The 288,358-nt window shown below is 37.2% G+C and overlaps 8 protein-coding genes and 1 non-coding gene across 17 annotated transcripts in view; 7 read left to right on the top strand and 2 right to left on the bottom strand.

The window, feature by feature from the left end:
- The window catches only part of gmds (GDP-mannose 4,6-dehydratase), an 80,192-nt gene extending 43,628 nt beyond the window's left edge, over window positions 1-36,564 (bottom strand). The window contains exons 1-7 of one of the 3 annotated variants that reach the window (XM_026944678.3): window positions 36,331-36,564; window positions 24,970-25,014; window positions 24,556-24,643; window positions 22,990-23,013; window positions 21,832-21,941; window positions 4,956-5,148; window positions 4,202-4,306 (exon numbers count right to left, since the gene is read on the bottom strand). In XM_026944678.3, coding sequence (XP_026800479.1) covers window positions 4,202-4,306; window positions 4,956-5,148; window positions 21,832-21,941; window positions 22,990-23,013; window positions 24,556-24,643; window positions 24,970-25,014; window positions 36,331-36,426 — 661 coding nt within the window. In that variant the 5' untranslated portion in view covers window positions 36,427-36,564. The remainder of the gene's footprint in view (window positions 1-4,201; window positions 4,307-4,955; window positions 5,149-21,831; window positions 21,942-22,989; window positions 23,014-24,555; window positions 24,644-24,969; window positions 25,015-36,330) is intronic. The other 2 variants (XM_026944679.3, XM_026944680.3) reach the window with 2 other exon arrangements.
- Window positions 36,565-36,748: 184 nt separating this feature from the next.
- mylk4b (myosin light chain kinase family, member 4b) lies at window positions 36,749-65,064 on the bottom strand. Of its 3 annotated transcripts, none has more exons than XM_026944628.3 (15): window positions 64,864-65,064; window positions 61,045-61,270; window positions 49,703-49,787; window positions 49,133-49,493; window positions 48,779-48,996; window positions 48,595-48,700; window positions 46,424-46,517; window positions 46,132-46,241; window positions 45,870-46,011; window positions 45,717-45,787; window positions 45,485-45,613; window positions 44,108-44,260; window positions 43,931-44,009; window positions 42,759-42,808; window positions 36,749-42,434 (listed from the first exon to the last, which is right to left on the bottom strand). In XM_026944628.3, the coding sequence occupies exons 1-14, from the start codon at window positions 65,043-65,045 to the stop codon at window positions 42,764-42,766; spliced, it is 2,001 nt and encodes a 666-aa protein (XP_026800429.2). In that variant the 5' UTR covers window positions 65,046-65,064; the 3' UTR covers window positions 36,749-42,434; window positions 42,759-42,763. The 3 variants fall into 3 exon arrangements, with proteins under 3 accessions (XP_026800429.2, XP_053097994.1, XP_026800428.2); XM_053242019.1 differs by lacking the exons at window positions 61,045-61,270; window positions 64,864-65,064 and adding exons at window positions 50,353-51,063; window positions 57,328-57,451; XM_026944627.3 differs by lacking the exons at window positions 61,045-61,270; window positions 64,864-65,064 and adding an exon at window positions 57,328-58,740.
- A 7,232-nt stretch (window positions 65,065-72,296) lies between these two features.
- On the top strand, window positions 72,297-78,716 carry serpinb1 (serpin peptidase inhibitor, clade B (ovalbumin), member 1). Of its 2 annotated transcripts, none has more exons than XM_026944645.3 (7): window positions 72,297-72,449; window positions 73,216-73,402; window positions 74,099-74,236; window positions 77,208-77,325; window positions 77,449-77,591; window positions 77,699-77,866; window positions 78,229-78,716. In XM_026944645.3, exons 2-7 carry the CDS (start codon window positions 73,235-73,237, stop codon window positions 78,634-78,636), a joined length of 1,143 nt encoding a protein of 380 aa, XP_026800446.1. In that variant the 5' UTR covers window positions 72,297-72,449; window positions 73,216-73,234; the 3' UTR covers window positions 78,637-78,716. The 2 variants fall into 2 exon arrangements, with proteins under 2 accessions (XP_026800446.1, XP_026800447.2); XM_026944646.3 differs by having other exon boundaries at window positions 72,338-72,445.
- A 34,670-nt stretch (window positions 78,717-113,386) lies between these two features.
- lrfn2b (leucine rich repeat and fibronectin type III domain containing 2b) lies at window positions 113,387-233,553 on the top strand. 2 transcript variants are annotated; one of them, XM_026944517.3, is made up of 6 exons: window positions 113,387-113,899; window positions 123,352-123,408; window positions 185,467-185,564; window positions 195,994-196,095; window positions 219,360-220,756; window positions 225,851-233,553. In XM_026944517.3, the coding sequence occupies exons 5-6, from the start codon at window positions 219,381-219,383 to the stop codon at window positions 226,776-226,778; spliced, it is 2,304 nt and encodes a 767-aa protein (XP_026800318.1). In that variant the 5' UTR covers window positions 113,387-113,899; window positions 123,352-123,408; window positions 185,467-185,564; window positions 195,994-196,095; window positions 219,360-219,380; the 3' UTR covers window positions 226,779-233,553. The 2 variants fall into 2 exon arrangements, with proteins under 2 accessions (XP_026800318.1, XP_026800319.1); XM_026944518.3 differs by lacking the exon at window positions 185,467-185,564.
- LOC113545371 (U6 spliceosomal RNA) lies at window positions 138,544-138,647 on the top strand. The gene has a single exon (XR_003404605.1). It is a non-coding gene; the product is annotated as a U6 spliceosomal RNA (small nuclear RNA).
- Window positions 233,554-240,572: 7,019 nt separating the features above from the next.
- Window positions 240,573-242,570, top strand: zgc:112001 (uncharacterized protein LOC550384 homolog). 2 transcript variants are annotated; one of them, XM_026944541.3, is made up of 2 exons: window positions 240,573-240,691; window positions 240,791-242,570. In XM_026944541.3, the coding sequence occupies exon 2, from the start codon at window positions 240,840-240,842 to the stop codon at window positions 241,674-241,676; it is 837 nt and encodes a 278-aa protein (XP_026800342.1). In that variant the 5' UTR covers window positions 240,573-240,691; window positions 240,791-240,839; the 3' UTR covers window positions 241,677-242,570. The 2 variants fall into 2 exon arrangements, with proteins under 2 accessions (XP_026800342.1, XP_026800343.1); XM_026944542.3 differs by having other exon boundaries at window positions 240,581-240,691; window positions 240,892-242,570.
- Window positions 242,571-249,298: 6,728 nt separating this feature from the next.
- Window positions 249,299-266,065, top strand: LOC113545260 (G-protein coupled receptor family C group 6 member A). Of its 2 annotated transcripts, XR_008305285.1 has the most exons (7): window positions 249,299-249,585; window positions 249,708-249,999; window positions 251,767-252,540; window positions 252,821-253,027; window positions 253,170-253,287; window positions 254,342-257,359; window positions 261,322-266,059. XR_008305285.1 is itself a non-coding variant. In XM_026944514.3 (6 exons), exons 1-6 carry the CDS (start codon window positions 249,383-249,385, stop codon window positions 255,253-255,255), a joined length of 2,508 nt encoding a protein of 835 aa, XP_026800315.3. In that variant the 5' UTR covers window positions 249,299-249,382; the 3' UTR covers window positions 255,256-266,065. The 2 variants fall into 2 exon arrangements, 1 of the variants encoding a protein (XP_026800315.3); XM_026944514.3 differs by having other exon boundaries at window positions 254,342-266,065.
- A 3,594-nt stretch (window positions 266,066-269,659) lies between these two features.
- LOC117599776 (G-protein coupled receptor family C group 6 member A-like) lies at window positions 269,660-276,381 on the top strand. Its single transcript, XM_053242273.1, has 6 exons — window positions 269,660-270,092; window positions 270,213-270,504; window positions 272,263-273,039; window positions 273,320-273,526; window positions 273,669-273,786; window positions 274,841-276,381. Exons 1-6 carry the CDS (start codon window positions 269,890-269,892, stop codon window positions 275,752-275,754), a joined length of 2,511 nt encoding a protein of 836 aa, XP_053098248.1. The 5' UTR covers window positions 269,660-269,889; the 3' UTR covers window positions 275,755-276,381.
- Window positions 276,382-281,874: 5,493 nt separating this feature from the next.
- The window catches only part of LOC113545266 (G-protein coupled receptor family C group 6 member A-like), an 8,794-nt gene continuing 2,310 nt past the window's right edge, over window positions 281,875-288,358 (top strand). The window contains exons 1-6 of the mRNA XM_034313835.2: window positions 281,875-282,137; window positions 282,257-282,548; window positions 284,872-285,645; window positions 285,926-286,132; window positions 286,275-286,392; window positions 287,497-288,358. The exon at window positions 287,497-288,358 is cut by the window's right edge and continues 2,310 nt beyond it. Of these exons, the coding sequence (XP_034169726.2) occupies window positions 281,935-282,137; window positions 282,257-282,548; window positions 284,872-285,645; window positions 285,926-286,132; window positions 286,275-286,392; window positions 287,497-288,358 (2,456 nt within the window). The 5' untranslated portion in view covers window positions 281,875-281,934. The remainder of the gene's footprint in view (window positions 282,138-282,256; window positions 282,549-284,871; window positions 285,646-285,925; window positions 286,133-286,274; window positions 286,393-287,496) is intronic.

Raw genomic sequence — 288,358 nt, 5'->3', positions numbered from 1 at the left:
AAAAACAATATTATATATGTATGTGTGTGTGTGTGTGTGTGTGTGTGTGTGTGTGTGTATATCAAAATAAAAAAAGAAATAAAAAAGAAATCAAAAACCAGTATAAACCTCTATCCAGTGAACTAGGGTAATAATCTTATACTTTATGTAATAATCACCACAATCATCTGAGAACTTTCATAAACATAATCATTCTCTGTTTCTATCCTGGAAAGTGCAAAGATGTGCTACATGGAATAAAAAACACTAATAATCGGTAACAAATCAACATCACTTTTCCAGAACAGTTAAGAATGATTATTTTTTTAATTGTTTTTGCTCCTAATAAAAATCTGTTCCTTTATATTTTTTGTCCACGTTCCTCGGTGTCATTCTGGCATGTTGTTCATTCATATAGTGCGGCTGATTCAGAGTTATCAGGTATTTTATTTGATCACATTTTTCATGATCTCCAGTCATTTTCAAAGCTTTAGAGCAATAATTGCAGTATGTTTCATTACAGTGATTTATCACAAATGATTTGTTTAATCTTTTAATCACTGAAAAAGCAATAAGTTTAGATTATAAAGAGATTTGATTATAATAATACTATTTGCACACAAGTACCGACACTGACCCACACACAGTTACAGAAACACACGATTGTCTGACTTCTTAATAAACACAGTTTGGCAGCTTAGAACACTATCATTCTTGCTAACAAACCCAGGAACAGCTCAAAAAGCACAACACACACTCACACGCACGCAGAACGCATACACTAAGAAAAACTGAACTAGCCATCTCTGACACTATATTTACGCTAGTATATGCAATAAGTCACTCATGTCACTTGTAGGTTGTATCCTGTGGGCATACAGCAAGTAAACTAATCTAAGCTAGCTAAGCAAGCTAACTACACACTTTTGCTAGAGGCACAAATGATTTTATTTGTAATGTCTATACACATTTAATAAGAGGTCATACATGACAGGATAAGATGAACCCAGTGTTACAAGTTTTTCTTCTATTTTTTGCACATCAAGTAGTAAATAGAAACTAATTTCACATAGCAACTAAAGTTATAAGTGAGGAATTGAAGAAATGTCAGACCACATACACCACAGGAGTCGAATCATTCGAGCCAGTAGTTTGGATTTATGTTACTGCGTCACACCTAATTTGCATAGAATTAAAAAAAATCTCAATTCAGATGTCGCTTGTCGTTTTGCCACATGAATCACAGTATGTTAAAGTAACTTAGAGTGTGTTAAAGCATGTGTGTACACACATACACAGGAATACATTGAGGGAAGTTTAACAGTGTCTCCCCAGAGGCACTGTGCTCCATCACAAAGGGTTCCTTCACCACGCGCCGCTCACGGCCAGGTGTTGGAGCTTGGCAGGAACGGGACGGGCGGCTCAAAGCTCAGCACTCTAAACACCACAGCGACTGCGAGGGCTGCGGCGAGCAGCGGGAGATCCGATTTCATCTCCCATGTTTGGCGATCGACGAGAGCGTGGCTATAACGGATTTGCTGTGTGTGTGTTAGCATGTGTTTGAAAGGCTACGACGGGCCGTCTCCACGCGCCGGCTCGTGTTTCCAGCTGGAGTGTAATTATGTGTGTGAGGGGAGTCGTGAAGAGGAGCAGAGACGCAGAGATCTGACCGCAGCCCGGGATCGGCCTGGCTAAAGCCTGCCTGCTCACTGGCAAAAAAAAAAAAAAAAAAAAAAAAAAAATGTGCACAGTTTCAAAAACAGGCCGTCTGCAGGTGTGTGCATGCGAGAGAGCAGAAAAAAACACAACCCGTAGAAACGGAAAGCTGTTTCGAAATCTTTGTGTCTCTCTCTGTCTGAACACAGAGTCTTATTATACTCTTTTCAGCTGCTATTAAAGTCCTGTCACACAAATATGGAGGGTGCTAACTAGCAACATTCGGTCTACTTTTCCAGCCAGAGGCTGTGTGTGTGCATGCGCGTGTGCGTGTGCGCGTGCGTGTAAGAATGTGACGAGTGACACTTCATTTTGAACACTAAAGCAGCATCTCTGTCATTCGCCTCCTTGGTTACTGTGCCAACAAGGTTAACACAAACACAGGTGTGTGAGACAGAGTGTAGAAAAACGTGTTTGGCTTTGCGCATGCTGGACAGCTGAGAACTTGAACGTATTCATACAGCTGCTGGTCCCTCAGCTGAAGAGCTCCTGCTCTTTAAAGTGTTCCTCTTTCATCAAAAGCAAGTTTTCACGAGAAAACAAAGCTGCAGTGACAATAGTTACCAGCACGATGCGTGTACGCGCACACACACACACACACAGTATCCAACTGCTCTCACTGCAAAACTGAAACAGAGAAAAACTTTGACAGCAGCTTTTACCCTTGATATAACTTTGAGCAATTCAGCTGCATAATACTGAAAATATGACTAAATGATGTGACTATACAGTTCTGAGTGTAACTCATGCATCAGTACTTCAGCACTCGCTAACTTTAGTTTTAGCTACAGTGCAGTGAGGAACCCCTTTCAGAAAACCAGCCCACTGAGCCCAATTTATAAAATATACAATATTTGATAAATACAACTAAAATATCAAACGAAATTTGAACATCATATATATATATATGATATATATATATATATATACATATATATATATATATATATATATATATATATGTATATTTATAATATACATACACGCACGCTTATGTGTGTATGTTTTATATATATATATATATATATATATATATATATATATATATATATATATATATATATATATATATATATATAAAAAACATACACACATAAGCGTGCGTGTATGTATATTATAAATAATATATATATATATATATATATATGGACAATATTTATAATATTTTTGTTAGGCTTATAATTTTAAACTGCTGTTTTTTGTTCTTATATTATGTTATTTTTGCACTGTATTTTTACATTTTATGTTTTATATCACTTGGTTTATTGCTTCATTTAAATCTATCATGCTTTCTTTTCATTTGGAAGCGTTCCAGCTGCCTGATGTATTGACTGATTTAATGCTTCTTTTATTCCTTTAGTCTTTTAGTCTTAGCAAGTTGTTTTCTATTTCTTATTTCAGTATCTTCATATTCTGTGATTTTTGTAACTATGAGGTTTACTATGTTTACTTTAAGTTTATGCGGTTTATTTAAACACACACACACACACACACACACACACACACACACAGGCTAAAACTGCATGACAGGTAGCTGATTAGATGATAATATTTTATATATTTTATGACATTTGCACACTTAGTGTGTAACATTGAATTTGTTAGTAAGAACACTGCTCTCGTGTTATATCATTACCTGTTTTTTTCCTAGTGTATACTTTGTAAATGTAAAATAAACAAGAGCATAACCTTTTTTTTTTTTTTTGTAAAAATAAGTGGTTTTACTGTCGATACTGTGCTGTGTTGTTTCTAATTCTCACCCTAGTAATACTGTCATATATATATCATTAAATATATTAAAATATCTGTCTTTGAATATCACTTTTTCATGTCGGCTTATTAAGCCACATGTGTGTACACACACACACACACACAGAAGCTGAGGTTTTTGTTCTTTTTCTCTTCACTACACTTCATGGTGGATTTGTGTGTGTTGTTCTTGGTAAATGCCACCTCGAGCCTGGTCCAGAGGGGATGAGTGTTTTCATTACTGGCAGCAGAAGTGTGTTTAACATGAAGGGGTTAAAATACAGAACAGAGATTCAAACAGACTTAACTCTCTGATCTGCTGCTGGAATGAATGTCTGCCTCGTGGTGGACAGGAAATTAACCCAGATCCGTCCCCTCCCTCCGGCCTACTCATACACTTTCCTTCCCTCTCTCTCTCTCTCTGTATTTATGTACATATCTGCCCCTTCTCTCTCTCTCTCTCTCTGCCTGTCTTTCTATCCATCTCTCTGGGCTTTTGTCCACTGCTTGCATCTTTAAAATTCAGGGAAACAACCCTAGAATATATTTGTCATCTAAAATGCTAAAATTAGAGCATAACATCACAGTCCTTCCAGCACCCCACCTTTTTTCAGTTTTTGTGAAAGTGTGTGTAAGTGTGTGTGAGTTTGTGTGCGTGTGGTGGGAGGTGCTGCTCTTCACAGCAAACTGTACATCGCCATTCATCACACACCCTCTTAGAGCAATTACACTGCCCGTGTGTGTCTTGTGATCTCACCTCTTCTAGGGCTCTCATGATTGAAGAGAATTCCATTCACAGCAAACAGATTATACGCCTCCCTGAAGTTCACTACTATCCAGTACGCATACAGCTTAGCAGCACCTGAGACACACACACACACACACACACACACACACACACACACACACACACACACACACACACACACACACACACACACACACACACACACACAGAGATAAAGTTAATTAGAAAGTACGGACAGTCAAATCTGTGTAAAACTAGCACCTATAAATTTCCTTTAATTATTAGCAAAGTAGCTTCATAGCAAACTTCAGAAACCAGACATGACTGGCTGTCTGACTAGCTGCGCAAAATTAATTTTTGCTTCACATTGGCTTAAAAATGCTATTTATATAAAACAAAAAGATTAATTTAAGACTTGTGTAGAGGCAGACGTTTTAAAGGTGCAGTCTATAAAGTGTTTCCTGTAATAATCATACAATTTCAAAGACAAAAACTGTGAGCTGCAACAAGGCATGCAATGCATCTGGCTAGTTTCTCCAGTTTGCTGTTTATATTTTTCTGACCCAGAAATGATCTCCTTCCTCAGGCGAATCACATCAGCCTAGCTCGGTCTCTTTTTTTACTTTAAAAGGCAAGTTATGAGGGTGCATTTTCAACTAAAGGGGTCGATTTGGAGGAAGGAGGAAGCTTGTCAATCATTGCAATTGTGATTTCTCCTGAAGATGGCAGAAGACAGTAAGAATGAGCGTGTGTGTGTGTGTACCATAAGGTGAGCGAGGGTAGAACGGCGTGGTCTCTGTCTGTGGGATCTCCTGCACTTTGCCGTACAGCTCGCTGGTGGAGGCCTGATAGAAACGCACTTTATCCGTCAAACCGCACGTCTTTATCGCGTCCAACAAACGCAACGTCCCCACGCCGTCGACGTCTGCAGTGTACTCTGCCAGGTCAAAGGAAATCTGACAAAAACACACACAACAATCTCATTAATTACAAAGGAATACTCCTGATCTTTACCTGTAATGTATGTGTGATTATCACAGCCACGATTCCCTGAGAAAAAAGCTGAAAACCTGGTTGCTCCAAACTCACTTATAATGGAAATCTAAGAGTAGTTAAAATTCAAAAACACACCTTTTACACTCGTTTTAGGATGAGACAGACATACAGTGTACCAAAGCTGCTCTTATATACCATAGTTATTAGCCTTGTTTCCTGAGTAGACAGGAAGCCCAAGAGGCTCTTATGGAATAAAAGCAGTCCAGGAGGAAAAATTATCCAGGGTGGGAGTCCAGTTCAATAACCTGTCAAGAGACCAAAATTTCCTACTGGTGCCCCTGACCAATTATACCTCTGTCTGAAGAACTTATAAACCTGCTTTTTTTCTTTTTTCTTTTTTTTTTTAATAAAGAGTATGGGAATAGGTGTGCTGTTATTGAAAAATGATCCACAACAGTGTGGTGTTGTGAAGTGGATGTAAAATTTTTAGATTATTTTCTAATAACAGCACCACACGAAGTGTTTTATTCTTCTAATACCACATTGACTTGCCAGTAAATACAATTTTTTTTTAATTAATGAACAACACATCATACTTTTTATCCATTTATAGTTATGTCCACAAGACGAGTTAGTTCCTGTTATCACTTACATTATAGAAGCTATAAACAATTGTCTCCTCACCAGCTTCATTTTTTTTTAATAAGACAAAAGTTAATAAGAATGCAGCTTTTCATATTAATGAGAAAGAGGAAAGTTGCCAAGTCCACTGTCCTGAAGACTGTTACAATGTGCTAAAGCTGGAGACTCCTTCCATAAATGTTAGATGTTAACATTCCATAGATGTTAAATAAACATCTCCTTACACAAAGCTTCTCCATATCAACAATTATATGGTTTTCTTTGTTTGTTTCTTTGTTAAATAATAACGAATTTTAAAAAAAAAAATATGTTTATTATTAGGCTTTGATGATGTGGAGTGGCGGATTTATGACTTCAAGAGTGTTTTGGTTTAAAAACATTTCTGACTGACCAGCAACTGAATTGAGATTCAATATGTTTTTTCAGGGAAACAGGTTGAAATTCTTGTCTGTGGTAACTGCACGTACTCTGTAGGTTTAAAAATGCTGGCTTATTCCTTGAAGGCACATCTCAGTGTTAATGTTTCTGTCCATTGAAGTAACCGTTGTGACGCAGAAGTTTGTAACACTGTGTATGTGGTGGGAAAGGAGCTGTTATTGCAAACTCTACACTCCCATAGCCAGCTCACAGAGACTCGTCCCCACACGTGATGGGGAACCCAAAATCCGCTGCCAGTGATGACTAGAATGATGACTAAGTGAGAGAAAACTGACATGAGCTAATACCGGCTAAAAATGGCTCGTCTTCTCAACATCAACACACTCCTTTCATACACACGCCTCCACTTGGCGTTCCATCGAGACAAAAAAACGCGGCTGTAGTGGGAGGATGATCAGAATCGGAGCACAAGAGCGTGCATCTACCAAAGCACCAAGAGAAAGCCGCAACCCTGACAGCTGATTAGTGCAAGATGGAAACTACAGGCAAATATTTTGGTGTGTTTGTAGAAGACTGATGGCCTTTTTTGAGACGTGTGTGGGCGAGTGTCAGAGCTGAAATGCCGAGACGATCGAAAACAGAGAACGAACCAGAAAAAGAAAAAGGGCGAGTATGAAGAAACGGGGCAGCCACAGAAAGCTGACATCATCTCGCTGTCTCTGGTTCGACTTGTTTACAGACTCGCTCAGCTGTGTTGCCTGGCGATCAGTAGCCTGAGTGGTCATCGCAGCTATGAGCTGTGGTGACTGTGGGAAAATTAGGACGAGACGGTCTGGAGAACCGGCGCTGAATTCTGTACTGAACAATGTTGACATTAGCATTGACATTAGCTGCGCTCATGCATAGACAGCTACCATTAATATCAGTTAGACTGATGGAGCAGAAACAAGTTATTGGAAAAATAGAGAAGATATATACTGCTTCAGAGTCTGACTTTTTATTTTATTTTATTTTTTTTACTCAGAGGATTCATTTCTACCAAAAATCCAGATATCAGCAAGAAAATCTGACCTGTGTTTCACAACACCCCAGAGAGTGTGAGGCAATCGGAGCAAAGCTTGGTTTCTTGTTAGATGCAAATTATATTCTCCGAGTGAGGCAGAGCAAACGAAGTGCATTATTCAAATTTGATGACTCAAACACCAGATACGGTTGCATGGTAAAAAGCTTTTAAAAATCCACAGCTTTTACTCCCAATGTGCTACATATTCATTCGAACAGAGATTTAATATTAAATCGCATCAAAGGCTAAGGTGTACATAATTTCTCCACTTTCCTCAAAGACAAAAAGACGTTCTACTGTCCAAAGTGTAGTGTAAATCCTCACACACAGACTTGGTTATGTCATTTCTGACACATTGTTCTCTATTAAGCTAAACCTAAGGATGCCACAGAGCTGAAAACATCAGGAGTGGTCATGTTAAAGCAGAGTCCGTTTCGTCCTCAGCATATGTGTTGGGGTCACTGCAGCCGAGCTTCAGGCTCCGGTAGGAGGCGCAGCCCAAAATTTGGAGGTGGGAATGACAAAAAGTTACAATAAGAATTTTTAAATGGACTAATTTGGCTAATGTTGAACCTGTTTGTGAGTAAAGTATGTTACTATTAAAGCGATTAGACGAAGGTGAGTGTGGGATTTAAGCAGGAGTAAACTGAAGGCTATAGGATTTCTCTAAGCACTAGCTACGTCAGCTTTGTACCTCTAATTAAAAACTAAAATGGCGTATCTTCCACAAATTGGAAATTTTTCCAAACTTTTGCTAAGCTGTTACTCGTCTCACACTGTTGTGTATTGTACTTTATGTTGTTTTGCGTACTGTTCTGTGTTCCTGGAGAAACGACATTTCGTTCCAATGTATACAAGCTAAATAAAGAATGACAATAAAAACCCACTTGACTTGACTTATTCTTGTGCATTGCCTTCACCTGCTCCCTGGCTTCAATATTCAACCACAACGAGCCAAGACTGTTGCAGGGGTTCACAGGACTGTGTTTGTTGTTGGAAATGATTAGGGGCTTATTAGGAAAGTAGACAAATATACAGCAAAACCACTTGCTGAGTATGCAAATATTCAATTAGAGCTGTCAGAGTTGAGGGAAAGGACTTGCGCCCCATGGCTCTCTCTCTCTCTGTCTCTCTCTCTCTCACTCACACACACACACACACACACACACACACACACACACACACACACACACACACACACACACACACTTTACTCCCTCTTCTTCATCTGCTTCACTCTATCAATACTCCTCCTCCACTCTTCAAGCCTTCCACATGTCAGCACGGAAATTCATCAGCCAATTAAATTCATGCTTCATTTGATACTAACGTCTCTTTTTTCTTTTTTTTACTCGCTATTCCTTTCCCTCTGACTGGCCAGACACCTCACCTCATCATTCACTGCCTCTCTCCAGTATAAACATACAAACGCGGCAACAAGCCCAATCATTATGGGCTGCAGTAAGAGCCTGACGCTGCTCTGAGCTGTACTCATCACGCTAGTTCAAGTGTGTTTATGCGTAAAGTCAGATTAGCCTAAAAATAAACCATTAGACCAGGATTTTTTTTTATGACTCATACTTAATGGGAACTGGTTAAAGGAGTAGTCCACCATTTTCCAACCTTCTCTACCGCATCTGTAGTGCGTGTGCAATTTCCACAGACAGTAATTTGTACACATTTCCCTAAACTGAGAAAAGAATAAAAATGTGTTAAATTTAACTGAGAGTGGAAGTTAAGACACTTAAAGAAAAGAAAAAAAAAAAAAAAAAAAAAAGGCATGTACGTCAAAGTTCCTCTGCCAAATCTAAATAAAAGTTGCCCTTTTTGGGTTGGGATAACTTTTTCAGAGGGAAGAGTGTATGATTATAAATAGAGAAGGCACCAGTCTGATACCCAGATTGGACACCTGATCATGGAACAAATGACAAAGTTTGGAATTGGATTTAGAAATGAAATATATTTTTGGAGCTGAAAATGTTTACATATAACAAACCTTGACTTGGGTCTTTTTTTTTTTTTTTGGTTTGATTTTATTATATTTACAATATAAGAGGACTCTTTTTGTGCAGAAGAGTTTAACTGTGAAGTGCTACAAAACATTTTAAAGCTTAGTAGTTTTTAAAGAAAACAATATCAGATGGGTATTGATAGCTGATATTCAAGCTTTCAGTATTGGGATATAAAAAAATTGGTATCTTTCCATCTCTAGTTATACTTTATCCACTTATTCAACAGAAGTCAAAGTGAACATAAAAAAGTGCCTCAAAATGTGGGATAAAATCAATGGGAATCTTCTACATAAAAACTACACAAGGACAATCTAAAATAAGAACTTTATTGCTAATGTGCTACAGTTTTGTAGTTTTGAACTTGAGTTATACAACATGTTAATGTTTCCTGACAGAATTCAACAGCTGCCCCTTGACTCCCATTATAAGTGAGTAAACAAGTGTTCATTCTTTTTTTTTTCAGTACAGAGAAATGTGTCAGATTTTGTGTATAATTTTCATACACACTACAGCTGCTGTAGCTAGAGAGTATGTTGAGCAATTCTGGAGTATCTCTTTAAAGAATTTGTGCACACTCCAATTCTCTCAATATTGATCACTGTGTGAGATGTATAGGTCCTCCCGCTCTTTGTCTCTGTCTCACACACACACACATGTGCGTGCGTGCGTGCGTGCGTGCGTGTGTGTGTGTGTGTGTATGTGCACTCTTGCTGCAGGTTAACTTAGTGCTGACAGCAGTTAACAGCTTCCACATGTGAGCAAACCCCCCCCCCCCCTTTAACCAGCTTACCTCTCACTCTGACATATACACACACAGGGCATGTTGTGTCATCTCAGTTGACAGGTGCTGTCAGTTAGAAGTTTGAAAGAATGAGAGGAGCTATTGTGTGGTTAACTGTGTGTCAGAGCAGTTATGTGCACACCAAACAGCGATAGCACACTGACAGGCTAAGCGGCGTTCGTGCTGAAATCCCCCACAGCATCACGGCGCAGGAATTCGACTATGCCGCCGTTGCTGTGCCCCAAATACAACTATCTATTATGCGGAGAGGTACACACACTCCTGTGCAATCCGGTGGGTCCAGTCCATTTTCCAGTGTGACAACTTAATAATAGAGCTCAGATGAGAACAAATCTTATATATAGCTTTGCTATTTATATAGCTGGATTGTGGAAGTGTTTGCAATTTATTCATGTAATACGATTAAGAGGATTCTGTTTCAAACCTTGATCTCTTTATCTCGACTTCTATGACATTCAGCACCTCACTTCTATGCCTAAAATCCTTATTCATACACACAAAGTATGAACAAAAAGTACTAATAGGGATGTACAGTTCCTCTAAAAAGTACAAATTTTCATTCATTCAAATGTATTCAATTATTAATAATAAAATTTACACTGCCACAGACAAAGACCGTCCAACAAAAGTGAAAAGGCTGAATCCCAAATGCTCACAATTTATATGCTCACTACATAGAGTATAACATAATGGTAGTGGAATGTATGTAGTGCACTACTTAAAAAACACAATGCTCTTTGACTCAGCCACAAAAAAAGCAGGACTCTATTAAGAGCTTAATGGAAATTTACACATCTGTTTCTTTTCTTATCATTATTATTATCATTATTATTATTATTGTTGTTTTTAATATTGTGAAATATTGTTTGTAATATTGAGACTTACATTACATGACATAACCCAGAAAATGTGATAACAAATATAAAAATTTTGATTTTGCTTTCATATAAGTAATTATTGTTGATATTAGTGAGTAAGTTATCTACTACTGCAGAGCCAGAGAGACCTGAAAGACCTGAAAGAAAAGAAAATTACAAATCGTGAACTTTGAAAACTGCAAATGTTACAAAGAAAGCAAAATCCTGAATGAAACCTTCTCGAAGGGTAATGCCGAAACAGTTCACATGCATTATTCAGGGGCTATTTGAGGGCTAAGAGACCGGCTGAACACGAGACTGTTTCTGCACAGCTGCACTTTTAGCTAATAGAGTTCAGGTGCGATAAACTTTCCTCTTTTTTTTTTTTTTTTTGTGGGGACGCAGTGAACCAAGACAAAAAAATATTTTAGAGCAGTTTGCAGCTACGTAGTTTCATGGCTCAATGACCAAAAGCAAATAAAGTTTTTTTTTTTTAATGCTACAATTTAAAGGACTGCGCAATATAGTGTATATATTAATAGATAAGACTGCCATTACAGAGGAGTTATTTATTGAGAGTTATTTATTACATGAGACTTGGAGTAGAAAGAAAGGGAAAAAAAAACCCTGCCATGTCACTCAGAGTACAAGCAAAATAAACATGTTCTCCCAGCAGTGTGGTCAAAGATGAAAAGGATTCTCATGATAATGATAATAAAGTGAAAATATGTTGAATATAGGTGAATTTAATATATTTCTTGTTATGAAATAATACAACTTCAAAACATTATTAAAAATGTCTAGGCTTAATAATCTTATTTTTTATTTTTATTATAATCTCATACTATATAAAATCAACTAAATTCAAGATATTTTCACTTGCTAAGATTTTTTTATGCAGTGTTCAAAATCGCAAAAAATATGAGAAGTTATGATCTTTAAATATGCAACCAAAATTAACCAGTTTATTTATTAGTTTAGAACTGTAGTGAGGACTGTTACTCTGAATAATGTTGCACTTTCAACTTTTCCCTCATAATATAGGTTTTGAGTCAATAGCAAATTAAGAGTAGATGGATGTTATTTATGCACATTAATAATTTTCTGTAAAATTAACAGCTTTAAGACATAAAAGCACATCTTATCTTTCATCTTTATGCTAGTGTGAGTGGAGTGTAATAATAAGAAAACAAAAGTATATATTAAAGTTAAATAGTCAGTTAATTAGGTCATGATATCTAATAAACCAGCAACTCAGTGTAAGGATATAAAAAATTTTTAAATTGTTGCATATTATTGTAATGTAAATCATCTTTTCTCAGACACAGTCTTTGTGTGTATTATGTATGTATTATTCACGCTAAGAGCTATTATAGAAATAACCTCAGGATTTTTCTCCAAAAAGCGTGAGCTGCTTGAGGCGATGGATTCGTGACAGGAATGTGTCAGTTTACTCCCAGATATACCCCCACTACAGAATAACTTTTCAGACATACTCAATCAAAACTGCTTGTGTGTGTGTGTGTGTGTGTGTGTGTGTGTGTGTAAGCGAGAGAATGTGTGCACACATTTCTGTAAAGAACGTGGCAGTCCCAAAAGTCTGTGTGCTGTAAATCAAATCCTCTGCGTAGTTTCCCAAAAGCTTGACACTGATGGACTATTAGACATATTTAGTCATCATGACACATGGTGCAGCGCGCGAAGAACACGATCGACGCTTGCACATAAATCTGTCATGAGCGATAAAATCTTAAAGGTGTGCGCTTGTCATTAGAGAACACCTATCCTCCATTTCGGTGCATTCCTTCACCACCACCGTTGGCGGAACCTCATCCCACTACTAAAGCTGAAATGCTCTCGACTCACTGCGCTTACCAAGACGTGACATTTTTACAGCATAAAGTGGCATATTACATTTCAAAAAATATACAACTGAAGTAATGTAAAACCAGCAGAACTGTCGGGATCGTGCAGAACATATGGAGCGATTGCATTATTTGCAGCTGGAGGAGGCATTCCTAGGCCAGGGGGTGCATGCAGGAACAAGCTGGAGTGAAAAAGTCCCAGCAACGTACGTGGATGTCAGGCTGATGGCACATTTAACGTGAATTTAGTGTGATAAAAGAGGGAGCACACTGACTGGGAATAAATCACAGAAAGTCTGTCAGGCCCCCATGGAACATGAACTGGCCTATGTGATTCATGTCTTTCACAACGAAATAAATCAGCATGTGTGGGTTTTTGCAGTGCCACAATAAATCGTGTTTTTAATCTGGTTGTGGTGATGTGATGTCATTCTTCTGAATAAGGCCTCATTTGTTAGTAATGACATCAGCCAAGGTAAGACTGATTTACACACACGCAAGTTAATGCAGTAAGAGTGTGTGTGTGTGTGTGTGTGTGTGTGTGTGTGTGTGTGTGTTTCACTCTTTAATTATAAAATGAATCACTCCTAATAACGTGGTGTAGTTGTACAGGTTGGCCATGACTGCCATATTATAAATACTTTAACTAATTTAGGAATACATTTCTAAATGAGCTGTGCAGCACGGTGAGATCATTCATCACCTCATGACATATGACATTTTCACAAAATGCATCATAATATTCATGAACTCTGGTTTCAAATCTATTTATATTTAACAGCTACAAAAATTAAATAGGAGCATGAAGAAAAATGTACAAGTTGGAACAAAAAATATTTTTTAACCTCCAACCAGCTACATGTTCCTGTCCTGAGAAATAATAAAGTTGATTCCTGTTACAAAACTACCTGTTATTCCTCACAACACCTGAGTGTTATAGAAAGTTTATATAAATAAGGCATACTGGGACATTATTTATAGAAATATCAATGTCATATGATAATGACTCGTTTGAAGTATGAAGTATTTCACTTCACTATAAACTACACAAACCACCGGAGCTGTTCTTCAATCTCCTAGCCTTCACACTTCTAATCCCGATGCAAACAGACCCTGAAATGCTGTTAGGAAAAAAAAATATCCATCTGAGCCAAACAAACAGCCGCCACTCAGCGCAACGTGGGATTTGTGCACACACACTGTTGAGTCTATGCCCACCACCAAGATACACCACAGTACACTTTATCCTGGGATTTAGCACAGCCAGCGGCCTCTTTGTACACATCGTCTGTACACTCTAACCACACTAAGTTTTTAAAAAAAAAAAAAAAAAAAAAAAAAAAAACACACAACATGGAGGAAAAAAGCATATACAGTAAATGTAGTGGAAAAAAAGGTTTACGTTTGTAATAGGGAAAAATAATCCTATTTGCTATTATCTTTCTTCCTCTACAGAGAAGTACTTGCTGGGCGCACACACGCGCAGACACACACACACACAAACACACACACACAAGAGCAACACTCTGCTGGCCCCTATGGGTCAGACCAGGAAATGTGTGTTCAAAGCCCTAGTCACTCCTGCAGTCAGGATACACACTATAATCAAGTGATAAAAGATTACAGCACAGATGATTTTATAAGTAGGGATGCATTGATACCGAAACCGGAATCAGCTTGATGCCATGCTCACTTACACACTCATGTACCTGTAAAAATTGCACTGATACCTACATCCGAAACCACGTCACACTATGTGCTGCAAGCCTTGTGCAGTTTGCTGCGCTACAATGACAGCAATCTGGACTTTTTTCATGATTAATGATGGCAATCAAAACCAAGCAGACTGCAAACTGCACTCTGTGAATATACCAAGAGGAGGAACTACAGCATCTCCTTATGATAAAAGTAACCTGATAAAAACATCTTAATACGTAACATAAAACTCAGCACAAGAAGTAAGTGCTAGTGGCGCACAACAGCAAAGAAAGATGGAGGCTAGGAGAGAATAAAAATCTCTCTAGACAATGCTGGGTGAGTGAAAATAAAAGCTCTTATCCAGTATGCTGTTCTGGATGATCGGCGCTACCGGTCATTGATAACAAGCAATTCTGACACAGTGAACACAAAAGAAAATGTAGTGTATGTGCATGCGTACTTATGTGGGCTTTTCATGACCCCTTTTTAAACCAGGAAAACAAACAGATCTAAATAAAATCTTCTCCGACATCCCTGATTGATTATATTAAAGGCTAGTTCACAATTCGGACATGTCATGTAAAGACATCATTCAATTCCGTTTTAAAAAGCATTTCAAGCCACGCTGGATGAAGCGCTGCCCTTGTTTTATGATTCGTGTCTATTTTTTTCCCCCACTCGTGCGTTTGAGTGAAGCGGAAGCTCCATAGAAATCCACTGAAATCATAAAACCACACATTCCATACAGTGTGCACTTGAAAAGCATATTATACAGCGGTGATATTTACACCAGCATGGGAAATGAAATAAACACAAGTATACAGGTTATTCACTGTCCCATGTCAGGGTTATACATGAAAGGTTTTGTAATTAGAGTTTGCAAACCAGGCTTAGTAATGAAGGCTCGAGACCAGACAAGCTCTTCTTTATGGTTTTTTTTTTTTTTTTTATAAATACATCCGGTCTGTTGTATCAGCACCCTCTTCATGACAGTTTGGCAAAATGTTTCAGTAATTACTGAAGTGAGAATTTGCTCAGTGGGCACGGCTGTTGCCAGGGGATTCTGGTAACTCTTAAAATTCTAAGTAAGTTACTCATTTGTATATCAGTGAGCAGCCAAAATCACTCATACTCAGTGGTATCACTGCATTCCTATTAAAAAGTACATCAATTCCCTGTGCAGCCACAGTATTTATCATTTACTGATAAAGTTTCTGGTGTAGCACATCATGTTCTGACCCTGACAAAACATCACCAAGTCGCTGCTGAACACTGAGGCTATGAGATGTGGTTGTATTTGGGTATTTGGGTTGTATGTGGTTGAAAGTGATGAATTGTGCAGCTTTTATTGTGCATTTTGCTTAGTTTCTTCACTGTTTCCATATACCTGCATGTTCCTCAGTCTGGAAAGATCATTTTCTCCTGTACACACTAATTAATCCAATAAGTAACAACATTTGCACAGCAGCCAGGTGTCACCTCGGCCGTTTCATGTAGTGTAGCAGGCGGTGAGATTTGGAAACACACACTATACTGTAGCTACGACACTGAGGTAAGTCACTGCGAAGTGCGTTACGTTTATATTCTTTCTCTGGTAGTTAAACCTACTCATCTGCTAAGGAATTACGAATTAAAAACTAATAGTATGGACTCAAAATCTGTTGGTTCCAGGCACCCAGGCTGGTGATTTGTCCATCCCTGATTAGTGTTAGAACTGATTCTCCACTGAAAACTCTTTTTAAATAAAGGCTAGGCTTGACCTGCGAGTTTATTCTAAACTGTCTACCGAACAACATCTCTAAAGGGACAGAGCAACGTGCTGAGAAACATGCTGAGAACAGAACTCTCGCTTCCATCACCACCATCGCACAACAGGTTGCACACAAGGTAGGATATTAAAAGCACTTATTCGTCCACAACATAAATTATCATCATTATTTCATCACACCTCACTACAAAGCAGTTCCACCTCGCCTGAATTATTCACGTCACTTCTCTTTTACCCCATTCAGTTACTCTGGACTGTGACGGCTTTCCAGTGAGTTCATGCTTTAGATACTGTACAGCTGCTGTCTCGCACTGCTCACCTCATTCACATACAGATGTTACAGGCACCGAGAGATTAATTATTCATCTTTTAACACAACTCAGCTGTTGAGCCGTTAAGCCGTTACTAGCAGTTGTCATGCTGTCACACCACAATAAAACAAAAGTGAACAACACCGTAGTAAAAGTAGTTTAAGTATTTGCAGCTGCATTTATACAAGTCTTACATAAAAGTAGTTATAATTCCACTATTGATACATGACTACATAGAATATACACTTACGAAAATTCTACATGTGCAAGATTTTGCGATTTCAACTGATAGGGCTTGAAAATTGTGTGCATGAGGCAAAAAGCTGGGAGAAAACATTGACTAAATAAAGTACAGACTGACACCACACACGCCATTTTTATTACTATTATTTAGAAACATAATTAAATGAATCACCTTCAGCACTGTACAGCTCTCTCTCTCTCTCTCTCTCTCCCCCCATCACAACAGACAATTGTGTCCTATTGCACAGAATCATGTGGCAGCTTTAAATGTATTTTCATACTATGGATTTTAAGGACATATGAATTTTATCTTAGAAGCACCTCCATAGAAGACTCTTTTTCTAGACTTTTCCCCGCTGTTACTGACGGTCATGCTGATCCTAGCTGCACTACACTTAAGCCTAATTATACAACAGTTAGTTCATGTGTGTATCACTCCACTCATCTGTAATCACCCCATAAAATTCCCCTTCCTAGTTCCAAACTGTTACTACAGTAGTGTTAGAGACATCATTAGTGCACAAGGCAAATGATACTTTTCAGGAATATAACTTTTGACCTAAAATATGAAAGCTCGTCAGATGAAGATGAAAAGGAAGAAGGGATGCCAAATTTCACAAATCAATGCGAGCTAGCTTGCCGGCTATCCGACGTGTTATAAAGACAGTGTGGCTTCGTTAGGATTTATTTCCACTAGCGGGGGGCAAAAATAAACAGAACATTTGGTCATATTGTGTCTGAAATGTCACTTACTCGATATTAATTTCTAGAACTTTTTTATAAAACCAATATTTATATATACTGAATATTCACTATAACTGCACTATTGCTTGTGTGATATTGCTTAAATATAACCAGACTAAACAGGTTCAGCAGCCCACAAGGCAAACAAACATTACACTTAATCCCGAATTTCTCCTGAAGTCTGTATTTGAATTTCTCCTGAAGTCATTAAAAGGCACTCTGGGTATGCCCACCAGTGGATCCACTTATCCACAATCATATCATGCCATATTTTTCTTACTAACCCAGTCCAGAGCTTTCCATATCTTGCTTGAATACCTGTGTGTGCTTCTCAACATACTTCCTGTGAAAATTTAGGGACTTTTCTGGAGGTGGTATGGTGGTGATGTCATTTCCTAAGCCACTCCAGTGTTAACATTAAACAGTAACAACAGTAGCAACTGAACTTTCATACAAATCTGATTTAGCTTTTACTCTGTATTTAGTTTTACATGAAGCACAGAGAGAGGGTGCTACACTGCAGATATAAAACAGGTATTTTAGATTTTAAAATGTATTTGTCCTCCTGTGGTGGCTGTTCTGGCGTGGGTTAATAATGTGAGGTACCATATGACCATGATTCTCAATCTGTTTTCTTTGAGGATGGCTGTGAATCGTCATTGGTCGGCATGTATTTAATTAGAAAAATATTTAAAACGGTCTACTGTTTATAAACACATACCACTTTTATATTTTGGCAAAAGAAAATGTAATTAGTTGATGCATAAAACAGATGTAATAAACTGACAAAGTTAATCATTACCAAGTAGCAGTACATCTTCTGAGATGTAATGCAGCCCACATTCCACCACATCCTCCAGTCTGAGAACCACTGCCATAGAGTAATCATTTCTGTTAAATGCAGAATGCAGTACTAGGAACTCCAGGACATAGTTTATTGTATGTAGTGTATAACACATATGTAGTGGTTTGTGAAGACTATTCAGATCTCACCGCCGCTGAATTCTTGCAAACAGCCAAAAATGGGTTTTGCTTCCTATAACATACACTATATGGCCAAAAGTTTGTGTATACCTGACCATGACACCCATATGTGCTTTCATCGTACATACACCGATCAGCTATAACATTAAAACCACTGACAGGTGAAGTGAATAATTACAATGGCACCTGCCAAGGGGTGGGATACATTAGGAGGCGAGTGAACAGTCAGTTCTTGAAGGTGATATGTTGGAAGCAGAAAAAAATGGGCAAGTGTAAGGATCTGAGCGACTTTCCAAAGGGCCAAATTGTGATGGCTAGATGACTGGGTCAGAGATTCTCCAAAACGGCAGGGCTTGTGGGGTGTTCCAGGTATGCAGTGATTAGTACCTACCAAAAGTGGTCCAAGAAAGAACAACCAGTGAACCGGCGACAGCCCAAGGCTCAGTGATGCGTGTGGGGCCGAAGGTTAGCCTGTCTGGTCCGATCCTACAGAAGAGCTACTGTAGCACAAACTGCTGAAAAAGTTAATGCTAGCTATGATAGAAAGGTATCAGAACGCACAGTGCATTGCAGCTTGCTGTGTATGGGGCTGTATAGCTGCAGACCAGTCAGAGTGCCCATGCTGACCCCTGTCCACCGCTGAAAGCACCTACAATGGGCACGTGAGAATCAGAACTGGACCATGGAGCAATGGAAGAAGGTGGCCTGGTCTGATGAATCACGTTTTCTTTTACATCATGTGGAGGGCCAGGTGCGCATGCTTCTCTTACCTGGGGAAGAGATGGCACCAGGAGGCACTATGGGAAGAAGGCAAGCCGGTGTAGGCAGCATGATGCTTTTGCTTTATGCAATGTTCTGCTGGGAAACCTTGGGTCTTGGCATTCATGTGGATGTTACTTTGACACATACGACCTACCTAAACACTGTTACAGATCATGTACACTCCTTCATGGCAACAGTATACTCTAATGGCAGTAGCCTCTTTCAGCAGGATAATGTGCCCTGCCACACTGCAAAAATTGTTCAGGAATGGTTTGAGGAACATGACAATGACTTCAAGGTGTTGACTTGGCCTCCAAACTCCCCAGGTCTCGAGCATCTGTGGGATGTCAAGCATCTGTGGGATGGGCTGGACAAACAAGCCCGATCCATGGAAGCTCCATCTCGCATCTTACAGGACTTGAAGGATGTGCTGCCGACGTCTTGATGCCAGATACCACAGCACACCTTCAGAGGTCTTGTGGAGTCCATGCCTCAACGGGTCAGAGCTGTTTTGGCAGCACAAGGGGGACTTATACAATATTAGGCAGGTGGTTTTAATGTTATGGCTGATCGGTGTAAATATTTCACCACAGGAGTGTAAAAATGTTTTTATTTAAACTTTCTAAACTTGCGCAGGCTTTCTGCAAGGATCGTTAGGTAGCTAAAGAGGCAGTTTAACAAACACAATAATAAAAAAAACAGATGTAGGCTAAGAATAAAGGCAGGTGTAACGACACTATCATTTATTAATTGCATATTAAATTCAAATTAAATCAATAAATAGTGTTTGCTTTTAGACATCCAGTGTGTTGGTGTCTTTCAGTGGAACTGGAATGGAAAGTTTAAATGCAAATTTCTCCTTCATCACGTTTTGGAATAACTAGACATTAAAATGCTGTACACTAAGGGAATAATATTTCTGTTCAGGAAAACCAGTAGTATATGTTGTAGAAAATTTCACCATGTGAAGGGTTTATCCCGTAGGCCATCCCACAAGTAATGATTAAAAGCGAGAAAAGAATGATAATAAGGCATTCTTAGTATAATAGTGGGAATAGAAGGGTTGTTAATTAGCCCACTTTCATTTTTTATTATACCACAGCTCTATTGAATTCTCAAATCTGATTGGTCAGAACATGTTGATTAATTTTCTTTTACAGTAGAGCTCTGACAGTAATGCCATTTGTGAGGCAAATCACAAGTTATATTAATGCACTCATTCTAATAAGTTATAATGTCTTTGGTATCAACTTACACAGAGACTTGCTTGGGGAACCCTCCACAAAAACAGATTACAAAAACAGTGCAATTGTTGATGATGAAGTTTTCTGTGAGGAGATGTTTATTTAGTGGTTTTTTTTTTCCTTTAAGTTGTCAGACAGGAAAATCTCCAGGACAGAAGACTTCGCGCTTTTGCGGGTTTCTTAGTAACATGACAAGCTGCATTTTTTGTCTCGTTAACTTCAAGAAATTTTAAAAAAAAAAAAAAAAAAAAGAGGCTAGTGACGGAATGAGTATTTATTGCTTGTTAAGTGATAACAAGAACTAACTTGTTGTATGGAGGTTCCACAACATTTAAATGTAACTACAAATAGATAAAATGTACAACTTAGCAAAATGCTGTGGTTTAAAAGAAATAAAACTCTTCACCACATGCTGTTATTGGAAAATAACCAACTCTGCTTCATGTCAGTGTACATAACATCACCCAGTCGTTTATTGTTTCCTGTAACAGCGCACCTCACGTTTTATTCCATACTTACATGTTGAGATTAATGCTCTATGAGCTTAGTATCACTATTATGTTCTTCATTTGAACTTCATTTAAATTTACACGTTATTCTAATCTTTGTCGTAATTCTAAAACCTGTTGTTCAGTTTCCTGCTGAGATATAATTAGGCCATGTGTTTTGAACAGAGAGAGCCCACCAAGAAAGAATTCATCTAAGGTCACTGATCAATAAAGGGCTTACTGGGAAATATCAGTGCTTCAGTCATAACTCACCACATCCTGTCAGTCCTTTTTCCCCTTAAAAGCCCATCCTTCTCTAGGACACTCAATAGACTTTGTTCCTGTTGCTCACTGCCTAAGAAAGCACCCACACAGGTTCTCTGTCTTGCTCACACACACACACACACACACACACACACACACACACACACACACACACACACACACACACACACAGAAGCATTCATCTCTTGACCAACCCACTGACTAACAGCCTCCTGACTACCTTCCAAAATTCTGGACATGAGGAGCAAACATGGGAAAAGAGTGAAGAAAAAACTTATGTACATACTCGCCCACTCTTCATAACTATTACCGGACTGGGTCACTGGTTCACTTCACACACCCAGCAGTCATTAAAAAGTTACTTGTGTGAGAGTGTGTGTGTCATAGCTGATGTTGGTGTATAACAGTCAATAGACAAAGAGAATCTGTATATCACTTTGAAATACACACTCAATAAATTAAGATTAAAATGGAAGATTGCTAGGATGTGATTGTACCTTAACATGACTCTGTGCTCCCAGGTTGTAGATTTCTGTGGGTTTGACTTCATTGATAATTTTCACCAGGCAAGTGCTGTCAGTTAGGTCCCCATAGTGCAACTTCATGTCTACAACACACACACACACACACACACACACACACACACACACACACACACACACACAATATACAAGTCTAATTAATCATGAAGGACAATGTTTTCTATTAGAATTAATATCTTAGTGGCATGATGAATTTTGACAAGATGGGAAAACAGGTATTCACCACGAAAACAGCAAAGAATAAATTACAGACAAATGAAATAGAAAAAAGCTTGAAAGAGTTGGAGAGTTAATTATTAAATCTGATTCTATTCATAGAAGAAACATAAAGTTGGCCAAGTTGACAGCTTCATATACAGTTGAACAATTATCATTTGTTATACTGTAATTGAGATCGAAAATTTTTAAGTAAACAATCAACTGTGATACCGGTGATCTTTGCTAATTGACCACCTCTCAGCTCCAGGGTCTGGAGGATCTCCAGGGTCATGTTCTCCCATGTCTGTAAAGGTTTCCTGCAGGTTCTCCGGGTTTCCTCCCACTGTCCAAAAGCATGACTGTAGCCAAACTGGCTAGGCTAAATTGCCCCTAGGTGTGAATAAGAGTGTAATGTGTGTGTGTGTGTGTGTGTGTGTGTGTGTGTGTGTGTGTGTGTGTGTGTGTGTGCGCGCGCATGGAGCCCTGCGATGGACACTCCTCACACCCAATGGTATCGGTACTTTTAGTACTGCTTGAATAAAACATAGATTTGCAGCCTTAATGCATATACATACATCCACTCCCAGCACAGTCTCATTCACTATCAAGGAAAAAGGACAGAAGTCATGTCAATCCTATATACAACAACACAAAGATCCTCTCCATTTGTTCGACAGTGAAAGCTATTTCGCTGATTGGCAGGAAAAAAAAAAATCCCAGCTACCCATCTGCAAAGTGGAACAGCACAAAGTCTGGTTTTCATGACGTACTTCAATTTCAGTCGGTTACTAAGCCATATCTTTAAACAGTGAGTTTGTTCCATAATATTAAAGTCATGAAAACCAGACATACAAGATTTTATGCAATCAAGAAAGAGATCCGCTGAAGAGTATATTAATTAAACAAATAACTTACACCCTGCTGAATCGGCAGAACCTGCTGATATGTGGTATAGTTAGTGCCTATTAAACATTTCACATATTATCCAACAGTAAAGTTACATTACAGAGGAATTGCACCTTACTGTACACTTCTGGGTTTTTAAAAACACAAAGCTGGCTTGCAATCACATCACATAAATTTTAAATTCAGTGTTTAAACAAGAGCTGCTTTTATACTTGGACAACCTTATACCATTTGAGTTTGATGTAATCAATAACAATAACATTAATAAAATAATAACAACAACAACAACTACAACTACTACTATTGCTACTCTTACTATTATTATAGATTTGAGTAATATCCCCAATTACTTCATAAATAAATGTTCTGAAACTTTGATAACTATAAAATGTCAAAATGTTCACCGTTCTTCACAGTAAAAGACCAGGGGTCGCATTTATCAAAGCATGCGTAAAACCAATACTAAATTTGTGCCTGTTGGTATTTATCACACGTGCGTACACACAGCTGTACAATGGCGATGGCCAGTGAAAAATCCCACACATGCTAAGGTGATGTGCTTGTGTATGGCCACACTCATTTACATAAAGAAATGCCCTCAAATCACCATATATGGTAAACAACTTCCTGTTAAAAACACAGTCGCTTGCTCATGGTACTGCTAGTTTCAGACAACAAGGAGTGTGTCTAAAGATGATGGCTTATATGACCGATATATGTACACATACATACACACACAACTGTATATATTATTAGTATATGTGTGCATTCTATTTCCCACAATTTGAAATTGTTTGAAATTGTGAAAAATGCACGGTTCTTGCATTCGAATTGTCAGGAGCGTGAGGGAATATTCGCACATCCTCATGCATAAGCAAAACTTGATAAATCCCATTCAATGCATAGCAAGGTGTATACACAGTTAACGCACAAAACTATGCACAGTTGATAAATGAGGTTGAAACGCATGGCTGATAAATGAGGCCCTGGTTTTAAACACATAAAAGGTGCATTTCAAGTAGAGCTGCACAATATTGAAGAAAAACACGATATGCAATAACTTGTTAAATAATGCGATGTGCGGGACGATAATGCTACAAGTGCGTAAAATCAATTTCAATTTTGCAAAAAGCGTGTAAAATCAGTTTTTAAATTTTTTATATATACATATATTTTAAAAACTGAAAATGACAAAACTAACATACATGATTCCTGTACTTTTAAGGAAAAGAAATAATTCTCTGCTATATGTGTCACCCTAAAACTCTGGCTTATCATAACTTTTTGAAGTATTAAAACCACTCAGTTATGACAAGCCCTTGTGATATGCATAGCACGATATTAACATTTGCAATATTTCGATAATTTTGTTATATTGTGCAGCCCTAATTTCAAAAATATAGAAATTTCTAAATTAGAAAATTAGCTTTCACTGTAAAAGCACATACCACTAATCTATAAATGTCTGAGGCGCTGAGTAATGCCAAGCGCAGTGTTGTTAAAAACCCAGAAGTAAATTAAATTAAAATTAAGTGTAATGTCATTGAAAAGTTTGCATATACGTGTATCACTCACTTCCTTCCGTGTGTGTCTGAGGGTTATGGTAAAGGTGCTCAATTCGGCCAGTGTTAAAGGAGCTGGACCTGCGCAGGATCCCGTGAACCTGCACACAAAACACACACACACACACACACACACACACTTGTCTTACTAGGACCTTCTACTGACATAATTATTAATGAATTAATTATTAATGACGCTAGTTACTACACTTAAATCTGACCATAACCCTAACCTCAGTAACCTAAAGGAAACTTTCTGGCGAATTAGTGTGACCTTTTTGTCCACTGTAACTATCCAAAGTTTGTTTGATGTAAATATTCCAAGAAACTGCAATGACCAAAGACAGCCGAATGAGGGTGTGTGTGAGTAAGTGTGTAAGCACAGAGGTGCTTTAATGCACGGTGCAATAGATGTTGTCATGTTCACCTCATATCCTTTCTTCAGGAGAAACTCTGCCAAGTATGATCCATCCTGAAACACACACACACACACACACACAGACAAACACAGAGTATGAGACAGATTCATCAGAACTCACAGAGAAAAATGGTCTCTTTCTGACACAAATGATGAGTATAAGCAGAACAATGGCTGTTTCTTACTGAATTAGAAATAGAAATCCTACAGCACAGAACCCAAACGTCTGGAGCAATACACTTACGATCACACACAGGTTGTTTTTTGGGAATCTAGCCTCTTTGAGGTCATCCTAAGGCCAAGCATGTTGGGTCAGCTCTCACTTATACTGAGCAGTAATCACTAGGGCTCGATGATATCTAGAGCTGTCACAAATACTCGATTATAATTGACTACATGATTATAAAGAATCATCGATCAAAGTTTCACAGAATGAAATATTCGGCAAATGACACCAGCCTGAGAAACTAACAGAGTGAATATGTTCAAACTGAGGTTTTTACAGAGCGTTTTTAATCTGTTCCTGTCGCCCGCTGTTTTTAAGGTTTTTAATGGACTACACTTTCAGAAAGCAGTTTCGCTTCATGAGCTCATCTATAGAAGACTGAAAGATCTGGATGTGATGAGGGAAAATTTTACTGTTTACACTTCAGCTGTATTTTGAACAGCATTACTTTGATTTAAAAAAAAATTAAGCTGAATTTGATTAAACCCAGAAAAAAAATGTCACACATTTGATGTCTTTTTTTTTTTCTTTCTAATCCCACTTTTACTGGAGTAACATTTTTTGATACTCTAACCACCTCTGACAATAACAACTATAAGGTGTTATTATAAGAATGCAAAAATTTTTATAACAATGCAACATTAAAGCCTACATCTTAATGGATGATTTTAATTTAGCTATAACAACTCAAAGAAATTATTTAATAAAGTTTTAATAAAGTTATTTTAAACTAAGATTAACAATTTTTTTTATTTCTCCCTTGTCTCTCTTACAGCAAGAAACACTAATGCTACAGATATGGAAGTATTTTTGTTCAGAAAAGCCATGCATTATTAAAAAAAATGCTGTACATACTTTATAAAAATACATTTATAGCACTTATGTAGAAAAAAAACAAATGTTAACAGTTCTCTGTACAAGTAGGTTTTAAGACGCCATATGATATCCACTACTCACTTATTAATCATAGGAAATGGTCAACTAATCAATTATCAAAATATTTGATAATGACAATCCTAATGATACCATAACACTTTACACTATACACACATATTATACACTAAGTTTGTGCAGTATAACCATAAATACTGTCTCCACACAATATTACATTGCTACGATATCCAATGACGTTATCACTGATTATATTACCAGAGCTGCCATCTATTAAGCATCTTGTGTAGGAGCTTCGCAAAAACATGGGAGCATGGTCGCACAAGTTATTACTCAAAAATATATTTAAAAAAAGCCGTATTTTTTTCTCCCGAATAAAATGGGAGATAAGCCAGTTGACATAATCTGGAATGATTTGATAAAATCTCAGCGAATGTACATTCGTATATATTTAACATCATTTTGCTATATTTATTAGGAAGCCCCAAAACAATTTCACAAAAAATGTCAAAAACGGCTCTTCCAAAGCTGAAGATTTTGTCCCCAAAGGATTAAACAGACCTACAAGATAGTGTCTAATCTAACACGTTACCATATTGATATTATATTGTTACATGATTTATCATATCATAGAACACCATCACAAATCATATTAAATGGTGCTTATAAATAGAAAGTGATTTTTTACCGGCTCTTTCCTGCTCAACACTGTGAGCAGCATCAACAGTGAAGATGTCAGCCCCATGAACACATTAGTCAATCTATTTGTAAAATGATTATATCCATCACTTGAAAATCCACCATCCAGCTTTTGCGACTGCCGCAGTTCCCGACTGCACAGCTAATAATTATGCCTCCCTTACTCTCCTTAAACCAGAAATAGTGGAAATGCCTGTTATCTTGTATTGTTAAAGCTTTATCACAATATTTAAAAATAAAAAATGGCAAGCAGAGGGGGAAAAAAAAAAAGAAAAAAAAAACACAATCCTATTATACACCATATTTGAGTTTGTTGGTGTATTTAAGTGCCTGTAGTACAGTAGGGATTTTTTTAAAGACATTCCTGCTGCAGAACCAAAAGTCCAAGAGCCAAACCTCAACCCCTAATTCACACAACACTGTACAACACTGTACAACGCACTCCTTTAGCTTGAAACACACTGAGTTGTCTCCACACCCCTGTACTTTTGGCTCGACTTTGCCCATGTTAGGGGTGCCGGATCAGGTCTGACTCCACCTCATGGACTTTTGTGTTTTGTTCTGCAGCAAGAGGTACTTTGAAAAAAAGGGTGAAAAAACTGTGGTTTTACCAGTCTCTTTATTTAAAGTGTAAAAAAAAAAAAAAACTAATTATGTCCGATCAAGGATGTATTCATGCCTTATGCCCAATGCTCCTGGGACAAGCTCGGAATCCACAGGAACACTGACCAGGATGAAACAGTTACTGTAAAGGAATGAATGAATGAAAGAAAGAAAGAAAGTAGAAAGAAAAGTGTCTTAAAGAAGAATAGGAGTACAAATATAATCTAGATTTTAACATCCAATCTGTGAAAATGACGGCCAACTGCAGTCTCTCTCGATTAGAAACAGACTGATGACAACCCTGGTTGCATTTGGAATGTGTGAGAGGAAACACTCTCCTCTCTTTCTCTTGCCCTCCCCTAATCCATTTCTCACTCTTTCTCTCTCGTTCCTTTGTTTCTCCTTCTTAGACTTCCAACTGCACTTTCTGGAGCTCTGGAACATTCCGCTCTGGCCGTGGCATTCCACCCCTGCTTCCTGCTGGGGTGATACAGACACAGCCCCAATGGCCTCTGGGAAAAATGAGAGTGATTTGGCATTTCAAAGTGTGCAAGAGGGTGTGTATATATACTGTGTATATGTGTGTGTGCGTGTGTGTGTGTGTGTGTGTGTGTGTGTGTGGTGTTGTGGAAATCGCCCTTCAATTGAGTCTCCCTCAAATAGACTTTACAAAGAATCCAGTTGCTCAAGCGAGATATTTTTTATTAAGCTTAATACCACGTGCTTGGGAGACCACCTTGAGTTAGAACATATTCCCCCAGAGTGCAGCTCATCATGGCTCAGGTTACAAGAGCTTTTTATAGCATCAGATTTACACATTCATTTGCAAAGAGAACAACGAACTCAGCTTCTCGTCGGTAATAAAAAAAAAAAAAAAAAAAAAAAAAAAACAGCCACATATGACAGGGAAAGCTACTGCTAGAGCAAGGAGTTCTGCTTCAAAGACAAAAACAAGACATGGTGAGCATGGATGGCCTTGGATGCAACTCATAACTCATAAGGCACCTGCAATGTCTCTGAGAAGCTCTTGCTCTTACTGCCTAATGGTCACGTACACTCTCAATCTCAAGTCACACAAAGAAAAACAAGTTAAACACAAATCATCAAAATGCATTTATAACTCATATATTTAAGTAACTGTTCATTAAATGTGTACACGCATAAAAGCAAGATTAATATTTAAATCACCACAGTGTGTGTGCGTTTGTGTGTGTAATTTATAATTGCACTATTCAGTGTCACCCAGATGCAGTCTGGTTCCTCTCAAGGTTTCTTCCTCATGTCATCTCAGGGAGTTTTTCTTCGCCACTGTTGCCTCTGTCTTGTTCATTAAGCGTAAATTTATAAGTTTAAAATTAATATCTTGAATTTATATATTTCTGTAAAGCTGCTTTGTGACAATGGTCATTGTTAAAAGTGCTATACAAATAAAATTGAATTGAAGTGTGTGTGTGTGTGTGTGTGTGTGTGTGTGTGTGTGTGAGTGATTGTGCATACGTGCGTGCGTGCGTGCGTGAGTGCATGTACGCATGCATTTGCTTCCTACTTGGGCAGCTTTGTACGAAAAAGGCAAATGAGTATTAAAACACAAATCTCACATGCGTCAGTCCCAGGGCTATGCTATGCAATATCAGTGCAGCCTTGTTCCACATTTGTGAGTGTGTGACCGTTACTAGCAAACTACCCACCTATGCGAGTGTGTGACCGTTACTAGCGTGGACCCATGATCCTCTATGATAAATGGAGTTTATCAGCACGCTGGGACTTTTGGGAAATGTGGTCTGTTTCCCGCCGATTAGAGACTCAGACAGGAAACCAATACAGTCACAACATTCCAATCACAGTACACACGTCTCTCTCTGATACTGTTTCTCATCCAGTCCACAGTTAAATCTCTCTCTCTGTGAAACCATGTGGTTAAGAAGAAGTGCAATTGTGTGTCAGTGTGGGTTTCTTCACCCCACATGGCTTTTAAAAAAAAAAATAAAATGGAAAAAAAAAAATAAAATAAAATCAGAGCCAACATACTTGAAACACAATCAACACCACCTCAGTCCTTTTAATCATGTTCGTGACTTTTGGAAATTACCATAAAATCCGTGTAAGAGTGTATTAATTCGTCACATAGACACGTACAAGCTTACACACAAACAAGTAACATCAGCGTTATCTATAAAACTATCTATAAAACTTACTAAACAAGTCTGCTCAAAATAACCTTCCGGAAATCTACCATGAGTATTTGCCTTCACGAGAAAGTGTAAAGTGACAGCAATTATCCACATACAAATATGCCATATAAGACAGGTAACACATTAAGTGGGGGAAAAAAAGAAAAAAAGTGTATAAGGTGTTTGGCCACCACAAGCTTCCAGTACAGCTTTAATGCATGATTCTGCACGTCTCTGGAACTGTACTGCAGGGACAGACTACCATTCCACCCAAAGATATTTCCTCAGTTGGAGTTTTGATGATGGTAATGGAGAGCACTGTCTAAAAGTCTCTCATAGCTATTTATTTGGGTTGAGATCTGGTGACTGATTTTGGCATATGATTTTCTTCATTTTCACACCCATCGGATCACTCAGTGAGCCCTCGTGCCATGTGGATGGGGCGGAGTCATTCTGATCAACCTTGTTCAGTCAGAATAAGTTCATATTGATTTGCAGTGACTCTTTCCTCTATAGTAGGGGTCATCACTTGGAAGACCACGGTTCAGATGTGGACCCAGAAAAGTATTTCAGCAGACAGAAGTGGGGACTGGCAAAGCTGATAAACATCTGATTAAAAAAAAAATGGCTATATTTCAGTGACTCAACACATTCACCAGCATAGCAGATCTTCTGTTGTGGTTTTCCAATCACATGCATTAAAAAAAAACTGTATACACAACAAAGCAGAGCACTGGAAGTTCAGTCAGAAAGGGCTTCTTTTAATTTCATTTACCCTTTCTGGTCTGATTAGGGAACTGATGAAAGAATGTTTTTTTAAAAAAAAAAAAAAAAAAAAAAAAAAAAAAAAAAAAAAAGGTTGACGATGAAAACAGAATGTTTAATGAAAAATGGACAGAGAAATGTGTGTTTATTCTCCTCACTTCAAGGTCAAAACCGATGCGTCTTATCTGTTCAGAGACTGTGGCTCTAGTCAAAAGTGCTAATGTGAAGAGTCACTATGAAACAAAACAACTTTAAAAGCAGAACAGAGTGGTCATGCTGATGGGTTCACGGATTATCATGCAGGCTAATGGTGCCCTCTGCTGTTTGAAAGAGAAAACTGAACATTAATAAAACACACATCACCTGATACCATTAAACCCTTAAGCCATTGCACTGGGGTGCCAATAATTTTCTTCTTCAACACCAAATGGAGTTACAACGTGAGTTACAACGTGGACTAGCTTCTCATGTTAGTTTATATTAGCTCATTAGGATAATGAGTGTATAATAACTAAATCACAATAGGCTATAAGTAACAATTACTTTAATTATATTCTAACATCAACTTTTAATTTGCGATTTCATGCCAACTATAATTATGGGACCTACCCGCTAATTTGCGTTGAAACTCGTATTTACTGCTGCATGCTTGAACAATGCGGTATAAACAAAGATTTAATTTTTTTTCATTACAGCTGATTCTTTGCAAAATAGACACACACCCCTCTTAAGTCATTACTTTCAAGCCTGCATGGCCTTACCTTGAAGCCTTTTAGCAGCGTCATTAGCATTGTGAAGTGAGGAAAGAGGAGAAGGGTAAGAGCAGATCCGTTTTCACACTTGGTTTACTTAACAGCAACACACAGTCTTAAAAGCAAAACTTTCTTTATCAGGAGCCAACTATAATTTTACTTCTAATACAGCTTGCAGGCTGGAGTTTGGAAAAAGCAACATTAACTGATCATTAGGCATTTTCTGTGTTTCTGTTGGTACTAAAGAGAAAGACAATATAGAGAAAATATTAGGCTATTTTATGATAATATTACATATATGTAGGAGGCACACAAGCTTGAGAACAATAGGCATTTGACATCACTAGACATCAAGACATAACTGATATTAATCAGTAATTTATATTAATTTAATTTAGATAAAGTCAGGGGATGGCATAATGCTGCCAAATAGTTCTGTATAACTGCTTTGTCATACAAATATCAGTCATTTGTTTGTAACCCAAAAAAAAAAAACAAAAAAAAAAAAACCAGACACTGCATCAGAAGGTTGTGTGATTTATTGTAGCGCTTGTACTATATTGCAAATAAAGTGCTAATAACAAACATATAACATATTACAGGAAAATCATCTGACACCCTGGAGGTTTGTGGTTCTTAATCCCGGTGCAGGAGAACTTCTGCCATGCTAGAGTGCTAGTTCAGTACCACATAAAAAGGGAAATGAGATCATATCTGGTGGGTAAAATTGTGTGCTCATTGGGTGTGTGCTCTAAATCAAACTCCACATAGGCAGTAACCTGAGATCAGGATCGAACCAGGGACCTGGAGCTGTGAGGCGGCAACGTACCCGCTGCACCACCATGCTGCCCGACTGTGTTCATGCACAAAGGAAAAAAATAATAATCACATCCTGGAAATTAGTAGCACCCCCTACCCGCTGAGGTGTTTTCTTTCCTTTTCTTTTCTTTTTTTTTTTAATGGCATTTTGGCAGACACCCTTATCCAGAATGACTTACATTTATCTCATCTACACAACTGAGCAGTTGAGGGTTAAGGGCCTTGCTCAAAGGTCCAGCAGGGGCAGCTTGGCAGTGCTGGGATTTGAACTCATGACCTACCGATCAGTAGTCCAACATCCTGTCAGAATTTTAACATCAGCCAATTTGACAAAACAGACATGTCTGTTTTCGTTGTCTTTTTTTTCAAATATCTTTTCTATTTTATGTTAGCAGAATTTTTTTCTCTTTAAAATGTGTAGTGATGAGAAAATGAAGGTCTGACTCCAACATATGGAAGATCTAGAAGCACTTTCTGCTCCATTTTCCTGTAATGAGTTCATTTTATTTGTTGTTCCTCGCTACATTGAGTTATTTATGTCAGTATTATGAGATACGTGTTGCTTTCATGAGCTCATGGCATGACTGGGCTTCGGACCATAAATGAGATAAATAAAGAGAACTGCAGGTCTTTGGTGTTCTCACAAAGCATGGTGTAAAAATTCTCCCATAATGGATTCATTTTAACACCTGGAAATATTACCAACCTCACTACAAGGTCACGTTTACATTTACCTACATTTACATTTTTCACTGGCACACAAACACAGTGTGGTCTCTACACACGGCACATACAGATATTTTCCACTGTTTAAGCTGTCCTTAAGGGTGAGGTCCTTCTGGCCCCGTTGGCATGTGACGTAACAGCCAGTCGAGCAGGTATACTGGCATGAAGCAAAGCCAAGACTGTTCCACCCTACAGACGTGAGTCAATACTCAGCCACAATGTGGTGTAACCTATAGCTCAACAACCCACCATATACAAAGAAGGGGAGGCAAAAAGTCTAGCATACTGTAAGACTGTTAACTGAATTTCAGTATAAAGACAAGACAGAACAAGCTTAGAACTGGTTAAACATCACGTCTTAGCTCGACAGGACACATGACTACTCAAGCACAGAGATGAAACAGCATCCTTTAAAGCAGCCAGCATAAGAATACAGATTACTCCAACATAAAATACACCATACCAGCTTGAGTACTGAGCCAAAGGTGCGAGGACTATCAAAGTGCAAGGGCGGACAAATCAGTAGCCCGGGTGCCAGGACAAGCAGATTTCATGTCTGGACGAAGTCGGTTCAACAACCAGAGAAAGAAAATAAACCCAACATCCTATTGATGTTTGTAAAACAATTTTTTTTAACTTAATGCACTTCACAGTGGTGTGACATACCTCAATGCCATAACTATAACACATGCATCCAAATCCCATCACCTGCCACACTACACACAAAGGTCTTTACAAAACAGATTCATTATCGAATACAGATTACAGACAATTTTACTACACGTGGTCACCTCGTATAACGTATCTTTTACACGTAATGAGCGGAGACGCCTCACAGCTCATAGCTGAAACATTCCTCAACAACTTGATTACTTTTTCCTGAAGGTCACAAAAAATCTTTACCAGGAGAGGATAAGGACGATGGCTACACAGTTGTCCCCTCTCACACACTTGCTCCGTTCTGGTAATCTGTATTAATGCACTTAACCAGCTAAATAGCTCCCATTACATTATTACATTAATTACACTTTTAGCCTAGTCAGGTTTCAGCGCAACTAATTCATGGGACTGGGCAACACACAGGAGCTTCTGCTCGTCTGAGGGTGCTAGCTAATAAATGTATCCACCCCTGAAAAATCACAAAACAGATTAAAAGTCACAATTTAGTACAAACATTCAAATAACAGCCCAGTGTGTTCAGACACCCAGCTATCTGCTTTGGCCTGTAAAGGGTATTATGTTAAACTGATATCTTATTAATCAAGTCCGGGAGTACATCCTGTGTAAAAAGCAAATGATTTACAAGATCAAAGTCTTCACACAAGCTGAGAGGTGAGCTGAGTCAACATTACACATTTATACTCCTTTGTCTCAGCGGTTCATACTATAGTTTATTCTCCACATATGCTCCCTACGTCAGTGGAGAATAAACTGTACACTGCATACGAAGAGGACTAAGATGTAAAACCTACAAAAGTGGAAAATGCAGAAATCATTTGAGGCTGTATGACATTTCAATACCCTTTCTGATCTTTTTTTATCAGCATACACATGATGAAGCCTTTGCATTGTCTGAAAGCTAGCCATTATTGTGACACTACAAAAAAACAATATACAAGTGAAAATATCTTGAGTATAGTCCAATTGATCTATAGCTGACTATACAGTTCTCATGAGATTAGTTTCTCATTTTTCTCATTTCAAGTTTGAAACTGATTTATTCTATTGGCAGATGATTTTGCTTCTAGAAATAATAAATGCTTACAGTTAGCAAAATTATCTGCCAGTAGAACACGACTATTTCAAGCCTGAAATCAGTAGAAATGTCTAGAAATTGGCTTCTAAATAACAATACTAATAATAATAATAATAATATTTTTTCTTAATTTCAGTAAGTATTAGATCAATTCTATTTAACAAAATTTCACTTGCTAAGATATTGTGTTTGCAGTGAACGGAGACTATAGACAGTAAACTCTGAATTGAATCAAGCTCTGCATCTTGTGACCTTAAACTCTTCCTGAACGTGCGGTTAGACTGACAATGAAAGTGGATGAACAGGCTGTAGGACATTAAAAGGAATAAAAAAAAATGTATGTGTGCATGAGTGTGTATTCCCTGCTCATTAGGACTTGATGGATATATACACTGAAAAAGAGAGGAAGGTGAAGCAAATATGGACAAATACGCTGCTCAGGCTTCAAGGCTGCTTTCCCTAAAGAGCACAGCCAATAGTAAAGGATTTATTAGATATTCATGGAATATGTACAGAAGGCACAACAACGTCACTCAAACCTTACTGTTGTGTGCATTGCTGTAAATAAAGTAAACACATTTTCATGGGCACGGCTTGTAGCACACCGTGTTGCAGAGTGGCCACTCTACCACTGATTCTTGTTATTTTATCAAGTCCCTATAAATCGTATGTGGCTTTTTTTATATATAAAGTTGTCATTTCTGCATTCAAGAAGTTGACAATCATTTAAGTAAAGCTCTGTTTTAGTCATTACTGTATCACAGTCTGCTTTAATGTTTGTTCTTACATCATCCTACATTACCAGTTATCTGAATTTTTAGGCCCATAAAACAGGATTGTGACGAAATTTCATACCCAACAGGTGTTTATATGCAGAAGCACTGAAAGACCTTGGATTTAGATATTGAATTCACTCTTTTGTCCTTTGATATGTTTTTTTTTTAACTTGCTTTATCTGTCCCATAATGATCCTGAGTTATATCATGATAACAAATGTTATTTTCCAAAGACCAAAAAATACAAAAAGCACAGGACATCCCAACCCCACAATAATCCACCCCCCCCCCCCCCCCCCCCCCATACCACCATCACCATCACCTTGCCCCACGTCTTAAAAAAGAGAACATTGTTCCATACTGAACAATTATCGACAATTATCAATCTCAAATCTTCCTTTTATATTTAAGGTCACTGAAAAAAGTCATTTTTATCAGTGCAGTAGGAATAAAGAACCAATGAGTCAACAGGCAAATATAAAGGATGTTCCTTTAGATGGAAGGTACACTTTCGGGCCTTTATCTCGAAGGCTGTGATTGGACAGTGATTGCATTTCAGTGTGACACGTGTACAACACAGTGACGAAACTGAACGCAGTGATGATTTGAAATGTGTGGCAACTGAGAATTACATTCAATTCTGACACAAATTCATTTAACGCTTTAAAAAAGTGCAATCTCCTATCACAGAGCAATGATTGTGATTGTGTTTTTCATTAAATAGATCATGCTGCTTTTCAGTGTGGTATGTTTACTACATGATACTAATGAAGAGCATTACTTGTGTATTGTAGTTTATTTGTTTGTTTGTTTTTCCACAGGTATGACTGCATTTCATTCAATTCACACAATTCTACTTCACCTAGATATAAATCTATCAGGGCTTCTGTATTAATAAGTGAGCTATAAAAGGATACAGCACTTTATACAGCCAGGATGATTCAAGACAGGTGACTTCTTCCTGGTTTGCTCTCTAACACTCCTCACACACCTCTCTGACACTAACTCTGTGAAAACTCCCCGTCTAACATGACTTCTGAGGCCATTTATTATCAGCTCTTACAGATTAAAAACCAGACGAACCGAACAGAACCAGTCTTCACCACTTCCGTGTGCTAAAACAGTGTAAAATGGCTAACAGCTCGCGCAGGTGTCGCCCTGTCTGCTGTGGTGAGGTAGCTCTTACCTGCCCGGTGATGCCGGTGATGATGGCGACTTTCCTCGACTTGCCACCGCAGCCGTTAGCAGCAGAACCGGAAGTCGTCCCCGCGCACTGAGCCATCGTCTACCGGTCCGGGTTGGGAGTAAAGTGTTGAGCTCCTGTCTTCCTGTCGAGCTGAGCTTTCTCTCTCTCTCTGTTCCGGAGACTTTTCTGCTTCACGGAGCGGCACTTTCAGACTAAACACACCGCGAGAAGCCAATCACAGAGCACGCCGGCGATGACGCACTGCGATGACGTAGTAGAGGAAATACAGAGGAAGATGAAGAAACAGGGCTTGCTTTAAGTTTAGCTGAATTGCACATCGCCCTCTATAGAGTGTCGCAGGGATGACGTATTGTTGTAGGCCAACCCGGAAGTTAGCATCACCCTGGTTCCATCAACAAAAAGCCAACAGGATTTTTCCATTGGCTTTTGGATGATTGCAGAAAATAAGCTCTGTGACCAACAAAAGTTTATGATTCTTACACGTTTTGTTCACCAAGATAATGACATGATCATGCAATTACAGGCAATTCAATTCAGTTTTATTTGTATAGCAAATATTGACACAGAACCGCTTTACAGAAATCCAGATGTACACGGTGTCTTAAAAGTCAGGAACCACTGAGAGTACCAAGAAGTACCAAGGAGCACCATCTCTACCCTTTCCTTCAATGTTAATGCCATTGTTAGGAACACCTGTACACCTGCACATTCATGCAGTTATCCAATCAGTCAATCATGTGGCAGCAGTGCAATACATAAAATCATGCAGATACAGGCCAAGAGCTTCAGTTAATGTTCACATCACACATCAGAGTGAAGAAAAAGTGTGATCTCTGTGACTTTAGAGTCTTTAGAGTTTACATAGAATAGGACAAAAAACAAAAATATCCAGTGAGTGACAGTTCTAGTGAGTAGAAATGCCTTGTTGATAAGAGAGGTCAGAGGAAAATGGCCAGATAGGTTTGAACTGCCAGGAAGAAAAATCACCTGGTGTCCTTAATAAAGTGGACAGTGTGTGTGTGTGTGTGTGTGTATTTTTGCTGTTGACTGTTTGTATCGCACAGTGAAATGAAGCTGATTGTTTTTCATTAAATAGATCATGCTGTTTTTCAGTGTGCTACGTTTACTGCATGATACTAGTGAAGAGCATTACCGTTGTGTATTGTATTTTAGGTTTTTTTTCCCACTAGTATGACTGCATTTCACTCAATTCACACAATTCAACTTCACGAGAACTGAGAACTTTAACTGGTTATAAACAGGAAAACGGAGTAAATCTATAAATGTGAATCCTTTGCATCCAGCCAGGATGATTCAGGCTGGTGACTTCCTCCTGGCTTCTATTCTTGCCAACACTCCTTATTCACACCTCTCTGACAGCAACTCTGTGAATACACCCGGTCTAACATGACTTCTGAGGCCATTTATTATTGGCCCTTACAGACAATTACTTGAGATTATAAACCAGATGAACCAGACCGAACCAATCTTCACCACTTCTGTGAGCTAATACAGTCTAAAATGGCTAACAGATCATGCAGGCGTGTGTGTGGAAAAGTGCAAATAAATAAGTAAATAAATAAGTAAATAAACAATAAACACAAAACCGTGCACATGCAGTTTAACTACCATTAGTTCCTGACTTCCCTAATGAGTAAACCAGAGGTGACAGTGGTAAAGAAGAACTTTCTGAGACGACATGAGGAATAATCGTTAAGAAGAACCAGACTTAAAAGGCAAATTAATGGGTTAAGTATATGTAAATGTCTGAGGATTAAGTAATGATAACAACAGTCAAGTATGTGCTAGCAAACTGGGACAGGTTTAACAAGTTTAGCTGGATTTAAAAACACAGATGAGCTGGTGTTCCTAAAGTACTCTGGTAATTGATTACAGAGTTTAGAGGTAGTGTCAGATAAACATCTTCAACTGGCTGAGCTACAAGTGTTTCTCTGGATTAACAGGTCTGTATCTGATGAGTGAAGTGTGCGTGATGGCCTATACTGTTACTGGAGCTGTCCAAGCTAAGTGTACTTCAAGGGCATCCAACCAACAGCATATTTCTATACGCTAAATTATACAAACTTAAACCTGGGTCACATCTCCGAGTACAGCATTTGGTAGATTATGGTAAAATCCAGTGGTGAGGCTTCCTGGTGAGAAACAGCAAAGGCTATTTCTTGATTGCTGTGAATTGTGCTTCACCCAGCAGTGGCTTGTGACCATAGATTTTGGTGATGATGTTAATAACGACATTGCCTCAAACAAATTTATGTCAAGAGGTTTTCACTTTTGACTTATGCTATAAGCTACTATATAGCGAATTTTTAGAGTGACTCTATAACAGACAATTAAGTCAAGAACATAGACTCATACAACACACAGTCTTGCAGCTTGTTTTGTGTGGTTTTAAACATATGTTTGTTCAACTGTGTTTGTTACAGCAGGTGTGTTTCCCATTTGTATGACGAACACAGTAAAGCTTATCATTAACCAGGGTTGTCAGGTTTCAGCCACATTTCCAGTCCAACTACATCTCAAAATCCACACAAAAGAGTTGAAACTAGCTCAAAAAATTCAGCGTTGGAAAAGAGAGACCAAAGATCACCATGGTGCACATCCATCTCTGACATATGGATGTTATCCACTCCATAATAATCCCCCTTTCCCTCTCCCAATCTTTGCAATATATCTTACAGTAGAAATGGTTCTGTTAATCATAGACACACTGTCTATGCACTTTATTAGATTTTTTTTTTGTAGATTCAGATTAATGGCTATAAAACAGGATCTTGATGGCCGCAGAGTATTTTTAAACTAGTCCAGTCTGTCAACCCTGTCGTTAACTGTCGTGTCTGTACCTGGGGCATGGCGCAGTGTAATTCCTTCCCCAATGGGCTTGTTGGAGTTTCCATTTTTGACCACTAGGCACATTAATTACTCTTTGGAAGCTAAATGGGGCAGTGAGCAGGCTGCCCCACAATTGCACAACATCTAGAAAAATTAGCAAATATATCACCTTATACCAGTCAAATAACAACATTTTTTTAAATCGTTGGTCACTCAAATGAAGCAATAAGTATTTCAATGGAATTAACATGTATGGAGTCATGTATGAGGACTTTATGAAAGATTAATATTTGTTGAACGGCTGATATATGGCCCCTGTCCCTATCGACAATGTGCCACAGGCTTTATCAGTTGTCTGTAATACTGGACTATCAAGCACAATATGAAAGAGAACATAATACAACCATGTGTCTGTTTGCTTGAAATAATCAGAGAAATACAGAACAATGGTCTATACAAGAGTAATGTGATTTGTTTAACCTATAACATAAGACTCGTACTTGTACATAAGAACATTAACCTGTAGCATTAATATTAGCCTTGGAAACACAACACAACAAACTCTGTAATTATATAGAACTGTAACTATTGCATTATTTAGTTTATTTTTTCATTTAATATAGTGACATAAACAAAAACAGTTCAAACATAGGACAAACCGGGCAGAAAAAGACTTTGACTATGACAATGCAGGCAAAGGAATCAGTAGCATGAAACATTTCATCAACATATCTACAAAAAATATCTAATAATTTTAAACACACTCAGCATGCGTCTTAACAATTCTGTTCCATAATATTCATCCAAGAGAAATATGTGCATTAGTTTTGAGCACTGCCATATTCCCACCTGATTAGGATTCATAACTAATATTATTAATACACAATAATGTTAAAATGTTGAACTTCAAGTAAGTTTAGGATACAAAGCAGAAATAACTGAAAAAAAGATTCCACTAAATATAAAACAAAAGGTAGTTTACTGTTGGGTTTGCCTTCATGGAAGGTGAGTTAAATACCCAGCAGAGAGGGAGGAGGAAAATGTGCAGCAGCATCCTAATCTCAGATAGTTATAAAAAACTCTTACACAATTTACACTTTACACAATTTCTAATGAAAGTACAGTTGGGGTCATAAGTTTACATATGCCTTATAGAATCTGCAAAATGTTAATAATTTAAATAAGAGGGATCATAAAAATTGCGTTTTGTTTTTTATTTAGTACTGCCCTGAATAAGCTATTTCACATAACAGATGTATACATGTAGTCCACGAGACAAAATAATAACTGAATTTACACAAAGGAACCAGTTCAAAAGTTTACATATGTTTGATTCTTAATACTGTGTGTTGTTATCTGATGATCAATGACTTTTTTTATGTTTTGTGATAGTCTTGAGTCCCTTGTTTGTCCTAAGCAGTTAAACTGCCCACTGTTCTTCAGAAAATGTACTAATGTGGAGTATCATGTAGTTCTGTGCTGTTTTATGTAACGTCATGGTCCTGGAAGAAGGTTGTTTCATTTCACTGTGTATTGTACTAGCTGTACATGGTTGAAATGACAATAAAGCCACTTGACCTGATATTTGACCCCTTTCTAACAGTGGCTATATGATGTTGAGATCTATCTTTTCACACTGAGGACAACTGAGGGACTCTTACAAAATTACACTATTACAAAAGGTGCAAACATTCACTGATGCTTGAGAAGGCAAAACGATACATTAAGAGCCGGGGGGTGTAAACTTTTGAACAGGATGATTGGTGTAAATTGTTTTTATTTTGTTTAAAGATCTTTTTTTTTTTTTTTCATTAGTACTGCCCTTCAGAAGCTACCTAAGATATTTACATGTTTCCCAGAAGATAAAATAATAACAATTTTATCATCATCATATTCAAAACTTTACACCCCCTCGGCTCTTAATGTATCGTGTTGCCTTCTTGAGAGTCAGTTCCACCTTTTGTAATAGTTGTGTGTGAAATAGCTTATTCAGGGCAGCACTAAATAAAAAACAAACTGCAATGTGTATGATCCCTCTTATTTTGTTAAAAAAAATTAACATTTTACAGATTCTGCAAGGCATATGTAAACTTGTGACCCCAACTGTATGTGGTTGTTCAGCCAAGTCATGTGCTTGTTTAGTTTTGTACTGGAGCTACAAGTCTAAATTAGCTGGCAAGTAATCTCTAACCCATCCTTCTTGTACACCTCTGCCTTAAACTGCTTCTAGTTATTCAGTAATGTCACATGGACTTCTCAATGTGGTTGAGAAAACAGTATGACAGTATAGTTCTAATCTATAAACATTTTTGGGTGTAAAGTTACCTTTCTTTTATTTTACACTGGAGGCAATTGTAGCTAACAAATAATGGCATTCAAAAGCAAATGTTTCTGTTATATAGCAGAAGTAGTCTGTCAGTGCAAATTTAACTGTGTCATCTTGAACTGTACATAACAATAGCCACCAACTTTCCACTTTAATTCAATATTTGTATTATTACAGCATGTAGCTACTTTAATCTTCAGTGTAATGTTATGTACCTTATGTGAACAGTGTACATGCTTTGTAAGAAAGCATTGCACAATAAAAAAAAAGTAAGTTGAAAAAAAAAAAATCTTCAGTGTAAAATGAAAGAAGCTAATTTTACACCCCAAACATATCTTGGCCTATCAGCTACTTTCGGGTACATACAAGTGGAGAACTGTGTAACTGGTTGTTCTTGTTGATGAAATACCTCTAAATTTCTAAATTAAGTGTTTTATATTACATACATTTTGTAACTGCTAACAATATTATCCAAAAGCCATGTTTTTCCCATATAGAAACAAGAAACTTGAGGTGGTTGCTGGATTTGTGCCATGGAGTGAAAGTAATCATGTATATCATGTATTCAAGCATATCAAGTCTACAGTACATTGTTATATAATGATATATTTAAAAACAAAAATTAATCATTTTTATGTCAGTATAAATATCAAACAACAAAAACAGTGACAGAAATAAGACTTGATTAGTAAAAGATGAATTATGTATAACAGTAGAGTTGTGCATTGCAAGTGGAGGACTGTAAAGCTACCTCCTGTTGTTCAGGTATTGTTACAAAGAAGAATTAGTATTGTGTTGTAGCCTACTTTTACTGGTTATGAAATGGATATTCATTGTTGTATAGCAGCTGGTGGCCATTCAGGTGCAGTTTTGTTGGTCCAGTTCTTCACATGGGTGAAGAAGATTTCTATAGAAAAAAAAAAGTAACTTAATACCAAATACCTAGGCAAGACAATAACAAGAGAATAAGCTCTCGTGTGTGTCACACACACTGAGTGCATACAGTCTTCATTTAGGAAGAAAGAATTCACTGGAATGAATGAACCTACTGTATATATGAACTCAAAGACACATCTTTCAAACATTTTTGAGTAGGCATAACTGAAATATTATAATAATTGCAGATAGTTGTTCGCATTACCACCTATCTGTTTATTCCATTCAAAGACTTCAGTCTGTGGTCTGCAGAATGACCCTCATGTGTTTGGGTGTCTGAAGAGCAGTGAGTTACCTGTTTTAGCTCTCTGGTGGAGGAGCGTTTGTGGAGTGGCACTTGTTCCTCTGCAGCAAAAACACATTTGTCAGTATTAACACACACACATGCTATAAAGCACAAGGAATTGCTTTAAGACTACATAGCAAGCCCAGCCTCCACTAATATTTTGTTAAAATGCAGCCTTGAAATGTTTCTGTATTCAGTGTTGACATCTATCTACATTACTCATCAATGTTGGTGACATTCAATATTTTAGCTAATCAGACGATCAAATATCTCACTGCACTACTGCACTGTTTGTTCATTTAACACAAACTGTTTTGAAGTAGACACATTGCTGATAGGAATTCAGAAGCATGGTTTCTATAGGCATCTATGGCAGATTCAGTTACACTGTGTTTTAATGGGAGATTAATGGGAAGATTAACACTCATTGGACAGCAAATTTTAATGTCATTTGGGTCCTGCCCTGGACACACTGGTGGTAAATGTAAGTGTGGCTTTTTACATTCAGTGGAATTAAACGGAAGTGTGGCTTTTGCACAGAAAAAAAAAATCTCAGTGTTTATTGGACCATGTGCTCTGCACTTGTCCTGCTTCTCCATGTGATGATTGGGAGATCTCTCAAAGGGGGTGGAACCTTGTAACCAACTGCCAATCATCGAAATTGAAATGAAAATGATCTCAAACTTAAACGTATCAGTGCCAGTCAGACTGACGGCGCTGCAGTAGTCAGTCAGTAGGCTAATCCATAACAGTTCTACACAACTTGTACAGCTTGTCGTTTTATCTTTGTAATCGCTAAATATTGTAGATAAAGTAAATATAAAGTTATGTTTGACTGTTTTGTGAATTTTTTTGTTTGTTTATTTTAAGGTCTAGCTAGCTACCTGTCACTATTTTCTTCAGTGAAATTTAGCTAGCTAGTTAGCAGCTTGGCAAACACTACAAATTTTGTCAACCTGATTTTGAGGTTTGAGGAGAGACTGAGAATTAAACAGGAGACCAGACCAACAGATTAAACAGATAAAACAGAACACACACAGATATATAGATATATACTTCTATAACAGACACCTGGGCTTCCCCTATTTTAAAAACCAGCAGCCACCACTGCTGCAAAGTAATCCAGGGAGAGAAAGTGAGGAACAGGATGAGACAGAGTGAGATGAGGTCTAGGTGCTTACTTTCTGATGCAGACGATAGTGAAGTGTTTGATCAGACAGCCAGGGATGTTTCAGTGACTGAGATGCACTCATTCGCCAACTATATTGAACACAAGCATTAATCTGCAATGAACCCTAACACTTAAAATGAACAATAACATACACACACACACACACACACGCACACACACACTTTACCTCTTGCTCTTAATGAGCAGACGTGTTATGAAGTCTTTGGCTTCATCAGAGATATCGGCAAACTCTGCCTCTTCAAAGTTCCACTTACATTCTAGGATGTTATTCAGTGTCTCATTGTCATCATCACCCAGGAAAGGAGAGAGACCGCTTAGCCTATAAGAAGAAGGAGAAGAAAAAGAAGATGAAGATGACAGTTTGCTTCTAAAATAAAAGTTTAAAAAAAACAGCAGAATGTAGACTTGAAATTTTTTTTTAGAAAAACAGACTTGAGAAAAATATTCAATGTAACCTACTTAAGCATATCCTCAATCTTTTGACTTATCTCAAACCTTAAATAAAGTACTCCCAGTTTTAGATACCTACACAACAGCATGTCATTGGTGACTTGTGGGCTCTTGCAAAGCTGTCATATGCTTAATAGCAGATATGCAAAGCTCTTATAAACCTTAGAAAGAGTACAGAAGAATTACTGTATTTTGAAGGTCCCAGAGAACACAAAATGGCATCCTTCATTCTGAAATAAAAGATTGAAACCACTGAAACACTTTTTAGAGCTGGCCACATAGTCAATCTTCCTACAGGGGACAAGGGCTTTAGTCATGAGGTTTCCCAAAGTCTAGAATGACTTGTGTCTACACTTCATGACAGGACACTACACAGTTGGACGCAGCTGGTTTTAACCTATGTCAGGTGGTTACAGCTCAGGGGAGTTTAGTAGGCGAGTAACAACGAGATTACCACCTTGGGAAACACTCTCACGTGAATGCCAGCTCCTCACTGCAGATCTCTTATAGTTCAACCTGATAAATACAGTGTCCAGATTTTCTGTTACAATGCTCACTATGTGCATCTCAAGACCTTAAAACCTAAAGGTCTCTGGGACATGCTAGGTAAATTCAGCTAGGAAAATAGCCTATATAACAGCTACAGGATATATATAACAGGATAACTATACAAATTCCACAGCAAGAATAAATCAGACAACTATCATCCAAAAGCTTTATGCCTGAATACATTTTCCTCTTATTTCATTCCTGTCTCTGGCTCTTTTTCTCCCCTGATTCGCTGTGGTAACTGTGTATTCAAGCTTTTTTCCAGTCTGAAGTTCAGGCGTGATGACATTTTATGTTTTTGAGCTGGTGGAAGATATATATATATATATATACAGTTTTGTGCCAATTCCAGCCTGATACCCCTGTCACAGCGCTTACTGTGGAATTATCACTATAGGATTGTCAGTGCTATTGTCACTCAAGGATAATATATTATGGAGTATTTTTTATTACCAAACTCAATAATCTTTTCCTGTTCAAAAAAAAAAACTATGCACTGTAGAAATAATTCAAGAAGATCAAAATGTTGAGAGCTGGGACTCACAGCATGTATGTAATGACTCCTAAGCTCCACATATCTGTTGGGAAGGAGACAAACTCATAGTTGATCACCTCAGGTGCAAGGAACTCAGGTGTGCCAAAATTCACTCTGAGCTTCTCCCTTGGTTTATATCTGATGATGGAAAAGAATTAGAGCATAAAAGAGGAAAGAGAGAGAGACAGATAGAGATGACACAGCTGGAATATTGGGCAATAATTCCAGTCAGTGTACTAACCTTCTGGCCAGACCAAAGTCAATGATCTTGATTTTATTTGTTTCTCGACTCACACACAGTATATTTTCTGGCTGGAAAAAAAACAACAAAGATTCATTTGAATCTGCTTATTAATAACTCACATATGAAAGTTGGCTGGAAAGCATGTGCTACCTTCAGGTCGAGGTGCAGTATGTACATCTTGTGCATGTATTGTAGCCCTTCTGTTATCTGTCTGATTAACAGCACTGTGTCCAATTCAGTCAAATTGTAATTCTCATCGATGATGCGATCAAATAATTCTCCTCCCTCGACACTGAGATTACACACACACACACACACGCACACACACGTGTATATGAATGCACATCTTCATGTAAGCGTAGAAAAATAGACATATCCTGTTATGTAGATGTATGTGTCTTTATGTACTTACTACTCCATGACGAGAGTGATATCATTGCGAGACTCATAAGCAGCATAAAGCTGGATGAGGCTAGCATGGTTCAGCTGGTTCATAACCTCAATCTCACTTTTTACCACTTCCTGATAAAGCAAGATAAATAAATATACCATAGTAAGTTCATCAATCAGAATATAAGAGAAAATTGTATTAAGGGCTCTCATTACTTTTCAGGTTTAATTATTTTAATGATTTTGCCTTGTGTTCAATATAGTACACAGTGCCATATATCCAGCAATGACATGCAAGCATGTAAGTGATTTACCTTCTCCTTCTGATTCCTGGTTTTGATGATCTTAGCTGCCAGTGTGAGACCAGAAGAATTCTCCACACACTTATGGACAATTCCAAAGCGCCCACTACCAAACCAAACACATTTTTACACCAAGATAAGTCAAGGATTTACCAAAAAGCTTGCACTATTTAAAGCTACCATTTCTATATTTCAATTATTCAATTATATTCAACAATATTTTAGGTAAAGGCTTTTAGGCTTACCAGGTACCATGACACTCTAGAATAACGCAGTGTGGGAAGTTAATGCTAGATGTGAAAGATTAGGTTCTAAAGTTCTACCTAGCCTCTTGGTTTTTGCTTTCATCACAGTAAAAAGAAAAAGACATTGCCTGATACAAGAGACCCATGAGTTTGTAATACAGCTCTCTCTCTCTCTCTCTCTCTCTCTCTCTCTGTCACATACACCTGTCTCCTGCTTTCACTTGCACCTGAGCTTTGTATGATATGGGTACTATACAGGGCCAGCCAGTATAAAATCTTGTGAATTTATCTTAGACAGCAAGACCATGTTATACTAAGGCCAGCAATGTACACGCACCAAATTGTGAACAAAAGGACACCACGAAAGATGCTTTTACCAGTAGCTTAAAGACATTATTAATAAAATTCCATGTGAAGTGTCTGGAGCAAAGAGAACTTGAAAGTGTGCAGGGTAGCTGATGACAAGGAATTGGGTGAAAACCAGATTATGAAGTTCTGTGCTATGAACAACATGGAAACATGGGACATCTTTGCAAGAATATTCATAAAACTTGGCCTTTGTTTTAAGTAAAACAGGGAGTCTTACAAGCAAGTCACAGAATAGGTTCTGTGCTTTCTTCCAAAGTCAACACAAAATGGTGGGAAAGCTAACAGAAGCAAAGTTAGGAAATCCTTGGCTACAGAAAAGCATCACAGAATCCTGGATCAGCAAATATACTTTGGGGACAGAATTATAACTATAACTACAACTGTGGTGCAATTTCATTAGTATCCAAGTGTGTTTTCTGATCCAGGATTCTCTAAATGCTCTTTTGTAGCCAAGGATTTCCTGACATTGTCTGAAATAGACAACACTGCCATTGTCTGAAATAGACAACACTGCCATCTATCCAGAACTATATTAAGAATGGTATTGAAGTAAAAAGAATAAACACAAACAGGCAGGGGAAACAGAGGAAGAAACAGCTTGCAATCACATATTCTCAGTACCGGTTCAAAGAGGAGATCAATGCCGACTCAAAGGCAAATTCAGGCCTAAGCAAAGGAAAACTTGGCACCCTGATATCCAAGAGAGAAAACAAGCTCAGGATAGCATATCATAGAAATCAGTCTGAGCTTTCCTTGCCAATAATTTTGGAGAAATACCTGAGTTCCTACCAACTGACAAAAAATCCCCCACAGAACCAAACATGCAAAATATTAACATTTTGAAGATAATGTAACGTTTAAATGTACAAACCCTGCCACCAAGTCTGGAGTTCCTGAGCTCTGAAAGAGCAGGGAAAGTATTCCATCCCAAGAAATGTAATTTCACCACAGTTAACATCTGGACAGGAGTTACACTTCAAGTAACCCTCAACACATATAAGAAGAAACAGACAATATGTCAAGAATAGCAAACTGCATTCTGACCAAGCCAAACCGTTTGCAGCCAATTGCTCTGTTCAGATCATTTTCCACCCTCCGGTATGGCTTTGAAACCTGGCACCTGAAAACCATGCCAAAAAGTTGAAATAATTTCAAACAAGGTTTTCAGAAGCAGAGTCAGAAAGACAACTAGTTATAAGAGCTGCCTCTGCTTTCTAGACCCTGTGGTAGGACTCCACCCAACCTGACCTACAAGTCAAGTCCCAAAGTTGTAGCCTCAGGGACAGAGGCAGATTAGATCCACAAAGATTTGCAACAAATAACTCAAAAGACTTCAACTCTTCAGGCTATATAACTATATATTTAGAGTTGCTGTAAACAAACCCACTGGGCCACTTTGACTGTCTCATATGTCAAACAATGCAGGAGTAACAAAAAGTCTAAGTCAGGTTATTTTAATGTAACCTTTTTGTTTCTTCAAAGATTCCTTGTGCATTTTTTGTTAGGGTTTTCAATATATTATTGCATCCATTTTATACTGTATGGTCTTTCTGCTATTCTGTTGCTCACCCTCCAAGCACTTCCTCTCTGTTGATGGTATAATAGGTAGCTATATGTTGGGTTTTGGTTGTCACCACACGGTGCTCAAAGGGTGCTGGAGGAGGAGGTGAGCAATCTGGAGGACAGAGCAAAAAAGGAGAAATAAGGGAACTGTCCAAATAACAGTCCTAGGTCATTGTAGCACATCTTATACCTATGATGTATTCTTCAGGCACTGAATCTACTTCTTTCCTCTCCTCCTCAGGTTTCTTTGGTTCCACCTCTGATGCTCCCACTCCAGGCTTCTTTTCTTCCTCACTTTTTTCCACCTCTTCTGACCTTTCCTCCACTCTGCTTTTTTTGAGATCATCTTTCTCCAGATTCTCGACTCGTCTCTTAGTACTGGCAATCAACTCTATGTGTTCATTATCGCTACAAAAACACACAGCACACATTCATCAAGAAAAAAAAAATACATATTAATGGATTAGATTTTTCCAGATTTCAGTGAAAATAGTACTTTTTCCAAATAGTGTCATCAGTTGGCTTAAAGACACTGTTTCAGTACCTTTCCTGGGGGACTTCCTGGTCTTGACTAAACTCACAGCTAGACAGGATTAAAGACGGCACCTCAGGGACACTCAAGCCATCTTCTTTTTCTATTCTCTGATTCTCTTCCTCGTTGTTTGTCTCTACTTTCTCATTCAACCTGGATTGTATGAGAATATCTTTATCTTCCGTACTGTCCTCTTTTTTCTCCCCTGTTTGCAGTTCTTCTTTATCTTTTTTCTCAGTTTGTGCTTCTTTCTCATCTTGGATAAAGTCCAGAAGTCCTGTTGTGCTAGCATCGGTTTCAGCATTGCCATGGAAAAGGCTTGTGTTCTGTTGATTGAGCATTTGTACCTTTTCCAAGTCATCCTTGGCTGCACCTTAAAAGAAATATAAACACAAAGTTATATACTGTTTTTGTCATGGATGATACTTTTGTGCCATATTATGTTAATGACTTAATGGACCAGTTCTGTATCTTCAGATTTTTGTAACATTTCAAATCCACATCAAAATCTTCCATTTGCAAACAACATTAACCTCCCTAGAGATGTACCAGCTAAAATATTGCAGTTGGATTTGCAAATACCTGTTGCATCTGGAGGTTTCTTCTTCTGGGATTTCGACACCTTTAAGCACACATTTGGCTTCTCCTTACATTCCTTCTCTTTCAGCTGCATAGGGGCAAAGAAAAGAGGGAACAGCCAACAAACCTTTTTAACATGCAAACATGAAAAAGCAATTGCAAGGCAAACTCACCCTAAGAAATAGAAAAATAGGTGACAGACAGATATAAACAGATGCCAAAGCTACACTGGAAAGGTTCAAAGTCAAGAATCTGAATGTGTTACAATGGCAGATATCAATCCCATTGAGAATCTGTAGCAAGACTTGAAAATGTCTCCATGTAATGACAGCTGCTTGAGCAATGTTGCCTGCTATTTTGCTTGATTAACCTACTATATAAAAAATATATTTTCTACCTTGAATGCTTGATGCAAGGCACTGTACACACAAATGCATGGTGTCTCGTGAGACAGTTAATCTGCTCGGCTGTCTCTCTAGATATTGCAGAGATTATAGTCACTACGAACATAAATGCCACATCCGTAGTTAAACGTGCAACTAGCTTACAAAAAAGTATAACCTTCCATCCGTCCATTTGTCAGTCCATCTATTTACAATGTCAGTTACCCTCTCACTTGTAGGTATGTATGTATTTTTAAATTGTTTGAGCACCTCAGGGAGGAAGCTGACAGCTTGGTGAACTCCGGTCAGCAGTTGCTCCAAGTCTCTGAGCATTCTGATTGGCCTGTTTATTCATTGTCTCCATGGCAACACCCAGGTTACTTAACATCTGCTCTATGTTCTTCCCACAGGTATGCTCACAACTGATCACGTCCTGATGGCTAATGGCCGACTTCTGTAGCGTGACAAGCGTGTCACTCTGGCCACTAAGTGCATCGATCTGTCTCTCATTCAGTGCAAAAAAGATTAATGGAAGAGGAGAAGCTTAGGAAGATTTATCTTCTGCAGTCAGCAAGGATTTTTCAGTTTCTCCTCTGCCACCATTGCTCCTGTTGCTGCAGTGTTTTTGAGTTTGTAAGGGATTTTGGGTCAAACATCTTGGCTAGAGATGTCATAAGACTGGAGCTGATCTTTAGTGGTTTAGCTGAAAGCTCCAGAATCAAACACACTTACAGAAGAATTTGCAAAAGCAAGAAAAACCCGTCCTGAGGAAACCTGTTACTTGTAGGACTGATACTCGCCTGTCCTGAACTAGAGAGTGCTTATTACTTCCCAGTTCCTTTTCTTTTCTGTCTACTCTCGAGCCCACATTTATATAGTGGTCTTTTGGCTGCTGCTGATTGGTCTGTATTGAAGCGGACTGTGTGAGACTCCGATCTGCTGTGAAGCCAGGAGTCAGGTGTGAGGATATTGAAACCAGTGCTGGTCAGGACAAAAAAAATAGTGATACAGAAGAAAGTGGATCTTACATTAGAAACATCTTCACCAATTTATAAATATACATTGAGCTAAAGTGTTGTAGCTGATGGTACCAGCAAGCAGTCTGCAATAATTCCTTAAATCGTTGGTTTGTTCGTATGTGCGTACTTGTGTGTTGTTTTATGGGTGTAGATGTACACGTTGGAATGTGATACACATGGATGTCTTTCTCATTCAGGACAAGACCCAAGTCCTGCTGCTAAACACACAGACGGGTGTGTGAATGTCAGAGAACTGGAGTAGGTGTGTGACAAAGCCAAGCAAACAAAGAGTTGACGTGGACAACTTGGATGAAATTCAATGAGGATGTTTACCTACATTAATCAAGTGAACCGTCACATCCTTCTGGAATAAACGACCTAATCGTTTACTGAATCAAGAAAAAAGGCCTCATAACCCATTGTAACATAAGGTCACATGCTTGTACCAATTTACATGGCTCAATTAAAAAAAAAAAAAAAAAACCTTAGATTTGGGGAGAGGTTAGTACTGGTACCTTTTCTGCTAACCACATTGCCCTTGTTCATTCATATCATAACTCATATGGCTTTTTTATGAGATCAGGTGTACATGGGATTATTATATTCATGCTGTGAATGTATAGCATACTGTGAAGGTGCAGAGGCTGTTTGACTCTCATTTACCACAGTTGTACAGGGGCTTTACTTTGATCTGCCCAGATTTAGACACAGCCCAGACAATAAACACCCCTCATGCTAGAATGAATTAGCCTGAATTGGCAAAGTACCAAAAAGACCACACAACGATCTTATAATACACTATGATCTTATAATAGCCTGGACATCATGTACCAGTTTGTGCCTGTGCTCTGAGTGTGATGGTCTCTGAATGAGAAAGTGGATTATTTTCCTACAACAACATGACCTGACCTGTTTTATTCCTTACATACCATTCATAATGAAAAGGAAGTGTCTGATTGTTGTTGTTTTTTTTTTGTGATCAGTGTTTTGCTCCAGTAGCCCAACCTAAATTCTACCTTTCTTAGCTCCAGTCCTGCAAGTTTCATACTTGTGCACGTAGCAAATATGAAGTATGAACATATGAAAAATAAAAACCTCCCACTTATGTGACTTTATTGTCATGTTCAGTGACTTTCCAGTCCCTTCTGAAAGACACGTCATTATGAAAAGGAAGCGTCTGATTGTTTTTTCTATTGTCAGTGTTTTGCTCCAGTAGCCCAACCTAAATTCTACCTTTCTAAGCTTCAAAATAAAACTGTTATAAAAAATAAATAAATAACACTGTTATGCCACAGTTTTGTACCAACTGGACCAAAATTCACATTTTTGTCAAAAAAGGCTTTAAAAAGGCTAGAAAGAAAATCATTTATGACAAAGGAATTAAAAAATCAATTCATAAAAAATATTCAAGCAAATATTTCATTTATGCATTTATAAAATCATTAGAAATGAATTCTTGTTTTAACTGTCCTTGGTAAAACCTGACCATGTACTGATTCACCAATGGAGGGCAGCAGATATGCACAGCAACTAGACACAAACACACACACACACACACACACACACACCACACACACGATTCCATGACACCCTATAAACGGTGTGGTACTGAATAGCTTTTTAACTACTTGTAATGACTCAGTGTCACTCAGGCACTCATTCACTGATCTACATTCAGGTTAGGAATGTTGGCATTCGTGTGTAAATGTGTGTAACAGAAGAAGAAAGGGGGTATATCTGAAGTAATGGAAGATGTGTATGTGTGTTTATGTGAGTGCATGTATGTATTCAGCATCTATAAAACAGTTATGGGTTCAGTGGTAACCAAAGACCTGAGCATGAATGACGTGACATTATCATATGTCACTATAGTTATGTTTAATTCAACCAGTTTAAAGTCTTGCTGACTTTACAAGGTCTGTAAACTGCATAGAGTTTATGGATAGAAGTGTGTGTGTGTGTGTGTGTGTGTGCGAAGGTGGCATGTTTAGAGAATGCGATTGTTTGTATAAGGTGGGTTAAGGTCCAAGCAAGTGACAGAGAGGGCAAGTGCTATTTTAGTATATGAAAGGGTAGAAGAAGGTAACTAAATCTCTTTCCAACCCCAACCCTCCTTTCTTTTCTCTCAACACATCTCGCTGGTCTCAATTTATTTTATGTAATTGATATGTGCACTGACAGACGCCACCTCCTCTGTGCAAAACACACAGTGGGCATGTGTGGGGCTGCAGAGTAGAAACGTATGAGCTGACGTGGGGGAGTCCCAGGGAAACTCTGGCAAACACTTGTCTAGTGATGAAAGCAGGCGCCTGGCACACTGGTGGTAAACACATCACCACTGGCTATATTACAGCCACTGCTGCTAATATTTCTCCCAAATATGACATTGTGAATGTGATTTTTTTGGATTGTACATTGTTAATAGTCTATAAGGGCTTAACAGTTAGTTGTAATTTAATCACAAATTTTAACCTGCTCAGTTAAACATATATAATTGACTATGATATTGGTGCTGTAACTGTTAGTTTCAGTTGATGTCGGGTGGCGTGTTCCCTCTATATGTCAAAATTGTAAGGCAAAGGAGGATGTAAGTGCAGATAATTTATTAAGTAAAGTGCAAACAACCCAAAAATGTGAAAACAAGAACCATAAACATGAACTGTGAATACGAGGCAAAGAACAGAGACTAGAAGCAATACTGTGGCACACACAACAACAAACAACAATTACAACAGAAACAACAGAAGCTTGACCGTGAGGCACTGAAAAACTAGAACTTAAATAGTGGTACTAATCAAGGTGACACAGGAAACAGGTGAGCGATGTGAGACAAGTGACATGCAGGGGCTGATGGGTAGTGTAGTTCTGCGCCTCTTTGGTGCTACCATGACAACCACCCCTTAACGCGTGGCTCCCGAAGCACGAAACACAGTCAAGAGGGGGTCATGGACAGTCATGAGAGATGTCTCTTAGCTGATAAAGGCCATTAGGCCAACAAGGTTCTTTGGGACCGATACCCTTAGTGTAGCCGGCAGACGATGTGACATCCTCCACAAGGCATTGAGGTAAAGTGATCTCTTCCTCATAGCTAAGAAGTGGCGTGACATCCAAGGCAGAGCATGAGAGTGGAGCAATGGCCACTGCGAAGCGAAGTCCAAGGCGGAGCCAGAGGGGGGAGTGAATTCCAAGGCGGAGTCGGGGGGTTGGGTTGAGAGGGTGGGGGAACCACGAAGCAGGGGGAGGAGCGACATCCTCAGCAGAGCAGGGAGACGGAGTGACACCCATGGCGTGGCTGTGAGCCATAGTGTTGTCCTCTACGGAGCAGAAGTGTAGCGGGACGTCCTCAGCCGAGCAAGGAGGTGGCATGACATCCTCAGAGGAGCAAGGAGGCAGAGCGATGTCCTGAATGGAGCAAGGACATCCTCAGTGGGGCAAGGAGGGTGGGAGATGGTTATAACTAGGGGGGGAACGCTATCCTCAAAAAATTTCCTGAGGGGGTGTATGTTGAGCCATTCCTGTGTGGCCCTGACCCAATCTCCCCTCCCCTGGTGCTCCCACATCAGGTGGTTCTTCTTCAAGATTGCCTCTTGGACTTCTCTTTTTCTCACGATTGGGAGGCAAAGGCAGATGAAAGTGCAGGCAATTTATTAAGTAAAGTGCGAACAAACAACCAAAAAATGTGAAAACAAAAACCATAAAAATGAACTGTGGATAAGAGGCAAAGAACATACAGACTAGAAGTGATACTGTGGCGCACACGCCAACAAACAACAACTACAATAGAAACAACAGAAGCTTGACCAAGATGCACTGAAAAACTAGAATTTAAATAGTGGTGCTAATCAAGGTGAAACAGGAAACAGGTGTGGGTGATTTGTGAGACAAGTGATATGCAGGGGCTGATGGGTAGTGTAGTTCTGTGCCTCTTTGGCCACGACACTATAAAGCAACACAGAATGACGCTATATCAATTAATTATTAAATCTATTATTATTTTATTTATTTTTATTAGGGGGCCAAGCACAAAAGGTGAGTAAACACCCTATTGGAACTGTATGTTTTCTTCTTCACTTCACTTCTCTTCTCTTCTTCTTTTTCTTCTTGATTTATTTATTTACCTATCAATCAGCTTCTACATATATGTATAGCATGCTGTATGAAACATTCATCCAGTTAGTGTGACTAGAGTGCAGTCTTCTTTTAATTCAAAGAGTTATATATTTGAAGAACTACATTCATAAATGTGAAAAGCTCTTCTGCTGATTTAAAATGATAAAACAATTAAGTGCAATTAAGCAATCTAAATAATTGTGATGATCATTTAATTATTATGATTATAATAAATGATTACTTATTGTCTTTATTTTGCAGCGCCATCCTGTAGATCTGATTCTGCCTAGTAATAAGAATATATAGACCAACCATGCTGTTTTAACGCAAATATATTTTTATAAAACTAAGTTATGTTTTCAATATCTTACACATATGTGCACTGAAATTAGTAGCAAAACATCTGCTTTTTGGTGGATTCAGCAAACAGAATTCGACTACGTTCAAATGACTGAAAGGTATAACACAGGGCCACCTGCTTCTGACAGTCAGCAGTAAGAGACCTGTGCTCAGCATTGCTGATGATCCTATTCCACCTGAACATGACGTTCTCCACATACTCATAAATTACAGTACATAATAGACTCTGAACCAACCATGCCTTCATTCACCTAAGATCACTTTTTAAACTATTCTATGCTATGAATTTACAATCTAATCTCTAATTTCTCATTATAAATTCCAGGAATTATGTATATGCAAATGCCTCTGAAGGGCTAATGAAGACCTAATCACAAGGCTGGACTGGGACAAAAATTCTGGCCTGAAGTATCACACTCACCCACGCCACCCCATACACCCACAACAAATCTTAAGACCACTGATCACCTACCGTAATGTACAGTCTCTGACGAATCGAACTTTACTTTATAGGAACTACTATTCTATACCTTTAAATTAATCTCAGCTCCCCTCTCCTATGTAACATATAACATGAGTAGGTCTGTCACAAGACAAAGCTAGCTAATTGCTAACTTGCTAACAAGTCACTGACTATGAATTTTCATCAAAATTATAATTTTTATACTGATTTTCAGAACAAATTGCTACAAAAATATGTTCAGTTGTATATCCTAATAAGGTCAATTATGCACCTAGTTGTGGTTTTACTTGCTAGATAGTGATATTGCAGTTAATCCAGCCTGATTAAATAATGTTAGTTATATGCTTGCAGATCAAACTGAACTGCAGTTGAAGTTACTTTCTGTTATGTTACAGCATCCCCTTTTCCTTGCCACTCCACCTGGCCGCTTCTGTCTTTGCTTTCTGTTTCGTGTTGCTTTTATTTACAGAAGCAAGATGGAAATAAGGCCAACAATGACCAATTGCAAGACTAGCAGGTTCATACAGTATCATACAGTATTGTACTTTTTATTATGCAATTTTATACAATTGTATAATATAGCAATTGTATAATATAGCAACTGTATTATACAGTATGAATATATATATATATATATATATGTGTGTGTATGTGTGTATGTGTGTGTATATATATATATATATATATATATATATATATATATATATATATACACACACACACTTTTGGGGAACAAGGCTCTGCACTGCACCTCTGCTTGTGGTGAACTTTCTTATTCAAGTTCAAATTGTCAAGAAGAAAGTTTCCCAAAGAATGTTAGAGATTAACAGGTTTTATCACACAAGGCTAATCTACAGAGAGCACCTTTCGCTAATATAAGAGAGAAATTAAATGAAACACATGACACCGTAGACTGGAGCACATTCCGAACTATGTTATTTGATTGCTTAACTTGGGAAAAGTAGCATAATCTGCTGACCCATATCACATGATGAATGTGCATATGAATGTCTGAATCACTTGACTCATATCACTGAGTAACCAAAGCAGGCAAGGAGGGTTCCACAGCTGACAGCTCGAATGCTATGTGCTGTCAGACAATCAAACATACATAATGTATCTGTACTTTTGTAAAATAACGTTATAGGTTGTACTTGTATTACGTGGTTTTCATATAAATTCAACACTAGTATTTAAACTCTCTACACTCTCATTCATTACACACTTTGCCATATGTAAGTGGTATAAAAACACTCAGCAAAGCGTGGGGTTAAATGAGGGCATGTGTGTTACCTGTGAGTAAAGTGATGTGCTTCCTGCTGATTTATCTTGTTTCCTCTTGTGGGTGAATAAACTCCAAAACTTCCTCCATAAAATGGATACAACTAAGCACACACTACCCACAATCCAAACGTCCTTATCACGCAAGAAGTTCTCCATGGTAACCAAAGTCACAAACATGGGGCCCAAGTCCGAGCCTCCGTCTGTGCACAAACTCCACTTTAATGACACTTTTAATCCCCTATGTGTCCCTATCTCCCACTTTTTCAGCTCTACGTTAACAGTAGTCTGGTTGTTGACATCAACGGTGCAGCCAAGCCACAGATTCTGAAAGGGAGACAGAAGTGAACCCACCCTCATGCCTCCTCTCTATAAGGAGCAGAGAATGTGTCAGTCACAGAGACAAGTGTCAGACAGGTGGAACTCTGGCTCTGAGGAAACGCAAGGTGGTGAAGAGGACCCAGTGTATCCTTTAACATTAGACGCAGCACTTAATGTGCTCAGTCATTCCTCTCACTTGCACATTTGCACTTAAATTCACACATCCAAATGCAAACACACACACACGCACACACACACACACACACACACACACACAAATCTGTACAAACTGATATATTGTAAATTTCTACATTCTTGACCCGGATTAAACACTGCCAGTCAGGACCCTAGTTGAATTATGTATCTATAAATGCCAAGGATTATAGGTTACAACACTCAAACTAAAGGCCAAAGTGAAAATCTAATTCACAAATACTGATGGCACACACTCAGAGAACATTCATCATCATGGAGCAGCCAAAATCCAAAGCAAACATTTGGGTTCTTTTTTCTATTACTTAATTATATAGGATATCTTGAGTACCAAGTGCAGGTATCATATGGTATCAGGAGAGACCTGCTAATACAACCAAGATCTTTCACACTCTTACTTCAGCAGTTTCAAAACTAAACACACACACACACACACACACTCGCACACTGCTGGGTATGCATGGCACTTCATCTATTTGAGTGACGCCTGGCCAGAGCGTCTAGAGCTGGTATTCTACTAATCACTCATGTCAAGAGAGCTGCATGTATGTGTACTAATTAGAACACCAACATGGGCACAGACTGCAAATACACCCACCATCATTTAAAACTCATCACCAAATAGTCTGATTACCAAGTAAAATACAAATGTAATATAGGATCCTCTTAAATGTATTGTGTTAAATCTATCTATCTATCTATCTATCTATCTATCTATCTGTCTGTCTGTCTGTCTACCATACACAAAGATTCTAGAGAAATTCTCTCTACTACTACTACTACTAATAATAATAATAATAATTGGATATATTATGGATCTAGACTGTACATCTCATACATTTGATGATAGTAAAGAGCCACACATTGCTGAAGAACCAACTGATCCAGATATGCAGGATAGGAATTGCATGGCATTTTTCCCTGTGCTGAGAATATAACATTATTATATATAACATATAAAGTATAATAGTAGTCTAAGGGCAGTTGTTGGAGCATTCAATAACTGGTTGTAATTGTAATGTGTAAATTGTATCTGGTTGTAACACTAAGTAAACTAAGATCAAAATAAAGTGTGAATAATGAAAAAAAAAAAAATTGGCTTTTACTATATAAATGGGAACAGCTTTGATAAGAAATTCTCCCATATATGTTTAATCTCATGACCTTCATTGTTAGTGGAGCTACTGTAATTTTGAATTTTTTTTACTATAGAGTTTAATATTTATTGTGTTATTTATTTATAAATATTTATTTAATATTTATTGTGTTATTCACCTTCTGCTTTAAGGTGATATGATAATTATTATTATATTACAGTAATAATTGAGTTTTGAGACTAACAGGTTTATAATGCTTTTCTCAGTACAAAGAAATATTATTATATAGTACCGTGCAAAAGTCTTAGGCACCCTTATATTTTTATTACCATAACACCAATTTTGTCTTAGATGTTTTATGACTTCTGCATTATTGAGTCAGTAAAAAAAAATCCAAACAGTATTTCAGTAAATAAAGTAACACACTATGTAATAGACCAGACAGCAGTTTCAAATGCTGTTATAACGCTGTTTTATATAATTATAAAACTGCACAAATTGTACCTTGAGGCTACCGATGTTCTTTTAAAAAGCAAAGGGTTGTCATGCCAAATATTGGCTATATTTTATTACTCCTTACTGCTCCTTATAGTAGTTTTTAAGAAAACATTTAATTCCATTATTTTTGAAGGCGTGATTTCTATTGTAGCATTACTTTACATGTGCCTAAGTACTATGCAGATGCAGTAGATAATGTTAAATAATGCTGGGTTATTTATTTAATATTTTTGTTTAAACAAGATATTAATAATAACCAATAGCTAAAACACCCAGCTTTACAGAGCTTCAAACATCAGAGTGGATCATAATGCGACAGGGGTTGCGTATTCATAAACACAAAGTGATACTTGATGTCTGCATGATCATGTGCCAAGTGCATGGAATTCTTTCTTTTTTGCCATTCTATAACTTTATTTTCTCAAAATTCATGTCAATATTTGCATTTCTCCTGAAAGGATTGGATAAGCATTGTATAAGATTGTATAAGCTAGGGTGGAGTTAAAAGTCATTTGGTGCCCTAGAGTGCTTTTTAAGACAAAAGTTTATATCCAAGCATACTGTGTGCTAGATAAGATAAGATTATTTTTATTGCCATTGCACAGGCAACAAAACGTCCAAGAGCTTGTATAGTCTGATTTGGAAGATGCTTTATCTAAGTAATGAAAATCCACACCTAAATACTGTTATCAGGATAACCTAAAACGTGTTTCTTAAAAAGTGTTGGGAGGTTTGTATGAATTTATGAGCCTTCTGCAGTACCACTGACACATATCATCAAATGTAGGCCCTACTGAATGACTACTTTACAAGGTTGTGATTATCTTGAAGGTCCATCATGCCATAATACACTGTATTCTGATACTTCATACCAAAAAGGCCTAAGAACTGAACTGAGAACCATAACAGCATGACAACTCCCTCTAGTGGTGTATTTTAATAATGTTCAGTTAAAAAAAAATAATAATAATAAATAAATAAATAAATAAATAAAACATAATCACAACCTACAATACACCATTTGTGATTTCTCTGGCTCTGGAACGCTAATGCTCAACCCTTATTTAGTTATTCATATTAAAGTGTAGTATTCAGTAACTCTTATGGTGTAAGTACAGTCAAACTATTGTATTGTATTGTACAGACATCATTGAAATGGGCAAAAGGTTGATTATATTCATTCATTCATTCATTCACTTCATCTTCAGTAGTCATTACTGATATATTCATATACTTATCCTCAGTAATCGCTTTATTCTGGTCAGGGTCATGAGGAATCTGGAACATATCTCGGGAATACTAAACATAAGATAGAAAGATACCTTGGATGGGATGAGACGTCCACTGCAGTGCATTACACTTACACAGTCACACTCACATTTAGAGTAGCTGATAAACCCAAATGGACACAGTGAACGCGTGAAAAACTCGGCACAGAGGAGTAATATAATAGAAAAAGTTATAGACTGTATTTGTGGGGTGTTAGGACCAACTGACAGATCTTAATCCAATATGTAATGCAATACTATAATAATATTGGGGATGGTTAGGCCATAGGTGTAGTTGTAAATGTCTGACTATTCATCTGTGAGAGGAATACCTGCCCCAGACCCCCCGGCTGCACATGTTTGAGCTCCCAGTAGCAGCGTAGAGTCTCCACCCTTTCCAGGTGTCGGAAGAAATCCATGCGACCAATGGCTGACCTCTCACCTTCCCCATCCACAGGGACATGGCTGCTCAGATATGCAGGATGTGGCAGAGGTGAGCTCACTGCATCAGAGAGACCACATTTGCTGTGCTTGCTTTCTGTAGCAGACATGTCCAAGCTGCAGGAAAAGAAGGAAAGAGATTTTGATGATGCTGCTGCCGATGATACTACTACTACTACTATGACAACAACTAACATCATTTATTATTTATTATTTATTATTTAATTTGTTTATTTAATTTATTTATTTTAAATGATTTTTATAATTCATTTTGTATAGTACCCCACGTATAAAAGAGTGGATGGTTAAAACAATGTATTTATGGTAAGGCACATTATTCAATCATTAATGAATTATAAATAGATGTGATGCGATTCCAGAGTGATATAGGAAAAACAACTTCCACCAGCTGAGCTGTGACCTTCAGGAATAAAAGTAGGTTTGCTTCAGCTGAACAAAGTATTCCGGATGGACTATAATGCTTCATGAGATCATTTAAATATGGCCTGATAGGCATTAATCATGGGAACAGTACTTGAGAGATATTGACCTCTGGTGTTGGAAAGGGATGAGAGACTCTCAGAAACACTTTACTTCTGTTAACCACCAGACATTTTTTTCAGAAGTGATTTAAAAGTGAGGCATATTACAGTCTTCTTGGCATCTTGGCATTGGCAGTATGGCAAGCATCCACAGTTTTCAACAATTCAGTCACACAATAACAACTAGCACAGTCAACCCGTGCTGTCCTTAACGTGCAATGCCTGTGCTGAGAGAACAGCAGCAAGCACAGGAGAAAACACAGTAACTGGTAGAGAGAAAGGAATGGACTTAAGACACTGGGCAAGGCTTGGCAAAGGAGATCTGGATCAGTACTGGATCAAGCTGGATGGTCTTAGTCACCTCACAGACACACACATCATCGAGAACAGGGTAGGCATTCAGGGTAAGTGTAAGAAATCAGTGATAAACCATTGCCACGTAAGGAGTATAGACTAGGAGGAGATGGAATAGCATCCTCCAGGACATCAGGTCATCTTTAGCACACTGATAGATCAGAAGTTAGAGCAAACTTGGAGACCAATGAGCCAGCTGAACAAAGAAACCAGAAGCATTGGAGGAGCCAAGACTGCTTACCAACAATCTCACTTACATAAATATGTCATAATGATATGTACTATAGATAAAATTCACATTTAAAATGAATGAATATAAAACAGATCATGAGTTGAAGCGTGAGTGTGGTGTTTCTAACCATAGAGTAAGTATATTGTAAAGATAGCAGTATAGCATTCCAGGCTATGTGTCAAAATGTCCTCTTTTACATCACATTCCCAAGGCGCCACCTCAGTAAAGGTCACACAGCCCCAGTTAATTGGGCATAAATGAGGTGTCAAATGGGCCATGATACTGCACATACAATGTCACATTCCACTATAATGCAAGTAACACAATGTTCAACCTTCAAGTATGGACTAGTCTCATCGCACTGGGAGGCTTCCCCAGCAAAGTAGTTAATGAATGATGTTCTATTTTCAACCCATATAATCCTGAATCAGCTCTGGCGCCTGAGCTTAAGCGAGATCCACAGCAATGACAAAGATGTTAAGTGGTACTGTTCCATTCCCTAAGCAGTTGTTACTAAAAGTCAAGATAGATATGCTGACATGTGGTATTTTGGTGCTACCTGGCTGTTAAAAAGAAATTCTCAAAAGATAATTGTTAATTTGTTAAAAACAATAATTATTTAAATTAATGTAATTCATAATCACTGTAATATTGCATAAAAATGAAAAATAATGTTATGATCATGTAAAATACTAAGTCATTTTTTAAAAGAATGTGGATCTTAGTTATTTATGTGCTTCGCTGTCAGTTATTTTCTTGCACTTATTGTAATATAACCTCCTGAAAGTGTGTTGGTCAAGCCATGGGACTGAGTGCTATGTTAATATCTGCCATTTGATTTTCTTTGATGCAGTATTCAAAGGCTTTGGATTACTCTTACCCCTGTGATCAAAGATACACTGTCTGTCTGTCAACACACTCTCTATTTTATAACATCAAAAACTGGTGAGGTGCTGGTTCTGTCTCTCGCTCTCTCTCTCTCTCTCACTCTCTCGCTCTCTCTCTCTCCCTCTCTCTCTCTCCCCATGCATTTGTATATATGTGCATAAGCTACTAGCACCAAAAATAATTTTGTGCAGTGCTTATACAGATGCCTAGGTTCATATTTGTGTCATGAAGTTAAGTTCAAATACAGTCACAAACTGCAAAAAGCAAAAAAGCAAAAATCCATTGCAAAAAGATTCCAGAAAAACTGTCATTTTTAATCGACACTATTTCAGTCCTATTTATATAATTGCTTCCAAGTATAAAAAGTGTGTACCAGTATTAAAGATATGTATAATTGACGTTACTACAACTACAACATTATACAGTACACTTTTAGAAATCAACACTCCAGCCAGCATTAAACACTGATTTAACTATTCATTTTCAGCATCAGTTAATGAAATCTATATCAGCCAAAGATTAAATGTCAAGATTCAGCCCAGTCAATAGTGTGAGTAACATAATAAGTTTTTGCTCGGATGTTAATTTGGATAAGAAAATGTTATCATAACTTATACTAAATAATTAAAAATGATATAAAATGCCTTAGCACATAGTTAGCAGTGAAAATGAATTTGTTTCATATTGAACACAGTAGGATAAGTATGCAGTCAACATTCAGAAAATTAGAGCACCATTTCCTCTACATTAATTTTGATTGACAATTTATACTTGGCAGCATATGGGTGGGTAAAGTTTTGTGCCGTGGAGACATGACTAACTACTTCAAAGCATGTGCTCTATCTATAGCTCGGGGGCTCCCAGACATAAACCAAGCAGAATCCCACCAGGTGCGTTCTACCAAAATAACAGTCATAAAAAATATATACATCACAGAAAATATAAAAAGGTATTAGCTACTAAATATTGAACCATTTTAAAAACACAAAATGTGAATACATATTACTGTTAACTATTTTTTATGTTTAAACCAGATTATACTGAATATGAAATTATGATTTGGTTAGTTTTGTACATTAATTTTTTTCCAACAATTCACTCCCTTGTTTCAGTTCAATACCTAATGATCAGTTGAATCAGGTGTGAGAAAACACAACAGCTGCTTGTGCCCTCTAAATAGGTCGGCAGTGTTTTAGGCGACAAAAAAGAGTTCATTTTTCAGGAGTAATTCATCAAATGCACAAAGTGACATTCAGAAAGAAGAAAAGAGTGTGAGAGAAGGAGAGAGAATGTCTTGAACGTCAAATCCTGTTGTTCTCTTCCTTCATTATCATCACTCCCACAGCTGCTGAATGCAAATGCCAAAGTGTAAAATTACAGGGACCCACTTTTCCCCTTGGATGAATACACACGGTACATGAACACACATGCTCACACTTATGCAAACAGGAAGCTAGTAACATCTAAACACATGTGAAACATTTATTCACAAGAAAAGGTTAAGCTAGAGGTTAATGTGAGTGTTGTTTTTGTAATATATACTGCTCAGCTGTTATCTCAGGTTTAATTAGGGCAAGACTCTGCAATATGCCCTGATGAAGCAAAATTTAATCTCAGAAACCCAATAGCATCAAGGGCTTCCACAAAACTGAGTATAAAGCCTGACTCATCACACTCACTCAGTTTTTACTTACGCTTGATATTTAGCAATGTTTAAAATCTTCTTCTCTTTTCCTCCCATCTCCTTCAACACCTTTTTCATTTGGATTCCACCTTTTTTTCCCTTCCCTGTTCTTCTCTCAGCAGTGGATGCTAAGTCAAAGTGTGTGTTGTTCTCAGTCTGAACAGTCTCAGAGGTGAGTATTAGAGTGACCATACACTCAATAAGACAAGGCTGAATTAGTTGCATGTTGGGGTGAGGGAGGTGGGCAGGAGGGAGGAGTGTAACTTGTTATTGTCGGGCATTTGGAACCCTTAGCACCATGTGTTCTGGTGTGTGTGTGTGTGTGTGTGTGTGTGCGTGCATGTAACAAAGACAGCAAGCTGACAGTACATTCTTAGAAAAAGGAAACTTTAAAACGGTTTTAAAGGTTCTGTTTAGGACAGTGTGTTCCCAATGAGAAAATGATCCAAGTAGAACCGTTCACATAGCCAACAACCATTAATTATCCAAGGTGACCTTAAGAAATCCTTTTTTTTTCTAAATGGGCACAACACTTTAACCTTAAAACTAAAAGAACATTTTATTTTAGCCAAGCTGGTTGTCTCTCATAAACTACTTCAGCATCTTATCTTTTTCTATTAGTCCATCTGCTTTTCTCTGTAACAGGCTTTTGGACCAAATCCCACACTTTTTTTTATGTGTGAGTTTTTATATGTTTTTATGTTTTGGAAATGCCAAAGGCATGAATTTTAATGAAATGTAATACAGACAGAGTATTTAGGTATAGTAAAAAGCACAAACAAATAATGACAGACCAGTACTGACAAAAGCAACACAAATACTTTATATAATTAAAATAATATCCAAGTAGCTCTGAAGTATAAATAAACTTCTATGCATTGAATGCTGCTAAAACGAATCAAGTAAATCCTGTAAGGAAAAAAAACAGCTGGTCTTGTGCTTCTACCTATAAGCACTGCCACCGTATTTGAATTTATACATAATTAAAAAAAAAAAAAAGTATATTCTGGAACATTCTCTTTCCCCTTTTGCACTAATGCACCCATTCAAAGTAGATAAACACATGCAAACATATGAAAATCACATGAAATTGGTTGCTTGCCAGCAAATGGACACAGATCCAGGAGATGGCATGCAGTGTGTGAGGTGCTGAAACAGTAAAACCCTGCTGAGATGATGAATTTATTTTGGGCCTAATCTGACTTCTAAATGGTGCTGTCTGTGTGTAATACAAGCATGTGTCTTTAGTCATGTCTCTATGGCTCTCTTTTCTTTGGTGTTCTTATTTAAAGAGCTGTCTGGCTGCTTTGTAAATTTCCTCTGATTTTCTATGCTTATGGGAGCAATTTATCTTTGCTGCTTATGTACTTTTGTTTTATCGCTTGTGCCATCTCTATAAACTCTAAGTTTGTTCATTAGGGTTAGACTGTAATTGTTAACTCTTAATATGTGTTTTACAAAACATTTCAGGCAATCATTCACATCTAAGTACAAGAACAAAAAATGTTCTTTTCACACAGACCTTTTGGTGTAGCTTAATTCACATTACACAACAGCAAACACTAACAAGTGTCCATTAGTCACTACTAGGATTCTGATTATAGATGGGTCCTAAAGTAAGGAATAAAACACGACAGGGCATGCAGGAATATAATTCTACTCTCACCACAACAATTTGCCAAAGCCAACATTTTAAAATGTTCTAATGAAGAACAACGCATCATAATATATGTCAATTAATAGTTACATTTAATATCAGCGAAACAGCTTCCTGTTATGACTTATGCTATAAAAGCTATAAAACAGTAGTTCCCTCACCAGATCATTAGTTATGTACATTTCTTACTGTGTGTAGATTAGAATGAATCAGAATATCTTCTAAAATTAAAAGCAGCCTTGAGCATGCCAGTTGCCCCCTTTCTTGTTTACTGTGACATTAAAAACATTATGAAACACACAAGAAAATAAAGGTATAACAGTTTCATAAGTGAATAAATGTGTTTTATTATATTGATCAGGCTCTGACCTCAGTAACACTGCACTCAGTAGCTACTTGTGAATGCACATGTACACACATCTAACAAAAGGTTGAAATGAAATTGAAGCCACGGCATATATACAATCCATTAAGGAATAATTCTTGTGTGTGTGTGTGTGTGTGTGTGATGTGCCTGTCTTGCAGCGATTTATTTAAAACATTTCATGCAACTGCATGAATAAAAGATCTTTGCTTAATTTTTCATTAAATACTTTGCAACCTCTAGACCTTATTTTATTTCATATACACGCGACATGATACAGATCCACGTGACAGAGGATAAAGCAACATCATTCAAAACCAGAGAAACCATCGGAAAAAAAAGCACAGCTCTGAACTGCCTTTCAATGAGATGAAAGTATATTAAGTATATAAAGTTATAGATAATATAATAATAATCTACACAGACATGGAAATCATTGTAATAGGTCCATTTATGCATACTGTATAGTCAAACCTGTATGTGAGAACAAATTGTGTTAATATAGTAACTTATTCTCGATCTGCCATACCATATCATGCAGGATGTTGTTTAGACAACACTTGTCATTCTATTACTATGTTACTGTTATGGTAGGGATACATTGTTTAAAAGATATGTTTATTAAACTATAATTTTGATAGCATTATAACAAACGAATTTATCACCCTCCATTAGTCAGTCAGTTCAACTGCAATGCATTTATTTAGAATTAAAATTGCTTGGATTGTAAATTTGTAACAAACACTGTTTGCAATAATCACACCCTCAGCACAGATACAGCAGTCTGACAGTGGTACTGTGCCTGTAAAGTCACTTTATAAGAGCTTGAAAACGTGGTGCCACTGAACGGAATCTGAAGTTGCTTAAACGGTTAATTACGTGTTTATTAAGTCAACTCTCTTCTGTTATATGAACCTCTGGTACACTCATTCAAAGCATGTCCCTTTCCAGCATGGCACTCTAATTAGGGGTTTGTCTGAGTGGGTGCCAACAGCTTTGGCCTCGATTTCTGAATGTCCCTGATGTCTTATGTACATGACTTTTCTGCACATGCACAGCTATTCTTCAGGTTAACAGCTGTGAGAACTGCAATTTCAAAACAGAAGCTTGAGAGCTCGAGTCTTCCAGGTCAGCTTTTCAAGAAACAGTGGACTGTATTAAAGAAAATGTCCATCCTAAAACAATAACTATATTTATATTGAACTTTCTGATGCTTAGTTATTCTGGTGCTAATTTGCTAGTTTGTGCTGTATTTTTATTTTTATTTGTTATATCACAGCGAGCCATGAACTCCATTTCCCAGCAGACACCACAGCCTACAAACATGGCCACTTCGGACTACACTCCCCAGACCACACACACGCTCCCTCGCTCACAGTCACCCAACTTCTGATTGAGTTGTCATGTCTGCACTCAAACGCACACACTCACACAGGACTCTTTAAAAGAGACTCTCTTTCCCAAACACATTGCAAAGTATTCGCTCAGTTTTGTCCTTGTACACCAGACAATACCAAGCTGTTATTTTGTATTTGATTCTCTGGTTTTGACATATTCTTTTTACTGTTGTTTTCCTTTGCCCTGCCTAGTTTTGTCTGTTTGCTGATCGCCTGACCCTTGAATGTTTTTGACCTTGAACCTGCATATCATTTTGTATTTGGTTGACTGTTTCTCATTAAAGCTGCTTTACCTGCAACTGCATCCGTCTTCGCCTCCATTATATGACACTATTGTTATTCCTGTGAGCAGTTAGAGGTTGTCTGCCATGCTATTGTCACAGCAGAGCATTGCTAGTGTAGTTATAATGGCGTTTACTAGGATAATTACTTTCAATAATCTCAAACATAAGGAATAACACTCAGGTTTCTCTGTAGCTCCTAAAAACAAGATTGTATGCTTTTCAAGAATGTTCATTGTCCTATTAATGAGAAATCCAATGTTGAATAGTGGAGACAGCAAGCACTGGACTCAGAATATGAGATAGAGTATATAGATATGAATTCACGCTCGCAGCACTATCAGTGTACACTCAAACAACATTGTGTGTAATGTAGTAAACTGTTAGACAGTGAAAGAAGTTTAAACCAAGCCAATACAGAATATAATCATAAAATAATTTTTTTGAGCAACTGATGATACAGTACATATTGATTATAAATGCTTTTATGCACATTGTTCAGAGTGGATTTTTCCTTTAACTAGCCCATCCTCTCAAATCATGGATGTGCTAGGGCTGAACAAATTCTATTGTGTATTGTTTGCATGATTTCATTATAAAAACAGTGGTTGCAAATCTGATAAGAAATTAGTTAATGTAAACATTAATTCAGAATCCTTTTTCAGCAAATCAATATAAAAGCAAAGACATATACGTCAGTTATATGCATCACATTCACCATGAATGTCAGTTTTTGTATCATTTTGTAAAACTCACCAGGGCATAAGCAAACTAAGCAGCTTCTTAGAGCCCCATCGAGAGCTGGGAAACAAATAAGCTAAAAATAATAGTATGAGAACACACATAATGTTCCTTGGTTTTATGGGTTTAGCAGATAACATTAATGAAAAAAAATGAGCATTTAAATGTTTAGCTAATATTTTACTGTTTGTATAACAAGTGATTGATACAAATAAGCAGAAATCATTATCACTAATCAGCTAATTACATATATAAGTCATCTAATTTCTAATGTGGTTTGATCTGTACATGTTTTGCTCATAAATCATGTCAGTACTGTACACGGTGAGGTAATATTTGTTGCTGCGCTGAAGAATCTGTTATTACATTTAAAATGCTTGTGTTTCCATCAAAACTGATTAAAACCTTGCTCACCAAGTTCATCCTTATGCTGTAATGCTTCTGGTGAACTTTGCTCACAAAGAGGGTTAAGGTATTCCCATACAGATTAAATCAGGACTGATGGCTTTACACCTCTTTCAACAATTTGTCAACTAAACAATGTAACAAAAATAGTTGATCATGAATCATTGATTTTATGTGATCAGGCTGCAAGAGGTGAATGAACATTTTAACATTCGATTTTGCTTTCAAAGCGTCCCTGCTTGTGACTCAACTATGAATCATTCATTTATCTCCAGTAACAACTTTATCCAGGTCAGGGCCGCGGTGGATCTGGAGCCTATTCTGGGAACGCTGGGCACGACGGAGGAATGTACTCTGAATGGGATTCCAGTTCATCACAGGCCTCTCAACACTGAATCAACATGCCTAAATAAATAAGCATTCATTCAATGTCATTTTGCTATATTGAGTCATTGTTCCATGAAGTGTGTGCAGGTAAGTAAGAAAAACGTCAATCCGGTTATGCAGGTCTACTAATCACTGTTGATGAAGTCTGAACAGAGAGTTGTAGTGAGTAGGCATTGACCAACCCTATCTGCTTAAACTGTTAATGCTGACATTTCTTAATTTGTTTACGTGGGAATTGATTCTTACACAAACATATTGACATAAAATAGTTCCTTTAACCAGCATTTGTAATATTTTAAGGAAAATTTTAAGCAACTCACCCACTACATGTGTTGCTCTGGAAATAATAAAAACACAAGTCAAGACAAGGGCAAAATTGCAACAGAGTACAATGCATAATCTTAAGCAACGCAGGTCATCAGTCACACTGGCAGAAAAAGAGAACACACCCAGATAGATACACACACAAGTAGAGTCCAATGGGTGTTTCTTTAGTGAAACAGAGATCTCTTACAGAAGCTTTTTAGATAGAAAGCACTATCCAGATACACAGTGATAAGATAAGAAACAGTGGTCAATGAATAGCAGAATATCACTTGAAGTGTCTGATCAATAGGCAAAGAATTTCAAATATTTGTTATCACCACTTTAGTCTACTCTTTTTCTGTACACGATATTACTTTTAATAGTATGAGTGCTGGTTTATTGTTGGTTTTTATACCTGAAGAAAAAGAAACTATGTAGTTTCAACCATCCCTAACAATAACCAAACCCATAAGGTACACATGAGCCAGGCAACACCTGCTCTTCTGCATTTCTTCTTCTTTATATAATACTTTATATGTCTCTAAAGAAATATTTCACTAGCTGTATTTACATATAAAGATTTTCACCAATCTGAATGAATTCATTCTGACTGCAGAATCCAAACGAACAGATTATATACAGCGTATCCTAAACTGGACACTCTGTAGACAATCTTCATTTATACAAGTAATCTGAGGCAAAGTTATGCTCCTGCACAGAGTGATGTTTCAGTGGCACAGTGGCTAGCATTCAAGCTTCACAGCTCCAGGGTCCCGGGTTCAATCCTGAGCTTGAGTTTCAGTCTATGTAGAGTTTCTGTGCATGTTAGGTGGTGTATTGGCTAAAATAAATTGCCTCTAGGGGTTTGTGTGTGTCTGTGTGTGTGTATGGTGACCTGTGATAGGCTGGTGTCCCATCCAAGGTGTGTTCCAGCCTGGCATAGGTTCATGAGATAGGCTTTAGATCCACTGCAACCCTAACCAGGCTATGTGGAAAGTGAGTGGCCTCAATCAATTCACTCTATACTCAATTATATTGAAAAGGGTTACCGGTTAAAGGATAATTTTCTCTTACTATTGAGGTATCAGTTGGATTATTAACAGATTATTAGGCTGCATGTAAATGTCACCACAGTTGTAACAGATTATTTTTTAAATTTGAAAAAGAAAATGCCAATCACGCAGCAGCAGCAGCAGCAGCACAATGCATAAAATCAGATTCAGATCAAGAGCTTCATTTAATTTTCACATCAAAAATCAGAATGAAGAAAATATGTCATCTCAGTGACTATCACCATGGTATGGTTGTTTTTGCCAGACAGACAGGTTCGGTATTTCAAAAACTGCTGATCTCCAGGGATCACAACAGTCTCTTGATTTTACAGAGAATGGTGCAAAAAAAAAAAAAGTGAGCCACAGTTCTTCAAGCGGTAATGCTTTGCTGATGACACAGGGTCGAGGATAATAGCCAGACTGGGTCCAGCTGATAGGAAGGATACTGTTATTCAAATAACCACTCTTTACAACCGTGGTGAGCAGAAAAGCAAAACACATTGAACCTTAGGGCGAATGGGACACAAAAGCTGAAGATGCCATCTTCTTCTACTCTTTTCAGCCAAGAGTGGGAGAAAGGTATAGTGGGAACAGGTTCACCCAAACTGGGCATCTGAAGATTTAAACAAAATAAATAAATAAAAGAAATAAATAAATAATTATATTTTTAAAAAATTGTAAATAATTTTATTTCTCTGTTACATGTTTAAATTTGGTAATAACCTATTGTGCAAGCTAATAATAAAAAGCCATACATTTTCCTATTAATGTTTTTCTTTGGATGAGTAAACATACAGAAACATAGTGCACTTTAGCAGTTCATTTTCTTCTTTACTGAATTTCCCCGCCACTGGTGCTCCTCCCTCAGGAAGTCATGTGGAGCCTCCTCTGTCTGGCTTACCTAACCCTACTCATGGGCGTTTACCACACTGCTTTAAAACACTGCTTTAAAACAGCCTTGCCACTGCTGCATTCTCACTCTTCTCCCAGAGCTTCCATACTGTATGTGAGTATTACACAATCCACATCTCCTGAGATTTCTAGGTTACACTGAATTAGTGCAGAGCTGACATTTCTAGGAGTTGCACTGCTCTGTGACAAGATTTGTAGCTGTAATGTCTATTATTCCTTTCACTTCCGCGTTCACCTTACAGAAGCAAAGACTGAGTGTATGCTGTAGGCTTAATAGGCGGAAAGTGTTTTGTAAACTGTAACCTGCCTGTTGTTTTTGTTCCTGTAAGCGCGAGACAGGAATGCTGCCATACGTTAGGATTAAGCTGAATAAAAGAAGTGAAAGCATTGCAGCGGGATACACAGCTCTGACATCCGTTTTCGCAAAAATCTTTTTTCTTTTTTCCTTTTTTTAACATGTTTATTCAGTATCAGTATGCTTAATGTACAGTGCACTTTTCTGATTGAGATAAAAACAGTCATTTTACAGAGGATCCTCAGAACATGGGTTCTGTTACATGGGTTATGCTTCAAATGAGCTTTCCTGTCCTCTTTAAAGAGACAGATCTCCTCACAAAGTTTAATTTCTCACCAAATTAAATTATGTCACAAAACTGTTCAGTGACTCTGATTCAATAATAATAATAATAGTAATAATAATAATAATAATAACAACAACAGTAATAATAATAATAATAATAATAATAGTAGTAGTAGTAAAATCTTTTTTCTTAAATTAAGTTTTGTGATTTTAAACCAACATATAGATGGACTTTGTGCCACATCGCACAGTTCACATAACTCTATGTGTTTTGAATTAGATTCATCAATACATCAAAGATGGAGAGTTTGAGCCGTGCGAACAGTGCCTTCGCCCTAGACCTGTATCGGGCCATAACTGCTGATAGCCCTGGTGGAAACCTGTTCTTTTCCCCGCTGAGCATCAGCGCTGCACTCAGTATGGTCTACTTAGGAGCCCGAGGAACTACTGCTGAGGAAATGGCTAAGGTATGAGAGTTTATCTTAAACACATACACAAAACCAGGGCTGGAATGTGTGCACAAAATGTCAAAATCGTGACTATACTGCTACATAATGTGATTTTGAAATGCCTTGTGATAAATAAGTCACAATGGTGAACCTTTTATGTGATGATAAAAGATTGTTATTCTTGCTCAAATCACAAAATGATGTTTGTTTGTTGGATCATGTGAATGGTGTGATTTTTCAAACACCCATTAAAATGCCCATCCAGTGTATCTGAGATCGGCCAGTATAATAAAGTGTACACAAGCTCTCTGGGATATCACAGTTACTATGCTCAGTATTGTGATAACGGTTGATGAATTATATAATAGACAGCCATAAAACTGTGCAAACCCATATACATAAAGTTTATAGCCTGACAATGAACTTTAGACTCCTGGATTGTCATATCCAGGGTGTTTCACAGTGAGAGTAATTAGACCACACCTGTTCAGACACTCAGTGCACCATGTCATGCTACTCAAACTGTGTCTTTCATTTAGTACTACTTTTTCTTGAGGGATGTTAAACATTTCGAATATAATATTTAAGCACCTTATCATAGCATTGTAATTTCTGCACCTTTTTTTTTATTAATGGCTGATGTGTATTTAAAGAGTATGAAGAAATTGTGACACATAGCGGAACTATGGTTTATGGTTCTGTTGTTTATTGCAGGTTTTGTCCCTCAGTTCGATCCCTGATGTTCACACCCATTTCAGGACCCTCAACTCTGCAATTAACAGCCCAAAAGCCTCCTACATCCTCCGACTGGCCAACAGGCTTTATGGAGAGAAGACTTTCAATTTCCTATCTGTAAGACTTCCAAAATTGTTCCTTAATTTTGGTTTTGTTTTGTTTTGTTTTGTTACAAAAATCTGATTAGGATCTTTGATCTGTCAGTAAAGGACAAATTAGGTCGTAGAGGTTCATGACTGTAACACCAATTCTTATCATACTGTGAGGTGACAAAAAATATGCAATGCTACATTGTTCAGCAACCCAAAATGGTTTCCACTATCTCTATTTAGGTAATCTTCCAAGCCAGATTTCTAGCTCCCATTAGAGAGTCTGATAGGTATTATTTTCACTTTACCTAGCCAGAAAACACCTAGTGCCATTTGACTGACGTTGCAAGCAGCTATCCACATTGCAAGTTTGTGAAAATACAATATGTGTATCTTCTTCTTATCCGCTAGTGCATGTAGATATAATTCCTAGAAGGTCAAGCATGTAAACTTATTCGCACTAAATCACCAATGAGTCACACATGCGTTTGTGCTGAGTAGGTTGGTCATACTTTTGGTTTGTACAGCCCTATCAGCGACAGTGGTTTCAGAAAAACAGACCCTTTTTCAGTTTTAGTTTTTTTTACAATTTTATTTTTGATTTAAAAGAAGGAAAAGAAACACAAATTGCATTTAAAATTTTTATCTGTGAATTTTTGATTTTTGAAAAAAAGAAAAATGGCTCATTTTTTGTTTCTCCTGCTAGCTCAGAGTGGGCACTGTTGCCATGCTAACATAACGGAGTCTGCCGCACCAATACTGTCAGCCCTCTCAGAGCTGGAGCATGTGTTTACCTCCGTCCACTCTTCCCCAGCTAAAACATTGGTGTACTGACTCAGAAATCACTCGCTCGTCACCCTTGGCTTGTGTACCTCTAGCTAATGATTACATTCAGCTAGAACCACCATCCACTTATACTCATGCAGTCAGTGCCCAAATCTCCTGGACCCTGAGGACGGCCATCAGCTATGTTCCATCTTCCTCAGTGTCAACCTAAGTAGGCTGCTAACCACAAACGTTCATGCCTGGTGTTGGCTGACATGCAAAACAAAACCAGAGTAACTATAGATGGCTTGACATCAAACATAGCTCGGGTAAAATCACTCATTTTAGGGTTGAAGCCATGTAGTGTGGTTTATCCCTTTCAGAAGGGCCCTCCTGACAGCTTAAGGTCCAGCCCCCTGTCTTGGTGCTCAACTGAGAAGCACAAGGACATTATGTCTGTAGCCGCATCCTGAAGACACTTTCATGAACAGCTATGTGGCAGGTTTCAGTGGCCATCAGCTTCACATGAGCCTATGTGGTTGAAGCCTAGGCTAATAGGCTGGGCACCGAAAAGATCAGCCTGAGGTTGCTGAGTGCAGACATTCTAAAGCCTTGCTGATGAAAGCTTATGATGCATCTGACATGCACAGATAATTCTTTGGCTAGCATTAGTGAATCAGTCCCTCCACAATGTAGTTGAATGAAGCTTTCACTTCTGAAAGCTGGGAACATAACCAGGGAGTTGGGAAAGCTCTCTGACAGTCTGGTTTATGCATGGTATAAAGTGTAGCTGGTACAATCCATACTTCCAGAGGCATGTAAACAAATATATGAAGTCTGCCTTGTGTGCCTGGGCCACTCTTTGGGCCTGTGGGCAAAGAAACCCTAGAGAGGAGAATTCAGGCTTTGGAATTCCAGAGTCAATAGAATAAAATAGACTAGCCACATGGCACCAATGGGTTACCGAGGCCCAAATCAATGTTCCAACATCCTCTGAAAGTCCACAAGTCTTGTCAGAGCCATAAGGATAGGGAATCACACAATACCCTAACCAATACCAGAGCTAGGGTACCAGGGTCTCTCTGGTCTACCTCGTAGATCAGGCCCTAAGTGGCAACCCCCAACCCCCATCTTGAAAGTATTTCACAGTGCCCGGTAAAGGGCAGGGGCTGCCAGAAGGATGCCTTACAGCTGAAAAAAAAAAAACTGCCCATTGAGCAGCAACTAGATCAGTGGATCCTCATGATCATGTTGCAGGGATGCAAACTTCAGTTCTGCCATTGACCTCAACCTTCTTGGGGCTCAAAGCCTCACCAGTTTGAGACCCCAAAAAGTTGCCACTCTGACCCAAGCTCATTCTCTCTTGGACAGAGGCATGATCCAAAACATTGACCTCACCATTCAGAACAAAGGGTTCTACTCAATGCATTTTCTTGTTCAGAAAAAGGACAACAGTTTCTGTCTTATTCTACATCTGGGAGGAATTAATTGGTTCATGAATGTCACAGCCCCACCCTCCACCCCTTCTGTTATTACCCTGTTAGAATTGAGGGTGGCCCAGTGGATCCTCAGGTTGTTTTTACTGGTTCTGATCCTGGAGTCACATCCTGATCTGTTCAAACACCAGAGCAACTTACCTACTAGATCAGCACAATGGGGCAGTGGAGGCTCTACAGAAGCAATGCCTATGCCCAGGAGACTGGTGAAAAATTTCAGCCAGGTGGGCCTCTTTGCTGATGCCAAGTAGATTCATTGCTTTCTGCCTAGCAGAGCCTTAAGAGAAAAGATGCACTATCTCACGACAGCCTATTGTATGTGTTTTCAACTCCCTTGCTGATTCTGCCCATGTTACACAGAATTCTGTGTTTCAATTTCTGAGCTCTGCTTTTGGGGCCATGAGTAGTTGCACCCCCCGGCCCTGTGGAATCCCTGTGGGATTTGCCCCTGGACCAGTGGACAACTGAATGACTGTGTCACAGGACTCCAGGAGATGAGTGATAGATCCCATAGTATGGAGGCCTTGTTCACTCTCATACCCAAAGTGCTGGCCTTCTTGCAGAGGCTACTGAATAGTGGCCGATCCCCATCTACTTCTGCAGATTATACAAGGTCAACATCTAAACTAAAATGCATTTTTGTATAATAATATCCAGAGAAAATCTGAAAAGGGAGAGATTTTACTCAGGTGTGCAGGGGAAATGTGTGTCCTGAGTGTGTTGTGCCTTTTGTTGCAGGAATATGTGGACTCCACTCAGAAGCTGTATCAAGCTGACATGCAGGCAGTAGACTTCATTGGATCAGCAGAAGAGTCACGGAAGCTCATCAACCACTGGGTGGAAGAGAAGACTGAGAGTAAGAACCAAATCCGTTCAGACACATAAATATTCTCAAAATCTACAACAAAAACACATAATACAACAGCTGTGCTTAAGACCATGTTCAGGTCTTAAATGTTGTCATTGATTTTGGTTTTAGATAAAATCAAAGATGTTCTGCAGCCAGGGATGGTCACAGCAATGACCCGACTTGCCTTGGTGAATGCTATTTATTTCAAGGGAAAATGGAAGCATGTGTTTGATACTGAAAACACTAAAGAGATGCCCTTTAAGATAAATCAGGTGGAAGTAACACAATACACATTCACATTATAGTACTTCAGTCTTCATAATACAGGTTCTCTGTATAGTATATGTATTGCTCATTACTGTTTGTGTATGTTTATTAGAATGAGACAAAACCAGTGCAGATGATGCACCAGACAAAGAAATTCCTCTTCAACTACATTGATGAGTACAGGCTGCAGGTGCTGGATTTACCATATGTAGAGGAGGAACTCAGCATGGTGGTGCTTTTGCCTCAGGAGTCTGAGGATGGCTCAGACCCCCTTCAGAAGGTCAGCACAAAATTCCACAAGACTTTGTCTTTTTTCATTCTAAATTATAATGATCTCCAGATAAACAAAATCTGTTTATAAAAGGCCACTGTACATCTACTAGAAATTCAAACTGCCTATTAGCATGCACGATCCCTTAAACACTCACTGGATCGTATGCTGGCTGCTGCCAGTCAGGAAGCCAGCTATCTGCTAATTGCTGTCTGACCTGCTCAAGCATTTTGGTATTCCATTTTATGACTTATCTGTACTTTCAAACTAGCTCTTTTGTCTGATTTTTAGGACAGCAAATTAATCTTATACCAAAATTATACCACCATAGTCTCACCAGCACCTGACAGTGTGTGTTTGTTTCTTAACAGCTGGAGAGTGAACTAACGGTGGACAAACTGCTTGAGTGGACAAATCAAGAGAAGATGGACAGGTGGACTGATATCGTTGTCCATCTTCCAAAATTCAAGCTGGAAGAGCAGTACTCTTTGAAGGATATACTGAATAAGATGGGCATGAGCTCTTTGTTCCAGCCCAGTGCTGCAGATCTGACAGGCATGAGCAGTGAAGGAGGCCTTTTTGTGTCATCGGTGGCCCACAAAGCTTTTGTGGAGGTTAATGAGGAAGGCACAGAGGCAGCAGCAGCCACGGTTGTAATGGTTGCATTATGCATGGCACGAGAGGAGCACTTCATGGCAGACCACCCCTTCCTATTCTTCATCAGACACAACCCCACGAAAAGCATCCTATTCTTCGGGAGGTTCAGAGGTCCGCAGTAGAGATATGTTGTACAATACCATGAAAAATAATGCTTGTTTGAAAGTGTTTATCAATAAAAATTGATGATATGCACAAAAAATGTGTTAAGTGTGCTTTAACATTCAGAGAGGTTGCTCTGGATAATGTGCATTGCCTTTATATAGTGACTATATTCACTCATTACAAAAACAGAAGAACACAGAAGAAACAGAATAACAATTTATAGTGTCCAAACGTTTACATCCCCTTGCTCTTAATATAGTGTGTTGCCTTCTTGAGCATCAGTGAATGGTTGCACCTTTTGTAATTGTAAAAAGTGAATGGTTGCACCTGTTGTCCTCAGTGTGAAAAGATGGATTTATAGCCAGTGTTTCAAAGGGGTCAAATATGCAGAAGATGCTGGAAGAGCAAAGAATGTGCAGGATCTGGAGGATTTTTCTGAAGAACAGTGGGCAGGACAAAGAAGGGGCTCATGCACAACTATCACAAAACATAAAAACAGTCATTGATCATCCAGGTAACAACACAGTATTAAGAATCAAGCGTATATAAACTTTTGAACTGGTTCATTTGTGTAAATTCAATTATTACTGTGTCTTGTGGACTATATATAAACATCTGTTATGTGAAGTAGTTTATTCAGGGCAGTACTAAATAAAAAACAAAATGCAATTTTTTATGATCCCTCTTATTTCTTTAATTATTAACATTTTGCAGATTCTGTAAGGCATATGTAAACTTATGACCCCAAATATAGATGCAGAATACTGACACATCATGTCATGCTGTGCTAATGTATTGTGATCAGTCATTCTGCACTAATTTTACACTAAGCCACTTGCTGGTGTTTCTTATCCAAACTGCTGATTCAGAATTTTTCTACTAATACAGTGCTGATTTATAGTATTCCTGTGCTGGTTTTATGTAGTGCTGTTACTCGAACTGAGCTGACTGATAGTGCTGTTCATACTATGCAGTTGCAGTGTTATTTCTATTAAGCTGATTCAGTGTTTTTCCTCATACTGTGTGGATTTGTAGAGTTACTTATGCTGTGTGTACTACATAGGGCTGTAGGCTTCGAGTCCAGTCCTGGACTTGAGTCTGGTCATGTGACCAGAGTTTTTCTGTATTGACATGGACTTGTCTTTGACTTATTGGCATTTGTACTTGGGCTTGTCTAATGGATAATGGGATGTCATTTTCATGTTGTGCTCTGGTGCTTTTTGTCAGTTGACTCATTATTTCCGTGAAAAGCTATGGTAAGAGGTGCTTTGTTGATAGGCTACTAAAATGTCCCTGTGAATGTGGCCTGCTATGCTTCGGAGTTCCACATACTATGTTAATTCATAATGTTGTTACTCATACTGTGTTTTGCAGGCCATTTTACCCATACTATGGCCTTGCCCAGGGTATATCTTATTTCTTTTTTTTTGGCTGTAGTATGGATTGTTTTAGGATACAAGCCTTACAACAGATGTAATCTTAATGTTCTCCACAAGGGTGCGACACAACCCTTGCCAAGTCTCGTCTCTACAGCACTGAACTGGTTCTTGGCCAGCCAGCATCATGTAATGGTGTACTATACACTTGACAGCTCAGACCATGTCAAAACAACGAAACACATCTCTGTGTCTGAAATGTACCTGAACATCAGAAGCACATGTCAGTGGATGTGTGAAGAACTAAAAAATTCATTATAGGCACAGGTGCATGTCCTATGAGTGGCCTGGGCTCAACACCTAGTTTGAGAACTGGGCTTTATCTTATTGTATCTGAAAATAGCTCTTCCTGAAGATAGTAGTCAAGAAATAAACCTAGAAATAAACCCTATGTGGCTCCTGCAAAGTAGAGACTTAAGTAAAGACTACTTATTATACATTAACTTTCGTGCATGTGCCAAATTCTTGTCAGCAGATTTGTTAGTGAAAGATGGCTATACAGAGAATGAGCACAATTCTTTCTAAATTACTGTACTCAATAATGTGATTCCTGTGCTAAATATTTATAGAGGGTATAACTATACTATTTATTAGCTAAGTACAGCTTACACATAATTCCTGGTTTGGTTTGATCTAGCTGATCTAGCTGCTAAACAGTGTATATATATATAAAACAGAAAAATTCATATTATGCACATCATTTCTTTGTTTTTTACATACTTAATTAAATTTTCATTTTTTAAGATATTTTCTAAGCAAAAACCAACAGCCAAATTTGGATTTATGACTTAAGTAGAGGTATTAAGAATTAAAATTAAGAATAATCCATGTTAGCATTGCTTTTGTATTAGTGAAATGTGGATATTAATTGTGTTCATATCAAATGAAAAAAATGCTACATGTCTATGATAGATGCATGGGGACTGGTTTTCACCTAGTGTCAATGCAAGTTTTCTGAAATTGAAGCTCCACAAATGTCATGAGGCTGTGCATAACTGCCATAGAGCTCAAAGCTCCAATTAGGTTTTTTTCCCACAATTAGTGTGTGGTAATGAAATGATATATTTAGACTCATCTCACTGATCTCTAATGAGATCCAGAGCCTATACCAGGAACACGAGGCAGATATGAAAAATGCACTTTAAGGTCACAACTTCACAGCTTTCATACTGCTTTTATCTCTTCTAGGCATCAAATTCTCATTGCATACATATGGTGCATGTATCATATTAAATCACACATAATCCAAAAATGACCACCAAACAGATAGCTTATACAGTGGTATGAGTAGCAGGAAGGAGTCGGGGTGGGAATGGGGGGTGGGGGATGAGGGTGATAACATTGCTTGACTGATCTGCATAATGTGTCTCAGTACTTGGGAGCCATGGCACATCGTCTGCACCTATACCTTTGGAGGGATGTATTATAAGTTTTAGCAAGACAGATGTTATTTACGTGAATTTCTACAAAGCAATTCCTTTCCATTTTTAACTAAAAATATTTTGGGATGTAATGACTCTTTAAGCCAAAATTTGTATAAACTGGCATCTCCAGAAATGTTAGAGATCACATCTGGCTCTGTGAGACAGATATAGCAATTTTATAGCAGTACGGGGCCCACCTAGCAGCTGGCTTAGACCTTGTGCGGACAAGGGGAATCCGACTGTTTATATAGCGATTTTATTGTGATACTAATTTCCAGTCTCTGAATTGAAAACTGAATTGATGCTCTTGCCATCCTTCTCAATCACTGGTCCATGGACATGCTGTGAATTTGAAACAAAATATAAAGCAACACAATTTTTAAGTAATGTGAAGTTACTTTTTTGTTCTTTTTCTAGAGATTTTTCTGTGAATACATTCAGATCAAGCAAATGTTATTTGTATATCCACTTTCAACCATATACATTGTCACAAAGCAGCTTTACAGAAGCTTTCCATCCAGATTTAGACCTAGACCTAATAAGCAAGCCAGAGGCGACAGTGGCAAAGAAAACCTCTATGAGTAGAGTTGAGGAAGAAACCTGGAGAGGATTTAAAAGGGAACCCATCCTCTTCTGGGTGACACCAGATAGTGGGATTATAAATCATTACAGTATGCACTTATATACAGAAAAGGCAAACAGTATTAAATGTGTTGAAAGCATATGGAATATTCTGTGTGATCATTTTGTTAATCCTTAGGTGGTGCATGTATCTGGGGTATCCATATGTGTAATGTAATGGAGGCGAAGACAGATGCAAGTGCAGATTAAAGTTTAATAAAAATGAACAAACAATCAAAATGTAGTACACTAGACACAAAAACAAGAACTGTGAACTCGAGGCATAAATACAAGGACTAAGGAACATAAACAAAAGACAACAACATAAGACAAAAGCAAGACAAATGTGAAGTGCAAGACCTGACTTACATACTAGTGCTCATTAACAAAAATGTGATACATGTGCAGGCGGTCATGTGACATGCTCCAGTGTGGTGCAGTGGCTGATGGGAAATGTAGTCAGACGCCGAAGATGGTGTAACCATGACAATATGAGATTATCCACAGCAGCAGGAGGTGAGTCATAAGTGCAGAAAGCTTATGGCAGAGAGAGCTTGTTAGGTGTGATAGGAACATACAAGGGTTTAAATATGGGTTACTTTTTTTTCACAGATCAGCGGGTCATTAAAAGCTAATGTGTAAAGCCATATCATACTGTGTTAGAGTATTTTCATATATATTCCCTGGTTAAACCCTGGGTTTATACAACCTGTAGTCTCTTTATTATATTTGATATTTTAATTAAGGTTCACTGAGAATGAGTAATCAGAAACTTTCTAAACACAACTGAAGTAAATGGAATATGAAGCTTATCTAAAATACACCTTGTAACTGACCACACAACACAATGTGACTTACTTTTAGCAAAAATGTCTAGGTCAGTAAGACTTTGAATTTCCAATGTATGTTTTTAGCCCATATCAAATTCCCTCATTTTAATACTGTTTCCTACATGTTATTTCCTCCCATGAGGAATGTAATGATAAGTACTTATGCTGAGAGAGCATAAGGATGAGTGGATTAGTTACATTACACATGGATCACAGCAAAACACAAGCTGTCGCATTATGATGCTTGATAAAGTCATGTTAACTGTAGTAAAATTAGTAAAGTGTAGTAAAATCGTAGCAATAGGTCAAGCTGTGCTAGTTTCATATCAGCTCTTTTGGACATATTATTTTCAATTACTGCACAGATGATATAAGCTGATGCACTGAACCCATATTTAATCCGAATACTGTACCTGAATAATTGCGGTGGAAGATTTCGCCTGATCTTCGTTATCTGACATTAATGCCCATGTTAAAACCTCAGCTTGCTGGGTTGAGAGGATGAAGCAGATCTACTCTGTCTCTTTTAAGGACTTGTCTAAGCTGGTGAGTTTGACTTATTATAAGTCAAAGTGCGTGAGCCATTCTTTATATTCCTCCCCTCAGGCTGGTCTTAGCATTTAAGCCATTCTTAATGTCTGCCCCTTTCTGAATGTTCAATAACCACTTTTGTGTACAGAAGAAATCTGATCTAGTGCCTTTTTGCCATCAGCTTGGAAGTGCTCACAGTATCTTCACATGCAAAGCTCCTCCAGGATTGGCTATCAGGCCTTGTGTCAGTGGCAAAGTGCCAAGCAAAGCCCAGCCACCTACACACTGCCTGGTTTTATGCGTTTATCCGTACTTGATTTCACACAATTGCCATAGAAATGGCAAGCACTTTGAAATGGATCTACACTTGCCCTTACTTATCTTAGCTTAGGCCCTTTCTTCTAAATGTGTGTGTGTTGTTCTGAACTGAGATGTATATGCAATCCATTTGTCAAAAAAAAAAAAAAAAGAGTTTTACCTTAAAAGTGGTTTAATGGATTAACCATGGCATGACCTCATAGACATTCTAAACAATGTTTCTCTGAATACTGATTTGGGCAAATAAAAGTGGTAGTAATATCAGTGGTGCTGGTGGACAGCATCAGACACCATAAAGCTGATGTCTGTTGAATTATTTCTTTCGCCATTACAGAGCAAGTTCCTGGCCAGCACAAACAGTTTGGTTCCACCTCTAAAATGCCACCTGGAATCAATAGTCAGTGATGGCAGGGGCATGGGTTATTGTTACTGTTCATGATCAGTATTAAAATAAGGCGTAGTTTTTTTTTTAAGTAGTCTTTAAAGTTAGTAACTCTAATTTAAAAAAAAAACTAACGAGAAAACTACTGTTTAATTGGGCTAAACAAAATTTTGCTTCATTGCCAATGCTAAATTAAAATAAATATGTGAAATCAATAAAACAATATACATCATAATAAATAATAAATTCCTGCTATGTTCATGCAGATGACAACCAGATATCCTTAGCCATATTAAAGCAGCTACAGCCCCATTGACTGTTGGTATCAGTGCAATAAAGAAGTTTGTAAATCACTGGACAAGGATGAAAAATATATTCCTACATGTTGATCACAAAGAACAGATTAGGGGCCCTAGAGTAGATGAGGGTCATTCCAACCTTTGCCAGTAGTCTGAGGGTGTGGCCTCGTCTGCCTAAATGTAATGAGTGGCAGAAGGCCCTCCTGTAGTCACTGGAAGATGGACATGTTCTGTGATTGGATAAAGCCACAGAGCTAATTAATTACTGATGAATTAACCCAGCTCATAAAAAAATATTTATTTATCTCATTTAAATTAAAAGACTATAATAATAATGTGATGTCTTTATGGCTATCTCTAGTGATAGCGCTAATAGTTTAAATGACAAATTAGTAACAGATGGCATTGCTGCATGCACCATTTTGAGTGTGCAGTTTTGAGGTTCTCCTGTTAACAACCTCAGTACAAGGTAAAATAACTTTCAAAAAACAAAAGTCTAATGGGTTCTTTACTTTGTTCCTTTCAGGACACCCCTTAAACCATACAACAGAAAGTTTGTATTAAAAAAAAACTTCCAAGTCGACTGTTAAACTTGTGAAGTTATCTTTTCTTTTCTAAGAGTATATTATTCCATTATATTTTGTCTTGAATGCCAAAAAAAAGGAATGCCAAAGGTGTATTTTTCTATCATATCAATTTTCTGCTCACATCAGGAGAGCAGTTTATTAGCTGTAGACCTATTTTCTTGTGCAGGGAACAAGAACAGATATTTTAATATTTTTGTGTTACCGTTCACCCTGACATCATGGCATAAATACAGATACAGGACATTTAGAACAAAAATGACCCCGATACAGGTTATTACACAAGTTAGAGACCCTTCACTTTTCAGTGCTTAATTTCCTGTTCATGCCTTTGCTGTTGTTTTCATCGGGCACCACAGTGCTTTGTTTTGATTCTATTTGAAAAAGCTTCAAAAAATTTGCTATCAGCAAGTGCCGCATCAAAATTCATTAAAATAGCTTTTGCTAAAAAAAAAAAAAAAAAAAAAAGCAAAAAAAGAACGAAAAAAACCTATTGGATAAGTGTGAGGCAGTTTCAGAATGGTAACTGGGAGAGACAGAAGAATTCCCAGTGAGCTGGTCATGTTTCAGGCTGATTATATATGTATGAAAGTGGCTTGCCAAGGCTAGCCCTCACTGTCTCCTACATATAAATAAAAAGGACGCAACCACAAACTATAAACATTACAAAATGTCTGTATCTGTAGTCATTCAGGTGGGTAAATCAGCAGCCCCTTGCCATGTTGTACAACCCAGGTTTAGCTTGGAATTGGAAATAGTCACCTGAGACCCTTATCATGAAAAGAATTTTCAAATCATAATAATTTAACTTTTAATAAAAGGTCCTGGCTGCCATCAGTCAGTATCCTCCCACCACCACATCACGTCCACAACCTGCCATTGCACTGCAGTCATAACTGACAAATCGATGTCTGAAAACCATAAAATGATGACTAAACAGCAAAAGAGCACCTTTTAAGCATGGTTTGTGCTTACACTTCCCATAATACAGCTCTGTCAAGTGCATCTGCTATGACAGGTACAGGCAGCTCTTACTTCTTTTATATAATGGCATTAATTTGTCCAAACTGAATAGCTAATCTTAATCGTCTTAATTAACAAATTTGTCTTGCTTTCATTAATATGAAACTACGAATTTCACAGACTTTTCATTGGTTTATTCAATGCTAAACGTGTGCCCTTAAGCTCCCGCAACATGTTTGCTACATTAGCTTTATCTACAGTGTAAAACTAAAGAAGCCAACCTTGTCCATCAACTATGTCTCAGCTGATCAATTACACTTGGGGTATGGGGGACATGGTATATAGTTAGTTTTTGGCTGAGCTATTGCTGTAAAAATGAGGTCATTAAATCTACTTCTTCAGTAGTTCCTTCTTCTGGAAAGTGGTAGGCATGAAAAAATATCTTGTTTTTCATCTTGAAGAAGTATGTCATGTGTGTCATCAAACACAAGGGATCAGACACAATCATTGATGTAAAAAAGAGAGCAATACACTAATACTGATGATGATACTAATACAGAAGGAAACTGTGTTTGGGAGAGCCATCAATTACGGTTTATGTAGTATTCACGTAACATTAATATTTAATGTAGGGCATCTGAGAGTTAATGCTGACAGGCGTGGCTGTGGGTAATGTGGTAATAAAACTGCTAAGTGAAATGTATTATAAATCAAAGTCAGAATAAACAGGAATTCAGATAGGTTCCTTAGATTAATTAAGGAACCTTAAAAAAATTATTTAATAATTATTAATAATAAAATTTTATTTTTAATAAAAATTCCTCTTATTAATTATTATTATGAATTATTTGCCCTGTCGTTTCTTTCCTTTATTCTGTCAGAATAGGAATTAATTAAAATAGTCCAATTATTAAAATAGTCCAATATTATTGACACCTAAAATAATATTTTAAAAGAAATGCAAAAATAGTCATCTTTTATCATTGTCCTCAGTCCCCAGAAACTCCATTGCTGCCTTTGACCAACACTATCACTGACTTTGATCAAACATGAAGTTGCATAAAATAAAATCCCTTTTTCATCTATTCCTGAAAACTGCATTCCTGTAAACTGCAGCATAATTCATCTGTTCAGCCATAGACTTTCATGTACTTCAGCCTTAGTATTTTCAAATATCTAGAAACAATCCACACTGAAAAAAATATTGAAGTGAGATTTTCTCCAGAAAAGCATGGTGACAATTTCTACACATAAAGTCTTGGTAAATTTAACAAAGCGTATTTTAAGTAAGGTGTACACAGCATCAAAGATAATTTGCATAAAATGTAAGTAAATTTAATTGGTTTCTTTTTAAGTTACTAAATTTGAGTTAAATTGCACAATTAAACAAATAAATAAAATTTTTGTTTGTTTAAGAAAATTTTGCTAATCTACTTCATGCAAGAGTGCTCAAATGAGCTACATAAATCTTAACACTGTAAAAGTTACGCACCACCTAAAAGTAATCTTCCACACATTAATAATGACATGAATTATGTTTTATAAATAGTGTTAATTGTCTGCAATTGCTGCAGTTGCCATGAGAACCTTCGTACTCAGGACTCTATCAGTGGACAGTGGATAGATTTTAACCAACCGGACTTCTTGCAAAAACTGTGATGGATTTACTGGTTGCACAATTGCACTATTTGTCCATATAGTACACAATAATAGAGGGGATTTATTTATAATCGCACTATCCGTTGTCACCCAGATGAGGACAGGTTCCCTTTTGAGCCTGGTTCCTCTCAAGGTTTCTTCCTCATATTGTCTCAGGGAGTTTTTCCTTGCCACCGTCGCCTCTGTCTTGCTCATTAGGGATAAATTCACATATTTACAATATATTTTTTGTGAATCCATTTATTTCTGTAAAGCTGCTTTGTGACAATGTCCATTGTTAAAAGCGCTATACAAATAAAATTGAACTGAATTAATTATCAAATTCAGAATAATTAATAAATAGCTGAATAACTAATATCTGATAATGTATTAATGTCAGTAGTGGAAGCTGTACAAAACACACTGGTGTAAGTAAAACTACTGTTACAGTAGTAATAATTCACCTGAGTAAAAGCAAAAGTAGTGATTAACAAAATGATTCAAGTAAGAGTAAATAAATCGTCAGAATAAACTACTTGGGGAATTACATTATAAGTTACGTTTTACATTTATACAGTTGACACAACTAATCCTAAAAATGTTCCGTATCTTAGGAATGCATTTTTGAACAATTATGTTAACTAACAAAGTGAGTTATTCTGAAGTGAACACCTCCTCGATTATCAACAGTATGGAAAAAAAAGGTAACGTTAGCTGGCTAGCTAACTTAGCCAAATGGTTTCAGTAACTTGATAGGTTCACTAGCTAGCTCTAATTCATATTAACATGTTTCTAGCTACATAGTTAGCTATCTTGCAAAGAGGCTTTGCACATACTTTCTTTTAATTAACTTATAGTATATAACTTATAATATTGCATTAGTTAAATGGAATATTACTTTTTACTCTATAACAGTGATCAAAAATATATGTACTGAAGTTGAATATGAAGTTGTACACAATATGTGTTTTGCTAGTCAGACAAGGACACATGCACTTTTCCAGATTACAAGTGAAACAGTATCACAAGGTAACTCTGTAAAGTGTCATACACATTTTTACAGTCCTGAGTTTCTGCAACATCGTGAGGATTAAATCTTTTTAACAAATTAACAAAAAAGAAAGAAAACTAAACATCTAATAATAACAGTTTAAAGATTACTTGTCTCCTAACCTGACATTTAATATCGAGACGTCTTAGAACTACTCATAACCCTGTCTCGATCCACTGCAAGTGTGTCATCTACTGACATTTTCCTGGCAATCAGGAAAAGTCAATCATCAAGCCTCTCAGAGTAGGAAATCAGTCACAATTGCTTAAAAAGACTGAAGCAATTTTGGTTATCAAGGTCTCTAATAGATAAGAGTGCTCAAAACTCGGCAAAAATGTAGGCAAGGTGTGTCCTATTAAGTTAACATAACAGGTTGTGATGTTATTTGAACAGAAATGGCATACTTTTTGTTACAGACATTGGGCCTCAGTTATGAAGCTGGATGTGAACCGATTTATTTGTAAAACATTAGCACGAGCGTTTACACAAAAAAATTTTGATATTCATGCAGATCCCATATATTCAAAAAAATGTTCGTATCCTACTCTCGCTCCTGTGTGTAAATTTATGCATAAGAAAACTAACTAATGTAAACCTCAACATGATCAACTTTTTTTTCATTGTGACCTACGGCAGAACAAAGCAAAAGGCTTGGCCAATAGAATTCATCAAGCTAAACTGAGCTTCACAACTAACCTGACATGGAACAAGTTTGTCCATAAGCATACGTTGTCATAGTAACTCAGCGGGGCTTACATGGTTAGCTTCGATCGTAGAACAGGAATTGATGGAAATTAGCTGGGCTTGTTGGAATAAGCCTGGCTTATTGAGTTAGCTTGCTTCATGAAATGTTTTATGCTTGTTGCTGAGAATTTATTCACAACTGTTTAATCAATATTTTTATAGATCTACAATTCAAATTTCAGTAGTGTAATGAAGTGGTTCTTAATAATCAAATGGATTTCCAAAAGTGGGTTTTTTTCTATTTCAGTTTTTAGCTACTGGAAACTACTAGGTTTATTCAATTGACAAAAAGATCAGTCAGATTTAAAGCTGGATCTGTCCTGAAAAAAACAAAACAAAACAAATATATATATACATATATGTACACCATGGATTTGACAAAAAGATCAGTCAGATTTAAAGCTGGATCTGTCCTGAAAAAAAAATATATATATGTACACCATGGATTTGGGGTAAACTGTCCTAGCAAAATCTTGTCAAATTAACTTAGTCTTAGCACTTAGCAGAGTTAATGCCATCAATCTTCACAAGGAACCCAGGATCACGAGACAGAAAACAGCCCCAAAGCATCAATAACCCAAAGCCACCACTACAATATTTTACATTGACCATGGTTGCTTTCCTCTGCACTTTGCTTTTGCTTGCAGTAAAAAAGATCATGAGTTTTTGAGTTCTTATAATGTATAAAAACGTACATTTCTTGCTTTAGTAAACATTTTTGTCGTCAGTTTTTTAAACTCTCTAGGGTTAGGGTTTACTGCTTTCCCCCACTAAAAACACACAGTAATGGACTAATCTTGGAGTCTTGTTTGAGAAATATAGGTTGATAATATTTGTTTTTCATATTAGATGAAATGAAACTATTTTACTAGATGAACAGCAAACATGAATAATATTTTCATATAAAACTATATAATAATATATAGTCTTCATAATAATATTTTCATTATTGGCATCTTGTATGTTTAAAACCTTTGTAGTGTACAGATGGAATAGGAATAGGCTTATGAGTTATGAGTCATGAATGTGGAGCTCTCAGAGCAATTTATCTCTATGCTCTGCAACTCTAGGATTTATTTGTATTCCTGCTTTAGGGGTCTGAAGTTACAGATATTCAGCCTGAATCTGACAGGAGCTGAAATTAATGGTCAACTGGAGACGGTTTTCATTTTTATCAGCTAAGTTTAGCTCATTTTGTTTGAGCAGCAGGAAGAATGTCAAGACAAATGTAGTCTACAATGCCCATAAACAAGCAAAGTGTTACAAATGCTAAACTGTTAGCCTAACACTATGGCTTTAAGAAAATCTGTTAATATAGCTCCACTTCAACTCTATTAACCATGACATTAATGATTACTAGCAATTGTTAGCCATCATTATTCAACATGGAGTTCACATTCTCAAAACTCATGGAGTTCACGTTCTCAAAACACATCTCTCTGCTCAAGCACACGGGTTGGCACAACAGTTCATTAAATATCTAAAATGCATTATAACTACCAAAACAACTCCAAACATTTCACAAAATAATTTGAAATATCTCATTGTTACAGATAAAAGCTTGTTTACCCAGTCTGCTTCAATACACCTTTTTGCTTTCTTGTCCTTTCATGCTCTGTACTGAGAAAATGGTTTCTTTGCACACATGATGCATGTCTAGTAGTCTTCGGCTGCTTAGTGAACGAGTTATTATCCATGAAGGACATCTGATCATGTGAACTATATGATTATGAACATTCCACCTCATCTATAAGTCTAAGGAACAGTAAATAAGTGGCAAGACAAAGTCGTTTGTAATGTGACTGCATGGAGACCTTGTTGTTCTATGTAAATGTCTGCCACCATATAAAGACAGATGACAAAGGATAAGCATATATTTAGGTGGTTGGTCACCACAAGCAACCAGAAAGGCTTCTATACACCTTATATAGACTCCACAAGTCTCTGGAAGTGTACTGGAGGGATGAACACCATCCTTTCTAAATATATTTCTAAATATATGGTGGTGGAGAATGCTGTCCCAAATCTCCCATGGGTTTTGCAATCTGGTGACTGTGAAAGTCATAGTATCATTATATGAGTTGCATTCATTCCATACTCATCAAGCCATTGTGCTACAGTGACTCCTTGTGCCCTGCACACTGGGGCGTGGTCATTCTGGACGAGACCACTCCCATCAGTGTAGAAATATAGTATGAGGCAGAGAAATAAAGGGGGTCAATCAGAATAACTTTGTATTGATTTGCAGTGACTCTTTTAAACATTTCCAAATCAATAGGCAAAAGTAAAGGTTCAAACACAGGAAAACTAGTTAATGTAGAGAGAGTAAGGCAAAAAGTCAAGGACAGGAACATTGATCCAGGTAAATGGTACTGAAATGAATGGCTAGGTAATGTACAATGTAACACTGGAAAGATTTTGTGAGGAGGCAGTGCTTGTGAAATAGTATATATACACTGAGTCTAATGAATGAGATGAGATGGAGGGAGTGGAGGTTTGCATTGCATGCAGTGTGCACATACTGTTAAACACTATTATAGGGTTACAGTGTTTTGCATGTTTTAATAGCTATCTCTGTTCAGAACACTGATATTTTATCAGGCCCCTTGAAGATTAGGTCACATGTAAATTAGATAATTAATTTGTGATGGCAATAAAAAAAAGAAAATAGTGTCACAAGCATAATGAGTCACGACACAGTTAATTATATACCTGAATTAAACTCAAAAAATAAACAGTTTTGCTATTTAAGCTGACTAATTTAAGTCAAGGTTGCAATGCTTGTCTGTGAGTTTTCCTCACCAATATGATCAAATTTCACTCTTTGAACTTGTCTTTTCCACAAATTGAGGGCATGAACTCTTCACTTGCACTTTGTCTTCTTTATCCTTGCGCCTGCCTCAGGAGCCACTGTGCGTGTCTCACCCATCTGAGTCAAAATTGCATGCATACTGTGATTTGCTTATACCCAAAATACAACTTCAGGTTAGTTTTGGCCTCTTTAATTACAGCATTGAATGTATTGACTGTTATAGAATCTTTTCAGCATATTCAATATTACATATTGAACCAGTATAGAACTTGTAACCTTGTGCAACTCTAGAAGGGAGACATGACACAACAATGAGAATCATTAATGTCTGGACAATTTTAAACATTAAGTTACCTGATCCTACAAAGGACTTTGAATGGTCTCACAAATCTAGGGCATAATATTTGTCAGGGCAAACAAAGCCAAAAATCTGTCTAGTTGATAATGGACAGTGATGACTTTTCCTCTCTGCAGACTTTTTGCAATGCAGCTACTGGCTCCTATTAATCCGTTGTAATCCCCATCACAGTTCATGCACTAGATGTCAGGCCCATTGGGGAGGGATCAGTCATACAGCTTCCACATGCCACAAACTAAATAATCCAAGAGTAGTTTGAGAATACAGAAGACATTTTCTGGTGCTCATAACTTAAAAAGACTTGCTTACTCATGTCTCAATCCATCCCATGTTTGTCTGCCTGTGTAAGTCCTCTGAAAGTCCTGAATTACTCTATGAGACACCAATTCCCCAATGTTATTCAGACCTTGGCTAAGTTTTCAGTGTGTAGAGAATTGTGCCAGTGTTTTACTGAATGGCATAACACCACTGTGCAAAAGCATATATTTTTGCTCTTATAAGGAGTTGAAGGCAATGGATGAATACATCCAAGAGGCACTCCAACAAAGATTCCTTTGACTATGCACCTCTCCTGCACATGCTGGCTTTTTTGTAAAGAAGAAACAGGGAAGTCTTCACCCTTGCTTTAACACTGCATTTTTCGGCACTAGCAGGCACTATGAATACTTGGTGATGTCTTATGGCCTGGTCAAAGCCCCCTCTGTTTTTCAGACATTTGTCAGTAATGTTGTTAGCATTGTGGTGAGCAAGCAGATAATTGTGTACCTTGATGACATCCTGATACATTCTGCTACCCTGCTTGACAGCGCATGTTTATAAGTAGGGGTGTAACACATGCCACAATCTGTATCTGCATCGATATCTGTTAAGTGCTCCAAATATCCACATCTGTATCTTTATTTGTATTTAAATCTGAAGTGGGTGTGAATTAAACTGGAAAGTGTTTTTATTTGTTTGTGTAATGCAAACCCTGCCACTAAATGAATGAACATGATATTTGTTTGTCCTCACATCTGACTCCTGGTTCATATCAGCATGAAAGTTAAAAACTTCCCAATCACATGACTTTTTTTATTGCATCACACAAAATCCCAGTTCCAATGCACACCTCTAGTCTCAAAGGTTTGCCTTGCAAACCTTCCTGGCCATTTTTAAAATAAATAAATAAATAAATAACTGACCTGTTCATTCTGAATAGTCTATTTGTAACTACTTGAATTTCATCCTGAGAAGTGCCTCTTTCACCAACAGCCACCTTATTACCGCCAAACAACATTTCCTTCCTAGAATATGTGATCAGTGTTATGGGGATACAGATGGAAGATAAGAAGGTGGTGGCAATAGTTGAGTGCACAGAACTTCAAAGGATTTCTGAGTTTTGCTCATTTCTATCATTGATTCATTAGAAATATCATCACAGTAGGAAGGCTTCTTTTTTCTAGAACTGATGAGAATGACCCCACTGAAAGAGACTCTCATACCATCCTGCCAAAGTCCTGCATTGTAGCTCCCAACCTTTGGGAGTTTGATGAGGAGATCAGGGTGGATGAGAATGCAACAATAAGTCATAATAAATACATGATTAATTTGCCAACTAGGAGGTGTCCCTAGGTCAGCATCAGTGGATGTCACCTCTAGCCTTCAGCCTTTACAGTTCTTCAGCTCCACCTATCTACACAATATATTAGATTTATCAACCTTAAATAAGCTAGCCAGCTACATAAACATAAAATTAAAATCAGCCAGTAAACAAGTTAGGCTAGCTAATGTTAACATAACCTCTTCAACAGTAGTTTTTATCTGATGTTATCTGGTAGCAAACCAGGTAGTCTAACCAATACCAGGAGAAGAGTGGCCTCCTACATTTTCCAAAATTTCATTAATGAAAGTGCACCAACTACCATTATGACACAGGGCTACATCAGGTTCAATGTGTAATAACACAAAGGGATGTAACCAAATATGAATACATTATTCAGATTGAGGAGATTGAAGAGATGTGTTCTAAACAGATTAAAGTACAGATATGAATAGGAGTTTACTCTTGCAGGGACGAGCGAGTTTTCAGATTCAAAGCTCAGATAAAGGCCACATTCACTTCACTTTACATTCATTAATGTGAATGAATGGCAGTCCTTAATAACTACCTGGACTGGTGTTTAAATTAGGCTACTAATTTGCTTATATTTTGGGAAATAAAACCGACTAAATTTGTTACAATATATCATGGGCAGATACAATCACTATAATATAACCCCACAAGCTGATTAAATACAGCCCCGCATACGTCTCTCGGGCGAGGTAGAGGAACTGTCAGAGCCAGAATTCTCACACCAGGCTGACCATGTGTTTTCCAGTGTTTCTAGGAGCATTGTGGTAGGGTTCATATTTAATTTAAAAAAATAATCTTTTTTTTTTATTTAATAACCTTCTGGCTTAAATCTGGCTTAAATTATATGAATAATTAAAGCACTAAACAGAGGCAGATACAGACACAACTAGTGGTATTGTGTTACACCCCAGTGCCACATAAATAAGAAAAAATGTATATCATGGTTATATATTTTTTTCTTACTTTAGGTTTTCTTACTTACTTTAGGTTGCCTAACCTCCTTTGCTTACTGTAATACTTTAATTTCCCCACAATTAATAAATCTTATCATAAAGAACATATCATTCTTATTTAGATAGAATATGTCATTGAGTCTCCTGGTTTCTCTCCATTCATCATTGAAATGTAATGAACAAATCACAAGTAGGATCTCTCTGATACTCGTGATTGCCAGTACCCACCTGACCAGTACCCAAGTTCACTAAAAATATATTTAACATGAATATAGCTATTATAATGTGTAAATAAATCCAGTGTTCAGGTTTGCTAGTAAGCCTACTAACAATGGGGGAAGATATAGTGATGATGTCATATAATAAAAATGGCAAAACTTCTTATGGGATCCATAAAAATGATGACATGTTAATCACATTAAAATCATTCAAGTGTATCAGTTCACACATTTTAATTTTTGCTAGTGCAAACCATAACTGGTTATTATATTGCCAATTGCCAATATAGTCTAATTTAAAGGGGCAACTTATTCAGTACAAATGCAGCTTATGAGGACGTCTGCGTTCTTTGTAGAACACGTCCGTTATTATATAGGGCAACAATGTGAGAGACAGTCTAATTTGCAATGCTTACTTTTAGCACTGGTTGTCTTTTCACACAATGCTTTATTAATAGAGACGAGTGTAAAATGAGTCAGCAGTTCCTAGGCAGCTTTGCACAGCATGAGATTAAGATTAAGTGTAGTCAATAAACTTTATTGTCAGTAAGCAGTGCAGAATGTAATTGAATAATAAAATGCCACAGTGACTTAAATGCAACAAAAAAATAAAAATAATTATTATTATACAATTCAAGACTTTCTATAGCACCATTTTAGTAACAGTATTTCCCTGCTGTGGACACTGGATAATTAGGCTTTTGTTCAGCATATTATTCTCTGAGATATTTTGACACTCTCACTGGGAACCAAGAAAACACACCCTCACAAATTTGTGCTTAACTCGCAGATTTTACTCAAATGACACACTGCTTATGGCTCAGTAAATTTGAGGTCAGTAATAATAATAATAATAATAATAATAATAATAATAATAATTCACATTGAGAGTTAAGCTCTCTACTCTCTTTAATATGGGGAGACAGCCCAAGAACAAGAGCCAAATACAATTTTATGAAGGTTTGCTACTTCTTACATTTCAATCAACATTTTGCTATCTGAAGTGTAGTTCACTGAGTTCATGAGTAATCCTTAACGAGGTGGCCAGTTCTGTTAAAAACATGAAACTCTATTATAAGTCATGCACAGCATCTATTCAGTATAAAATGGAAGTTTGCATCATTTACAGTACTACATTTTTTCTATTGTTGCAAAGACAAAGCAGGCATAAGAATAAAGATAAAAGATTATACCCTTCAGTATTGCTTGTGAACCGCTTATTCAAATGTACAGTATACAAATGACATACAAAAGAAAAGAAGGGAATGGAATGGCCTTTGGCCCCCGCAACTTCAGATATTTGCAAAGAATTGTGGGAGATGCGTGGGATTGAGTCATCCACAGCTTGTGCACAAGCGAAGTCCATTGAAAAAAGGGAAAAAATGTGAATGGCACATCAGTGTGTCACCTATATTCAAAGCTCAAGTGAAAATGAGGACATGGAAAATCTGCCCAGATAAATCAGCGAAGAAATGGTTAGTAAACTCAGACAACCCAGATCCAGTTGTCCCAGTCATTATCAGAACAGAGGCTGAAGAGAAATTGAAGAATTGTGTTGTGAAACATAGCTTTGTGTTCACACTATCAAGCAACAAGTCTCTATTATTGCTCCAGGTTGGTTTCTTGCAGGCGTGTAGTGACTATTACCTTGAACACTCATAGGCGTGCAGTGTTGAGCTGTATTTAGTTTCTGATAAGAATTGTTAGTTCCCAAATTCTAGATGGGCTACTGTATAATTTTAATGCTGTATAATCATAAACAGCCCCAACCCATCCTCCATATTTCCAGTTCCAGTAAAATAATCCAAAATGTGTAGAAAATGGTGAAGGTTATACTTTCCAATATTAAGATATATTTGAAATGTATTGATGCATATAAGAAATGCTTAAGCTGAAGTGTGTGTGTGTGTGTGTGCATGTGCAGGTAAATCATTTGAATAGGACTACAGAATAAGAAACATATTCATACTAAATAAAAATGCTATCATTAACTATTAGACTGTCAAAGATGCAGACTTTCAGATAAACAGTGAGTAGCGAGAAGGAAGAATTAATGTTGCAAAGCGGAGAGACAGCTCTATCAGCACTTTTTGTTTTAAATTACCATCTCACTCCAAAGTGTGGTATAAAACATATCAAGCAGTATGGCTTCATAAATTAAGTCTAGTTGTAAATGTAGATTTAACAGGAATAACATTCAATCTTCAGCCATTCTTGAGTAAATATGTACAGGCAGAATTGTATACCTGTTTTTTCCACATTACATTCTGCTCTGTTTTTCCACCACATTTTTTGTTCTGTGGCTGAATATGAAGTGACATGCACTAAATGTAGTGCACTAGGTATTGTGTTCAAAGCAATTATGTTATACACTAGGTAGAACAGATAAACAAAGGTCTAAAAAATCTATCATGTAAAGTAATAATCTTCCACTGAATATTTGTGCTAAATTAATTTTGTAGGCGTGTAATATTGACTCATCTACCTTGTTATGGCTAGAGGCTACAGCACATTTTTTCATCCTGTGGTGGGTAAAAGTAAACATACTGCTACTGTAGTAATAATTCACTTGAGTAAAAGTAAAAGTAATGTCCAAGAAAATTCCTCAAGTAAGAGTAAACAAGTTGTCAGTTGGTACAAGTATTCTGAAACTTAATACATTTTTAAACAATAACGTTAAATAATCAGGAGAGGTATGCTGAAGTAACCGTCAACTCAATGATCCACTTTATATAAATTGAGGTAACGTTAGCTGGCTAGCTAATTTAGCCAAATGCTGTTGGGGTTTCAGTAGCTTGCTAGGTTCATTAGTATCTAGGTATCTAGCAAAGATGTTTTATATAAATATATATTTCATATCCCTTACAAAAGAGAAGTATACACATGCATTTTATATTCATTTTATTAAGTAAACTTAAGTAAAGTTTAAGTATATTTTCCAAGTGTACATTACATAGTAGGTCTACTAATATCAATGTACTAGTAGTATACTTGTAAGTGTAATATTTAAATAATAAATTGGGAGTAAATTGGCCCAACATATATATATATTGGGCCAATTTACTCCCAATTTATTTATGTATACTAGTTGTGTACTCAAAGTTTACTACTGTTACACTTGAAGTACAATTAAAAGTATATTTTTATAAACTTATGTATATATATATATATATATATATATATATATATATATATATATATATATATATATATATATATATATATATATGTAAGTTTATAAAAATATACTTTTAATTGTACTTCAAGTGTAACAGTAGTAAACTTTGAGTACACAACTAGTTTACATCTAAGTTTTTCTTTTGTATTGGAAATATACTGTGAACTATACTAAGTGAACTCAGTATACTGTTAGTTCATTAGTTATATACTTCTAGCCCACTGTTTTAGTTTATAAAAGTACACTTTGAAGTCTACTCCCAGTAAACTATGTAAAAAGTTTAATAGTTTTTATACTGCAAGTATTCTTGTAACTTTTCTTTAAGTGAACTTCACATCATACTTATAGTTTACTATTTATATATTATTTTTGCACTTTAAGTATACTTCCTATTTATGTATTAATTTTTATACTTGAAATATTGAAGTTAACTCCAATGTACACTACCAGTGGACTACACATATCAAAATTCACATATGATTAAGAACTGTTTTCTTTATACATCCAAATTTTGAAATAAATATTGTTTTGGGTGCCAAAACAACAACATAATGAAACATATTAGAACTTATGTCATGCAAGAGCCTCCCTGAAATCAGTCCTTAACTGCCCACAAACAGCTTTCTGCCCTGTTAAATGCCCATCCTGAGGCAGCGGAACCACAAATCCAACCAAAAAATGTTCAACTAAATGGAAACAAAAATATCCTTTTCGTATGTTCTTCTTTGCAGTGGCTTGCTTGGCATAGCTTTCATTGTTGCATTTTGCAGATGCGTCTCACATCTTGCATGCTGATGTCAGGGAACTTTGACAGAGCATGGCCTGTGAGTTAAAACACACACAAACAACACAAAACATTACTTTAATGTTTTTTTTTCCTTCCGTCACCCCAAATTCACCATCCAGTATTAACACAATAAAACAGTCAAAGCAGCATGTAGGGACGTGCAATTCAACTTGAGCCTGATTGAACACTAATGCAAACAGTGAATTTGTTATATTTACCAAGAGACAGCTGAAAACGTCCTTTAAATGTCTACCTTCATATAGATTAGGATTAGTTTTTGGGGTATCATCAAAGGGGCCTTGGTTCTTTTGTTTGAAGCATTGTGAGATTTTTTATTTTTCATTTTGCCACATTCACAAATCTGAATTGATGATCCCAGATTAGACTTTTAGAGATTAGAGGCTTTTCACAATATGTTTGGAATGTTCCATTTTCGTTCCATGTTGGAGGTAATTTAACTGAATCACTGTCACCTCCAACATGGAACATCATTATGTAAAAAAATGTAAATGAGTAATGTGTAGGAATTTATTTTAGACTTTATTTTAGATTTCCCATTAATTAAACACACTCACCAAGTATAGCATCAGTTTTTGTGTATTCAAGCTGTGGATTTGATTGCACGTCTTTGTGTGCCACTGATTGTCTCCCCATCAGATTTGAACGAGACAGTGTTTCCCTGCCATAGACAAGCACAGCAAGGTCCCTGATGTAGACTGATGGATACACACCAAAATAATGATAAAATAATGATACACGTTCCCCAGGAAATCTACCTATTCATCAGCTGTGCAGTATGCATATAATAACTAAGTTATTATCTCTCAACCAGACAGGAAATCTGGGAGGCATTCCAACATTTCCCAAAGAAACAATTAATGAGGGTGCAAAATGTTACTGTGTCATGCAAGAGACAGCCAGGCCACACTGCTCTGTAGTGTCTCCATCCACATTAACTGTTTCATTGGGAAATGTGGGAATGCCTCCCAGATTTCCTGTTTGGTCAGGCAATATGCATAATAACCAGTTAACATGCACATTCAGCACTTAAATTTGTAAATATTCAAATAATTTACCTCTAAAGAGGCTTGCTTTGCCATCAGCTCCTTCTTCAGGCTTTCAGTCATTTGGTTTGCTGCCTCTTTTGGGGTGCAGGTTGTCTTTTTGCTCTTTTGCTGTCAAAATGACAATTTAAAGTTTTTCACTAGCAGGGATGTGTAATAACATTGATTCTAATAAATATTTAGTAGTTATTAGAATCAACTTTACTACAGATACTTCTGACCTATCTCCATAGTTTACTAAAATAATTGAAAATCAAGATTTAAAATTTGACAATTGTGCAATCTGGGGACTTGAACAATTATTTTATTTATTTAACTCCCCACTGCTACCTGAATATTTAGTGTATCTTCCTATTCATCAGGCTCACAGAGACTCAGCAAAAGGCCATTACATAACATTTGGCCATATTTATGGCACTTATAATGAGACAAAGATATTGTACAATGACCAATGCAGGATTTACAAAAACAATAAGAAACATTTTTAACTGAAAATCATCATCAATAATCATGATTACAATATTAAACAAAATATTTGAGATTAGTATTTCAGTCAAAAAAATACAGCCTAGAGATGTACCTAAGTAAAGATTCTTGGGCCGAAACAGAAAATGAAAATATGGAAACACATGCCAAGTAATCAACTGGGAAACGTCCATGCCAGCATGCTGATTGTGTTGTGTTTTCAAGTGATAGAGTGAAACTGGCAACTTTGATTCTTGTCATATGAGGCTTCATTTTATGTGTATCGTAATGTGAAGTGACTACAAACACCACAATAGCTATATGATTAAAATGTCTCTGTGTGTCTCTCTTTCTTTAAATGCAGAGAAGCCAAGAAGATGGCAGGTTAAATGCAAATAATGCAGCCCCCTGGTATGTTGGCAATTAGATAGGAGGTTGATTTGTGACTTGTAAAAATAAAACCTCAATAGGAATCATTTGTTCCTATTGGTGTTTGGCATACATTACTGCAGAATAAGATCAAGACTAGAAGCATCTTGTTGTCAGAACTGGCTCTTAAAAAATTTGTCACTGAATTTCAAAGATTGCACGGGAAAGACTACTTTCAACAAGTGTGAAACACTGGGGGCCATTATGGGCTACTTCAACCTTTGCATTTGAATCCAATATTGGCACTCCTTTGAGGTTTTTTTTTTTTTTTATGGAACACAATTCCCTTCACAAATAGCTAGAAAATTTCTATTGTGGAGGGAATTGCCAGAAAATGCCAAACATTCTATCACAAGAGCAAAGATCCAGTCATTTGTTGAAGAACTTTATTTTAATAAGCTAAAAATAGAAAAATGTGAAGTATTAAATGAAATTGTCAAAGGTTTTGGGCATTCCTAATTGCAAGAAAATATCACAACTTCATAGAGGCTTGCCATTGCCAAGTTATGTGAAAATCTAAGTAACTGCTTCAGGTCTTACAGGTGTGCACATCAAAGCCCTGCATATTGTGCATGTACCAAACATTGCTGTGTTTTAGTTGAGGTAATTGCTAAATTTAGCAGGCCTTTATGTAAAGATTCACAAATAAATGTATAGAGTGCTTTCATACATGAGGTTAGGAAGACTGGAATCATCAGTGCCATCTGGCCTGATATGATAAAAATGAACTGTGTTGTTCGTGAAACAGTCGATAATTTGTACATTACACCTTTGTCAAATCCATATGAAGAGCAGTCATGAGTCATATCACAAGTCCAGTGTTGCAGCCAATGATTTATGTATTACATAAAGAAACTTGCTCCTTTTGCTCTTTGACTTCATGGTTTGTGATTTAAAATTATATATTCTGGTAATGGCTTATAATAGAAGCCAGTATGAATCAAGTCTGTTACAATGCTCTCACACCTTGGCAGAATTGCCAGTAAACTCAGCCAAATGTTTATCTGTTTCTTTGTGGGTTAATTACACTGTGTACAAAAAAGATCAGGTTCAGTTTCAGCCATGTACTATTTACTCTAAGCTATTCCACCCCAAAGCTGACTTGTTACTATAAACGTGAATATGTAAGTTTATAAGATAGTATGTAAAATATATGCTGGATACTACCTCAAAGAAGCCAATATGTGTGAAAAAAAAAAGTATTTAGGAGCCTACTCTATCAAAATAGTAAACACAACTACAAGCCAGGTATGCTTAGAATACTTAATTATACTTTTCTTAACTTTATCTTGATCAAAAGATTAAGTACAAGTATAGTCCAAAAAAATACTTAGACATTTCTGTATACTTCTCAGCATAAGCCAAGTATACTTAAGTATAATTTTGTTAAGTATATCTCTGATAAGTACATAAAAAGTAGACTGAAAGTATACTCTCTTATTTTTAGTTTAAAAGATGTATACTAATAGCACACTTGAATAGACATCTTTTTTGTAATGGATATAACATGATGGGTTTATATTAATGCACTCATTTTAACATATTGTCACTCAATTACATGGATTTGGAATCTAAGATTAATCATAAACACAGCCAATCAATTTTACTGTACCAAGACAGCTAAAAGAACCTTTTCTGCTCCGTGTCTTTTGAATTAAAATCTTGGGCTATGGTCTGTTTTCTTGTTTAATTTTCAGCCTCTCTTCATAATGATATTTTGATATGAGCATCAAAAGACTTTTCTAAAATCAGGTCAACATTAGCAGTGTCTGCCATTTCATGCCAAAAGAAGGAAGTGACAGCTAGCTAGACTTATAAACAACAAATTTTAACAAAACAAAAAACTTTATACTTACAGTTTTTAACACATAAATGAACTATATCTACAGCAGCCTCCGAGCTATTCTGACTGCTGCTGTTAAGATGTCAGTCACGTTCATTCCTGATTTACTGATTGGCAGCTGGTAACAAGGTTCCAGCCCTTTGAGAAGTCTACTGATCACCATAAAGAGAAGCCATGCATCCAGCAGGACAAGCAAAGAACACACTGTTCAATGAACATTGAGATTTTTTTTCTGTGCAAAACGCACCCACCCACACTCCATTCACTCCGAGTGAAGCTGTGCATCTTGGAGAGAATCAAAATGAAGCATTAAAAGCCTGATGTCCAGTGAGCATTAATCCTTCATCCCATTAAAACAGCAAGTACATGAACACCTAACAGACACAAAGGCTACATTCACACAGCGGACAAAAGTGGCCCAAATCTGATATTTTTCTTCAAACGTGACACAGATTTGTTACTTGCGTGGCTGTGTAAACAGCAAAAAAACATATTAAATCTGACATTTTCCATTCCAATTTGTGCCACTTTTATATGTGGTACTGAAACCTGATATGTATGCAATATGTGGCAATGCAACCTCTGATCAGGCAGATCGGAATTCATGTGACTTTTATGTCAATCCAACTTAATAATTTTGTCATAATTTCACACTATCGAGCATCATGTCTTCAGACTATTATCAGATATAGGCCATTTTGAAAACATAATGTGAACAGCCTAACAAAAAAAATCGGATTTGGTCAGGAAATTGGATTGTAGATATTTCTTCAGGTTGGATTTTTTCACTCACATAATTTGTAGATTTGTGTCGTGAACAATTTTTGTGGCTCATTTTGTGGTACTTATCCTTCAGTTTCAAGCAAAGGATGATCATGGAAGGCATTTCTTTAGACATTTCTTTAGACTCACTTCCAATAGTAAAACACACTGTTTGCTTGGTGCAAAGTTTGATATGGTTCTGCTGTAAACCTTGCCATGTTCTCTAAACAGTAACAGTATGATAAGATGAGATCATATAATGAGAATTAATTTATCTTATGATTAAGATGGGGACCACGTATGTTGTGTGGGAAATCTGGTTCTTATTGGATCTTATTGGAATTCTTTTGGTGTTTCCAAGTTTACAAAAGATGATACTAATGTATGAGGCCAAGTATAAAATTGCCCTTGAGATATCAGGGCATTAAAAAAAAAATCTTGATCTACCCAATTAGCTACTTAATTTAAATAATATAGACATCATAAGCTCAGCCATCCAAAACTCATCGTAAGGCCTTCTGGGAAGGTTTCCTGCACACCCACATGGTATTAAAACTAATGAGCCACAACTCTCGCCCAACACCAACACAAGTTTACAGAAACTCATGAAAAAGAGGTAGGAAATAGTTTAAAGTCTCATTATCTGGGAGAAACAGTTTCAGGAAACCAAACTGGCACTGATGTGGCATGCCTTCTTTTGTGAGAGATTGATTTAATATATTTTATCTTAGTTCCTGTTGTCTTGCTCACTCTTGTTATGGTCGGTCATATCTTAGCCTTTACTTGGTGTGTTTCTAGAACCGGATGTCTGATCACAAACAACTTTTCACACACTCACTTTATATGCCCTGCATAGGCCACAAATACTTTGCCAAGTCTTGCTCCAGCACTTGTTTCTGAGCCTTTTTTTTTTTTTTTTTTTTTTTTGCATTCCTGCATGTCTGTTTTTTTTTTTTTTTTTTTTTTTATTAGGTTACATTCTTTGATCGTCTAGTCCATGCATATTACACAACCCTGACCCTTTTGAATGTTCTGTAGTTTATGAGTATTGCCTAGGCCGGCTGTCTTGTTTGCTATGGATATGTGTTAATAAACGGATACCTGTTAATAAATTTTCCTTGCACTTACATCCCTTCTGTCTGTGAGCTATGAATAAATACTCCAGTATTAGTTGAATATTTAAGTATATACCAGTATATCTCAGTGTCCTAACCTTGCAAAGTTGCAGTAACTGATTGCATAGATGAAGACTGATCATGTGAAGTTATTTCTCATTAATAAATTCAGCTTCTTCTCCCCAGGCTGCCCTGATGGCAACGTTTAATGATGTTTGCAGTTTATTGCAGCAATCCCTCTAGGACACTCCAATGAAAAACAATGCCTTGTCACTGAATATCTGAGCATATGTTGTCAATTATTGTTCACCATTGTTTTAATCTGCTACATCATTGATTATCTACATATGCAAGCAGAAAGAAAGTCATTTAGCATTTGCTTCAAGGAAAGCTAGATAAATAAGGCACATAGGAGAATAGCTAAGCATTTTAACAGGAAAATGCCATGAGCTGGTGTTAATGGCACATTTGTAGCAGAGATTCATTGTGAAAAATAATACATCCAGCCTGCAAAAAAAAAATTGGATGTCTTAGTAAGTGAAGATATCTTGAATAAAAGTCTAATACAGTATTTCTCATTATGAGATTATTATGTAACACATACATGAGATTATTATATAATACATATAAACACATTAAATCCTTTTGTGACATATTTACTGATTTCATGTTTAAAATTGTCTTATTCAACTGGCAGATATTTATGCTTCTTTCTAGAAATAAATGCAAATAAGCAAAATTATCTGTTATCTAATTAACAGAACAAGAATTATCAGAATTATTTTCATGGAACATTTGAAGCTTGAAATGAATAAAACTATCTTGAAATAAGCTTAATAATTTCATATCTATGTTATATATTACTTGCTTCAATACCATTTTTTGCAGTGTGCAGTCCCACTTCAGTTTCAATTTTGAAACAACTTTCCTGAGGCTCCCATTTAAAGAGTAATAATTGGGGCTAGCCTGTCCATTAGGCCATACTGGCCCTAGGGCCCTAGAGATTGAAACAAATGCTGAACAACATCAGCATAAAGCTTACATTTCAGCAATATTGGTCTGCAGCATTCCAGTTGTTATCACTGCATCATTTGGTTCTTCACTTTAGAGGACTGTGGACTGATATTTGGATTGGCATTGAGCAGCAAGTTTGAGAGTTGAACTTCAGTATACCAGAGTCAAAGAACATTACTCAAACAAAGAGGAAAAATGAAACAAAGAAGAAGAAAAAACAAAAAAAGTTTTCCTGGAGTGATGGGGTGCTGATGTCTCAGGGTGCCCTAAAGTCTGTGCTGCCTTCTGGCTCTCCAATTCTTGTTGAACAGTTATAACTAGAGCTAGCCAAGCCCCAAGTTTGAATGATGGTTGTATAAAATCAATCAATTTTTGTTTGTCCATTGAGCTGTATGTGTGCTCCTGATGTGATACTGGTTCAGAATCCAGATACACTTCTCCTGCTGTGGTTCTTTCTACTTCCTAGTGCTTCTTCATCTTGGATATTTTCTGTTGCAGTGAATAATCTCACCTTGTTATGCCATATCATCCTTATCAATATTTCAAATCCACACATATTTGAGATGTGCACGCCACATTGCTGTGAATGAAACAGGAGTTCTTCATATAAAAAAGCAAAACTAGGATCAGGAAGTGCACTGCTTCAGGTCAAGTAGAACTCAGGGGTAATGAATTTGATTGACAGTTTCCAATTCAATAACAGTTTAAAAATTTCCCAGCTGACTATAAACCATTTCAAATCAAATGCTATAGTTAGGAACCTGTCCTATATAAGTAACATCCCTAAAATGACACATTATTACTTGAGATATATACACAAAAGACACACCTGCATGGCCCTAACTCTAAACACTCTGAAAAATGATGTCTTGGCAAGTGAAAATATTTCGAATCTAATTAACTATATCTAGTGTTCTATATTATATTTTTTAATATATTTTTTATTGTTAATTCAAGCATGAAATAGTCTTGTTATGTTGGCAAGGGTTTTTTTTTCTAATTTTAAGCATTTATTTCTAGAAAGTAGCAAATTTATTTGCCAATCGAATAAAAACATTTAAAGCTTGAAATGAGTATATCATCTAAAACAGAATGATCTTATCTTTGATTTATAATAATCTCATAATTCTCATAAATTAGAACATTTGACCAAATTCAAGATATTTTCACTTGTTGATATTTTTGCAGTGTATGATGCTGGGAAAATAGTACATACATATTATACTCAAGGTAAGAGGTAAAGCTGAAAATCACACACACACACACACACACACACTCTCTCTCTCTCTCTCTCTTTCTCTCTAACAGAATGTTTAGACTACAGCTGTCTGTAGCTGACACACTGTGATGATTAATGATTAATTGTTACTAACTAAGGCCCAGAGGGCTCCATCACAAAAGGCATCTGCCATTTACACACACACACACACACACACACAAACTACAAGGAAAACTGAGGATCACACTTAATTGGTAGCAACAACAGAATAGTCTTTTTGAAAGATACTGATGTCCTTTGCTCTTTTTGAAGATGATGATAATTCTCATCAGTGATCTTTCCCTCAGTCACATGGATCTCTGACTGTTTCTTCTTGCCCACTTATCTATAAAAAAGAATGCAGCACCAGTATCATTTTAGATCAGAGAGAAATAAATGACCTCTGCAGGTCAGACTCTGATAGTTGTGTTACTAATACTTCTGGTTGGCGTGGTGGTGCAGCGAGTAACAGTGTCACCTCACAGCGCCAGGGTGCAGAGTTGTGCATGTGGGTTTTGCATGTGGGTTTCCTCAGAGTTCTCCAGTTTCCTCCCACATCCCAAGGACATACAGATCAGTAGATTGCATGCACTGAATTGCTCCTGGTGAGAAGAAGTGTGAAAATGTGTACATGCATTGTGCCTTGGCATCCCATCCAAGGTGAGTTCTCCTGCCTTGTGCACAGTGTTGCCATGGTTGGTTGCAGTAAGTTCCACTAAAACCGTGACTAGTGTTGTAGATGAGTCTTGTTTTTTTAAACACTGAAAGGTTCGAGAATTAGCAGAGTGGCTGCACTATGACTGAGAAAGATAAATCTTGATCTACATCTAGTACTATTAGACACATCGAAAAACCAAGACTATGATTTCTGACCATTTTTTGACAATGTTTATATGGTAAAATCTCACAACATTATAAATGGAAAAATACAGCAATGTCTGTGGTGATTATCTTTCTCCGGTAGGACACCGTTCCCAAGTGATCCCATATTGCATCATGTCTCCAGCAAGCTACAGCCTGTGCCCCTCTGGTTGAGACTAGGACACTGTTTGTGGCATTTGAGGTCAGCCATAGTCTAATAACACTTCTTAAAAGTTTGTAGTTCCAGCAAACCCAAGGATACTATTGGTGCAACTAGCATCAACAATCCCAGTATCCTGAACAGCGGCCTGTACAGTTTAGTGGATCTATCTGGATCTGACTTGCAAGCATAATAATTTCTGCTACACTTTGGTGTGAAAGGAAGGCTAGCATTCTCAAGCATTCTAGCATTCTCACTGAGCTAGGCCTGTTGAGTTTTGGGGAACTTTTTCCTGAGTTTACTTTGAGACCAAGTACTGCCATGTCTGCAAAGAGGGTGTCCATATCTCAAATGCCCTGCTTATTGATGAGGGCACAGGTAATGAAAGTGATTTTTGGGCATTCTGTGCTGCTTTTGTGCGGTTTTAATGGGTATATATTTGCCTCTGCTCACCTTGGTATGAACAGCGACTGTGATTATTGGATTAACTTAAATAAACAGACTTTGCACTTGAATCTGTCTCTGAGGATGAAGGAGATAGAGGCTGAATGTGTCTCTATTGATTTTTCTGCTGGACTTCCTGGGTGATTACTCTTTTGTGTCTGTTTGCCTTTTCTCTCGATCTTTCTCAGTTCTATCGTTCTCAGTCTCTCTCTCTCTCTCTCTCTCTCTCTCTCTCTCTCAGTAATTACCAGCTCACAGGTGTTTTGTTAACATCGCACCTAGTGATTTGATCCATGAGGGAGATAAAGAGTAGAAAATTTCTGCACTGGTGCTAATCATGGTTCTTCCTTCCTAGCAGCTGCTGACTGGACCAAAGTCTGTATCAGTACTGAATAGATTAAATGATAAAATGAAACTGATTAAAAGAGTTTATCCAGAAATGAAATGGACACAGTGTGTATGTGATGCTTTTCCCATTTTTCTTTAGTAAATCAGGTATCCAGATTGGTAAATGTTATATTGGTGATTTAGTTGTTTGGATTGATATTCTAAGCTGAGGTTTTGGCACAGCTTAAGCATATGAATGTCCGGTATGAACTGTCCCAATCAAGCCATTCAAGTCCATGTTTCCCCCCACTTTATGGCATTCTGTATTCTTCATAGCAGTATTTTTGACCTTAATGGATTGGCAGCCAGCAGTTAACCATGTGTAGGAGTTGTCATGGGTGATGCTCTTTAAACATCAGGATAATGTGACCTTCACAGTGAATTTGCCATTTAGCAAGATGCCAAGCTCCCCATTAGCATCCATTACAGCTCTGATATGGATTATCTAGATTTCTGCATCCGTACAATCTGCTATGCATGCTACCACATCTGTAACGAAACAAGGGCTGATAAATGGTTTAGTAGTCTGATGAAGACAGTTTCGAAATTGCTCCTTTCTATATTACCTTGTGTGTAAATAATAAATGAAACCATTATGGGTCATCATTTTGCCCTGAGCACATTTATTAAACTCTTTCTTCCCATGACGCACACAAAATATTGTAGATCACTACATTTATTTGATTATTTAAATAAACATGTAAAATATTTTGTTAATACATTATTATGCTTTTATTATGTAAATACAATAGAATACAATAATAAAAGAAGGTCTAATAAAGTTTACATATTGCGTATCGCACAGCTCCAGTGTGATATTAATACTTGTGTATTTCAGTTCTTTTGAACCACCCACTTAAGTGAATTTTGATGCATTTAGACTCATCTGACATTATTTTCAGAGCACTGTAATGCAAATAATGTCATTGTAGATATTATTTTTATGATAAGTAGTACTCTCTATTTTCTTATTTTTTTTTCAATTGTTTTGAGCTCGAATTTAGAATTCTGTTTTATTCGTTTTTATTTAGATTTCTAGATTTTATTTCCCATTTTAGAGACTGATTGAAAGTTGAAGTGAAATTATTTTCATGGAATACTTGAATACACACTGCACATATGATATGAACACTGCACATTTTAATGGTTTTGGGCAACGAGCTCTTATAGGTGTGATGTTCAGCTGCCCACATACTTTTTTTTTATTGTGTATTAGTGACATGCGCATGGATAATGACATGACACTCATGCTTTTTTGTGATGTAAAAACATGAATTGAATTCTGATCTGACAATTTCCATTAGAGCTGTACAGTTACATATTGTGTGTATATTCAGTGTAGAAGCACATATGACAGCAGCTCAGATGTTATGCGAAAATGTCACATTTTTGCATTTATACAGTTCTGTAAAATTCATGTTACATTACTCACCATCATTGAGAATTAACAGTAATCTTATAAATTAAGAGGAATACACACATTTACACACACACACACACATACGTAGATTTATATTAAGTGTATTATAACCTACATAAAGGTAGTCCACAGAGCTACACCATCACCTGAAGTATTGCACCACCAACATCTTTGTTTTTATTTTACTGTATTATGTTTTTTAACTTGTCCCTCCTACCAACACCAATAGCTCTTAGGTTACAAAGAACATATATCTAATTTAAGATTATCTAATATATACTAATTTATACTGTCCTGATGAATAAAAGCAGTGAAAAACTGAAATTGCAGCACAGTGAACTAGAGTTAAGGAACCCTGGAAACTGCATTAGCCTTAGCTCTGAGAAATCCCCCCAGTGCAGGGAATATATGGAAAACCAAAGGCCCCAAAATGTAAACTCTAGTTATTACCATTATCAAGATGGTATGGCTAGCCAAACAGGTCTGTGCTGAAATATTACTTGCTGATTTCAGAACCCACCAAGTTACACAATCAGTATAGCAGGGGTGTCCAGTCTTATCCAGAAAGAGCCAGTGTGGGTGCTGGTTTTCATTCTAACCAAGCAGAAGTCACACCTGATCGTCTATTGAAAGCCAAGCTTAATTAACCAGGTGGAATCAGGTGTGGCTCGTGCTTGATTGGAATGAAAACCTGCACCCACACCGGCCCTTCGCCGATAAAATTAGTCACCCCCATGTTATAGCATCTATAACCTCTACTGATAGCTATAGGGATGTAAAGTTAGCATTTTAACCAAAGTGTTCAGAAGGAAAAGCTTTATGATTTTAATAAAAGTATGATAATAATAATAATAATAATAATAATACACTGAAAAAAGCTCATTGAATTTACTTAATTCAATTGCATACTTCGGTTCCACATGATTGTATTGAATTACATTAACCCAGTTTGTTGTCATACATCCAGCATGATTTGATTGTGTATTTTCAGAGCCCTGACTAAAATCAAACTCCACACTCTCACCTGAGCTGAGAATTTGAACCCCGGTTGCAGGTTTTCTGTAACAGCAACATTAGCACTGCACTATTCTAATGTACATTTTTTAGTTATGTTAATTTGATAGTATAGTTATAGAGAGGCCATGAAAAAAGAAAACACGCCCTTCTTCAATTCTCTGTTTTTATTTATCAGGGTCTAAATAACAATTGTGTGGTCCTAACCAACTTCTACAAACAAACAGATAACCTCAGATGACAGCAAAAACAAAACAGATTTCAATATGCAGTCTTTCTTTTTTTTTTTTTTTTCAAAAATTATTCAGAAACCATCAGTGCCAACATCCTCACAGGATTTCTTAATGTTAATTGGTTTACATTAATACTACTTGAATTGATCATACTCACTCTACATAATTCAATCTAGTAATTAGAAACTTGTTTAAATCAAGTTTAGTATAGGAATCGAAATCAAATTTTGATGAGAAACTTAATATTTTTTTCTAAACTATGCGTAATATGTTCTCTTAAATCTGACCGACCACATATTCCATTTTTTTTCAGTGTAATAATAATAATAACGCTGTTGTTATTATTTTGGCTGCTGCTGTTAGGGGTTGCCACAGCGGATCATTGGTCTGCATATTTGTTTTGGCAGAGCTTTTACACCGGATACCCTTCCTGACACAACCCTCCCATTTTATCCGGGCTTGGGACCGGCACTAAGAGTACACTCCCAGCGGCTGGGTTGGTTCCCGGCCCGGGACGGTGGTGAGAGCACAGGATCCTTAGCCGCTAGACCACCAGGGACCCAGTGTAGTAGTATTAATAATAATAATACTAATTTATTATTATTATTAGTAGTAGTAGTAGTAGTAGTAGTAGTATTACTAGTAGTAGTGGCAGCAGTAGTAGTGGTAGTAGTAATGGTAGTAATAGTAGTAGTGGTAGTAGTAATGGTAGTAATAGTAGTGATAGTAGTAATGGTAGTAATAGTAGTGGTAGTGGTAGTAGTAGTAATAGTAGTAGTAGTGGCAGCAGTAATAGTGGTAGTAGTAGTAGTAGTAGTAGTGGTAATAGTGGTAGTAGTAGTAGTAGTAGTAGTAGTAGTGGTAATAGTGGTGGTAGTGGTAGTGGTAGCGGTAGTAGTAGTAGTGGTAGTAGTAGTAATAGTAGTGGTAATAGTAGTAGTAGTAGTAGTGGTAATAGTGGTAGTAGTAGTAGTAGTAGTAGTAGTAGTGGTAATAGTGGTGGTAGTGGTAGTGGTAGCGGTAGTAGTAGTAGTGGTAGTAGTAGTAATAGTAGTGGTAATAGTAGTAGTAATAGTAGTGGTAATAGTGGTAGTAGTAGTAGTAATAGTAGTAGTGATAGTAGTAGTGGTAATAGTAGTAGTAATAGTAGTAGTAATAGTGGTAATAGTAGTAGTAATAGTAGTAGTGGTAGTAGTAGTAGTAGTAGTAGTAGTAGTAGTAGTGGTAGTAGTAGTAGTTTAGTAGTAGTAGTGGTAGTAGTGGTAGTAGTAGTAGTGGTAGTGGTAGTAGTAGTAGTAGTAGTGGTAGTAGTAGTGGTAGTAGTAGTAGTTTAGTAGTAGTAGTGGTAGTAGTGGTAGTAGTAGTAGTAGTAGTGGTAGTAGTAGTAGTGGTAGTGGTAGTAGTAGTAGTAGTAGTGGTAGTAGTAGTAGTAGTAGTTTAGTAGTAGTAGTAGTAGTAGTGGTAGTAGTAGTAGTTTAGTAGTAGTAGTAGTAGTAGTTCGCAGGTTTCAGGCGCGTTTGACTCTGATGGCTTTCCACACGGATCCGCGCACTCTGCTGTCTCTCCAGTACGAGTAATAATCCGATTTACTTTTGTTTCCAGATATCACAGGCTACGTCCATTTTCCCTTTACCAAGAACCAGAAACTGCGTTTGCTGCACTTATATTTTGTATTTCTTTTTAAACGGTTGTGACTAGTTTTTTGTTTGTGTGTGTATTTTTTTAGAATCAGTTCCAGTATGCGTCCAGGAACTGCTGATGAAGGAGCAGTGTGCAGCTCCACCGGCATCCTTCAAGTGTAACGCCAAAAAATTCCACTCGCTTCTTATTCAAGTGCTCGATGTGAGAATATCTGGGTTTGTCACAGAGGAAGCGAGGAGTCCAGCACTGAGAGACACGGATCCGCTTTCCTCTCTGTCTCTCTCTCTCTCTCTCAGCCATTTTCTTCATGGATTGAATTGTGCGACTGGGAATAGACATGGAATAACATGCCGATGTTTATGTTTGTCGGAGGTGTTAAAGAATTGCACTGGAGCACACCGGATCATCATGGCTCTGGGGGCAAATCAGAGGTAGGCTCATCTGGGTTGTTTCTATGTGGTGAATGGGCGACGGTCATGATTTCTGGCCAGATCCTGGGGAGAAAAATACAACAGCACAACACAACACAACTGGAACTTTTCACCTGCAAAATATGGACAGTTTACTGTCAGTGCCATTACCATGATCTGCTCTTTTAGTCTGTGCACTAACTTCCTTCACAGCTGAGATTTCACTAATACTGCAGAATGCTTGTAGCCTTCCACTCATTATATCATGCAGAAATATTAAATCTGATTACTGCATGTGCCCACATAGTTTGGTGCTATTATACCACCTGCTTTCTGACACTTCATGTATCCCTCTAGAGCTGATCTAACACCCTGAACTGCTTTCATTGCATATCTCAGTCAGATATGATATATTTCCTCTGTGCACTAAATCTGGGTTATGACAATGTTGTGTAGGTGGGAAGTGTGTATCAGTCCCACTTGTATCTTCATACACGTTATTCAGGCGCAGACACACCATCCAGCCCAGAAAATTCTGGGTCAGATATGGCCGTGTGGCACTGGTGTATTGTGGACCGAGAGTGACCTGACTGTGAACAGCTCCATTCGAAGGTTGGGTCAGCGAGTTTCAAGTCAGAAGACTTTTAATACACAATACATCATGAAACAATATTTGAGCCAGAATCGTCAGCTGTCTGCGCTGGATGGTGTATTGTGCACCAAAAGTGACTGTTAACAGTGCCTTTTGAAGGTGGGGTCAGCTATATTTAAATCACAACACTTTTGGCAAAATTCTGGATACATTTCAGCAGCTTCAATAAAATATCTCATCAAGCTCTCTCTGTGGTCTCTGTGGTGCCCCAGGCTCTGTAAACAGTAGAAAAAATAAATGCGAACCGCCAACATCCAACCAACCAAGTGGGACAAGGAGGCATCTGCATTTGCCTGCCAATCATACTTCCTGTTAGTTCAGAAAGCACTTCGGGTGTTCTAGCTTAATCAGTGCATGTAAGTGACTTGGCAAGGAACACTGAAGGGAGGAGGTGTATTATTTCAATTTTTGATTTTCAAACAGCTAGTTTTATCTAACTTCTGGCAAAATCACTTATTGTACCTTTAAGCACTTATTGTACCTTATTGTACCTTTTTTTTTTTTTTTTTGACAAAAAAAAAAAAAAAAAAAAAAACACACTGCAAGCCAATGCAGGAGATGCAGCTAGTTTGGTAGTTCTTCTTCCATGTTTCGGGACGACCTTTATTTAGCATTAATGTAATTTAATGCATTTAACCTTTCATTTAGACGTTTAATAAATAAAATTTTACTGGCAGTGCCAACTGTTTGTGCTACCCAGAGGAAGTAATGTTACATTACTGACTTGCCTTGTGAATAAACTTGTCTGTGTGGTAGCTCTGCTTCAGCTTTAAGAAACCCATCGTGTTCTTTCACAGATGACTAATCAAGGCTGTTTAATAGCAGTGCCTAGTTGTACGTTTAGTAAAACATAGCTTGCAAATAGCAGTTCTGCTGCCGTTTATCACAAAACGTATTCATGCACCATAGATTTTATTGTCTATGCCTACACCATCACAGGCATAGCCTTTCTGTCTGCTGATTATTGTCTGTTGGATACTGTTGCCTTTTTGGGCTATACCAATTATCGGCTGATGTGTCAGTGCATCTCTACATTGAAGGTTATCACATCATTTGAAATGTGGCCCAAACACAATAATTCATATGCAATGCTTGTGCAGCATTTCAGGTAATCTCTTTTTTTTTGGTGTTCTAGCAGCCAGATTCACATGTGTTCATCACTGTTATTCCACAGCAGTAAGTGGGGCAGATGAAAGTGGTAAGCACTGGGATGTCACTCTTTTGCTGTCTGGGATAACTGCTCGCCTGCTTTAGGAAATCCAGCTTAAAGGTCGAGCTTTGGCCATATGGCACCCTCTACACGGTTTATCTTAACACAAGCACCTTAATGGTACGCAACAGGAACAAACACATGCAAAGAATGATCTATGAAAAACCTAGACTTGAGACTGGGTATATTTATCTAAAGCTAAGCTAGACTAACAATAAAACATTTACAGTTAAAGTTCTGTGCTAATCACTGGAACATTGTAAGAAATCTCACAACTGCCAGGGAGCCACTGCTGGGTGCTTGTGCCCTTAGGACTCTCTACTCAACTTAGCTTGCCTCACTTTTGATAAAAAAGGCAATGAATAGTAATAATAATAATGCCGTTTAAACTGCTCTCACTACCCAGTAATAAACAAATATATACCAGAGCAATAGTAATTTGAAACGACGCTGCATAGTGGTCCCTATGTAAATACCACTTAATTTAGTTCTCTTAGCAAAATTCCAGCTATTCAAAGTAGACAGATGCTTTTCAACAGAATTTCCACACCACAGTAAAGCAGTCTTTTTCAAAATCTTTGTTGCTTCAGGAAGACTTGTATAAGCACAAGAAGCAAAGAAAACACTAAAGCAAAGCTGCATACTGTACAGCTTACGTTCATTAAATTTTAACTTTTAAATACTTAGTAGTTGTATATATCATTATACTATAGTATATGCCTACATGGCACTAAACCATAATTGTATGTTTATTTTTTAATAATAAATATATTTAAATAGAGGTGTTATGTGCATCCAGAATTTACTAAGAGTAAATTAGCTAAACTGCATTAACATACTTAATTGGGAAACAAGGCGAGTAAATGCAGGTAGTTTGCGATTAAACTGAGAGCAAATGTATCAGCACAACATGTTTAGCAACTGCCAGTGCTGCATATGAAGACTGGAGCAGAATTGTCGGATGAGAGTGTAATAGTGTAATCGGTGTAATCAGTGTGATTGGAGCCTCAACAATGCTGTTAAAGGAACAATGTGCTAATCTATTCCTGTTTAACAAGTGTCTGATTAATTAGTTTATATGGTTAATTAGATGTGTTAGGAACACTAAATTCACTTGTCGATGCAGTGTTTGGTATTTGTTGGGGCAAATACTCTGTTTATTGTATTTTGTATTATTGTTTGGTGGTTTAGATTATGTTTTTGTGAAACAGAGGTTCATGTGACCAGAGAGTGACTGTTTGGTTCTTGAGCCTGTAACTACTCAACTCTGTGCCTAGAGTGTGTTATTCCACTAACACAGTAATTTGCCAATGATTGTAGTGTTTAATTTATGAATGAACGATACATCACACATTTTACCGGTTTATAGTTAAGAGTTAATGTTCAGAATATCCACGAGACAAGTTAGTTCCTGTTATCACTTACATTATAACTTAGATTAGGTGGAGCGTCCACCATACTATAGAAACAACCATGTATTAGAACAAGCACAATAATGAACCTATTTTTCATGTTACAGCCAGAACTACAGTCTGAGCCTTGCTGCTATTAAAAACAAAAATAATGCACACTTTCTGACAAATCAGAATTGAGAATTCAGCCACCTTGTGGTATAAATATAGATGCAAAGACAAATAGGACATCAAATAAAATTAAATACAAAGTCACATCACCTCTACTAACATATTAAAGTGCCCTTGTCAACAATGCTGTTCATAATAAATCGATACTGTGCGTAATTGAGGATCTGGAACTGTGTTGACGATGGTGGTGCAGAGCACAGTTTAACACACCAGTCTCCCATAGGTACTCAGTTGGGTTTAGATCTGGTGACTGGAAAGGTCTTAGAATGTGATTTATCATTTTCAGACTCATCAAAACTCTGCGTGAGCCTTGGTGCCATGTGGATTGGGGCACTGTCATCCTGGAAGAGAGCGTTCCCATCAGGGTAGAAATGTTTCATCCCAGGATAAAGGTGATCCATCAGAGTAACTTTGTATTGATTTGCACTGACCCTTTCCACTCAACCATGCCAGCAAAATGATTGCAAGAGACACCTTTTTTTCATTTACTTCGTCAGCCATCTGTATATTGTGATACATCAAAATGGCTGATACGATATGGATGTATTTCTCAGGGATGCATGATTTACCCTTTTGTATATGAAGGGGTTCAGTGCTCAGTGTTCAGTTTTAACAGGAATAAGTCAAGGTCACAGGACTTGTGTTGTAGAGTTCCACAGGGTTAACAGACCCCCCAAAGACAAAGTGTGACTGAAAGAATTAAGGTCAATAAAAATGCTTTATGACACAAATGTAACTATAACTGGTGGAGATATGAGGTTTCTGGTATGGATTGATTTCTATTGGTTTTACTCCAGAGGGACTTTAGCCATGTAATACTTTAATCAATATTATCGCTGCTCAATTTAGTGTCTTTTAAGATCAGGCTTGCTTAATTAATTACATAACATAAACAATATTGGTTTAACTGATAGTGCCGAGCTCAGTTAGAGTTAGCTATTTGTGTTTATCAGTGCATTATGTCACGAACTCCCCATTCGTTTGATTGACCACAAACACCATGCTTCACAAGTTCCTCATGAGTGTGTTCTTATTTGCTTTCTGGCAGGCTGTGTGATAACTTAGCCATGTGATATGTTATCCACACTGAGACAATAAAATGTCTTCAGTCAGAAAGAATTCTATCAGATTTTTATATCGTCAACTTGTCAGATGCTCATCTTTATGGGGTGAATAGGAAATTGTCCTTGGACTTTCTCTCAGAGACAGATGAATCTCTTGCAGTGCTAATTCTAACAGTGACTGGACATCAGGATCAGCATATAGCATATACTGTACTGTATGCTGCATAGAGTTTGCATATAGCAGATGAACAGTAAGTTATTTATGTCTGTACACAGAAGTTTGTCAGCATTATGGAGGTAACATCAAGTGGACAAGGTGTTTACACATTTTTCAACAAATAGTATGAATTTTAAAGACCTTTGCCGAAAATATTCAGAGTTAACTCAAAGACAATGGGCAAAAATGATTGTATAAAAGTACATTCAATGATCCAAACTTTCCAATCAAATAATTGAAGAAACTACTTCACTTGAGAACTTTTTAAACAGAATTTTCTCTTGTATATGGCAAATATTATGATATCACTCTTATGTAATATTTAACCATGAAACAAATGATCACACTTATAAAAGTTTCTATGTTTTAAATTGCTCTTAGTTTCAGTAGGAACCCTGTTGTTGCCTTTGACTGTATGTGATTACTGTTGATATAAAATATGAGATGGGAAATAGCTTGGTCATCCATCACGATGAGGAAAATTCAACAGATTTCAGCACAAAAATGACAGATGTTTGTTGACCTGCACAGGTGAGGCAATGGATTAAAAATGTGGTGAAATACATGCATTATTAAGCACAACAAGGACTAAAGCAAAGAAAGAAATTTAGAAAGAAAGAAAATATTGGGTCTTGAACAGTGTTTTCTATTGGACCCTATTGAAATTCTATGGTCTGATTTGAAGAGGGCCTTCCTAAAAATATAAATGAGCCAAAAAAAAATTTATATATGGAGGAGTCTCATACATCCTTCTAGAAGTGTCTCCAACCTTGTCAGACATCATGGGAAAAGGCTAAGTGTCATTATTCTCAAGTATCATTATTTACATGTGCTATCTATTTTTTTTTTTTAATTTGTGCTCATTTTAATGAGGGGTGCCAATAATTCTGTAGTTGACTGCAAGTGGCAAAAAATGGTATTTTTTTCCTGTGTTCCAAAATTTCTATTTTTCCATTCTAAGTTTGAGAGGTGCTTGGAATTACTCAGAACCATTCTAGCTAGTATATCACCTTTCGCTGTAGGAAGGCACTTATTATTTTTTAATTGACAGTGCGTTGCCTTTGTAATACCGATAGCTCTGAAGCCTAAAATATTCAGACGAGTTATAACAATCCACACCTTTTGCTTATTGTTTTTGATAGCATTCTGACAAATCTAAATACATCTGTTGGTGACATTGGTATTGTAAAGAAAAAAAAACTATAATCACAATATATGCACCCCTAGACTGAAGACTTTTTAAAAAGTCATAAAAATTGCTTTTATTGTATTGTTCTTTGTGTAAATGGATGCTGATTTTCTTGACTTAGCCAAAGTCTGGACAAGTATTCAGGTTTCTAAATACTGCTAGTATAATAATATCAGCCTTGCTAGACCTGTTGGCTATAAATTATGCCTCATATGTCACTCATCTCTTGTCCCATAAGCCCTACTATGCTCACTGAGTGCTTTCTGACAGTCAGTGGACTTCTTGCTTCTCCTGACGTCTGGTTTCTGTTTATGTCTCTCATCTTTCTTTACCCCATCCACGCTTCAGGCTATTGGCCCAAAGGCTTTTGATATGACCACTGGGACATGATGAAGGTCAGGGTTTTATTACACTGAATTCCCAGGCCATATGTCAAGCTCTGTTCTCTGGTTGTGCTAGAAATCATTCTATGCAGGCAAATAGAATCACCACCTCAAATCTTGTCATGTTTAATGCTGTTTGCATAATTAAACACAATTCACTCTCAATACTTTTATCTCCCTGTGCATTTAATTGTTTCAATTTATCAGCATATTAGCAAAGAGGCCAGCTTTTTCAACTACCGAGGTATCCACAGGAGGCGGGTATCCTCCTCAGCAATAGAGTAAACAAACACCAGCAAAATAATTCATTTTATTAATGCATATAAGAGAGAAAAATGGATAAAACTGAAGGGATGTGGGAGTGCTAAATGAATATTTAATTTATCAGGGAAGCTTGGGCCACCCTAATGAATTGTAGTAGGCTTTAGTAAGGAGGTGTTGAAGAAACAGTTCTAAGCCTATTTACACTTTCAGGCCCAGATTAACAAAAGTTTGTGTGTGTAAAAAACGTGCGAGCTTGAAAACACCCAGAAAGCTGATTCAGTAATAGGGTCTACAGAGGATTGTCTCTTTCACATGACCAAAATAGCAAGTGTGGTTTGTTTTGTGTGTTTGCCTTAATCAGTATGCACTTTGGGGAATTTCTAGGTAAAGATGTGACATACGGGGCAATACAAATAGATCAATTTAAGCATGAAAGTCACTTCTCGAAAAGCGATTGTGTGCACAAATGAATATCATTGCAGGGCATGCATTAAATTTTGCATAAGCCTGTTTTACCATTGTTTTATTAAAGTTCACCAATTATGTCATAATTTAGACATAATTAGACCTAATTAATAATAAGCTGCTTTTATATTGGACATTTATAATTGGGGAAACCAATTACAATTCCTGATTCATCTATTTGTTGTCATCGTCAACACCCAGATGCAGTTAAACAGTTTATCTGCTAGAGGTCTTTTCTTGGTATTGTTTGGCACCATTTCAACATACACATGCAGGCTAGCGTTTTGCAGCACACTGAAAAAATGTCTGTCAGTGGAATAGAAAGTGCACAGTATTCCAGGAGAAATGGACAACTGTATGTTTGTCCTGGGAAATAAAGCAGAAACTCATTTGCTTAATTTGGTCCCAGCAAGTGGCTGTGCTTGAAGCATGTAATATTAGAAGGCACTCTGAAATCAATTATGGTAAAAAAAAAAAAAAGAAAAAAAAAAAAGAAGAAGAAGCATGACCGGTATACTGGGCAGTTACGGAGAGAACACTTAGAGTTGCTCTTAAAAAGCAAGTCTGTTTTCAGTAATAGTTATGAGATAAATGATGCTGCTGTGAAGGGAAACAAATATGAACAAGAGGTTATAGCAATTTATTTGCATTGTGTTTACTGGTATAAAGTTACAGTACTACAAAATATGAATACACTGCATTGTCTGTTGTAGTTATATAAATAGGTTATTGAAACTAAAATGATTAAACCTTACGAAGTAAATAAAGCAAATATTATTAGTGACAAGTTATTGGATGTATTCATGGGGCCCCTTTGTTGTGAAATTTTAACCTATGTGACCTCCAACCCCAAATGAATTTGCAACCGCTACTTTAACACAGTTGACAACACCCTGGTGTGTAATTGAGCTGATGAGCTGAATCAGATGTGTTAGAGCAGGAAACACACAATAGTGTGCAGAGCCAAGGAAATAAACAGCCACTTACAGCTCTAAAAGAATGTTTCAGGACAAGGGTGTCCAAATTTATCCATTTATCTAACGTGGCTGCAGGTTTTTTATTCTAGTCAAGTAGAAGCCACAGTACAGCTCATCAGCTTTTTGAAGGCTGAGACTAATTGATTAAATATGTTCAGTCAGGTTCTGCACCCACATCAGCTCTCTGCTAATGAGACTGGACAGCTTTGTTTTAGGCTATCCACTGTTTACTGAACCATTTGTATTCACACCATTTATTCCTTAAAAACAAACCATACTCTTAAAATACTGTTGTGATTTAGTAGTAATTAGGGATGAACAATTTTTTTTTTTTTGTTTAGTTGTCAGTTGCACAGTTGTCACGTTACAGTTACAAATTCGAATGTACAGTATCTCTTTGCAGCAGTCATGTTTTTACACACTTACATTCTACATTTACAAATTACTGGTTACTCTGCCAAAGCACATGATCATAACTTTAGGGTCTTTATAAAGACTGGAAGTTTTCCCATGTGATATGGCTATAAATATGTTTTACGTAGAAGCCTGGAGTTTTTAGCTCCTTAAATTTGGTATCTGTATCAGTGACAGACTTTTGTATCAGTTGGCTCAGTTTTTAAGCAGATTTCCCAACGATAAACACAAGGCTATTAATTAACAGTAGTAAATAAGATACTGATTAGCTACTTATGAAAAACACAGCAGAAGAAAGCAACCCGCTCACTATTGACTAGGTGGTGAAAACAATTTGTGTAACTTATTTTATTTTTATAATATTTTATAACATTTTAAATTATATTTATATTATTATTCTCAGATGATACCCAAAGACTAGGTTTTCATGAAAAGAATCTACACTGGCTTCAGTTCGTTTTTTAAATTTTTTTTTTTCACAATTTTTTTGTATTATAGATTTAATTTAAAATGGATTAAATTCACTTTTTGGCCATCAATCAACACACAACAATCCATACTGACAAAGCAAAAACACGTTTTAAATTTTTTTGCAAACTTATGAAAAATCAACACTGAAATCTCTCATTTAGATGCATGTTCAGACCCTTGGCTAAAGCCAGCTTTAAGCTGTACGATTTCCGTCCCGGTTTTGCTGTCGCAGACACAATGGCACATCGTAAAGGATAATCTTTAGGTGGGAGTTGAGATCAGTGGTCTTAGGATACATAATGTGACATGCTCACCAGCAGCCACGCCACCGCCCGTCTCTAGAACTTGACTGGAGTCTACTTGTGGCAAATTCAGTTGATTGGACATGATTTAGAAAGGCACACATTTGTGGGTCTCACAATTCACAGTGCATTTCAGACTGAAAACTAAGCCATGAGGTCCAAAGAGCTCTCTGCAGAATCGTGCAAATATATAGTAATTTTTTTTCCTCTGGCTGTTATCGCATTTCCTGTTAAGCTGCTTATTACTAAAGCCACCATATTTCACTCTGTCCTCTCTTTTAGGGTAAGGTTGCCTTGGAACAAAAAATGAGCTATAGGATAACGAGCTCTAGAATTCAGGTAAGTGGATTCGATTTTTATTTCATTTTCATGTCATTTTGCTTTGTGTTTTGATCTGTGCTGAATTAAATGCATACCAATTGTGCTTGAACAGGCGGTAAGGTGATTTAGGCAGGACATTAACTATTAATAATAGTTAACTAGAAGGTATAGGGTAACTAATTCATGGAATTATAATTTAAGGACCATCACTTTACCCATGAAACTCATTTAAATAGTTTGTACCTTTGCATATCTTTCTAGAAGGATGACATTGCTTTCTGTTGTGAAGTTTTCGGTGTTTGTGTCTTGCATGAACAACCATTTTTATTTGGCGTTGTTGTATTGCATGATAAAGAAGCCATGTGGACCAGATCTGCTTTGAAAAAGAGAGTACAGAACTTGAGGAGAAATCCTGACCAAATGAATGAACACATTAAAATATGGCTTATTAAATAAAATAAATGCATAGTAAATAATTGAAATAAACAACACAGTAAGTAATTACTGAATATTCCATTAACAAACTGCCTAATAACTCACTCAAGTCAGTTACACAGATTAATTAGATTTTCCCTAATAAATGTCTCAGCCAATGTGTGTAAACATATTCTTCATCTATATTTATATATAGATGAATAATTGAACCTAGCTTATAATTTTAATTACACTTATATTACAGATTACACATATTTTTATGTATCCCTTCAAAAATCATGACTCAGAAGAAACTTATTTTGAAATTTTTGCAGCACCATGTCAACATATTTGTATCATTTGTAAGTGTCTGCTTTTATCTGGAGGGAAAGTTTCAACATGCTAAACTATGGCTTTAGCTTTAAGCTTGCTTGTAAAACTGCATATATGTGTGCAAAAATGTAAGAAAGTCCATGTGATTGCAGATTGACATAAACTCCCCCTGCTGTTACACTAGCAAGCAACAAAATGACAGATGACAGTAGCAAACTAAATCTATATATTCTCAATTATATGGTAATTATTTGTGATGCGGTGCAAAAATATATCAAACATGTGAATATATTTTTTAATTCCTCTGACTAACAACATGAAATGTGGCATCCAACAACGTCTAATGTCCAACGTCTAGTTTTTGCTTTCCCAATTTTTTTGTTTCTTACTGCTATAAGAAACAAAAAAATTGGGAAAGCAAATTTTTGGGAAAGCAAAAGTCAGTTTAGGAGATGCTGTTCTTGCTAAATAAAAGCAGTCTTAAGCTGACATAATAACCTTTTCCCTCATAAACGTACTGCTTTCTAATTTTAAAGCAAATGTACACATATTGTGCACATAATTGGATAGACAATATTTTGTAATAATATTGTAGACAATATTTTGTAATATTTTGTAACAATTGTAACTATTTGCTAAAAGATTCTGTTTAAACCCACAGAATTAGTATATTAACCCATTTTTGCCCAGAAACTACAATAAAGAAATTAGCCAGTGAATTTTCTATGTCTGAGGAAAACAGATTAGATTTGGTGCTAGGCAATTCTTTATTATATTTCTTCAGTATTTAGTCCAAAAGGGGTTACGTCTTTGTAAAGTAGAGTTGTAAAATCCAGAAACATGATAAAAAAAGTACAATAAGGAAACTGCTTTCACATGAACACTGCAATAAAATATCAGTCACACACAGATAAAGTCTGATACATACTACAGTAATGTACTGGTAAATGATAGACATACAGTATACAAACTTTTGGGAAGAAACTATTCACTTAACTTCTAGAATTTTTTTTCCCACAAAATTCAAGGCTTTGATTAATAAGTGTGAAACATGACAGCTGCAAGAATGCATAAATCCATAAAATACATGAAAGACTAAATAACATACAATAAGAAAAACTGACACTTGTTGTGTTTTTAGACTTGAAGTCTAAGAGCAGCTGCAGAAGGGACTTCAGTATGGATGTACAACATTGGGTTAAAACACTTTCTAAAGAAAAGCTAAATGATGATATTTAGAAATTGTCTACTAATACTATATGGCAAAAAGTATGTGGACACCCGACCATCACACCCAAATGTGTTTTTTCCCCAATCTGTTGCCACAAAGTTGGAAGCAGACAATTGTATAGAATGTCTTTGTATGCTGGAGCTTACCAGTTTCCCTTCACTGTAATTAACCCAAAACTGTTTTAGCATGACAATGCCTCTATGCCCAAAGCGAGGTCCATGAAGACATGGTTTGCCAAGTTTGGAGTGGAAGAACATGAGTTCCTGGCCTCAACCCCACTGAATACCTTTGGGATGAATTGGAACGTTGACTGCACCCCAGGCCTTCTTGCCCAGCAGCAGTGCCCAAACTTAATAATGCTCTTGTGGCTGAATGAGCAAATCTCCACGGCCATACTCCAAATCTAGTGGAAAGCCTTCCCAGACGATTGGAGGTTATCATAACAGCAAACAAGGACTAAATCTGGAATTCAAAACGCACATATGAGTGTTATAGTCAGGTGTCCACAAACTTTTGGCCACATGGTTTATTTCTTATCAGAACCCCAAAAATCTGAACATACAGACAAGCAACAAAACATCAGCAAAATCCTGCCTTGTAATGTGAATGCAGGTGAGAGAGTGAGAAGATGGATGAAGTGTGAAAGAGAGAGAACAGGGGTTCAGCGAAAAAAAATTGAGGGTGTGAAAGAGTTATTTCAAGTTTCCTAAGATTCTCATTAGCGGGTCTGGTGTAGAGGCTGTGTATTAGTTGATGTCAGCATGCCACAAATGACCCATGCCATGCCAATTACAAATTCTTGGCTCACTCCATTTGCTCACTTCATCACTCTTTGCCTCTTTGAGATCTGAACCGAGAGTTTTGCATCTTGTCTGCTCCAAATAGTTCAGTACTTAGCTATGTTGTATCCAGTTGTCCCAGGCAGTGTCTTTTCATAAAAAATACAACTGTAACATTTATATTAAAATCCCTAATTTATGTTTTCTCATCTCAGTGATCAGTATTGGTAAGAATGTAAATAAAACACTAAGGGAATTGGACAGTTTTAAAGCTTCTCAAATGAATCACCATCATTAAAAAGCAGCAGTATCTTTACAGCAGGGCTTTCATCATTAAACATTTAATTACATAATGGGGCAGAATCCATAAAAATGAATATATCATAAATATGACCAAATCATCAGCATAGATCATCCATTTGTATGCAAATGGACACAAACAGTGTGTTAAAACTGAAGGATTAAAAAGTGCTGTATCATTTCTCATACTATGATGGTTTTATGTTGAGATGAATTTTAAGCCTAGAGAACAGCAGTCGTATATATTATTTGTAAATTATGAAAAAGTGGGAGGATTGCATGGGATTCCAGTTTTGAAAAGGAATCACAGTACCAAATTAGAGAAAATATTATGATGCTACATGTTTTCAGTACTGGTACTAAGGATAGTTGCTATACTTTCTGTACACCTATGGAGCATGTTGTTGCTCCATAGTTTGGACGTTATTGCAGGGGACTTCACTCTTATACACAAAGGGCTGGTGTGGTTGCAGGTGTTAATTCCAATCGAGCAGGAGCCACGCCAGATTCCACTTGTTTAATCAGTTCGTCTTGGTTTCCAATCAGCTATCAGGTGTACTTCCTGTTTGGCTGGAATGAAAGCCTGCAGCCACACTGGCTCTTTGCAGATAAGCTTGCATAATCAACCACATTAAAGGGCTCCTATCATGGAAACCCAAATTTTCTGAAGTAAAAAAGCTTAATATAATTTGTATAAAGCACTCACTTCCCTTTCTGTAAGGTCAGTTTATGGAAACTAAGCCGTAACAGCTCATTTTGGATTTCATTTTTCTTTGATATCACAGGAACAAACATGTTTAAAATATGCCTGCCCACATTACCTCAGGTAAGCCCTAATCAGCAACTTTACAGCAGGTTAGCCCCACCCAGTCACTGTATGGCAGGTTAGCCCCGCCCAGTCACTTTACAGGAGGTTAGCCCCGCCCAGTCACTTTATAGCAGGTTAGCCCCGCCCAGTCACTTTATAGCAGGTTAGCCCCACCCAGTCACTGTATGGCAGGTTAGCCCCACCCAGTCACTGTATGGCAGGTTAGCCCCACCCAGTCACTGTATGGCAGGTTAGCCCCACCCAATCACTTTATGGCAGGTTAGCCCCGCCCAGTCACTTTACAGGAGGACAGCCCCACCTATTCACTTTATAGCAGGTTAGCCCTGCTCAGTTATATTAAAATGAAAGATGTCACAGCCAGCACAAATTCAAAAGGAGTGGTCGAAGTGTTTTTAATTTTATTTATTTATTTATTTATTTATTTATTTATTTATTTATTTATTTATTTATTTGCAACATCCCTGTGCATAATATACTAGGCATTATATGGGGCAGGCTATATCAAAACTTTACCTTTGAAGGACAGGGTCACTGAATATAAGGCAGTTTTATGTAATAAAATATAATAACATATACACCATTCTCAATATGCTATTGCTAGCTAGCTTTCACCTCACTAATCTGTTTGGAAATTCTGTAGCTAGTCATTATGTTAATAACAATACAATTAACATTCGTCCATGTTTAAATCATTTTAACAGCTGTTAACAGTCAGATGCCATTATTTATCTTAGAGTCTCCTAAACAGTTGTGCAGGTGTTAGGAGTGGGGCATGGTGCACCTCTTTTCACTTGTGAAACAATCCAGTCAGAACAGAGGCCATTTAAATATAGCAGTCTTAAAGAAACAGTAAAAAAAAAAAAAAAAACAGCCTGCGGGATGAAGGCAGGTTGGAAAAATCCAAAACTGAATTGTTTTTTGTGCAGAAAACCACACACGAAAAAAAAAAAAAAAAAAAAAACAGTGTATGATATGGTACCTTACAGACAGCACCAGTGTGGTGAGAGAAGTTCTCCAGCATTAGATTAGCCAGATGCTTTTATCAAAATGGTAAGGGAATGTTGTCATCCTACTCTTACAAAAGTGAGCTTTAATGGCAATGAGTTCACTGATATAATCCAGTTGCTCTGCCATTACATTTCAAGGACACACTGATATTTAGTGTTGCAGGAGTTGTGCCAAGTGTCACTAAAACCAGGCAAGTGTGGCAGTTTTATTGGTGTTTGAGTATATTAAAAATAGTACATAGCAACAACAGCCAACAACCGTCAAAGAAATGAAAATCTTATTGCTGTCAGTATATTAGGCTCCAACCAAGAAACAAACACAGCCTACACTGACTGCAAAATCAAATATTTTTCTTATTTTGGACTAGTGTTCCATTCACTAATAATGTAAAATGGTTACAAAGTTATGATATGATGACATATACAGTGTGATGTCTATAGTATTCCATACTTGCAAATTATATAACTATATTTAGACTTAGCATGTTTCCCATAGATTTGAAATATACTTGGCTGGTGGTTGGGGGACCAGAGGATGGAGACTGGGGGAGTGAAAGAGTATGCTTTATAAACATTATATATAACTCTCACTCTTTATAACTCACCTGTCTGACTATTGGTGCTGACAATACTACTTACAAATATTTAATTTCATCTTTATTTACATTGCTCACTTTAATTTAAAATTAATATTTGCTTTATACTTATTGGTAGCATAGTGGCTTTCGATGGTGGTGTTTCAGCTTCATTAAGTATAAATTCATTAAACATACAGTGTTCCATGCACTACCTGGGCATATGACTGATCCACATTGCTTCAAAGATTTGTCTCAAATAAATAAGAATTTCCTCAGATTGTATTTAGTCTAGCGGACTCATCTAGCAGATTGACTGTAGGGGTGGTCATGGTCAACTTTTCCTAGATGTTTTCATCTCCTGATGAAGAGAAGAGTGAGCTGTGCGTGAGCCTCTTTTTACTAATCGTTCTAGCACAGATCAGTTATAAACTGCCTGACACATTATCACTGTCACCACATTATCACTGGCAACAAGAATGTGAATTATGTTTATCCATTTTAAAACGTGCTGCATGGCTACGTTAAAGTTGAATTGGTTGAATGGAGAGCAGGATATATTACATGCTCAATAAATGCAGACTAGCAAGCTAAAATACCTATTTCGTTCAGTAGATACATCCATGTTAATGTATTTTAAGTAACTGTGTTCCAGTTGTCTTCTTTGTTGGTCATGTGCTACAGCCTCAATGTGCACAGAATATGACTGAGTGGAGCTGCACAACAGATGTACACAAGCAAACTGCTAATGCAGCACAGTTTATCCTAATCCTTTTTAGTATTGCATGTTATTAGCTACCAATAAATCTCACTGGGTAATTAATGTCCAAGCCTCAACAGGGAAGAACCTGTACCAACTCTCTCCCACGACCTGGAGCTGTGCTCACCACCAAATTGGAAACATGGCACATTGGATTTTTTCTGATTGAATGAATAAATATGTGATATTTTTTGATAGGACAGAATATACTTGGGTGGTCATCAGTATAGCTGGGCTCCCCAACCAATTATCACCAATATGATATAGACTTCTCATTTTTAATAGAATAAAAACATCAAAATCTGAATCTGTTCATGTTCTGAATTTCCATATAAGCCATTTCATTGCTTAATATGCGTTATTATATGACTGTGCATTTTTATGAATACACTGCTTACATTGATTCCATTCAATTTGTTGTTATTATATAATCTGTTATGCATTTCCCCTTAGTAGGTTCACTGCTAATATTACTGTACTTAACATGGCATCAGTATTGAGGTATAAATTTAGGTGTTGTGATGGCAACATAAAAATAAAAGATATTTCATGTTTACTGCTTAAGTGCTCGAGAGAAAAGACCATGTTAGTGAGATGTTTATCTTGTGTGTTGTGAAATTCATCAAGAATCATTTGCAACTTTGTTTGTGGTCCTCAGCCTCCTGTTGCCTTCACTGGTCAGCACTTTTTACTGATTTAAGTGGAATCTCTCACACAGGGCTTATAGAGAGTTTCATTTTGCTGATATTCAAGCTGATGTATAAACACTTGAATCTGCTCTCCTTATGTGCTCTCCTTCCAAAGACAACCTGATCCACTCCACTGATAACCGTTCTAATAAAACCAGCGCTTAACTGGAGGGCTCCAGTAACAAGGCACTATTTAATCTATTATTCATCATCTCTAATAAAAAGTGCACCAGCCATTCACACACTGATGGTGTGATTTTAACACACACTCACTGTGTTATTGTTTATTCCAAACAATCTGTGACCATTCCTATTTAACACACTTTGTTTTTTTCCCCACACTACAAGTTCACAAGCAGAAAAGCTTTTTCTGGAATATATTTCAATATGGAATTTCTGATGTTTTTTTTTATTTGTGGTGTTTTCATTAAGGCTCATAAAGAAAATTATTGAATAAAATGTGTCTTAACTAGAGGGCTTCAATCACCAGACGCTGTTTAATCAATTATTCATCACTGCAGGTGCGGAGAGGCTGTGTTTAGTCACACGGTTAGCAAATTGGACGTTTCATTAGATTGGGTAGTGCAGAGCTTGGATTTCATCTTATGTGAATCAGTTTGATTTGGTTTCCCAGATGGAATGGGGCAAATTAGTTCATCAACCAAGACACATCTGTTTCTTTAGGTTTGCTTTGGAGCTACAAGGCTAATGAAAGTCCTCTGATCCAAATTAATTTCCATAAATTCATTGATCTATATCAAATTCATTTCCATGTTGCTTCAAACTCCATCCAGTTGTTCAGTGATGTCACACACTTGCTGATGTGGTTTAGGATAGTGTAGTATCAGTATCAGGCCAAGTTTTATTGGGTAGTTTGAGTGATTTATTGATCCAAAATAACACTAGTTAGTTCCAACACACATCCATATGACCTGAAGTACATTACAACTGTGAAGTTAAATGTACTGCGTTAAAGCAACCGACCATTTTCTGTCCGTCTTATCACATATTGGAGTCTGATTTCCTTGGAACAACTGCTTATGTAAACTTAGTTTAGACTGATTCATTCAGAATATTTAAATGTAATAATATATGATATTAATAATATTCTGAATGAATCAGTACAGTATATCAAGATATGAGGATTTGGTTGATATAGATTGTTATTTATTAAAAAAACACCATATTAATACTGAGTAGGATCCTCCTTTGCTTTTAAAGCCATAGATATAAATCCCTAGATGCTGTATTCGGTATTGATCGCTGTTTACGAGACACATCATTGGCTGGGCGAGATCTGCCATAAATGGGGCGATGCTGAAAAAACAAAGGGCTCTACCCTGTCAAGTGATAGTTAGAGGTCTTTCCAAAAGGAATTTCTGTGTGAAGATGGTGAGCACGTAATATACAGGCCATAATGTGATACCTGGAAAGACACTACAACACATATTACCCCTGGTACCTCTGAAAAAAAGCTACCAAACTGCATCACTTTTTTTTTTTTTTTTTTTAATGATGAGAGCGGATTCTCTTCTATAATTTAATAGCCATCCCTGGATAAAGCTACTCAAATCTAAATTAATTACTACCTGATACAGTACGACTTATTTTTGGAACAACACAATAAAAGTTCTTGATAATCTAAGTCTTATACTTCTAATAAAAACTTTGTGTCAAAGTGCATGATGTCAACAACTTTTTTTTTTTTTTTCACTGTTCAACCATCCAGTTTCGGTGGGGCTGTTGTAGTCCATATAGTCCAGCTTCTGCTGTTGTAGTCCATGTAGTCCAGCTTCTGCTGTTGTAATCCATGTAGTCCAGCTTCTGCTGTTGTAGTCCATATGTCTCAAGGTTTGATGTGCTGTGTTTCCGGAGATGCTTTTCTACTCATCACAGTGAATATCCCAGGAAACCAGCAGTTTCTGAAATAGTCAAACTAACCTGCATCCATGCCATGGTCAAAGTCACTGAGATCACATTTTTCCCCATTCTGATGTGAACATTAACTGAAGCTCTTGACATGCATGATTCTATGCATTGCGCTACTGCGTAGTGACAGGGCGTGATGGTGGAAGAGCTAAAATCTTATATATATATATATGTATATATATATATGTATATATATATATATATATATATATATATATATATATACGCACATAGAAATCTACAGTGAAACTATTAAGGTTATGGTTATGGTTCCGTCATATGTCCTTTTGTGTAATTTGTATTATCATTGAACAATGTATGCTCAGTGTATGTACTTATATTTTCTTAGCCCTGCTAGCCCAGTGCATGAAGGTGGTGTAGTCAGTTAGACAAAATGTGACATATCTGATTTTGAATCACATTACACTAAAATATATTGCAAAATTAATCAGGTCTACATATAGTGCAGAAAGTCAGATATTGTTGGTGGCACGGCATATTTTCTTGATTTCAACACACCCATATCCAAATAAAATCATCACAGTTAATTATCAAGTTCTTCATGAGCCAAAGCAGCTGTGTTAATACAGGCATAAAAGGGAAAAAATGAGGAACGCTGGTTTTAAACCATTGTGTGTCAAGTGGGATTGAGAAGTACTCATCGAATAGGCCTATATTTAAAATGTCATTCAGATGAGTTCATCCTTCACAGATCACGGCAGATTCGTCATTTTGTTTCCGTTAGCAACGTGAATGAAGTGTAATTTTCCTTTAGAGATTTGCTACCAGATTGGTGCTGTCTTTGAGGATAACAGACTTCAGCTGAGTTTACGCTTACTGGAAATGTCATGACACACCAGAAAAAAAAAAATGCTGGCAAGCACCCGCTGTTTTCTCAACATATTTTCCACCTGTCTGGATATTTTTGTGTTTCTGTTCCCCACTGTTTCTCACGCTCTCATGCGTTTCCAAACAGTACAAACATTAACAATAGTGCTACATGGAAGAAAGAGGCAGTATCATCATCAGTTTTGTTACATTTTCTTGTATCATATTGGTTTTTATTTATGTAAAAACAGGAACGTTTTCATTTTCTTTTTTTTTTAGCAAAATCTCATGCTACTAATTACTAAAAATTAAATCTTAAACTTATGATCCACATGCGAATCTGTAGCATTGTGGATTAAACTTAACAAATGAGCAGAACAAAACTCAACAAAAAATTTTAATTTCATATGGTAAAAAAATATATATATATATATAAAATGGCTGCCTTGTTTTACTTCAGGCCTATAAATTTGGTGATTTACAGGCAGCTTTGATTGCAAGCTAGAAAAATGTCCACCCAGGGCACTGTTCAAAACAAGAAGATGCTGGAAACTGGACACAAGGTTTTAATAATAAAAGTAATATTAACACATAAACCTAGAATACTAAGAAAATATGCAAGGTAACATGAGACAGGCGATAAGCACGAAACGTAAGAAAAGCAACACACAATGACCAAGAACATAACCCAGAAATATACACACAGCGTAATTAACTAATAACTAGGCATGGATAATAGACTGAACTAACAGGGAGGAGAACAATGTACTTACAAAGGAGGAGAAAACAAACCCACAATAACAAAATCATGTGATGAACTGATAACAAATGACGTAAGCCGCACTCACACTGGGAACTGCAAGTCTCACTAGGCAGTGTGCTATATTGACACTCTGTTTAGCATGTGGCCATAGAAAGACACAAACACACCTGCTGCATCAGCAGTTCTATCTGAAAATCTGTTTTTATCTTCTGTGTATCTACATTATATCTCTTACATATCAAACGAGTGTTAAACTCGAGCCTGTCGTTAGTACACCGATGACAAAACAACCTAATATTTTTGGCTATTAGCTGTGTTCTCTCAACTCTGCTAGCATTACACGTATGCTTTAGTGTGATAAATGACGTTATTTGAGTTTTGCTAACATTTTTTGACTTCTGATGATGTGTTTAAATTTGAGGTTATGGTGTGGTGACAGCTTCATATTACACTATTGTATTTTCCTCAGTTCTGCCAGTGTTTCAATGATACTGAAATGTTCACCTGTCATCTGTCTATCCTTACAGACTGTAATTTCTTACTGCAGTGTTGCTGTAACCTGTTGAACTAAAGTTTCTGCCCACACTGCCACTGCAATCAGTCTCAAAATTATAAATGATTTCTGGAAGAATTTTAGAACTTTGGACTTTTGCTGTAAAATAGAATTAAGGAAGCTGCCAGATAGAAAGGGGAAAAAAAACAAACAAACATGAATTATTGTGCTGTCATGAAGGATTATTGCTTGTGTACTTGTCTAATCAGGTTTCTGATCATGCTTTTTATTTTTTCATCTTTAAATTGAATTGTTCATCCTGAAATGAGGATGATAAAGCCTAAGAAAAAAGGAAAGAGCTTTGAAGTGGAGTAGATAACACAGAGGGAATTAACCTACATACCAGCTTTCACATCTTAAAATAATGCTTCTGCTATTCATAGCATGAGCACTGCTCTTGTCCAGTCAGCTGCTTTAAATAACAGAAGCAGGGCTGAGTGTGCAGTAAGCGACCAAAGGATCCATAAATAGGCTTTGCACAGGCACAGTTTGTTAACTCTTTTTTTAAAAAAAAAAAGAAAAAAAAGAATTATATGTAGTGTAGTTTAAATGTCTAATCCACTAGAGCCAGGGGTTAAGTTGAGGGGTGCAGAGGAGCTATCAGTTGATGGAAATGTAAATCATAGCATAATAATAATGATAATAATAATAATAATAATAATAATAATAATGTAGGACAGTTTGACATGGCTTTATAAAGAAATTTTAAAAAATTGTAAAACATTTTTTTTCTTTCAAGGCAGTTGTCAACTGCTATGTATAAACATTTCATCATTTAAAAAAATATTTGTATTATGGTTTTATTATATAAGGCTTTACTGTATCATAAAACGAATCAAAAGTTAAACTGACAAGCAAGCAAAACTAAAAATTTAATATAAAATCATATATTGAATACATTGCTCTCAGACTGTTGGCACCCATGGAAGAAGCAGGGCTTCAACTCCTAAATCCTAATTTAACCTCTGAATAGAGCTATTTTTATTTAATCAGTTATCACTAATTCAGTGATATTTCTCCAACAAGACTCCATTATTCTTTACTAATAAAAATCCATACAGCGTATTGTGTGAAATCAGAGGAGGCAGTAGTATAGAGGAGGCTGGTCTGTTAACTGGGTCAGTATCATGTGTTAGTCAGAAAAAGATGTGTCAGTGTCAGTAGTGACATGAAAAATACTTAATTATTAGGGATTTTTGGTTCTGTTTGCACCAATTCCATTTTCTTGCTCTTTTCAAAAAAGCAATTTGTGAAATTACAATGCTTTTTTGGTAATTCAGATAAGTTTTATTTGTATTGCACTTTTAACAGTAGACATTAACGCAGCTTTACAGAAATCTGGATGTAGATTTAGATCCCTAATGAGCAAGCCAGAGATGACAAGATATCAAGTAAAAACTCAACAAGAGGAAGAAACCTTGAGAGTAACCAGATTCAAAAGGGAACCCATCCTCTTCTCTGTGACACCACATAGTAACAACAGATTATAAATCATTACATGTCTACAACAGTGTAATATGAATTTAAACACTACTGATTGTGTTGAAAAGATATGCAGTATGAGCATTATAGTCTTTAAGAATACAGCAGCAGTTCAAGTCTATGTATACACAAGTCTCCAGTATCCAGGTGAGATTATGTTCTGAAGAAAGTGTAAGACTTGAGCATAAACTTTTTTTTATGCTGTCTTTTGTGACCACCCACAGCAGCAGAAAGTGAGTTGTAGCTTTGAAGTCTACAGTGATGTGTACTCGAGCCTTCATCTAACACTTCACTCGAGCTGAAAAAAAGTCATGCTGCTCTTAAGATGATGACAGAGATTTAACCAAGAGGAGATTGAGACGAGAGGGTAGAGTACTGGAATGCAAGAGTGCTGGAATACACATACTCATAAACTGTGTTTACACAGTGCACCTTGTGCTGAGATGCAATTTGTACCGCCAGAGCTTTTAAATAGGGGCTTTAATAAACATGCACGTGAAAATCCAGCACTTTTACCAGTTCATGTTTTTTGCAGTTTGAAGATACATCAAATAAATTAAGACACAGTGAAATACAAATTAAAACGCTACAATGAAATAAAATACAAGCAGAGATAAAACACAAAGATAGAAATAAGAACCATTCTTAACAGAGCCAGTATAAATAACAGCAAATTAATCACATGGATCCCATAAATGTATGGTTTGAAAAATCTTAACATTACCTGAAATGTAGTTGATGGCTCCACTTTAGACTTAAATATGTCTTTACATGTGGAATATCCTTGCTATTTTACAAAATTGTATATTTGAAAATGGGATTAAGAAGGTAATTGATGAAAATTGTATTAAAATTTGTATTAAAAGCTGTAGATACTGTGTACAAATTACATTTTTTGGCTAAATTGTTTTTTTAACTACATTTCTGCAATACTGCAGATTAAATGAGAATGTACCAACTTCTGCAGTAGCAGAATGAGCAATGCTGTGCGTGCTGATGTCGTTTTGACAATTTTGTTCTCATTAAAGCCTTACCCAATTAATTTGATGTTCAAAGAATGCTGACAAGCACCGTGTGAGACTGATGAAGAGGTGAAAGTATGCACAAGTCTACTGTAAACATCTGCTAGGAGAATAATAATGAGAAGAAGAAAATTACTTTATTGCCAATGTGTCACATTAAAACAATAATTCACCATAATGTTACTGTTTGTGCTGCAACATTAATAACTGCACACTTGGAACTGGTATCAAATATTAATGATGACCGAAGCAACACTTAAAGCAATTATTTTGTGTTAGCAGTGCATGCTGGGAAAAACAGCCACTGTGTGCCATGCTTCTCCATTTGTGCCATGAGAGCCAAAAATAGTAACGCAGCCCGATGCATTAAATATGTGGCCTAAATAAAATACACACATACATGCATACGAATACACACACCTTCTTTCTGCTTACTGGGAGATGTGCTCAACACAATTACCTTTACATAGCCTTATTTATTTAGAAAATATGAGATCTTATCTATTGCATCTGTAACCAGAAAGTATAAAACTCGTATGCAGTCTAATATGTAAATCGCCTTTCACCGCCTTTTCATCTACAACTTTTTGCGCTCATACTTTGCTGGGACGGAGAAGCTTCTGCCAAACTGTCATTAAAACACATATGCGATCAGAGAGACTACACACTTATGACTTTGATATGAAAATGTGTGCTAGTGTGTGCTCTCTGCGGTCTGAGCATGCCAGCAGAATCAGCTTTGGCAAGAACAGCAAACGAGGCATCTGGTATGAAAATCAGTTGAAATCAGAAGTGGAAGCTGATTCGTAAGTGTTTGTCAGATGGAAGAGTGGCTGCTTTTATTCACTTGGCAGACACTTTTATTCAAAGTGACTTATAAGAGAGAGAGAATCAAATCCATGCATGAAGCCAAATATTTGCTCATGGACACAGCAAAGTCTTAGCGGCACTGCTAGGATTTGAGTTCGAAACCTTACACTAACTTGAACAGAATCTCAAACACTAAGCTAATGACTGAAAATTTATGCACAAAATACAAGTATGCATATACACTTCAGGTCCGGAAGTCAATTAACTGGTCAATTAACCTGGTCAATTAACTTCTTGTCAGTCAATTGTCCAAATACCTTTGAGCCCCTGAAAATGGAGGTACTTTGCTTAAAATGGCTGTAATTCCTAAATGGTAAATGCCATATTTTTGTGGAGCCTCTTAAAATAAAGCTGAACATCTACACTTCACTCACATCTTGATTGTTTTATTTCAAATCCATTGTGGTGGTGTATAAAGACAAAATCACAAAAACTCTGTCATTGTCCGAATACTTCCGGACCTGACTGTATTTTCACCCTAAATGCAGATGTCTGGATGACTGGATCAGGTTCTCCTCAACAATTTGCTTGTAAAGGCAACAAACTTTCCAGTTCCTCCTGCTGAAAAGCAACCCTAGAGCATGATGCTACCACCACCATGCTTGATCACAGCAATGGTATTACCTGGGTGGTAAGCTGTATTTGGTTTGTTTCAAACATTATGCTTTAGCATTAGACCAAATGGCTCGGCTTTCGTCTAATCAAACCCCAAAATCTTTTTACAAAAGGTCTCAGATTTTCTAACAAGGCCTTTCTTAGAAGTGGATTCCTTTTGGTCACTCTCCCACAGAGGCTACGGCAGCACATATACTAAAATTGGAACGATACAGCGAAGTTTAGCGTGGCCCCTGCACAAGGATTACACGCAAAATCGTGAAGAGCTATTGATGTTGTTGATGTCTGCACAGGTTCTCCTATTGCGGCACAGTGGTACCTCAGTGGTTAAGACTTTGGACTTCTGTTCAGGATGTCATAAGTTTTAATCCCAGTAACGCTAATCTGCCTCTATAGGCCCCTTGAGCAAGGTCCTTAACCCTTGACTGCTTGGTTGTACAAATGAGAGTTGCCCTGCATAAGGGGGGTCTGCCAAATGTCATAAATTTATATGTAAATTTCGCCCAGGTAGCTCTGTAACCCCTTCAGTGTTGTAGTTGGACAATTCTTGCCTTCTTGCCCAAGTACTCAGTTTGGCCTGATCTTGCTAGTATCTGGGTCATGCCATACTTTTCTGCTTTGTTATAGTGGATTTCACAGTACTCCTAAGAGGGTTCAGAGCTTTGCCGATGTTTTAAAAACCTTCTCCATCTTTTTTCGTCCTGTTACCTCCCAAAATCAGTGATATTTATTGTGCAAGCATACAATTAGACATAAGCGGATTTAAAATTAACACAGGTGTACCCTGTTTAACATATTTGTAAGCCTTCCGAAATTAAATCCTAGTCCGAATTTAGAGTACTAAAAGAAAAAAGGCAGGGGGTGAATACTTATTAATTATACAGTTTTTTAATCCAATTCTAACATACTTAAATGTGATATTGCAATACCGCAAAAAGAAATAATCATTGAGGTGAACACTTTCTGGAAGCATTGTAAATGTAGTGAGATGTGTACCATTCAGTGGAACCCATAAATAATAGTGAAATTACTGAAGAAACATCTAAAACATTAAAACATGATCCATTCATCCAAGCCTTCTGCTCAGTCGTAGTCAACTGTGAGATAATTTGATGGCCACTTCTACAATTGTCTTTTACTTGTTTTTGGTTATCTGTGGAAAGCATAGTTTTTGCAGCACTTCTATCACTGGTAGCTCCTCAAACAGCTAGACCATCAGATAATACCTAAGGAGTTTTTGGCCAGAGGCAGAACTGAACAACCAGCTGCTATAAAAGGCTTTGCAGATTCAGAAGACGGCCTACACCTGTGTTCACGGTAGCAAGCCAAGTGACCAACCATTTCTTGTGCTAGTTCTTGACACTGAGCCAAAATTTTGATGAAAACAATAATGAAATTTGAAGAATTTATCAGCTTCCTGCAAATTACCACTGACATGATAAGGCAATCAACAGAACAATTCTAGAGTCCCTAGAGTGCAGGTTGTCCCCCATATAATTTCTTACTATCTCTAGATCATCTCGTCATGGATGGATTGCCTAATCCCAGATTCAATGGTATCCCCACTGGATTTTACCCCCAGTGAGTGGACAGGTTGTCTAGCCTGTCTCTCAAGACAATGTGCAGTAGTATTTGTTTAATAATTAATCACCCAGTGGTGCATTGGATAGGTTCTCGCCAACTGTAATGTACACCTGCAGTATAATTCACAGACCCATTTCATATTGGGTCTGCCATTTTAATCACTATTTATATACATCCACAAGTAAACACTGCACTGCTATATGCGAACTGAGTATATAAATTATTTCCTCACTTCAGAATTCTTATCCTAACTCTGCACCATCTGTTAAGCAAAGATGATCTTGGGGGGATTTTAACCTGGCCAATATTTCTATTGGGCTGCCAAACTACATCCTGTGAGAGTGGCTACTATTCTTGACCCATGCTGTACTTCAAATCTGTCGGTTTACCATACTTTAAAGAGAGCTCTGCTGTGGTACTCTAATCGCCTCAACATACCAACAGACACCTCAACTTAACCTGCAGTCAAAAATGGTTATTGTCTACAGTTTGTGAAGAGTTTATTTGACTCTTTCATAGTTCAGTAACAATAAGTTCTCTTTGCAAATAAATATTCTGCATATATCGTTGGTGACAAGGATCTATATAAAACTACTAATTATGGCTCGTATCCAAATATAGAATTCAATTGGAAAAGAATGTTGCTATTGCATAGTCAGCAGAAAATAACAAAATGATAAAAAGACAGGTCATCCTCACTTACAGACGCAGGGGCCATATACACAATGAATCTTATCTTATGATTAAAAATTCTCCTAAGAGGCACTAAAGTTTCATAACTAAGAGATGTTCCTTAAAACCTATTTGCAAAACTGCTGAAAGGAATTTTTTTACTAAGGAATTCCTAATAGACAAACGAATGCTGATTGGCTGCTATGGTAGCAGTCTGCGCAGTAACCTCAAAAAAATACTGATACAGTATGTCATTTTTTTAAAATGTTGTTTATTTCATACATAAAAAGAATAATCTAAATTTCATGTCTTTAATTAAAGTTGCCTTTAATTAAAGTATTGATTTTTTATTTTTTTTACATTTCTTTCATAGCAGATTACATTGTGGTATATCCATGACTTTGTAGTTAGTAGACATTTAAAAGAAAACAAATCTGTATGTCAGCCTTTTGATTTTTGTTTCAGTGTAGTATGAAATCACTTTTTCCCATTTTATATGAATTGTTTTGTTGTAATATGACCTTGCACATATCAAACACATGACGTTTGATTGTGCTGTTAATCACCGGCAGCAGCTGTTCAGTCATGTTTGTGATTCTGCCTTTTATGTGATTTAAGAGTTCTCTGGACTACCCGTTTGTTTTCACAGGTTTAGAAGCTTTGTTTTTTTATTTACTGGTTTATTTTTCCCCTAAATCAGCTACACTTAGCCTTAAGATTCTTTGTGAATATTGCCCCTGATATGCAGTACAGAATGATGCACCACTTTGCTACCCTTGACCCTGACCTGCTAATCTTGCCTCCACCATTCTTCATGTCAGAAGCAGAGGTGAGAACTGCTTTTGACGAGTTAAGTAAAGGAAAGGTAGTTGGTCCTGATCACCTCTCTCCTTCTACACTTTAGCACAGTGCTGATGTTCTGGCATCTGTCTTCACTGAAATCTTTAAAGACGAGCAGCTAAATAGTTTTGTGATAAATACTACTGAACAAATTTTGCAGTATAGTTTTGGACTTATACAGTTTTATATTCTGTACATATAACGGTTTACATTTTCCAGGCAGTCGTAGTGCTGTGTTCAGTTTGAGTAGGCGTGGATTTGTGTGCACTGTACAGACATGGTCACAAAAGTGTAAATTTTGGTAAATTTCCTGCAATATTTTTAAACCTGACACAAAGCCAGTTATGTGGTCAAATTCAATGAAAAAACATCATTAGATAATACTGAGAAAAACGTCATCACTCCGGGTTCAAATCGCTAAAAGCGTCAGGTCTCAATGACTTCAGACCCATTGCCCTCACATCAATTGTCATGAAAAACATTTGAGAACCTTTTCTTCCTGGCTATAATTATGCACATCATATGCTTACTGAGCAAACAGATCTGCTGAAGATACAGTCAGTCAATCATACAATCAAACAGCTTGACACAAGCTGTTTTTCAGACTCTAAGGTGAATGTGGCACTGGGTTACTGAATATTGGACTTGCTAAGTAAGAGCTGTCAAGCTAAAAAAAAAAAAAAACATGCTCTCAGTTCTTGTCACTCAGTACTGGAAGTCCTCGGGGTTGTGTTTTAACCCAGCTTCTTTGCTTTATATGTTTTCTGTTCACTAACAGACTACCTGCTCAAAACAACTCCAAGTTTTTTCACATATGCTGAAGACACCATAATTATTTGACTCATTCTGATGTGTGCGTCTCTCTGATTCTTCATCTTGGAGGCATCTGCATGTTCAATGTTGACAGAGATGGGAGAAAAAATAGGAAATATGCCAAAGAAATATATAATAATAAGCACTCTGCGTGTTCAGAAGAAAGACAAAGTGTGTATGGCACCTTGGAACATGTACGAGTGCCCTTATAATGCTTTATGTAACCAGATATAAAACGTCGTATAAAAATGACCACAGCTGGACTTACAGAGAGAAGATTATGGCTCCTGTCTCAGACGCAGAGCTCAGACACATTCCATCCGGCGCCATCCGTATTGTGTTGTGTGATGTGATGGTGTGATTTCACTGATGCTTTTGAGAATTGAGACTCTTGTTTCCTATACACCGTAATAAAATCTTATATATAAATATATATATATATATATATATATATATATATAATATATATATATATATATATATATATATATATATAAATAACACCACATCTTTTTCTATCGATTTCTATTTCAAAATCTGTTATAATTTCATGTCTTGTAGCATGTGCCCAGCTTTAAAGAGTTGAAAAGTGTTTAATGTTACCCCTTTTGGAAATATGAAGCTGTAGCAGCCACTTGGGTTGCACGGATATCATACCAGGAATTTATGATATCATTCACACCCCCTATTTATAAATGACTATTTTGATTCCCCTGCCCAAGTGCTGATGGAGTTCGCTGTTCATTACTAAGTCAGATCACGGCTTATTAGTTGATAGGGAAGGCTGGCAAGCCGATGCCAAACCTCTACACCCTCATGAGCCTTGAGAAAACAGCAGCTGAGTACTCGCAGTCGTGTTAGTGAGTACAGGGCGATGAAATATTTATAAGATCTATTGGCTTCGGAATTAAAGCCAGCTTCCAAGAATTTAATCTGCAGTTCACAAAAATGCCAAGGCTACCGGTAGCGACCAGGGAATACAAATCACTTCCGCCTCTCTGAAAAATAACCAGGATTTTCAACGCCTCATGCTTCATGCCATGCTATTTAGGTTGTGCTTAATATTGATATTAACTTATGGCTCTCTTTCCTTTAAAAGTACTGCGTAGTAGAAAATAAAATTGATACGAAGTTGTTCAGTGGTGCAAGTGTAAAATCAATAATTATAATGGATGATGTGACATTTTATTTTGCAAAATATACTACTCTATGGTGGGTTTCTAGAATTAGTTTAATTCTTAGACTAAATAACAATGTCAGTGAGGACAGCCAGCAATTTTCCCAAAGTTTTCCAAAACACAATTACAAAAACACTTCTTGGTGTGTTCTTATTGACTGAAAGCTGTTGGGAAAATTATGTATAACACAGGGGAGTGCTGTAACTGAGTCAGTATCAGGTGTTAGTCATTGGGATCATTTCAGTGTAGCAGAATTTCTGAATCCATTCCAATTTTTGTATTATAGGTATTAACTTACCTCAGCACATCATGCTGCACAATGATAATCGTTATTATCTTCACTCAGTAATGAAATGATGCATATTTATTTAACTTACTCTACTTAACTATAGTAGCATATAAATCAACCTTATATTTCTGTACAATGCTCTATCCCTGCCAGAACATGTTTTTTTAGTTCTGTGGGCGGATTGTGGCCCTCTTGTAGACGTGAAGCTTAAGGCTATTGAGACTCAAAGCTCCGTTATGGAATAAACTTTGAGGAATGAGTCAAACATGGTGTGACATTTGCGCTTATTCATTTGGCAGACACTTCAATCCAAAGTGACTTACAGGGGAGGCAAAATCCAATCTAAGCACTTGCAAGTGCAGCAGTGGCTCTTTGACAGTCCTGGGGTTTAAGATCGTAACCATCAGCAGCCGGTTGCACCTGCAGAACGTTGGAGCGTAAAGTTGAAAGTAGTTAGTGTAAAGCTTGCAATCTGTACAATTTTCTTTGCACCAGACCCCTACAATGCATCGTAAGAAGTAGTTCATAAAGTGATTGTAGATTAAAACGTAGGATCATTTCTGTCATCATTTTATTTATATGAAATATATTTCTTTATAAATACAGCTTCTTTATAATACATAAAATTAATTCAATCTGATTTCAATTACATCTGACCTGTTTGAGTTGCACTATGAATAAAACTCTAGCTATAGGTATAGTTCACACAACGATTTGCAGATGAGGATGGAAAGAATGGCCTGGCCTAAAACAGCTTTTTTTTTTTTTAAATAAAAAAATGTATCACATTTCCATAGCTGTCTTTATTTGTAGCAACCTCAAACAAAAGCACCTCAAACTCGGCTTCACTGAAATTATATTTTCACCACTTCTCTTCACTTCTTTCCTCTGGCAGCATCCTTTTATTGGCTCAATATTGCAATATTGCAAAGCTTGCATAAATTAGGGTGTGCTTCATATAAATTATATGTATATTATGGTAAATTAGGGCCTTCCATATGCATATGAAATGTAAATAAGGGGATAATGGGTGGGAACTGAAGCTGGATCATTAACTGTGCTTGTTTCTTCCAAACGTTGATGAATAAAGGCCAGTGTGATCTATGACATTTTGTGCTAGCTGAGGAAAGAGCACACTATGCTGGCTGATATAAATGTAATCATTTTGTAGTTAACCTTATGATCCCTCCTGTTAATATGTGTCATTACTGTGTATTTCTGCAAGGTGACCAGGTCCAGTGACGATGGACAACAAATGAAAAACCACAAGCTTGAGGAAATCATTATCCTCTTTACAAAATAAAAAGAAAACAAAAATGCATTTATAGTTGGCTCAAATGCTGGTTTTACTCTGCATGTGGTAAGCTTGCACTTTTAACAGAATTGAATAGTTTTGCTATGGCAGAAGATGCAACTATTACAGGATAGGTAGACGTTTTAAGTTATAACATGAGGCTACATTTAAAGTAGCACTTTACATAGAAACTAGGTGATGATAGAGCTTGACTCTATCCTAACCACTTGGACTCTAACCACTGAGACTCTTTGAATCTTAACCACTGAGTTTTAACCGTAGAGCTTATCATCATGCCCTCCCTGGCCTGAAATACACATTGTGCGTCATTTTCTCCTAGTTTTACATTTTATTAAAGAAATATCAGCTGTTTTTCATAAACATCATAACATCGTTCTTAAGATATTGCTTTTTACCTCCTAAGGCTATCACCAAACAGAAAGCTAATACAATAGATGTGGTTTATTAAAAAAATATTAAAGTAGTGTCTTTAAGTGTGATAGATGGGTTTGACACTCAAATGTTTCTGAGTACACATCCAATCCTCAAATGTAGAATTATGATTGCAAGATAAAGTTTTCTCAGATATCCTGTCAGGTTAGTTTTTGTTATACAGATAGCTAGAATAAACAGTAAACATTACGAATATTCATTAATACAACTTTAAATCATCTCAGAAATCCTTTATTATCTCATTGTTGGCTTTTTCTTCTTGTATTGTAAAGCTGCAAAGGCAACGCACACACCACACACATTTTGTCTGATGTCTGCTGCCAGTAGCTGCAATGCATTATGGGCCTCGAAAGACTCATAGGAGAGAAACGAATCTCTCTAATTATTGTGTGATTGTGTGGAAACCCAACTGATCTCTCCAGCTCTCCAGTGACCTCCTCCACATGACCCCTCGCTCATCTGGAAGCACGTCAACCAGATTCCCTTCAGACTCTTGGCCATGAAAACACACACACACATACACACAGCAGAAATGATAGTCCGCACTTTCACTGTAGATCTGTGAGTTTGGGACATGGAATGTGGTGAATAAGAGGAAGAGTATAGCGTGATGTGGATAGTGATGGTGAAGATTTGATAATGGGGATAGAAATACATTTTTGGAATAATCAATAGCAAACTACTATGTATCACTCTTTCCATGGCAGCATTAAACCGCCATAATACTGACTAAATAGTACATCAGACTTGTAATGGTACTATTTTCAGCAACGTATGTGGTTCAGGATGTAGCCACAAGGAGTGGCCATTAATCATGGTAACTGGAAAGACTTGCTAGTTGTGGCTATGCTTAGCTAGCGAGCTAACATTGCTGGCTAATTATGCTATAGGATATTCAGGTACAGTAATTCAGGTACAGTATACTGGGACATAGCAGGATTTATTTTCTGGCCTGATGAGTCAAAGTCGAAACTTTGCATTAAATGTTATTTTTATGAACGTAACTTAGGCCTACTACTGAGATAGAGAGATTTTTTACTTTGTGTAGTGTGTTCATATAATTTTAGAGGTTGACGGTGTTTCTTATTTTTAAAGTCTCATGTTATACTGCTACTCCAGGAAATAAATTATAAAATGTTACTTACCCTTTAGTGATGTTTTTCTGTGATTTTCACTTAATCTGTTCAAATTTAATCAAATTACCAAACATGTCATTAAAAATGGGTTTCAGTCAGATTTGAAAAAGGCTATGCTTCTTTAGAATGATATAAATGGTAAATAGTCAATACTTTCAGGAGATCAGTAAGGTACCACGTGATGGTATTTTTATATTTTCACCCTAACATTTTGACATATTTAGTATATTAGTATATAACTTGTGCTCATAACTGTGTGTGATTGGCTGGTGCTCTTTTGATGGCGCTGTAGTTTTAGATGTAAGTAAGTAGAAATGGTAAATAAATATTTTGGGTTGCACAAGGTTAAGATCATAAATGGCAGCAGGGCACATTGAGCTCTCATTCAGCCTCTGTATTTAATCAGCTTAAGTTCAGACCCATGCTTAAAGCTCCATTTCTGAATCAGGAATGGTTTGGTCTTATGAAATGTGATTATCCAGCATTAGATCACAGTTCTTTATTGACCCTCCTTGAGTTTACTGGACATGGTAGCATTGATTAGTCTCAACATTACAGGAACTGCTTTCCATCTGAAGTAGGGCCATCACACAATTTCATACTTTTGTTTATTCATGACTCAATATGATATATAATGTAGAGGCTTATAACAAATACATGGTAGTACATTGTGATTAAGTGTTGTGTAAACAGTAAAATATACAGGAATGAGTGGTCATGTCTCCCTCGCAGGGACTGGTAGGCATATAGGCCTTCACCTCCTTCACTGAGATCTATAGGCACATGGGCCGTAGTTCTTTTACTAGTCCTGGCAGAAAGAGTAGCTATGCTTCCGTCAGCTTTATGTGCATAGCTTTATGTCATGTGATTCGATTAAAATTAAAAAGTATTTGTTGCTGGTTCATTTCCATCGAATTGGTTTTTGCAAAAACTGCTTTATGTAAAAATGGAAATATGTCCTACAGTAAAATGTATCAATTTTGCGTTATCAAGAATTTTCATGAAGACTTTCATGTACATTGAAAATTGCACACTGTGTTGCTGTGCAAGTTACCATAAGAAACTGTCCTTAATGTGCTGTAATCCCATCTAATAATATACCTCAAGTTATTCTCTGTAATTGAATTCTGAAAGGTTCTCGACTCTCCACAGTCCAGCTGTGCCACTCTGCTGGTTAGTCATAGAAGAGGCGTATAATGAGGAGAGTTTACTATTTTGTCCCATCAAAAACTTTTCCATTATACATTTACAAAAATGCACACTGACAAATGACCTGTCTATATTTCTAAAATATTACTGGTAATTGCTGATTCCGTGGCCTGCATTCTTGAACACTTTAAAGCAAAAAAACCCCTTGAATGTGTTGTGTTCATTAATGTTAACTGCATCATTCCAGTGTATACTTTTTTTCTCCTTTTTCTCACTGTGTCAGCCCTGTGTTTGATCTGAGCTGTAAGAAACTCAGAGCACACACACATACACAGTGCAAAATTTGTACATGTCCAATCAAGCCTGGCAGTAAGGGTCAAACTACAACTGCCCATGAAGGGCACATAACACTGAAAGTTTCTCAACTTTCAATAAGTGCTATATTTCATCATAGTCAAGATAAGAAAGCAACAGAAGGCAAAAAGAAAAGGATCGTTGAATATAATCAGTGGCAAGGGTTTATCTTAAAGTAGGTGTGGAAGTAGACAATGTAATCAGTAGAGTTAATAAATTAAACTGAATCAAAAATCTTCTTTGTCATTTTTACTTAAAGGTTTTTCTTTAAAGGTATAGTGGGTAGGATTTTTTGTTGTTAAAATGAAAAAAAAAAAAAAACAATTTTTGAGTTGGTGCAGAAAAAGTACTCTATAATATGATGTTCCTGAGCCGTCAGTTCCTGAGCCGTCAGAGCTGTCAGTGCTGCGTCAGTGGTCTCGAGTCAGAAACAAAAAATTGCTACGCAAACATCATACACCAACTCAGATACGTGAAAACTCCACAATTTTAGATATGAAAGAATCAGAAAACTCATGACAGACTATCTAGCCAGTAACCAATCAGTACAGAGAGAGAATAGGCATTTATTTGTTCTCTATTTTGGTTGGAAGCTAGTAAATGACTGATGATAGTTAGCTGGTTTATCCTCATTGTGGAATTTTTACTGTTACCCAGTTAGGTTTTTGAACCAGAGAGCACATAGTAACTAATGGGAGGAGTTGGCGTATTTTTGTATTTCAAACTCAGTTATATCTGGTAAAAGTGAGTGATTCCAGACCGCTGCTTGGCTGATCTGGTGTGGGTTTTACCTAGCATGCTAACACTATCTGGTTCATGCCATACTTTTTTGACAAGCTAAAGATCCAACTACACAGACAACACAGATGAGGTTAAACAAAAAGGACCAAGAACGAGACTGGAACTCTACCTGAAAGCTGTATTATATCTTGTAAAATTGTGAATCATTCAGAATTTAAACTTTCTCACTTTGATCACCTTGCCTATTACCAATATATCAGGAATACCAATTTTCTAAATTTTCTAAACTAAACAGATTTTCTTTGAAAAATCAACACTTGTGGTTAACTGTGGAACAGGACAGATGAAGACACTTGACACATCGCACTGGAATGTTGCATTTTTAAAGCCATGGATTTTTAATGATGCCATTGATGATTTCTTCTCTTGTCAGTGTGTGTCTTTGTGTGTGTGTGTGTGTGTGTGTGTGTGTGTGTCATTGTTCATTTGAAACTTCTTGGACACAGCCAGGAGCTCAGTTCTATAAGATGACATGATTGTCCAAATTCTTTTGCTCAGCATGTATATTATTTTTAATAGAGACATTATCTTTAATCGTTAAACAATCAATTCAGAAAATTATGCTTTATAAAAGCGAGATGTAACAGTAACTGTGTATTATATTCTAAAATACCAAAAACTATAGGATATAAAAGATGGAGATGAACTGTGGCATATTTTCATTAATTAAAACTTCACTTCAAAATAAAAATACACACATCAAAATGCATTAAACGTTTCAACGTGTCCGAGTGTCCGTGTGTCCGTGTCCATGTTGAATTGATTTTATTTATGGTCATCTACCCAGTGATGACCTATCAGTGCAGAGTATAAGTAATCTTACATTATGTATGATCTTTAAATCAAGTGCCCCGTATTTCATATGTTTGGCTGGTTTGCTTGATACTCTTGAGCCTTGCTTATATAGTTGTTTGAGTTTTTGTTGTTGTTGTTGTTTTTACAAGATTTAAAAACAGTGAAATAATAGTGCAATACAGTTCTTTTGTTCATTAATTTTTATGCAAAGAAACTAATGCATAAAGAATTGATTTAAAAATAATTATGAATCCAATGTCAAGTAAAATAATCATGAGTATCATTTCAGATATCCTGTAGGCCTAAATTATATAAATAATTATAGTTTACCATCCAGACTGTATTCTTATTCCCGAGCTCTATCTCCCAGGTGCCTTTTATAGAGAAATTGCCTTCAAATAACCCATTACTGTTATTCTGAGTCGCGCTGCAGACTGCAGCTGCTTTCCCTTCAGCAAACAATTGCCATGTTTTATCATGTAGGAAAGAACCGTTTCAGTCCATTGTCACGAGGAAGATAAACATGACTTTGGTTTCTGTCTATGGATTTAATACCAATTTTAATTTTGAGCTTAAGCTGAACCAGAAATAAACAAAAAAGATATAATTATTATTAATGACGTTGTAAAAATTGAGGTGTACATAAAGAGAAGGTGTGAAAAAGAAGGATGGAGTGTTTGGAATAAATAAGGACAAGCAACTGTATTTTTCAGCACCTTGACTGTAAAATCCTATGGTTAATAAATAGTAGGCATCATAGGCAATAGGCAATGATGGCAATTCTTAGTCTGCTTTAACCTGCAGTATAGTGGTGTAGTAGTCTGGCATTCTCTCAAACACTGTCATACACAGCCAAGAGTGAATGTTTACAATAACTGAGAGTTTAATCATGGCTGATAAATGCTCAGCTTGCTAACATTGCTTGTTAAATTAAAGATACCACAGATGGTGAACTATTTTGACACAGCCTACTGTTTAGTACAGTAGTAGGTGGTTTGAGATGCAGCCCATGACTGTGTGTGTATGTGTGAGTGTCTGAGGTGTAAAAGTTGAGGTGTGAGATAAACAGTGTTTGCAACAAAGATCCTCCAGTCTGTCCATGGCTACATCAAAAATTTCAAACTACTGTAGTAAATAGTATGTCAAATGTATAGAGTTTTGCTAATGGTGTATGATTTGTGACACAGCCCATCAATATACAATATGTGTGTAAAAGTATGAACTAAAAAAATGAGACTATAGGTCTGGATAAAATGTGTATGGAATAAATGATGATGTGAGTTTGTAGAGGAAAGGTGATGGGCTTTGCAGGATGAGCTGGTATACCAGCTCTCCGTATCGTACTATATATCCCATAGTCTGCTCAGACATTTTATGTGTCTTCCATTGGCTTCAGTGTTTAGTGTCAGATAAAATTGTTCTTAATGTTAATTGCTCAAATAAAATCTGCTGTAGGGAATCAGTTCATGTTTTGAGGGTATTCTGTGGCGTTTGACTCAGAATGCCTCAAAATGCTGAGCTGAAAAATGTACAAACAACATTTATAAAGCTGTTCTCTACATTTGATTTGTTTGTGCTCTTCGGTTGGAAATCAGTCAGGCTGTAGATTACGAGTGGGCGATATGAAAATACATGACGATACTTGAAGAGTATAGGTTTGCTAATGAACTGCCAGCAAAACAGTAGTGTTGCATAAAAAAAAAACATGATAAATTTCATGATACTTTTATTTAATTTATATAAAAAAAACTGTATGCAATACTGAAAAGGACAATAACTTAAAAAAAGATATTAATTTACAGTTTTAAGTTCAATAGAAAATGTTTACATCAAATCAGCTGCTTCCAATCAGAGTTTTTGTTTTAAAAATAAAGGTAATACCAGAATAGCAAAATACAAAAAAATCATGTATTTAAATCAACTTCAGTTGACTAAAGTGCTGTACAAAGTGCTATATATATACAAATATTTCCCACCAGTTACTTCTCTCTACTGCTTTAGATAATAACGTGCAGACATATAAATATACACAAATCATACCGACATGTACTGTGACCTAATTTATCACAATATATATCACAATATCAATAATATATATAGTTATTTTTCCAGCCCTATCATACAGTACATAGATACCCATTTGAACACTTAGAAGCAGTCAAAAGGATATTTGGCTCTCTGTGAAACATGTAATTGTAGGCTTGCAGCTATTAGATGACACCACCATGTTCACATAAAACATCAGAAAATGTGAACTCAGTGAGAAAATATGATCTCAGTGACTTTGACCATATGAGGGTTGTTGGTGCCAGACAGGTTGGTTTGAGTATTTCATAAATTGCTGATCTCCTGGTATTATGTAGCGTATACACACAATGTAATCTTGTATCTGACATTTGATGTGAACATTAACTGAAACTCTTGACCTATATCCGCATGATTTTATACATTGTGATACTGCCACATGATTGGCTGATTGGATTATTACATGAATGAGCAAGTGTACAAGGAGACGTTATTACTAAAATGCCCCATGAGTGGATATATATAATTTTTCTCACATGAATGAAGGGTGCCAAAATTTTTTAATTAACTGTACCCAGCAATCCAAACAGAAACACTGTGTGTGTGCCATAATGCAGTTTTTTGGTTTACATGTAATTGGAGTCTGGATGTGTAAGGATGTTAAGACCTCCCCCTGTTTTCAGGAACAGTTTGTTCCACTTTGAAACAGACAGACTCCTTGACTCCTCTCTCGAACTGTTTATCTTCTCTGTCCAGTATATGGACATTATCACTGACTGTGTCACTATGAAAGTGAAGGTGTTTCTTGGGTCATTTGAAACCAGTGGGTGTTTGATCAAAACTGTAGATTTTATAGCACTCATGCTGTCTCTCAAACAGCAAACATGACGGGATAGAGACAGAAATTCAGCAGGGTAGGGGAAGAGTACAGCCTGTTCTCATCATCATCCCTTCCATATACTCGTACAGCGAGTCCCCAGGATGGTGCAGTACATAATACACCATGGAGCTCCATATACAGCTACAGATACAGTAAAAACAAAGTAAATGAATAAAGGGAATAAGAAAACCAAGAAGAAATACCACAGGAATTTGAGAATGCCAATTTGACAGACACAGACACAGACCCTACCTTGTCACTAGTGCACATCAAATCTAATGAATGAATAGGAAATGTAACATTCAGGTTACATAAATATAACATAAAAAGCTGCAATATGTTGCTTTATGGAAGATATGGTTTTGCTGCACTATGCCAGCTGTCAGAGAGACAGATACAGTAAGGTCAAGTTCACCATTGCTCTGTCTGTACCAACTGGTCCGATGACAAGAGGTTATACTGAGTGCAGTACAAAGCATTTTGGTGTGAAGTATACAGGCTGAGAGATTCAATGTTAGATGTTGATTCCTCTCAGACAGTTGGAAAATGCCTTTACCAAAGGGTGAATTGTAGCAATCAACTACAACTGTGAGGGTGCAGTAGTCAGATAACATCCTGGCTTTTAAACATCCTGCTTCAAAACAACACTAGAAAAAGATTCAGCATCTAACACCTCCATAGCAACACAGTGTGAACCAACTGGGACAAGGCCCACAGTAGACTGGGGAAGTGTGGCAGCAGTGATTCTCCAGCAATAACTTCCATACCAAAAAGGAAGCTGAAGTCAGAAAGGCATAACAATAACTAGCTATTACATATTCTTTGTTTGAAATAAACCATGGTGCATTTAACCCCTATGCTGAGGTTCCTTGGGACAGGTCTGAACACAGCAATCATACTCAAGCATGGATCCAAACCATAATGCAGTTCAATTGCAGTGAGAACACAATTTAATCCTGAATTTACCCAACTGTAGGGAGTAAATCAAACCTGCTATGTATTTATTTTATTATTTATTAAGTTTTTAAAACTCACATATCCCTGTTTTGGACATCCATCCACACTAAAACTCAATTTTCAAGCATCAGTATGGATGGTGGATACAAGAAATATTTAAAATCATAAATGTTTATCGTCCTGTAATAGGCATAAACTTCCTGTATGCTCAGTATAGAGGTTTTCCTATTGCTGTCAACATGCATTAAAAAAGGCCAAAGTTATAAATGGCTTTTTTTCTGAAGGTATCCATATTAATGTAGATATAACTTCACTTGTTACTACGTGTAAAATTTAGCAGATGTATAAAAGAGATTGCATATGGCCAGTTAAGGATCCTGTTCAAGGATCTGATAGTGGCACTGTGGCATCCCTGGGATTTGAGTTTGTAACCTTCCAGTCACCAGCACAGAACCTTGACCACTGACCCACCACATATTTCCATAAAGAGAGTAGGGGAGGACATACTATTATGAGCTGTGCGTATGTTGCATATTTTGACAAATGTGCAACATTTTTGCTTACACATCCTTAACATGGTCATTTTGAGAATTCAAATTCTTACAAGACAAAGGGAAAATGCATGTTTGAAATTGATTAACTCACTTTGCTGCTGGCTAAATAGCAAGCAAACAGAAAAACGCAAACCTGTTTCTCACTTATATCTATTCTCTGGCAGCACATGGCCTTGCCTAACCGGCACAGTTTTCATCAAAAACGGCAGTTACTGTTCTTAATGGAGGGGGGGTCGGGCTGTTTTTTACAGCACATGTGGTTGCCAGCTTTTAGTGCGAAGGAGTGTGTAATGTATGATGAAAGCCTAAGGGGATCGGAGACGCTGCACCTTACGATGGAAAGCCAGTTTGGTAGAGGAAAAAAACACACACGGATAGAATATAGGCATCAATAATCTTCTCCTCTGGACATAGAAGACAAAGAAATGAATGTTAGACAAAGACAGACAGACTGTAACCTCCCTTACATTAATTGAAGTGTATGTGTGTGTGTGTGTGTGAGTGTATTTGTGTGCGTTTCTGGGATTTAACCTGTACTTAACCTACGTGCAGTACTTAACCTACTTAGTTGCAGCATTCATACACTACCAGGTAAATCTTTACGCAAGGTCCTAACATTATTATTATTTTATTGTTAGCTAGCTATGTTAACCAGCTTGCTTTTCACTAAAAAGATAACTGTGTTTGTAAGTGGAATGAAGATGTGATGAAGTAATGAATGAGATGCTGATGATGTAGCTCACAAGAATATTGAATCATTTAGGATGATGCAATTCCTAGAACATTATAGGTGACACATAATTTACCACTATACTTAATATACCATTATTATAGTAGGTGACATTAATTTACCATTTATGGAAGGAGTCTCCAGTGTCAGTGCTTAAAGCTGTGCCTTTAGGTTTTCCACCACAGGAAACTGTTCAGTATAGAGGACTTTGTGGTTTGCAATTTCTCAGAAACATGACAAGCTGCCTTGTTTGTCTATCCTTCAAGAGAGAGAGAAAAATGAGGCTGGTAAGGGATCGACTGTTACTATCTGCTTTTAATAAGTGATGATTCAACGTGTCATTTGCTAATTATTAAAAAATATGTAAACGGTAGCATATAACAGGAATAAAATAATTCTGGACATGCTGTTATAGAAAATAATAAAGGGGCTGCATCACACCACCACATAGATGAGAAGTTTAAAATGCTGATGGTTAAAATTATGCCCTCTGAGAACAATTACTGGTAAACACAAAGTAATTTAAAAAATAGCATAATAATAACATAAAATGAGATAATCATTGTAATATGAAAGTTTAATATTGGCCTGTGCCTACCCATATAACAGGAAGATTATGGTGTGAGCTGGTCAGTAATGGGCATTGAATGAGGTGTTGTGCTTTAGGATAATCTCTTGCTTCTCTAATTACAGTGTAAGTTTATTGCTCTGATGTTAAGTACCTTTAAAGATCTGTGTGTCTGCAGTGTACGTACAGATTACAGGTCAAATGTTTGCAATACCAAGATAAAATGACAATCACAATAATTTTTCCCCAGTATTGAAATAATTATTTTTTAATCACAATTTTATCATCTAGTTTTGGCAAAATATAGGCTATTTATTCTACTTTATCATTTTAACTCTGTAGATAACAGTCTTGTTAGAATAATTGTCCAGAACCAATAGGAAAATGAGCATTTCCATAATTTTCCGGTTTAAAGAGAGTAGGGGAGGACATAATATTATGAGCTGTGCAGTCAGGAACTGCTTGCTGGCAGTGGCAAATGCAAATACTGTGTTTAGGTGATTCTTCAGTAATGTGCAGTAAACAGTTTAAAAGAACAGTGCATTTTGATATAATCCTTTTACAAAATGATTGTCTAACGTCCACATGGCCGACATTTTCACTGTTCTGTTGCTGCTCGAAGTATTTGAATGCATCTGTAGTGAGAGTAAAAAAAATACATATATACAAGAATTTTCATTCTCATATAGCTAAACAAATGCTTTAGATCACTTGTGTGTGTGTGTGTGTGTCTTAGGTTATATGCAAATATTTGAAATTAGCCCATTTTAGAAGAATATATTGCAATATAAATAATGCATTTGTTTATGACTGTAAGTATATTGCCTTGCATTTTACATATATTGGCATATATTTTAAGAAAATCTATTCAAAATCATAACCAAACACATTATTTGTATTGCAGTATATTCTTAAATATCAATTGTTTCAAATATTTGAATATATTCTAAAATTAGATTTGAGACATATAACAATTTTCTTTAGAACTGTTCTAACATGGCATGTTTTCGGGTGTTATAACTGCCTCTGCTCTGAAAGGTCTCAGACCAATTTACTGTCAGTGCAATTTGCATTTGATGGCAAGCCATCCGCATCAGGTCTAATTTCACCAGGTTCTCTGAGAAAAGTACGTCAAATTTTTACTTTGCTGATGGACCTAAGGCTGTGTAAATTGGGACAGTTGCTCATCATCTCTGTTTCGCCTTTCCAGTGTGGTACGTGAGGGGTCAGAAAATCTTCAGCTCACTCCCAGCCTTTTACTAAATAATGGTGTGGACCTTGGAGGGAGCTTTGTTCAGTGCTTGCTTTCCATATTACCATTTCACTGAGGTATTTTTTCCCCATGTCCAGTTCACACTTCTGACCTGAGTGTAATGGAGCTTCTGTCTAGACTGTCAGCATGAATAAATGTGCATTAGTGCAGGGATTAATATTCAATATCTCTGCATTTATCATTTCAAAGGAGTGTCAGATAAGAAGAGTAATGAGTTTAATAGAGGCCATGTTCAAAGTGGAAGAGGGACCAAATGCACACTTGTTGGTTATTGTACATTATTACTGAGAAAAACACAGAGACAGAGAAATAGCTTGTACATGTACAATTTGATGTGCATTATGGAACACATAACACACAACATGGCCAAATTGTATGTTACATGTATTATACAGTGTTTACTACAGATTGAACATCTACTCTCTCTCTCTCTCTCTCACACACACACACACACGCACATACACATATACTCAGTCATGTTAATTATTGTTAATTATTGACACAATGTTTCCAGCTTGTTATCTATGTCCACGAACAGCACGCAACTTTGCACAGGATTCTCTGAGTGATTTCTTGGCTGTCAGAGGTAATGGGCACTTTTCATTGCACTCTCTCTGAAAAAGGGCACGAGATGGAGACTCTCTGATGTGAAATGAGATATGACACAGAAAGCCAGAAATGTCAGTGCAGATGCAGTATATGTCAGTTTACGTGTAGAACTGTGAGGATACCTCTGACAAAAACCCATCCACTGAAGACAGGTCGGACATAAATTTATGTCCCAAAGGATGACTATACTTACACCTCAGAAAAAAAAATGAGAAAAACAAGTTCATTTTGAGCCTTTCAGCCTGTTTTCATCAATAAATTTTAGCCCCAAGAAATGCATATCACGGTAATGTCCTGTTGATTTTAGTTTTCAAAATAATTAGTTTAATGCAGAATGTAGGAGATGTATCACTTGTAATCATAAGTGAGGGCTTTTAATCACTGAATAACAGTTCTACTTCCTTATGTTCAGGACTGCAACAATGGTTACCTTCAGAACTGTGCTTGATTCATTGCCTATAAAAGTAGCCTATAAAACACACTCGTCCTCTTTCCAATTTTTGTTTTGTCAAGTGGATGTTAAGTATAGTGCTCTATTCCTTTGTTTCTTGCTAATTTTGTTATTGTTAAATCTGCACCATCAGAGGGTTCATTGACACAAGTGGCCGGTAATGCTAGTGTTTGACTTATTATTATTATTATTACTCACAGAATGGTTGACTATGTGCTTAGAACAAACACGTGGCCTTTTTGTTTGTCAGAGTGTATCAGTGTGTATGAATTTATGAATATTCATAAATTGTTTATCCATTCATATACTGAATTGTGGGATTTCAGGGCAGGATGGTGAGCTGTTTGTTCTGCCAGCCATCAATGCAAATAGACAATGATGCTCAAATTGTTTAACGATTGGTTGTGACCATAGACCTGACAAATGCATTTCCACATTCTAATTATTGTAGAATACAGGCACTTTCAGGACTGACATACCCTTTGCTTCGTGTTAGCAGTGGCACACAGTGTGTTCACAAAGTGTATGCAAATCAGAGTAGAGCCCCTGCAGTGCCAGGATCTGTGCATACTGCCTTATCAGAGCGTTGGGCTGCTGTGAGGACAACAGCAGGTGATGAGCCAGACAAAGCTCCTGATCTCAGATGTGGAAGCACTAGGACTAAAAGTCAGTCATGAAGAGAGTCACTTGACTCCTATGCAGACTTTCCAGTATAATGAGGCCCAACAGACAAAGTAGAGACAAATGCTTTAGGCCAGGGTGTGTTGGTGCGTGACTGGCCAAATCTACAGCAGTAAGCTTTTGCAATACTACACTGCAGTGTGTCCTACAGACTATGCAACTGGTGTATTAATACCACCACTCTGGCCAAACAGGCCATGGTTCTGTCTGTTGGTATGCTATCAGACTGGATTTTGGCATGTTCACAAGTAAACACTTATATGATACAAAATTTCTCACTATGGTGTGAAACACTGGATATGAAGCCCTGTGCACTGTGAATGATGAATGATGGTGAATCAGATGGTGAATGCAGAGTCAGATATAAACATGTCTTTCTGGGTCTGCCCAAAAAATGTATATGGCAGCATTGGGAACTGGTTGACGGTTTGCCACTGGGAGCACATTAACAGGTAAAAACTTCACAAATGGCGAGGAAGTTCTCTCAACACAGAAGATCTCATCTCGGTGCTGAGCAATTTATGCAAGGAAACAGTATCACCGCCTTAATCTATTCTTATCCTCAATGGAAAAGAAGAAGAAGGACATTCTTAGTTGCTTACGAACGTGCAGGCTGTCCATCAAACAAAGGGAATATAGTAATAAAGAGTAAGTAATAATAAATGGAAGTAACCTCTTCATGTCATAACTAGCTGAGGAGCTGGACATCACTCTAACCCACCTTACTTCCCTTACTTGTATACCGTACATTTTTTCCACACACCCTATGCAATATCAGTTTTCTTTTTCTTAGTTGCATCTGTGAATTCAGCCCTGATAGTTAGCTATAAGCTATACAATAAGTGTAGAGACGAAGGGTATAGACAGCCAGACAGCACAGTCAGTATCAAACTCTCTCATTTCGGTTATATGATCCAACTGTCTGAAAGCTCACTCTCCTGCCCAGAAAGGCTTTTTTATTCCGTTTGGAAGGGCACATAAACCAGGCTCAATAATGATTAAGAGTCTTAATATTGGTAAAGAGCTCTGGGCCAACAGTGTGGCACTCATTTGAACTTATTACCTTTTAGTTCTTAACACAGCTCTCACTGCCCCTCCTCACTTTAACACTTCCTAAGCGAGAAAACAACTTGCGACACCCTGACCAGCCTTTCTGTATTTTCAGATGAAGTCTGAGTCAGAATCCCAAAGTCCTCAAAATCCTCTAAAGAACTGAAATAGCCAATAAAGTTTGGAATACTTCTGTCGTCCTCAAAAATCTGACATGTTTCAGAAGTGAGGGAGTTCAGAGATGTGGGATGGATGAGTAATGGAATTAAAAACATGAGGGTTTCGGTTTAAAAATTAGTCCAGCGGCTTTAGCTGGACCTGACTTCTTTAGAGTGTCACGATCTGAGAGGGGATTGGGGTCACACCCAAACAAATACTTTTTCACTTTTTCAAGCACTTTTTTCATTAATGCCTCCAGTGTGACTCATTCTGGCTATGAGAGAGTAGAGTTTGGCTGACACACATATACATGTGCAGATTTTTGAAGTTTACACTGAGTATCAGCATCAGGCACCTATTGGCCTAAAATTGTGGTCATTACCATTACAGCTTGAAGCTGCCTACATCGAATATAGTGGAGTTTTAAATAGACACATATTTGACATCTGAGGCAAGACAATGTAGCTACAATTATATACAGAATCAAATTAGCTTGCTATGTAGTTAGTAATAAAGTGCCATCTGTTGTCGTCTACAGAGTGAGGACTTGGAGCAATAAACCTCTCAATTCAATTCAAACTTATATGTAATATTTTGAAATCGCAGGGGCCTATGTTCTGTGATGACTCTTTTTATGTTAAAAATGCAGTACAAAATACACAGTACAAAGTCTGAATAATTGGTGACCTTCCAATTTATACATACACTATGAAAGGATTCCTTCCCTTTTCTTCTTTACTATTGCAATGACGCACAAGACTATGCTTTACACAAACATAAAGGAAAAGTAATTACTGTAATTGGCATGTGATGTTCAGTGACATCCAAGATTTATTTTGTAATGAAATTCTGCATTGACTTTTTATTATCAGCTTGTTTAATTGCTATTTTCACTTTGGTCGATGTTGTCCTATGTTACCCAAACTGCTTTTTGACTACTTGCTGATAGTGTCAGTGGTGTAGTGAGGATTTTGATAGTGGGATTTAGCTTTTGCTTCATTTCTACCTAAAAAGATCAATGCAGCAGTGCTTTAGTCCTTTAGTCCATCCAACTCTCTCACCTCCTTATCTGTACACTCTGCTCAAACAGATTAGGTGCCAAATCTTCAACTTTCATGCTATTACCACTGTCAACACCATTGTGGTGTCATCTGACCATTATACCTTAGAGATTGTTAGAGATTGCTGAAAGTCTTTCTACTATGAAAAGCCTCTCTAACTGTGCTAGCAACCCCCCTCCCCCCAGTGATGTCTGGATCATCATGGATGGCAGCTCCTCATCTGAAACTTAATCCCAGCAAAACTGAACTGCTTTTCATCCCAGGTGATTCATCCCCATGTCAGCATCTTGTGATCTCCCAGGACAACTCTCGGATCTCACCTTCGGTCACTGCACACAACCTTGGGGTAACCATGGATAATCAGCTGTCCTTTTCCTCTCACCTTGCTAATCTGACATGCTCATGCCGATTTCTCCTTTACAAGATCAGAAGGATTTGTCCATTTCTATCCAATATAGACCACTCAGGTACTTGTTCAGTCCCTTATCATTTCGAGACTGGACTACTGCAGCTCGCCCCTGGCAGGTCTGCCTCTGGACGGAAGTCGATTTCTGCAGTCGATTTCAACCTTCCAAAGTTCTCCCACATCACCCCATTGCTTCGCTCCCTCCACTGGCTTCCTGTAGCAGCCCGGATCAGTTTTAAAACACTGATGCTTGCCTACAAAGCCAAAAAACGGACCATCACCCACTTACCTCAAAGCCCTTATCACACTCCGCACTGCACCACGCTCCCTCCAATCCTGTCGCACTGCTCGACAAGTCCTGCCATCTCTCAGGGTACAAGGAAGACCTGCATCAACACTCGTCTCTGTTCTGGCACCTAGGTGGTGGAATGAACTTCCCCTAGCTGTCCAAACAGCTGAGTCACTGGCTGTCTTCAAATGACGATTAAAGACCTAACTCTTCATGAAATACTTAAATTAGCACTTTATTTACAGAAAAAGTGTTTTTTTTGTGTGCTTTTCTTACTATATTACTTCTCAAACAGAGGCTTTTAGACTAACAGTATTCTTTGTCTGTGACCTAGTCGGTGACCTAGTGAAAAAGTATCAGGATATAACTATTGATAGATACTTCAGAGCACTTCTGTAAGTCGTTCTGGATAAGGGCATCTGCCAAATGCCGTAAATGTCAGATCAGCAGACAAGTGCTCACGGGAATAATGCAAATACCACAGCAACCAGCAAATTAGCACCATCACAAAGCACATAAAAATATTTTAATGTAAACATATTTAATGTGTTTCGAGGTGGAGATTTCCTTTGAACAGAACAGTAAAATGGATATGGGGTTATTATAAAACATTTAGCTAGTAACAGGTACAAAGTAGAAAGCAAGGACAAAGTAGAAATAAGGAAATTAATTTTTTATCCATAGAGGAAACAACAGAAAAGGTCTCTTGTGGCCTAGACTAAAAACATCAGCAGCATGCTCTATGGTTCTTTCTACAACCAGCGTGTGTCTTTGTCTTTGCTGCCTGTCATCCACTTGATGGTTGTGATTGACAGCTGACAGAGTTCTGTTGAAGATATTTTAAATGATCGGTTACCTATTGCATATTTAATCCTTACAACCCATACAATGCCAATTTGCTTGTTCTTAGTTGTACCTCTGATTCAGTAGTTAACCCAGAGGTTTTGTTTTGTTTTGTTTTTTTTTTGCTCAAGGGCTTTTCTACGATACTTTACTCGTACTGTAATACATTAATTTACACATCAACAGATGTTTCTCCTAAAATTCCTTCGAAGAAATAAAATGAGATGAACGAGATTTTTCAAGAATCAAAGCGTTGTCATCATCAGGATTTGAACACACAACCTACTGATCAGGTTTGGTTAGCCTGCTATTAAAAAAGTAAGCTAGCATAACAAAATAGGGCTGTCATTGGCTTATGCTAGCTAAGAATATAAGATATTTAATATATCTCTCTAGATAACGCTACACCAAGGAGGTGTTATTGGGGTTGCTAAAAAACTAGCTTGCTTGCTAGTTAGCCGGTAACACTGCATAAAATAATTTTTAAAAACATACTCATATGCTTCATCAAGATTAGGGTTATGTGTACAAAGGACTTTGGGGAAGGTATTATGCACTGGGCTAATATGGAGCCAAATTTACTAGCAAGCTAACATTAGATAAACTGTTGTGGAGATATGATCAAGTTTGCGATTGACTGATCAAATTTAACTTGTTGACCCTGTCTCTTGCAAAATCAGGACATGAATGTGGAACAATGTGAGGACTGAACAGTCTTCATGAGCCTTAAAGGCAGGTGAATGTGGGGCAGTATAGAGAGGCAAGTTGGTGGGTCCTTTCCCACTCACGTACACACACACTCAGGCATCAAAGGCATCACCACGGGCACTCACTCTCACACACACACACACACACACACACACACTCCTCTCCTGATGTCTGCTACTCAGGTCATCATACAGCAATGCAGCCTTTAATAATGCAGCAGACCATATATTTATGATACATTTTTCTGTGTGTAGGAGGCCATAATAGACCCTCAGTGTAGCTACATACTAAGTGTTAACGTATCAATTAATAACATGTAAACAAGTTATTCCTCATTGGCCATGATTCAGTGTGTGAAGGCAGAGTTAGCAGCACAGACACACCAACTACAACAATTCATATTCATTAGTACACTCCCTCTCCTACAGTTCCTCTCTCTATCTCTCTATCTTGTAATGCCTCTATCCCCACACTTCTTCCTTCTCTCACACGCACCAGAATTCTTGTCTTTCCCACACATCCTCTTTGTCCTACGCTTCCTCCCTCTACCACATTTCCCCACTCCTTCTCATCCTCTTTCCCACTCTCTGAACCTTCCCGCTCATTCTCTCCCTTCTTCTTGCTTCCTTTCAATGGGTAACTTACTTTTCCGCTTTCTATAGACTTAGCCCCCCAGAGCTCCAGACAAATTAAGGGGACCTGAGACAAACCCCCATGGTGTAGTGTGATTTTCTGATGCTCTGATATTTTCAATCATGTAGTGTGAGCACCTCTATGACAAGTAGCAAGAAAATCTATGATCGACAGCCAATCAGAGTCCCACTATTGTCAGCAAAATGATATTGCTTCAATAAGAAATAATGTGGCATGCCATGCCCAAATGGTTGTTAGGAACAGCAAAAATAAAAACAAACACAACATGACTCCTGGTGACACACAGCATAAAAATAGCTATGCTTCTTCACACTATATTTCCAGTTCTTTTTGCAGACGAGATCCTCACTGCCCACATCTCCCCAACCAGTCTCTTATTTCTCTAGAAAATTGTGCCAAAACAACCACCACAGCCTCTTACTCTCCATTGTGACAGAGTCACCTGATAGACAGCTCTCATGTTCATTTTCGAGAGAAAGCAGGATTTGGGGATCAGGCACACTTTGATCTCTCCAGGTGAAAGATCATGCAGTGTGTGAGCCTTGTCTGCTAATGCTTGTATAGTGTGCATACTGCTACATTCATAAAGACAGATCGGAAGTAATTAAAGCTATGTAATGTATGTGAGTGGTATGTCGATTCTGAGATTTTGGCAGTCACGTAGTGTTCACTAGGCTTAACACACTAGGTTATGTGAAGTAAAGAATTTCACTGCAGTGTACTCAGTACAGTATCTCACTGCTCTTTTACAAAATCCACCCAGAACTTCTCTTCCATGTATTCTTTTCTATCCTTTTCACCTACCATTTCTTTTCAGCTCTTTTTTTTCTCTCTGTCCTTTTCGGTTTCATTTGTATCGCACTTTACAATAGATATGGTCACAGAACAGCTGTACAGAAATCCAGATGTACATTTAGATTCCTAATGAGAAAACCAGAGGTGACAGTGGCAAAGAAAAACTCTGTGAGACAACACAAAGAAACTTTAAGAGTAATCAGACTTAAATGGGAATCCTCTTCTGGCTGACACCAGGGAGTGGAATTATAAACAATTACTATATTCAGTTGTAAAAGAGGACAGACAAACAGTACTAAGTATGTTGAAAGGACGGTTCAGTATGATGATATTGTGACTAAGATTCCTGGGATGAGTGCAGCACAGTCTTTATCATTACAGCAGCATGCAGGATCTGTCATCCTGTTGCTTGCCACTTTTCCTCTCTCTACCTCATTTTTATATGTGGAGGCATTATGTTTTTGGGTTGTCCGTCCGTCCATCTGTCCATCCATATGTTTGTCTGATTATAGTTAATGCTATATCTCAACAATGAGTGGTTAAATGTTTGCAGAATGTATGTGGAATTTATCATAGATTTTAGAATTGATTCAAACAGGGTCAAGGTCACAGCAAGGTCAAATGTCTGCATTAGTTTTTCTTCAATAGCTTTCCTCCCATTTGAAGAATATTTTAAGGGTATTTCTGGCATACAAGAGTAGACTTGACTTCCCTGTTGACACCGTTGGCGTCAAGTTCTACTTGTTTTTTCCATTTCATCATACCCTTCTCTGTCTCTCTCCATCTTTGCTTTCCATAATTTAACCTCTTTCTCTGTCTCCCTCTTCCTGACTGTCATACCCTCTTTCTCTCCTTCTCTCTCTCGTACTCTTTCCAGTCTCTTTTAATCACCATCCTGTATTTCCATCTCTCTCTTTCTCTCTCTCTCTCTCTCTCTCTCTATCTCTCTCTCTCTCTCTCTCTCTCTCTCAGACACACACATACACTCGCTCCTCTCTTCTCCCTCCAGCTTGCACACATTTTGCTTGCAATGACATCACACCACTGTAATGGAGTTTTAAAGCAGTGTGTGAGACGTGTGAGTAAGCTCGCCTCATTTCACACCCGTGAGCCAAACTGAGACATTCTAGCCGATCTGCTTGGTTAAGACAAATCTTTCATGCCCTAATTTTATCAAGCAGCAATGCAAAATACCTGCCTCCTCCAGCAGCCGTATTTTTGTGCGGGGCCATCAAGGCGCAACATTATGGCATACTGAAATCTGCTGCCTGGTGTTTGATTATTCATATGTATTATTTAGGAAAGAAAATAGTTGAGGTTAGTTTAGTCAGCATGTTTTTGGGTGGTTGGAGGAAACCCACACAAAGACAGAAACTTTGCAAAGATAGTAACCAAAGCTCCGTATCAAACTGGGGCTCCTTGGCCTGTGAGGCAGCACTGCTACCCACTGTGCCACCTTGATCTTTTTCCAAATCACAATAATAGATAAACACATTCTGTCTGAACTGATGTCTAAACAGTTGTACTTGTCAATATTGAATACAAAAAGACCCTTCCATAGCGACATGCAAACCTGCTTTTTTTTTTTTTTTTTTTTTTTTAATCTAAGGCTAAGAAGAGGCAGACTTAGGATTATTTCATGAGCCTATAAATCACAGAAGTGCCCTATGCTCAATATGTGTATAATTGGGGTAAAGTATATTAAATATCAATCTTATTCAAATACTGTAGAGGAGAGTGTGATCTATAGCGTGTTCAAGTTCAAGTTTAATATGTTTATATACAGTGTGTGCTTGTGACAGAACATTGATATTCATAATATACAAAGTGCTGCAAATATGTTATCTGTAAATGTTTTTTTTTCTATGAAACTGGGTTGGATAATACATCAGGCATTTGGCACCGTCCTGCTGCACTGTATTCAAGTAGACAGGACTGGTGGGATCAGGTGTAACAGGACACATTATCTGCAAAGAACTTTGTCAGTAATGCGACATATTGTGAATATCAGCTGGGGAAATAGGATGGCAGACCTGCACTATAATATTAACAACACTGTTGGCTGCAATCCAGTGAAGGGATTCTATATCTAAGAAATGTTGGCAAAAAAAGAAGAAAACAGCTAAATGTTAACTCAGTCATGTCTTTCTTTAATATGACAATTCTCATAATTGCTTCTGTCATGACAGTGATATTAAGGTCATTGTGAGCCAAGAGGATTGAGGGCAAATAAAAGGGATCATTTAAAAAAATAAATAAATAAAAGGCCTGGTGTATCTAAATAAGAAACAGGGAATGTTAGGTGCGTCCCTCTGCTTCTGGGGAACTAGCGAGCATGGGAGTGGCGTTTTTAGGTTTTAGTGTCATATGTGAGATTGCAAATTTGATTGCTGACATATAACATTATCATAACATTCTACTTAACACTGGCTAGATTAAGAGTGAACCTGGTTTTTGTTTTTATTTACTCAATAATATAGTTAACTAATACTAACAAACTTGGGTAGCTTTATAACAAACATTGATTTTGATGTCAGAGAACTAGTGCAATAGACATCTTTTAGAAATAGAATTTTTTTTTTTGCTATGTCAAGCAGAAGAAATGAAAACCTAGCTTCAAAATCTTCAAAATTAGATTTAATTTTGTTAAATCAGGGACAGCTGTCAATCTTCAAGATCAGGACATACTGATTGTCCTGCAATCTGGGTGGGAAGAATGACTTTTTCTCTCTTTGTGGATCAGAATGACATCCGCCAATCACAGGCGTTTGTTAGCAAGTGTATACAGCATATGGCAGACAGTGGTCTCCAGCAGTAGTCTTCAGCAAAAAGTGTCATCCCTGTCATACTACGCTGTAGCTAGATTATGAAACAACTGGGAAGATTATCGCAGCAGCAAATATTGCTAACATTAGCAAATGTTAGTTAGATAGATGATATCGTCTTACCCTGATATCATATTACCCTACCTGTAATTACAAAAAGTTTTTTCCTTCTCTTCACAAAACACTATGGGATCCTTTACCCACTCAGACTTGAAGAGCCAGTGAGATTCTGTGCTCTTAAATGCTTCACGGCTCTCACCAGAGTAGGGAGAGGGGTTGCGGACACCTGACTATCATACCCATATGTGCTTTTTGAGCACGCCATTTCAGGTTTAGGTCCCCTTTGCTGTTATAATAACCTCCACTCTTCTGGTAAGGCTTTCTACTAGATTTTGGAGCATGGCTGTAGGGAATTGTGCTCATTCAGCCACAAGAGCATTAGTGAGGTCAGGCCCTGGTGTTGGGTGAGAAGGCCTGATATGTAGTCGGCTTCCAATTCATCCCAAAGGCGTTCAGTGGGATTGAGGTCAGGGCTTTGTGCAGGACACTCAAGTTCTTCCACATCAACCTGGGCAAACCATGGACCTTGCTTTGTGCACTGGGGCATTGTCATGTCATGTCCCTTCAGTAAAGGGAAATTGTAATGGTACAGCATACAAAGACATCATATACAATTGTGTGTTTCCAACTTTGTGGCAACAGTTTGGGGAAGAACCACATATGGGTATAAAACTTTTAACCATATAGTGTATTTTATGTAGATTCACAACTTTTTCTATGACTTTGCAACTGGAATGACCCAGCCTTATGGTTTTGAAACTGGTATGGTTTAGAATTAGGCATACATTATTTCCAAAAACAGGGCTTGTGCATTAGGCCACCTGAAGAGGAGAGTAACTCTGAATATGTACAACGGCAAAACTGAGTACCACTGATCTGTATCCTCAAGCTTACCTAACACCAAGTATACCTAATCCAGATCATCAGCTCATTATTATTAAGCTACCTCTCTCTGTCTCTCACACACACACACATAAACACACACACACTGTTGGTAATAGTGCACTCAGATTAATTTCTATATGAAATATAGTTTATATATGTTTATACAGAAAAAGAAAGTACACCCTCTTTCAAGTCTATGTTTTTATTTATCAGGGGCTAAATAACAATTGTGTGGTCCTCACCAACTTCTAAAAACGAACAAATAACCTTAAGTGAAAACAAAAAAACACAACAGATTTCAATGTGTAGTAATTTTTTCCCCAAAAGTAAACCAACATTCAGAAACCAGGTGGGAAAAAATAAGTGCAAAAATAAGTGATTTTCAAAAATCTACATGTGATATGAACTGAATTTTTAGAAATATTAATGCAATTATTTCATTGATAGAAATAGGTATATTGATATATCTTTGATACCATGCACACGCACTGGGGCAGTTTAGAGTAGCCAGTCCACCTATATACTGGCATGGTTTTGGGAGGAGGGAGGAACCCGGAGAACCCAAGTGGTCACAAGGAGAACATCTGAAACTCCCTACTCCACTGTGTTACCCCCTCTGACCAATAACTTTTCATTACACTAGTTAAACATGAAATAATATGACAATAATAATAAATATAATATAATACAAAAATATCGAATTCCTACAAGGGGTTAAACTTGCCTTATACTGAATCAGTTTGGAGCTTAGCAGCAAATGTTTCTTCTCTTGATATCGACCTTGTTAAAGCAGGAATCCATTAGCAGGGCTGGAAGCTGCAGGGGTTGATCAAAGCCACGGCCTCATCTTTGTTTTTAATCAGCAGACTCACATCCTGCCTGAGATCAATTGCCTTTTCTGGCTAGGCAAAATAAAGCTGAGAGGATTGTATTTTGTTGTCAGTGTGGCAGTCCCCTCAGGCTTTGTCATACTCAGCTGATCCTTATTATGGGAGAATGCTTTATTTAAAACTGAGACAGATTCTTTGTTTATTTGAGAAATATTCACAATAAACTCAAATCTCTCTTAAGTCTCCTGTTCACACAGCATTTGCTTCTTTTTTCTTCAAATTGTCAAAATGTGATGCTCTATATTTTATTTAAATAATAAGACAGCGTGCATCTATTTCACAATGGTAATTGTTATCATCTCTTAATGACGAACACCTCGTACTGACTCCATTAGTACACATTTTTCGGTGTTAGGCATTATTATAGCTGCACAGTGTATTGTTCTGGTGCTTTGCCCATCTTTGACTAATCCCTCACTCCAATTAACATTAGTTAGTTAGACATTGGTTCACTACCAATTAGTTGAGTACCTTTTTTCATTTTCAGCATGACGCTGATATCATAGTGTTTCTGTGGCAGATTCATGTTGTTTTATACAGATCCAGCATTTCAGGCCAGTTTCAGTAATAATACAGATACTGAGTATCAGATCAGTAAATTGTATTTAGAGCTCTTTTTATTTTATTCATTTACAAACAGCTTATGCAGCATTTTCCTCAGTTGATCTTTATTAATCACCATCTTTTGTATACTACTATTTAACAGAGACAGATCCATTGATTTGCTGTATGAGAAATCCTTGAATGAAAATGCAATCTTTTGAATTCATTTTTTAAGGCCATATATTGTATTTGATTCATGTAGTAATGTACAATGTATGCTCCTAACACTTATTTGAGAATGTAGCTAAAATGGTGTAGTCGCGGGTGGCAGTGAAAAACAGCAGCTATTATAAGCTGTGTCATGTACTTAAAATGTCATGTTAGGTAAAAGTCATGTTTAGTATTGTTCTACTTTCAGTGACAGGGTCAATTTGACCTGAACAGAACAGAAAAAAGTGACACATTTGTGGCAGAATAATAAAGTACTTCTCTTGCAAAGAACTGAAGTTGATAGGGTGAAAAAGAAAGATTAATGTTATTAAAAAGATACATATTAAAGTTGTTTTCATTCATTGATTAATTTCCAGTAACCACTTTATCCTCGTCAGGGTTGGACTGGTTCTGGAGCCTATCCTGGGAACACTGGGCATGTTGTGGGAATGTAAAATTGTCATCCGCCAGCCATTGCTGCCGCAAGTATAATCCCCATTGGCTGTCTTTATGTCCCACTCTGCAGTGGTGCATGTTGTCAGGTTGCACTGACCTGCAGTTTTAACCCTCCTGGTGAATTTTCTGTCCATGCTGATAGAGCTTTAAAAAGGAAAAATGAGGAAAATATCAGCCGTGAGACACAGCTTTTGTGTTGCATTATTAATGTTCTCTGCCAGCAGCTGAACCCTGAGCAATCTGCTTGTGCTAACGATCAACCTTCTCCATGAATGAATCTCTTTTTCCCTTCCCACTTTTCCTCAATCAATTCAAATTCATTGTGCTTTAGTGCTTTGGGCTTTTCACCAGGAGAATTTGGCTCTGATTATTAGAAAGAGAGATTGAGTAGTGCTCCTTCATCGCTGCTGTTCTTAGCTGAGAGACAGCATGTGAGAGGCAGGTAGATAAATTTGGCATATGGATAAAGAGAAGTTGTGATCAAGGAAAACAAATTTTTGGAATAAATAATGATATAGCAAGAGTGTGTTCCAGTTTAATCCATGCTTACTTGCCAAACCACATACTACCTTTGCACAGCAAATAGTGCACTCTTCTAGAATTTACAAATTACAAAGTCAAAATTTTCCTCATAGTTCTTTTTTTAGTTCACAATGATTTGTATGCTAATTTTAGCTGTACAAATCATCTCTTAGGGTGACATGGTGTATGGCTTTCCTCTTGGTTCACCAGTTTCCTCTCACTTCCCAAAAACATGCAATTTCCTCTAGTTATGTGAATGTGTTAGAGTATTGTAATGAATAAATGAATCATGTCTTCGTAGTAAATCACCTATACAACTGACACAAAGCATTGGGCCTTTGTATTTATCAGTCACCTACCAACAGAATTTTCTCTCCTTCAACCACTTGAAAACTGCTTAGATTGTGTGTTTGACTTCACTTTATGTTGAAAGCACAAATTCTTTAGTTTTATTTAGAGTACAGCAATGCTGTTATTATTGGTAGTGTGTAGTGTGTAGAATGATTGGTCCGTTGTCGTACAGTTAGCAGGCAGTATTTGCTAAATACCATACTAACAATGGGCCTCATTTATCAAGCTTTTATTAAAGTTGTGTGTAAATGTTTGCATAAGCTAAACCGAACTAAAAATTTCTGCAGGATTTACAAAAGTTTCAGAACTGCTGATGACCAAAAGTATGTGGACACCTTGAGGTTGAAACTGTTGCTACAGAGTTGGAAGCACACAGTTGTAAAGGATGTCTTTGTATGCTAATGCTAAAACAGTTTCCCTACCCACACCGATCATATTATTTTATGTACAAGAATATACAGAATTAATTCTTCATTATCTTGGATAAGGAAAAAAAAGTTTAACAGACAATATATTCAAAACAACTGAACAAGAATAAGGAATACCAAACCATGTACATTATATAAATAAATAAATACATAAATAAATAAACAAATAAATAAAATAGAAAATGAAATCAATTAGTTATTAGAAATGAAAGATAATTTTTTATTAGTAGTGATGTGAATATCTGTTTTAAAAATAGTGGGCCCTAAGCTACTGCTTATACCGCATACAGCAAGAAATGGTTCAGCTTTTAGTACGGTAGCATTTAGTTTGGAACATAGCCACTGACTGTGTGTTTAAAAAGCGCTCTTTTCATGACATTTTGTTGCTGCTCTTCATAGCTGATTGCAGTAAACACGCTGTTTGGGCTGTGATGTTTATTAGACAGCTAATGGAAGACAGAGGAAGGGGAGAGAGATGGTGAAGCAGTGAGTGGGGAAAGAGGGATGGAGGGTGTGTGTTTGCTCAAATGTGAGGTGGCGTTAATGAAACCAGTTGAGATATCATTTTACATGTACACGTATCTCCAGATGTGAGGAATGATTAAAGAATCACATCAAGGCCAGAGTGTTGCCTGTAAATTGAAAAATTATTTAATATAAAGGATTATCTTAGCTAATGATGGAGTGGATGTTTCAAGGCTAATTCTTCACTTGAGGGTTTATTCATCAGTTCATCCACTGTCATATATTCAGTAATATAATGCATAACATACCTTTTCTTACAACTTAGCAAAGGTTTGAGTGGACCACAACAACTTATTATCCTGGCAGTAGTTTTGTGTTTCTGCTACTGCTTCTGTGTTGATTTGGATGTGCAGTCAGGTCCATTGGACCACATACTGAGAGTTCCCATGAACAGCTACCAAATACAAATTCAACACTTGGACTCAACTCCTGACCTTTTATCTCCTTAATTTGTCATGAAATAACAAGGAAACAGGCCACACCTGGCCATGAACCTACTTATCAGTCAATTGACCAATTACTTTTGAGCCTGTGAAAAATGGAAGAAAAAAAAAACTAATTCCTAAACGGTTAATGCAATATTGTTGTTAAACACCTTGAATTAAAGCTGAAGGTCTACACTTCAATCACATCTTGACTGATTCATTTCAAATCCATTGTGGTGCTGTACAGAGGCAAAATTACGAAAATTGTGTCAATGTCCAAATACTTATTGACCCGACTGTATGTTTGGGGTCGCTGAAGTCCTGGCAAAGGCATCCCAGTTTGGGATTAGCAGAAATGACAATGCCGCTAAATTCCCACATGAGAGTATTCACTATATATTTAGTTATGCTGTGCTGTTAGTTTTTCTATGGGAAGCATTTGGCATTGGTTTGGGTCTACTTGTCCCTTCAGAGAGAAGGATCACTGCAAATTAGTGCAAAGTTATTCTACAAAGTGAAGAAGTAGGAAGAACCACAGCACACAGGGCTTGTGGGTCAGTATCATACACCATGGTAATGTCAGACAGTAAATGATAAATTGTTAGGTATGCTGGTGTACACTGTCAAAACTCAGGCTGTACGTAATCATAATGCAAGCAGAGAATCCATCAGATCTAGCTATTACAGCTCAACTGTTCAACAACTCAACGAATGAGAGCCAGAACAGGCTTTAGGGCATCTTGAGCTATCAGCAGCGCTCCACCCCACAACAAAGCTGAGCAATCACCTGACATAGGTGAGATAGATGGCCTGCCAGAAGGGATCCAGTTTGAACAAGCTGTGCTTCGGATAGCGAGCATTTTTGATGATCCACCACACCTGGAGAGAGGAAATTATGCCTTTGGTGAAAATATCACAACGGATAGATCCAAAGGATTAATGCAATGTGTTTCCACAGATGTCAAGCTTAATCATGAGCACTACTATTGTTTATCTTCACAACCTGTGTGATGAAATTCTGTAATCATCCTTTGCTGATGCAGGTTACACATCTAGATGTATTGAATCCATTCTACTTATTTATAATGGTTTGTGTGAATGTCATGCCACTTGCTGCTTAGCAGTAAAAGCAGTTTTCAGTGCATCACAGTATAACATTTAAACCTATTTTTATATGAGGACTTTATGCTTTATAAAATGTAACACTCCAGAGCAGTGCAAGGGTTAAGTTATTCAGTAAGGGAAATGTGCTAGAATATTTATTAAGGAGACTGGCTAAGAGGATGACTCTAAGTATTCATTATCTTATCACAACAGTGTGAAAGCACCATTTTATACTATTTACACCTGTACAAACCGCTTAATTTGGGGTCACCTGTATGTGGTTTGTCATTTGTGGTTATAGACTACCATGGGCTGTAGGCATGAAAGAAAATGCCTCTGTGTTGTTGCATTGAATGTGTTCAGTTCATTCTCATTGGCTAGTCACATGTCTTGCAGGTATTCGAATCATTCTGAGCGCTAGCGTTTAAATATGTGGCCAGAGGAGGATGAAGTCAAGTGAGTAATGACAACTCCAAAACCAACAAAAACTAACAAGAACCTTAAACTCAACACAGTAGCTTTATAAATGTTAGGAATCTCACCAGTCATTGATTGATTGGTGCACTCTGTGTGCGTGTTTTTGTGTGTTTTGTATGAGAGAGAGAGAGAGAGAGATAGAGAGTGAGTGAGTGAACCTAATGAACTTCATGTTTTATGGATCAAAGACACATTGAGGCGTCTGATTCTGCATGTGTATATGTGTATGCATTTGTGTTTGAGTGTTTGCCCAATTAGATCTTGTATTTGACAGGACCATTTTCTCCTTCAAATACAACATCACAAACACCCAGAGCAGTTTCTCACAGGCAACATACACTCATGGGATTGCCGCTAATCTGATATTAATCCAAGACTCCATGCTGCTTCTATTAAAAGAAACTCCATTTGTTTATATTTAGCCTTTTGAGTACTTCTTCCACTCTCGTTTTCTTTACTCATAACCTGCAATAAAATAGTAAAGATATATCATTTTACTTGTTTGCTTCCAGCGTAGCACAAAAATGCCACACCACACCATTTTCTTCTTGGCAACACGAACTGATCTGGTCTGCCACATTAATCACAATTCAGCATTCATGAAGTTGTATATAAGGCATGGTATGCAGCAGAACTTACATTTGGACCACTTTCAGCCCACATTTGAACTCCCATGCAAATATTAGGTATGGTTGGTTGAGTTCAGGACATTTTTGGCTCAGATTCTGAATGCTGTGAAATGTCCACCATCATTGTTTTGGTCCACTATCAACTCATCAACCTAATGATATATTGTCTCTTCAAAATAGTCATTTTCACAGGGAACAGCCAATGGACACTTTGCATTATTTTTTATGCTGAATGAAAAAAATGGCTACATTTGTTTACCTACAGTATGAATGTAGGTCAAGTTCAAGTATTTAGTAATAGTAAACTGTAACTAAAAAGATAAAGCAGCTGAAAGTAATGTTGTAGCAAATGATCTCTGTGCTGTAGGTTTTGGGGTTTTACTGCTATTTCATGAAACAGCCCATACTTTGTGAATTTGTAATTGTTTTCTTCTGTAATTTAGTAAATCAAGCTAAGTAATCAGCACCTTGGTTACCACTGCTTAGCCCATTTGTTATTTATTAAATTTGATGTTTGTTGTTAGTTACATTAGTGTCATTTACTGCGCGACAATAACTGGCATCAGCCTTAAAAAATAATGTTCAAGCACATTCCAATTGTCAAAAACTTTCAGCCGCTCTTCTTGTAAATAAATCCTTATGCACTGTCCTCTACCCAAGTCTTGCATACTGATTTGGAAGCTTTTTAACAAAGTTATGCATATGCTTCATATCTCCTTGGTAGTGATATTGCAGACCCAGATCCAGTATTGAAAAGGCAAGTATGGACTCACAGCTTAATAGGACTGCAATGCATTCACCACTGACCCTTATATGTATCACCAAAACCATATTTGAAGATAAAACATAAAGACTGTATTGTGCATTTTTGTATTTTTGCTTAGCAGTGCGATAGCGAAGTGTAAATATTGGCTGAGCCTAAAGCATCATTTTAAATCTGTCATAACATTCCAAGTTGGCTACACAGTATGAAGATATAGAACTGTGTTTAACTTTTTTCATTCTGAGATATATATATATATATATATATATATATATATATATATATATATATATATATATTCATACATACACATATATATATATATATATATATATATATATATATATATATATATATATATGTATATGGCAGGGTTATTTTTTTCCTTTTCATTCTCTTCTGCTTTCTCCAGCCATAGTAAATCCCTGCCTCGTCTCAGGCTCTTAAGACTTATCTATATTCAGGACACGGCCCAGTCACACAAAGAGTTCACCAAACACTTTTACATGCTAAATATTTATTTTCTCCTATTATATCTCTCTCTGTTCTTCTTACACACACATGGAGAAGGACGGAGATTTTGCTGAGCAGGTGCATTTGCATCCACAGGCCATTTATTTTCATTTGTTCAGATGGGAATTGTGAGTAAATTGATGGATCCATTCGACGGATGGATTCCAGGCACCAGTGAGGCTACTGTGTGTGTGTGTGTTTGTGAACTGAAATGCACTGCCGGCTTTCTTTCCCATTAGGAACGGTCTTTTTAGGGAGAGCTGAGTCACGCATTTAGTGTCTCACTCCCTGAAAGTGACTCGGGTCAGGCTTCATGCTAAATAAGTTCTCGGGCACAATGTACACAATGCTGTCCTTACCTAAAATGTACAAATGTTTCCTTTACATTAATTGTAGCCACTTAGCCAAAATTGGCTTGGTGTCTGAAATTTTCTTCTTTGCTTTTGCACTGGAGCTGCAAGGCTGATATAGCTAACAGTTAAAGGAAGCCTCCAGTTTAGCACTGTGCATAGACTTGGCTCAGGTTGTTGAGTTGTTCTATAATCTCAAAGTCTGTGTAGTTTCTGACACTGTACTGACACACTGTTATCAGTAAAAATGGACAAAGGATGTTACAGAACTAAAACCTTGAAATCAAATCTTCAAAACCTTGAAATCAAAACTTTGGTCCATTTGAAGTTCCAAAAAGGTTTGTATATTTCATTTTTAAAACAAACCTATTCTGCTATTTTATGGGGAAAATGGTATTACCAAGCTACATGATGTCTACATTTAAGTTAAGGGGGCATTTTTTTATGTTTCATTTTTGGTTGAACTGTTGCTTTTTAGAGATAACTGTAATAGCTACAGTTACGCTTCAGGTGTGTGAATGATGTGCTTTTCTATGGGTCAGGTTACACAGTGTGTAATTGATGCATGCTTTGGTCCTCTAACAAGATTTTCCACTGTGCTGCAGTGTCATTTTGAATCTCTGTATGATCGCTCATGGTCTTTCCAAAGTAGCAAGTTACAGTTATGGCACTTACTGTTTTGTTAAGATAAGAGGAGTAGACCTTGAAGAAGGGGCCACCGCGATCAAATCAATAATGCCAGTATCGCCCACACACATACACACGTATACACACACATACATACACACACACACACACACACACACACACACACACACAATGACAACCTCACTGTCTACAAATCTCTGTTCACCTGTAGCAAAGAGGAAACATCCATTACATCCAACATACACAAACAGGCTATAAATATATTTATATTTAAATGCATTCAGTCAATGTGTGTTTTTTACAAAACTTTTGTATTGTGAATGTGTTTAATTAAGCAATATGGCACTCGCAAGGAGAGTACCATCGCTAATCACAGCCATTCCGATATTCGGTACAACCGCATGATTGCGAGTGCTATATTGCTTTTTTACAACAGTTCTATAAACAAGAAATTAATATAGTGTAACTGACATTTCAGACACAATATTGCCAAATGTTCTTTTATTTTTGCTCCGCTAGTCGGAAATAAGATCCTGAAGAAGCCACACTCACTTTATAACATGTCAGATAGATAGCTACAGTTGAGGTCAAACGTTTAATAACTATCAGTAAACAAAAAAACAGCTGTGGATCATTCAGATAACAACACAGTATTAAGAATCAAGGGGATGTAAACCTTTGAACGGGGTCATTTTTATAAATTCAACTATTATTTTCTCTTATGGACTATATGTAAACATCTTTTATGTGAAATATCTTATTCAGGTCAGCACTAAATAAACAATAACATGCATTTTGTATGATCCCTCTTATTTTGGTAAAATAATTAACATTTTGCAGATTCTGAAAGGGGGATGTAAACTTTTGACCTCAACTGTAGCTGTTAAAGGTGCTTCCAGTGAAATTGGCATCCCTTCTTCCTTTTCATCTTCATGTGACGAGCTTTCATATTTTAAATCAGAAGTTATATTTCTGAAAATTGCCATGTCTGCTGATGATGTCGCTAACAACCATTTCGAACTAGAAAAGTGGAATTTTATGTAGCGAACACAGACAAGTGGAGTGGTACAAACAGTGAAACATCTCAGTGCAGTTATACTAAATATAACCACTCTTGGAACACCACTCAACCAATCAAATTAGTGGAACAGAACTAACTGTTGTATAAAGCAATTTATTCACCATAAACTCCCACCAGCAAAAGTAAGTCCCTGCACCTCACTTTGAGAGCCACTGGTGCCGTGTCAGGGCATCATGTAAAAGTTTCAGATTCAAAATAAGAAACAGTATTGTACATCACAAAATAGAATTAAGAAATTGTGTTTGACATGAGATGATGTACATACTGGATATGCTTATTTTAAAGCAGAATTTACAAGAACAGTACAAATAGAAAAAGGTTATATTTTTCATATAGGAATGAAAGTCTTTTAATTGTTGTTGGTGTTGTTGTTGTTTTACTGTGGTGTGTAAATCTGGATCTGTTGACAGGCTTTGGAAGTTTTAGGGTTTAAAATGCTGTCCTGAGGAGAGAAGCTGAAGGTAGAGGTGTAGTGAATAAGAAAGGGCTGAAAATGTACTGTAAAGAGTTGTATTTGTCACATTTAGGTTTTATCAGCTGTCTTGTAAAGTCATCAGGATTCAAGTTTACTATCTTGAACCTTGGACATCTGGGAACTTATGATATGTTGTGATATTGTTATGTGAACACCTAAGTGAAAAAAATCACTTATTCGGCAACATTGATACAAGATTGACTAGTTCAGTTTAGAACAAACTAGAAATAATTAAAATTACTAATAAATAAATAATAAATTACTTCAATTATTTTTGCTTAATTAAAACCAACAAGCAAGAAAGCATCACTCAGAAATAGCTTTCAAGCTGTCTAGATCAAGTGTCTGTTACATTTGCACAACAAATACAATCAGCAGGAATAACAAAGGAAAAACACTGAGGAGTAACATGATTTCATATGCAGTCAAAAACTGATGGAGTGGGTTGTGTTAGTGTACTGTGTGTGGGAGGTAATCAGTCTGGGACTTGGGAGAGTTCATTACATTAGGATGATTTATAACTGCAGAATGAACTTATTACATTCCGTGCACTTTATTGTTCAGGACAGATGAGAATAAAGCACTACTAATTCATCACTAAATATATTGGTTAATATGCTGAGGTGGAAAATACTTGAGTAATTGTACTTGGTTTCTATACTTAAGTATTATTTTGTGTATTTATACTTACCTTGAATGTTACTGAAATTGAACTTAAGTACTTTTACTTAATTTCAATTACAAGAAAAAAGAACTTGCATTTCACTTTTTACATGTTTATTTAAATCTTCAAAGTACTTGTTACAAATCTTAAAGGACTCTTCTCTCAGTCAGCTAATGACTGTATGTTATATATCAATTGAAAGGGCTCAGTTTACTGTCAGTTTAAAATCTAATCAAATTCTTCAATGTAGAAAAACTATCAAGAATCATCAGTCAATTCATCATCTGCAGTGACCTCATGCTACAATATAGTTAATGCTATAGCTATCTATGTGCAGTTGGATGGATAAACATGAGGTGTCTCCTTTGTGTATCTATGATGCTGAGTATGGTGGTATTACCTTGTGAATTTTGGAAGTCTGTGATAAAAATCCAGGGTGATGTGTTACCAGTAGTGGTTCAGGGAGCCCCATGGGTAGCTGGAAGCATATGAGCGCGCACAGACTGAACAGGTTCTGACATACTGCTCAACATCATGTCTTAAGGTTTGTCACCAGAATTTGTTTTCCACCAACCTCTGTGTTCTTGAGATGCCAGGGTGACCCAAGCTGAGGGGGCGGTGTGTCCATTGCAACACCCAGTCTCACATGGATTGAGGCACTCTAAGACAATCTGGTGGTGCAGGGTCATCTTGTTAAGTTTGAAGGATGTCATCAAGAATTTCCCTGCATACTGGGGCTGGAATACATGACTGAGAAATGATTGTCCAAGGGTAATGTTTAGAAGGGGAATTTTCATATACTTGTGACAAGGCATCAGCTTTTCCATTGTTAGAACCAGGCCTATATGTTAAGGTGAAGTTAAATCTTGTGAAAAAGAGAGCTCATCTGGGCTGATGAGGTTTCAGTTGTTTTGCAGCTTTGACATATTCAGAGTTCCTATAGTCTATGAGGATCAGAAACAGGAACTAGAACTCGCTCTAACCATTGATTCCCAGTTCCCCATGTCATAGTTTACATGGGTATATCTTGGTTGGGACCTTGGGTTCCCATGGTGCTGGAACAATACAGCGCCTATTCCACTTTCAGAGGCATCTACTTCTACAATGAGTTGGAGGTTGTGAAGCATTTCAAGGTTTTAAATGCTACATCTGCCTCCTGAGTCCAGTGGAGTGGATGTTTTCCCTTGAGGAGGAAAGTTAAGGGGCTGCCACTTTACTAAACCCTCTGATGGAACTTCAGTAAAAGTTTGCAAATACGAGAAAGGATTGCAAGTCTTTATTAGTTGTTTGGGGTCAGGAATTAACTGCTTCAACTTTGCTTTGACCCCTTTCCATGCCACTCATATTTAGGATGAGGAAACTCACACCTTTTGTGAAACTCACACTTCTCCAGTTTTACATACAAGTTATTTTCAAGAAGTTTATAGAGAACAGCTCATGTTTGATGTGTTCAGCTTCAGTCTTTCAATAGATTAGGATGTCATTAATGTAGATGATAACACAGTGATTCAGGAACTCTCAGAGAATTTCATTCATGAAGGCCTGGAAAACTGAAGGAGCATTTACGAGCTCATATGGCATTACTAAATATTCATAGTGACCGACGTTAGTAATGAAGGCGGTTTTCTGTTCATCAGTCTCTCTGATGCATATGAGGTTATAAGCACCTCGCAAGTCTATGGTCAGAGGAACCCGTGGAAGAGGGTAGTGGTACTTGACTGCATTCAAACCTTAATAGTGTATGCAGGGCCAAAGTCTTCCATCTTTTTTCCCACAAAGAAGAAGCTAGCTGCAGTTGGTGAGGTTGAGGGAAAATGTAGGTCTGTGTTAGTGCCTCACAGACGTACTCTTTCATAGCTTTGGTTTCTGGAAGTGAAAATGGATAAGCATGCCCCCTAGAGGACATAGTACCTGCCAGGAGGTCTGTGGTGCAATCCCAAGAGCAATGTGCTGGCAGCTGAGCAGCTTTGGTTTCACTGAAGACTTTGGCAAGGTCTGAGTAGGGTTCGGATAACCCCACTCCACTCTGGGTTTCAATATGGATGGAGAGAGATGACACAGAAGGGCAGTTATTATAACATGATTTACCCCCAAGTGATTAGCTCACCTTTTTTTCCAGGATATCTGTGGATCATGAGTAGATAACTTTGGTGAACATAAAACAATGGGGCTGCTTGGAGATTTTTTTATCATAAATGAGAGCATTTCAACATGTGATATGCCTGTGTGCATTTCAAGGGGCATGGTGCATTTAAAAAAATTTTCACCTCCTGAAGGGGTGCCATCAAGGAGCCTGTGAGAGGGACAAGAGGGATATTAAGTAATTGAGCCACAGTTTCATCCATGAAATTACCAGCTGCCCTTGAGTCAACTAGTGCAGGTAAACACATGGGACTCAGAACACCATGAAAGCTTTATGTGCAGAGTAATATGTTTATTTTCGATTATAGGGTGGCACACCTGGCTACATCTATTGTTGTAAGGCCTCAGAGTGCAAGTTGCCCGAGGATGCCAGTTATTCCCGCAATACAAAGATCAAATCTCTTATGACGCTCCTTTCCTAAGTGGAAAGTGTTACGTGCGTGACTCCCATGGGTTCTGTGTCTACCATGACGGTTGGGGTTCTGAGACTGGAGCTGGAATTTTGACAAGGTTTATGGGCCCTGAGAAGACTGGAAGAGAGGGAGTCATCTCTGCATGCTAACTCTTTGCATGCTAACTGATTGTAGTGCGTTGTTGAGACCTTGTCTGAAAAAGGTTGTTAATCTGCTTTCTGCAGCCAGAATACAAAAGGTTAGTGCAGTACCAATTTTAAGTTTCAAGTGGAGTTTATTGTCATTTCAACCATATACGAGTACATAGTGAAACGAAACAACGTTTCTCCAGGACCAAGGTGCTACATAAGACAAACACAGAACAACACAGAACTACAAGGGACTACATAAATTATACATAAATTGCACAAGTGCAAACATGTGCAGACAGCACAAGACAGTACAATGACTACTGGGACAGACAATGGGCATAGTAAGTCCCAGTGCAGCGCCGACCAGTACACAGTTCTGTTTAAAAGTGAACCTAGTGACAATAGTGTAAAGAGTACAAGAGTACAGTACAAGTAGCTGAAATAGTGTAAACATAAGTGTAAACATAAGAGTAGCCGCCTATGTACAGTATAATAAGTATTGTAGCAGCATAAACATGTGCAAAAACTTGCAAAAAAATTGCAGAGAGGATGGAGGATGCTCAGTTGTGTGTGTATATATCTATGTGTGTGTGTGTGTTCCTTCAGTCCAGTATTGAGGAGTCTGATGGCATGGGGGAAGAAACTATTGCACCAATGCTTTGGTACCATTTACCAAACGGCAGGAGGGTAAAGAGTGTGTGAGAGGGGTGTGTGGGGTCATCCACAATGCTGGTGGCTTTGCAGATGTAGCGTGAGGTGTAAATGTCCGTGATGGAGGGAAGAGAGACCCAGCTGTCCTCACTATCCGCTGAAGGGTTTTGCGGTCCGAGACGGTGCAATTCCCAAACCAGGCAGTGATGCAGCTGCTCAGGATGCTCTCGATAGTCCCTCTGTAGAACATGGTGAGGATGGAGGGTGGGAGATGTGCTTTTCTGAGTCTTCTCAGAAAGTACAGGTGCTGCTGGGCTTTCTTAGTTATAGAACTGGTGTTGAGCGACCAGGTGAGGTTCTCTGCCAGGTGTACACCAAGAAACATGGTGCTCTTGACGATCTCCACAGAGGAGCCGCCGATGTTCAGCGGAGAGTGGTCGTTCTGTGCTCTTCCGAAGTCAACAACCATCTCTTTCGTTTTGTCCACTTTCAGAGACAGGTTGTTGGCTCTGCACCAGTCCGTTAGCCATTGTAACCTCCTCTCTGTATGCTGACTCGTCGTTCTTGCTGATGAGACCCACCATGGTCGTGTCATCGGCGAACTTGATGATGTGATTCGAGCTGTGCATTGCTACACAGTCGTGAGTCAGCAGAGTGAACAGCAATGGACTGAGCACACAGCCCTGCGGTGGATTGTTTATCTTGATTTAGCAAAAGCAGTCTCTCGAGCATCTTTCCCAGATTCTGGGTGGACAAAGACTTCTTCTTCTCAAAGTTGGCGAATGTTTGACTGAGTGTTAGTATGTCAAAAGATAGCAATCACCAAGACCGCAGACCCAGATGATTACTTCCCTGGCTGAGGAAATTTGCTGGAGCTGCTGGGCATGAATTCCAAGCAGTTGGCCTTGAGAGGTGACAGCTGAGCAAAGGTTGCACACCTCAACTGTATCCACAATGATAGGTAAAGCCTTTTATAACAAAGGGTTTTATAGTGACCTGACAGGAAATGAGTATGACAACAGAATACATGTTTAAGATTCGGGGGAGGGCACCCTCTGGCGGCTTGGTAGAGATGTGTCTGGGCTGGACGTTACATTACGTAGTGTATGTTGTATGTATTCCTGCATATAACCAGCAAGCTTACAGAGATAATGACAGATTTAGTTAAGTACTAAAAATGACTTTTTACATGAAAATATGAGATTATCAGTTAAAAACTTTTAAGTTTTAATACATGGGTACAACTTTTTTTTTTTACTTTTACTTGGGTACATTTTTGGTTGCATACTTACACTTTTAATTTTCACTTAAGTTTAATTTTTCAGTCCTTTTTTCACCCCTGCCAATATGAAGTTATATGTATCTAAATACATTTAGTTGTGACTGGGTACATGCGGGTCCCTGGACGACTAGTGGTTAGGCCTCGGCGCTCTCAGAGCCGTTGTTCGGGTTCGAATTGGGGAGGGTTGCGTCAGGAAGGGCATCCAGTGTAAAAAAAAGTGCCAAATCAAAATATAAGGACCAGTGATCTGCTATGCCAACCCCTAATGGGAGCAACCAAAAGAACAGCAGCAACAGGTTTGGCTTTGTATGTTAATCATGTTAATTTACTATTGATGTGTCTTTCCTACAGAAAATAAAAATCCAAACTCTCACACTAGCTTAACACTTTGGGAATGTTAATTTTCATGACTGTTCAAACAAATGTTCAAAAGAAAGAAAGAGAGACAGGCAGGCAGAGAGACAGACAGACAGACAGGCAGGCAGACAGACAGACCCAAGTATTTAAGAAATATGTTGTAGTCAGGTGAGTAAAATAATGGCTTTGACTTCATGTGCATACCTCACTCATACTGTACACTTTCACCTGAATAAAGGCTAATTACAATACTGTATAATGTCACTTTTCACTTTCAGCTTGTCATACACTTATTCCTCATTCTGATGGTTGCGAGGCTGAAGGGGGAAATGAGTCAGGTGTGAGATTAGGGCTACAGTTAATAAGTGCTGTTAAAACGTTCTAGTTTAAGTCATTTGTCTGAAGTTCTGAAGAGAATAGTATTAGTAGCTGCTGTTTGTAAATGGGAAGGAAAAAATGATGATGCTGGCATCTCATTCCCTCTTGTGCATGGGAAAGGATTATTTATATAAAAACTCAAGTGGTTGTTGATGGTACTGATGGGATGTGATTTTAGACAGAATGTTGTAAATTAGTGAACAGCTAACTAAGTTCACTAGTTTGGTTATTTTTTGCAAGTTTGCACAACATGCAGCATTAAGAAACATAGCCAAAGTCCATTGTGAGCACTACCTAGTAATTACCAGGTCCTCCATTTTTCTTCTCCAGAAAATACAAACCACAGCCTACCTGCTTTTTTTTAATTTAATCAGGCTTCTAATGTTTGCAAATAAAGTTCACCCATATGATTATATGAAGCAAAATTTAATATCACTTTATCTGTTTCTGTATCCCTTTCCATTTAACTTAATATTTGTGTGAGAAAAAAAAATCATTCACATTCAGTCTGGAGTTCACCTTATTTTGAGTGTAGTGTCATTTGACAATATCTCTGTGCCTGTTCTCATTTTTTGCAAGTCAACCATCCAACAGATTTTTTTCCCTTTGCATCATCTCCTCTTTTTCTTAACATTATTTTCTTTCACCTTGTGAAGTGACCTTGACTGTGACAATGGCGCTAAAATAAAAAATAACATTTATTCCATGACTAACAACTTTTGCTGTCACAGGAGCACAACTGCTGTCCTGTTTTTGGAATGAACATGGTGTTGCATGTAGATATCAACGGAGTGCCTAAAGCTGAAAAAGCAACAGGACCTGGCTAATTGTAAATCTATAATATTGACTGTGTTTTATGTTTGTGTAGGAGGAGTGTGTTTTGTGCAGCATGAATCCAGCAGCAAAGTCTCAGAAACACAGCAGACTGATCCAAAGGGATGCCTAATTATTACCATCTATTTCCCAGTGAGTGACATGCCTGATTCTCTGCAGTATTACACACACTCCATCTAATCAGCACACACACCGATAGTGCTTTCCCACTGACACGGTGCTGGAGCAGGTGTCTAATCTTGACCCGTTCCATGCTTTTTCACTGGTTCTCAGCCGGCAAATTCAGTTTTGAAACCTGTTGGACTGGAACCAAAGAAGTAGTGACGTCAGGAGCTGGGATGGGGAGAAGGTTATTTCATTGCCATGACAACAACTCAAGTTGTCTACATGACAGCAAAATAGAGATGAGGACATGAGAAGGGTTATAAACATCATATGTGAGAAGATGTGCTAAATTACCATTACAACCATGAATCAATGGACCAAGAAAAAAGTAATATTTAATAGGAACTCTAAAAAAAAATCTTTGAGCAGATACGTTTTCAAATTAAATACCTAAAACATTCTATGTCTGTTGTTTTTCGCTTATCTGTTAGACATGCATAGACAGTAGTTACAATGCTGACACAACAGGGATCTGTAGATCTATATGCAGAAGGTTTATTAATAGGAGAGATGAGCATTACAGTGAGGCAAGCAAAATCCAAATCAGCAAAATGCAAAAGCCAAACTCTGAAATCAGTTGCACCTAAAACAGCACTGACCAACAGAACCACAAGGTGTAATTACCAAATGACCAATGTGAAATCCCAAGAGTTCAAAGTGAAATATAACAAAATCCAAAAGCAATGACATGACTCAGAGCTTGATAAGTTAATGACAAGACTGTTGAAAGGTGGAGGGGATATAAACAATGGCACCGGGTACTTCCCAATACTCTGGTTAAGGACTCGTTGTCCTTATCAGCCTTGATCCTTCAGCCTGTGACCCGGAAATCTATTGAAGCTTGCCATCTTTAAGGATGTATTCATTCTTTAAATTCATTATTCGAGGAATCAAGGAACGAAGAGAGAGAAAGTTTTCAAAGATACATATTCTATACAGAAGTAATTTTATTGTTGAGTGTGACAGAAGCCTACAGCTTAAATAAAAGTCCAATTAATGATGCAGTAATAAGGACTACAAGTACAAAATTAATAACATTAATTAAGAAACAATAAATACAAATAAAAGCCATGGCAAAATTTTAAATGTGTCTGAAAAAAAATGCCTATTTTAGAAGTCAGTACAGTCTTGTATAGGAAAAATTATCATTTAGCTATATGCGATTAACAAGCTGTAATGTTTTAATTGATATTGGTTCTGTTTGCACTTAAACCGTGATGCTTAGCGATTTGCAGATCCGTTGTGGCCAGTGACAGGATAATGGATTGTCTAACAGTTCATTGAAAACTGATATCACTTAAAAGTCTGCCTCAGAGAGAAAGAATGTCTCATTCAGTAATATATATTTCACCTTGATTATTGCATCTTATCCTTCTATCCTTTCCTCATGTCCTCAGAAGGAGCAATTAAATGAATAGAAAGCACTCAGGGATAGGAGAGAGGTGTGTTTTGGTGATAGCAATAGAGGTTTTGCCTTTGAATGCTAAAATAAATAACCATAATGCCAGGAACACCTGTAAGTTATATAAATATGCTGTAGAAATTGTCTGGGTAATGTAAGCCGGGTATTAAAAAAAAAAGGTTAAATGGCTCTCCAGCCCCACTACTTGCCTCATGTCTGGAAACAGGGTAATAAAGGGCTGAAATTGTTCTGCATTTAACAGTCCAAAATCAATAGTAGGAAGTTGAAGGCAACAGAAAACCCATCAGGCAATTCTCTGGTATATTGGTCTACCAAAAGATGTTAACAGCTCTGAGACATTAAAGCCCTTTGTATTTGAAACAGAAAATTTGAGATTGTAAGAGGTAAGTGTCTTGATCCTGGGTACTGAAACAGTGTTTTAGGGAGCAGTGTGTTCAAATTATTGTTATGGACAGCGCAGCAGAGACCGCTGACATGCACGCAGTCCATTTCAGCCACAGTCCAAATCAAGCTCTTCTGTCTGCTTCCTCAGTTGCAAAATGGTGATTAGACACTAGGACTGTGATTTCTCATGTGTTTGTGCCTCAGAACTGCAGCTCACTGTGTCTCCCTTCACAGTGCCGAAGCTTATGTTATGTCCCTACAGAGTGATACTGAGTTGTATACAACTATGTCTCTGTCCATGGAGCTGATCCATTTACAAATATCCCTGACTCCATGGTGCTTATCCGTATTCAAATATATGTCTTTCAGAGGTTGGCCTTGCTTTGAATCTGTTCATGTGTGAAAGCTGGTTTTGAATCTGAGTGTAGTCCAGGAAACCAGTTTTTTGGTACATGTAAGAACAGAGCTCTGGCATTCACTTCAAGTAAATTTCAGCGTGACCATGCAGGATCCACTCCCATCCATTTTCTGTACGGCTTATCCTACACAAGGTTGCAGGGGGCCTGGAGCCTATCTCAGGGCACAATCGTGCATACACACTACAGAAAATTTAGAAATGCTGATCACCCTACAATGCATGTTGGACTGAGGGAGGAAACCAGAGTACCCAGAGGAAGCCCCCAAGGCACAGGGAGAGCATGCAGGCCCCACACACACACACACACACACACACACACACACACACACACACACACACACACACACGAATCAAACCCCCAACCCTGGTTGTGCGAGGTGAATGTGCTAACCACTAAGCCACTTGTCACTTGTTAGCTAAACATGTGTTTCACAAGGTCAGGAATGTTGTGGTCTGTGGAGATGAGGGATGGAGTTAATTTGATGTCTGAAGCAATCATACACAGTTGCAATACAGAAATCAGAATTTTATGACTTGCAAATATATAGTTAACTTTGTAAGTCTGTAAACTGATATGTAGCACCTTTAAAATGTGCTTCTCGGGTAACATTTTGGAATCATTTATTATTTTGTACTTTCCTTATAACATTATAGGTTTATATATTCAGAGTTTTGGTAGGGTTTGACCCTGCCCCAAACTCTGAACAAAAGTCTAAACAAACCTCAAAACAAACAAACGCCAAAAAAAGTTACCATTTAAAACACTCAGGTTTTAGTCATTTTCTTTGGCGGCCTATCAAGTTCTTTTTAAATGTAGCACGAAATTTGCAAGTGATAGGTAATAACAACATACACAAGGTACAGACATAAATTTGGATTTTAGTTAGAAGGATTGTACTTACGATTACCATAAAAAATATGATTTACATGCAATTACTTCTGACAGGAAATTAACTCCACAGAATGCCTTCTTGATATACGGCGCGAAAAAGTACAATTTGTGTGAACACAAATCTGCGTTGATGACACATCCACAAACTAGGCCAGAATTGATCCTGTGTAAGCGCGTGAGCATTCAGACAAAATTTAAATTCACTGCCTGTAGTCGTGCTCTGATTAAGACATTGTAAATAGTGCTTATCTGTACTTGAGAAAGACACTGTCCTTGGTGTTGATCTATACATGAATTGGATTTTGGTTCCTGCTCCCAAGGTCACTGTAACCAATCAGACTGCAGATCCCATCTCTAATGCTACTGTAAACAATCACAACATTTTAAATGAAGGTTACTGCTGGTTTTTCCCCTTGGATTTTTATTGATGCAGGAAAATGAAAAAGTCTGTCCACAATTGCATCTCTTTCTTCAGTATGAATCTGTTCTTGTATTTCTCTATGGTTTAAGTCCTGTGTATGGTGTTTCATTTTTGGCTTTGGTTCCGATAACTTTAATTCATGGTGCTGATCTGCGCATCAGTAAGTCTGAAACCTACTCAAGCATTTTATTTCACTCCACAGGAAACGAGAACTGAACTGTAATGTGTATACTACTACTACTACTAATACTTTGCAAATATGCTTTCACTGCAGAACGTAATACCATGCAGTTGTGACTTTGGTTCAAGTAATTACAGCAATGCAGTATATCAGGCTGTCTATCAGTTTCTGTTAACATTAAGATGGACTAGCCCTACTGCCCTCTGTTAATTAATCCAATGAATCACATCTCAATCAAACGCAATCCTCGATCTGCATGAGATTTTACCAACAATCACTTTTCATTATTGCACTACCATCTACAGTTCATTACTGTGCAGCATCCAGGCCCTGTGTTCTTCTGTAGACTTCTCAAACCCAGCGGGGCATTTGGCAGCATCCCTCAGACAGCTGGAACTGTTAGAAGTTCAAATTCTTGCTGAGTGAAACCAAAAGATCTTGTTATGTACAAATGAAAGCATGTCAAACCACAGTGTTGCCACAGGTATGTGAGGTTTTTAAGATAAATTGACCTCAAAATCTCATAGAGAAGCACTTGCCTGTGTTTTAGTGGTTAAGGTGTTAGGCTGCTGGGTTATTGATCGGAGGGTTGTGAGTTCAAATCCCAGCACCACCGAGCTACTACTATTGGGCCAAATAATGTAAATATTTTTTTAAAAATGTAAAAATTGATGGTGAGGGATACCATATCATGACCATGCATTATAGTGGTTATTGTAGGGGGGAAAAAAAATCAGGCCACTGTAGGCTTATTGATGATCATCTGAATCAGTCTCAATGTTGAGTCAGTAAGGTTTTTTGATCAACCCACTCTTTTCTTATTTAATGTAGAATTTCACTGTGTTCACTAAGGTCACTACCTTAGTATGAATCCTCGATGTGCCTTAGTACACACTGAGCAGTTCTATTAGGTAAATAACATAGAAATAGGAGTCAAGTAGGATTCTGGGTTTTCTAGTAAGGGTTTTTATATTTCCTCAACTGAAAAAGATGACTCAGACATGAGTGTGAAAACCAACCTGCTCCACTACTGTGATTGTGTATAGTGTAGACCAAGGATATTAGCATTCTTTTCTAATTTAGTTTTAGTGGAAAGCTCATTTTATCTGCAATCAGATGAATCAGATGCAGCCCCAAAGATTTTGGCAAGATATTGTGTATGTATAAACTTTTATATATAATTTAAAAGTATTGTTCAAATGGTAATACAGAATGTAAACATTGTAGTTAGGTTTTTGAGTCAGATTGATGGCTGTTGGTTATAAGAGTGCCATTTGGTCTGGTGTCTATTTGTGAATCTTAAGAAATACTGCAGGGAGTTTGACTTTATCCTTCAAATAGCAAGACCATGGCTGCTAAAAGTAAAATTCCTGCTGCGAGATGCTGGAAGACTTAATGTGTAGTGCAGAAAGCTCTCCTGGCCTTTGCTCTTGTGCAATAACACTTTCCAGGAAGGCATAATACAACTGCAGAGGAGAAATATCTCCAGGGGTTGAATTTTATTTTAATTTAATATTTCAGCATCAGTTCACTCACTGAGTGTTTTTGTATTTGTATCATCTGGAAGATGCTGGAATTGCTGTATCATTGTTTCTATAAATGCATAGGTGGGCCTTTTTTTTCAATACAGTCAGGTCCATAAGTATTTGGACAGTGACACAATTTTGCCTCTGTACACCACATCAGTGGATTTGAAATGAAGCAAACAAAATTGCATTAACCGATTCCGAGAGTCCCTCCATTTTCACAGGCCCAAAAGTAATAGGACAAATGAACATAATCATAAATATTAGGATTATTTTTAATACTTTGATGCAAATCCTTTGCAGTCAATGACTGCCTGAAGTCTGGGACACGTGGACGTCACCAAATGCGGAGTTTCCTCCCTTGAGGTGCTTTGCCAGGCCTTTACTGCGGCTGCCGTCAGTTGCTGCTTGTTTGTGGGTCTTTCTGCCTTCAGTTTTGTCTTTTAAGAACATTGCATTTCTTTGCCTTAAGAAGTATTTTCTGAAGTTAGCTAGCTATTTAGGTTTGGTTAAAAAACTCCACTGATGGCCCCTTGTTGTAATGCCATTTAATTAGCTTTTGTTAACAATTTTCAAAATGTATTTAAGAAAACAAAATGTGCTTACCAAAAACAGTCAAAATTTTTAACAATTTCAAACCTAAAAAAAACCCACAAAAGATCTGACACTGCAAATGTTATGTTGGGGTGTCAGCAAGACAGAGACAGTGGTATAACACTAGGTAAAACTGAGCAGTTATTATTCCCCTCCAAGCACACAGAACTGAACAGTAAAATGTATGCCCTCCTGCAGTGAAAAGCCTATACTGTATGTGTGACATTCATGTATGTATATTAAAATCTAGCCTGGACATTTTTCATCAGCTATGCAAGCAAAATGCTCACAATAAACACATACCATCTGGTGTGTATGACATGCTACATGTTGGCAGGCAGCAATTGCTTGATACTAATTAGCCAGCACTAATATATAATGCTTCAGATGTTTTCTAATTCTCATTGAGAACTCTTGACCTGCCACAGTATACACCAAGTTAGCAGTTTATTAGGTACAGGTTAGGTGTGTCTATTTAGGATACTCTATACTCCACTAAGGGGTCCAGTCGCTCTGGATAAGGGCGTCTGCCAAATGCCATAAATGTAAATGTAAATATTTTCTCAACTGAAAAAGAAGAAGGGTGTGGATATTGTGAGTTTAAAGAGAAAACCAATCCACAGGTACAAGACTGTAACTTACACTGCCCACTCCTGTGGTTGTGATCATGTGAATAGGGTAAAGGAAAGATACAACTGGAACCCAATACATCATTATGTTTAACTGGGTAACTGAGGTTTTGATTGATTTCATTTGCCTGCTAAAGGCAGGTATTGTTAGCTAGCAAGCTTACCCTGGACTATTGTAGAGCATACACCTGTGGGACATGGCGTAATCAGTGCTACCATCTATAAAGGGTTACAAAACCTGATGTTATCTTCACCACTGGCCAGTTATAAGGTACTTTCACCTCAAACCAGAAATATTCAAACTTTTTCTCCATGAAGCCCACTTCCCAGTTTTTTGAGAACTTGTGCAAAACAAACAAACAGCATTTAAATCACTGTCCAGGTATAATTGCCAATTGCCATTATTTTTAATGTGTTAAACTTTATTGTAGGCTTATTTATCCTTTTTTCTGGTCAAATTTTTTCTGCCTTTTCTCTCTTTTGACCAAAAACCAAAAAATGCCAAATGGCTGAAAACATTTGGTGACTGTATATGTGTCTAATATTATTAAGTCAAACACACATTTTATTTCACATTAACAAACTCAAAACATTCTCCATTTACCTTGAGAGAAAGCGAGAATGCCACATCGCCAGACACCAGCACCAGCCAAAACATTACTAATGTGAGCTGGGGAAGGGGGTGGGGCTTCCAGTTAATATCAGAGAGCTCAGATCACTTGCACAACTTGCAGTCATTCCAGATTATATGTTGGTTGCTTAATTTGCCATTTTTATTATGTAAAAGAAGAAACTGGAATATTTTTGAATGATACAGCAATGGCAGGTCTGAGACAGTCGGCACACCCCACAGTTTGAATACCTCTGCTGAAGTAGCACAGTTTAACTATAAGTATCAATAACAACATGTAATTTAGAAATGCATAACACAGAAGCATGTTATCTTGCGCTGGGATCTCAAACTAACGTGGTCTGTATATTGCGTTGCAGTTATTATTACTGGGAAATAGTCTGCTTTTGTTCAGCTGGCACAGGTTGTTCCAATGGTAATATTTTAGACATATCTTTTTCAACCACAATCTTTTCCTTCCTTTTCCCTGTCCCTTGATGTGTTGAAAATATAGTCCAGATTTAAAAGTGTGAACATGACACTGATAAATGAGAAATGTGTGATCACGTTGAGCTAACAGATGGATTCCTTACCAGCATGTGAATCTGAGCTGTATTTTCTGTAACTGATGTTGATGATGCGTAAGGATCTGCTACAGATCAGAGTTAATGGCAGGAAATGACCCATCTAAACACGCTTCACCAAAGCTGCATGTGATTAGTCTATGTCATTAGGCTCAAATCAAATGAACATAATGTACTCATTGTTTAACCAAATATGAATAACCAGTGAAGGAACTATTTTCTGGCTTTATTCTGGAAACACCGTTACTAGCCAATGAATTATACATTATTTTTAGGGATATCGAGTTTCTCATTTGATCTCAAAGCCTCTTAATTGTTTGTATGCAAAGGCTTGTGATTTTTCTTTTTGTATGTCTTGATGGGAAATGTCTGAGGCTATTAATCAAAAAAATCAAAATCTATATTTTCTTGCTTCCATCTTGTGATCTGGTAAACAACATGAGCTGACATTGATATTCATAATTATCATCATATCAACAATCCTTTATTTGCCAAGCTTTCAAGAAAGAACAGGCTTTGAATAATTTCACATTTTGCCACCTGGATGCACTTGGTGTCTCAAAATCAATTCTGAGCCTCTTAATCCCTGTAATCAAATTCATTAGAAAACAATAAATCCCCTTTGCTAAGCATTAATCATGTTGAAACCTTTCATTTAATCCCATGTTGGATGTCTGAAGGACTTTTGGGTCACTGTGTAATTTCATTGTTCCAGATATTGTACCAATTTCAGGTGTGTCTGGTGGCAATTATTGTCACATAATCGATAATTTAATTTGAGGGCAGGGGACAATATCCTTCAATGTTATGAGACTCTGAATGCAGTGAAAACCAACTGAGGGAGGTTTTATTTCGGTCAGTCACTGTTATAATGGTACATATGCTGAGGTGATCTTGAGACACTAGTTAATCAACTCATGATCAAGTATCTGACACTGACAGTTGGTGCAGATCCAATGGTTTCTCTAAGGTCATGGATCTTTTCTCTCCTCTACTCTGTAGTGCAACATCACAATATAGCTATTTACAACCTATTAGATGCACAGAGCACACATGAATGACGAAGAATATTTTGGCATCAGCAACAAAACATGGCCATTGGTTTTGGATTAAAGCTACAAGATTGGCAGTTATAGCTCAATGGTTAAGATTTGTTATTGGTTACCAAGAGGTTGTGTGTTCAAATCCCAGGACTGCTGGGGAGTCATTAATGGGCCATTGAACAAGTCTGTGCTTGGATTGAATTTTGCTTCACTTGGAAGGCTATTAGGATAAAAGCATCTGACAAATGATTAAAAGTGAGTTACCAGGTTTTTATATACTAGATAAGCATAAATGAAAGATAACCACATTACTTTACCCAAAATTAGCAAAATAAACAATGAAATAACCAATTTAAAACAACATAAAAAAATAACGTTTTCTATTTAAAAAAAAAAAAAAAGATCTAATACATGCAATACACCCTTGAACAACTTGAAACTGAATTGGACTTAACTGGGATTACATATATGTCATGAATCTATACAAAATAGCTTATAATATTCAAGTATTGAGAAAAATCTGTATAGTTTGCAAAATTATTTACAAATAAAACATGTAAAAGTTGTGATTGCATAAGTATTCACTGCCACTGCTGTGAAATGCACAAATTAGTTCTAAATAACCCCTAAATTAATTTGCTAGTAAATAAATAAATAAATGAATGAATAAAATAGTTGCCAACAGAAGTCACATAATTATTTGGATGGAGTTGACCTTTGTCCAGTTAAAGTGTCACATGATCGCAATATAAATGGGTTCCTAGAAGATCAGGAAGGCCAAAGACAGGACAAAGTTCTAGAAAAGTAGGGTTTTGTTATTTAAAAAAAAAAAAAAACGTCTGGCAGAGACCATTAAATCCATATCAGTCACAATCAAGACAACAGCGTGTTATAATTGACCAAAAGCATTGAAAGGCTAATAACCGAAGGTCCAACAACAAATAAAGGAGAGTACAGTGTCGATATTTGTTGCACGGTAGATTTTGAGTTCCTAAAGCAAAACAGTGTTTTCAAAAATACTAAGTCACCAAACCTAATCACAATTAAGAAATAGATCATTTGGAGAGGATAGAGATCAGGAGCTAGGCTGAGTTTAGGAAAGCAGCTGGAGATGGATAGAATTGAGGAGAAATTTAAATGATACAATATTTCTCGCACAGCTAAACACCAGACTGTCTCAGTTTTAAATTATTTATTCTTTAATAAAATAGATTGTAGCAATAAAGTTAGACTTTTTTTATCCTGACTAAATTAATAACCTTTGCAGTTCAGTTTCACATGAATCATTGTTTTTGAGTGGATTTTAAAGGGAAAACACAGCCTCTTGTATATCAAAAGCCCATTCATTTCATCAGCTGTATAAAGGGTCACTGATTCATACATAGAAGAATAATTCTCGAGTGTCATAGATGAACGATCTTTTGCTTCACAGTGATTTTAGAGACATGAGTGTGTCATTTTTTTCTACTGTTTACCTTCTTTATGACAGAGAATTACAGTGCTGCATAAACGCTTTTCCTTTATCCCTTCTTTTCTTCTGTTTGATAGTTCCTGTCAGCTCAGTGATCTTGGAATTTAGTGCAATAAATCAGCTGAACATGGGCTGACAGTATTGGGGGATTGTGTGAAGAATGCTTTATTCAGTTAAAACGCTAAGGTAATATGACATTTCTCTCTTCTCGTTTGTCAAGGTTAGCGATCCGTCCTACAGTGCAGGTGGGAGGTAATTGGGATTTAATTGACAGTCCTTGAAGACAAACCAGAACCTATGGCACAGCAGCAGTACAATACAGGTAAACATCTAGAGCACTGTGTAATTTCTTTTAACATTGCATTTCTCTAAAACAGCAGTGCAGACTTTTGTTTAGTTTTGGTTTCCCTGATAGGACACCATTTAGCTCATTATCAGTATATTTGTTGGCCGATTTATCAAGCCAAACATTTGTGCTTTCATGTCATCTCAGAGTTATGTTAATTAAGAACATGTAAATTAATTTCAACATGTAAAATGCTTTCACATCTATAATATTCAGTTGGTAAGTCAAAAATTTCTGAAAGCTCTGACTTCAAAGTAAATGGCATCACATTATAACAACCATGGCTGAAAAAATGCCAGCAACTTGTACAATTTTTAATTAGTTACACAGCATTGGATTTTTTTTTTAATGGAAAACAAAGAAGAAAAAAAGGAAACATGATTACTGACTCAGGGGACAGAAAACATCTATAATAAGATGTTCTTGAACTTACATACACCAGCTTACATACATCAAACTTCATCACACCCCAACTTGGAAGAAGTCAGAATACAAAGTGACATCCAAGAGCCAGCAACCAATCAGGGGATAGAGAATGAGGGGGAAATGAGAAGAAAAAGGATTCAGGCATGATGGAATTTTAACTGTATTATAGCCAGCTAGATAGATAGTAGTCTAGCTTGATATCATTTGTTTAAAAATTTTATATCCAGCAGGTCTAAGGTGGATAGGAGTATAATGTTAGGATTTAATTCTGTATGTATCTGTGAAACATTCCCTATCATTTTCTATATTAACCACTTAATATGTAGTTTAGGTTAGCGTTCCATTTAGATGGTATGTGTGTTTCCAAAGAAATGGCAGAGGAGATGAACAGCTTTGAGCAGAATGTCTAAGCCCTCATGTTTTAATTATAATAATTCATGAAGATCATATAATATCACATGATGTGAATGCACTATTACATGCTTCCTAATTTTGGTTACAATGAAAAAAGTTTGTTTGGCAGTACATATACAGTGGGATGAAATATTAACCTACTGTAAAAAATCCAGCAACTTATATGATGAAAAAAAAAATTCTGACAAAAATCAGAGATCAATCACACAATTGTTATAGCCTACTCTAATACCAAATTGGAATGAATTGAAAATATTTTCATTAAGATTTAATGATCATTAAGATCATTAAAATAAAGATAGCTAGCTTGCGTTAGATGACTGTTGAATAAGAACACTACTGATACACTGAAGGGCTGCCATTGGAGTCTGCTAGCTGAGTATAAGCAGTTTGTTGGCTAAAAGCTCTATGGAATAAGATATTAAATCCATTCACACTTCCGTCTTGATTATAAAGAAAGAGTACAGGGCAATGGTCCTTTTGGACCTGTATTTAATCTTAAGTATTTTTTTATTTACTCTTATATTGCAATCCTTTACTGAACCCCATTACTGAAATCCTTTACTGCAGCAATGATCCACTGCAGTGAAGCTGGATTGTGGGAGTGTTTCCAGGTTTTATAAGCACAAGAAGTTTACTGATTCTACTTGAACACTTCCAACAGAGCAGAATCCCAGCAGTTTTGTTATTTCTAAAAGTCCAACTCTTGAGGTTTCACGAGCACCAAATTCACCCTGCTGTTTAAAACACATCCCTCAGGAATCCATTTACTGAAAGCCTGAGCTTGGCTTTTTTCCTCTGTTTCTGGAAGGTTGCAAGGGATTGTCTGACCCTGCTCACTTCAAATCCTGCTGATCTGGAGCCTAAGAAGTCAGGCTGTTAAATGGAGGAAACTGATCCTTTCGTTTGTGCTTTAGAGGTCAGACATCAGCAGGCTAGAGAGCACAGTTGGCTAGCACAGCCTTTAATATTGGTCTAAAACAAGGATCCAACTATATAGACAGCTAAACTTTACAGGAAGCAGTATTTTCATGCCATGCTAATGAAAATGTTACAGTTTAATCCTAGCAAGTGACAGGTGAAGTCATTAGGCATGTACACTTTGAATTCTGATTGCTGTGGAAACTAATTATGGTCTGTGGTCATTAAGAAAGCACAGTACACTCTCTAATTAGGCTGAGTTTCACCTGTCGGTTTTTAGTGCTGACTTCTGACATAGCCGTAATTAATACCTACTGCAGAGTCTTCAAGCAGTTCAAAGATTTGGTACAAGAAAGGGAAAGGTTATTTAAGCTCCATAAATTAGATATGCAGAGAAAACCCCAGCAATTTAACCAGAGCAGGTGGGGTTTGCAGCCAGCAGGAACCATTTTCAGATAGAATGACAGTATAGGGGAAAAAAATGCTGAAATGAAAGTAGCAGCATATTTCAGACACAAGTGTGCAGCTGCTGGGTTTTGCTACGTGATCATTTGTTTACTAGAGGAGGTATAGGATAGATAGGAAGGGTCAAAGAAAAAAATTTGTTGAAAGGAGATCATATTTCTGAGATATTTCTGCATAAGTTGTACTAGTTAATCATTTATAAAATGCACTCTCTCTGTTCTAAAATGTTACTGGTTTGAAGCAATACTAAAATACATGCAAACCTGTGACCACATTACAATAAGTGAATACTGTATAAATGTCGCAGGTTGAACTAATAAAATCGTTACATTTAAGCCATTGCTCTGTCCATAAAATACTCCAATCATTGGCCATTATGTTGCTGAGCAACCAAAGCTTACTGTTAACAGACTACTACAGTGGAAGAATTGTTTACTCTGAATATTATTAATAATAAATTAAATTGTTTATTGAACACTGAATTTTATAATATTGTTTTTGTCACTGCTTTGCATTGTGTCTAAGCACACTCTTACCCATGATAAATCACTGTAACTCATCATCTTGTGCCTTATTGCTTTAATTTAAGGCAATTTAATTTAATTTAATTTCATTTACTTACATCATTTGCTACAGCAAAACTCCAGTCACTCAGTTTCATTCATAATCCGAATCAGTTTTTATTAAAATTTCAAATGTTTCTTACTAGGCATCTGGCCCTCAGCAGTAGCTTTATGATTACACTTTGAAAAAGTAAGGTTTCTCCATATGTCCTGTTAAATTACCTTATGCTAAGCCAGTTAGCATTAACAGTTACGATTATTAACGTTTATGGAAATGAAATAAATATCCTCTCAGAACTCCTTTTAGGTTAGCTAACTGGCCAACAGTCTAAGCAGTGAAAATTGTAAACTTTTGTGAATATGATTACCATATCCTCTTACACAACCTGATGAATTAGCATATGTTTGTCAGCTAGCTAGCATTATCAGTAAAATCGGTTTACATTAGGAATGTGACTTAAAAATCCTCTCAGAAGTCGTGTTGGCATATTTTAGTTAGCCAGTTAGCACTCACAATACCACTCACTTGGTAAGTGTAACATATCCAGTACCAAATATAAAATAGTTATTTTATATTTTATTTTATGTAGATGTATGTCAGGGCAGGTGTGTTTCAGTGATGTCTAGCTCACCCTCTAAAACATTTTTGTACATTTCACGAAAAATCCAGATACAAAATGTGGGCTGATAAAGCAACTGAAAATGCAGAGTGATGAGGTGAAAATTAGTTTTAGTTTAGTTTAGAAACCCTCATAGAATTTGTAATGGTTTTAATGGTTATAATGGGAATTGTACTGGTTTTAATGGAAACTGTAATGGTCCCTTTGGGTCTGTACTGATAATTTGTTGCCGTCTGTTGGTGGCATGTTATGTCTAGTGGATACTGTTAAGGACCTATGTCCTTAATACGTCTTACTACCTAATGGAAACCATTTGGTAATGGTTTTAATGGATAACAGCTGGTGGGTTGTAATGGTATTTGTAGTCTTCCTTGTTTCTTCCCCTTGTCCCCAGCACTTTTTAAAAACAAGTTACATCCAAACTGAGACTGAATTGATGGATGGATAAATGGAAAGATGTATACATATATAGAAAAATTTACAGCTCACTCAAGATACAATTAACAAATTAACATCGTACTGTACTTAGTTCCGTATAAAAATGATGAGCAGGTACAGGTCACCTTGATTTTGAATCAAGAGCAATAGATCTTAGAGACTTAGACTCTTAGAGGGTTCATTATTGCGGAACAGATGGCAGGAGTTTGAGTAAAAAAAAACTGCACAACTTGCTAATTTTTTAATAGGAACAGTGACTAAAGTGCCATCTATGGGATAGACACTGGTAGGGTTGAAAATTGTGGTCGAACACACGCTTTCAGTGACTGTGTTGCTCATGCATTACTGAGCTATTTAAAGAAAAACAGAAGAGCTACTGTTCTTCAGGTGACTGAAAGTCAATGAAGGATGACCTCATCCTCCTGCCAGCTTGCACAATAACGTGGCAAAACACCTTACTAAGACATCTTCCTTTAATGTATCACCCATCTGTGGGTAGATGTAATTAAAATGCCTGTCAGGTTCTGGGTAAAATGTAGCTAATTTATATGAAATGAAATGTGGGGAAAAAAGCTTAATTTGATGTGTGGCTTTAACATTGATATAAAGAAACAAGGGGGAATTAAGGAGCAGGTGGTGTGAAATGGAAGAATGATGTCATCCGAAGTCATTGTCTGCTACTGCTGGATATGACCTTTACTCAAGTAAACAAGTGGCTCTAATGGAAGGATGTTTGATCTTGGACCTTTTATAAGTGACTTTTAAGCCATTCTGACCCTGATGTATTATTTCTTGTCCAGTTTTAAGATGCCTATCCTCTGAGGTTCCCTTCCTTTTTTGGTTTTTGAGAGAGAGAGAGAGAGAGAGAGAGAGAGAAGAGAAGTGGATAAAAAGCTTCAAAAGTGATCCTCCAGAAAATATCATCAGCAAGATGCTGAAGTAATCCACAATACAATTCCATTAAAGCTTCCCTCTTTAAAAGTAATTGCAGATCGATTTTGTTTTAAAAGAGGGGCATTTAGTGTAATGCAGAAAAAATCACTTACACATGGATGAAAAAGGATGAGTGTGCACTAAACGAGTGCATCAACAATCTCTGTTGTTCTAATAATGCTCTCTTGATGATGAATCTGTGGAAAACTTTCAATGCTTCTTTCTAATTCTTGACAACCGATGGAAATTAGACTGCTTTCAAAGAGTAGTGCTGTTTTCCCATTTCTATGATCATTAGTCTCTTTTGGTGATCTCTGGTGCTCAGACTTGATCCGTGTGTTCAAGGCCTTTTCCGCTGGACAGGTAGAAACTCAAGCCTCCTCTAACATTTTAAGCTAAAATTCCCTGTTGGAAATGTACTTACTGGTAGAATCTGTCTTGTTCATTCAGAACAGGAATCTATCTTATTCAGTGGTTAATACTGTGCACCCATGACCAGAAGATCATCAGTTCAAGTACCATGAGGTTGACTGATGTGAAACTGAGGTTGAAAGTTTGTCAATGCCCCACACCTTTCAGGGCTGTGCTTTAACCCTTAGCTGCTCTGGTGTGACCAAGAGACTGACTCTGACAATGGAAGGACAAGAGGAACTGCCTCCTCTGGCTTAAGGTTTGGGGTTCCTAAGCTAAAGTTTCTGGGCAGGAACAGTATAGACATACCTACAATGTTAGTTTCTCAGAGTAGCATCTGTAGTAAAATGTCTCCTCTATGATAAAACTCTTGCACCCGGACGTCTTAAGCTTAACCTTAAGCTAAAATTTGAAGGCTAAAATATCTGGCTTATGTCTTTGGCCTAAAGCTTACTGGACTAAAGATTCTCCATGGAAAAAGAACAATCTTGTTTGCTCAAAACTGTTGTTTTGAGTGTGAGTCCCAGGAGGTTGACAAGACTGAGCCTGTAGCTAGATGGATGCCAGTGACACTGACTTGTCCTACTATTGCTGTGTCTCCACTCAGCGGAGAGCTTGTTCACTTTGACTGATGGTACTTAGCCTAACCTCTGTCAGTGCTAATACCAGAACTGCCTGGCTGTACTAAGGCAACGTGACTGGACTTGTATTATAACCTTGAAGACATTTCTCCGCTCATCCAAGGTTCTTTATCCATTTTGCTGAATAGTAGGATATTTCTCTGATATTAAATCTCTGTTTGTCATGTCAGAAATATGATGTAATAGAACTCAATAGAGTCCGATGACGATGATTGGAGTCTGGAGGTATGAACTGATGTGTACAAATAGCATTGTAAATGCATGGTGAGGGATGTATCAAATCCTCCATAATGACACATGGATGGATGGATGGATGGATATATAAGCAGATGGGCCTCTTTATTCTGCTTTTAAACTTTCTTTACTGTGTAAACTGTAGACTGTGCCCCTTTCCGTTCAAGGTACTGTAGAGCTTTGTTATGATGAATTAACACTTAAACAGTGCTTATAAGCTGGTGAATTTTCCACAGTTTAGTAAAATCATATAGAAACTTCTTAAAGATTTTAACACAGGTCCAGTACCAGTGCCATTATGTACATCACATACATGAAAATCATTAAAAATCTCAAGCAGAATCACTGTTGAATCAGTGATACCTTTTAAAGATGTACTGGATGGCACCTGACCTACTTTTCTTCCATTGATAATCAGGTCATGGGGAAAAGTGTATGATGTGACTGAGAGGAGTTGACTGGCTGAGTCTCAACCTGTGCCTGATTTATATTCATGTCTCTGGCTTGCTTGTCTCTATGTGGAAAAGACAACATTCCTTCCCTGATCATTCCTTTCTTTTGCATTGCTGTAGAGTCTGGAAGCTTTTTACTTGGAATAATTCTGAATATGTAATATGAATGCATACTATAAGCGCTTTTTTAAGGAATTAAAATTTTCATGTAAATTTTTTAAAAGACTTTGACAGCCCTATGATGTATCAATATCACTGTATTTATAGCATCATATTACTGACTATTTAGTGCAATAAGATGTGGTTTGGGACATAGCCAAACAAATTAGCCTAGCTAGCATTGTACGCTTGAAATGAAAATACTGCCATTTTGTTGTAAACCTTATAGCTAGCTATAGCAGATAAGCAGAAGTTCAGAATTGAAATACACCATGCTGTCCTGAAAGTGTCGTTTGCTGGCTCACTTTTGTTTCTGTTCTCCTGTACTGATTCACTCACCATTACAAACTATCAGAAAAGGTCCTTTTACCACTAGCCTCTAGCTGACTGTTTCATCTGCTTAAGGGACAACTGGTTCCTTCTATAGCCAAGAGTTGAGCGCAGGTGCTCATCGACAGCCAAAGAATAATATAGAAATGCTGCATTTTCCTATACTCAGCACTCCATTCTTTCCCAGTGCAGGAATTTACTGAGGGATTAAACATCAGCACTAACTGAAGCCTACCCATTTTGTAAAGTTTGTGTGTTAGTTTGATTATGAGTTTGGTTCTTCTGTGTGTAATTTGAAAAGCTTTCATTTCTGCCGTCGTCCCTCTTTTTACGCCTGGTCTTCGTCTAAAAGGGATTAGTTTATTTGAAGCCCTGAGCAGAGTGTGTGGGTTTCTTCACTCCTTTCTCCTAGCTACTGTTTTCCTTGGTGCTAAAATGTGCAGTGCTTTCTAATCCTTGCCAATTGTAATTTGAGTCGCCATGCAAGCAGTTAAAGGGAGTGGGTGGCAGTACACGGAGGAACACTCGCTCTTCTGCGTGTGCTATTCATCCTGGGACAAAAAAGAGTGGGCTTCCCTTATGTATGCTTTTCAAACACACCCACAATCAAACACACTCATGCACACTGTGCTTAATAATAATACATTTGATTTATGTAACTCAGTCATTTACAGTTTGTAACCCACATTTCATAATGCACCCATAAACACCTGAAAGTGGGGCAGTGCTGTCAAGGAAGCAGGACTGAGCTAGATAGCCAAATGAGCTTTAATAACGATGCATATACACAAATATAAAAAAAAAGAAACCTATGCATATTCAAATATAAACACATACGAATATAAACAGGTACATATACACATCGGGAAACGCTACATACCTTGCCTCTAACAAAAAATGACTCCCTTAAGAAACAAACTTGAAAAAATTGCATTTTTCTTAACTTGCTTTTAAAACCAGTCTCCAGAAGCTTTACTGTTACTTTTGACCCTTTTCTTGGGTCCACATTGAAGAAGATGTTGAGGGAGGCAAAGATGAACCCAAAGGTCACAGTTTTAGAATTGCATAGTTTAATAGATTCTTAGATTTGTCAGTTTTCAAAATGTATTATTTATTAGATGCTACTGCTATTCGATGCTTCATAAGAACAAGCTGTGTACAAGGGTTATATGAAAAGGGAATTTTGAGAAAAATCTACAAAAGCAGCTTCTAATCTTCACCAAGCATCATAGGAAACTACAAATCAGACAGTTTGGCTGTGCACAGCATAAGCATATTTGATGACAGAAGGCAACTGCATACAGGAAAGCCCCCAAACTCCATGAATGTATGTACATGTACACGCATTTAATTCCAGAGTTGACTGTAAACATACGCATACACACATAAACACACAGATGAGTTATGAACATGGGAAATCTGAGAGTGTCTCACTGTTAGATGCTTCCTCTTATTAGAGCTGTTTATGGTGTTGGATATAATTCCTCATTTATTCTCTATGATCTCCGCTGTACATGTCCACTGTCTGAGAGTCTCTGCAGTACTTAAGCCTCAGGAATTGCTGTGCAGCAGCACATTGCCAAGCATATGCAGAAGAGCTGAGGATAATTATGGATAATTGCTGTGGGAGAGATGGCTCTGCTCATTACTCAGTGGCCAGCAAGGGTGGAAGGACAGCAAATAAGTGAGAGAGAGAGAGAGAGAGAAAGAGATAGAGAGAGGGCTTAGAGTTACTGACACACAACAGCGGGAATTTCACTCTGCCTACAAGTTGCCATATGTTCCTCTTCACTATTGGCTTTCAGGTCTAAGTAACCATGTTTCTAATGTCTGCTAGTGGAAGGCATATGTATGTATGCTGACTTAGTAAGTGACCATTTGAATTCTGTTGGATGGAGAATGTAAAGTCATGACTGAGATGTCTGAGATGTGCTGGACATTCAGTTGGCTTATCATTAGCTTGGCTTATGGTGCTAAAATGTTGATGCATGTCAATCCTGAATTAACCTGAATTCAGGAGAAGATCTCATAACAGCTTTAGTATGAATATACACTCCTGCTTATAGAATTTGAAGCCTTACATGGCCTTGCTCTATTTTCTACATCCCTACATTCTCTGGAACTAAGCTTTAAGCTGTCAACAAGTTTCTCTAGGACTGTTCTTCTATTTCCTCCTTTAATAGCCTGGAAAAAGCACATACACACTTGTTCTTCCTCTTACTAGGGTTTGCCCTCCTTAATGTGTTAGTGGTGTGTATGTATATATGTATGACATCTGGCTGTCTGTATTTTGCGTAATGTGACCTTAGGCACTATGGGCTGTAGTCAGAGTTGTGTAAAACATACATAATGAGGAGTTACCAAATTGTGGACATCAATATTCAGACCTGAGAAATAATTATGGAATTAAGTTAACTCAGACAAATAAACACTGTGTAAAAACTTAAAGTGAAAAATACAGTCTGAGAGACAAGGGTAAAAAAAAGTAAAGAAACAGGAAAAGGGGACAAACAGAAAAATGAAATAAATAAGCAAGCAGGAAATCATATCTAACAGATAATCCAGGGAGAAGTAAAAAGGAACCAGGAGTAGTGGTCAGGAAAGCAGAAACTGGCTACACTAGACTATGACTGAGTTTCCGGTTTGTTGGTTATTAGACAGTGAACCAACAGCTCAGTGTATATAAATGAGTTTGTTTGAGCTGAATATAATTGATTTCGTAAAGATTGAAGTGGGGAAGCTCTTTATATAACCTAACTTTTTAATAAATAAATTGTTTATTATATATAAAAAGCTCAGTCTTATGGAAGTCTGTCAATAACATTCAGTCTAAAGCTGCTTTTCTCTTCCTTTTTTTACTGCTATTGGGCTTGTACATTAGTAATCTTTATTTTATAAAGCAACCTTGGGGCCTATATAAATTAGTCTAATTATTATTTAAGGAGAAGCACTAATCATGTAGTCATGAAAGAGCCTAGTTCAGAACTATTCATTTATTCACTATAAGGTCAGATTACAAAAACTTTACCATGTGAGGGGCTAAACATATTTGAGCAAGAAACTAAAATGACTCTTGATTGTTTTCACATCAATGGCGGTGTCCAACTACAATTCCCAAGAGACATTGTGGCCTACAAACATGGCCACCAAGGATTCCACCTCCCGAACACACAGGTTCAAGCTTGCCTGATTACTGGTCAAGCACACCTGGACTCAATCACACACACACACACACACTATGTATGTATATATATATATATATATATATATATATATATATATATATATATATATATATATATATATATATATAAAGCACACTCAAACATTCAGTTAACGCTAAGTATTGCTCAGTGTAGCCTTGTCTCCTAACATACCAAGCCTTAATGTCTAGTCTAGTCGTGCCTTGTTTTGCCTGTTTATACCAACTTTGACTTTGCGTCACGATTTGGATCTGTTTGACTGCTGTAAAAATAAAGTCTTTTACCTGCACCTGCAGCTGTCTCTGCCGCCTGACAATGCTGCTTTACCAGCCGTCTCTTATTGAAAATTAATGGGGGATGATTGATTGTCACCTTCCACTTGAAAAGCCCTTAATGCATACAAAATTTTCCATTTAATTAGCAGATAAAACAATTAAAATTCCAGTAAAAATGTACTCATGGGTCAGATCTTGTACACAGGCCTCTAATTGAATAGCCCTTCTGCACTGCACTTCATGCTGACTGCTTTCTCAGTGGAATTGAGCCTTGGGATTGCAATGTGGTTTTATGCGTTATCGTATATGACATAGAAAGTGCAGCCCTCATAACTCTTCTTCCTCGCTGAGACAACACAATCACACTTCCCTGACCTCTCCATGCTCTCCCCATCACTCCTACTGCAAACATACTGTCGGCTCTGAAAGTCTGAGACCTGTGCTGATTTTTATTAGTTTTACAGTTAATGACACTTGTCAAAGAAACCCCATCACTCTTCACTAATATCACTCCCAAACAATGTGTTCGTATTGACAGAAAGTGGAGAAATATAATCTGCGAAACAGTATTACATACAGACTTAGCTAAGGGTGAGGCTAAAATCAAGAAATCAAGCAAGTTAATAAACAAAAGCTCAGTGAATGATAACACGCAAAATATTAACAAGCCAAAAAAAACAGCTAAAAGGTGAATGCTAGCAAGCCTAGTGTGATCATTAATAACTAGTTTGGTAAAGGAAGGATTAGATGATCCTGATTCTCACTGTATGTGCTGTTATGTTTACTATAGAATAGTAGGCCATGCCCAGCCAAACATTTACCAGATTGATCGCATCAGCATCTTCTGTTGGTGTTTAAAAAGTATTTCATCACATTTCTGTGTTTTTTTTTCTTTTGTTTATTTATTCAAATTTTGCTTGATGTTTAAAATAGCAGTCAGGTTTTCATATTATAAAGAAATAATATACAATTTTTAACAGTCGTGTCAGCAAGGAAGAAGGGTGACCCATCGAGGCATGGACTCCACAAGACCTGTGAAGGTGTCCTCTGGTATCTGGCACCAAGATCTTAGAAGCAGATCCTTTAAGTCCCGTAAGTTGTGAGGTGGGGCCTCCATAGATCGGACTTGTTTGTCCAGCACATCCCACAGATGCTTGATCGAATTGAGATCTGGGGAATTTGGAGGCCAAGTCAACATCCTGAACACTTTGTCATGTTCCTCAAACCATTCCTGCACAATTTTTGCAGTGTGCCAGGGCGCATTATCCTGCTGATAGAGGCCACTGCCCTTAGGGAATATCACTGCCATTAAGGGGTGTACTTGGTCTGCAACAATGTTTATGTAGGTGGTACGTGTCAAAGTAACATCCACATGATTGCCAGGACCCAAAGTTTCCCAGCAGAACATTGCACAGAGCATCACACTGCCTCTGCCAGCTTGCCTTCTTCAAATACAAAATGCATCCTGGTGTCATCTCTTTCCCAGGTAAGCACATGCACCCGGCCATCCATATGATGTAAAAGAAAATGTGACTCTTCTGACCAGGCTGCCTTCTTCCATGGCTCCATGGTCCAGTTCTGATGCTCACTTGCCTATTTGTAGGTGCTTTCAGCGGTGGACAGAGGTCAGCACAGGCACTCTGACCGGTCTGCGGCTACACAGCCCCATATACAGCAAGCTACAATCCACTGTGTGTTCTGACAACTTTCTATCATAGCCTATCATTTTTCAGCAATTTGTGCTACAGTAGCTCTTCTGTGGGATAGGACCAGACAGGCTAGCCTTCGCTCCCCACATGCATCACTGAGCCTTGGACGCCCATGACCCTGTCTCCGTTTCACCTGTTGTCCTTCCTTGGACCACTTTTGGTAGGTACTAACCACTGCATACTGGGAACACCCCACAAGAACTGCTGTGTTGGAGATGCTCTGACCCAGTTGTCTAGCCATCAAAATTTGGCCCTTATCAAAGTTGCTCAGATCTGTACGCTTGCCCATTTGTCCTGCTTCCAACACACCAACTTCGAGAACTGTTTATTCACTTGCTGCCCAACATATCCCACCCCTTGACAGGTGCCACTGTAACAAGATAATTAGTGTTATTTATGTCAGCTGTCAGTGGTTTTAATGTTATGGCTGATCGGTGTGTACTCCTGGGATCTTAACCATTGGGAATTGTTTAGTTTTCCTTTCCTTGGTGTCTTATTCCGCCTGTTCTCCATGCTCACATTTTTCAGCTTTTAAGTATGTTTATTATACTGTTCTTATGCAAACATCAGTTTTTTTTTGGCAGTCTCCAGTGGAGTAATATCATTCTCTGGCAATATCACTGTTGGATTTACTCATACTCATTACAACAGTATGCTTCTGTTCCCTAATGGTAATTTCTGTATTTTATAGGATAATAAATCAACTTTTAACTATATCCTGCCATTCTTGTATCCTTTCCCCCTGTTGAGCTTCTTGCTGAACATAAAAAAACAAGCTTAACGAGCAGCCAGGCCTCACAACGCACACTGCGAAGTTCATTGATCTCCTCCAGACAAATAAGTTTTTCTCCCACTTATAACAGCCTTATCTTCTAGTGCAAGCGACCTTGCCAGGATTTAGTGTGCCTTAGGAGTTGATTGACACGGCGATATCACGTCGATTAGAGCCTCTGGGTGGAAACCCCCCAAATCTCTCGTCTCCAAATGAAAAGGTTATGTAACGCTTATCAGATGAGTAAAAATAAGTTTTGCTTTTCGTTTTGATAGGTTTTTGGAAAACCCAGCCAGATAAGATCAGTGATTTATCAGTGCTCTGTGAAAACTACAGGCATCCCATGTGTGAGCATGGTTTTGCAGTTTTATGAAAGAGAAAGACTAAAAGAAGTTCTGCTTATGTGAAGCCTGATCTCATATCATCCTCTGAGAGGGAGCAAGTTCATCATTAATGGCACTCCTTCGAGACTTTTGTCATTTCAACAAAATATTCCTAGTCAGCTTGCAGAATATATAGCAAGTCCTACTGTACTGTTGCAGTCATGGTACAGTGTTTTTCCCCAGAGACTTCTGGACAAAGGCAAAAAGTAGGCAGTCAGGGTTCAGTTCCATTTCCATGGTTACAGGGACGTCTCTGATTGCTTGAGTATGGTGAGGGAGTCTCAGGAAGTTTATGTGTTATTACTAATAATCACCTTTGTAATGGCCATTATGAGTGATGCAGACCTAATGCATACCACACCTCAATTAACACCACCACTACAGTGAAATATGGTGGTGGCAGCATCATGCTCTGGGGATGCTTGGGAAGGGAGAATGGATGGAGCAAAATACAGGGGGATATTACAAGAGAACCTACTTCAGTCTGCTAAAAAAAAGTCACAATATGTCTCTTACATTGTAAAAGTGTGTTACAGAGTTTTCTGACCTTATGCACAAAGGCCCAGTTTGGCTGCAGGTTTTTGTTCCAACAAAGCAGGAGCCACATCTGATTGTACCTGTTTGATCAGTTGATCTTGGTCTTTAATTAACTTTTACATGTGGTTCTTGTTTGAGTGGAATGAAAACCTGTAGCCACACTGGCCCTTTGCAGATAAAGATTGGATAGCCCTGGAGTATTACGTATCCAGTATCATGATATAATTATTTTTGGCATATTGAGCCACTTGAATTTTCACCACTGATGATCTTGTATTGTATTAAGTCTTGTATTAAGTTTTGTATTGTATTATAGTCTTGTATTAAGAAGCCTGGAGTTTTGGAATTAATTTTAACAGCATGCATGCAACCTGCAGTGTGTGTATGTGTGTGTGTATGTGTGTGTGTGTGTGTATATACAGGAGCCCTCAAACTTTATATATTTATTCATAGAGGCAGACCAGCAGGTTGGTACGACCTTTGTTTCTTTATACCCCCCACCCTCATTACACACACACACACACACACACACACACACACACACACACACACATACAAGTGTCAGTGGACATTGTTTCCAGGTCTTATCAAAATGACCTTTCTAAAAAAAAAAAAATTCAGCAGAAATAATGAGGTAAAAAAGACTGTTAAAGTGTAATATATTGCTCATATTATACTTTTAAAGTTATTATTATTATTATTATTATTATTATTATTATACACTCCAATGAATATAGGGCCACATGTGGAGCAGTTGATAAAATATTACCTCATTGTGTGTGTGTGTGTGTGTGTGTGTGTGTGTGTGTGTGCGCAGTGCATTATAATCCACCGACAATCAGAGGTTGTGTCACCTCTGCTTTCATAATTAATCCCTAATTAAAGGCTATTAACACTTAAAGAGGGCACTACAGAGGCAACAGGCATGTAGAAGATGAGTGAATTTGAGCAGAAAAAGAGAGAAAAAGAAGAGTGTTTTCTTTCACTCAATAACCATACGGGTTTACTGTCATTGCTGATAAATGAGTGCAGTGTGGCGTGTACACTCCACTCAGTCATGCAGGCAGCACCACAGTGAAAATACAGACTCTGAGCACAGGCGAGATAATGACCGTGGCTAACAATTTACCTAGCTAGCATGTAGCCATTAAGTCTTTTATATGGGCAGCGTAAAGATAGAGTAACAGTGGAAATGCTTAGGGTGGCATTGGCCTTTACTGCATGAAATTTTGAAACACGGCCATACCATAGCCAGAAATATTGTGTCTGAACTATTCACTATTACAACAAAAGTCTGTCTGAACTCCAGCCAACCAGAGGTAGAATAAAACATGATATTTTTAATAATAGCACATTTGACCATGAAACTTCAATGACAGCCATCCACAGATGAAAAATGAAATTCATAGTTGTCAAACATCTTAGGTTTACACTCGAATTTATCCATCAATCATTGGCTTTCAACAATATCCCAGCATTCAAGTGCTTTACCTTTCTCGTACTATGTAGCCTAATGTAATATGATTTGTGAATGACTAAAATTCTAAATTGTTATAAATTGTTTAAGATAGACATGTAATAACAGTATGGACGAAAGCAGTTAAGTTAACTCAACTATTTGACTGAGTGGACAGGAAAAGAGGAAAATGAAAACTTTTGATTCACAAGAAAATACATGAAATATAGCATTGAAGTAGAATGTGCCAAGTTAAAATTATTTTTAACACAGATAAAATGTCTGCCAAGCCGAAATGCTTGCATTCTGAGATCTACTTGCATCTAAATTTTCTAGTTCTGCATTTAATTAAATTGTCATTTATAGGGAGACACTTAGAAATCCACATTTATAAATTGTCATTTATAGGGAGACACTTAGAAATCCACAATCTTTAGAAGAAGACTTTATTTGTCACATATATATGTTATAGCACAGTGAAATTCTTTTCTTCACATGTCCCAGCTTGTTAGGAAGTTGGGGTTAGAGCACAGGGTCAGCCATGATATGGTACTCCTAGAGCAGATAGGGTTAAGAGCTTTGCTGAAGGGTCCAACAGCAGCAGCTCACCAGCACTGGGGCTTGAAACCCAACCTCCAGATAAGGACCCTATAGCCTTAACCATTAAGCCACCACTACCCTAAAAGAAAAAAAAAACTGGCTGTGCATTGGCCAGGAATTCAACTCATCTTGGCATCAGTTGTGTTAGTTGTGACTCAATTTTTAAAGGATCTGTGCTACTGATCAGAAGTTCAAGCCCCAACAGCTCCAAGCTGCCACTGCTAACCATCTCTGCCCCAGCAGTGTTGTCTCATGGCTGATTCTGCTCCCTAACACTACATTTTCAACAAGCTAGGTTATGCAAAGAGAAGCATTTCACTGTACTTGTACAGTCTAATACTGTCAGTCTTCATCCTTTTCTTTATCTAACCCAATTATTAACACCACTAAACAAGACTCCCGTTAACCATCAGAAATATGAATCTGAATCTAAAGCATTGTTGTTGGAAGGAGAAAGTTAAAGTGAAGCAGAATTTAAGTTCTTTAAGTTTTGTGTTTAGTAAACAGTGTCATCATATTACTCATTCCTATTGGTGATTCAATATTTTATATTTTCAATTTGGCTTGGATTTTTATAGATGCTGCCTGGTGAGAGGAGTTAAGAGCACACTCCCTCTAACGTGGGGATGTTGAATGCTCTCCACTAATCCAGTTCTCTTTAAGTTCAGTGACATTTCAGAGCAGCAACAACACGTCTTACAGCAACTTTTTTCATAGCTCGAATGCTTTATGGGGCTTTTTTACATTTTTCTCTTTTAGCACAAAAGTGCTCACTCCCAAGCAATGATATCAGGCAGCAGAGGAGCATCATGGGAGATATGCAGCTGAGTGTTTCAAGCCTCTTGAAGAGATGTGTTGCTAACGACCCTGCAGTTCTGAGTTCAGGCACACGACTGTGATGTCTGCTGATGACAGAAAGCTTGTGACTACATGTTTTATACATTGGGTAATTTTTGGGAGATATTGAGAGGCGTTGATGTATGTTATGTCTTTGATGATAATGATGACATAGTTATGATGGTTGATATGCCCAGCATTATAGTTGTTCTCCTAGGGATAAGTTTATTCACTTAAATTTAATTACTAATGTCAGAACACTGTCCAGACAGCATGGTGGCACAGTGGGTTGTGTGAATGAGTGTGTACCTGGGGCCCTGTGATGGACCAGTGTTCCATCCAGGGTGTATTCCCACCTTACACCCAGTGTTACCAGAACATTCTTTAGATTCACTGCAGCGCTGACCAGGATAAAGTGTTTACTGAAAGAGAATGATTGAGAAATTTGTCCCTCTGTTATCTCTTGCTTTCCCTCATCCTCTGTTATAGCACGAACTGTGTTGTTTTAATTGGCCTACACCACTTGCCACTTAACCAGTATTGATTTAGTAATTATGATAATAAACCATCCCTGTTTACTGAGAACATGAAGAAAAGTGGAGGTTTTCTGTCTTTATCTCTTGCTTTTTCTCTTTGTACTGTTTGAAAACCCCAAGTTGGAGATGACAAGGCACATAGAGATGGTCTTTTATATCAGAACCTTTTTAAAATTTATTACAGAACAACACAATTTTTATCAGTTTATAGTTACATTTAATATATTGTCATTTTTGTTGTAACAGCTAACAAAAAAAAAGTCGTTCCGCACACTTTTTTCACTCTTGAGGTTAATGACAAGAAAAAAAAAAATCGCAAGCTGGTGGACAATGAAACAGAGTAGAGTTTTATTCACTGCTGTTCTTATTTTTAATATGAAAAAAACCTCAAAGTGGCCACACTATAAAATGATGTGGATTAGCTTCTTCTCACTAACTGGAGAGCAGTACCATTACTTTTTCAAGCTCCTTTTGATCCTGTTCTATCTGCAGCCGATAAAGTGCTTCCAGCCCAGTAGGAGGAGTGTGTGTGTGTGTCTGTGTATGTGTGCATGGATATCCACATCCAGGCCTCAAATTAAACGGTCATGGAAGATTTGTCCATTCGCCAAAGCCTCCGTGTCCTTGCCTGTGATTTCTCGGTGATTTATGCTACATGGGTGGCAGGAACTGGCTTGTAGTGGCCTTTCAGCAAATGAACCCATTTAGTCGTGAGGAATTATGGGGTGGCAGGCACTGTGAGTTCTGCTCTGGAGCATCCAAACCCTTTTCTTTTAATGAAACAACCTTATTTATGAAAACACTACACCAAATGATGGCTTTACTTTCATCACCCATAAAGTAGCATCTTTCAATAATCAGATACATGATATCTCATGATATTCAGTGCATATCATTGTTGTCACTTCCCCGTGCCTATATACATATTTTTGCTCCCTTTAATCTGTCCTATTTACAAGACAACAGTTGCTTTTCTAGAATAAATTTTAAGTAGCATCACATAATCCCATAATTCCGATCACCAGGTAAAAGCTGTGTGAATGTTTGTCCAGAGCTGTTACTCCAACTGCTGAGTAATATATCAATATAAATATTTAGCAAAAGAGTACATACCTAGTTTTAAGTAATGAAAAAAAGTTGAAATCATGACAACAACCTTCCAGGCATCAGGAATTCCTTTGCAAATATGAGGAAAGGCATGGTGCTGGCAGCATCAACAACGCTGCTGTGGCTAAAACTTTACACAACACACAACAAACATGCTAGCAAACAACATTCAGAGATGTACCAACTTTCGAAAAGTTAACAGCAACGCTGATCTATTAACTGAAACCCTGATGTATAGGAATGCATCAGTCACATATCTTTCATTTTTTGAGACAACACAAATATCAGATTTCTTACTACTGACTGATTCACTCACTGAGCACTTTTTTAGTATTTAGTATTAATTAGTATTACTAATACTGGGTACAGCCTCCCTTTGCTTTCAAAACAATTCGCTTTCAAAAAAATTCCTGATGGCATGGATTCCACAAGATGCTGGAAAACTTCTTTTGAGATTCTGGTCCATGTTGACATGATTGCATCACACAGTTCCTGCAGATTTTTCAGGTGCACTTTCATGCTGCGAATCTCCCGTTCTACCACATCCCAAAGGTGTTCTATTGGATTCAGATCCTCTGACTGGGAAGCCCACTGAAGAACACTGAACTCATTGTCATGTTCATGAAACCTCTTTGAGATGACTTTTGCTTTGTGACATGGCGCATTATCATGCTGAAAGTAGCCATTAGAAGATGAGTAAATTGTGGCCATGAAGGGATGCACATTGTCAGTAAAAATACTCAAACAGGCTGTGGCATTCAAGCATTGATTGATTAGTATTAACAAGCCCAAAGTGTTGCAAGAAAACATTCCCCACACCATTACACCACCTCCACCAGCCTGGACTGTTTACCCAAGGCAGTTTGGGTCCATGGATTCATTCTGTTGGTGCAAAATTCTGACCCTACCATCTGTGTGCCTCAGCAGAAAATAAGATTCCTCAGACCAGGCTACATTTTTCCGGTCTTCAGCTGTCCAGTTTTGTTGATCCTGTGCCCACTGCAGCCTCAGCTTTCCGTTCTTGGCTGACAGAAGTGGAACCCGACATGGTCTTCTGTTGTGCATCTTGTGCATTCTGAGATGCTTTTCTGCTCACCACAATTGTTCCGAGTGGTTATCTGAGTTACTCTAGCTGTTCTGTCAGCTCTAACCAGTCTGGCCATTCTCCGTTGACCTCTCTCATCAACAAGGCATTTCCGTCCACAGAACTGCTGCTCACTGGATGTTTTTTTTTTCTTTATTGCACAATTCTGAGTAAGCTCTAGAGACTGTTGGGCATGAAAATTCCAGGAGATGAGCAGTTATAGAAATACTCAAACCATCCTGTCTGCCAGATTGATAGTGCCAGATTGAACTGGTTGATTGCACTTTAAATGACTGTGGCTATACAACAGGTTAAGGAGATGGTCAGGGACAACACTTTGATGTGCCGTTCATGATGGTGTTACACAGAATGCACTGTGTATTTGTGCATTTCTGTCAGAAGACACAAAATAATGCTGTAAGTTTTAGTGTTATTAAACTAAAATAACAAAAAGCAGTGTAGAGTGTAATGTTTGGGGGGGGCTGGGGGGGCGGTATGCGGGGGTTTAGTAGGGAGCAGAATCATCATTATGATTCTGTATTTAACAGGTCACTTCATTAAACAAATGTGTCTCTTAGTTTGTTTAATCATATTGGCTACCAGCTGCGATGGTAAGAAGTAGGATTAACCAATCTGTGCAGTACAGGAGGTTTAATGTAGGAGGAGAAAAAGAAGAATAGTTCTGGTTTTATAGGATAAAATGTAATTTCCCCCTATTACTCGCATCTTATTTTTATTATTTTTAGTAGAACTGTCATAAAGGTATTGTACTGTATTATGTGACAGAATGCATGCAATTAATGATATTAATTTCTGCCTAATCTACTGTGTGTGAGACACATTTACGTCGGACTACAGGAAGGTTGTGGGTTCAAATCTCAGCACTGCCAAGGCCCATAATCCTCAACTGCTCAGTTGTATAAAATGAGATAAATGTAAGTTCCTCTGGATAAGGGCATCTGCCAAATGCCATAAATGTAAATTTATAGCATCACTCACTTATAGCAGCTCACATAGTTATAGCATAACTGCCTGGTCATGGTCACGATGGTTTAAATAAGAATAATAGTTTATTTATATTTTTGGAATAGAACCAAACAAATTTCGTTAGAAAATATTGCAGGCAGATACAAATAAAAATAATAATTGCACAAGTGGGATTCATCCCACACACATCTCCTGTTGAGACTGCTACACATCACTATCTGAAGTTGAGGAACTGACAGAGCCAGAGTTCACAAAAAAAAAATTGCTGACAGTGCCGGCATTTCTAACGCTGTGTTTTTCCCCCAGTGTCTTACATAGTGATAGGGTTCATATTTAATTAAAAAAATAAAGTTTTCCAGTTTAGGCCATGTCCACAAATACTGATAAGAAATTTGGAGATACAGACACAGGCAGTTCCATTGCGTTACATTCCCTAACATACACTGACCAATCACTTTATTAGGAACACCTGTACAACTGCTCATTCATGCAATCATCCAACCAGCCAATCAACAGCATAATGCGTAAAATCATGCAGATACAGGTCAGGAGCTTCAGGTAATGTTCACATCAAACTTCAGAATGAGGAAAAATGTGAACTCAGTGACTTTGACGGTGGCATAGTTGTTGGTGCCAGACAGGCTTGGTTAAATATTTGAATATTTCAGAGAAAAACAGCAATCTGAGACTACAGTAGGCACAGGCTCACCAAAACTGGATGATGGAAGTTTGGAAAAAAGACCAGGCACTGTTTTTCCAATCTTCAGCTGTTCAGTTGCAGTGAGTTCCTGTACTTGGTAGAAACGGGTGGTACCCAATGTGGTCTGCTGTTGTAGCCCATCCACCTCAAATACTGTAGTGACCTATTATACATTCTGAAATGCTTTTCTACTCACCATGGTAAAAACTAAAATTAAACTGAAATCCAAATAAGCTGAAAATAACACAACACTTGGAACTCATTTTAAAAACCTAACACTGGCATGTGCCCAATGACTGACAGAGTAATGTTGGATCAGTGATGCACTCAGGCTAGTGGGGAGATGATGCAAGAGGACGTGCCACTTCCTGTCATGTTTCAGTAGATACCTAGTTGTGTGGAATGACTAACCTCGCTGCTTAATGGCTCTGCCTTGTCTTTAGCAATTTTATCCAGGTGGGCAGTTTGCTTACTTGTGTCTGATTTCTTTTTCCTCCTTATTTCTGTCGGATCAGACACTGTGTGAGTGTATTCTATCACCATAGCATTAACACCTTTAGCACTACTGAATGTTCCAGTGTTGTTTTTAGCATTGCTATTGTGAGAAGTTTAGCTTTGCTCTACTTTCTGTTAAGTTTCTGGAAGTCTCTGCTATGTTATTAGGGGTAAAAATAAAGGCGAAGACCAAGGTGTGAAAAAAATAGCATCACACTGAGATGCTCACATTAAGTCACATTGCTGAGCTGCACTGCTTTGTTGAACTCCCCCTGTTCATATGTAGCTTTTGAACACACACACACACTAACAAAAGATGAAACAGCCATGATCAAAGAAGAGCTGGAACAGCGGCCATAGGGATGACCCCGGGAGGCTGTGAATGCACACACATACACACACACACACACACACACACACAAAAAAAACATTTGTATTTACCTGTTTATAATTATGTTTATATCTATAAGTCCTATCAGCTTATATGATATGGCATGGACAAAGCGAATATATGCATTCTGATACAAGTCAAATCGAATATATGCATTTATTTACAGACTGATGCAGAAACAATGCAAAAAAATGATATATTAGCAAGTGAAAATATCTTATATAGTCAAAATAGAATAAAGTAAAATTATTTTTCATTATTCATTATGAGACTGCAGACAAATGATGAATAAGCCTATTTCTGGACATTTTAGTAATTTCAAGCAATTTTGCTTATTTCAAGCATGTATTTCTATGAAAATTTAGAAACATAAACACAGAAATATAAATGACTAGGGACTTATACTGTAATCATAATGTTCCTGCCTATGTTATTTCTAGCTGTAACCTCCTTAGATATATTGACTGGCTAATGTAGCATTAAGTCCTTCTCCAACTCTAAAGAAAAAAGTTATTGATGTACTAAAAGCAATCAGAAGATTGTGAGTTCAAATTCCATGACTGCCAGACAGTCACTGTTGGGTCATTAAGCAAGGCCCTTAACCTTCAGCTGCTTAGCTCTGTGCCTGTATTGTATCTCAAACTGTAAGACATTTTGGGCATCTGACAAATGAATAAATGTAAACAGAGTTTTGGTTTGTGTTAGGAAGATACTTAAGTGCAACTAACACATGAATTTGAAACATGTTTTTTAACTTAAGTAAAGTATTTCTTCTATATGTGCTCATATCTTTTAAAGAATTAATCGTATATTGGTACTAACACAATCTAGTCATGATGTGTGGGAAAATAATTCAGAAATACCCAGCTAAGCAGTGCAGAAATGGTCCTTGGTTACTGTGAGACTGGAAAGGGAGAGATGGAGATGCACATACTTTTCCTCTCAGTCCTTCCTCTCCTATTCCATTTGTGTGAATCTACCATGGTCACTGTGTTTTCTTTGTGCCAAAATATATAAATGAACATCTGCCACAGAGACCTGCTCCAAAGACAATGCTATTTTGTTCCTCGTTAGTTAGTATTGGATAAGATTTTTAATGATGCCCATAGCATTTTAAATTACTAATCATTTTTAAATTCTCTCTTTCTTTTCCTCCTACAGGCCCCTTTTTATGAATCGACCATGGACCGTGTGCTTTGGCAGCTGCTGGTCCTGGTTATGACTGCGGTGGTTGTTCATGCATGTCCCAAATACTGTGTGTGCCAGAATTTGTCTGAGTCCCTTGGGACACTGTGTCCTGCTAAAGGCCTTTTGTTCGTACCAACTGACATCAACCGGCACACGGTAGAGCTCCGTCTAGGTGGAAACTTCATCTTACGCATTACTCAGCAGGACTTTGCCAATATGAGTGAATTAGTGGATCTGACGCTGTCACGCAACAGCATCAGTTCCATCCAGCCATTCTCCTTTGCTGACCTTGAGACACTGCGCTCACTGCACATGGACAACAACCGGCTGGCTGAACTGGGACCAGATGATCTACGGGGACTTGTAAACCTTCAATACCTAATTCTGAACAATAACCAGCTACGCCGCATCTCTGAACATGCTTTCCAGGACTTGGTGCCAGCAATCGAGGATCTTGATTTGTCATACAACAACCTGCAGATGCTGCCCTGGGATTCAGTGCGTCAGATGGTCAACCTGCACCAGCTCACTCTGGACCACAACCTGCTGGAATACATTCCTGAAGGTACCTTTACTGACCTGGAGAGACTTGCACGTCTAGACCTGACATCCAACCGCCTCCGGAAGCTTCCGCCAGACCCAATTTTTGCTCGGGCGCAAGATTCACTGCAGGAATTGGTGCAAGTCTCTACACCGTTTGCACCACAGCTTTCACTGAGCATTGGTGGCAATCCACTGCACTGCAACTGCGAGCTGCTCTGGTTTCGAAGGCTGGAGCGTGAAAATGACTTGGAAACTTGCGCCTCCCCTTCAAATTTGAAGGGGCGTTACTTCTGGACCATAAGGGAGGATGAGTTTATATGTGAACAGCCCCTTATCACACAGCACACACACAGGATGTTGGTTTTAGAGGGCCAAACAGCCAGCTTGAGATGCGAGGCCACTGGAGACCCAACTCCCACAATTCATTGGATAGCCCCTGACGACCGTCTCCTTGGCAACTCTTCTCGTATTGTGGTGTACAGCAATGGCACACTTGTTATTACCATTACTACATCAAAAGACTTTGGCACATTCACATGTATTGCTGCCAACGTTGCCGGGGAATCCACTGCTTCAGTGGAACTGTCAATCATCCAGCTGCCCCACATAAACAATGGAACAGGACAACCCAAATCCCGCCTCTCTGATATTACTGGAACCTCAAAGGCCACGCCCAAGGGCCAACCAGAAAAGGACAAGCCAGTTTGGGTTTCTGAGGTGACCGCAGACTCTGCCCTCATCAGATGGTCCATCAGCAAGGCAGCACCCAAAGTGAAAATGTACCAGCTGCAGTACAACTGCTCTGATGACGAAGTGCTCATTTACAGGTACAGTATTACAAATGACGCAGCATGAGCAGGGTTCAGGACTCAGTGTATTTAATATCAAAAAGGTATAGACTAAAAAAAGCAGCAGAGCTGTATGTCTACAGTCAGCAAACAGTACTGAAAAGTAGGAAAATAGTGCTTGTTTGCTAAGTACTGATGTTTTGATTCATTTGGAGAAACATGTTTTTTAGGAGGCACTGCCAGTTTTGACATGCTATGAGATAAGGGATTTCATATTTACTCGATCACCTACATCACCAGCTAAACCAGAAAGTGATGAATTTGCTTAGGGATAAGACTGTTATCTTTGATAGTATAACTTTGTTGCATTCTTCAGCGATCTACCCATCATCCCCTGCTAGGTCCAGTAAATAGTTAATCAAGCAGCTTTTTTATCTTATTTTTCTGACTGCCAATCATTCTGTTTTCATCAGGCATCCTTGGTTCAGCAAGACATCAGCTCATTTCCACTAGCCTTTCTCTTGAATTAAAGTGACAAAATAACAAATAAAGATATCAACTTGTTAGCTGAGATCATTTGCAAGCTAGCTAACACTAGATAAACTATTAGTCTGTATTAAGGACTAGTAGCTAGAATCACTATTAGAATAATAGAAGCATAATACTATTCTGCAAATACACCATGATTATAATACAATACATATAATACAATACTTTTGTGTACATTCGCACACATGGACATTACTGCACACGTATGTGCACTTGATCTGGATTGAGTAAGCTCACATCCACCTGACTTGGCACCAGGTGAATATTCCCTTGTGTCCAATGTTAGTCAATATGCGTTTTTCTATTACTGACACTTTTTAGTGTGGGTGAAAAACATTGTTTTCTTTTCATGTTTCCTCAACTCTGCTTTTATTTCTTTGCATTTCTCAAATCTCATGAGTAGCATTTGAGTCTTTTGGTCCCCAGGCCCATGATAATGATATAAAGTGTTTTACAGCATGCATGAATAGTGCTGTAAATCTGAGCAAGAGGAGCAGAAAAACCCAAGCAGAGAGAAAATCCAATTACTTAATGCCATTTAAATCATTTATCCATTAGTATCTGGGGAAATGTGTGACAGCTCCCTCCCTTCTGCTCAGTCCATTGGCTGGGAATCTGCACTTGCCATGTCTCTTAGGGCATTATGTATGTATCATCTGTGTTGAAATTGGGGTATAATTGTATAAAGTAGGTGTATTCTACTGTGAATAATATCCATGTGGTGTTATTAAGTGGTATCATTGTTACCACTGAGACCACTGTTACCACAGTGACATGTACTTAGATTTATTTTTTATTCCTGTAAAAATAAAACAGTTTGAGAATCCGGAATTTTTACAATCAGTTTGAAAGTATAAATGTTCATGATTGAAGTGATAGGTGGGTGGATGGATGGATGGATAGATGGATGGATGAAAGGAATGAATATTTAGAGAATTTTTAAAATAGATTGTACAGTTGTACTGCATTAATATAAAGATAATGTCAAGGTCAATAGAACACAGTATTGCTAAGTAGGGAACAGGACAGGATGGTTAAAGTCATCTAGCCTATTGCCATAGGGTAAATATAAGGGACTATAGATAGGAAGTGACATGTTAAATGGAAAGCCATAGTAATGTTTTAGCTGGATTGCCATAAGGCATCTATGACACACTTTTATCCCTCAGTGTCCATAATGTCACCCGCTGTGCGATTTAGTGTGCTTGTCTGTCTCTTCTTGTGATATATATCGCCATGCTGTCTGGGGAACTTTGCTTATTAGCTATTCATTGCTCTGGGTCTGTCTGCCTTATTAAAGCCCATGTTTGATTGACAGTAAACAAAGACAGCTCATCATGTCATTTTATTAAACTCAGTTATAGTGTGTTACAGCATGACTGTTATACAACAAGCGAGAACCTCAAGTGTTATGCCGTGAAAACTCTACTAGCAGCTTATGATCTGGGTAATTACTGCTGGGAGGACCTTAATTTAGGAGGAGTATGGTTCCTCAGCTCACAAAGAAATAACTAACATACTCTCATTAACCTTATCTATTTATTGAACTCTATAAGATATCTGTTGCTGTCTTGTGGTGTGTACCTTTCTGATAGATGTTATTTGGTTTGGTTAACCTATTACAGAGTTAATCTGACACCATCACAGAAAGAGCGCCTTAAGAGCGCTTAAGGCAGTCTCACTCTGCTTCTCCATGATTCCTTATTTCTTTTTAATGCGTCCATCCATTAGTGTTATTGTGAAGTTATGTTCCTGCTGCATTTGAGATCAGCTCATCGGCCAGGCCAGACAAATGTCAAGACCCATTTATCTCACTCTGCACACTTTCCATTCTCTCCCTGACTGTTCCAGGCCCGTTTACTATTTTTGCCTGCATAAAGACAATCAAATCTCCTTGCTACAGAGGAATCACTGTTGCAGGAGTACATTTGCATGACGTTAGTCCAGAAAGAGCCAGGCCAAGGAAACGGGCAAGAAGGAGTGATGTGTGAAACCAGAAGCATCTAGTGAGAAATGAGGGAGTAAAAATGAGCCACGAAATGGTGCGATGATTAGAGAGGGAGGAAAGATATGGGGAAAGAGGAGGGTGGGGAGAACATTTTGTTTATTGGTGTGTAAGTTTTATTAGATCAGGTCTGTGGCTAAAAGTGCAGATGGGTCAAAGGTGTTGCAGACAAGGTCCATAAAGCTCTTAGGGGAAAAGTGGGCCAATATGTGCTCACTGTTATAGTAACTGTTTCCTGATAGCTGCATTTCGTGTCTCATTCTCCATGATTAATGTTATGGCCTCATGCTGTCTCGAAAGCAAATCCTCGATCTTCCAAAATTGCCTTTCAGTGCCTGGAGCCCTGCTAAAACTTTCATTTCTTCCCATCTTAAACTATCACTTATTGTCCATACTAGTATGATAACCAGAACCAAACATGTCCCACCAGGGTTCCACTCTGTCTGAGGTTTTGAATTAAACTGAATTAACTGCTGGACAAAATCAATCTGTAATGGGTGCAGGGGAGATGGGAGTTTGAAATAGCCAGTGATATGTAGGAAATTCTGAGTGTAGCCTACTAGTCTACTAGATCTAATCACCAGAAGCCCTGAAATTTCACAGCATCTTCACATCCTATATAGATCTTACTATGCCATGGAAGCAGAGATGTACTCTCTAATGTGTGCACATATTAGAGAGAAATAGAGGTAGAGGGGTGATGTACAGAGCGGGAATGGCATCCAACACAGTCTAGTAATGGATTCCATTCCAAATATCTGATATCAAATACTCTCAGTGTGAAGTGCATGCCCCAGTGTGAAGGGCATGTCTCAGAGTGAAGGAGCTTTCATTCTGACAGTTGAATGAGTTGCAACTGAGAGGATTGCCATGACGGTCCATTTGTAAGACTATGAAATATTTCAGTCATATAGTGTCATTTTGAGATCATAAAGCAACTAGACCTGTCATTTGATTTTAAAGTTATCTGACCTATTAAAGCCATGTCAGTCTCTCCATAGTCCCTCACTCTAGAAATGCACAAGCAGAGTGGAATGCAGTTCAAAAATTAGCATCTGTGCCAACACTTTTGTAAGCTACATCTGATGAAATGAAATGCAATGGCACAGGGTTCAGCATTGCCACCTCACAATGCCAAAATCCCAGGTTTGATCCTGAGCTCGGTTTACTGTCTCTGTGGAGGTTCTGTGCATGTTCTCCCTATATCTGTGTGTTTTCCAAAAACATGCCAGTAGGTGAATTGGCTAAGACAAATTATAAATTGTAAATGGGTGTGTGATATTGTGTGTATGGTGCCCTGCGATAGACTGGCGTCCCGTCCAGGGTGTATTCCGCTTAACACCCAGGTTTCCCAGGACAGGCTCCAGATCCACTGCGACCCTGAACAGGATAAAGTGAAAGTGAGAAAGTGAGTGAGTGAGAGTACTAAAGTCCAGTGGCACAGATGTGGCACTAGCTAACTATGCAATGCTTGTAAAAATAGTGTAGTTAACACGTTAATAAGAATACATTATGCCAGAACTTCATAAGCAAAATAAATCAGATTTCATCCAAAACAAAGTGAGCTCAGCATCAGTTTTAAAGTTTGTAAAATCAAGCAGGTCTCTCACACTGAAAAGCCAGGCTGTTGTTTTACATTTGCTGACGCTTTTATCCAAAGCGACTAACTACTGAGACAATTATTCATACCTCTTCCCATTTGCCTTTGATTCCATTGCACTCTATTTTAACAAGATGTTTCTTTAGATGATTTTTTCCTCAGGCTATTTATTTTTGTGATAGTTAGCAAAGTGTTACTAAAAATGCTTACAGCACATTTAAGGTAATGGATGAATTATGCATAATACATTATATTCAGTAGGATTAACAAAGTTCCTCAGTTGATGGTGAAACTTTCATCGCATATCCAGTCACCTAGACTCAATGCTCCATAAAAGCCCATGGTATGAAAGTAATGTTCACCAGCACCCTGTCTTCTGACAATTGTCCAAATGTACTACTTAAACACTCGTCAGGCTTATTTATTTATTTATCCTGGATAAAATAGGCCGTCTGTTCACTGTGTTGCGGCAGATGGCTTAAAGAGCTAACACCAGTTATCTCAAAAATCATTCTCAGTTGTATGAAAAAAATCTTGTTTCATGTAATGTAGAAATGATCATAATCACAGTCCAAGCTTGAAACTCTTCCATCCTGTTTTTCAGATGCATCCTGCATACTCACCACAGATCAAATTAACAAGGAAGGCATTAACAGTAAAGCACTGGAGTAACAAAAACCTTTAAAAACAAAATCATACTGTCAAGTATTCCTGTATTCTGAGAATTTTTTCCCCACACAAAGAGCAAAATTACAGTAGGTTAAATTTCCAGAGGAGGTTAAGGCACTCTTTTAAGGGCATTATTTTAACACTATTGTATATTCATTTGAAATCCCCTTTAAGTGTTAATGGAAAGATAAGGACCTCTTTGAATAGTTAATGCAACAGTGCTATGCATCATGGCATGCTAATATAACACTCTTTTTGAGAGCATGTGTTATTGCACTGGGTTTGAAAACTGTGTTTCTTTCTTTTAAAGGATGATCCCTGCTTCTAGTAAGGCATTCCTAGTAAACAACTTGGTCTCTGGAACCCGCTATGATTTGTGCATCTTGGCAGCCTGGGATGACTCAGCCACTACGTTGACAGCCACCAGCATTGTGGGTTGCGTTGAGTTCTTCACCAGAGATGAGTACCCACAATGTCATTCTCTGCATGGGCAGCTACTGGGTGGCACCATGATCCTGGTGGTGGGAGGTGTGATCGTGGCTACCTTGCTCGTCTTCATCGTCATCCTAATGGTGCGCTACAAGGCTGGGGAGGGTGGGACATTGACTGCAGTTGGGGCTGAGATTCCTGTTAGCAAGTTAAGCGACATTGGTGATACCTACTCACAGACCAACGATGGGTGTCTGGGGCAGAATGGAGTCTTTATGCCCCCTTCAAATTCCAAAGCCAAACTCAAAGCCAAACCCAAGGTGAGTCTACGAGATGAGGTGGTGGAGTTTAAATGTGGCTCTCTCCAGAGTAGTATGAGCTCTCTATCCTCATCCTCGTCCTCCTCCTCTGCTGGTTCTGTGAATGCCTTGCACTCCTGCAGCCCCAACAGTGCTTTGGCCAACATCTGGAGGTCAGCGTCTCTCAAACCGCGAGGAAATCTGGACCATCTGTTGGGGGCCATTAACTCTCTAGAGATTAAGGGCCAGGCACCATCGGGAAACACCAAATCTGGCCGTGCAATGGCATCAACAGTGCCCCCTAATGATAAGGAGCCTCTGCTGGGCCGGACACTGGACTCCAAGTTCAGACGGAGTCACTCATTTGATGCGGGTGAGTTTGCAACATCGATCAGTGGTGTCTGGACCAAACGTAGCCTATCCATCAATGGTATGTTGCTCAAGGATGACATGGTTAGCAGCAGGGGCACTCTGGAGGGCTCGGAGTGGGTGATGGAGAGTACTGTGTAGATTGTGTACAATACCTTCAAGCTGACATCCTGCCCTTGTGTCAAAGAAAAATCAAGGGAATAAAGCCTCTGTTTTCCCATGCATGGAATTACATATCTGTTCATCAAATATTAAAACATATATCCACTATACAATGTGCTGTATTGGACAGGCAGTAATAAGCTTTATGTTCTGGTGAATAAGTGCATTTGTGTGGGTGTGTGTGGGTGTATTCATGTGTGTGACATCAAAGAGTGTGTGTTGAGCAGCTACTCAGCTCTCATGAATGAGAAAGTTCAGGTCATATACCCTTGGGATTCTGCCATTCATCAAGGTCATTATAGTGTGGCCAGATACATGACTGTTAAATGACAGTTAATGAAAAAACTGCCAACGCTCGCTCTACTGAAGAGTACTGCAAATTCAGTCTGTACAGAAATATATCTGTGGTACAAATAATATTTATAAATTTAATGAAGTTAAATATATATCTTTTATATTTTTATCTCAACAGTGTCATACCAGTCTTTCTCAAAGGGAAGAGATAAAGAAGTCACAGAACTTTCATACATTTTTTGTTTCATTCCCTTTTCTCTTCTTTTTAAACCACTCATGTCCTAATGGAATCATCTGCAAAGTTTCTGTTGAAAGATTCACAAATCTTTAATTCAATTTTATTTTACTTAATATTAAAGTGTAACATCCCATTACATTTTCTGTCACATAATAAGTATACATTTTTTCTCTGTGCCTATATGTACAAAGGAGCTGGAAAATACCTGATAATTTTTGCCATAAGAAACAATGCCTATGTAAATTAATGAAGTGTTAAGAAGTCCTGGCTTCTGGCCAAGAAACTGACATCAAGCCCTGGCACAGTACATACATTTTCTGTGATGTCCTGTAAAATAGAATTTCCGCTTATTTCAAACAGTACAATCACACAACTACACAACTACAAATGATGCCATATCCACCAGAGAAGTCTACATATGTTTGACAAAGCTCTAATTAAAGAAATCAGGACAATGATCTTGCTTTTGAATTACTGGATAATATTTGTAATATGACATGTCTTAGAGTTACCTTCAGGAGCCAGTGAGAGATAATTCCAATGCCAATCATCTCAATCTAATTATATGTGTCAGATGGATGTGTGAAAATGTCACAGTCCAACTCTGCTGATAGTGGCAGACACTGGATTGACGTCAAGCAGGAGTGGACTGTGCACTGCTTCCTTGAAATGAGCATGCCATGCAAAAACGTATTATGTTGTCATTGCCATGATTCTCAGTCCCAGTACTGAGGACTGGATGCACTGCATATTTTAGTGTATTTTCTGTCCTAACACATCATTACATTCATGAAGGACAAACAGCTGGGCACAAGTATACCCAACAAATGTACACAATGTTCCCCTTACCCCAAACCTACTCATGTTTAGTGACCAAAGTTTGCTTTTTTAGGTTTGAGGACAAGATGACTAATTAGAAATGGAAGTTGTGGATGCTAATATAGTTCCAAGTCAGACTTAATTTCCCAAATATGGACTTTCTGTGCATACAATCCCTATTATCCAGAAACAACATGGGAAATGATTAAACTAGTATTACAATTATAAGAATGAGAAGTAGAAGCATTCGTTGTTCCTTCTGGTTTGGTTTCAAAGAGGTTAAAAATGATTTTATGATTTTATGATTTTGTTGGATCAAATACTGTATATAAAGTTTTGAGAATGTATGTATGAGAAAGACGGTGAGTGAGATACCCTTCCATTATTTGTCAGCTACATTGGCGTTGTAGCTCCACTGAATAACCAGTGATACAATTGTCCATCATATAGCACATTTCAGCTGATTGACTACATTCAGAGTCAGGGGAACATTGTGCAATTTTTTTTTTGTAATATTTCTTTAATATTATAAGTTGATGAGTAGAATTAATGTTTACCAGAATGGTTATTGAGAACAACTGTTTTTATTAAAATTAATTTTGAAGTCTGAAAACACACATCAGTCACCTACTTAGTTATTAATAAAACCTGCAGAGCTTGTGTCATGTTTAAGACCCATATATAAGAATTTGCATGGAAATTAATTACCGTTAACATTAGCATCTACAGTATAATCCACTTGAATAAAAAAAAAATAGAGCAGATCATTGCTTGTTACTTCTCTGCAAATTTAATTGTTAGTGAAACTGATACATTAAGGTTTTACTGGTTAAGGTTAGAGTGATGGTTGGGGTTAGTACTTGTAACTCTAGTTCTAACTTTATTCATATGACATAAACAGGTGTGCACCTGTTTTTTTTTTGTTTTTTTTTCTTTACAATTGCTGACCATAACCCATCCTCTCAAGGTAAGTGCACCCAATAAATTGGAAATGTGATATGCATGGATCAGTTACACTCAGCAGAATCGAAACTTGGAATGTAAACAGAATATTAATATATTATGCTGATTGAACAGATAATGTGTTCTAAACTCACACAAACAGAGATATGAATAGGAGGAGCACTACTTTTTGTTTGTTTGTTTCTTTCTTTGTTTGTTTGTTTTTTAAGAAAGCTTGCCAGAAAGGTTCACAAGGCCTCTGAGTGGGACTAGAAGTGTGCCTCGTGACTGGGATTCTAGGGATGCTAGTTGGTAATTGCTTTCATGCGGGCACAAGCAAGCAGTCAGATATGAAGCTTGTGGGATAGTGGTCACAGGAGCTTACCTTCAGCTACTAGTTTGTATATGTTTTTGGGAAATAGAACCAACTAAATGAAAGAAAATATTACTACTAAGAACCGTGCAAGAACAGTCCTACGCACGTCTCTAATTGAGACTAATTATGAACCTGAGTGATGTAGCTGATGTTGAGGAACTGTCAGAGCCAGAATTCACAGAGACCATGCTGACAGTGGTGCCATTTCTACCTAGGGTTCATATTTAAGCCACGGTTTAGGCCATGACCACTTTGGGTTTATCGAAATACAGATACAGGTACAGATATTTGTAGCACTAAACAAGTGCTGATACAGATACAGATATTTGTAGCACTAAACAAATACAGATACAGTTGTTGCTTTACTCCTTCGATTCCTACAAATTCTGTGCTAGATTGGGATGCAGTGGTGTGTTATTTTCTCGTTGAACTAATATGTAGACTTCTCTCATCTTTCAGAGAATTTGCAGTTTTTATCATCCACTCACTCAATTACACAATCATATTCACACATAATTCAGACTGGTTGCTTGACACTATAAAAAATGGTTTTTTTTTTTGTACACTTGGGTGAGAGTGTGTAACGGGAAATTGTACAGTAGCATTTTACTCTCATTGGACACTATCTAAAGAAGGATATTTTCACTGTGTTGTGTTGCTGTATCTATACAAGTCTTGCTAAATGTGAGACTGTGTTTCCTTGATCAATCAGATCACATTTTGTTTTTGCTAAAAAAAAAAAAAAAAAAAAAAAAAGGATAAATATCATTTTATGTAATAATATATTGTTTGTCCCAAGCCTTTCTCTCCCCAAGTCATCACATTCTCTAATGTTTTGGAACTGAATTATACACTTGAATTCTCTATGAATAAAAAGTACTTATATGATTATAAAATGTTTTGGGGATCATTTCTCTGCTTATAAAAAGTATTTGTTTTTTGTTTGTTTAGATTTTTTTTTGGCATTTCTGATTTTAGCAGAGAAAAAAGTACTCTGAACAGCAGAAAATAATATGAAATCTACATTTGTCTGAGATTTGATGGTCTCGGGGCTGTTTGGTCAAGCTCTTCAAGATTTGTGTTCAAGTGACTCAGTTTGACCAGGCAGATCAGATTTCATTTGGGGGTTTTTTCAGCATTTGGTGTGTGGCATTTCTCCACATCAGACATTTGTGATAAGAACAAGAAACCGCCACGAAGACAGGTAAGGGAAGACAGTGAGAAGTAAACATTGCTTACACCACCCTCTTCGGACCACCGTCGTGGTCACTGGTGTGAACACTGATTACATTCAGAAGTGTGACAGAACATCACTCATACAGTATATATTATTCATCACAGTGCTGTTGGACTGAAATCAGATGGAATTGACTCTTATTGAGTAACATATGACTGGGAAAAAATGTGTGTTTAAATCCATATAAATGCTAGGGATACCATCTGTAGGTATTTTACACAAACTGAGCATGTTTCAGAAGCACTGTTCTGTTAAATGTTCTGTGGCCTCAGTAGCTGTAATGTTGTCAAGTTTCTCTGCTGCACTGTCTTTAGTTCTGATATCACTGTGACAAGCAAAGAAACACATACAGTTTCCAAATGATCAGGATATGCTCAGTAAAATCAAGATGTATTTTTCTGCAGTTTCCAATGTACTGTAGTACTCAATGTGATAGATTCAACTTGTATTCAGCCAATCTCACCAATCAACAATGGCCTTCATTTATCAACCTGGATATGAATAAATTTATTTGTAAATCATTCACAGGAGTGGTATTCATTAAATTCCAGTTATTTTGGGTAATATTTATATATGTAAATTAAGATATAAAGACACTAATGAGAACCTCAGTTCAGGCTTCAAATTTTATAATTGACATGAGTAACTGAAAATTTAAGTATAATTCGCTTATTTATTTCAATTTATTTATTTTTGTGAAATTTGTTTCACTCTTTTAAAAGAAAGCAGTCCAAAACAAATACATAAATTAGGACAATTAGTATCCAAATCTTGACTGATTGGGGTTCAAAAATGTGAGACCACATTGTAAATCTGTGTTTGTTTGTTTGTTTGTTTTTTTGTTTCATTTAAAATTGGAAATAAACAGAAGGTTTTAGAATTTTTAAACATTTACAACAAAGAAAGTACATGTTCAATATCTTAAATATTTAAGATTCTGCACTATTTCTAGGTCCCTATTTAAATGTGAGCAAATTTGTGATATTGACCATATTAACTGCTTTGTACAAAAGGTCAGGTTTTCCTTATGCCTAATCTCTTCTAGTGAAAAATGTGTTCAGACAACACTCCGATGGATTTGAACTAAAATGGATCATAAGGGTTTGCACAAACTTGTCCATGCCAGCTCAAGTGCACACTGTCATTAAAACAAAAAGGGGACATAGCAAACACTAAGAAACTCTGAAATTCATGTAAAGATTTCAAAGATTCTACTTTTCACTCAAGGTGTTGTCAATAATATAATTTGTAATGAAAATTGTTGTATTAAATTAGAAAAGCATTTTCACTAGTGGTCTCAGACCTTTGGACCCCACTGTGTGTCACTTTGCCATCGCATAACTCAACCTGTAAAAGTAGAAGTTGTTTCTCTACAGGTTATTGGGAGCTGACTTGATACAGCAGGTATGAGTAGTAAAATACTAGGCTACTAGAAATTCAAATAAATGATTCTGAAATGAAACCAGGCATTTCTCATTTGATGTTAAAATGCATATTTGCTTCTCATAGTGAAGTCCTAAGCATCAGACAACGAGGTTATTTTAATGGCAGTGTGTGAGTGTGACAATTCTTTATTTTGTTTAGCAAAAATGAAGAGGAGAAAGCTTATTTAACGGCTACCTACACACTCAAACAAGCATACCTTCCATACCAGACAACAGTAAGCACATGCACACACACCATATCTTTTCTTTTTCTTTTCTGGGGGCACTAGGTACATTCATGGCATATGGAAGACACCCTTATGCAGAGTGACTTATATCTGTCTCATTCTCAAAACTCAGTTCGGATTTGAACTCACAACCTTCTGACCAGTCACCCATCATTTTAACCACTAAGCTACAACTGCCCTAGGGACATATTATGTTAGAAATGATAGAGATAGAAAACATAGACAGTGATAGAAAAAATTATTAAAATAAAAAAATTGTGAACAAAAAAAAATTTGGTAAAATAAATAAAAATTGTGGTTTGGGTGAGGGGTGACATTACTTGCTTATATTATTTAAATTGCAAGTCTCTTAAATCCACCAGAAAAAGGACACTTGACAAAAGTGAAAGCAGCCATTATTCTCACCTCCTACTGAAGACTTTGTGCCAGTAGAGAAGTAACATAAGGCAGAGACATTAATCAGGACATCTGTGCGTCTGATCAATCGATGGTCTGCACTATGTTTAGCTACACCCGTATGTCCTGGCTCGGTGAGCATACTACCTGGGTAAAAACGGTAATCAAATTTAGCATGGGTACTTAAGTATGGCATGGCTCACTTGGCGCTGGAAATAGCAACAACACAGGGGATTATGGGTAATTTGCTGAGCCATGCCACAATGGCTGGTGGAAAAGCACTATTAGAAAACGAGCTCCTGTGTAGTGAGCAGGATGCCACTTTGAAAACTGCCAGAGAGACAGAAAAAGCAAGCTCTTTAAACTTCGCAGTCGGGTTATTTTGAGACATTGGAGTAAAAAAAACATGTTGGAGGAAAATACCCAGCTCTTTCTTCCTGGTCCTGGGGAGAAACTAAATGATACATTGATACATTTGCTGAGATTTGATGATTTTCTTAGGGATGCTTAGAAGCTGCAGCACTAGGAATCCAAGATACAATGATACATTCTGACTCTACATCTACAGGATCATTATGGCCATGACACACTCTTTCATCTTTCAGAGTGAGGCCTTTGATCCAAGCAAATCCATGGTGATGTATACTTCATGATGTCCTCAATGTCTTTTATCCACATAGCCTCTAAAGCTGTTGTATAAATACATTCATACATAACCAAAAATCTGACAGTGTGTCCACTGTTATGTCTACTTATATATCTACGTATATGTATAATTCAGTGCCTCTTAGGAGAGACAAACTCAGAATAGACTATGTTCAGCAGCTTCTTGAGAGCTGAGTAATGCGAGAGAAAAAACGTGAGAGGAAAGTGGGAAAAGTGTTAATCAAGGATACTGCACCACTAAGCGTCCTGTATTAGCAAAACTATCAGAACCCTTACTGATAATCTAATACAAGGTTTATAGTTAGTTTGGTTAGCAAGACTGATTTAGCTGGATTGCCTGCTGGATAGTTACTTACTGATATGCTCACAGTTCTCCCAAAAATATATATACAGTGGATATAAAAAGTCTACACCCCCCTGTTAAAATTGCAGGTTTTTGTGATGTGAAAAATTAAACCAAGATAAATCATGTCAGTCGTTTTCCACCTTTAAAGTGATGAAGCAGTCAACAAAATTCAAGTGAAAAACAAACAGAAAATGTTTAGGGAAAAAACGAAAAAGAAAAAAACTGGTTGCATATGTGTACACATCCTTTTATAATGGATCTGTAGGATTTTCTTGACATCTTGGCTTTAACCGACTGCTGAAGACACAAAGAGGTTAGAAAGCATGTACGGGAATTTATTGTCAAAATGTATCGATCAGGAGAGAGTCTTCTGAACTCTTCTGAACCATACACCAGGTTTAGACCATACACCGATTACAGTGAGGGGAAATAAGTATTTGGACAATTTTGTTTTTGTTGTTTAATATACTTCCACTGCACATATCCACTAGAAATTTCCACACATAATGTCTTTTGACTTTGTATTTGTAAATATGAACAAAGAATATTTATTCAAAACCATAAATAAATAAATATAGTTTTATAAAATTAAATTGATAGAGAAAAAAGTATTCAGACACAAATTACCAACACAAAATACCAACATTAGCACCACATCAGTGCTGCAAAGCTGTTGTTGTCAGGTACATCTCTGAGAAGTCTGTGGTAACTAGTCATTAGCTTTTTGCAGTACAGTAACTCAAATGTTGCTTTATTCCACGTAGCAAATCATGTTCAATTCCCAAAGGATATGAGGGTCCTTCTGATGGACTCACATTTTCAAAGTTCTCTACGCATTTTGAAATTCAAAGCAAGTGAGGAGATTGGCTAGGCCAATCTCGCTGTATATTTGTGGTCGTCTTGTAGAAACATCTATCGTCTCCCCAATTCAGTTTCAGATTCAAATTTTTCTCAAAATGTGACGAGCTGAAAGGAGATCTATTTTTGCTTAGTCTTTTATTCCAAAAGAGTTCTGATTTGTCTACAGTAAATGCTTTTAGACGCACTCCTCTGTGCTTCTTTTTTAGCTGAGGAGATTTGCATAGGGTGTAGGAATGGAGATTACTGTGGTGCAGTTCATTGCTTATTGTTCTCTGACTAACTGTTGTTTCTGCTGCTTTCAGGTCATCCTACAACTCTTTTGAGTGATTGCTGGCTCCTCTCTTACTTTCTTTGTCATTAGTCTGAGGGTGCATTTAAATTTTTTGTGGCACACCTGTTCCGTGAACTTTCCACCCGCATATTATTGAACCAATTGTATTGACTGGGATATTTAAGGTCTTCGCTAAGGCTCAGTAGCGTTTTCCATTCGAGTGTTCTAAGGGCTCCTTTACCTTGACACCATGATTGTTACTTGTTGCGTGAAATCTTCCCACTCAGTGTAAATGACTTTTGTAGTGATACAAGGTGCAGTTTGAACAAGAACATGTTTTTTTTCAGCATTTATATCTAGAATGTGAGTTATTTTTAGGTAACATTATATATATATATATATATATATATATATATATATATATATACTTTAATGTACCGTCTAACTACTTTTTCCCTATCAATTTTATTTTGTTAAATATGTCTTTATGCTAATGAATACATACAGTCAGGTCCATAAGTATTTGGACAGTGACCAAGTTTTCATAATTTTACCGCTGTACACCACCACAATGGATCTGAAATGAAGCAATCAACATGTAATTGAAGTGTAGACTTTCAGCTTAAATTCAAGGGGTTTCAAGGACTCTGTAAAAAATGTCTGTAATTCCTAAACGGTTAATGTAATATTTTTGTTAAACTCCTTTATTTAAATGATTGCTTCATTTCAAATCCATTGTGATGGTGTACAGAGGCAAAATTACAAAAATTGCATCACTATCCAAATATTTATGGACCTGACCGTATTTTACTCATATTTAAGTCAAAAGACATTATGTGTGTGAATACTTAATTCCCCTCACTGTAATACCCCCATCACCCTAATCTTTGCCAGTGATATTACTTTGTCAATTATACATGACATGAAAATTCCTATGGATTTTTTTTTTATTTACCTGGAAAATTATTGAATCCTTTTTAGGTCCTATTCACTTCACTGGTAAAGGTGATATGTGAGAAGTTGTTGCAGCTTTTCATTAAATGTTCGTATGCTTTTACTTGCTTCAGTTGTAAATGATCAAAATGCACAGGTGATTAACCCTCTGTAACACTTGTTGGCTCTTACAAATTGGTATGCATTGCAATCATGACACAGAAACCTGTTAGTGGTAGCTCAGTGGTTTATTACAGCAAGATTGTGATCCTCAGCTGCTCTATGCTTGCATTTGGTTTTACCACACCCGTAAATGTCTTTGGATAAAAGCATGTAATGAGTAAATGTATGCAAATGTTTGAGTGTTCTACTTGTCTGACCTGAAATCCATTTTCAGTGTCACCAAACCATTATGTGAGGCTCTAATATTGTAATGAGATCACAGTGTGAATCACACATCCTTGATTGGAATTAAGTAAGTATGAAATTGTGTTTTGTTCTTTTAAAATAATGTTTACATAATTACCAGTTGGTGGCAGTAAATCAGACCCAGCAAAGAAAGTGATTAATTATGCAGCTTTTAGTTTATCAGCATGTCCAATCTTTGTACTTTTTCCAGTATTAGATAAATACGTTATCTAACTAGTAGATAATTTACTTAGCTAAGCGTGTAGTAAGCAATTATCTTGATTAACCTTAATAGCACTTATACTGCAATGATAATTAGAGAGAGAATGCAATGTTTAAAAAAAAAAAAAAAAACTCACTGATTAGAACAAATGGTGGCATTGTGGCACAGCTCCAGGGTCCGTGGTTCAATCATGAGCCTCCGTTACTGACTCTGTAACTCATATGTTTCATATGTTAGGTCCACATGGGTTTTTACTGGGTTCTCCACTTTCCTCTAGCTGTCCAAAAACATGCCAGTAGGTGGACTGACAGCCCTAAATTGCTCTTATAAGATCACTATAAGATATAGTGAATACTCTGTTATATCCACTTTATTCTTATCCACTTCTGTTGGAATAGAACCACAATTTTCTCAAGATAGGACACTTCAAAGCCAAGCATTCTCCACTCGGGAATCAATTTTAGTCTTCTCACACTTCCCTCTGTAAGGTAAGGCACTTCGGTCTTTTTAAATGCTGCAGTAAAATGGGAAGGTCCTTTGTTGCAATTTTGATGCGTTTAAGAGAGTCAATTCTTTAAAGTACTTCTTCTCACTAAGGGTGATTGCTCCAATTGTCTATGTATATTGGTATCTCTCTCGCCCTGTCTCTCACATTCTGACAGACTAAGCCAGGAAATCAATGCATTTTGCAAAGCATCTTGCCTGTTGTACTGATGGCACTGTATGGGAACTTCAGTCAAGCAGATCTGCACTGAATCTCTGTTAAAACACAGAAGCATTAGGCTACAATCTAATCTCATCCAAAATTCAGGGATCAAGTGAGTGCAATTTCTAGAAGTTAAATTATGAGGAAAGCTACAGCTAATGTCTTTAGTTGCGGTATATTTAATAGTGGGTTTTTATCACAATGTAGGCATTGCTAAGGCTTAGTGTACAAAGAAAGCCATTCTTTGTCCCAGCTGTTCCAGTCATGAATATCATATGGAACATTCCCATCCAAATGTTTTTAAGTAAACTTTTAAGTAAACTATACTTACATGAAAATCCTGTGGCTTACAAGGAACCGATTGAGATGTAAGAATGAAAAATATGTTTTAATAAAAACAGAATTTTGAAATATTAAAATATTTCTAAGAGTTCTCCAGAGTATTAATGTTAATGTTTATAAATAAAGTGTATGAATAAATGAAGGGAAGAAGGGAGGGAAGGAGAAAAGGAAAAAAGAGATACACTTTAATCACAGAGAACCACTATAATCACAAAAATATTGTAAAAGTCAGCAAAAGAATGTGCAGATTGCTGTGTGTTTTCATGATCTACTGTTCTGCAGAACAGCAGCAAAAACACAACGTCATCAAAGGAGCAGCAGCCAAACACTCACAGTCGTGTGCTGCATACAAAGCTGCAACAAAGAATTTAAAGTACTACTTTTTACTAAATATCGGGTCAAATGGGAGCTTTGACATGAGCTTCTACCACTCTTTAGCACTTTCACATTTCTGTTGTTTCCATTCAGGTGTTTTTATTTGCAAATTCACTTAAAAATGATGCAAAACGCAGGTTAAGCTTGTCCAGACAAATGGCTTCCTGTTGTAAATGTGACTCAGAAAAGGTAAACAATAAAGAAAGTGCACTACTGTCCTCTGGTGTCCATGCGAGATGAAATACTCAAACCAGCCCATCTGGCAAAGATGCCATGGTTAAAGTCACTGAGATCACTTTTTTTTTTTTTTCCATTCTGATGTTTGATGTGAACACTAACTGAAGCTCTTGAACTGAACCATGGCATCTTTGCCAGATGGGCTGGTTTGAGTATCTCTATATTGGTCTGAATATTTCTATATTGGTCTGAGTATCTCTATATTGGTGTGAGTATGTCTATACTGGTTTGAGTATCTCTATATTGGTCTGAGTATTTCTATATTGGTCTGAGTATTTCTATATTGGTCTGAGTATCTCTATATTGGTGTGAGTATCTCTATATTGGTGTGAGTATGTCTATACTGGTTTGAGTATTTCTATAGATGGGCTGGTTTGAGTATCTCTATATTGGTCTGAGTATTTCTATATTGGTCTGAGTATCTCTATATTGGTGTGAGTATCTCTATATTGGTGTGAGTATCTCTATATTGGTGTGAGTATGTCTATACTGGTTTGAGTATTTCTATAGATGGGCTGGTTTGAGTATTTCTATAACTGCTGATAGAGTTATAGAAATTCTAGAGATTATACAAAAGGAGTGAAAAACAAAAAACATCCTGTGTGCAGAGGGTCTGCAGGCTGAAACACCTTGTTGAACACCTGTCCCATTACGGATTATCTCCGCATCAGTGAAAAAACAGCAGAGGATTGCTTTTTTTAAGAATTAAAAGCTGACTTTGTTCAGAAGTGAATGTAATTGCGTATTCTCTCTGCATGTCACTGTAAAATATAGTCACTATCCTATCACAGACTTAAAGCCGTACTCGGGGTCGTGGATCTAGTTGGACAAAAAGAAAACAACGTGTCATTATAAGTCACCATTTGCATAAAGGAAAGCACTTTAAGGTTTGGGCTCATTGTTTCTTCATTCCTTCATTGAATCCTCAATCAGAATTACTAAATGATAAAAGTGACTAAAAGTCTTACAGCACAGCAGGACTTAAAATTTATCCAATTTCTTACTTTGCACCTTCAGACATCGAGGCATTTGTTTATGTTCTTGTAGATGATTTAATTTAAAAAAATTATAAAGAAAGCTTTCACAAATATACAGCTTTACTAGGCATGACTTACCACATTATTGCAGACACAACACTGGGACAGTAACAGAGTAATATCTCCACCTACTGGGTATTGAATTAAGTATGTTATTCACAAAATGCTTCAAGTGAGGAGTTGAAGCAACATTTATCGGTGAAATTCCAGACACCCATCCAGCTGCATGTACATACAGCCTGTTGACTGTTTTTCACTGAGGAGATAAAGTGATGTAAATGCTGGACAGTTTCCAGATTAGTGCTCAGGGGACTAAAAACATGAAAGCCCATGAAAATACACTATATGGCCAAATGTTTGTGGACATCTGACCATCACACTCATATGTGGTTCTTCCCCAAACTGTTGCCACAAAGTTGGAGCCACATATTTCCACATATGATATCTTTGTATGCTGTAGCGTTAAGAGTTCTCTTTGTTGGATCTAAGGGGCCCAAACCTGTTCCAGCATAACAATGTCCCTGTGCACAAAGGGAGCTCCATGAAGACACGGTTTGCCAAAGTTGGAGTGGAAGAACTCGATTGGCCTGCTCAGAGCCCTGACCTCAACCCCACCTCTGGGACACCCGACATCAGTGCCTGATCTCACTAATGCTCTTGTGGCTGAATGAGAAAATCCTCAAAGCCACGCTCCAAAATCTAGTGGAAAGCCTTCCCAGAAGAGTGGAGGTTATTACAACAGCAGACATAATAACCTGTAAATCTGGAATAGGATGTTCACCAGGCACAGAGGTCTTTTGGTCATACAGTGTACATGAGATCGGTTTTGTTATAATAAAAAGATAAATAAAAGAGTATAAACTTAATGTACAAGATATAATTTAATTTATGCAAATAAAATTCTTTTAGATGGGACTGAATAGTCTTAGTAAACAGATAACAAGAATCATATTATACCACACATGTCTGTTCAGTTCAGGAACATATTCAGTTTGTTAGAAGCCGAAATAAATAAATAGAGTAAAGATAACAAGCCCATCTGTTATTTTTATACTTTGCCCGGTAAATAAATAAATAAAAACGGTTATCGCGAGATTACAAAAATAAGTCTGTGTGCACTTATTTGTGAAAGATATACTCACTCACTCATTCTGCAAGCTTCTCCTTACGCCTGCAAGTCTGTATGGATTTTGAGGAGGAACAGAAGTCTCCTATTTCCCTCAGATGGCTGGTAAACAAAATAAAACGTTATAGGCTAGTAGGCTAAATGTGGCGGCATGCCATCGCCATGGCAACAGGCAAACGCGCTCTCGCACCGAACACTTCCGTGTATGAGGAACGTCGCCTCTGCGCATGCGCACTGATCCGGCACTGCAGGGACATCCTCATCCTCCTCCTCATCATCATCATTGATAGTGACAGCTGCGCCTGAATGCCGAGAAAGGACTAGTCCACGATGAGGTGATGTTACAGCACGAGAAACACGCTGCGTCCATGAGCATCCTGTAATTAGGTATTATGTACATATTAGGTATTAATTACATGAGTTTACATGTATTTATTTGACGAATGAACGTGACTTTTAACGCTGACAGACTTTTAACGCTGACAGGCTGAACGTGTTCTCAGTTCTCCCATAATACCTGGTGTAGCCTGAATAGATGGATGACACATGCAAGGAGCGAAAACTCCTCTCTTTTCTTTTTTACCAAGCTGTGCGGGACCATAAACCTGTGTGGATGTTGGAGGACATGCGCAACATGGAGACATTTCACTGGGAAGAAGGCACCCGGCAACGGACGTACACTCCTTCCGAGGCGCTTCTGTATGCCATCGTGCACGACCACCGAGCTTATGCACAATATTTGCTGAATCAGTTCTCAGATGGTGCTCTTGCCATGCCAGGCAAGAATTTCTGCTGCTGTCCATCTTCTGCTCCACACTTGGCCATGGCTGTCCGCTACGAAAGGAAGGACATCATGGCTCTCATCCTTCAGGTGGCACATAGAATGCCCACTCTGCGCTCATACATGAACCGAGGTGGATGCAACCACATTGAGGATGGCAAAACTCCACTCCATCTGGCATGTGAATTATCACACTCAGAGGCTGTCATAATGTTATTGGGAAATGGGGCTTCACCGCAAGCTGAGGACCACAATGGTATGACACCTCTGGATCTCATCCTCGAGCAGCTCTGGACCTCCAAAGTGAACACAGGCGCCAAGAAGCTGTGCCTTGAGAGCCTGCTCATGTTCATGCCTGAGGTGCGGTTCAAAATGAAGAGCTCACTGGAAAAGGATCCACAGTGCTGGTCCAAAGTTCTGGGAGAGGAGAAGTTTAACTACCTAGTCGGGAGAATTCCAGGAACACTCTTTCTCATTGCTATGCAAAGAATCCTGTCTCGACTGCCTCCCCAAGAATTTCCAAAAAGTCTGGACAAACTGCCCATTCCAGCTTCTCTGAAAACCCTCACACAGCCCTTAATGCAGACCTAACAGTGGCCTAAGTCCTATTGAAACATACTTGGAAACTGCGTGTGTTTTTTTGTTTGTTTTGTTTTGTTTTGTTTTTCTTTTCCTATCTGGATGGCATGAATTTAACATGTATGTACTGTGTGTGTGTGTGTGTGTGTGGCATGAAATGAATGATCAAAGCTATCACTGTAACTTGGGTAAGCAAAAACGTCTTCCTGTTCTCAGATTAAATAATGGAAACACCTCTTTTTTTAAAAAATAAATAAATAAATAAATAAATAAATAGGACAATATTTTTATGTGACTAAAAGTAACTGAAAAAGCAATGTATGTATTTCCTAATGGTTTTAATGATTATGCAATTACTTATAATGCATTACTTTTGAGAACATGCTTGTATGTGTCTTACTGGAAAACTGTTTTTTCCTCCTCACTGTTTATCAGCATGGTTTTAAATGCAAAAAAAATGTAAACAGTTTAAAGTCAAAAGACTGATCTTGATTAGAAAACCGTTATAACATTATAATGTTTTCTGTATTTGATAGTGTGTCCAACTGAAAGGCAGTAAAAAGACAGATGTCTTCTCAGAGAATTCACTCCCATAATTCTGTTCACTGGACAGCGATATACTTTATATAATTTTTAATTTACAATTGTAAGGTATGTTTTGAATTACATTATCATGATACAATTATGACAATACAACTATTGAAAGAGAGACAATTATTATATGAAAATCTGGGCACGTGCCTACCAACAATATTTAATATGCAAATCTGGAAGTGTTTTCTTCTGTGTACTGTCCAGCTGTGATTTAACTGTAACCATTATTAAGTCAAGTTATTTACCTATTGTGGATAAAAGAACAAGGGATATATGAATTAAAAAAAATCTTTCTGACCTCTTCTGAAATCATTCTGAAGTGTGTCTGTGTGTCTGTGCAATGCACACACAAATTTACATGCTCACTTTTTTAGCAAAGCTAAATATCATGAAACCTATCTTGTATAGTGAGAAATTGTGAAAAGGCCTAAAGTATCGTGATATAGGGTTTTTTTTTAACAATTTAAATGGCCAGTGGTATGACCCAAAAGTTTGCTATGTTTGTAACAAAGGCCCTGCAATTTCTTAGCAGTGGGTAAAATTTTATTAGTGTGTTCTGTAAACCACATTTGCATTGCCAATTTTCAGATTAAAACACTGCAGAAATTAGTCTGAGTAAAAAAAAATATATATACTTTTTTTTTTTAAAGTAGTCTCTGATTCCCCTTTTCTTTATTATGTTGAGTACATTTGTCCTGCTTGAGCTTACATTTTTAGATGAAACTTTTCTGATTAAAGGAGGGCAAAAGTACCTCAAAACAATGGAACAGACCTGAAAAATGTTTATCTAGGTAACAACAAAAAACAATACATTAATCATAATGATGATGATTATTATTATTTCATACTTCAAACTAAGGGTATGTGTCCCCTCACTTTTGTGAGCACATTAAAATAAATTTTTTAAAACCAAAATTATACAATTCTGGTCCAGTCATGCAATAGGCGAATCATTTACTTTATTAAGATCAGGCAGAACCAGTACAGAGCTCCTTGAAATGAAAAAATATGAATACATTTATAAAATGTAATCATTTAGTTATTAACAAAACAATTTTAATCAGAATTTATGTATTATTTTCTTTCCTCTCTTCTTATTTTTTTTAACTTATTTTATTTTAACATTTTTTCCAGTATAAATTGCTAGATTTTTTAGGCAATCATAAATTTAAAAAAATATAAAGGCAAGATGATACATACAAATAAATTACAACTGAATGAAAATGAAAAGTCTGCACATTAAACTTTCCTTGCTTTTTAGAGTTTAAGCTTCACAACAGCACCTTTCGCACTGTCTGTGTGTGGATAAGGGCCATCCTAAACTGATCAGTGCTGGGGCCTACTCTCTTTAAAGACACTTCTCTCCACAATTAAGAATAAATGAACTAAGCAGTAAAGACATCTCTGCATCTACCAGTTACAGTTTACTTCTCTCCTAGAAAAAAATAGGAAAATTGAATGGTTTCCATCATGTAATGAGAAATGGCTTAATGGTTTCCATCAGATTCCATTAGGAATCTCAAACAGGAACTTCAGGTCCTTCTTTCATGGGTGACACTTGCCATCAGAATAAAATTAGATGAGAGAAAACTAGATCAGGAACTATACACACATGAATTAAATAAATTAAAAAAAATGTCTCCCAATAACTCGTGTTTTAGCCTAGTAGTATTCTTAGACCATAGTTATTTGGATTATTGTGAGTATGTTAGTTATATCAGTTCACTTTTGTAAGTCTCTGGATAAGAATGCCTGCTAAATGCTATAAATGTAAATACATAATCTGTTGCCCTTAGAGTCAGAAGGAGGCAATCATTGAATGCTTACTGGGCCTGTACACCAAAGACCTATTCAGGTAATAACTGCAGCTGTAGTGTTTTTCCCAGGGTCTGATGATGGCATTTGAACCAACCAAACCTTTTCACTGCAAGGCCACTGTCTCCTCTTCCATAGAACTGCTCAAGCGAGTCTTCTGCCTTGCTTAAATGCCATGAAAACTGAGGAACAGTTGGGATACGTTTGGTCCACAATACACTTGCTGTTGCTATAGCTGACCTTATTGTGTCTGAGCCCAACCATCCATTCATTTTCTACTAAACAGGGTCGCAGGGGAGCCTGGAGCCTATCACAGGGAACTTGGGGCATAGGGCAGTGAACACCCTGGACGGGGGACCAGCCTACCGCAGGGCACAATCACACACACATTCACACACCACAGACAATTTGGAAATGCCAATCAGCCTACAACACATGTCCTTGGAGTGAGGATGAAGCCAGAGTACCCAGAGGAAACCTCCTCCTGCGTGTGTGTGTTTTAAACTATAACCTGTCTTCCATAAGCCACACAAAAATAAAGTAGTATTTCCTGATCATGAAATATAAGCATAAGAACGAAACTTATAATAATGATGTTGAATGACCCGATAACAATGTTGAAGTTTAAAAATAAGGTTAAACCTAATTTATCTGTGAAGAAAAGGGTTATAGAGACACTGTTTCTTGCATTCCATGACTGTTGATACAGAAATATATCATGGATCTATTTTTGACATGTATATGTGAAAAACGTTGCATAATATTGTACATTGTGTGTGTGTGTGTGTGTGTGTGTTTTAAAGTGAAACCATAATCTATCTTCCATTAGCCAAACAAAAATAAAGTAGTATTTCCTGATCAAGAAATATAACCATCAGAACAAATAATGTTTAATAAAAAATAAAGCTTTATGTTTTTGTCCAGTAGCAGTAGTGGATAATGGTATGTACTCTAAATAATAAGCTAAAACAAAAGAACACCCCAAAAAAAAAAAAAAAAAAAACTTGTTACTATGCCAAACTTGCACTCAAGCTATCATCATGCACTCAATCTGTCACCTATGCATGTGGTTGATCTGGTCAGTCAAGTAATATAGTTTACAAAAAAAAAAACCTTCATATATGAACTGAATGTACAGTGTGTGGAATGAGTGCATGGTAAATGTAGCACTGAGATATGAGTTTGTGACATATTCACATATGCCTTGAAAGTAACATTACACAAGTCTCAGTTTGGTCGAGTACCACGTACATTTTCGAAAACTCTAACTTTGGGATGTATTCAAGCTTAACCTATTGTATTCTACAATTATATTTTTGGCATGGTGACAAGATTTTGTCACTTGTGAAATCCATAACAAAACTATTTTCATTGTGAAACTCAAAAAGCCTTTTAAGTTTGAGGTCTACAAAAAAGATTCCAGGAAATGTTCTTTTCTATCTCACATTTTCGAACATTTGAGGCCATTTTGATATATTTAGAAGGCAAAAAAAAAAAAAAGCTTTTTAGTTTCAATGTAACAATATAAATTTTAAACATAGATCTAAATGTTACATGTACATAAAAATGTAAATGTTAAATGTAAGTGTGAAATGTGAATATTAAATGTAAATGTTAAATAAAAATCTAAATGTTAAATGTAGAAGTTCGCAGGTGTAAAAAAGCAAGTCCATGAGTGGCTTTTTTTTTTTTTTTTTTTTTTGTGGTTCATGGTTCAGAACACTCGTTTGAGATGGGGTGTCATCACTACAACCGATAAATCCTGTAATTAATCTCTGCTATGAAATTACAAACAGAAGTAGAGAAGTAGGTATATAGTGCATGTAGCAGTACCTAAGCTGGCTACCTACTTGAGTAGATGCCATATATACATTTACCTACTTAGAGTTATAGAGTCACTGTTCCTTGCATTCCATGACTGTTTTCTACTCTTGATACAGAAATATAACAAGGATCTATTTTGACATGTATATGTGTAATAAATTGCATTGTGTAGTACATTGTGTGTGTGTGTGTGTGTGTTTTAAAGTGAAGCCATAATCTGTCTTCCATAAGCCAAACAAAAATTAAGCTGCCATTACATACATTTACCTAATTCTCTGAAGGAAAGGGTTATAGAGACACTGTTTCTTGCATTCCATAACTGTTTTCCACTCTTGACACAGAAATGTAACATGGATCTATTTTTGCATATGTGAAATACATTGCATTGTATAGTACATTGTGTGAGTGTGTGTGTGTGTGTGTGTGTTTTTAAGTGAAACCATAATCTGTCTTCCATTAGCCAAACAAAAACAATATTTTATTTCCTGATCAAGAAATATAAGCATCAGGAAAAATAATGATGTTTAATTAAAATAAAGCTTTATGTTGCTTTCTATTAACAGTAGTGGATCATGGTATGTACTCTAAATAATAAGCTAAAACAAAATTAACCTAAAATAAAAAAAAAAGAACCCAGAAATTTTTTTTAAATCTTATTACTGTGCCAAACTTACACTCAATCTATCATCATGCAATCAATCTGCCACCTATGCATGTGGATGTGCTGGTCGGTCAAGTAATATAGTGTGCAAAAAAACCCTTCATATATGAAATCAGTGTACAGGGTGTGGAATGAGTGCATGATAAATGTAACACTAAGATATGAGGTTGTCACATATTCATATTTTCTGTGAAAATCACATTACACAGATCTCGTCTCAGTCAAGTATCACATACATTTTCTAAAACTTTAACCGTGGCATGCATTCAGACTTAACCTGTTGTATTCCACAATTATATTTTTTGGCACAATTATATTTTTGTCACTTGTCAAATCCATAACTATTTTTTTTTTGTTGTTGAAAAACTCAAAAAGTCTATTAGGTTTCAGGGTTACAAAAAGATTCCAGTTCAGATGGCTTAAAAACTCATTCAGATCCACACTGCCATTGCAAGATCTGTATTCTCAATTGGGTGACACATTTTATTTTGTGTGTGTGTCTGTCTGTCTGTCTGTCTTCTGCAGTTCTGTTTGTCAGTTAGGTATTCATTCATTCATTCATTCTTCATCAGTAGCTGCTTCATCCTGGTCAGTGATAAATCATGAGGTGGGAATACACACTCGGACTCAACTCTATCACAAGGCACCATGCACACAGCCATTCAGATCTAGTGGAAATTTAAAGTAGCCAGTCCACCTACTGTCATGTTTTTAGGAGGTAGGAGGAAATGCTCTTTTCAAAATTTTTTGAACACTTAAGGCCATTTTAATACATTTAGAAGTCACGTTAAAAAAAAGCCTTTTAGTTTCAGTGTAGCAATAATTTATAAATTTTAAACATAGATGTTACATGTACAAAAAAATCTAAATGTTAAATGTAAGTGTGAAATGTGAATATTAAATGTTAATGTTAAATATTAATATAAATGTTAAATGTAAAGTTTGCAGGTGTAAAAAGCAAGTCTGTGAGTGTTTTTTTTTTTTAAGGTGGGTCATGGTTCAGAACGCTCGTTTGGGATGGGGTGTCATCACTACAACCACTAAATCCTGTAATTAGTGTCCGCTATGAAATTACAAAAATACAGCTAAGCTGACTACCTGCTTGAGTAGCTACAGTTATTTACATTTACCTACTTCTTCTGTACATCCGTTCATTTCATAGCGGAGAATAATTTCAGGAAGTACCAGTAATAGTGTTGACACGGCTGTCCCAGACAAGTGTCTGAATAAATCTTTATATACATTCAGATACATGAGTATTTGAACAGTGACACAATTTTCGTTATTTTGCTTCTGTACACCACCACAATGGATTTGAGATGAAGCAATCAAGATGTGATTGAATTGTAGACTTTCAGCTTTACTTCAAGGAGTTTAACAAAAATATTGCATTAACTGTTTAGGAATTACAGCTATTTTTTATGAGTCCCTCCATTTTCACAGGCTCAAAAGTAATTGGACAATTGACTGATAAGCACTTTCATGGCCAGATGTGGCCTGTTTCCTTATTATTTCATAACAAATTAAGGAGAAAAAAGATCTGGAGTTGATTCCAAGCATTGAATTTGCATTTGGTAGCTGTTCATGGGAACTAAAAATATGGGGTCAGTGCAAGTGAAGAAGGCCATCAGTAGGCTGAAATACCTAAACAGATCTATCAGAGGGATAGAGAAACTTTGAGTGGCCAAATCAACAATTTGTTACATTCTTAAAAAGAAGGAATGCACTGATGAGCTGAGCAACAAGAAAAGGCCTGGAAGACCACGAGAGAGAACTAAAGTGGATGACATCAGAATTCTTTCCTGAAGAAAAACCCTTTTGCAACATCTAGCCAAGTCAAGAACACTCTGGAGGAGGTATCTTTGTCAAAGTCCACAATCAAAAGACACCATTGTGTATGTAAATACAGACGGTTTACCGGTTTTCTATCTTAATAGAAATGCTCTGTTAATCACAGATAGGCATACACTGTCTGCGGTTAAATCTAATCTTTGTTTGTAAAAAAAACTTTATCGTTACATTATTATTATCATTAACATTATCAGTAAAAAAAAAAAAAAAAAATTGTAAAATACTTGTTATTTGCTTTAAGATAAGATCTTGGTGGCCACATAATGTTTTTTTTTTTTGTTGTTGTTTTGTTTTGTTCTTACATGAATCACTATCTAAATGTATCAGGATAGAACACTGATGTTCAAAAATGGCATATAGAACAGAGTGTTCAGATTTTTATATTTGGTGCCTCACAGAAAACATACTCAGAGATAGGAACTCGAGCTCAGAATCAAACTACGGACCCTGGAGCTTCTACAACTTTTATATTGGACCATATTGCTAATGTATATATACAAATGTACACAGAACTCAAGCATGTGTACATACACAAAGACCATTTCTATTGTACAGGTACTTATGGAAATGTTTCTCGTTTCTTTCATGTTACTCCTCCTACTTGCTGACTGCTGTATCAACTTGAATTTCCCCTACAGGGGATCTTGTCTTATCTTATTGTAACTTTTATAATAAACCATAATGTCATACTGACATCACATTAAATTCCCATGCTACAACACATCTTACATCTTTCTGTTGTATGATGATGCTACAGTATTTTAATGCCCATTTTACAATAAGTGACTGTATTAAGCACAGTAAGGGTTAACAGTGTGTCACTGGCTGTTGTACCTGTTCTACTACCTTTCATCCAAATTACAGGAAGACGCATATTTCAGGGGGTGTTTATCTCTGCAAATTTAAAGTTCAGATTTCTTCTTCATTCCACCAGTGTGAGACAGAACGTTTATGTTTTTCACTTCTTCACAACATGACAACCTGTGTTCCTCGTCTGTGTCTTTATGTGCTGGGGGTGACTATGATGCTAGGATTGGTGGCACATTGTGATTTTAATCAGTCTCATTTTGGAGCTTACTTACATGGAGACATTGTCATTGGAATTCTGGAATCAATTCATTCTAATATAAAAGACCTTCAGGATCGGATTTGCCCAGAAATGTATACTTGCACAGAGTGAGTATAGAGGAGAATTTAATGTTCTTATTATTTAAAAAAAATATATATATATAATCAACCACGCTGCTTTTAATTATGTCTCATTTTAAGGGCTTGTTGTTTTTTCTTTTCATTTCCAGCTTTGATCATATACCATTTGTGTCATCTTTAGCTGCAATTCACACAATTGAAGAGATCAATAACTCTGGCTTCCTTCCTGGCATTAAGCTTGGATATCTGATGTGTGATCCTTGTGCATATGGTACCAAAGCTTTAGACTGTGTGGAGCGCATGCTTGCTGTTAATGGGCCACCTACAGTCCACTCTGACTACTCAAACTTCACTTCACCCATAAAAGCATTCTTGGGTGAAAGATACTCAGAATTATCTATTCCTGTTGCAAAATTACTCAGTCTCTACATGATTCCCCAGGTAAAAATACTGAAACATTGTTCTTAACAGATTTTCTGTAGTGTTGGTTCCATCGTATAACCTGACCTGACTTAATGTTTGTGAAAATTGTTTACCTGTATTCACAAATTGTGCAATTGTTACATTTCTATTTTCCAAGAATGGTTCTTACAAATTTGCAATTTTGAAAATATATTGCAATTAGAAAAAAGATAGGTACTTGGTCCAGCATGAAATGAAATAATTTCAACAGAAATGCAGTTTTACATAGCTCTTTTTTAAATTTTTTTTTATTGTAAAATGTTCAAGCACTCCATTGACAGGTGACAAAAAAGCTTTTAAGACTTTTACTCAGTATATTTGATTGAAAAATATTGAAGTTCTTGCAGATTGATGAAGATTCTTTAATGAGCCCGCATGCCACACTGAACTGACAGTTCTGAATAATATCCTAGGATTGTTTCCATTTCATTTATATATTTAGAGAAATTTATTTACCTCTTAGTGCTTGTTTCTTTATTTATGCACCTGAATAAAATTTGGTATAATATAATAATTAATAAATAAATATTTTTTTATATCCTGGTAATTTTGACTTTCACAAGGTTCAGTCTGCACAAAGTTGACCTCATCAGTGACTTTCCTATAAACTCACTAATTACTTAACCTGTACACCTGCTAATTTATGCAGTTATCCAATCAGCCAATCAAATAGCATCAGCACAATGCATAAAATCATGCAGACAAAGGTCAAGAGCTTCAGATAATGTTCACATCAAACATCAGAATGGGGAAAAATGTGATCTCTGTGACGTTAACCATGGCATGATTGGTGTTAGTTGGGCTGCTTTAAGTATTTCAGAAACTGCTATTTTCCTGGGATTTTCACACACAACATTCTCTAGGGTTTTCACAGGATGGTGTGAAAAACAAAAGACATCCTGTGTGTGGAGGGTCTGCAGGCTGAAACACCTCGTTGATCAGTAAGATCAGAGGAGAATGACCAGACTTGTCTGAGCTGATAGGAACACTATAGTAACTCAAATAAGCACTCTTTGGGGAGCAGAAAAGCATCTCAGAACCTGCAACACATCAAACCTTGAGGTGGATGGGCAACAGCAGCAGAAGACCACATCAGGTTCCACTCCTGTCAGCCAAGAACAAGAATCTGAGGTTATCATGGGCACAGACTCACTGAAACTGGTCAGTTGAAAACTGGAAAAAGAGCAGGGAATTTTTTTTTTCTAATCTCCAACTGTCCTCAAGGCAGTTCGAACCAATGTAGCAATTTTCCTCTGACCTCTCATGTCAACATGGCATTTCCACCCACAGAACTGTCACTCACGCAATGTTTTTTTGTTTTTCACTCCAATCTGTGTAAACTCTAGAGCGTGTTGTGTGTGAAAATCCCAGGAGAGCCGCAGTTTATGAAATACTCAAACCAGCACATCTGGTACCAACAACCATGTGACAAATAAAGTCACAGAGATCACATTTTTCCCCTATTCTGATGTTTGATGTGAATATTAGCTGAAGCTCTTGACTTGTATCTGCACGATTTTATGCATTGTGGTAACTGCATAAGTAAGCAGATGTACATGTGTTCCTATTAAAGTGGATGGTAAGTGTATATTTGAACTGCTTGTGTATAATCAAAAAATGATCATTTGTAATTAGTGTGACAAGGCATTTTAACTCACATATTCAACAAATCAATTTAACATATTAACTGGTTTCTCTTTTCTTTTTTTGATGTATATTACTATTTTTTTTTTTTTATCTTAACAGATTAGTTGCACTTCTACTGCACCAGCACTGAGTGACAAATTACGCTACGCTTCCTTCTTTCGCGTTGTCCCAAGTGACATGTACCAGACACAGGCACTGGCAAAGCTCTTGAGACATTATTCCTGGAACTGGGTTGGGGTGGTTACCATTGATGATGAATATGGCAGAGCAGTCCTTGAGAACTTTGTGCAGGATGCACAGGAAGAACATGTGTGTCTCCAGTTCCAGGAAGTGTTACCAAATTACCTAGGTTTTATACATATGGAAGAGAAGATAAAGATGGTAGCTGATCGTATTGAATCCTCGAATGCCACAGTTATTCTGCTTATTCTAAGACCAGAACTTGTGCAGATGCTCTTTACACAGATGATCAAGAGAAATATTAGTCGGGTCTGGATTGCTAGTGATGCCTGGTCTACAACACGCTTCATAATGAAGATGAAAGACATTAACAAAGTGGGAGATGTATTTGGTTTTACCTTTATCACTGGGGAAATTCCTGGTTTTAAAGGCTACCTACAGAACCTTAGACCAAGTCCAGGCGCAAGGAATGATTTCATCAGTGAGTACAAACAAATGTCCAACTGCACCCAGAGTCAGCAATCAGAGAACTCATTTCTTTTGGATTGCAATAGCTACCTTCTTCAAAACGTGGATCTGACAGAGGCTTACGGTCAGAGAGTGGCAGTCTATGCCATTGCTCATGCCATCAAGACACTTTTAAAATGTGACAACATTTCCTGCTCTGGAGACACAAACATCCTGCCTTGGAAGGTATTAGTCAATTTTTAATATCAGTAAAACATTTAGGATGAAGAAGCTCAATGCTTACTATAGCTAACTGTATTTATAACAATTAGGAGCCTACACAAAAAATGGACTATAAAAATCTAAGAGGAGAATTGTCCAAAACAACTAATACTCTACAGAATAGGTTACTGGACTACAAATGAAAATATTCTACATTCATTTATCTAACACAAATATGATCTTTGAATACAGTACTCCAAACTGTGTTATGTTTTAAAAATATTTTCATCCTTTTTATGTTCAGCTTATAAGCATTCTTCGTGAGGTTCACTTCACCTTGGACAACCAGGCATATTTCTTTAATAAAAATGGTGATTTTGAAAATGGTTATGATCTTATCATGTGGAAGAAGGACGGTGATGAAAGAGTACCTGATGTGGTGGGGAAATTCCTTATAAGCAATAAAGATGTTGATGTCTATGAGCACAAAATCTCATGGTTTAACAACACGGTGAGAGAAAAATAAATGCTATTTATCTTAGAAACATCATATATATAAATATAAAACATTAGTTTGTTATGTTTATAATTAGCATAACTATATAGTTAAGGATTGGTTTTTAACGAAAGTACACCTCTCTCTTCGCATCAAGGTTCCTGAGTCCAGATGTTCAAAGCGTTGTCCACCAGGCACACACAAGCACATATCAAATATAACATGCTGCTATACTTGTATCAGCTGCAGTGCTGGAGATTATTCTGACCAGGAGGGTAAGTACAATTAAATGCGTATAAATACCTAGTAACATTTTAAGGTTAGCAGAGTTTTTTTCTTAAGGTTATAACTTCAGAAAAGGCTATGAAACAGTTTTCTTTGTAGTCTCAGGGAGCTAACCTAAGCGTAGCTTGCCCAAAAGAGACATGACTTCCCTTGTAAACAATAATAGCTGAACATGGCTAAAAAATTATATTATGCATTGGTTTATATGAAAACTAAGAATGAAATCAAATCAAACTCCAAAACACCTTTTTTCCCAAATACCACAGTCCAACTAATCAGATTTATGGCAAAAGCCCAAAGGCAAGGAAATTACATTTGTAGGCAAGGCAGGTTTTTATTAGCCTATGGTTATCATTTACCTATAGCCAAAAAATAATTTTTACAACATCTTGACCAGACAATACTCTTAGTTCATGAAGAGATGCTGGTATTTGCAAAATATGAGGGATTTCATTTCCTCAGTTTATGTCAAGATGGCACATATTAAGGAATATGAATGAAGATAACTATGTAGAAATATGTATCAGGTTTTAAGAATGATAGTTCATCCAGTGTAATCTTGCTGGTAGCCTCCTCCTAGAACTCATTACAAGCTGTTCGCACTTTTTCTGTGGAAAAAATATAAAACTATGTAGGAAGCTTTTCTGGTAATTATTTATATACAGTATGTTCAATTAGTTGTGGTTCACTCAGAAACAATCAGTTTTATTTTGATTATATATTATTTTGGTCATTTGGTTCACTCTGGAAGCCAGCTTAGGAGGAACGGGGAAAGGCTGGCTGATAAACCAGAGGCGATGGATGGATGGATGGATGGATGGATAATATTGCATCCTGATTCATTAATAAAAATATTTTGAACATGGAATATTTTATTCAGTGGTCAAATAAATATATTAAAATGATTCACATCAGCTTCAAAATTTGTAAATAAATAAATAAATAAATAAATAAATAAATAAAAAAGTTTTTCCAGAATAAGCCCATGTTACTCCTAATCCTCCTGCATTTATAGTTATGATGTTCCACTTTTTCTTCATGCAGATCAATCAACCTGTACCAAGTGTCTAAATGGAACTTCTCGTCCTGCTTCAACGAAATGTGAGAAATGGAAGTTGGGGATTTTGGAGTGGTCTGCAGCGCATTCTATTGTGGTGATTATTGGAACAGTAATAGGCATACTACTGTTAGTGGTCTCAATTATATTTTTCATTAAATATAGAGACCATGAAATAGTAAAGAAAAACTTCAGTTTATTATGCATCATGCAGGTAGGCCTGATTGTAAGTTTTGGAAGTGTGATAGCTTTTTTAGGCGATCCAAGCTCCCATCAGTGCATGGTACAACAGGCCATGTACGGTCTTGGATTCACTCTCTCTGTATCATGCATTCTGGTTATTGCCTTTAGCTCATTCTTAGAATTCATGTCCTATGATCCACATAGACAGCTTTACTTAAGCAAGTTTAATAAGCCTTTTGTCAATATAGGCATCCTCACTGTTGTTCAAGGTCTCATTTGCCTCTTCTGGTTTATATTTGATCCTCTTAAAGTTGATGAAAAGCCATCTGAAAAAGATCCTCTTACCATGAACCGTCTGTGTACTCAAGGAGCTAAGTTTGTTGGCTTTGCCATGATGCATATATATATTGCTATTCTAGCTGTTCTTTGTTTTGTGTTGGCCTTCAAAGGGAGAGAGAAAGATACTGAGTCTATAGTCTTCAGCATGCTCTTTCATTTGTTTGCCTGGCTTTGTTTTATTCCACTCTTTGTCACACAAATCGAACAGCGGCCCATTATCCAGCTCTCTGCCATTATGGTCTCCACCTACGGAGTCATCTTCTGCCACTTCACTCCAAAATGGTATAGGATATTATCAGAAAATGCAGCGAGGCGAGCTAATTCTCCACAAGTGGATTCATCTGCTGAAGAGGAATTACAACAGCAAATCAACATGTAGAACAACCTCATAAACCCAGCTTAACCCTCCTGACTCTTGACAGGCAGATGGTCAGAAGTCATTACTGTTTCCAATAGGCAAAATATTTAGACCAAACAAAAACAAAGCTGAATATGTTACAATATTCAAAAGAAGTAAATTATCTTAAAACAGGATATATTTTTCCAGGCACACACATTGTATTTCCAGTTGCACTAAGAGTGGTAAAGGGTTTTTTTCATGCACGTAGCTAGTATTATTACCAAAATCATGAATTATATACATTAATACAGAATTAGTTGCAGGGCACAAAAACAATGTTTCCCAAAGATCATATCATTGCAAAGATTTTAACTCTGAATTTAAAAAAAATCTTTGGTCTGAATTGAAAAGGACTGCACAAACATCTGCGTGCACAAACATAAGAATATGCAAAGGCTCTTGAAATGCTGTGCATAGAGGAAAGGTCTAAGATCTCTCATCAACCTTATTAGACACTATAGGAAGACAGATTTAAAATAAGACTCTACAGCATTCCATTCTACCTAATCTCACAATATGAATCATTACTGTTTTTGTATTATACTTTTCATCAAAGCTGCCAATAATTGTATGGAATTTTTCATTTTACATAAAGTGCAGTATTTTTGAAAACAGTTATTGTATTTTTTCTATGAAACAGTTATTGTATATTTAAAGTTTTTTTGAAATTATTTTGGATATTATTGAAAATCTTTTTTCTGTGGTGGAAATTTTTAATTATTTGGAAATGTACACAAATCATATAAATAAACAAGTGTAAATTTGTTTTACAAAAAATCACATTCTGATCACCATAATGGGCAGCTCACCTTTAAAAAAAAAAAAAAGGACAGCACTTTACTTGAATCTATAACCACCAAGACAACGCTCTGCAGTTTGGATAATAAGAAAACAATAGTGATCACCATAAGAGCCAAACAGAGCATCCTGAAGTACTGATGGACAATGAAGAGAAATGACGTTCCTGTTGGTGATGATAGCAGTCAAACTCAAAATCAGAGGTGATTGACACAAAGACAGAAGTGCTGTGTTTCTCAGTGTCCACGAGCATCAATGCAGACAGTATCTTTACTCCCCAGCTGGGATAGTATTTAAAAAAAAACTGTCCTAATGGACAATATTTTGTGGATGAAAGCCAGTGCAGGACAGTGACCAGCCAATTGGGGATAAAAACAAAAAGAAAAATGAAGCAATTGCCCCTTTCCAGCATTCTCAAATAAATTATTCATTTGTGTCATTCCACTCACATTTTAGCCAAGACTTTAATGCTCAGCCTGAATTTCTTGGTTTGGTCACTAGATGGAAACATTTTGCAGCTTTGTGTTTGTTTCTCTACCCTTTCATGTTAACTATCTTCACCCGTGCTAATTAGTCATTGTGTTCACCGGTGTTCTTGTTGTGTCTCAGAGATATTATTCAGCCACTAGATGACAGACATAGAAATGTAGGTACAGAACAAGGAGAATAAAGAAGAAAGAGGATACACACTCTGTGTCTGTGCCTGCTTCTTGGTGTGCCTGCTTCATGAGTCCCCCTACCTGCTCCATTCCTGCCATGCCCTACTCTTACTGTCTGGCTCAAAATGTTTGAACATTTCCTGTTGTAAACTCGGGCATTCATGTTACCGTTGCAGATCCATCAGCCATCTAGCTAATAAGCCTTAATGTCCAGAGACTAAAACAGTGTGCAATTCCTGTGGGAAAATAGGACATTTCGCTAAAGTTCATCATCACAGAAACAGAAACCGGAGCTCACTGTATTATACATGAATGAACCTATGACTGTGAAAGACAAAATTCTCTGTTGCGTGTGTAATGGGTTGAGAAAATGCCATTTGTTTTTTAAAGGTTCACTTAAAACAGCCCCCCATATTTTTTAAAAAGAAATAAATATTTGAGAACTATTCTAGTTCAGTGAGAACAGTTCATTCTCGTGGTATTACACCGCCACGCCAATAGGTGCCGCTTGTGCACGTGAAAGTCGCGCGAGATTAATTCGCTCCCGGTTGGCGCGCTCAGCCGACTGCCGCTTGACTGCCACTGTGGAAAAAGATAACGACTCTGTCTCTTCGTGTTTTTCACAGGTATGAAAATATTTCATGGAAATGTTAATTTCATTGTACTTATGTAAACGGAAATGTGCAAGAGTGGAATCTAATGTGTTTGAGTGAGTTTGGAAGTACATGATAAGTCTTTTGGTTCACGGAGAATTATAAAGGAAGAAAACAGTTGAAACGTGAGCTTCATGACGATTCATGCTCATTACATATGAGAGATTTTTACTGAAGTGTCGAATCCATGTAGCGCAAGTTATACTGTTGGTTCAAGAGTGCTACAGAGTTACATTTCTTAGCGCGTATTATAGTCTCCATTCGGCGGCCATTTTGAGTGTTCAGCACATGGGTCTTCGGTGTGTGCGTGTGCAGGAGGAAAATGGGAGTAAATAAGTGAAACGGATAATATTGAATTAATGTTTCTAATAGAGTGAAATCTAAAATATTTTCTTTAGGTTTTTCTGGTGTATTGATAAGTGATATTTTGTATACTTTGTCAGATGTTTAAATCAATTAGTTTGTGATGTCATCGTGTTTCCCAAATGCATTTTGAGAATATTGTCGAGTCTTGAAATGTTGAGTTTGCAGAACTGGAAGAAAAACCATTTCAGTAATAAACTTGACTGCCACTGTGGGAAGACACAACGTCTCTGTCTCTTTGTGTTTTTCACAGTTTACTCACTGATCCACAGTGCACCTTGCCTGTGTATCATTTGCTACTGGCACAGGCACCCCTAGGTCTGAGACCGGTAACACATGCAAATTAAACAATGGACATTGTCAGCCATTGGAGTTAATTGTAGACACGGGCTCATCAGTATCCATACTGTCCGAGAGTCCTTACCATACATGTTTTGCTTCATGCACCCTTAATCCAGCAAAAGTAAAACTAGTTTCGTACTCTAAAGAGTCTATGCCGGTGCTGAGCTGTTTCTCCACAGATGTCTTTCATGACAGTAAATCTGCAGTGGGAACATTTTACATAGTCAGGTCAGGCTGACCCTTGCTAGGAACGGATCTGATGAAAGCACTTCACTGCCATATTGAAGGTGATGGGTGATTACAAATGAGAACCCTGTAACGCTGCCAGTGCATACTGTAGGCTGTGCAAGCGGATTCACACACAAAGTTAAAGTGAAAGAGGATGTCCTATCTGTTCAGGAAAAATTGTGGAGACTGCCATTGTCAGTTAGGCAGGCTGTTTCAGATGAACTCAGAACCCTGCTGGAACGTGACATAATTTGAACGTGTTGATGCATCTCCATGGGTATCCCCAATTGTAGTGACATAAATAGAGGAGGTGGGATTCATGTGTGTGTCGACTTAAGGGAGCCTAACAAGGCTATAGTTGCAGATAACCACCCTTGCCCCATATAGAGAAAGTGTTGCCAGAACTGCATGGGGCGACAGTATTCTCAACCATAGACTTAGCCTCAGTATACCACTAGGTTCCATTGCACCCTGAAAGTCAGGATTTAATAGCATTTATCACGCCAGACAGATTGTTCCGTTATAAGCGTGTCCCATATGGACTGGCTTCGGCTGCGCCGGCTTTTCAGAAGATGATGGTGACTATACTGCACGGGTTGCCAGGTGTTCAGGCCTACCTGGATGACCTAATTGTTTATGGAGACACATAGAGCACCCATGCTAATCACAGTCTGTACTTCACCATCTGAATGAGGCTGGTGTGTAACTAAACATGCAGAAACTGTCAGTGTTATGGCTTTGTCCTGACCACAAGAGGTCCCCCTTTAGTGTTTTTGTTAGTTTTTTTTCTGTGTGTGTGTCTGTAATTAAGTTCAGTGTTTTCACCTGTGCCTGGGTTCCTTTGTGTGTATTTAAGTTGCCCTATTCCTCAATTCTTTGCTCAGTGTTTCTCTTGCCATGACTAAGCCCTAGTCATTTTCTGACTGTTCTTGTTTTGGGTTTATCTATTAACTGCCTGTTTTTGGGTATGGTATCTTGTTTTGTTATTGCCAACTTAACCTTCTGGAATTACTCTGGGTTCTTTTGAATTTCTAGAGATTTTTTGTATTTTTTGTTTATCCAGTTTTGACCTTGCTTTTGACTATTGGAATTTTTGGACTCTTGAGATTTTGTGCCTTTGGTATCTTGTGTTTTTGTTACCCAGTTGAACCTGCTTGGATTTACTTTTGGATTTTTTCTGGAATTCTCTTGCATTTTGAAGATTGCTTTTGAAATAAACTTTCTGCATTTTACCTTGGAGTGTGCTCTGGGTTTCTGCATTTGGGTCCACTACTTGCAAGTACTCCCCCTAGCCCCCAAGCCTGTGTGGTGCAAGGGTAAAGTGTCAGTTTCTCACCTCGGAGACCTGAGCTGGAGTCCCGTCCCTGACAGAAACATATCTTTAACCAGCAAACCCTGAAATTTTTAGGGCATACAATTTCTAAAGACGGACTACAACCGGATCCCGAAAACTTAGTCGCTGTCATACATGCACCTGCTCCCCAAAGTTTTGCCACTAAGGGTGTTACTATGGCTGTTGTGTGGAGTGTTGAAAAATGGAGTTCATATCTATGGGGGAGACACTTTGTTCTGCACACAGACCAGCAGGCCCTTACCACACTTCTTGCATACAAAAGCACGGGGAGAGCTGGCATGCAAATTTCTAGGTGGTCAACCCATCTGTTGTGCTATTCTGCTGTCACATACTGCCCTGGGAAATACAACACAACTGCAGACTGCCTCTCTCGACTCCCTTTATGGGTGACCCAACAGATGAACCAGAAATGGTTGCCACTGTTTCTCACTGACTTGCTTTGTCTGTCTCTGAATTCACTGCTGCATCAGAGAGCTGCCTTCAGTTAGCCCAACTTCGTGTATAGAGGAAGGCTGGTCTAAAGACAAAAAGGCAGTGCAACAAGAACTAGAACCTTACTTTCATATCAGACATGAGCTGTCCATTGTGGGACTGTTAATTACATGTGGTGACCACTGTCTAGTGGTTCGATTGCCACTGTGTACAAGACTTGTCAGTTTAGCTCACGAAGGACTCCAAGGGATTGTATGAACCAAGCAAAGGCTTTGTGAACTCTACTGGTGGTCATAGATGGGTAGAAGTGTAGAGACTCTGATTGCCTCATGTTTGACATGTCAGTTGAACGACAAAACAGCCAAGCCCTCGCCTGCACCTCTCATACCTGTGGAACTACCTAGTTGCCCATGGGAAAAGATAGCCATCGATATTCTGGGACCATTTGAGTCTGCCACGTAGGATTGCCGCCAAGCTATAACCCTGGTAGCCTTCTACAGCAAGTAGCCAGAAGTAGCTTTTGCATCACAGGTGACAACAGATGTCATCATAAACTTTCTTGACACCATCTTCAGTCGAGAAGGCAATACAGAAAAAATATGTTACAAATCCCTGTGCAGTTGACTTTTATTTGCTTGACAACCCAACCTGTTTACCATGATTCTAGGCACCCCAAGGCTTAGATATAAAAGAGCTATGGTAAACTGTCTGGTATTCATACTAAGTATTGTATTGTAAAAGCTTCAAGCAGTAATCTAATAACAACTACATTATCTGTCAAATGATAGCTTAATTAAGATAATCATCTGAGATACATACACATTATAAGAGATGAATATTAAAAGATAATTCATAATCACATAGTGAGAATTTCAGTGACTACTGGGTATGAATCCAAGTGAGACATTAGTAGAGGAAAACAACTCGAAATTCTAGCTATGGTGCTCTGCCAGTAAATATTTTTGAATAGTTGGTTTTGAGCACAAATGTGATGTTAATTCCTAAATAGCAAATACTGTATATTATAAGTAGAATATGAAAAGTGAAGTCCAATTCAGGATTCATATCACTAAAACGGACATAGAAATTGTTGTTTCTTTTTGCCCAGGTGTGCCCTGTTAGATTGCTTGTTTAAACAATTAATAGCTCTGAATGTCTACTCTTAGTTTGAGCCCTGGGTTTTGCCTGTGCATTGACTGCATTTTTTTGTTAAAAGGATAAACCAACATAAAGACCAGAGAGCTATCCATGGAAGAAAAGCAAGACATTTTGAAGCTGAAAAGAGGGAAAATCAATCAGACCTATGGCACAGGCATTGGGCACAGCCAAAACAACAATTTGGAATGTCCAAAAAAAGAAAGAAACCACTGATGTACTAATAACCAGACATTGATCAGGTTAGCTAAGGAAAACAGCTGATGACAGAAACACTGTGAGGGCTGTGAAGAAAAAACCAAAAACAGCAATCAGTCACATCGCCAACAACCTCCACAGGGCAGGAGTGAAGGTATCACAAGCGACTGTTTGAAGAAGACTTCAAGAGCAGAAATATAGAGGCTATACTATAAGATGCAAACCACTCATCAGCAGTAAGAATCGAAAGGCCAGATTGGAATTTGCCATGAAAGTTCTGGAACCAAGATTAATCTCTACCAAAGTGATGGAAAGGCCAAAGTGTGGATCAAGAAAGGATTTGTTAATGATCTGAAACATACATGCTCATCGGTCAAGCAGGGTGTAGGTAGTGTCATAGCTTGGACTTGCATGGCTGCTTCTGTAATAGGCTCACTAATCTTTATTGATGAAGTAACTCATGACGGTAGCAGCAGAATGAATTCATTTTGAATGAAACATTCTGTCCGCCAATTTACAGAGAAATGCATCTAATCTAATTGGGAGCTACTTCATCATGCAGCAAGACAAAGACCCAAAACACACTGCAAACACAACAAAGGATTTCATCAGGGGGAAAAAAGTGAAAGGTTTTAAACTGGCCAAGTCAGTCACCAAACCTTAACCCAATTGAGCATGCATTTCACTTCCTGAAGAGGAGACTGAAGGGAGACGCCCCCCAAAACAAACAACAACTGAAAGAAGCTGTGGTACAAGCTTGGAAAAGCATCACAAAAGAAGAATGCAACAGTTTCGTGATGGCAGTGGCTCGCCGGCTTCATACAGTTATGGCAAGCAAGTTATATGCATCCAAATATTAAGTGTCATTTACTTTAATGTACTGTAAGAGTATCTGTTCCTATATTTTTGCTCATCTACAAATTGGGTGGTCTGCCGTGTTACCATGGTATCATGTTCTAAGTTGTTTAACACGTCTAGAAGTAAATATAGGAAATGAAAGCTGAAACCCAAATCAATACCAGTGTATAGCAACAGTGAAGTGAAGTGACTTGTGGCCAAGTATGGTGACCCATACTTGGAATTTGTGCTCTGCATTTAACCCATCCAAGTGAACACACACACACAGAGCAGTGGGTCGGTGCTTTGCTCAAGGGTCTCACCTCAGTCGTGGTATTGAGGGTGGGAGAGAGCGCTGGTCATTCACTCCCCCCACCTACAATCCCTGCCGGACCCGAGACTCGAACCCACAACCTTCAGGTTCACCTTCGGGTTGCAAGTCCGACTCTCTATCCATTAGGCCCCGACTGCCCCAAAGGAAAGGAACTGGCCTTGCCATTCCAATACTTTCCAATACTATTTTGAAGAACCTGGAAGAAGGCAATAGTGGCTGGGAAAGATGCCATTCTTTGTTGTCTCTTTTCTTGTGCATACCAGACAGTGATATTGGCAACCTTAAACTAAGGTTGCTATTTATAAATGTATTTGGACAACCCAAACATCTTCCATTGCCTTAGAAAATATAGTCTTTGAGTAGTCTTTAGACATAACAGCACTAGTGTTGTTATCCCTTTTTAATGACATACTACTTGCAATGCCTAACAATGGTAGAATTTAAATCACAGTCATTATTATATAGCGATTAGGAAAGAAGGCACAATACACAAGTGTAACAAACATGACGCGGAGAAACACAGCATGAAACAGGCTAAGGTCAATACACAGTAATCCACATTTCCAAGATGAGAGGGCAAATCCAAAGGGTAGTTAAAAGGGCAAACCAGGGATCAAACATAAGGCAATAACAATACAAAAGGCTGATGTGAGAGAACTATGAGCAATGCTTTGTAATTAACATAATGAACCATGTGCTTTACTAACCCTAACCCAGAAGATTCAAGCTTGAAGTGCTCCAATACAAAGAGAACTGTGTTTTGCATTATTCACAGGTATATAACAAATGAGCATGTTACATATACCATGCATATATTTAGTATATGTACTAACCAGTGTGTGTTCTCTGTGTATAATATTATTAGTAGTAGTAGTAGTAGTAGTTGTGTTTTCTGGTCTTTATAGCTCACTGGCTTAAATTTACCTGACAATTTATGTCAATAGCTTAAAATAGCCAGGTAGCTCTCTACAGTCAGCTCTATGTGAAGCTGGACTTTTAGTGTTGGGGTGTGATGGTGTATCCGAAATGATGCATGATGTATGCACCCAAAAGATTGCCAGGGCGACTTATAACATCTTAGGAACACCATAGTATTGTTAACCTATGACCCGATAATGTTGAAGTTTAAAAATAAGGTTAAACCTAATTTATCTGTGAAGAAAAGGGTTATAGAGACACTGTTTCTTGCATTCCATGACTGTTGATACAGAAATATATCATGGATCTATTTTTGACATGTATATGTGAAAAACATTGCATAATATTGTACATTGTGTGTGTGTGTGTGTGTGTGTGTGTGTGTGTGTGTTTTAAAGTGAAACCATAATCTATCTTCCATTAGCCAAACAAAAATAAAGTAGTATTTCCTGATCAAGAAATATAACCATCAGAACAAATAATGTTTAATAAAAAATAAAGCTTTATGTTGTTGTCCATTAACAGTAATGGATCATGGTATGTACTCAAAATACTAAGCTAAAACAAAAGTAACTTAAAACAAAAGAACACAGAAAAAAACAAAATCTTGTTACTATGCCAAACTTGTACTACTTGTACTGTAATCTATCAACATGCACTCTCTGCCACCTATGCATGTGGTTTTTCTGGTTAGTCAAGTAACGTAGTAATGTAAAAAAATTTATGAACTGTAAATAGACCATGCAGAATGAGTGCATGATAAATTTAAGTTATAAGTAAACACTTAATAATAAATAAGTTATGTTTGTCCATTAGGTAACAATATGGTGGTCTTTCATTCATTAATTAATTCATTCATTCATTCATTTAGGGATATGAATGAATAAATAGAGATAAATCATGAGGCAGAAATTGGATTGGACTCAACTCTATCACACGGCACCATGCACACAGCCATTCAGATCTAGTGGGATTTTAAAGTAGCCAGTCCACCTACTGGCATGTTTTTAGGAGGTGGGAGGAAATAGAAAAGAGTATCTCACATTTTTTAACAATTGAGGACACTTCTCTATATATGCTACCTCTGGGCAAAATTATCTGTAAGCATGGTATTAGCTTCCACTGTTACGCTGATGACACACAGTTGTATGTTTCAGCAAAGCCAGATGACAGACACCAGCTTAATAAAGTTGAGGAATGTGTAAAAGACATTAGAAACTGGATGCTTATTAACTTTCTCTTACTTAATTCTGAAAAGACAGAAGTACTTGTACTAGGACCACATGCAGCTAGAAGTCAGCTTTCTGATTACATAACTCTGGATGACCTTTCTGTTTCATCATGTGCAGCAGTAAAAGACCTTGGTGTGATTATCGACTCTAATCTTTCTTTTGAAGCTCATGTAGATAATATAACTAGGATTGCTTTCTTTCATCTCAGAAATATTGCTAAAATAAGAAATATATTGTCACTACACGATGCAGAAATATTAGTTCATGCTTTTGTTACCTCTAGGTTGGATTATTGTAATGCCTTACTGTCTGGATGTTCCAGTAGATGCATAAACAAGCTCCAGTTAGTCCAGAATGCAGCAGTGAGAGTCCTTACTAGAACCAGAAGATATGACCACATTATCCACACTGCATTGGCTCCCAATCAAATTTCGTATTGATTATAAAATACTACTATTTTATGATCCGCCATGCCTACTCAGATCAAAAGGTGCAGGCTATTTGTTGGTATCTTGAATAATGCGGGCTACAGCTGGGGGTAGAGCTTTCTCTTACAAAGCCCCACAGTTATGGAACAGCCTTCCACTTAGTGTTTGTGGCTCAGACACAGTCTCAGTGTTTTTAAGTCTAGGCTGAAAACATATTTGTTTAGTCAAGCCTTTTGTGAATAGTTTTCTTAGGTACAGGGGCAGGTCTGGAGGGTTTCACAGGCATAGAGTGGTATGGTGAACTGGGATGTTTGGATGCTGTTCTGAGATGCCAGTGATGCCAGTGATCCTGACCCCTTCTGCTCCTCCTCGCTGCCTGACCCATCCTGATGCCCTACTTCTGGTTGGAGTTCTCATCGGTTGAGTTCGCTCGCTGCTGCTGGGAGTGGCCCATATGGACTGCCTGAAGAACTGTTTGGATTGCTGGGGATGGTGCCACCTGGGGGCTGTGGAGATGGCTTGGGGATCACATATGGGGAGCTGTACTGTAATGGCTTGGGACTGCGATTGCTGTAGTGGCTTTGGGGCTGCAGTTGCCACGAGCAGCTTCGTACTCAGGACTCCATCAGTGGACAGATTTTAACCAGCCGGACTTCTTGCAAAAACTGTGATGAATTTATTGGTTGCACAATTGCACTATTTGTCCATATAGTACACAATAATAGAAGGGATTTATTTATAATCGCACTATCCGTTGCACCCAGATGAGGATGGGTTCCCTTTTGAGCCTGGTTCCTCTCAAGGTTTCTTCCTCATATCGTCTCGGGGAGTTTTTCCTTGCCACCGTCGCCACTGGCTTGCTCATTAGGGATAAATTCACAGTGATAAAATATTTACAATATATTTTTGTGAATCCATTTATTTCTGTAAAGCTGCTTTGTGACAATGTCCATTGTTAAAAGCGCTATACAAATAAAATTGAATTGAATTGAATTTTGATACATTTAGATAGTAAGTCATGTTTTAAAAAAAAAAAAAAAAAAAAAAAGCTTTTCAGTTTCACAGTAACAAAAATTTAATTTTTGTTACATATAAGAGATATAAGCATTAGGCAAAAATAATGATGTTTAATTAAAATAAAGCTTTGTTATTTTCCATTAACAGTAGTGGATCATGGTATGTACTCTAAATAATAAGCTAAAACAAAACAACACAGAAAAAATAAAGATTTTCTTACTATGCCAAACTTGTACTCAATCTATCATCATGCACTCAATCTACCACCTATGCAAGTGGTTGTTCTGGTCAGTCAAGTAATATAGTGTACAAAAAAAACCTTCATAAATGAATTGAAAGTACAGCCTGCAGATTGAGTGCATGATAAATGTAACACTAAGATATGAGGTTGTCACATATTCACATTTTCGTCTCAGTCGAGTACCACATACATTTTCTAAAACTTTAACTGTCACATGCATTCAGACTTAACCTATTGTATTCCACAATTATATTTGTTGGCATGGTGACAAGATTTTGTCACTTGTCAAATCCATAACTAATTTTTTTTTTTTGAAAACTCAAAGTTCATTAGGTTTGAGGTTTTCAAAAAAGATTCCAGTTAATGTAATGTAGTAATGTAGTGTAAAAAAAAAAAAAACTGCTTCTTATATGAACTGAAAGTAGACCATGCAGAATGAGTGCATGATAAATTTAAGTTATAAGTAAAACCGTAATAATAAACAAGTTGTGTGTGTCAATTAGGTAACAACATGGTGGTCATTAATTAATTAATAAATTCATTCTATCATTCAATCTACCACCTATGCATGTAGTTGTTCTGGTCGGGTAGGTAATGTAGTGTACAAAAAGAAAACTGTCATATCTTATTATAAGTCTCATCTCAGTCGAGAACCATGTTCATTTTCAAAAACTTAAACTGTGGCTTGCATTCAAACTTAACCTATTACATTCCACAGTTATATTTTTTGGCATGGTGGCAAGACTTTGTTACTTGTAAAATCCATAACTTTTTTTTGTGAAAAGTCTATTAGGTTTGAGATTTACAAAAAGATTCCAGTTCAGATGTGTTAAAAGCTCACTCAGATCCACACTGCCATTGCAAGATCTGTATTCTTAGTTGGGTGTCACATTTTACTCTGTGTGTGTGTGTCTGTCTGTCTGTCTGTCTGTCTGTCTTTTGCAGTTATGTTTGTCAATTAGGTAACAATACGGTATTCATTCATTCATTCTTCATCAGTAACTGCTTTATCCTGGTCAGGGATAAATCATGAGGCGGGAATACACACTGGGATTCAACTCTATTGCAAGGCACCATGTACAGAGCCATTCAGATCTAATGGGAAACACCTACTGGCATGTTTTTCGGAGGTGTTTTTCTCACATTTTTGAACATTTGAGGCCATTCTGATACATTTATATAGTAAGTCATGTTTAAAAAAAAAAAAAAAAAAAAAAAAGCTTTTTAGTTTTAGTGTAACAATAATTTATAAATTTTAAACATAGTTCTTAAATGTACATAAAAATCTAAATGTTAAATGTAAGTCTGAAATATACATATTTAATTGTAAATGTTAAATATAAATCTAAATGTTAAATGTAAATCTAAAATTTTAAATGTAAAGTTTGCATGTGTTAAAAGCAAGTCCGTAGGTGTCGTTTTTTGTGGGTCATGGTTCAGAACACTCGTTTGGGATGGGGTGTCATCACTACAACCGCTAAATCTTGTAATTAGTGTCCGCTATGAAATTACAAAAATACAGCTAAGCTGACTACCTGCTTGAGTAGCTACAGTTATTTAAATTTACCTACTTTTTCTGTACATCTGTTCATTTCATAGCGGAGAATAATTTCAGGAAGTACCACTTATAGTGTTGAAATTGCAGTCCCAAACAAGTGTCTGAATAAATCTTTATATACATTCAGATACATAAGTATTTGAACAGAGACACAATTTTCGTTATTTTGCTTCTGTACACCACCACAATGGATTTGAGATGAAGCAATCAAGATGTGACTGAAGTGTAGACTTTCAGCTTTACTTCAAGGAGTTTAACAAAAATATTGCATTAACTGTTTAGGAATTACAGCCATTTTTTTTTTTTTTTTTTTTTTTTTTTTTTTTTTTTTTTTTTTAAAGAGTCCCTCCATTTTCACAGGCTCAAAAGTAATTGGACAATTGACTGATAAGCACTTTCATGGCCAGATGTGGCCTGTTTCCTTATTATTTCATAACAAATTAAGGAGAAAAAAGATCTGGAGTTGATTCCAAGCATTGAATTTGCATTTGGTAGCTGTTCATGGGAACTCTCAACATGGGGTCAGTGCAAGTGAAGAAGGCCATCAATAGGCTGAAAAACCTAAACAGATCTATCAGAGAGATAGCAGAAACTTTGAGTGGCCAAATCAACAATTTGTTACATTCTTAAAAAGAAGGAATGCACTGGTGAGCTGAGCAACAAGAAAAGGCCTGGAAGACCATGGGAGACAACTAAAGTGTATGAATGCTGAATTCTTTCCTTTTCAAGAAAAACCCCTTTGCAACATCTAGCCAAGTCAAGAACACTCTGGAGGAGGTATCTTTGACAAAGTCCACAATCAAGAGACACCTTCATGTATGTAAATACAGATGGTTTACCTCAAGATGCAAACCACTAGTAACACTCAAGAACATAATGGCCAGATTAGACTTTGCTTCAAAAGAAAATGCTAAGAAAAGCATGAGCAGTTCTGATGCAAGATTACGTGTACCAGAATGATGGGAAGAGAAGAGTATGGAGAAGGAAAGAAAGGGCTAATGATCCAAAGCATACCATATCATTCGTCAAACGTGGAGGAAGTGTTATGGTATGGGCATGTTTGGCTGCCAATGGATCTGGGTCACTGGTGTTTATTGATGATGTGACTAATGATAGAAGTAGTAGGGATGTATTCTGAAGTGTATAGAGCTATACTTTCTGCTCAGATTCAGTCAAATGCTGCAAAACTAATAGGGCGCTGCTTCACAGAACAGATGGGTAATGACCCAAAACATACCGCAAAAGCAACCAAAGGGCTTCTTAAGGCAAAGAAATTAAATATTCCTAAATGTCCAATGACCTCAACCCAATTGAGCCTGCTTTTCACTTACAGAAGACAAAATTGAAAGCAGAAAAACCCACAAACAGGCAGCAACTAAAGGCAGCAGAGATGCTGGCAAAGCATCTTGGGGAGGAAACTCAGCATTTGGTGACGTCCATGGGTTCCAGACTTCAGATAGTCATTGACTGCAAAGGTTTTGCATCCAAGTATTAAAAATAATCCTAATATTTATGACTGTTAGTTACTCCAATTACTTTTGAGCCTGTGAAAATGGAGAGACTCTGCAAAAAATTGGTGTAAAATTTCTAAACAGTTAATGCAACATTTTTGTTAAACCTCTTAAATTAAACCTGAAAATCTATACTTCAATCACATCTTGATTGCTTTATTTCAAATCAGCACAGTAAGGGTTAACAGTGTGGCACTGGCTGTTGTACCTGTTCTACTACCTTTCATCCAAATTACAGGAAGATACATATTTCAGGGGGTGTTTATCTCTGCAAATTGAAAGTTCAGATTTCTTTTTCATTCCACCAGAATGAAAGGTTAAGACAGAACGTTTATGTTTTTCACTTCTTCACAACATGACAACCTGTGTTCCTCGTCTGTGTCTTTATGTGCTGGGGGTGACTATGATGCTAGGATTGGTGGCACATTGTGATTTTAATCAGTCTCATTTTGGAGCTTACTTACATGGAGACATTGTCATTGGAATTCTAGCATCAATTCATTCTAAAGTAAAAGACCTTCATGATCGGATTCGCCCAGAAATGTATACTTGCACAGAGTGAGTATAGAGGAGAATTTAATGTTCTTATTATTTAAAAAAAATATATATATAATTAACCGCACTGCTCTTAATTATGTCTCATTTTAAGGTCTTGTTGTTTTTTCTTTTCATTTCTAGCTTTGATCAAATACCATTTGTGTCATCTTTAGCTGCAATTCACACAGTTGAAGAGATTAATAACTCTGGCTTCCTTCCTGGCATTAAGCTTGGATATCTGATGTGTGATCCTTGTGCATATGGTACCAAAGCTTTAGACTGTGTGGAGCGCATGCTTGCTGTTAATGGGCCACCTACAGTCCACTCTGACTACTCAAACTTCACTTCACCCATAAAAGCATTCTTGGGTGAAAGATACTCAGAATTATCTATTCCTGTTGCAAAATTACTCAGTCTCTACATGATTCCCCAGGTAAAAATACTGAAACATTGTTCTTAACAGATTTTCTGTAGTGTTGGTTCCATCGTATAACCTGACCTGACTTAATGTTTGTGAAAATTGTTTGCCTGTATTCACAAATTGTACAATAGTTTAATTTCTATTTCCTAAGAATGGTTCTTACAAATTTACAATTTTGAATATATGCAATTGTTTAAAATCAATGAATATAGATGTCTTTTGATTAAGGGTTAACGCACATAATTTTTATGGTTTACAACATCTAAAAGAACATTGAAAAAAGGTAGGTACTCGGTCCAGCATGAAAAGAAATAATTTCAACAGAAATGTGGTTTTACATAGCTCTTTTTTTATTTTTTTAATGTAAAATATTCAAGCACTCCATTGACAGGTGACAAAAAAGCTTGCAGATTTTAGAACTTTTACTCAGTACATTTAGTTGAAAAATTTTGAAAGTTCTTACAGTTTGATGAAGATTCTTAGCTCAGTTTGATGAAGATATAAGCCCACATGCCACACTGATCTGACTGTTGTGAATAATATCCTAGGATTGTTTCCATTTTAATTATGTATTTAGAGAAATGTATTTACCTCTTAGTGCTTGTTTCTATATTTATGCACCTGAATAAAAATTGGTATAATATAATACTTTATAAATAAATAGATTTTTTTATATACGGGTAATTTCGACTTTCACAAGATTCGGTCTGCACAAAGTTGACCTCATCAGTGACTTTCAAGCACGTTAACCGTTTACTTAAATAGGAACCTGTACACCTGCTAATTTATGCAGTTATCCAATCAGCCCATCAAGTAGCATCAGCACAATGCATAAAATCATGCAGACAAAGGTCAAGAGCTTCAGTTAATGTTTACAGCAAACATTACAATGGCGAAAAATGTGATCTCTGTGACTTTAACCATGGCATGATTGGTGTTAGATGGGCTGCTGAAAGTAAGATCAGAGGAGAATGACCAGACTTGTCTGAGCTGATAGGAACACTATAGTAACTCAAATAAGCACTCTTTGGGGAGCAGAAAAGCATCTCAGAACCTGCAACACATCAAACCTTGAGGTGGATGGGCAACAGCAGCAGAAGACCACATCAGGTTCCACTCCTGTCAGCCAAGAACAAGAATCTGAGGTTATCATGGGCACAGACTCACTGAAACTGGTCAGTTGAAAACTGGAAAAAGAGCAGGGGATTTTTTTTTTCTAATCTCCAACTGTCCTCAAGGCAGTTCGAACCAATGTAGCAATTTTCCTCTGACCTCTCATGTCAACATGGCATTTCCACCCACAGAACTGTCACTAACTCAACGTCTTTTTGTTTTTCACTCCAATCTGTGTAAACTCTAGAGTGTGTTATGTGTGAAAATCCCAGGAGAGCCACAGTTTATGAAATACTCAAACCAGCCCATCTGATACCAACAACCATGTGACAAATAAAGTCACAGAGATCACATTTTTCCCCTATTCTGATGTTTGATGTGAATATTAGCTGAAGCTCTTGACTTGTATCTGCACGATTTTATGCATTGTGATAACTGCATAAATAAGCAGATGTACAGGTGTTCCTATTAAAGTGGATGGTAAGTGTATATTTGAACTGCTTGTGTATAATCAAAAAATGATCATTTGTAATTAGTGTGACAAGGCATTTTAACTCAACTTACATATTCAACAAATCAATTTAACATATTAACTGGTTTCTCTTTTCTTTTTTGATGTATATTACTATTTTTTTTTTTTTTTTTTTATCTTAACAGATTAGTTGCACTTCTACTGCACCAGCACTGAGTGACAAATTACGCTACGCTTCCTTCTTTCGCGTTGTCCCAAGTGACATGTACCAGACTCAGGCACTGGCAAAGCTCTTGAGACATTATTCCTGGAACTGGGTTGGGGTGGTTACCATTGATGATGAATATGGCAGAGCAGTCCTTGAGAACTTTGTGCAGGATGCACAGGAAGAACATGTGTGTCTCCAGTTCCAGGAAGTGTTACCAAATTACCTAGGTTTTATACATATGGAAGAGAAGATAAAGATGGTAGCTGATCGTATTGAATCCTCGAATGCCACAGTTATTCTGCTTATTCTAAGACCAGAACTTGTGCAGATGCTCTTTACACAGATGATCAAGAGAAATATTAGTCGGGTCTGGATTGCTAGTGATGCCTGGTCTACAACAGGGTTCATAATGAAGATGAAAGACATTAACAAAGTGGGAGATGTATTTGGTTTTACCTTTATCACTGGGGAAATTCCTGGTTTTAAAGGCTACCTGCAGAACCTTAGACCAAGTCCAGGCGCAAGGAATGATTTCATCAGTGAGTACAAACAAATGTGGTCCAACTGCACCCAGAGTCAGCAATCAGAGAACTCATTTCTTTTGGATTGCAATAGCTACCTTCTTCAAAACGTGGATCTGACAGAGGCTTACGGTCAGAGAGTGGCAGTCTATGCCATTGGTCATGCCATCAAGACACTTTTAAAATGTGACAGCATTTCCTGCTCTGGAGACACAAACATCCTGCCTTGGAAGGTATTAGTCAATTTTTAATACCAGTAAAACATTTAGGATGAAGAAGCTCAATGCTTACTATAGCTAACTGTATTTATAACAATTAGGAGGCTACACAAAAAATGGACTATAAAAATCTAAGAGGAGAATTGTCCAATACAAGTAATACTCTACAGAGTAGGTTACTGGACTACAAATGAAAATATTCTACATTCATTTATCTAACACAAATATGATCTTTAAATACAGTACTCCAAACTGTGTTATGTTTTAAAAATATTTTCATCCTTTTTATGTTCAGCTTATAAGCATTCTTCGTGAGATTCACTTCACCTTGGACAACCAGACATATTTCTTTAATAAAAATGGTGATTTTGAAAATGGTTATGATCTTATCATGTGGAAGAAGGACGGTGATGAAAGAGTACCTGATGTGGTGGGGAAATTCCTTATAAGCAATAAAGATGTTGATGTCTATGAGCACAAAATCTCATGGTTTAACAACATGGTGAGAGAAAAATAAATGCTATTTATCTTAGAAACATCATATATATAAATATAAAACATTAGTTTGTTATGTTTATAATTAGCGTAACTATATAGTTAAGGATTGGTTTTTAACGAAAGTACACCTCTCTCTTCGCATCAAGGTTCCTGAGTCCAGATGTTCAAAGCGTTGTCCACCAGGCACACACAAGCACATATTAAATATAACATGCTGCTATACTTGTATCAGCTGCAGTGCTGGAGATTATTCTGACCAGGAGGGTAAGTACAATTAAATGCGTATAAAAGCATTCCTAAAATACAGAACCTCAGAACCTAGTAACATTTTAAGGTTAGCAGAGTTTTTTCTTAAGGTTATAACTTCAGAAAAGGCTATGAAACAGTTTTCTTTGTAGTCTCAGGGAGCTAACCTAAGTGCAGCTTGCCCAAAAGAGACATGATTTCCCTTGTAAACAATAATAGCTGAACATGGCTAAAAATTATATTATGCATTGGTTTATATGAAAACTAAGAATGAAATCAAATCAAACTCCAAAACACCTTTTTTCCCAAATACCACAGTCCAACTAATCAGATTTATGGCAAAAGCCCAAAGGCAAGGAAATTACATTTGTAGGCAAGGCAGGTTTTTATTAGCCTATGGTTATCATTTACCTATAGCCAAAAAATAATTTTTACAACATCTTGACCAGACAATACTCTTAGTTCATGAAGAGATGCTGGTATTTGCAAAATATGAGGGATTTCATTTCCTCAGTTTATGTCAAGATGGGACATATTAATGAAGATAATTACGTAGAAATATGTATCAGGTTTTAAGAATGATAGTTCATCCAGTGTAATCTTGCTGGTAGCCTCCTCCTAGAACTCATTACAAGCTGTTCGCACTTTTTCTGTGGAAAAAATATAAAACTATGTAGGAAGCTTTTCTGGTAATTATTTATATACAGTATGTTCAATTGTTTCTGAGTGAACCATAACTAATCAGTTTTATTTTGATTATATATTATTTTGGTCATTTGGTTCACTATGGAAGCCAGCTTAGGAGGAACGGGGAAAGGCTGGCTGATAAACCAGAGGCAATGGATGGATGGATAATATTGCATCCTGATTCATTAATAAAAATATTTTGAACATGGAATATTTTATTCAGTGGTCAAATAAATTTATTAAAATGATTCACATCAGTTTCAAAATTTGTAAATAAATAAATAAATAATTAAAAAAAAAAAAAAAAGTTTTTCCAGAATAAGCCCATGTTACTCCTAATCCTCCTGCATTTATAGTTATGATGTTCCACTTTTTCTTCATGCAGATCAATCAACCTGTACCAAGTGTCTAAATGGAACTTCTCGTCCTGCTTCAACGAAATGTGAGAAATGGAAGTTGGGGATTTTGGAGTGGTCTGCAGCGCATTCTATTGTGGTGATTATTGGAACAGTAATAGGCATACTACTGTTAGTGGTCTCAATTATATTTTTCATTAAATATAGAGACCATGAAATAGTAAAGAAAAACTTCAGTTTATTATGCATCATGCAGGTAGGCCTGATTGTAAGTTTTGGAAGTGTGATAGCTTTTTTAGGCGATCCAAGCTCCCATCAGTGCATGGTACAACAGGCCATGTACGGTCTTGGATTCACTCTCTCTGTATCATGCATTCTGGTTATTGCCTTTAGCTCATTCTTAGAATTCATGTCCTATGATCCACATAGACAGCTTTACTTAAGCAAGTTTAATAAGCCTTTTGTCAACATAGGCATCCTCACTGTTGTTCAAGGTCTCATTTGCCTCTTCTGGTTTATATTTGATCCTCTTAAAGTTGATGAAAAGCCATCTGTAAAAGATCCTCTTACCATGAACCATCTGTGTACTCAAGGAGCTGAGTTTATTGGCTTTGCCATGATGCATATATATATTGCTATTCTAGCTGTGCTTTGTTTTGTGTTGGCCTTCAAAGGGAGAGAGAAAGATACTGAGTCTATAGTCTTCAGCATGCTCTTTCATTTGTTTGCCTGGCTTTGTTTTATTCCACTCTTTGTCACACAAATCGAACAGCGGCCCATTATCCAGCTCTCTGCCATTATGGTCTCCACCTACGGTGTCATCTTCTGTCACTTCACTCCAAAATGGTATAGGATATTATCAGAAAATGCAGCGAGGCGAGCTAATTCTCCACAAGTGGATTCATCTGCTGAAGAGGAATTACAACAGCAAATCAACATGTAGAACAACCTCATAAACCCAGCTTAACCCTCCTGACTCTTGACAGGCAGATGGTCAGAAGTCATTACTGTTTCCAATAGGCAAAATATTTAGACCAAACACAAACAAAGCTGAATATGTTACAATATTCAAAAGAAGTAAATTATCTTAAAACAGGATGTATTTTTCCAGGCACACACATTGTATTTCCAGTTGCACTAAGAGTGGTAAAGGGTTTTTTCATGCATGTAGCTAGTATTATTACCAAAATCATGAATTATATACATCAATACAGAAATAGTTGCAGGGCACAAAAACAATGTTTCCCAAAGATCATATCATTGCAAAGATTTTAACTCTGAATTAAAAAAAAATCTTTGGTCTGAATTGAAAAGGACTGCACAAACATCTGCGTGCACAAACATAAGAATATGAAAAGCTCTTGAAATGCTGTGCATAGAGGAAAGGTCTAAGATCTCTCATCAACCTTATTAGACACTATAGGAAGACAGATTTAAAATAACACTCTACAGCATTCCATTCTACCTAATCTCACAATATGAATCATTACTGTTTTTGTATTATACTTTTCATCAAAGCTGCCAATAATTGTATGGAATTTTTCATTTTACATAAAGCACAGTATTTTTGAAAACAGTTATTGTATTTTTTTTATGAAACATAAAAAAATATATTTAAAAAGTATATTTAAAGTTTTTTTGAAATTATTTTGGATATTATTGAAAATCTTTTTTCTGTGGTGGAAATTTTTTATTATTTGGAAATGTACACAAATCATATAAATAAACAAGTGTAACAAGTGTAAACCACCAAGACAACGCTCTGCAGTTTGGATAATAAGAAAACAATAGTGATCACCATAAGAGCCAAACAGAGCATCCTGAAGTACTGATGGACAATGAAGAGAAATGATGTTCCTGTTGGTGATGAAGATAGCAGTCAAACTCAAAATCAGAGGTGATTGACACAAAGACAGAAGTGCTGTGTTTCTCAGTGTCCACGAGCATCAATGCAGACAGTATCTTTACTCCCCAGCTGGGATAGTATTTAAAAAAAAACTGTCCTAATGGACAATATTTTGTGGATGAAAGCCACCCAGTGCAGGACAGTGACCAGCCAATTGGGGATAAAAACAAAAAGAAAAATGAAGCAATTGCCCCTTTCCAGCATTCTCAAATAAATTATTCATTTGTGTCATTCCACTGACATTTTAGCCAAGACTGTAATGCTCAGCCTGAATTTCTTGGTTTGGTCACTAGATGGAAACATTTTGCAGCTTTGTGTTTGTTTCTCTACCCTTTCATGTTAACTATCTTCACCCGTGCTTATTAGTAGTGATGGGAAGTTCGGATCATTTTACCGACTCGGACCATTGAGTCTCGTTCAGTAAAATGAACGAATCTTTTTTCGAGTCATTTCGTTCATTTTAGCAAAATATAATTAAAATGTTACGTGTTACTTCCCTAACACATCTACTACTTACGCATTACATTGATCACACTACAAACAAGACAAAACTATAATGTTATAAGAAAGAGAAAACTTTAATTCATTGTTTACAGGGATCTTTAGTCTATGATTAGCTCACCTCACCTCTTATCTGACAAGTCTTCGAGTTGGAGGCGTTCGTTCATCACGTGACAGCCCCATGGCCTAACACTGAAGAGTCTTTATTACCTTTACCACATTCAGTGTTATGGAAAAGAATCATCATGACAGAAATTAAAAGCAACAATTTGACAACAATGCTGTCATGTCACGTGACAAAAGACCGAACGACTCGAAAGACTCGAGAGATGAACTAATCAATTCTCGTTCCGTCTCAGGCTGCATTGGTTAAGCTCATGGGGCTGTCACGTGATGAACGAACGACTCAGACTCGAAACAGGTGAACTAATTCCAGTACAGAGCCTGTAGGATGTTGCGCATGCGCGACTGAACGAATCACTCCCCGAGATGACTCGTTCTTCCCGAGTCACATTAAAGATTCGTTCAAAATGAACGAACGCCAAGGGATTGTACAACCCAAGCAAAGGCTTTGTGAACTCTACTGGTGGTCATAGATGGGCAGAAGTGTAGAGACTCTGATTGCCTTATGTTTGACATGTCAGTTGAACTACAAAACAGCCAAGCCCTCGCCTGCACCTCTCATACCTGTGGAACTACCTAGTTGCCTGTTTGTGTGTGTGTATGCGTGTGAATCCCCATGTCTGAATTCAGTAACTACTAATCTGTGAAAAGTTTCTTAATCCTTTCACCTTTCATTTTATTCATTAATTCATTTTCAGCAACCACTTGATCCTCACCAGGGTTGCAGTGGAACTAGATCCTGTGCTGAGAACACTGGGCATGAGGTGGGAATATGTCCTGAATAAGACACCATTGCAGGGCACAACGCGCACACAAATTTACACGATCACTTTCTTAGCAAGGCTAAATATCATGAAACTCTATATGTCTTGTATAGTGAAAAATTGTGAAAAGGCCTAAAATATCATGATATGGTTTTATCTAAATTCACCCTACTGCATTATTTTATTTTTTTTTAACAATTTAAATGGCCAGTGGTATGACACAAAATTTTGCCATGTTTGTAACAAAGGCCCTGCAATTTCTTAGCAGTGGGTAAAATTTTATTAGTGTGTTTTATAAACTACATTTGCATTGCCAATTTTTCAGATTAAAACACTGCAAAAATTAGTCTGAGTTTAAAAAAAAAAAAAAAAAAACTTTATTAAACTTAAAAAAAAAAAAGTTTTAAAGTAGTCTCTGATTCTCATTTTCTTGAGCTTACATTTTTAGATGAAACTTTTCTGATTAAAGGAGGGCAAAAGTACCTCAAAACAATGGAACAGACCTGAAAAATGCTTATCTAGGTAACAACAAAAAACAATACATTAATAATAATGATGATTATTATTATTATTTCATACTTCAAACTAAGGGTATGTGTCCCCTCACTTTTGTGAGCACATTAAAATAAATTTTTTTAAACCAAAATTATACAATTCTGGTCCAGTCATGCAATAGGTGAATCATTTACTTTATTAAGATCAGGCAGAACCAGTACAGAGCTCTTTGAACTGAAAAAATATGAATACATTTATAAAATGTAATCATTTAGTTATTTATAAAACAATTTTAATCAGAATTTGTTTTTTTTGTTTTTTTCCTCTTTTCTTATTTTTTTATACTTATATTCTTCTTTCCTGAAGAATCACCTACAGCAACTACGAGAGAGATGTAGTCAGCAGATGGAGACATTTGCCCTGTAAGGCCCATACGGAATTTGCAGATTGAATTTGTTCTCTCTCTGATTACCCATCTGTTCAGAGTTATAGTCTTTCAAATGCAACTATTAAGACTTATTTTCAGCCTGGTGTTGGGTGGGCTGATGGGGGTGGGGTATGTTTGATATTGTAGCATCATTCACAGGTACATAATGAAAGGGTAAAACTAATTTATCTATGAAGAAAATGGTTATAGAGACATTGTTCTTTGCATTCCATGACTATATTCTACGCTTGATACAGAAATATAACGTGGATCTATTTTTGACAAGTATATGTGAAATACATTGTATAGTACAGTGTGTGTGTTTTATTCAACAAATAATGATGTTGAATAAAAATAAAGCTTTTTCACCTTTCTATCTACCACCTATGCATGTGGTTGATCTGGTCAGTCTAGTAATGTAGTGTACAAAAAACCCCTTCATATATGAACTGAAAGTACAGCATGCAGATTGAGTGCATGATAAATGTAACACTGAGATATGGGTTTGTTCGTATTTTCCGTGAAAATCACATTACACAAGTCTCTTCTCAGTCGAGTACCACATACATTTTCTAAAACTTTAACTGTGGCATGCATTCAGACTTAACTTATTACATTCCACAGTTATATTTGTTGGCATGGTGACAAGATTTTGTCACTTGTCAAATCCATAACTAATTTTTTTTGTTTTGTTTTGTTTTGTTTTGTTTTGTTTTTTTGGAAAACTCAAAAAGTCTATTAGGTTTGAGGTTTACAAAAAGATTCCAGTTCAGATGTGTTAAAAACTCATTCAGATCCACACTGCCATTGCAAGATCTGTATTTTCAATTGGGTGACATGTTTTATTTTGTGTGTGTGTGTCTGTCTGTCTTTTGCAGTTCTGTTTGTCAATTAGGTAACAATACGGTATTCATTCATTCTTCATCAGTAGCTGCTTCATCCTGGTCAGTGATAAATCACTCGGACTCAACTCTATCACAAGGCACCATGCACACAGCCATTCAGATCTAGTGGGAATTTAAAGTAGCCAGTCCACCTACTGTCATGTTTTTAGGAGGTAGGAGGAAATGCTCTTTTCAACATTTTTTGAACACTTAAGGCCATTTTAATACATTTAGAAGTCACGTTAAAAAAAAAAGCCTTTTAGTTTCAGTGTAGCAATAATTTATAAACTTTAAAGATGTTACATGTACATAAATCTAAATGTTAAATGTAAGTGTGAAATGTGAATATTAAATGTTAATGTTAAATATTAATATAAATGTTAAATGTAAAGTTTGCAGGTGTAAAAAGCAAGTCTGTGAGTGTTTTTTTTTTTTAATGTGGGTCATGGTTCAGAACGCTCGTTTGGGATGGGGTGTCATCACTACAACCGCTAAATCCTGTAATTAGTGTCCGCTATGAAATTACAAAAATACAGCTAAGCTGACTACCTGCTTGAGTAGCTACAGTTATTTACATTTAGCTACTTCTTCTGTACATTTGTTCATTTCATAGCGGAGAATAATTTCAGGAAGTACCAGTAATAGTGTTGACACGGCTGTCCCAAACAAGTGTCTGAATAAATCTTTCTATACATTCAGATACATGAGTATTTGAACAGAGACACAATTTTCGTTATTTTGCTTCTGTACACCACCACAATGGATTTGAAATGAAGCAATCAAGATGTGGTTGAATTGTAGACTTTCAGCTTTACTTCAAGGAGTTTAACAAAAATATTGCATTAACTGTTTAGGAATTACAGCCATTTTTTACAGAGACCCTCCATTTTCATAGGCTCAAAAGTAATTGGACAATTGACTGATTTCATGGCCAGATGTGGCCTGTTTCTTTATTATTTCATAACAAATTAAGGAGAAAAAAGGTCTGGAGTTGATTCCAAGCATTGAATTTGCATTTGGTAGCTGTTCATGGGAACTCAAAATATGGGGTCAATGCAAGTGAAGAAGGCCATCAGTAGGCTGAAATACCTAAAAAGATCTATCAGAGGGATAGAGAAACTTTGAGTGTCCAAATCAACAATTTGTTACATTCTTAAAAAGAAGGAATGCACTGATGAGCTGAGCAACACAAAAAGGCCTGGAAGAGCACGAGAGAGAACTAAAGTGGATGAAATCAGAATTCTTTCCTGAAGAAAAACCCCTTTGCAACATCTAGCCAAGTCAAGAACACTCTGGAGGAGGTATCTTTGTCAAAGTCCACAATCAAAAGACACCATTGTGTATGTAAATACAGACGGTTTACCGGTTTTCTATCTTAATAGAAATGTTCTGTTAATCACAGATAGGCATACACTGTCTGCGGTTAAATCTAATATTTGTTTGTAAAAAAAAAAAAAACTCATTTTGTTTGTGTGTGTGTGTGTATATATATATATATATCTAGTTTCTATAGCTTTTGTATTGAACCATATTGCTAATGTGTATATACAAATAGAACTCTAGCATGTGTACATACACAAAGACCATTTCTGTTGTATAGGTACTTATGGAAATGTTTTTTGTTTCTTTCATGTTACTCCTCCTACTTGTTGACTGCTGTATCAACTTGAATTTCCCCTACAGGGGATCTTGTCTTATCTTATTGTAACTTTATAATGAACCATAATGTCATACTGACATCACATTAAATTCCCATGCTACTACACATCTTACATCTTTCTGTTGTATGATGATGCTACAGTATTTTAATGCCCATTTTACAATAAGTGACTGTATTAAGCACAGTAAGGGTTAACAGTGTGTCACTGGCTGTTGTACCTGTTTTACCACCTTTCATCCAAATTACAGGAAGACGCATATTTCAGGGGGTGTTTATCTCTGCAAATTTAAAGTTCAGATTTCTTTTTCATTCCACCAGTATGAAAGGTTAAGACAGAAAGTTTGTTTTTCACTTCCTCACAACATGACAACCTGTGTTCCTCTTCTGTGTCTTTATGTGCTGGGGGTGACTATGATGCTAGGATTGGTGGCACATTGTGATTTTAATCAGTCTCATTTTGGAGCTTACTTACATGGAGACATTGTCATTGGAATTCTGGAATCAATTCATTCTAATATAAAAGACCTTCAGGATCGGATTTGCCCAGAAATGTATACTTGCACAGAGTGAGTATAGAGGAGAATTTAATGTTCTTATTATTTTAAAATATATATATATATATATCAACCGCACTGCTCTTAATTATGTCTCATTTTAAGGTCTTGTTTTTTCTTTTCATTTCTAGCTTTGATCAAATACCATTTGTGTCATCTATAGCTGCAATTCACACAATTGAAGAGATCAATAACTCTGGCTTCCTTCCTGGCATTAAGCTTGGATACCTGATGTGTGATCCTTGTGCATATGGTACCAAAGCTTTAGACTGTGTGGAGCGCATGCTTGCTGTTAGTGGGCCACCTACAGTCCACTCTGACTACTCAAACTTCACTTCACCCATAAAAGCATTCTTGGGTGAAAGATACTCAGAATTATCTATTCCTGTTGCAAAATTACTCAGTCTCTACATGATTCCCCAGGTAAAAATACTGAAACATTGTTCTTATCAGCTTTTCTGTAGTGTTGGTTCCATCGTATAACCTGGCCTGACTTAATGTTTGTAAAAATTGTTTACCTGTATTCACAAATTGTGCAATAGTTACATTTCTATTTTCTAAAAATGGTTCTTACAAATTTGCAATTTTGAAAATATATTGCAATTGTTTAAAATCAATGAATATAGATGTCTTCTGATTAAGGGTTAATGCACATACTTTTTATGATCTACAACATCTAAATGAGCATCGGAAAAAAAGATAGGTACTTGGTCCAGCATGAAAAAAAATAACAGAAATTACATAGCTCTTTTTGATTTTTCAAGCATTTCATTGACAGATCACAAAAAAGCTTACAGATTTTTAAGACTTTTACTCAGTATATTTGATTGAAAAATATTGAAGTTCTTACAGATTGATGAAGATTCTTTAATGAGCCCGCATGCACACTGAACTGACAGTTCTGAATAATATCCTAGGATTGTTTCCATTTCATTTATGTATTTAGAGAAATGTATTTACCTTAGTGCTTGTTTCTTTGTTTATGCACCTGAATAAAATTTGGTATAATATGATAATTAATAAAGAAATTTAATATATATATATATATATATATATATATATATCCTGGTAATTTTGACTTTCACAAGATTGAGTCTGCACAAAGTTGACCTCATCAGTGACTTTCAAGCACGTTCACCATTTACTTAAATAGGAACCTGTACACCTGCTAATTTATGCAGTTATCCAATCAGCCAATCAAGTAGCATCAGCGCAATGCATAAAATCATGCAGACACAGGTCAAGAGCTTCAGTTAATGTTCACATCAAACATTAGAATGGGGGAAAAATGTGATCTCTGTGACTTTAACCGTGGCATCCATTTTAAAACATGGCGTATCCATTTTAAAACATTGTTGTTTGTTTATAAGGGTTTGCATGGACTGGCTCCTTCATATATCTCCGATCTCCTTCTGTTCCACTGTAATGCCTCCAGGGAACTTCAATCAACCAGTAGTCTTCAGTTGACTGTTCCAAGGACACGCTTGAAATCAAAAGGAGATCGTGCCTTTTCAGTGGCTGCTCCACAGCTTTGGAACAATTTGCCACCCTATATAAGAACTGCACCAACATGTGCTGATTTTAAGTCTCTTCTTAAAACTTATTTATTTACTGTTGCATATGGTCATAAGTAAGTGCAGTGGCATAACTGTAGTGTACTATCTGTTGCTGTCTTCTATGTTTACTTTTTTATTTTTGGTATATGCTTAAATTTTGTACAGGACTTTGGCCAACAGCTGTTGTTTTTAAATGTGCTTTATAAATAAATATGACTGACTGACTGGCATGATTGTTGGTGTCAGATGGGCTGGTTTGAGTATTTCCTGGGATTTTCACACACAACGTTCTCTAGGGTTTTCACAGGATGGTGTGAAAAATAAATCCTGTGTGTGGAGGGTCTGCAGGCTGAAACACCTTGTTGATCAGTAAGATCAGAGGAGAATGCCCAGACTTGTCTGAGCTGATAGGAACACTATAGTAACTCAAATAAGCACTCTTTGGGGAGCAGAAAAGCATCTCAGAACCTGCAACACATCAAACCTTGAGGTGGATGGGCAACAGCAGCAGAAGACCACATCAGGTTCCACTCCTGTCAGCCAAGAACAAGAATCTGAGGTTATCATGGGCACAGACTCACTGAAACTGGTCAGTTGAAAACTGGAAAAAGAGCAGGGATTTTTTCCTAATCTTCAACTGTCATAAAGGTTCGATTTTTTGTGCTCAGCACAGCTGTAAAGAGTGATTATATGGGTAACTATATCCTTCCTGGCAGCTCAAACCAATGTAGCAATTTTCCTCTGACCTCTCTCGTCAACATGGCATTTCCCCCCACAGAACTGTAACTCACCAATCTGTGTAAACTCTGGAGTGTGTTGTTTTAAGTTCTGCAGTTTATGAAATATTCAAACCAGCCCATCTAGTACCAACAACCATGTGACAAATAAAGTCACAGAGATCACATTTTTTCCCTATTCTTTGATGTGAATATTAGCTGAAGCTCTTGACTTGTATCTGCACGATTTTATGCATTGTGATAACTGCATAAATAAGCAGATGTACAAGTGTTCCTATTAAAGTGGATGGTAAGTGTATATTTGAACTGCTTGTGTATAATCAAAAAATAATTCGTAATTAGTGTGACAAGGCATTTTAACTCACATATTCAACAAATCAATTTAACATATTAACTGGTTTCTCTTTTCTTTTTTGATGTATATTACTATTTTTTTTTTTTTTATCTTAACAGATTAGTTGCACTTCTACTGCACCAGCACTGAGTGACAAATTACGCTACGCTTCCTTCTTTCGCGTTGTCCCAAGTGACATGTACCAGACACAGGCACTGGCAAAGCTCTTGAGACATTATTCCTGGAACTGGGTTGGGGTGGTTACCATTGATGATGAATATGGCAGAGCAGTCCTTGAGAACTTTGTGCAGGATGCACAGGAAGAACATGTGTGTCTCCAGTTCCAGGAAGTGTTACCAAATTACCTAGGTTTTATACATATGGAAGAGAAGATAAAGATGGTAGCTGATCGTATTGAATCCTCGAATGCCACAGTTATTCTGCTTATTCTAAGACCACAACTTGTGCAGATGCTCTTTACGGAGATGATTAAGAGAAATATTAGTCGGGTCTGGATTGCTAGTGATGCCTGGTCTACAACAGGGTTCATAATGAAGATGAAAGACATTAACAAAGTGGGAGACGTATTTGGTTTTACCTTTATCACTGGGGAAATTCCTGGTTTTAAAGGCTACCTGCAGAACCTTAGACCAAGTCCAGGCGCAAGGAATGATTTCATCAGTGAGTACAAACAAATGTCCAACTGCACCCAGAGTCAGCAATCAGAGAACTCATTTGTTTTGGATTGCAATAGCTACCTTCTTCAAAATGTGGATATGACACAGGCTTACGGTCAGAGAGTGGCAGTCTATGCCATTGCTCATGCCATCAAGACACTTTTAAAATGTGACAGCATTTCCTGCTCTGGAGACACAAACATCCTGCCTTGGAAGGTATCAGTCAATTTTTAATACCAGTAAAACATTTAGGATGAAGAAGCTCAATGCTTACTATAGCTAACTGTATTTATAACAATTAGGAGGCTACACAAAAAATGGACTATAAAAATCTAAGAGGAGAATTGTCCAATACAAGTAATACTCTACAGAGTAGGTTACTGGACTACAAATGAAAATATTCTACATTCATTTATCTAACACAAATATGATCTTTAAATACAGTACTCCAAACTGTGTTATGTTTTAAAAATATTTTCATCCTTTTTATGTTCAGCTTATAAGCATTCTTCGTGAGATTCACTTCACCTTGGACAACCAGGCATATTTCTTTAATAAAAATGGTGATTTTGAAAATGGTTATGATCTTATCATGTGGAAGAAGGACGGTGATGAAAGAGTACCTGATGTGGTGGGGAAATTCCTTATAAGCAATAACGATGTTGATGTCTATGAGCACAAAATCTCATGGTTTAACAACACGGTGAGAGAAAAATAAATGCTATCTATCTTAGAAACATCATATATATAAATATAAAACATTAGTTTGTTATGTTTATAATTAGCATAACTATATAGTTAAGGATTGGTTTTTAACGAAAGTACACCTCTCTCTTCGCATCAAGGTTCCTGAGTCCAGATGTTCAAAGCGTTGTCCACCAGGCACACACAAAAACATATTAAATATAACATGCTGCTATACTTGTATCAGCTGCAGTGCTGGAGATTATTCTGACCAGGAGGGTAAGTACAATTAAATGCATATAAAAGCATTCCTAAAATACAGATTCTCAGAACCTAGTAACATTGGAAGGTTAGCAGAGTTTTTTCTTAAGATTATAACTTCAGAAAAGGCTATGAAACAGTTTTCTTTGTAGTCTCAGGGAGCTAACCTAAGTGCAGCTTGCCCAAAAGAGACACGATTTCCCTTGTAAACAATAATAGCTGAACATGGCTAAAAATTATATCATGCATTGGTTTATATGAAAACTAAGAATGAAATCAAATCAAACTCCAAAACACCCATCTTTCCTATGTCCCTGTTTTGTTTTATATATGGTCTATTAACACCATCTGTTTTTTAATACAATGCCTCAGTCCAACTAATCAGATTTATGGCAAAAGCCCAAAGCCAAGGAAATCACATTTGTAGGCAAGGCAGGTTTTTATTAGCCTATGGTTATCATTTACCTATAACCAAAAAATAATTTTTATAACATCTTGACCAGACAATACTCTTAGTTCATGAAGAGATGCTGGTATTTGCAAAATATGAGGGATTTCATTTCCTCAGTTTATGTCAAGATGGGACATATTAATGAAGATAATTACGTAGAAATATGTATCAGGTTTTAAGAATGATAGTTCATCCAGTGTAATCTTGCTGGTAGCCTCCTCCTAGAACTCATTACAAGCTGTTCACACTTTTTCTGTGGAAAAAATATAAAACTATGTAGGGTGCTTTTCTGGTAATTATTTATCTATGTTCAGTTTGTTACAGTTCACTCAGAAACAATCAGTTTTATTTTGATTATATATTATTTTGGTCATTTGGTTCACTCCGGAAGCCAGCTTAGGAGGAACGGGGAAAGGCTGGCTGGTAAACCAGAGGCCACTTATGTCTGGATGGATGGATAGATAGCATTACATCCTGATTCATTAATAAAAATATTTTGAACATGGAATATTTTATTCAGTGGTCAAATAAATATATTAAAATGATTCACATCAGCTTCAAAATTTGTAAATAAATAAATAAATTTTTAAAAGGTTTTTCCAGAATAAGCCCATGTTACCCCTAATCCTCCTGCATTTATAGTTATGATGTTCCACTTTTTCTTCATGCAGATCAATCAACCTGTACCAAGTGTCTAAATGGAACTTCTCGTCCTGCTTCAACGAAATGTGAGAAATGGAAGTTGGGGATTTTGGAGTGGTCTGCAGCGCATTCTATTGTGGTGATTATTGGAACAGTAATAGGCATACTACTGTTAGTGGTCTCTATTATATTTTTCATTAAATGCAAAGACCATGAAATAGTACAGAATAACCTCAGTTTATTATGCATCATGCAGGTAGGCCTGATTGTAAGTTTTGGAAGTGTGATAGCTTTTTTAGGCGATCCAAGCTCCCATCAGTGCATGGTACAACAGGCCATGTACGGTCTTGGATTCACTCTCTCTGTATCATGCATTCTGGTTAATGCCTTTAGCTCATTCTTAGCCTTCATGTCCTATGACCCAAATAGACAGCTTTACTTAAGCAAGTTTAATAAGCCTTTTGTCAACATAGGCATCCTCACTGTTGTTCAAGGTCTCATTTGCCTCTTCTGGTTTATATTTGATCCTCTTAAAGTTGATGAACTGCCATCTGAAAAAGATCCTCTTACCATGAACCGTCTGTGTACTCAAGGAGCTAAGTTTATTGGCTTTGCCATGATGCATATATATATTGCTATTCTAGCTGTGCTTTGTTTTGTGTTGGCCTTCAAAGGGAGAGAGAAAGATACTGAGTCTATAGTCTTCAGCATGCTCTTTCATTTGTTTGCCTGGCTTTGTTTTATTCCACTCTTTGTCACACAAAACGAACAGCGGCCCATTATCCAGCTCTCTGCCATTATGGTCTCCACCTACGGAGTCATCTTCTGCCACTTCACTCCAAAATGGTACAGGATATTATCAGACAATGCAGCGAGGCAAGCTAAATCCCC

This window comes from Pangasianodon hypophthalmus, chromosome 19 (genome assembly GCF_027358585.1).
Source record: "Pangasianodon hypophthalmus isolate fPanHyp1 chromosome 19, fPanHyp1.pri, whole genome shotgun sequence".
Taxonomy (NCBI): Eukaryota; Metazoa; Chordata; class Actinopteri; order Siluriformes; family Pangasiidae; genus Pangasianodon; species Pangasianodon hypophthalmus.
Note: the sequence above shows the minus strand (reverse complement) of the source record. Positions and strands in the feature narration are given on the sequence as shown.

Excerpts from the sequence above, each read along its gene's own strand:
- mylk4b (XM_026944628.3), bottom strand. The coding sequence starts at position 65,045 with ATGGTCACTCTAATACTCACCTCTGAGACTGTTCAGACTGAGAACAAC. Across the intron at positions 49,494-49,702 it reads GAAACCTCCAGATGCAACAG|GTGCAGCCAAGGATGACTTG; the intron begins GTATTTGCAAAT and ends ATTTCTTTTAAG. Across the intron at positions 48,997-49,132 it reads CAGGAAGTCCCCCAGGAAAG|CGATAATGAACACATAGAGT; the intron begins GTACTGAAACAG and ends GTGTTTTTGTAG.
- serpinb1 (XM_026944646.3), top strand. The coding sequence starts at position 72,357 with ATGGGCGTTTACCACACTGCTTTAAAACACTGCTTTAAAACAGCCTTG. Across the intron at positions 73,403-74,098 it reads CTGCTGAGGAAATGGCTAAG|GTTTTGTCCCTCAGTTCGAT; the intron begins GTATGAGAGTTT and ends TGTTTATTGCAG. Across the intron at positions 77,867-78,228 it reads GCTCAGACCCCCTTCAGAAG|CTGGAGAGTGAACTAACGGT; the intron begins GTCAGCACAAAA and ends GTTTCTTAACAG.
- lrfn2b (XM_026944518.3), top strand. The coding sequence starts at position 219,381 with ATGGACCGTGTGCTTTGGCAGCTGCTGGTCCTGGTTATGACTGCGGTG. Across the intron at positions 220,757-225,850 it reads GACGAAGTGCTCATTTACAG|GATGATCCCTGCTTCTAGTA; the intron begins GTACAGTATTAC and ends TTTCTTTTAAAG.
- zgc:112001 (XM_026944541.3), top strand. The coding sequence starts at position 240,840 with ATGGATGACACATGCAAGGAGCGAAAACTCCTCTCTTTTCTTTTTTAC.
- LOC113545260 (XM_026944514.3), top strand. The coding sequence starts at position 249,383 with ATGACAACCTGTGTTCCTCGTCTGTGTCTTTATGTGCTGGGGGTGACT. Across the intron at positions 249,586-249,707 it reads GAAATGTATACTTGCACAGA|CTTTGATCATATACCATTTG; the intron begins GTGAGTATAGAG and ends TTTCATTTCCAG. Across the intron at positions 253,028-253,169 it reads TCTCATGGTTTAACAACACG|GTTCCTGAGTCCAGATGTTC; the intron begins GTGAGAGAAAAA and ends CTTCGCATCAAG.
- LOC117599776 (XM_053242273.1), top strand. The coding sequence starts at position 269,890 with ATGACAACCTGTGTTCCTCGTCTGTGTCTTTATGTGCTGGGGGTGACT. Across the intron at positions 273,040-273,319 it reads CAAACATCCTGCCTTGGAAG|CTTATAAGCATTCTTCGTGA; the intron begins GTATTAGTCAAT and ends TTTTATGTTCAG. Across the intron at positions 273,787-274,840 it reads AGATTATTCTGACCAGGAGG|ATCAATCAACCTGTACCAAG; the intron begins GTAAGTACAATT and ends TTCTTCATGCAG.